General features: G+C 44.5%; 3 protein-coding genes across 4 annotated transcripts; all 3 read left to right on the forward strand.

Moving 5' to 3' along the window:
- The first annotated feature begins 5,703 nt into the window (after positions 1–5,703).
- Positions 5,704–83,509, forward strand: SRF (serum response factor). 2 transcript variants are annotated; one of them, XM_063125547.1, is made up of 8 exons: positions 5,704–6,326; positions 26,739–27,005; positions 55,978–56,239; positions 56,812–56,994; positions 69,619–69,738; positions 79,031–79,222; positions 81,407–81,483; positions 83,414–83,509. In XM_063125547.1, exons 1-8 carry the CDS (start codon positions 5,805–5,807, stop codon positions 83,507–83,509), a joined length of 1,719 nt encoding a protein of 572 aa, XP_062981617.1. In that variant the 5' UTR covers positions 5,704–5,804. The 2 variants fall into 2 exon arrangements, with proteins under 2 accessions (XP_062981617.1, XP_062981618.1); XM_063125548.1 differs by lacking the exon at positions 56,812–56,994 and having other exon boundaries at positions 5,706–6,326.
- Positions 83,510–93,927: 10,418 nt separating this feature from the next.
- LOC134397368 (cullin-9-like) lies at positions 93,928–155,172 on the forward strand. The gene is made up of 41 exons (XM_063123962.1): positions 93,928–94,008; positions 103,028–103,639; positions 108,617–108,771; positions 109,124–109,657; positions 116,927–117,065; positions 119,392–119,582; positions 119,884–120,259; positions 120,470–120,662; positions 121,795–122,002; positions 122,527–122,720; positions 123,085–123,293; positions 123,834–124,071; positions 124,798–124,903; positions 126,556–126,783; positions 128,537–128,627; positions 128,745–128,916; positions 129,447–129,552; positions 130,690–130,785; positions 131,597–131,772; positions 132,113–132,246; positions 132,347–132,532; positions 132,776–132,891; positions 134,933–135,115; positions 135,383–135,540; positions 135,747–135,993; positions 136,121–136,298; positions 136,771–136,916; positions 137,694–137,802; positions 138,022–138,218; positions 138,307–138,581; positions 138,667–139,030; positions 139,607–139,747; positions 144,344–144,508; positions 144,613–144,776; positions 147,525–147,618; positions 148,336–148,410; positions 149,840–149,950; positions 151,367–151,484; positions 152,569–152,702; positions 152,871–152,962; positions 153,754–155,172. Exons 2-41 carry the CDS (start codon positions 103,042–103,044, stop codon positions 153,962–153,964), a joined length of 7,608 nt encoding a protein of 2,535 aa, XP_062980032.1. The 5' UTR covers positions 93,928–94,008; positions 103,028–103,041; the 3' UTR covers positions 153,965–155,172.
- Positions 155,173–159,365: 4,193 nt separating this feature from the next.
- TTBK1 (tau tubulin kinase 1) lies at positions 159,366–276,690 on the forward strand. The gene is made up of 15 exons (XM_063123977.1): positions 159,366–159,402; positions 181,134–181,295; positions 205,342–205,489; positions 207,654–207,727; positions 214,698–214,838; positions 215,924–216,028; positions 227,316–227,381; positions 229,768–229,860; positions 230,014–230,139; positions 232,031–232,185; positions 233,801–234,020; positions 238,713–238,888; positions 243,134–243,692; positions 273,885–275,494; positions 276,065–276,690. Exons 2-15 carry the CDS (start codon positions 181,188–181,190, stop codon positions 276,471–276,473), a joined length of 3,990 nt encoding a protein of 1,329 aa, XP_062980047.1. The 5' UTR covers positions 159,366–159,402; positions 181,134–181,187; the 3' UTR covers positions 276,474–276,690.
- Positions 276,691–288,358: the final 11,668 nt, after the last annotated feature.

Here is a 288,358-nt window from a genome sequence, read left to right on the forward strand (position 1 = left end):
GCCTTCCCTGACGTCTGCCAGACTACACCTCCCATCACTCCTGTACAGAATGGCAAGGTGCTTGATGCCTGGGAATGATGGAAGTGGTGGTCCAACACATCTGGCAGGCACCAGGACAGAAAAAGGCTGGTTTAATGGACTTCAGCTCCCAGCACTCCTGACCATCGGCCATGCAACTGACGGCTGATGGGAGTTGCAGTTCAAAATACCTGGAGGTTATCTAATGTAAATTCGTGCACCTGAGTAAATTGCTTGCCTGAGCAGTGATTTGTACGAGCAGGCGAGCTGGAACATCATTGGAAGCAGCTCTTCCTGTGCCAATTCCACGTGCAAGCAGCTTGTGTTGGGAGCTGCTTGGAAACATGGCTGTGGTGGTGCTGGTTCCCTTGGGGAGCTCTTTGTGTGAAACTGCTCCTTTGGTCTCCTTCTGGTACACAGTGGGGTGCATCCCACGAAACATATATTCCAGAGGAAGAGCAGTATTCGCCTATTGAAGGAAAAACAATAGAGGGTCCTGTAGCACCTTAAAAATGAACAGCTGTATTATGAAACTATATTTTGTGGACACCGTCCACTAGCAGAAGTTACTTCTGCATAAAGCTTTTGTGGACACCATCCACTAGCGCAGCCTTCCTCAACCTGGGGCGCTCCAGATGTGTTGGACTGCATCTCCCAGAATGCCCCAGCCAGCAGAGCTGGCTGGGGCATTCTGGGAGTTGTAGTCCAACACATCTGGAGCGCCCCAGGTTGAGGAAGGCTGCACTAGCGGAACTTACTCTGCATAAAGCTTTTGTGGACAATGTCTACTAATGGAACTTACTTCTTTGTGAATGCACATAAAATTGAGCTGTAAATGGAATGACTTCCAAGTCTGTTCGTTCAAAGGGGCGTACTTTTTAGATAAGAATGTACATTCTGCTGGATCATACCAAGGGCTCTATTGACTCTGGCATCTTCTGTCCTACAGTGGCCAACGTTCTCCATGAACTGCACAACCCATGCATGAAGGCAATAGCCCTCGCAGCCTCTGGGAGTTACAGGTACATTGCCTTTGAACATGGAGGTTCCCTTTACCCCTCATGCCTAATAATGACTGGAAGACATACCCCGCCATTAATTTTGCTAATCTTCTTTTAAAGCCATTTATGGCAGCGGCCACTGCTACACCTTGGGCAATGAATTTCGTAAGTTAACTAGGCTTCCTTTTGTCTGTCCCCGGAACTCCTCCCAATCTGGTGTGACATCATTCCAATGTGATGGCATGGAGATGTGTGTGTGTGTGTGTGTGTGTGTGTGTGTGTGTGTGTGTGTGTGTGTACACCTCTCTGCTAACGTTCTGCTACTACAGCCTTTGTCCTGCTGGCTGGGGAAAGATAGGAGGAGTTGCAGCCAACACCTTTGGATGGCAGTAAGCTGGGAAAGGCTGTGCTCTTGGTTAAATAAAAGGAGTCTTAAAAAGCAAAGATCACAGTTTAGGCCACTGGACATACTTCCAGTGCCTCTTATAAAAACAAAAGGGTTGGAGAAGTTGAGGGTTTGTTGTTGGGTTAACCACTGGGTCATTTAGTCCATAGACAACCCAGCAGGCCAGGATCCCAGGTCATACTCAGCAACCTATGAAGGAGCCTGTCCTTGGTTGCTGAGTAAAAGCGGAAGCACTCTCTCCCTCTCGTGCACGACCACCTATGGGTTGTTTAACCTATGGGCTGTTGGCTGTGAGAACTGGCCCATTCTGGGAGCTGAGACATGTTAGCAGTGTTCAGGTACATAAAATGATGCCACAGGGAAGAAGGTCAAGAACTATTTTCCTTGGCTGCAGAAATTAGGACCCGAAATAATGGGTATAAGTTACAGCTACTTATATTACAATTAAATATAAGGAAGAACTTCCTGACGGTAAGAGCTGTACAACAGTGGAACAGACTCTCTACAGAGGATGTGGGTTTTCCACCTCTGGAGGTTTTTAATTGGTTTTCCTGCACATTGCAGAAGGTTGGACTAGATGATCCTTGTGGTGCCTTCCAACTTTACAGTTCTATGATTCCTTGTGTATAGATTACATTTACTTTCAGCGTTTTTATACTGCCCAGCTGTAATATTAAAGAAGGATTTGTGTCTGTCTGTCAGGGCTATAGCTTCAAGATGGTGAAACCTAGACACCTGAAATGTGGCATGCATACTAATGGTACCCTAGGGGAGTGTATCTCAGGGTTATTTTGTTTTTAAAAATCATTAAATGTAATTAATGTTAATGTGTCCATGTATTTGAAGCTTACAATACCATGTTCAGTCACTAAGTGGCAGATTTTCCTAACCAGTGCATAGCTTTGTGGTTGATATAATGTAGAGCTTTGAGAGAGTAGGCTGAGGACAAGGACTATACAGCTAACTGCTTCCTTCTGCTGTGGGCACATCCCTCAGGGGAATGAGGCAGACAGATCCTTCCCTCCGGGGTCTATAGGGGTGCTCTGTTCCAGGGTATCCATGGCATCACTCAGATAGGTTGGGCAAAACGTGTAAGTTTGCTTGAAGAATTCGATGTATCAAAATAAAGGCTATTTCAACCTATATGAAGCAGGTCCCTTTGCTAGTGAGCTATAAGTTCCCTGGGCCTTGTACCATTTTTCCCTCTTCAAAACTCCCCACATACAAATATGCCATGAATATAAAATAAAAACCAAGTTAAAACAGTATCCGAATACATCTAAGACAAAACAATAGTGTCCAGGGTCTAAAAAGTACTAAAACGTGTTTTTAAAACTGAAAAGGCCTGAAGAAATTACTATGGCCTAATCTACACCAAGCAGCATATTACACTATGAAAGCGGTATATAGAAGACAGGAGCCACACCAAGCAGGATATAGCAGTATGAACGTGGTATATGGTATGTGTCAATGGGCCCCAGCAGTTGTCAGTGCACTTCAGTACTGCTATAAACCAGTAGTGTGGCTCCTGCCTCTTATACATGGCTTTAATAGTGCCATATCCTGCTTGGTGTAGACGAGGCCTAGGTCTTTACCAGGTGAGGATGGCAAACAGCCCTCTCTGGATGCTTGTAGTGACCCACCTTGCCTCATTTGGCAGAGGCAGCTGAAGAAAGGCCTCTGAAGATGTTTAGAGTCTGGGCAGGTTCCTTAGCGGTCCCCATGCTGGTATTAAATATTAATATCAGCACGTTGGATTTGGAGTAGGGGAATTATGTCATTAAATAGGAAATAAATTATGTCCATGATTATCTTTTTTTTTGTCCTCCTAAGTTATTTCTCCTAAAAGAAATTAAGTCCTGATGTGAATGGTGAATCACAGATACTGTATTTGCCTGATTGAATGGATTGATATGTCATCTACAATAATGATATTGCTACAGTTATGACCTGTGTTCCTGGCTGGGGAGTGCTGGGATATTTTGTAGGATATTTCTCCCCCCCCCCATCTAAACATGCATAAGATTGCAGCATTAAAAGTTTTTCATGAGGTTTGATGGAGAGACAAAGGGCACATCTGCATTACAGTTTCATTAGTTTAATAGGACTTTTAACTGTCATGGCTGGGAATTGTAGTTTGAAAGCCTAGCTTCCTATAGTACTTGGAGATAGAACTGGCTGTAGTATTGTAGTATTCTTCAAGTCATGGAAGATCTTCGTCTTTAAGACCAGCAAAGAAAGCAAAGCAAGCAGTTCTGCCTGTACTTGTGACTCACTGCAGTGCCTAAGTTTTGCAATGTACTTTACTTACTCGTTTTATATTTTAAACATGTGTATGATATTTGTGTTAAATTGCTGAATATGAATAGGATGCCATTGGTAACCATGGCGGCTGCTTTCAGTGTTTTCAACCTTTATTAGGGTGACCATATGAAAAGGAGGACAGGGCTCCTGTACCTTTAACAGTTGTATTGAAAAGGGAATTTCAGCAGGTGTCATTTATATATGTGGAGAACCTGGGGAAATTTCCTCTTCATCACAATGCTTAAAGCTGCAGGTGTCCTGCCCTCTTTTAAATCTGGTCACTCTAGTATAGCTCCTGCAGCTTTAACTGTGGTGATGAAGAAAGAATTTCACCAGGTTCTCCATATATACAAATGACACCTGCAGAAATTCCCTTTTCTATGCAACTGTTAAAGATACAGGAGCCCTGTCCTCCTTTTCATATGGTCCCCCTACCTTTATGGTGTTTGGCAAGGTGGAGATTGTTATCTTGAACAAGTATTTTTTCTAGTTCTCAGTGCAGGAAAGCTTGAAAAGGTACTTCCAAGATTCTGGCGAGGCTTGGCTGCCCTACACATTACTGGCTGTGTAAGTCTTATCCTAAGTGTTGTATGTGCAAAGGCTAGAGTAGTTCCTTAGTAACTTTGTGGTGGGAGGGATGGGTGAGTTGAATTGCTCTCCCCTTTAAAAGCTTTTACATGAGTTTTGAATCTATGCAAGCTAAGTATGTTCCTTCAGAAAGTGTCCCAGGGCATTAAGTTCGGGGTATTCATAAGTAGGTCTGAACGTGAGGGAGCTCCCAAATCACCCGATCTCTTTGATCCTCTAAGATAGCCTTTCCTCCACTTGGTGCCGACCAGGTTTGTTGGACTACAACTCCCTGCATCCCCCACGAGCATGCTGGCTAGGAAGGATGGGAGTTGCAGTTCAACACATCTGGAGGGGCCCAGGTTGGGGAAGGCTGCTCTAATGGGAGATCCGACCTTAGGAGAGGTGAGGCGGGGGCGCGATCCTGTCCTACCCAGGGATTAGGCCGGCTTGACTTGCCAGTGAAGAGGGGAGGAGATCAGGCGGGGCTCTGAGTCCTCTGCGTGCGGGTTCAGTTTTCATCCAACTCCCGCCCTCGTTTCTTAGCTCTCCCGTTCTTTGCGGAGAAGTGGGGGCAGTGTGCAATGTTAGCCCTACTCAGAACAGACCCCATGGGAATGAATTGGGCTTAAGTTACTCATGAACAACCTACATCCGATTAATTTCAATGTGTTTACTCTGAGTAGGGCCAATATTGGGATACTCCCGTGGCTTCTCTCATGTCCTTAGCTGAAATTTTTAAATTTATGGAGGTGCAGCATCCTTGCCCTTCAGAGCCATCTGGGCGCACGCAAGTCCTGGGATCCTTCCTTGCTTTTCAGTGCAAGATGCACGCTTACTTGGGAGTAAAATATATATATCCCTGCCTTCAGTGGAGAGAAAACATGCCTAGGCATCGATCCGAAAGAGTCTCGCTGCTGGGCTCGGGGGATCTCTCTACTGCACTTTTCTCTTACTCAACCCGTACTCCTGGCTTCCTTCTCTCTCCTCCTGGGTCTCTATTCACAGGCTACTCCTTCGGCGGCGGGCTCTTCCCCTTTAAGAACTGCGCCTCCGGGTGACGTCGCAACGAACGCAGCTCTTTTGGAATGTATGCAAATCAGCCCTTGTCCCTCCGGCCAACGGGAAGCCGAGCCCGTCCCTCCCCAGCCAACGGCGTGCGAGCGCTGCTAGGGGGTGGCCAATAGATGCAAAGCGCCGGCTCTCACCATATAAGGAGCGTCCTCGCCATAAAAGGCAACATTGTATCGCTTTATATGGGGGGAAGGTAACGAGGAGGGCGGGGGGGGGGGGGTGCCCCGGGCCGGCGCGGGTCCTGATTCTAGCGTGAGCAAGCGGGAAGGCGGGCAGGCAGGCAGGCAGGCGAGCGAGCAGCAGCAGCTGGGCAGCAAGCGACAAGGGGGGCGGGCGGGCTGGCCGGAGGGAGCAGCCGGCGTTGGGCCCATGGCAGCGCCGGCCTGACCCCGACGCTTTAGTCCCTCTCGTACTTGGAAGGCGGCGGCACTACCATGTTACCGAGCCAGGCCGGGGCCGGGAACGGCGCTGCCGCCCTGCCCCGGAGCTCGGTCATGGGCATGGCACGGACGTCCTCCGGCCGCCCAGGGGCCGGGCTCTCCCGGGGGGCGAACGGCGGCGGCGGCGGCGGCTCTGCAGCAGTCCGCGGCCCCGGCAATGGGACGGGCCCGCCTAGCGGCCAGGCGGGGACGGTCGGGGGCCGCTTCGACCGGGACGTGCCGGCGGCCAGCGGCAGCGAAGACTCGGACTCGGCCGAAGACGAGGAGCTGGTGGGCGACCGGCGCGGCCTGAAGCGGACTTTGGGTGACATGGAACTGGGGGTGGTGGGGGGCCCGGAGGTGGCGGCGGCGGCGGCCGTGGCGGCGGCCGGCTACGGCGGGGTGAGCGGGGCCGTGAGCGGCGCCAAGCCCGGCAAGAAGACCCGCGGCCGCGTCAAGATCAAGATGGAATTCATCGACAACAAACTGCGGCGCTACACCACGTTCAGCAAGAGGAAGACGGGCATCATGAAGAAGGTACCGCCGGCTGGGGAGGAGGGCGGAGAAATGGAGAGGGGGGGAGGAGGAGGGAGGCCGCCGCCGCCGCCGCCGCGAGGGGGACGGCAGGCGACCCCGGCGGGTCCAAGTCGGCCAGAACACTTGCAAAGGAAAGGGCCGCGAGGACGGTGCCGGGGCTCAAGGCGCCCCCTGCGCCCCCAATCCGTATGCCTGCGGGAACGTGGTAAGAAAGGGAGGAAGCTCTTAACATGTTCAGAGGCACCGTTCTCACTACACGTGTTCTTCAAGCGCCCCGACGCTCCTAGCCCAAGTCGCCGCCTGTCGCTCCTCGCCCGGCGCGGTCTCTCGGCTACCAGAGCTAAGCGGTCGGGACGTTGATACCGGAAGGGCAGACGGACTACTCAGCCCACGCTCCCGCACCGGAAAGGCACGCCCCGCTCTGGCCCGCATTTAGCACGAGGCAGGCACCTTGGGTAGCCGACCCCCATCTCGCTCTTTTAAAGCATTGCAAAAAGGAAATGCGAGTTGACCTCGGATGTTTTCTAAAAGGGGGTTATGTCTAGGTGAAAGGTTGGAGCCTATTCTGGCATGAGGCGCATCCGCTGCCGCATCCCAGGGTGGGGTGGGGTGGGGTGGGGGTAGGGGGCGTGCAGGTGTGAGTGAGAGATAGGATTACCCCGCACCCCCCACCCTCTCCTGCAGTAAGCACAGAAAGTTGTCCTATTGAGTTCCGTGGGGATGGTTTCTTCTGAAAGCAAACACCCATAGCTGAGTGCATAGCCATGTGTGCAACTGACTAGCTAGCAATTCTTAAGAATGAGTTCCTAAAACATCAATGCTAGGTTTTCTGTTGAGGGCACCATATTGACAAGAGGCACAATCTTATACTTGTTTACTCAAAAGTAAGTGCAACTGTGTTCGAGGGTGCTTACTCCCAGGGAAGAGGGCATAGAATTGCAGCCTTGCATGACTATGTGGGGAGCTGACGCTGCAGTCCTAAACATACAAGGGTGTAAGCTCTCTTGAACCCACTGAGATTTACTTCTGAGTAGACATGCATAGGATTAATGCAACTTAATTCAAAACATGTTTTTTTCATCGTCTTGCTTGGAAATGCCTGGAAACTAACATTCACTTGCCATTGTAAAATCTCTTCTTCTGTGGGGTCAGTGGATTCCTTAAAATTACCTCTTAAAGCGTTTAAGCATTCAAACAATTAATAGGGTTGCTTGTGTCTCTTTGTAGTCAGCACAAGAATAATGGAAAAAACCCAACTCTAATTCTAAAGGTACTCTTGGAAATTTCCTACATCAGCACTTCACACCTGTTGATGTGAACAGTCACTGTCATGATCTTCTGGCAGAGAGTTGAGTCTGATCCATTGCTTTGTCTGTGTGCAAGATATGTCCTCATGCCAATATTAGCTAACGGATAAGTAACTGGGCGTGTGCACCCCACAAGAATAGTGTCTTGCTCCCAAAATAAGCACTGGACCTGATGGGATCCAGTATGCCTTCTGGTAGAGGGTGCTGTCCTAGAGGTGTGGGTGTCCGATTTGGAGTACTCCAATAATTAGCTTGGAGTGCACACACCCAGTTCCTTATTTATCTATACATATTTTGGCAGTTACTGGTATAGGGGCAGTACCCTTGACAACCCATTGCACCAAAATGCAAAGTTGGGCCAGCTGAGATGCTGTAGCGTATTGTAGAGTCCTGGAGGTAAGTGCGTGTGATTTAGGGTGCACGGGATACAGAAATATTAGATCACTACCTTGCATGTACCTGTGTTAGTCACCTGCAGCCTAAATTAAAAAAGTGCCAAATCCTTGTAGGCTCCATACCTAGTTGGTAGGATGAAGGGAAAGAGAATGTGCATCTTCCTGGGCCAGAATGAGGGACAGAAAACTTCTGGATCTAATATCACCAGTTTCAGTGTTTGCTAACGTAGTTAGGTTTGCAGTTCACCCTATTGTCATGGGCCTGGAGTATATATTTAAGAACTTTAGGCATGCATAAGGGAGCAATCCTACGGTCTCTGGGTGAGCATCTCAGGGACCATAGGATTGGTCGGAGTTCTCCTTCCAAGGTCGAAGTCAATGCTCTAACCTCAGAAGCAGTTGCAGCCGGTTCAGAAAGAACAGATCTGCCTCCCCTTGAAGTTAGAAAAGCAAACTCATAGGAGGAGGAAAGGGGAGTCCTGGTGGGAAGGAACCGGAGAGGCCAGGATATGAGTTAATCCTGAGCCTCTCCAAGCCTTCTTCCCTCCCCCTCTGAAGTGTCCTTGCTAGACGGGTTGAAAAGCCTGTCTAGCGAAATCTGCAGGGCGAGAGGACAGGGAGGCGAAGATTGCCTCTGCTCCGCCTTGTATTAGATCAGCCTTCCTCAACCTGGGGCGCTCCAGATGTGTTGGACTGCATGTGTTGGCTGGGGCATTCTGGGAGTTGTAGTCCAACACATCTGGAGCGCCCCAGGTTGAGGAAGGCTGTATTAGATGATTGGACACCTCTGAGTTTAAGGCTTCTGATCCCCGAGGGCACAATTGATAGGATTGTGTCCTAAGTGTTTTTAACCTGCTCCTACGCCTCAGTTCCCAATTATTGGGGAACTCTACTCCCCGGCCAATAAATAAAGTTAAAACACACCCAACCCCACCTGTACTACACTCAAGCAATCCTACTGCTGTTTCTAAACTGCTCAAGTGACTTCTTAAAGTTTGTTGTTCTTTTTCTACTAAGGCTACTAGTATTGCTAGGTTCTGTGCAGAGAGAAAGACTCTTTCCACAGATTATTAATCTAAGAATGTATTTTCCTGAAACAGTATGCCCAGGATCAGACTTTGGTGTTCCTTCAGAGGACGGGAGTTCTGGGGAGTAGGCACTTTGGACCTCTTCTGGATGGGCCCTTGCCTTTTGTGTTGGTTACACAGAACAGAAGGGTACTGTCAGGTAGTCTACATGGTAGGTCATAACAGTCTTGACGAATCAGACTCCAGCCTTCATCAACCTGGTACTGTTCGGATGTGTTGCACTATGCCAGGCTGGGAAAGGCAGACAAACTGGAGCGTGTTCAGAGGAGGGCAACGAGGATGATCAGGGGTCTGGAAACAAAGCCCTGTGAGGAGAGACTGAAAGAACTGGGCATGTTTAGCCTGGAGAAGAGAAGATTGAGGGGAGACATGAGAGCACTCTTCAGATACTTGTAAGGTTGTCCCACAGAGGAGGGACAGGATCTCTTCTTGAAACTCCCAGAGTGCAGGACACAGAATAAGGGGCTCAAGCCAGATTCCAGCTGGACATCAGGAAAAGCTTCCTGACTGTTAGAGCAGTACGGCAATTGAACCAATGACCTAGGGAGGTTGTGGGCTCTCCCACACTAGTGGCGTTCAAGAGGCAGCTGGACAGCCATCTGTCAGGGATGCTTTAAGGTGGATTCCTGCATTGAGCAGGGGATTGGACTCGATAGCCTTGTAGGCCCCTTCCAACTCTACCATTCTATGATTCTATGGAACAGAGGATGGATAAAGCACCCATGTGCTGCTGCTGCTGCCTAGCATAGCATGTGAGCTGTTCAGTGACATGTTTACTAACCTAAATAGGTTTTACATGGTTTAACATCTACTGTTTACCCTCAAGGCACTATTCTTCTAAGCTAGGGTTTGTTAACAGATTTTTCAGCACCTTCCTAAAACTACGTTTCCCAAAAAGAGTTGGGTGAGTTTTAAAGCTAGTCTTATGTTTGGAGTGTAGGTGTGCCCTAACTTACTTGCAAATACCTCCTTAATGTGATAGTGGCTGCTTGGGAAACAGTGACAAATTGTAAAAGGGGAGTGGTGTATCTGCCTAAAATCTGTGAATAAGTGCTACAGCCCATATCCCTGTAGGTCTCCCACTCACTTGCATAAATATAGCTTGAGAATGTAAAAGTCCTGATGGATCAGACCAAGCCTCCATCTAGTCCTGCATCCTGTTTCTAACAGTGGTCAGCCTGCTATCCTTTAGCACCACCCTCTCTTGGGGATTTACTGATCAGTAGCCCTGCAATTTATCTGCAACTTTATACCAGCTATCTTACACGAAATAAATAAATGAATAAATATATGGCTGGTATCCAGTGAAGTCTTCCTACTGATGGAATCGCTCCTGTCACCGAAACAGGAAAGGGGTGACTCCCCCGCACGCCCTCAAAATCTGCTCCGGCAGGTTAGGGGACCCTTCTTGAGGAGATTTGGAGGGGCTGCAGTGGGCAGGAGAGAGGGTCTGGTTGCGTGAGCAGATGTCCACTCATGGGACATGGGATTTTGCCCTTCATATTTCCCCCCCCCCTCTTTTTTCTCCTCCTGAAGTTTAGTCCTCCTTATGAAAGTTCCTTCTTAGTATAATGCTTTTTCAGGGACTGGTGTATATAGTCTCTAGGGTGCATTTAATATCTTTATTTAAATGTTTTGTTGCACAAATATGCTTTGAAGCCTTAAAAGTAGCAAGTGCTGAGAGGACCGTTCCCCACTCCCTTTCCTCATCTTTACACACGTTACAGACCAGGTCATAGAGGGTTCTTGGAAGATCAGACTCCATAGGCTCGCTCTGCTTATGCTTGTTTTTCTTAAACCAGCCTTCTGTAACCAGGTGGACTCAGTTTAGACTACAATTCCCAGCATTCCTGACCATTGGCCACGCTGGCTAGGGCTTATGGGAGCTGAGGTCCAAAACAGCTGCAGGGCACCTGGTTGGGGAAGTCTGACAAAGCATGTCTCTTCACAGTTTATTCTCAGCTAGAAATACTAAACACAATGGCTTGGATTTAGATGTGCTAAACACAATGGTTTGGATTCAGACTTGCTTAAACTAGACCTAGTGAAATCAGTGGGACAAGTTAATAATGGCTAACTTGCATTCCATTGATTTCAATGGGTCTACTCTAAGTATGACTCTGATCTAACTGAATATTATACTGATTTTAAATAATAGAACCTCACAAAACGGAAGAACATTGCTAAGATAAAACCAGCAGGTATAACAGTATAAAAGATCATTGTTGTTTTTAAATAGCTGGAAGTGTGGAAATAAAAGTCTTCACCTGGTGCCTGAATGACAGAGAGTAGGTGCCATGTGGGCAAAACTTGTTCTGTTACAGGAGGGAAGATGTTGGTTGAAGATTAGGAGCAAATCCTTGACCGGAAGAGCAGTTTGACGATGGAATCAGTACATCAGTTGCTGGAAGGGTGCTATTGCAGTCATGTCTTGCTTTTCGGTTTCCTGTGGGCACGTGGTTGGCCAATGTGTGAACAGAAAGCCGGACTGCATGGACCCTTGTCCTGATCCAATGGGGCTCTTCTTACATTCTTCACCAATTACCTGGCAGGATGGTGGGCTCTTCCTTGCAGAGTTGGGACAACCATCTGTTGGAGATTTCCTGCATTGAAGAGGGGATTGGAGTGGATGGCCTACGAGTCTCCTTGCAACTCTGTGATTGTATTTTTATTTATTTATTTATTGCATTTATATACCGCGCCATAGCCGAAGCTCTCTGGGCGGGTTACAAAAGTTAAAAACAGTAAACAATTGAAACAAATATACAAAGTTTAAAAACATAAAAAGCATAAAAACACTATTATTTTTTTGAGAAGAGAATGTTCCATAAATGAGGCACAAGCAGAGACATGTCTTTATCCCTGGTTTCCTCTTGCATAATTTCTAGGGACGGAGGCACCCAGAGGAGGGCTTCAGATGAACCCCTAAGCTGATGGGCAGGAGCAGGTGGTCATTCAGATACTCTGCTGCATGCCGGCGTAGATCTTTAACACTAGTGTAATATCTAAGTTCATTATGTTGATCTGGTTCAGCCATGACATATCTTGTCTTATTAAGCCAAGGTATGCTTGAGACATGTGCTGAGTGCACCATCCCTTCTCTTCTTGGTGAATTGTGACTGAAGACTTGCTGGGTTAAAATAACGAGATAGAGTTATGAGGATTGGAACAAACTGGGATCTTAAACCACGGTTTGAAGTTGGCTTAAGATTCTGGTTTGTTCTGATGCTGGTAACCATAGTTTCCCAGTTTAATGGGAAATGATATGGTTGATTAACTTGGGAAATCTTCAACTGAGGCATGCCGAGGAGGGAATGGGCGGTGCACACAGACAGGAGGCGCATGCGTATCTCAGTTTATTAAATTGAGGTGTGCGACATCCAACTCAGATGAGTGATTCCGTGTTCATAAACTGGCCACTTTGTTTTGAAGTTTCTGAACACACTTTAGTAGTTTAATCTGGACATTCCCAGTATATGGGTAACTGGCGAGGTGCTCTCTTTCCAAGAACATTTCCAAGAAATGTTGCATCTATTGTATAAATTGAAGTTGATGAAAGGAACGTGGTGTTACGGATGCCACAAGGGCCTCTGTAGACAAGGCTGGATCTAACAGTCTGCAGACCTGTTCCTTAAGGAGCACAGGCCAAATACCACACCCTTTGTTAACTAATCTGCCACCAACCTCCCAAATTTCTGTGTTGCCTGGATTGAGCTTCAGTTTGTTAGTTCTCATCCAGCACATTCCTGGCTCCAGGTACCTGACATACAGGCTCCCATGGCTGCCAGTTAACACGTTCTGGACAGGGGCCATACAAAATGAAAACCGGCTGTTTACCTTCCAGTAGCCGGCTTTCACCCTCTGCTTTTCCCTGCAGAGTAAACTGCAGAATTTAGGCCGCGATACCTTGGGGCAAATGTGATGTATGATCCTGGGTCCCTCCATACACTGTCGCCATTTGAGAAGTTGCTGAACAGCCGGTCTTGTCTTGCCTTCCCCCCAAGCTGCTGGTGTGAAATGAAGACCACAGCAGCTGTTTGTCATTGGGACCAAGTTGAACAAGGCTCTGTTTTTCTCTTCAGCTGTCGGGCTTGTTCTGGTTGTGGCACTGGGTGTATCACTGGAACTCTTTAGTTCTTTGCAGCAGCTTGCAGGCAGCCTGGCGCAGCAAGAATGAAAGAAGCGTTAGGCTCTCAGATGGGAAGCTACAATCCAGCTCTGTGTAGGACCTTCTGCTTAGCGTCTTGGGCAATGGTGCAAGAGACGGCCGAGCAGCTGCAAGCGAAGTTTGCAAGAGAGCACAGCTGCAGGCTCCGGTGGCAGGTGGGGGCAGGCTTCCCATTTTCAGGCCGCATGGGGAATGGGCTGCCGTGCATCAGTATGTCTTGGAGCTGTAGCGTTAGCCTGCATGGCTTGCAGTCCGGTGAGTCGGATGCAGCCAGACAGCCCTAGCGACCCATTAAGGCTCCTGTATTTGCTGCATGCCTGGGAACAGTGGAAGCAGGGGCCTTCTCAAGCGCATGTCAGGCTCCAATGCATGGCTGTTGGGCTGTATCTCTGGCTTGTGCTGGTTTCTTTGGAAGGGCCTGCTTTTGAACAACGCCAGAAGCTTCAGAGGGATGCCTGCAGGAGCTTCCACCAGTGAAAGAGATGAGAATTGCTAGCATCCTTGGCAGTGCAAGAGATGTGTTCTTCTCAGTATCTATTTACTCAGATCCATAGAATCATAGAATATCAGAGTTGGATGGGGCCTACAAGGCCATCGAGTCCAGCCCCCTGCTCAATGCAGGAATCCACCCTAAAGCATCGCTGACAGATGGTTGTCCAGCTGCCTCTTGAATGCCTCTAGTGTGGGAAGCCCACAACCTCCATAGGTAACTGATTCCATTGTTGTACTGCTCTAATAGTCAGGAAGTTTTTCCTGATGTCCAGCTGGAATCTGGCTTCCTTTAACTTGAGCCCGTTATTCTGTGTCCCACACTCTGGGAGGATCGAGAAGAGATCCTGGCCCTCCTCTGTGTGACAACCTTTTAAGTATTTGGAGAGTGCTATCATGTCTCCCCTCAATCTTCTCTTCTCCAGGCTAAACATGCCCAGTTCTTTCAATCTCTCTTCATAGGGCTTTGTTTCCAGACCCCTGATCATCCTGGTTGCCCTCATCTGAACACGCTCTAGCTTGTCTGCGTCCTCCTTGAATTGTGGAGCCCAGAACTGGACGCAGTACTCCAGTTTGGGACCCTGTGCCATCTTGCTCTTAGGATGCAGCATCTCCCGAAATGTTGTTTACAAGTGATGCTCTAAAGGGATAGGTCCAGGCACTGTCATAATTATAGATGTTTCTGACACAATAAGAAACTTTTGAGCCCCTGGGTTAAATGTCCAGATTAGCCCAAACTCTTTTTAGATGCTGAAAGGGAGTAGGGAGCTAGATCTGCGCATTGCAGGATGAACTCTTGAGATAACTGTCTTCCGATTAATAGACACAGAGCTGCATTGATTTGGGGCGTAGGCGTATGCATGCACAGGTGCGTACTTTGCTCTTAAAAACATCAAGTGGCTATATGGCCCTGGGCAGCCACCCAAGAAGAATGTGGAGCGACGGCTCAGAGCCACCCAGCCTTCCTCCTGTGTCCTGTGGTGATGCCCATAGGTTGCTGCAGGCATTCTCTGCAGAGTGGATCCTATGCAGAGTGGGAGGAGCAGCAGAGGTGAGCTCCACCTTCCCATGCTGCACTTTTGCTAGACAGGCTTTTTTGCCTGTCTGGCTGGGGCTCTGTGGAGCGGGAGGGCAGAGGCTGTGGGGAGTGGGCAGGGATACATGGTATCCCAGCTTCCCCAGTCTCCTCCCCTCTCCACCCACTGGTACGCCCCTTTTACCCCTTCTCCAAAGGCGGCTTCACAACCTTGGAGAAGTAGCTGACGCTATTATATACACCCAGGCAACATTTACGATCTTCAGAGGAGGCCCTACTCGTCAGCCCAACAGGAAGGGAATGTCACATGAAGAACCTCAATGGCGGGCCTTAACTGTAGCTGCACCTACCCTCTGGAAAACCCTCCCTCATGCGGTTCGGGAGGCGGAAAATGTAATAACTTTTAAATGCCTCCTAAAAACATATCTTTTTAAACCAGCCTTCTCTGGACTGTAATTTATTTTGGTTTTATGTGATTTTAATGTTTTAATCTGGATTTTATGGTTTTAGTTGTAAACTGCCCAGAGAGCTTAGGCTGTTGGGCAGTATAAAACTATAAATACGTAATAAATAAATAAATATTCTCTCCGTGTCATCTGCAAGAGGGAAGGGAGGGAACAGGGAGCACAAAGCACAGATTCCTGGGTCCATGGTTAGAGTTCTGTCTTTGACCTCGGATCCAGGAATCTGAATTACCCTATGCCCCCACCCCACTGACTCTGCCTAGGGGCCCTAGAATTTCTCCCTCCAGCTAACCGCTGTTTTCCTTGGGTTAAAGGCGATTAGTGCCTCCAACCTGTTTCTTTTGCTCCTAAGCTGAATAGCAATGAATTTTGGCAGCTTGAACTACTGAGGCACATCTTGCTTAATGCCATGTGCTTGCCCCCTTTTTGAGGGGGCAAGCACATCCAGAATAATTTCTGGATATTTGCTTCTATGGGAACATAAGCCAAGATGCAGGTTTGAAAGCTGGCCTTCTGGCTGCCATCTCGCTTCCTCCTTGTCTCTGACCCATTTATTTGTTGACAGGGTAGAAGGAGCAGGATCTTGGTAAAGTCCTCAAGAGAGAGCTTGTAGTTCTTGAAGTGAACTGAATGCTTTGGTTAGGGTCAAGTGGTTCTGAGTACACAACGGTAAGTTACCACTTAGTCAATGGCCATCTGTGATGATCTTTGGCTGGCATTGTTGGGGAGAAGCGGCCATTTGCCTCATTCTTTTCAGGCAAATACAAAACCGTGTTCTCCCGTGTTTCATGCTCACTCAGAAGTCAGTGCCCAGTTTGTTTTGGTCTCTACCAGGCAAATTCTTTTTGCATTTCAGCCTTGGAGCTCTGCAACAAGAATGGTCCAAAGAAACGTGAGCGCATGCGGCTTTGAACTTGGTGGGTTGGCAAATGTGTAAGCCAGCCTTGCAAATAAGCCCACAGGAATGGCTAACCTGCAAAACCATTTGCTAGCTTGGCTGGGGGTTGGCAGAAGAGGGTTGGAGAGCTTCGTCCCTCCTCTGTCCACCCACTTACTTGTCGCCTGGATGCAATTCTATGCACTTCCCTGTGTGCAAGTCCTTGTGGCCTATGGCTTCTAGGTGAGTCACCTGGTAGCCATAGACGTCACCTAGAGAAAGAAGGACATATAATGGAGAAAAGGTCTACGAACAGCTGGTAGCCATGATAGCTAAAGAGGATCTGTTTGGTATACCCCTCTGAATATCGGGTGCTACGGGAGGGCTGTTTCCTTCGCTGCCCTGCTTGTGTGAGCTCGTTGATTGGACGCTGTTGAAAACGCACTGGCAGACTAACTGGACCTTTGGTCTGTTCCGGCAGGGCTCCTCTTCTTAGATCCAAGCTGTGCAGCGGCAGGAGGATTTCATAGCAGCGAGATTTGCCCATTAACAGCTCGATCTATTGCTTTCTTGCTCTCTGACCTTACTACTGGTGTTTAGGGGTAAAGGGCATCTGCCCGTAGGCAGCTCCGCTCGGGGGGCCAGCAAGCGCTCTAAGAGAGGTCAGGCTGTGGTGTGGTCCTGGCTGATGACTTCGGCGAATGGTCTGAAAACTCTGCCTGCTCTGCTTCCCCTTGCTGAACGACGGCCTGTGTTGAACTGTCAATTGCAGGCCGTTTCCCCATGTGCCTCCTGTCATGGCCTTTGGCTTGGAGACAAAAGGTCCTTCAGTAAGTGACTCGGGTGGAGAGCAAAGCCGTCGTGGTTCTCAGAGTCGTTTATTGCTGGGTCTGGCCTGATGCCTGTTGTCACTGAATGGGATGATGGTCGGCAATTTTAGTATTGTGTGTCTCTGGCTCAAATATTGATCCTAAGAAAGAGAGTATGTTTTAACTGCTTGTTTTGAACAGTCGGGTTTTCTACAGTGCGAGTTCTGATCCCACTGTAGAAATGCAATGTACCCTATTTCTTCGATTCTAAGACGCACTTCCCATATAAACATCTCTAAAAATGGGGTGCGTCTTAGAATCGCAGGTGTGTCTTAGGTTTTTTTTTTCTGTTGGTGATACTGTGCGTCTTACAATCGAAGAAATACGGTATATAGAAGGGGCAGGCAAATGGCTCCATGTATGGAGCAGGCAGAAAACCAGGGCTTAATCTGACACCTGCAACCTACTTCACATTATCATCATCATCATCATCATAATGAATAATAATTTATAGAGCACTTTATTGCAAAGCGCTGTATGTCAAATAAAATAGGTCAACAATTTACAAAAAATATAATAATCCTACTAGAAGACCTTAACTGAATCAAAGGATATAACAGTATTCAACAATATACTAGATACAAGTTTACAGCAGAGAAGATGAGAAAAAAAATCTAACTTGATTGGAATCTTATCTCTTCCTCTGAAGCAGTGCCTAGCAGGAAATCAGACAAGTGGCATAATCATGAGTGTTTCTGAGTATGTGCAAAGTAACTTTCTCTCACCACGATGTAATCAGAACGAGCAACACCTTCCCCGCACTTTTAGGGCTCAAATCTCTCTCCTTGGGACACAAAAATTGCAGAACACCCCTCCCTTGAATATATCATGGTTCGGTGAGCCAACAGTGAGGTGCTGTTCTTCCACCACCCCCACCACCCCCACACTGTCCTGGTTTTCTAGGTTTATTTTTATTTTATTATAACATTTATATTCTGCCTTTCTTCTACCAAGGAACCCAAGGTGGCGTACATAATCCTCCTCTCCATTTATCCTCACAACAACAGCCCTGTGAGGTGGGTTGGGCTGAGAGGCTGTGACTGACCCAAAGTCAACCAATGGGCTTCCATGGTTGAGGGGGGGGGGGGCTAGAACCCGGATCTCCCGACTCCTAGTCCAACACTTTAGCCATTACACCACACTGGCTCTCTCCAATTACACAAGTGGATTTGTGAAATAGGACTTCCCCTTGCTCTCTTCCCCCTCCCCCTGCATGCCCCCCCTCAAATCTGCTCTGGAGAGGAGGGGCCGGGGGCAGTTGCAATTCAGTCTGCCAGCGGCATCTGTTCTGCTGGTTGTAGAACTCCATTGGATACAGCCCAGTGGGAGGTCTTGGCCAAAAATGTTTTTTTAGGGTGTGCATGTTGGCACCACCTTGCCCATGCATGACGGGGTCACTCTTTGTCTCGTAGCCTTCTTGAAGGAGAGCCCTCCCAAGTACGCAGAATGTTGAGACTGAGAGAGGGGTGGGGGGAAGGATATTTATAAACCTGGCCAAACAGCTGATTAACCCCCTCTTGTCTTGTGCTCTTGCTTGTAGAGTGTTGGATCTGTGGACGTAGGCTAGTGCCTGCAGAACTGAACACTGTAAGTTTGAAAGGCACTGGGGTAAGGATGTAGCCTGGGAAATATGTAAATGATACCCCATGAAAATAATGGCAATGAAAAGGAAATGTTTACTTGTACACTGTCAAATTATGCGGGCCCATTAACTGTTTTTTTTTTAGTTTACCCTTGCTAAGGCTCTGTGAATGAGCTGGCAGGACGAAAAAGTTTGGGGCGAGCAAAGTAGTTATTTAAAGGTTCTGTTGGGAAGTCCAGGCTGCCTGGTTTGAATATCGCAGCAACCTGTGTTAAACAAATTGTGTGGTGTTTGGAAGTGAACATGGTGTCTCCTGACCGCTCACCAACTCCCTCTGTGCTAAACCCGTGGTTCCAAGCCTGGGTTGTCCCTCCCCCAACAAGCCACAATTCTGGGTTCGCATGTCACGTGAAACAACTCAGCACTGGCGTGTCCCTCGGTTAGTTAGCACAGGGAGAGTGGTGAGGAGCTAGCATGCTTACTCGCTTCTGTTTCTTAACAACCCATAATTTTTCAAACAGCGCTTGATTGTGATGTCCAAGCCAGGACAGTGTCTCTCCTACAGAGAGCTCTACAGAACAGGATCCACTTGAACTTAACTTAATGCAGCAAACTTAATGGAGGGGAAAAATGAATTGTTTTGCCCATTTGAATATTCCTTGAGGAATATTCAAGGAAAACATGATTTTAAAAATGGAGAAGGAATATGTACAATCAAACCAGGTTTAATTCACTTAAATCACCACATGGAAAGCCATGTGTTAAAAATAGGTAGGCACCGTTCATTGGGAAATGTGCAAGCCCCAGTGAATTGAAGTTTTGCTAGAGTATTGCATAAGACTCTTCATTTTCATTTAGCTTGCACAGGAGAGGTTCTTAGTAAACTTTGCCTATTTCAGTCAAACCATGCCATTTGTTCAACTGCTTCCTAAGAGAAGAAAGAATGCTATGATAACTAGAGTATGTTTGTTCACAAGTGGGGAATCTAGCACAATTCTATTCTTCCAAGAGGCTGAAAATTAACTAAATGTCTTTATTGGAGCTATGATCTAGTTTAGATTTCCGCCATTTTTTTAAACTTTTATGTCTTCAACATTTTAGAAAATGGCAAATGCCAATTCGTTTATTACAATGTTGGTCTATCATTCTCATCATCATCATCATCATCATCATCATCATCTTATAAAGCACCTAGGGTGAAATCCAATTAGTGTTCCTCCACCAGCAGAAGGCTTCCATAAGTGGCCCGAGGAAGGGGTGATTACCCAGAGGAGACCCTCTAGAGCAGATTTTGGGGAAGGGTCCAAGGCATGGCAGAGGAAGTTTTGTTGCATGAGAGAAAGTCTGCTCACACAATATTGACCCTGTTCAGAAGATACGCTAAGCCACAGTGGTTAAGTACTTGAGCTAAACATTATGGCTTAGCGTTTGTGTGAACCATTCCTGACCATGGTGGCTACATAACCATGGTTTAAACATGCTCACTAACCATTTGCTGCAAAAAGGTTAGCAGCCTAACTATGGCCTAGTGTGTGTCCCATCCTTAAATTTACTAAGGGTGCAATGAATTTCCCATCCCCTGATACTTGATTATTCTTACTTGGGGATTCCAGGGATTAAATACAGGACCTTCTGCATGTAAAGTTTATGGCTTTTTCACAAACAAAGTTGCCTCTTTGCTATGGAACCCCCAATCTACCTATCTGTCCATAACCTTGAGATAAAACATGGTAGCTAGAATTTCAGTAAAGCACACCCTCACAGCAGTTTGAACAAATCCATCTGAAGTTCTGGATGTAGACACTGTCCTCAGTCTTTTCGTACAGTCCACTAATTAACTCCTTAATGAGACTATTCAGTGGAAGAAAAAACTATCACAGGCGTTTGATTAAAACTTGAATGTGAAAATTAATGGAAATGAGTGAGGTATGTGTGTGTTCATACATACATTCAGTCACATAAATAACTTGCAAAGTCAGGTTATACCTTCATGGTCTTTACACAACCATTGTTATGCACTCTACTTCCAAGCAGTGAGAAGGTTCGGAATTCCAGTGCTTACCCAGATTCAGTTTAAGGTGGTCACTAGCGATATGGTGTTTCTGTGATATAAGATTTATTTACACTCGCACTCATCAACAGCCCAACAGCTTGCTATTTCTCATCATTTTTTTAGGGCAGCCTATAGTGCCAGCTCTGGCGTGGGCTGGTCCATGAAGTCACGAAGAGTTGGAAACGACTGAACGAATAAACAACAACAAATAGTGCCATAGAATTTCTGCCCTTATACGAATCTATGGTGCGACCACTCTGTACAGTTCTGGTCACCACACCTAAAAAAGGATATTATAGAGCTGGAAAAAGTGCAGAAAAGGGCAACTAAAATGATTAAGGGGCTGGAGCATCTCCCCAAGGAGGGAAGGTTACATCACCTGGGATTGTTTAGCTGTGAAAAAGGAGGCTCAGGGGAGACATGATAGAAGTGTACAAAATTATGCATGGTGTGGAGAATGTGGATAGGGAGACATTTTTCTCCCTCTCTCAAAATACTAGAACCCAATGGGGTCATCCCATGAAGCTGATTGGTGGGAGATCCAGGACAAATAAAAGGAAGGACTTCTTCACATCGCGCATAGTTGAATTATGGAACTCACTACCACAAGATGTAGGGATGACCGCCAATCTGGATGGCTTTAAAAGAGGGTTGGATAAATTCCTGGAGGCGAAGGCTATCAATGGCTACTAGCCCTGATGGTTGTGTGCTATCTCCAGTATTTGAGGCAATAAGTCTGTGTGCACCTGTTGCTGGGGAACATGGGTGGGAGGGTGCTGTTGCATCATGTCCTGCTTTGTTGGTCCCTGGCCGATGGCTGGTTGGCCACTGTGAACAGAGTGCTGGACTAGATGGACCCTTGGTCTGATCCAGCATGGCACTGCTTATGTTCATGCATTGAGCCAAGTCAGCTCTCTGCCTCCCTTTCAGATCCTGTTCCAGCACAGACTGGCTGAAAGAAAACGGCAAGGTATCCCTTTTCTCTTGGCCTAGCCGGGCAAAATGACATCCCATTCAAGCACAATCACCTACAGTTTACCAGCCATCAACTGCATTCGTCTTAAGAGATCTTGCCATAGGGGCACTTACATTGATAGCTTACAGAAATCTTAAGAATTGGAAAGGATCTGGAATCTCTTTGCAATAAGGGATTCCTGAAAGGTCATTCAGACCAACCCCAAATTTGCAAAACTATCTTCCTACTGCTGCCTTTGATGATTTTCTCAAATGTGGGTGAATTATGCCAAGTTAGGGGATTTCCCCTGTGCTCCACCAGAGGAGGTTCCTGCTCTCCAAAGGTAACTGAGACGCTTGCGTTAGTTGCTGCTGGGTTCTTAAGCTATTGACGTCTCTGTCGGTACTGTGACTGTGCTTGAGGGAGAGAAGAAAACCCCCAGTGCAGTTTCTTGTCTACAGATGTCGGTAGGCAACTCCTGTTGGTTGGAACTGATTTAACTTGTACCCATATCTGCATGGGAGGTTAATGCTATTGGAAGCTTCTGCCCTGGAATTTAAGCCTCTTTAATGTTGAAATGTGTGAAGAAAAATATTGCATCTGTATTACATTTTGGTGGTATCTTAAATTTTATTCCAAAAAGTGCAGTTGAAAAATGCTGCCACTTCTTTGGTGTAGCAATTTCAATATGCAAAATTCTATGTCTGGGAGCGGGTGGCAGTGATAGTGAGGACCATGTCCTAGAAGGAAAGGTGGAAGGAGTCTGTATGGTTAGCCTTCAGAAGAGAGACAGGCAATAGGATTGCCATTTTCAAATGTTTAAAGGGTTGTTGCATAGATGACGGAGCAAATTTATTTTCTTTTGCTCCAGAGGTTGGGACCCGAATCAACAGATACACATAAAAAGAAAGGAAATTTTGACTAAATATTAGGAAGAACTTACAGTACCAGCTGTCCAATAGTGGAACAGATGCTCCTTCATTAGAGGATTTGAAGGATGGCCACCTATTATGAATACCGTGGCACGGCAGTGGATTTCTTGCAGCGGGCTGGACTAGATAAGCTTCGAGTTCCCTTCCAAATATAAGAATTTGTGACTTCAAAAAAGGCTTAAACAAATCTATAGAGGACCTGTCTTCTAGCAGCGATTAACTATGATTGCTAAATGAAATCCCAATTTTTAAAAAATGAATTTTCAAAAAATACAAGTCGTTCAGTAACAACTCAGTAGCAAAGAAAAGCTGGATATCTCATCAGGAAATTTGACGAGGGTACGTTCATTGATAGACGAACATGGCACATACTGAGTACAATTCATACAATAAGCAGTGGGTTCATTGAAAGCAGCCTTCCTCAACATGATGCCCTCCAGACGATTTGGATTTCAACTCCCATCAGCCCCAGCTATCACAGCCAGTGATCAAGAATGCTGGGAGTTGTAGTCCAAAGCATCTGGAGACTGCCAGGTTGGAAAAGGCTGACCTGAAAGTCTCTCTCGACAACTGACCGTGAATACCTGGCCATTTTCTTACAGTACCGAAATTAATAAAGGTGACAAAGCTATAGCATATTTCTCCTAACCTATTTGTGTCTTGTTGACTTCTAGCATCCCTAAGCCATTTGGTTAGCTTTTCTTCCAAAATAATACTCCATACATAAGTGGCAGCTAGGGAAGGCTAATGTTTTCGTGCCATGCAGGGTGAGCTTCCCAGAAATGTTGGGTTGGGATGTTGGACTAGAAGAACTGTTGGTTTGATCCAGCAGGGGCAGTTCTGGGGGAAATCCGGCACTTAATCTGCCCTGCACACTCAAGTCCTCTGGGAAGAATCTACTTCAGCTAGCAAAAACTAGATTAACAACTGTTACCCAGAGGACCTTCTCTTCTGCTGCTCCCAGACTGTGGAATGGCCTGCCGGAGGAGACTCGTCAACTTGACAGTCTACTAGCATTCAAGAAAGCTATAAAGATTGATCTCTTCCAGCAGGCCTATCCAGTGGAATTTTAGGATGTCTTTAAAATGTTTTTAGGATGTTTTTAACAATGTATATTATGTTTTAATTTAGTTTTATGTATTTTATCGCTTGCTGTTGTTCCCCGCCTCGATCAAAGTGGAGAGGCGGGTAAGAAATAAATTTATTATTATTATTATTAAGTGATAAAGTGTGCAGCTCCAAGAGAGTGCTGAATCCTGGATGCTATGGAGCAGCCTTCCCCAACCTGATGCCCTCCATATGTGTTGGGACAACAGCTTTCATAATTTCCAGCAAGCACAGGAAATGATTATTTGTTAACTGCTATTTATTTATTTCATTTATATCCATCCTTTTTTCCTCCTTAAAGAACCCATAATCCTCCGCTCCATTTTATTCTCACGACAAGAACCCTGTGAGGTAGCCTAGGCTCAGAGTCTGTGACTGGCCCAAAGTCACCCAGTGGGCTTCCATGGTTGAGGGGGGACTAGAACCCGGATCTCTCAACTCCCAGTCCAACACTCTAGCCACTACGCCACACTGGCTCATCTCACATCTCCAGTGCTTGCTATGTGGCCACTTAAGTGGAAAGCGCCCACCCACCCCCCACACACTCCTCCTCCCCCACGTTAGGGGTATGCAAGAATACTGGATTTGTGTTTTGCAGGGCTAGATGGTGAGGCAGGAGGCCGGCCAGCTCTCGAAGGAGTTGGTTGTGTTAGCGGAGCCAAAGCGATGCGGTTGGAGGGTGCAATGAGCCCTGTAGATAAAGAGGGAGCAACACATTTGCCAGATGGCTGATAAAGTGTGTGGCATGTTGCAGATGCGGAAAGATGGATTTATTTATACTTCCCTTAGCCAAATTGAAAGCTTTCAGACTTGGAGGCTACGCTTCCAGCTCATGAAGGCCGGGCGCTGCTTATCTTCAGGCTGTCGCCCTTCTCTTCTCCTGTGTCCTCGGTTATCCTCTCCTCAGTAACCTAATTATCAGATTGCCCAATCGTCACTCTGTCTTCGATGTTACATGCTCTCTATTTTTACGCTTTCCCTCTCTCCCCCCTCACCCCATGTTGCAGAGTGAATACGATGCTGTCTCCTTCATGTCTCTTCCCGTTTCCCAGAATTCTTCATTGCATTAAGAAATGATTGTGATTGAAGTAGGAGAAAGGAGCATAACCTGTAAGACTATCGACCTGTAAGACTTCCTCAACCCAGTGCCCTCTGGGATGCTCGAAATTCTTGTAGGACTCCTTCCTTTCTTGTGCTTCCAGCACTCCTAGCCAGCATGGGCAGTTTATTTATTTACTTATTTATTTATTTAAAGCATTTCTTGGCCACCTTTCAGGGCAGAAGCCCTCACAAAGGTGGCTTACAACAATAAAACACATAAAAATAGTTAAAATACTAAAAGCAATAAAAACATAAGCACAATAAAATAGCAATTAAAAACAAGGAAATCAGCTAAAACATCAATGGCAATAGCAGCAATAACAGTACTCATATCATGAGAAGGCCACGGTAAAATAAAATGTTTTCAAGGCCTTAAAAACCTGCAAGGATTGTGCATGGCGGACCTCTAATGGGAGTTTGTTCCAAAAGTGTGGGGCCACTGCAGAGAACGTCCTCTCCCGTGTGATCACGGGCCTAATTTCTCTCACAGGTGGGCAAATGAGGAGGCCCTCTCTTTCTGATCTTAAAGTGTGGGCAGGCTGATATGGGTGAAGGCGGTCCTTCAAGTAACTTGGTCCCAAATTGTTTAGAGCCTTCAATGTCAAAAACAGCACTTTGAATTGGGCTCAGAAACACACTGGCAGCCATCCTGGCCCAACTCCCGTCAACCCTAGCCAGCATGGCCACCCAGAATGGTCGTGGTCATGCCGGCCAAAGGTGATTGAGGTTTTAGTCCCAACACACCTGGGGGACACCAGGTTGGGGAAGGCTGAGCTTTGTGATGCCTGATCTGGAGAAGTAGACTGCGTGCATGGCCCAATGCTCTTCCTAGATTTTATTGGTGCTAGATGTATGTTTTAACTTGGTACAGAAATGGATAAGATATGCTGGAAGCTCTGGTAAAAGCGCCTGCTTTTGTATTCACTCGGACTATAACTTATTCTGGTTTTATATGGTATTTTTTAAAAAGTTTTAAATCTTGACTTTTTGTCTATGGTTTTAAATGCAAACTGCCCAGAGAGCCTCGGCTATTGGACAGTATAAAAATGGAATAAATAAATAAATAAATAAATAAAAATAAATAAAATTCAAAATCCAAAAATCCAGATTCAGTCCCTGGGATCTCTGGTTAAAGGCTTTCAGGAAGCAGGACAGGAAAAGATCTTGGCCTGAAACCTTAAAGAATTTCTGCCAGTGAGGGGATAATGTTGGGCTACTTTAGGTTCTTCTGGTAGCAGTTGATCAGCAGAGAGTTTCTGGCTACCGGTTGTTTAACGATATGATGTAAGATCAGGGTCGGAAGCCCTACTCACCGGCCCACCTTTACGTAAGAGGAGCTGTGCTGGATCAGACCAAGCGTCCATCCAGTCCAACATTTTGCTCTGACAGTGGCCAACCAACTGTTGACCAGGAACCCACAAGCAGGACACAAGTGCAATAGCACCCTCCCGCCTGTGTTCCTCAGCAACTGTTGGGGAGCATGTTAAAAGTGGTGGGCACTAGGGACAGGGCTTTCTCTGTAGTTGCCCCTGACGTATGGAATCCCCTCCCAGGGGATGTGTGGTTGGCTTCCTCAGCTGCAGTTTTTAAGGATGAAAAAGGCCTGTTTCAAGTGGCTTTTAATCTATGTTTTATTAGTTACGCTGCTGTTTTATTCATGATCTCGTGCTGTGGCTCGCACCCATTGGAAAACCACTTCAGACAGCTTGCGGTTTCGGGAAATCAGTGAGAAGGCAGTAATGTGGCCAGGGCCACGTGAATGGTAGCATTGGATCCTGGTTTGGTTTTTTTTAATGGTGCTTTTTTAGGAGGCAGGCTTAGAATGAAACCAAAGAGATAAAGGTGCATAAACCAAAGAGATAAAGGTGTTGCACTAAAACATTGTTGAATGGCCTGAGCTTCGTCCAGCTGTGCTCCCTCTCCTTGGTAGCAGGATCTGGCAAAGAGCTGTCCCTAATTGCTGCCTCTCTTTCTCTCTCTGCCCTGCAGGCCTACGAACTTTCCACCCTAACGGGCACTCAAGTGTTGTTGCTTGTGGCCAGCGAGACGGGCCACGTCTACACGTTTGCCACGCGGAAGCTGCAGCCCATGATCACCAGTGAGACGGGGAAAGCGCTGATTCAGACATGCTTGAACTCTCCTGACTCCCCTCCTCGGTCAGACCCAACCACTGATCAGCGTATGAGCGCTACGGGCTTTGAGGAGACGGATCTCACGTATCAGGTGTCTGAGTCGGACAGCAGCGGGGAAACAAAGGTAAAATCTCCTTCCACTCCCTGTTTTCTCCCTGTGCTGGGCTTGTTGGAATGGTTCCTGAAGGTCTCTGGGGAAGGTGCCAGCTTGGTGCTGACATCTTTGTCTTCTAACAGGTTGTGCGTTGTATACTGTAGAAGAGTTCTACATATGCTTTAAATTGCAAAGCTTGGAAGCCCTGAGCCCCTGGGTGGCACAATTCGAATGGGGAGCGGCATTGGCTCTTTTGCTGCTGTGCACAGCCAGGGGACTGCAGCAGTGTTGCGGGAGTCTTCCTAGATTAGGGATAGGTGACCTGGATAGGTGGCCTGGACCCCTCCAGATGCTTGGACTACAACTCCCATAAGACCTCACCTTGTTGGCTGGGGCGGATGTCAGTTGTAGTCCAAAACTCCTGGAGGGCACTAGGTTGCCTATTTCTGTCCTGGATCCTCCTACATAGTCCTGAGCTAATAAAGTTAATTCCCGAAGCACTGATGATGATTGTTGTCATTATTATTGATATTCCAATATATAATCTAACACACAACAAAGTCACTAATCTATCAGACCTGTTCCAATAGCTAAAAAATGGAATCCAATTTTTTAAAAACGTTTGAACCGAGTTCACCTGTTCATGCCAGAGTGGTTTATATCTGTTAATGTTATTCATAACCACAGTAGTCCATCCCTTCTTTTTTCATTGATCAATTGATGGCATCTGAATTGCTCGCCAAGATTTTGCTCGTAAAATATGTATTGTAATAGCCCTTTGAGAACTGGTCTTTTATGCCCTAACACTATCCATCCTGGGAGCTTAGTTTGATGACAGAGGTGGGCAATTTGTGGCCCTCCAGAAATCTTGTACTACAACTCCCATCAGCTCTAGCCGGCATAGCCATTGGTGATGGATAGTGGGAGTTATAGGCTAAAACATCTAGTGTGCCTCAAGTTGCCCACCCCTGCATTATAAACAAAAGGCATGGGCATTTGGGGGTGAATGTAGCATGTGATCTCAGTGGTGGTGGTGGGGGCATTAGGGTTGGGCGTCTGCTTTCTGTGGACCTTATAATTAGCTCCTGGAACTCAGCTGCCACAAGATGGCATCCCGCTTAGATGGGTTAAAAAGAAAGCAAAAGATGAAGGTTAGATCTAACCGAGACTATTGGCCATGGTTGCTAAATGGAACCTCAACGTTCAGGGGCACAATATCTTAATATCAGATGCTAGGGACAAATATAACAGGAAGAGTCCATTGCCTTTTACACCTTGCTGAATGAAGCAGATTGTTTGGCAAGGCAATTCTGTTGGAGTTGACTTTGGGTGCCAGCATTGAGCATCGGCTGTCTCTCTACGTCAAAGCCTTTGGTGTGGATATACGGGTATTTTATCCGGTTTGGATAAACGAAGGTTTTGGCAAGGGGAAAGGCTGTGCCTGCTTGGGTTGTCAGGATTCATATAGCATGACTCCCACTGGGTAGTTGTCTTTCCCTCTTCCCCCGCCCCCCCCCACCCCCTTTCCCTAGGACTTGAGTAGTTGCGCCTTGTCAACTGTGCTGGACATCTGCCGAAGTGGAAGCCAGCCTGTGTGGTGTGTTGCCGCCAGCAGTGCGGAGGGCTCCCGTGCTGGTTTGAGGGTGGGTTGCGGGGCAGGATGACAGGTGCTGTTTGCCTTCCTCTCGTGCCCTCGCTGAGCAGGTCTGCTTTTCCGTTATCTCTCCTTGGGCGTCTCTGCGCTTGGGCTCATTGATAAAAATTTGATTCTGCCTCCGTGGCCATATAAGGCCTGGTTTCCCTCCCCGGATTCCCTGGCTGGGCCCCTCACATTCCTTATAAGCTGCAGCTGTCTCTTGCTTTGGTGCTGTTTTGGAAGGGGGCAGGGAGGACATGGGGAATTGAAACACTTGGCTGAACAGACTATTCCTTCTCTCTCTCTCTCTCTCTCTCTGCCTCCGACCAGCTCCTCTGCTGGCTTAACTCATTACTTTCTTCCCAGCAGCCACAGCATCAGTAAGGGAAGGGGGTTGCTGACCACACTGACAATACACAACTTCTTCCCCACCCCAAGACACTAGAAGGTCTTGGATTGCTACCTGTGTGGCTTTCCTTTAATAATAACGTTAGGGTGTCAAACCTCTTGAATGCATTTGTTATATCAGTAGTCCTTCCAGCAGCCCTAGAACCACTGAGTCCTATGGATACCTTAGCTACTACTCCTGGTGGCTAAGTGCAACCTCCGGTATCAGAGATAGTAAGCCTGTGTACACCAGTTGCTGGGGAACATGGGTGGAAGGGTGCTGTTGCTCCATGTCCTACTTTGTGGGTCCCTGGTCGATAGCTGGTTGGCCACTGTGTGAACAGAGTGCTGGACTAGATGGACCCTTGGTCTGATCCAGCATCAGGGCACTTCTTATGTTCTTATGAGTTGGTAGGGAACTCAAAAGGTCATCTAGTCTAGCCCCCTGCCAATGCCAGCGGGATTGTTGTAATCCTCATATTGCAGGTGGGGTGCTTCAAAGCTGAGGAGACTGTTTTGCCTAAAGCTGCCTGGTGAGTTGAAAGCTCTTTGCCGCAATACTCTGTTTAGCTCTGTCCGTCATTGGAACGTAGAAAGCTGCCTTATACCGAGTTGGGCCCTTGGTCCATCTCGTCCAACACTGACTGGAAGCAGCTCTCCGGTGTGCCCAGCAGTGTTCTTTCCTAGCCCTACTTGGAGATGCCAGGGATCGAATCCGAGACCTTCTGCTTGCTCTACCACTGAGGTATGGTCCCTCCCCTAGAGTTCTTTATCCCATAATTTACACTCCGCTTTTAAAATTCTGAGTTGTCTGCTCGCAGAATTGGGATAGCTGTTGTTCTTAATCCCCTTGCATTTGAGGAGAAGGTCTTTTAATGCTGGTGTGACCTTCAGGCTAGCATCATATTGTGTGTATGTCTTAACATTTCCCTTGTTTGGTATTGGGCTAGGCCAGCCTTCCTCAACCTGGGGCGCTCCAGATGTGTTGGACTGCATCTCCCAGAATGCCCCAGCCAGCAGAGCTGGCTGGGGCTTTCTGGGAGTTGTAGTCCAACACATCTGGAGCGCCCCAGGTTGAGGAAGGCTGGGCTAGGCAAAACCTAGCCCGAACCACACATCATTGTAGCCGTGTGCATTACTTTATAGGCCAAATGCCCAAGGCCACAGTTGAAGCCAATCCTGATCACCCCCATTCTTTCCTCTCACCCCATCTTCCACTCCCTTTACCTTATCTTTTCCTAAGTTTCCTTCCCCTGTCGACTGACATCAGAAGAGGGCATTCCAGCTCCTCCGTTGTAGTTACGTAAGACTTTGCCTTGTCGCCTTATTTGTCCCTCTTTCCCACTATTGACTGCTCCGACTACTAGTCAATGGCTACTAGTCATGATAGCTATATATTACCACTGATATCAGGGGCAGCATTACCTCTGCATACCAGTTGCTGGAAAACAAGCTAGAAGGTGTTGCTGCACTCATGTCCTGCTTTTGGGCTTTCCCACCCAGGCATCTAGTTGGCCACTGTAAAAAAAACAATGCTGGACTTGATCAGGCCCTTGGTCTGATCCAGCATGCCTCTTCTTTTGACCAACAGCAACACTTTTTCTTCACCTGTTACCCCGTTTTTTTAGCTGTAGATGCCGGTGATTGAACTTGGTACATTCTACATCCAAAACATGTGCTCTCCCACTGAGCTAAGGTCCCTCCCAGACATAAGATCCTCTCTTTTGCATTGCATTTTTATATCGCACCTTTTCCCCTCCATGGAACCCAAGGCGGCATACATAATCCTCCTCCTCCTCTCCATTTTTACCCTCACAACAACAACCCTGTGAGGTAGGCTGGGCTGAGAGTCTGTGACTGGCCCAAAGTCACCCAAAGGGGTTTCCATGGCCGAGTGGAGACTAGAACCCAGATCTCCCGACTCCTAGTCCAACACTCTAGCCACTACACCACACTGGCTTTTGCTCATTGGTTCCTTCTTTGGCAGCTTGTAAGAAATGAAACTCTTGTAATAACTTGTCCAGGTCACACATTATTATAGACCTCTGTATGGAGAGTCCAATGGGCAGCTATATTAAGGAAACTATTCTTCCTCTTCTTGTTCCAAAAACCAGCATCACTTATACTGCGTCCCCCCCACCCCCTCACCAAGTGCTGCAGTGGAGGGATACCGTAGTCTTTTAGGAGTACATATACATCACCTTCAGCTGTAGACATAACCCTCATATCCCGTAGTCTGGTTTTTAAGAGCACACCAAGAGAGTAAATATGAATCTGATTAATCTGTGCATGAGTGTGTTTGAAAAGGGGATCTTGCCAATTATCATTTAAAAAAACACACACACCACAGTTCTACCACAATGTGAATATCTCTAATTCTTAGATTTGTGCATTGGGGCTTTCAGATTAGCACAGGGCAGGAAAGGAGGCAGTTTGTTGCAGGGGTGCTCAGGATCTCTTCTTGCCTCACATTTTAAGAAACCTTGCTCAAAACGTTAGAAGTGTCCCTGCCCATAATCCCTATTGCGCTCTGCCTGTATTCTGCATCCAGACCTGCATTTTAGATGATTGATTGAAAAAGACTAGAAGTTTATGGCTTTCTGTGCTGAGCAGCATGACTCTTGATCTTTTGGAGAAAAGGTTATGATCGGATTGGTGGAGGCTTTTATTCCTCTCCCCCCACCCCCACCCCAAATCCCTTACTATGGAGCCGATTCCTGAACTTGTGCTACCTTTTCAGAGCTTGGTTGTATGACTAATGGCAAAACCTAAGGCACCTTTCCCTAACAAGGACACCTCCGGATGTGTTGGACTGCAAGTCCCATCATTCCCAGCAGTGTCAGATCCAGGTTTTTGAGGGCCCCTGGACGAGACACCCTCACTTCCCTCGGTGCGTTTACTAGCTGCTATTGCTCCTTGTTCTTCTTCTCACCTTTGCTGCCACTCACTTGCTTGGCAGGCAGCGAATCAGTGAACCATGTAGGCAGTGGCATCTTCTGCTCCTCCTCCTCCTCCTCCTTCCCACCACCGATGCCTGGGCTCTAGCGAGAGGCTGTCAAACAAGCTGATTGCAATGGTGAAAAGCAGGAGATGCTCCAGTGGGGCCCTGCTGTGGTGTGGGCCCTCTGCAGGTGCCCAGCCATGCCTACCCATGACGCCGGCCCTGATTGCCAGCCAGCATGGTCATGGTCCTTCTTCAAAATCACTCCATCTTCTCCACAAGGTCTGAAGTGCCATGCTGGGTGGGAATGATGGGGGGTGGCATGTTGATGGCTGATCTAAGGCTTTGGACTGAATGGCTTTGAGGTTGGAACAGCGGAGACGGGCCCAGAAAAACTATCTTGCTTCACCATGCAACAGCGATACCTTTAACTGGAGGAGGTAGGAATTGAACCTGCTGTCTCATGTAAGCATCGCACACTTGCTCTGTCCCTGTGCTTCAGCCTTTGTACAGATGGGGTGGGTTTGAAGAAGGACCCAATAGATGTTGGGCCTGCCGAGGAATGAGTGAACTGAGATAAGCAGCTAGGGAAGATCGGGGCCTAGATTACTCAGGAAGGGCAATCCCTGCCGTCTGCTGTGTTTCTGTGTCTGCTTGGATGTAGCTGGGGGGCGGATCGCTCCCTTTTGGACTTAGAGATGTGATACAAGACCTGAAATTTTCTTCTCTATGCAACTGTTAAAGATACAGGAGCCCTGTCCTCCTTTTCATATGGTCACCATAGGTTAGCATTGTGTGAGCTGAGGGTCATGTACCGTTCTGTGTTGGTGGTGGGGCTCTGTCTTTCCTGGGCTCATCTCACCATGTCCATTCAATGAGTTCACTTGGGCTCTACCTGCTTCCCCAAACTCACCTATGGGATGACAGCACACAACGTGCCATGGAAACACTTTTAGCCAGTAGCGTTCTGGCAAACAAAATCACATAGCAACGGAAGACAGCAGCTTGGCAACAGGCAGCACGGAAGTGTGGAAGGTAGAGAGAGAAAGTAGAAAGTCTAGGTATGGGGGAGGCTTCTGAGCTGGGAACCCTAGTTGCATACAAGCTTTGGTGAAGTTGAGGCTGGTGGGGCATGAGCACCTGTGTAGTGTGGCTGGTATCCCTCGCTCTAGATCCAGAGAGATAAAAAGCGCAAAGGGGCAGAAATCTAGACCAGCCTTCTCCGACTCGGCTCCTTCCAGATGTGTTGGGCAACTGATGGGCATGCTGGCTAGGGGATGATGGGAGTTGTAATCAAACACATTTGGAGTGCTCCTGGTTGGGGAAGGTGGGTCTAGATGCTAGTTTGTCGTAAACAGGTGCTATTTCTGAACCTATTTCTGAACCTTTGCATAGCGAAAGGGACCTATGTAAAAAAGGGGGAAATGATGTTTGAAGCTATATCTGGAAGAGCCCAAATATGATTTCTCTCTCTCTCGCTCTTCATATACATATATATATATATGTGTGTGTGTGTAGTAGTAACTGGTGTGGTGGGGGAAAGGGCTTACAAGAAACTCAGTTGCTGAAGGTAGGATCTCTACCTTCAGGATGCTGAAGTTAGAATTCTGATCTCTTAAGGTCTTTACCAGGAGTTGTCTGCGCATGCTTTTATTTATTTATTTAAAACATTTGTATCCTGCCCTATATCATTAAGATGGCAGGGTGGTGTACAGATAAAAGCATACAGTATAAAACAATAAATATACACAGCTAAAACCAAATTAAACCATGAACCAATTTAGAATAACATATAATTTAAAGGCAGTAAAAGCAATTAAAACAATGTGCCATCTTAGTGAATTTAACCATTAAAGGCTTTGTTAAAAAGCCATGTTTTCACTTTTAACAACTGTCCCTGCAATGATGAGGTCTGGAACCATGCTGCGTTTATAAAGTAAAAGCTCTAAATTGATACTGTGCTTACAAGCCTTTCCCAAAACCTCCAGATATATTGAACTGCAATTATGCTGTTCCCAGCTAGCATGGCCATTAGCCATGCTGGCTAGGAATGTTGGGAGTTGCAGTCCAGCACATCTGGAGGACACCAGGTTAGGGCAGGGTGGTACATCCTTCTGTAGTAAAGGGGGTTAAGGGTTTGTTGCACAGCAGAATGAAGGCCCGCCAGACTTCCAGTAATTTCGGCCAGCATGGACTGTTTACCTTGGAATTTTCTAGCTAAGATGGGGCCAGGAGTAGAAGTACTGAAGCTGTCTTCTGGTTGATGTGTTCAGAGGCCATGGGCCAGTCTGCTGAGATGTACACTTAAAACACAAACAACCCCCCAACCCTAGAACCAGCAGCCCCTGCTCCTAATTCTGTAGCAGCAAATGTTCAAATGAAGTTTTCTTTGCAAGCCCCATTTCACTTCCGTGAAATGCTAACAGCTTAAGCTTTCCTGCTGAGAGAAAAACAAATGTAGCTTAATATTTTTTCCAGTCCACAGACCATCCTGCTGTGGTTTGAGTTCTGTTCACATTTAACTCCCCCAATGTCGGGGCTGCTTCAGATCATAATGGTATACTTAACCTAGAAGGCACTTCTCTGTAGGAAAATGCATTAAAGCTGTGATTAAGGTTTATTTTTTTGTCATGTTTGCATGTGCAAACAAAATTTATGTACAAGCATCATGCATGTTTCCCTACTTTTGTGACTTTTATGAACTTTCCTATGTTACACTGATTTTTACATAGGGAAATCAAAATGTCAGAGGCAGCCCTAAGATAAGGAGATGAGAGGGTGGAATTGACTAATTCAACTATCTATTTTTAAAAACAAGCAAACACTGGAATGTGGAATAGCCAACTGGCTGACCACTGCCAAATTCAATTCAGTTTTTGGATCTACCAAATTTTAATCATAGAGTTGGAAGAAACATCCTCTAGTCCATGAGTGGGCAGAAGGTAGAACACCAAATGATTGGGAGCTCATTTCCCAGAAGCCCCTGCCAGAAGAGCCAATGGTCAGAAAAACTAGGAATTGAAGTCCGAAACACCCAGAGACCTTCTTACTATCCACCCTATATCTACTCCAACTCCCCCGCTGATGTAGGGAATCCACTGATAGAGAATCCCTGGTAGCTGGCAACCCAGTCTCTATTTAAAGATCTCAAACAAAGAACAGTCTACCATCTTCTGAGGCAGTCTGTTCCACTGTTAGGTAGCTCATACTGTAAGTTCTTCCTAATAGTAAGCCGAAATCCACATTCTTGTTATTTGTACTTGTTGGTTTGGGTCCTACTCTGCTTAGAGCACCAGAAAACAAATTAGCTCCATCGTCTATAGTGACAGTGGTTCAACTATTTGAAGGTGGCTGTTTTTTTCCACTTTTTCATCATCTCTCACCAGGCTAAATATTCAGCCTTTCCTCATCAGACTTGGTCTCCAGGTCCCTCACCATCTTTGCTGCCCTGCTCTGGACATTTTCCAATTTGTTAATATCGTTTTTTTAAACTGGACACAGTACTCCCTCCAGGTGAGGTCTGACTAAATGCAGAATAGAGTGGGTGTTCTCATGCTCTGAACCCTATCTTGCTGTTGATGCAGCCTAGAATTGTGCAGAATCAAAAGTTTAGTAATAAAAATGTTTGCTCATGGTTTCACTTTTCAAGAAAAGGAGAAAACTGTTCTCAGAAGTTTGGAGAAAAAGATATTCCATGCTGTAATGCTACATGTCTTTGGCTCTTGTTTATACTGCTCCGGGTGTGACCAGACACTTAGGATTCATAGTTGCAAAGGTCCTATTACTTGAAAGCAGTGACTTTAAAGTCTGGCCAAAGATGCAGCAAAATAAAATGATCTGCAGACCATGGTCTAGAAATTGCAGCAAAATAAAAGGATCTGCAGACCATTGTCTAGAAAATGCAAGTTGGTCAGCCCTGCACTAGAGTGTTGAACTCCCTTCTTTCCTTCCTTCCTTCCTTCTTTTTAACAACTAAGAGGGGCTAGCCACGATGCAAAGGATTGGAGGCTTGGCTAGCTGGATCCCATCTGTTTTGGACTGGTGCCCATCCTGCTCTGTTGCCAACAGCTACCTAAATTAAAAGGATGCTCTTAAGGAAATGTATTTGCTGCTGCACTGGATGTTCCTGATAGTAGCAACAGAAGGGTTAGTGCAGCACAAGGTTAGTATTTCCCATGAATGTGTTGTCTTTTCTCCTTGACACAGAGGTGGACAATTTGTGGGTCCTTCATATATTGAACTGCAACTCCTGTTATCCTTCACCATTGGCTGTGCTGACAAGGGTTGATGGGAATTGCAGTCCAGCAACATCAGGAGGGACGCAAGTTGCTCTCCCTTGCCTTAACAAGATTTTGCCCCATATTTGAGAATATAGGGTAGCTATAGTTTATAGCAGAGGTGGGGAATGTGTGGCCATCCAGATATTGTTAGACTTCAGCTCCCATCACCCCTGACCATTGGCCATGCTGGCTGGTGCTCATGAGGAATTGGAGCTGTTCAGATGACATGCTAAGCCATGGAGGTAAGGATTTTGAGCTAAACTTTATGGCTTAGCGTATCGTGTGAACCATTCCTAACCATGATGGCTACAAAGCCACGGTTTAAAGACACTCACTAACATTTGCTGCAAAAGGGTTAGTGGCCTAATCATGGCTTAGCGTGTTGTCTGAACAGGCCCATTGTAGTTCAGCAATACTTGGAGGGACACCCAAAAGCTTAGAGCTGGAAGACATCCCCTCCATCTACAAAATGGGGAGGGTAACTTTAGTTTATTTTTAGAGGATGCTTGCAAGGAATAACAGAGAATGTATGCAAAGTACTTTAAATACAGATTTATTCTTAATGCTATATAAATGCATGTTACTACTGCTTCTACTTACGTAGCACCAGATCTTTTGGGGTAATCTTGAACATTTTGATTTTCTTGTGTCCCCCAAAGAAAAAAATGGCAGTAGAGAATTGCTTTCCCTCACCCCTGCCGCCTTGTACATGCTGCAGGGTAATCTTGTTCAGCGCTTCATCTGCTAATAAGAGTTTTAGAGCAGGGGCAGAACAGTTAATTTCAGTGATATGTGGGGTGGAGGGGGGCTGTTCCTGCTGCTTACTGTTGCTTGCAGGAGCTTCAGTTGTTTTGGCAAGCAAATATATGTGTGTAAATGTTGTGATTCTACAGGAGTGCAGAGTGTGGTAGTCTGCATCGAGTTCAAATTACTGAGAATGTAACTTTGTAAAATAATGTTAAAAAAGACAACAACCCAAGTTTCTAGTCCTCATTATTGTGGAGATAATACTTTTGCATGGCTTATTATGATGTAAAATTTAGATTGCTTTAGACACAAAGCCCAGATAACGTCTGATGATTTTCCGTAGCTACGGTAAATCTTTGTTCTTAGGCTGTGTTATTTTCCAGTAAGAACAAAGAACAGCCAGCTGTATCCTTAACCTCTTCAGGTCTCTTTCAGAAGGAAGGTTCATTACCATAATGCACCTTGAGTTCTCTTCCTTGCTTTCATCTTCTGTTTTTAAATTTTAAAAATCCTTTGATTTTCTCCTCCCATCTATTATTTTGGTTGGACAAATTATTTAACATTGTATTGTTAAAGCTAATTTTGTTTTAGAAGCTATAAGCTATCTTTTTGGTGGGTGGGTGGTGGGGTTAGCATGTCTATTTATTAAACATAAGCTTAAGGATGTCCACACACACACACACACACCAGTTGTGCAGCTAAATTAAATATGGTGGATCAAGTGTAAGCCCAAGATTGGAGAGAACCAGGTTCAACTGCCCACTTAGCTATAAAGGGTTTACATGGGGGCCTTGGACTGTTCTCTTTTCTCTCAGCCTAATCTACCTCCCAGGGTTGTTGTGACAATAAAACAAGAAATCCCTACATTTGTTACCCTGTGCTGCTTGGAGGAAGTGCAAGATAGAAAGATGTAATAAAGGACTAAATAAAATAAAATAGAGCCAGATGGTTGAAGGAGCTAAGAAATGCATCCAAAGAACTGCAGGCTGTGAAAAAGTGGGAGCTTAAACTAGGTGCCCTAGGAAATTACAGAACCTCACAACCTCTCAGTACAGGACTTCTAAAGTCTAATTTCCTGTGGTCAATAACTCTGACAGCCCTTCCCAACTGTGTTCTCTCCCCCCCCGCCCCAATGATTTTTGACTACAGTTTCCCTAGTCCACAACCATTGGCCATACTACCTGGGAAATATGGGAGTTGTAGTCAAGCAGTGCCTGGGAGCTCTTGGTTGGGAAAGGCTGCAGCCTATCTAGTAGCAGTTACATAAGGTCATCCTCTGGTTTGAAGTTGGGGCCGTGCCACAAAATTGAGTTCTGGCGCTTCCAACTGAAAGATCTCCAAATGCGAATTTCTCCCCAATCTAATCTGGCAGCTGGTGCAAAAGCCATGGGTGCTTCATGGATACTTACAGATGGCCTGCTGGTAACAGTGTTCCTCCTCCTCCGTCCTTTGCTTGTTTTTGGAAGTAAGTACTGTGTCGCACCAGTAGTTCATCTATCTGTACTCCTTACTCAGGCTAAGAAAGGCTGAGGGATGTAAAGGAGTCATTCACATTGTCTCTAGCAACCAGAGCTCCTTGGGGACCGGAGAGAGGACTGGACGGGTGCTGTGGCATCTGTGTCCTGCTTGTGGGTTCCTGGTCAACAGCTGATTGGCCACTGTGTGAACAGAGTCCTGGACTAGATGGATCCTTGGTCTGATTCAGCAGGGCTCTTATGTTCTTATGGCTTGAACCTTTCTCTCTAAGATTGATGTTATTGCCTTGTTTTTCCTGGCAGGGAGCTTTTTGCTTGGAGAAGTATTGGGAAGGGCTATGGCTCAATGTGATAGAACTCATATTTCGCATGCAGAAGGTTCCAAGTTCAATTCCTGACACCTCCAGATAGGGCTGGAAAAACTCCTGTGTGGAATCTTGGAGAGCCAATGCCAGTCAGCATTGACAATACTGGGCTAGATTTACCAATGGTCTGACTCAATATAAAGCAGCTTCCTATGTTCCATGTAACCTTTATGACTCATACCTGTTGCAATGTGGAGCACTGCTCAGTGTACCATTCAGCCACGCCCTGTTCTGGCGTACTGTATTTCAATCTCTTGACCTGGTTTTCTGTTCCACAGCACCCCCTGCCCTCAGTCAGCCTCAACCCCTGATTGTGCTATTTCGGGGTCATCTCTTCCCCCTTTGGTTCTCCCAAGCCTGCTGATAATCTCCTCATGTGTGGTTGATGCTGGCTTTGGCAACATACTAATGTACACCAAGCAGGATATTGCACTATGAAAGCGGTATATGTCAGTGACCCCCAACAGTTGTCATCGCACTTCAATACTGCTATAAAGCAGTTGTGTGGCTCCTGCCTTTTATATACTGCTTTTATACTGCTTTCATAGTGCAATATCCTGCTTGGTGTAGATTAGTCCATAAAGTTCAGTGCTCAGAGAATGCTGTTAGTATATACCAGGCTTCCCCAAACTGGTATAACTCCAGATAGGTTGGTCTACAACTCCTGTCATTCCCTGGGGATGATGGGAGTAGTCATCCAACACAACTGGAAAGGTCCCAGGTTGGGGAAGGCTGGTATATAAGAGGAAACCTCCCACATTTTAGAGTCAGTATGCCCTTCAGGAGCGAACTCTGAGGTGTGTGAGGAGTCATTAGCATGCCTGGTAAATTCTGTGAACATGGTCTGTCCCCCAGCACAATTCAGGCTAGTTCCCTGATGGGCCTAGTTCCCACTGTGCCATAAAACTCTTAATTCACCCAGTGACTTGTGGCATTCTGCCGTTGTGCTTCACAGACAGCGTTACGTTAGGCCCTTTCTAGGCAGACGCCTTCAACAGATTTGGGACTGGCAGTGACAAGTGTAGTTAATAGGTGCAGTGAACAAGAAGCCAGATCATTAAGCTGTGAGTCCCCAGGATGGAATATTACTTATCGGGCTTGTTTTAGCCTCAGCCTCTGGGACTATGCATCTTGGAGACGCTGCCTTTGTTTGGAGCGATATTGCTGAGGCTGTGTGCTTACTCGTTCTTGGGGAAGGCTAGGCCAAAGCCTTTTTGAGAGTACCATTAGGTTTTTGCGTATGTTTGAGGTGATGTCTTCGATGGATGAATCTTTGTCTGTCCTGTTGACCCCCCTCATAGCTTGAGAGGCTGCCATGGTTGTCTGGGTCTCTTCATGTGCCACTCATTCCCTGACAAATGGAACAGCTGTGGAGCCTCTTTCTTTAGGCGAGGGGCTGGAATGGCCTGTGGCAGCTGTGAGAGGAGCCAATTCCCTTAAGGCTATGGGCACAGTTCTTGCCCTGGCCTATCTTATCCCTATTCTTTTACTTATCTCTTCCTCTCGTCTCCTTTTCTTAACCTCAAGTCAAACCAAAGCACTTTATTGTATGTGACCAACTGCCGTTACAAAACAATGTAGCTCAGAACGTCATGTAATAATGAAACACCAGTCAAGTGCAATTGACTGCGATAATGTTCAAGATAAGTAACATAAGGATCACAATCTGACAGTAACCAGCAAGTCTTCTCCTAGATACTGTTGCCCACAAAAATGCCAAAATCTGCTCCCAAAACCTATCTCAAGGGTTTTGATATAAAGGATAGCACAATAAATAATGGAAGACATCCTGTTTACCTCTCCCAGGTGGAAGATAAAGAGCAGCAGGTTTCTTAAAACCTGCCTATATCTTCCATCCAAGAATGCTATAGGCATTCCTTTTCTCAGCCTCTGTAACCTGACATCATGTTTTGACACAGGGAATTGTCAGATAGCTTCGCTAAGCAGAACTTTGCACTCCCTGATAGATGTGGCTGCTTCAGCTGCCTGCCGTGAGGGTAGGAAGGGAATGGGAAATGTTCACAAGGAGAAGATGTGAAAACTACTCCCGGTTTGTAGACACGTTCAGCTCTTGTGTGCCTAACAGCTACAATACAAAGGGGTCAGAGCTCCCATGTGCAACTTCTCTTTGCCTCATTCCACCCCCCCTCCCTTGGGTAGTTTTTTTTTTTTTAATCTGCCCCCTTTTCTGGAATAACCCTGGCTTTTCAGCTGCTTGCTTCACAGTAGGGACAGTACAGTGGAACTTGGAAGCTTGTTTCTGAGACTGAGCTGCTTCTTTCTGGGGCTGACCCCACCAGAATGGCACCCTCTAAAGCAGCATTACATGGGAGCTGATCTAAATGTGACAGATGCCAAGTGGAGCCTGCCAAAAAGCGCTTGGTGCTTCATGCGGCAGGTGTAACATTTAAAAGGCACTTAACTCCCATGCAACATCTTCACATTGCTGCAGCTTTCTGGATTCACAGGCTGGCCAATTTTTTCCCCCAGGCTGGCCAATGAATGGTGGCGGGGGAGGGGTGGCTCTGAGATGATGGACTCCAACTCCCATCAGCCCCAGCTGATGGTCAGTGATGATGGAAGTTGTTGTCCAACAGCATCTGGAGGGCCACAACTTCATCACCCCCTTTTTTTTATATAGGTTAAGCCTCCTTGTACAGGTTGCTTTGTTTTTAATTGGCCCTCAGTTAAATTGATGGGCTTGGTCAGCCTTACTTCCAGTTCTCTTTTCCCCAGAACCATTAAACTGACCATGTGGTTCCATGCTTTGCTGGCAGTCCCTGTGTTTGCTTATCCACATGAAATGCTGTTCTTCTTTGTGGTCTCTGTGCATCACACATTATGGGCTCTGCACCTGCGTGGAGCTTCAATTTGGGAATCTTCCAAAGCTGAGGAGCGTTTTGGCAGGAACTCTCCCCTACTGCCCTGGTTGGGGAAGACTGCTGTACTGTCTAATGTGACATGCGACGTGGTTCCTGCCAATCTCACAGAGTTTCCATCCTACTCCAGATGTTCCTAGATTTGTATGTTAGTAGCAGGGATGATCTCAGCCAAGAAATAGAGAATCTCTCATCCCCTGCTCCTCCTCCAACAAGAAATGTCAAACTATGGGGCTGCAATCATGTGTGCTAGTGTTTACCTTTTTGCTACTATCCATTGTCATGGAGAGCTTACTCCTCTTGCAGTTTGATGAAAAGGGCAAAGGCTTAATGTAGACAACTTCCAAAGTGAGAGATTCTGTGCGCTAAGGAAGTGGGTGTGTTGAAGGGAGGAATGTATTAATGAAGATCTCTGAGCAAATTGTGACCTCCTGGTTTAAGGAGATTGGCATAGTATTCCTGGGAAACTGTTAAACGGAGTGACACCAGGGGAGAATTTTGAGGAATTAGTGGGAAGGACTTGGGGCTTCTCCACACATCGTAAAATAGTTTCCTACTGACTTGATGTCCTACAAGAAGGTAAACGACTGCATTTATGGGAAGGGCCATAGCTCAGCAGTAGAAGACATGATTTGCCTACAGAAGTTTCCAGGTTCAGTTTCTACCACCTTATTGAAAAGAATCAGGTTATGGGAAATATCACTCTGCCTGAGAGTCTATAGGGTTGCTGCCAAAGAGACAGAGTCTATAATACTGGTCTACATAGACAAATAATCTAACCTGTTCTAAGGCATCTTCCTCTGTCTTATGTGATGACCTGCAGCTTTCTGTATGGAAGTGACCATACACATACTGCAGTGCTTGTATTTAGTATTTTAAAATGTGCACTTTATAACACAGTGATGTTAGGCAACTGTGCATAAGGTGGATTATAAAATCTTTTGTATTGTTCATTGTACGATGCCCAGATGGAAGCTTCGGGTATTGGGTGTTATAAAATGTAATCAGTCAATTAATTAATAAAATAAGCAGACTTAAAGCTCAATTAAAAACTTTTATTTTTTTCTATAGCTTCTAGAACTTGACTTTGTTCTTACTTTCACACTGTTAGTTTTATTGTCCCCTGTGCCTATTTGGTGCATTCTCTTACCTTTCTTATTGTTTTATTATGATTTTATTAGAATGTAAGCCTGTGTGGCAGGGTGTTGCTGTTTTATTCTTTTACTATGAACAGTACCATGTACATTGATGGTGCTATATAAATAAATAAATAATAATAATAATAATGTCAAAATTTCTGAAGAGTATGAATACATCTTGTGAATTTGGCCTTTTACCCAGGACAAGGAAGCAGGCATGTGTCCTTCTAACTCGGGGTTAAAAAGCTGTGGGATTTGGATGTGTGTGTTTGTGTGTGAGGATTTGGAGAAAAATCTAGTGCACTGTCTGGGGCGGTGGAAAGAATCCACTACTTTCTCACACCTGTTTCAATCAGCCTTTGCTTTTATGCCTGACGTTTCCCAAATGTAGAGTGCTCCAATCATTTTCCTGCTCTGCCCTTCCTACAGTGGAGATTTTTTAAAAAGAGAGCACGTTGCAGATCTGTGTACTGATAATTTGCTCCATTGTCTCTTATGTTCTGGGGGTGGGGGAAGTTCTATGAAATCTTAACGGACCAAGAACCACACGCCTTAGGGTAATGTTGAACCGATTCTTTTTCACATGATCCTCTGCTCTTATTAATAGGATTAGTTTATCTTCACACTAAGTCACATGTCTTGTCTCAACTTTGCCTCCCTTCTGTGTGTTGAGGTTTTTTTGTGGGGAAGTTAATCTATAGTGTCTTCTTAATGAAACACAAGTGACAGGAAACTAACTTACCAGGTGTGAACCTCATTGTGATAACAATCCAATGTTCCTGGGTGGTCCAACTTGAACAGTTCTTCCTCCCTTAAATGCTCTTCCTCTGCTTCTCCCCCTCAGCCCTTCCCTTGCTGTTTTATTCTGCTTTTTCACCTCTATCTTCCCTGCGCCCACTCTGGTCAATTTGAAGGCATGCATTGGCTGCTGTCAGATTTTTTTTATCTGAACCCCATCAATTCCATATGATGTTTTGTTTGATGCCTTTGTGCAAATTAACAAGGTGGTGTTTTTTTTAAGGTGAAGTAGAAACATACATGTGAATAGTATGGTACAGCCACATGTTGTGGGAACTGAAACCATATGAATGCAAACATCTATTCGCTGCAGGATAATCGTAAATGAAGGCTAGTCTAAATAGACACTGGGTGTTTTCAGATGGAGGGGTACCAAAGGCTACCAATCAGAGGGCAGCGTGCAGCTCTTCTGCCTTAATGGATTTTCTACAGGGAGAAAAAACAACTGAAGTAATAGAAAAACACAGGAGGGTTACAAATGGACTACATCGTCTTCTGGTTGCCCCTGTGAAATTCTGTGAATGAGGCGTGTCGATTGCATGAAAAAAAAACTCGTCTGGAAGCATCCAGTGCTACAAAGCTTTTGAAATACAACAAGCAGAAAGCGGGCAGATTTAAGAGAGATGAATGCCAGGGGAATAAGCTGTGTTAATCGGTAACATCAAACATGGCAGAGCAGCCTTCCCCAACATGGTGCCCTCCAGATGTGTTGGACTGCAACTCCCATCATTCCCAGCCAGCAGGGCCATGATGGGGAAGGCTGCAACAGAGGGTTATTTCCAATGTTAGTTTAACAAGTGCTATTTATTTCAATGGGTCTTCTCTAAGTAGGACTAACATTGGATACAGCCCATAATGCCTTGCGGCACCTTGAAGACTTAACAGATTCTGACAAAGTGATTTCTGACCCACGGTTTGCAGGTTCAAATGGGCAGCATTAAAGCTGGGTTGCTTTAATGATGCCCATTTGGGGGTCCGCAAGGCTTGGCTTAGGAGCCTCTCTTGGATAGTGTGGCCACAACTTTGGCTACGTGTGCTCTCATTACCTCCCATTTCAGACTACTGTAATGCATTGTGTGTTTTTGTGTGTGTGTTTTTAACGAGTTGGATGTTTTTTGTGGTTTTAATTTTTGTGAACCACCCAGAGAGCTTCGGCTATTGGGCGGTATAAAAATGTAATAAATAAATAAATAAATAAATAAATAAATAAATAAATTGTACTGGGCAGGATGCATCTGGAGGCTACCAGGTTTGGGAAGGCTGGTGTAGGATACACCTGCCAGACTTTCGACTGGGGCATCTCATTCGAGGCATCTCTCATCAGTTTTAAGAGCTGTGTATTCCTGTCCAGGCACAGTTCAAAAGTGCTGATGCTGACCTTTAAAGCCGCAGATGATTTGGGATCCAAGTACTTGATGGAGCACCTGCTTTCATACCATCCTGCCTACAATGTTAAAGTCATGTCCCAGTGTCCTCCTTGAAGTGCCCCTTCCATCTGAGGGGAGCTTGATACCAGCTAGAGCAGGGTGGGGAAGCTGTGGTCCCCCAGGTGTTTTGGCCTACATCTCCCATGTAGGGATGATGGGAGTTGTAGACCAAAATATTTGGAAGACCACAAGTTGTCCACCTAGAGAGAAGGCTTGTTCTTCTGTGGCATCCCAACTGTGGATTGCCTTCTCCAAGAAGCCTCTTTCCCCCATTGCTATCCAGTAGACATTCCATCAGGCTGTAGAAGAGGGGAACATGGGAAGTAGGGCCATTTCATTGGCTCATCTGAGAAACTGGCATTTTTGGGCCCCACATCTCTTGGAAGTGTTTCCATTTCACTTGGTTGTGATGGCTGGCTGCATTACAGCTAATCATGATAAGAAGGGTATAATATTAAGAAGTGGTACTTGAGTTTTCTTGTTCTCATTTTGCCTCCATTCCGCTTGATCCTTTTGTGTATTGTCTTTATAGATTGTAAGCCTGAGGAAGGGGACTGTCTTGTGTTTACTGATATGTAAATCACTCTGAGAGGCTTTCCAGACTGAAGAGCTGAACATAGATGCTTTAAGAAAATTCTTTGTCTTGTCTTCATCTTCCCTCTGCCTAGTGCCAACCACGTTAGCCTTTAGAGGCCAAGCTAGAACATCCCTGATTGCTCAGGCGTTTTTCAGTGTTGTTACTTACCCTTTTTATCTGCTACTTGTCAGCCATGTTTTTGTGTATTGTAATTTTTAATCTGGGTGTTGCATTTTCAGTTATTGTAAACTGCCCTGTTTTGATGAAGGCCATAAATAAGCAAACCAATAAATTGGGATCGCCACTGCCTTGGCCCCTTCCCTTGGCACATGCGGAGGGGTTGGGAGAGAGGCAAGGTCTCCTCTCGCTTGCCCTGGGGTGTGGCGAAGGTAGGTGGTAGCAGGACTTCTCCCCAGTGGAGGCTGGTGGCTCTGATGTCAGTGGAGCAGTGAATCCACTCCGGGCTTCAGTCAGAACTCTTAATGGAGTTATCAAAGTTGCTAAATCCAGCACCTTGGGTAGCACCTTGAGAGTTCTGACTGAAACCTGGAGCGGATTTACTACCCAACTGACATTGGTGCCACCAGCCTCCACTGCTTCTTCCACCACCACCTCAAGAGACGTCTGCTTCTTAACTTTTCTGACCTACAGTGCAAATGGGAGCCGTGTGTGTGTGTGTGTGTGTGTGTGTGCGTTTAGGGGGAAGTGTCTATATGGGGGTGTCTTGTGTGTTTCTGTTGAGTATCCTGCTCGCTGGAGGGCCAGGGCACTCAATTCTGGTGAGTGATTTTCTGAAGGTGTGCAATGCTTCCTTTGTCACGTGGGCCACTTGTGGGGGCTGATGTGGTTACCCATATCCCCTTCTCTGCCTGAGGGGAGTCCTGAGGCCTGAGCACACAGGTCCCACCAGGTTTGAATCCCTTGAGGATCATGCATGTACTGAGTCATCGCGTTGGTCCACCTGGCCCAGTATTGTCAACACTGGCTGTCAGTGGCTCTTCAGGGATTCAGGCCAGATCCGTTCCTAGTCCTGTGTTGAGAATTCAGAGATTGGACCTGGGGACCTTTTGCATGGGCTCTATTAGTTCTTCATCCGTATGCTGGTGTCCTTGACCAATGTGTGCATGTTTTCTCCCCAGTCCCTTTTGCATGCAGAAGCCTTTGGTGAAAACCTGGCATTGGCTCCAGTTCCTTGACCTTGCACATTCTGAGGAAATAAATGTATCCAATACCCATTCTTGTAGTATGTCCAGTGGTCCTTCAGTCACTGTATGATTGAGTCCTCTTGGATAAGGTTCTTTTATCTCCTTTCTACTGGGTGCATGGGAATTGGGATGAGGGAGTCACCTGCAGTGATGGACTATAGCAGCATCAGATATGGTGGGTAGCCAAGGAGGGAGAGCTCTGGTCGTCATGGGACCACAGCTTAACACAAGAATTAAAATGGAGCCCCGTGGTGGCATGCAAAGAAGTACACAGAAATGACTTGCTTGGCCTTCTCTAACCTGATCTCTGCTAGATGTGTTGGATTACAACCTCCACCATCCACTGCCAGTATGTCTAATTTTGCTTGGAGATGACAGGACTTGTAGTCTAACACATCTGGGGGGGGGGTTCTTTTTTAAAAAATGCTACTTTACATATACATATTTATTAGTGGTTTGTGTTCTTAAAAAGGAAAAAAACACATCTATTTTTGTAAGCTTCTCTTCCTGAGTGTCTGGGGATTATGTCTAGTCACCCTAGGTGCGTGGCTGTTCTGAGGTTTTGCACTGCACACCAACTGGTGAACAAACTACTTGCCTGCTCCTTATGTAGGATTGGGCAGATGACACGGAACCCATCAGCTTCATAGCCAGTTGATTACTAGGGAGGGTGGGGGTTAGAGTGCCTTTCCCAAAGTCTGGCTTTTCCCAGCCTGGTACCCGCCAAATGTCTTGGACTACAACTCTGTGCCCATGCCAGCCAGAGCTGGTCGGAGTTGAGAACCTATGCAGAGCCCTGCTGGATCAGGCCAAGAGTCCATCTAGTCCACCATTCTGTTCACACAGTGGCCAACCAGCTGCCCACAGGAAAACCACAAGCAGGACATGAGTGCAACACAGCAACCTCCCACCCATGTTCCCCAGTAACAAGTGCACATAGGTTTACTGCCTCTGATACTGGAGGTAGTGCATAGCCATAAGGACTACTAACCATTGATAGCCTGATAAATACTTAAAAGGTTGTCACACAGAGGAGGGCCAGGATCTCTTCTCGATCCTCCCAGAGTGCAGGACACGGAATAATGGGCTCAAGTTAAAGGAAGCCAGGTTCCAGCTGGACATCAGGAAAAACTTCCTGACTGTTAGAGCAGTATGACAATGGAATCAGTTACCTAGGGAGGTTGTGGGCTCTCCCACACTAGAGGCCTTCAAGAGGCAGCTGGACAACCATCTGTCAGGGATGCTTTAGGGTGGATTCCTGCATTGAGCAGGGGGTTGGACTCGATGGCCTTGTAGGCCCCTTCCAACTCTGCTATTCTATGATTCTCCAAGAATTTGTCCAACCTGCTTTTAAAGCCACCCAGATTGGTGGTCATCATTACATCTTGTGGTGGTGAATCCCACAGTTTAACAATGTGCTGTATCTGACACATATTATGGGTTAAGGAAGCCTGGTCTAGGATCAGGGAAACCTGAGTCCAAATCCATACTGAAGCCTGAACCTCACTTAGTGACCTTGGTCCAGTGACTCTCCTGAGACTGACCTACCTTGCAGGGTTGTTGTGAAGTTAAAATGGGATGGGAGAGCCCTGTGTACATCCCTGAGGTCCTTGGGGGGTGGGGGGAAGGGTGGGAGTAAAAATATAATCAGTAAAATTATAGTGCTCCACAACTATGCCATGAGCCCATTCCTTCTCTGAGTTCTGCAGTTTTAACCTAGTTCAAATGCTAACCTATTCCACTCCCATAAACATGATGACATGGTGTGTGTGTGTGCACATAAAATTGTACCCTTCTCTTGCCCTTTGCCCTAAGGCAAGCAGTTGCTGTCCCTATTCTGGTGGGTGGTATATTGGTGGTGGGTAACAGGTCTGCCTTCACGAGTGAGAAGGAGGAGGCTGCAGCTGAGATAATGGAAAGTTAATTTGCCTGACTATGCACCATTATCACATGCTCCTCCTAATTCCATCTACACAGATCTTGGTGCCAGGGCTGGAGAGGAATCGGGGGCAGGCGTCTGCTGGCCAGCCCTCCCCTCCCCTCCTCTTCTCCCCCACCCCACGCAATGCAGCAGGGAAGGGTGCTCTGGATTGGCTGCCTCTCTCCAAAATGGGCTGCCTTTCCTTTTTTAGATGTTAGTCGAGCTGTGAATTCCTTGTTTTTGGCAGCCTGTCAGGTCAGGAGCCTGGAGAAGCACATGGGAGCGCCGGACTCGCCAGTCTGCAACGGGGTGGGCCAGGGCACTGGCAACATGAGGATGCTTAACCCTTTCCGGGCGTGGAAGGTGGAGGGATGCAGACCAGCAGGGTGGAGCGAGGGACCAAGGAGCTGAACATCTCGTTCCCAAGAGGCACTTCGCCCTCCAGTAAAATAGCCTATACAAGTCGTGGCTTCTCTGCGTGTTAGGAATCCGTTTTCCAACATTCGGTCACGTTCTAGTGTGACCAAGAAGCCGAACCAGGATGGGACTATGCAGAGGAAGCAGGCTTGATTCTCAGCACCCGGGAAGCCCCAAGGAAGCTGATTTAGCGCCCCCCCCCCCCCAACTGAGCTGGTGTCCAGAACTCCCTTTATCTTCTCACATGCAAGCGGTTGGTTGCTATTTACTCATGAGGAGTAGTATGATGCTTTCTCAGGGGATGCTGATGCACTGATGGCAAAACCTGCCCTGGACCCAGGATGCCAGGTGACCAAGCCCTCACCGGCCAGGATCCCACAGAGGGGATGGTTGTTGAAACGTGGCTTTGGATGCAGAGGACACACAGACGCAATGCATCCCTCCCTGAGACCTTGCATTGTTATTTATTTGCTACATTTATATCCTGCCTTTCCTTCAAGGAGCCCCAGGTAGTGTATGTGACCCACGTCCTCTCCATTTCATCCTCACAACAGCTTTATGAAGTAGGTTAGGCTGAAAGTTGGTGACTGGCCCACAGTCTCCCAGTGAGCTTCATGGCTAAGTGGGGACTAGAACCCAGGCATCCCGAGTCCCGGTCCAACACCTTAACCACTACACCATGCTGGTTTTTATTATAGAAGCCCTATTTATTTATTTATTTTATTTATTTATTGTATTTTTATACCGCCCAACAGCTGAAGCTCTCTGGGCGGTTCACAAAAAATTGTGTTCGATGATAGAGATTGTGCCTTTGCAATTGGTTTATGTCCATTCGAGGAGTTTCAGTGTCCGCAAAGGCATTATTTACTTCGCTGCGTATAGTGAAAGCATTTGAACTGTTTTCCTAAAATGAACAGTTAGATGAATCAGATTTTGCAACATTTAGGCCAAGTTTCGTTGCTTTTTAAGTTTCCACGCATGCAAGCCCACACTCTTAAACAAAAATGCTCTAACTCTAACTCTAACTTTGGCATAGCTGCTCCACTCTCTCATTGGTGGTTGTTGAATCGTGGGTTACGTGCAAACCCTGTGTTACGGTTTAACTATGGGGTGTTAACAGTGAACCTAGGAAGAACCCATGTTGTTGTTGGGTTGTGAACTCTGGGTTATTCATGGTTTAACATAGTTAAACCATAGTGCAGGGTTCGCATGATAACCCATACTCAACTTGTTCTCTGAGTTGTTATTACTTGGGAACCAGCTCAATCTCTTGCATTCTCTTTCTAGAATTTGTGTATTAAGCTGTGAGAATGCAATGGTGTGGCCATCTCTATTTTTCATAGTTATTTATTTCATTCCATTAACATCCCACCCTTTCTGCAAGGAGCTAAATGTGGTGCTCATGGTGTCTCCCACCCCACCCCTGGCCCTGATATTAATGATTACACCAGTTCTGTAAGGTAGGTCAGAATGAGAGTGAGTGAATGAGCCATGGGCATCCAGTTCGTTTTATGTCTGACGGGGGCTCCCTTTATTCAAGTCCAGCACTCTCCACTTTACTACACCGGCTCATTTATTCATTTATTTATTTATTTAAAATCCAAAAATTATATCCTGCCTTATCTTGTAAAAATAAGCCAAGGTGACCAACAACAGATCAAATGGCTATCCATCGAAACAAAATTAAAAAGGCAACAGGGGGGGAATCTAGAATCTTAACAGCAACAGTTAAAATATACTTAGCAATTACCTAAAGCAGAGAACAAAAGACAAACCAGGAATAATACATTTAAAAACACCACGTTTGGTTTAGCCCATCCTTCCCCACCTGGTGCCCTCCAGGTGTTTTGGACTTAAACTCCCATCAGCCTTAGACTTCATGGACAACGCACAGGAATCCTGGGAGTTCTAGTCCAAAACATCTGGAGGGCACCAGGTTGGGGAATGCTGCTCCAGCCCAACAGCTCTTTGGAAGGACCAGGATTTGGCCTGGTGCCTGAAACCATACTGTATCTGAGCCTGGCAGACCTCTCAGAGGAGAGCATTCCATAGGGTTGGTGCCACAACTGAAAAGGCCCTGCTCCTGGTGGTTATTTAGTAACTTATATGGCACAATCTGTGTGCATGGTACTTCATAGGGTACAAGAAGAGAGGAAAGTGGAGGCAGGGGCATCGTGTCAGTTTCACATGCTATAGCAGGGATGTCAAATCTCTTTCATCTCAAGGGCTGAATTCAGTTTTAGAGAAGCTGTCAGGGACTGTGTTCCAGTGGTGGGTGGGGACAAAATACGAGCAATAGTAGCGTATTTTAGCTTAAAGCTCTTACTGTCAGAATGGGGAAATAACCCATGGAAAAGCTGTGAAACCACCAAAAGATTGGCTGTTGGAGAAGGGGAACGTGGCGCTCTGGGGTTCAACTCTCCTATGCTATAGACTGAGTTGTAACAAAGGAACTAGGGTGTTATACCAAAGGCTTCATGGAAAAGATGGGTGTTCAGGAGGGCTCTGAAGGATGTGAGGGTGACTTCACGCAGCTGTTCTGGGAGGCAGTTCCAAGCATGCAGGGCAGGAAAGGAGACCAGCAAAGGCTTTTGAGGGAGCAAGAGACCCTTGGATGGTGGAACTGGAGGAGTAAAGCTCACAGGGAAGGATGCATATGGAGATAAGAGCACAGAGATAAGAGGGGCAAAGCCATGAATGGCCCTGAAGGTGAGTTTGTGCTGCATCCAGGAGCAGACAGGAAGGCAGTGTTGAGGTTTAAGGAGGGGCATTACATGATCTGAGCAATAAGAGAGGGGAATGATTTTGGGAGCAGAGTGTTGAGTAGGCATCAGGATATCAAGATGAAACAGTGGAAGACCTCGGGGGAAGATCACAGTAGTCTAGGAAAGAGAGGACCAAGATGACCAGTCTTTGCGATGATGCAAACTGGGAAGCCCCATGATTATGAGTATGAGGAACAAAAGAGAGAGGGGAAGTGGTCAGAGATAAAGCCAAGGCTGCATGCTTTGTTCAACAGGGTGGGTGGGAACATTATTAATGGATAAGGAAAATGCACAGCAGTGCTTTGGGGGATCTGGTTTTTGCTTTGGGTGTCTGCGTTGCTTTGAGCATCTGAGGCCCAGAACAAAATTTGGCGCTGCTGAATTTGGCGATTTATCTTGGAGGACGGTGTCCTTTTTTCTGCCTTGTAGTTGATTGTACATATATACACCGATTTATCACTTGCCAAACCGATCTCTTATTTGCCAGTAGATTCCTGTCCTGTGTAGGAGGGCAAAACAAAAATCCCACATCCTTCCTGTCTGCAGCCCGAAGATGGCTTCACGAGAATTAGAATGGCGGTGCGTGTTTAGCTCTTAGGGACCGTTTCTCCTCCACTCTTGGTGTTGAATGATTTGTATGGCTTGGAGCAAGCAGGGAAGACTCACAAGGATGTTGATTATGGCCTTTCTTATCCCCCCCCCCACACTACGTTTCTGGCACTGGGTGTACTCTGAAAGTGCTCTGCTTTGGGCAGCAGCCATTTCTAGTAGCGAGTGCTTTGTAAGCAAAGGAAGTCCAGTTTCTTTTTCTCGCAAAGCTTTTATTTGGTAATTGAAGACATTTTGATGCACAGTTGTTCCCTTTGCTCCTTGAACTTGCATACACTGTCTCTCTATGACTTGGTTCAGACAACACGCTAAACCATGCTGCTTGTGTTTAAGCAGCATGGTTTAGCGTGTTGTCTGAACCAGGCCAGAATAGTTGTTCTCACTGCCTTTAAATAATGATGATGGTGGTGATCATAGAATCATAGATAAGTAGAGATGGAAGGGGCCTACAAGGATATCGAGTCCCAACCCCTGCTCAATGCAGGAAATGGTGGTGATGATGTGTGTTTGGGAGACCCTTGGGCTTATTTAATAGAGAGAGAGATCAAAGGTCAAGCTTGCCTGAGGATGGTGCCCATTTTGGCCTAGGCCATGTACTTTCCAAACAGGCGTAGCTGCGCAGAGGACATCCTGGGCCAAGGCAAACGCTTCATAGAAGACGTGTGTTTGGGGGATGGATTTGGGTGCCAGTCTTTAGGACAGAGGAGTTGAATCTCTTTCATGTCGAAGACCAAATTCCATTTTGGAGCTGCGTTCCAGTGATGGGCAGGCCCAAAATACCAGCATATTTTATTTATTTATTTATTTATTTATTGCCTTTCTATACTGCCCAATAGCCGAAGCTCTCTGGATGGTTTAAGCTCTTCTAGCCAGTTACTAAGCCTTAGGAGAAGGCATCTCAGTCTTTTGGAATGGGAGAAAATGGCACAAGACCTGGGAACCCGCCATACAATCACAGTTGTGGGAAAGGGGCCGCCTTGGAAACCCAGAGGGGTCTGGAGTGGAATTGAAGGAGGGCTGGATTAGGCTTCCCGCCTGGGATTCTACTCTAGGGCCTAATGGAATCCCCTGATAAGATTCCCGAACACTTGGTGCTACCAGGTAAGCTTGTGTGGGAAAGGGAAGGAAGCAGCCGTAGGGAGGGAGTGACAGTGCATTGGCCTCCACTTCTGATGGGCGCTTGTGCACATGTGTGTTCTGAACATGGGGAGTCTGCTTGCAAACCCTCCAAATCTGAGGGTCAGTAGTACTTGAAATCATAGTAAGATCGGGGCTTTGCTGTGGGCAGCAGTACCAATAACCTTGGCAAAGGGCTGATCACAAAACACACTAACTCCCGAGCGAGAAGGATCTTAGCATTGTTGTAGATTGCAAGCTGAATATGAGCCAACGGTGTGATGTGGCTGCAAAAAAGCAGATGCTATTTTGGGCTGCATTAATAGAAGTATAGTTTCCAAATAGCATGAAGTACTGGTTCCCCTCTATTTGGCACTGGTTAGGCCTCATCTTGAGTATTGTGTCCAGTTCTGGGTACGACACTTCAAGAAGGACGCAGACAAGCTGGAGGGGTTCAGAGGAGGGCAACAAGGGTGATCAGGGGCCTGGAAACAAAGCCCTATGAGGAGAGACTGAAAGAATTGGGCATGTTTAGCCTTGAGAAGAGAAGGCTGAGGGGAGACATGATAGCACTCTTCAAATACTTGAAAGGTTGCCACACAGAGGAGGGCCAGGATCTCTTCTCGATCATCCCAGAGTGCAGGACACGGAATAACGGGCTCAAGTTACAGGAAGCCAGATTCTGGCTGGACATCAGGAAGAACTTACTGATTGTTAGAGCAGTATGACAACAGGACCAATGACCTAGGGAGGTTGTGGGCTCTCCCACACTAGAGGCATTCAAGAGGCAGCTGGACAGCCGTTTGTCAGGTATGTTTTAATGTGTATTCCTGCATTGAGCAGGGGGTTGGACTCCATGGCCTTATAGGCTTCTTCCTACTCTACTATTCTGTGCCTCTATGAACTCACATTCAGTGGCAATGTGGGTTGTTTGTTGAACTGCGGGTTAGCATGTTGTCTGAACCTAGGACATTTTCTGCAGGGTGGCTTGTTAACCATGCAGTGTGGCTTATTAAACACCCCGAACAACTCAAGAACAAACCATGGGTTGTCAAGGTGACTTTTTTGAAGAAAAACAACCTACATTGCCTGGTTAACAAGCCACCCTGCAGACAATGTCCTGGGTTCAGACAACACACTAACCCACAGTTCAACAAACAACCCACGGTTCTACAACAACCCACACTTAACCACTGAGTGTGGGTTAGCCTGTTGTGCAAACCCAGTCAACCGGAATCTGTTTGGGGAATGCAGTTAGTGGCTGGGCAATATTGCTGCTAGGATTTGACTGAAGTTTAAACCACCACTGGCCCTAATTGACTTGCCAGGCAGTGAACCTGTACTATTGTGCTAATAGGGTCATGGTTTGGAGGAAGGAGCAGCATGCTGTTCAAGCCAGGATGCAAACAGCACAGACCAGAACCCTCCTGGTTCTGGAAATCACTTGATCCCAGGGAGCCAATCCCGTGCCTTTGCTTGCTGTTTTGCTCCAAAATGTGCTGAACTCCCTCAGTGTGGTTAACTTTTCACCGAAGGGAGCACACTAGCCCTCTGCTCTTCCAGACTGTTCCATTCCTGCCTACCTGTTCCAGCTGCTTTGGGCATTTGCCATCACTCCAGCAGTTGGGGGCTTGGCCTGACCAGCACTTGGCCTGGTTCCTTGAAATGACTTGCCTTCATCTCTGTTGCGTAGGCCTTACATCGCCTTCCTTGACATATTGTTTCGCAGGCTCGTTGGACTACTAGGTGGCCCACAGTGGTGTGAACCCTCAGGAACAATGGACCATCCCTACCCCATGGACATGGGACTGGCGTCAACCCTGCCATTGTTTTGGTGCCAGCTGAAACCTCATTTTGTTTACCCAGGCCTTTGAATTGGCCAATTTTTGCCTGTTCTGTTGCCTTTGCTGCCTTCTTTGCTTTGATGACGAAGATGTGCTCTTGGTGTTTTGTTTTTATTGCATTACCTATAATTCTGTCCGTATACCACAATGGTGTTCAAGGATGAAGGGCAGGTTATAGCACTGTTTTAATAAAATAAATCGATAGATTCTCCTGGAACTCTTGGTTTAGGATGTGGGGGAGAACCTGCGGCCCTCCAGATGTTGTTGAACTCCAACTCCCATCACCACTAGCCATTGGTGGCTGGGGCTGATGGGAGTTGGAGTACAACACTAACTGGAGAGCTGCGCCCTGCCCCTCCCTGTGTTCTCCCCTGAATTTTGCAGTATGGAGAGAAGGAGGAACTTCTGCTTTGGCCCTGTGGAGTGGGCCTGATTCTGGGCTTGGCGCTGTTCACACTTGCCCTTCTTTTGCAGGACTCGCTGAAGCCTGCGTTCACGGTCACCAACCTGCCGGGGACGACGTCGACCATCCAGACGGCGCCCACCACCTCCACCTCCATGCAGGTCAGCAGCGGCCCCTCGTTCCCCATCACCAACTACCTAGCGCCCGTCTCTGCCAGCGTCAGCCCCAACACGGTCACCAGTGCCAACGGGACAGTGCTGAAAACCACTGGAACCAGTGCGGTGGCCTCCGGAGGGCTAATGCAGCTGCCCCCCGGCTTCACGCTCATGTCAGGTCAGTTTCCCCCTGTTGCCAACTGAGGCATTTCTGGCTCCTCCCTGTGGATCCCTCTGTTGTACTGTGGCCGGCCTCGCACCCTCCTCCTCTTCCCTTGCTTGTGAGCGGCTGGGGTCGGAATGCTAGAGCTGCTTTCTCTCCAATGTGATTGGTTCAGAAGGGAGCGTGGCTGGAGGGCAGGATCTAGCTTGTCTTGAATGCGATTGGTTCAGAAGGGAGCACGGCTTGTGGGGTAATTGCGTAGTGAGTTCCAGAGATGCAGGACGTTCCTGGGAAGCTGTCATGTTGCTGTCCCTGCTGTGGCCCACCCCATGGCTTCTGTCCGGAAGAGGGGAACTTCCCAGACCTCTGCCGTGGCCGTTCCCTTCTTGGCACCCCTGGCTGTGCGAATTGTAGGGTTTGGAGCTGGGGAAGAGCCCCTGTCCTCCTCTTCCTCCCAGAAACTTCCGGCGGTCAAAGACGGGGAGGAAACGTGGTGGAAGTGAGGGGGAGGGTGGTGGTGGCTGAAAGGAGGTTTTTAAAAAGAGCTGGCCCTGATGAAAGCCTTTTTCTCTCCCTCCTTCCGGCAGGTGCTCCACTCCCTCCCGGGACCCCTACCATTCCTCTCACTCAGTTACAGCCGCACTCGCTGGCCCTCTCCGGGCAGCAGGGCCAGGCGGTGGGTGCAGGGGCACCTGGACAGCTGCAGCAGGGCCAGCAGGCAGTCTTCCGATTCCCAGGCACGGCCGGAGGGCAGATTGTGTCCATGACAGGTCAGCAGCACTCACGGCTCCGCTCGCTTGCGGGAGGGTGGGGGGGGGGGGACATGTGTTCTCAGAGCAGCTGGTTACCCTGCCTTGCGTCGCCCACAAGCAAGAGTGGAGAATGGCTGGCCTTCCAGGTGTTGTTGGACTGCAATTCCCATCACTCTAGCTGGCATAGCCACTGGAGAGGGATGATGGGAGCTGTGGTCCAATAACATCTGGAGGACCACACCTTTCCCACCTGTGTCCTAACTCTGAGGATAGAGAGCAGAGCTAAGTTTGCTGTTGGGTCCAGGTGGAGGCATGGTGCTCCTCTAAAAACAGCCTTCCCCAACCTGCAGAAGTTTTGGGCTTCAACTCCTATCAGCCCCAACCAGTTTGGTCAATGGCCAGGAACTCCAAGAGTTGTACTCCGAAACATCTGGAGGGCCCCAGGTTGGCGAAAGCTGCTCTTAGGCATGGGGCTAATTTTATTTTAGGAAGGATGGAGACAGGTGTGAGCAACAGCTGGATTTTATATTCTCAAAAACGGGAGATTTGTTGCATGTTTCTCCAGCCCAAATCACTGTCTTAGGTGCAACGTGAGACCTGTGAAGCGTGTACTACAGCCTTATCCACCGGAAGCCTTCCAGATGTTTTGGATTACAACTCCCATACTTCCTGACCATTGGCCATGCTGGTTGGGGCTGATGGGAGTTGTAGTCTAAAACTTCTGGATGGCACCAGCTTGCCTACCCCTCTCTCGAAGTCTGCTCTCTCTCTTCCCACATTCTGTCTTATGTCTGTGTGCAAATGCTGTAGCTTTCCTCACTGCTTTTGTTTTTGGTTTATTGCTGCCATATTTGAGTTCCCAACTCAAAAGCTTGCTCACTATTTTGTGATATTTTTTGTTGGTCCTAAAATCAAGGTATTGCCTGACTTGTGTGTGTGTGTGTGTGTGTCCGTGTCCCCGGCGCTGTTCTGATGGACTGAGACAATTACTTCTGCTATTTTAGGAAGCTGTTCTTTTTCCATAGTTTCAAAATAACTTGTGATGACGATAAAAGCGCTCCAACCTGGACAGCTTCTGAAGCCGATTTGTGTCTTTGGCACTCAGGCCCGTTACCAACGGCATTTTCTTTTGCTTACCAAAAAGGAAAACTCAGAACGTAGAATTGGGGCTGTGTGCACGAAACCCCCATGGAATGTGGGGTACTCTGCTTCCGCTGGTGATATCAGGATAGCAGGACGATTAGAAGATGCACATGTTGAAGGCTGTCAGTCCACCCCTTCCCAACGCAGCTGCGACAGGGCGGTTGCTTTGGAGTCTTCCACCCTCCGAAGCCACATCGTGATGTTAGGAACATTGGAAGCGGCCTTCTACTGAGTCAGGGCATTGGTCCATCTAGGCCAGTATTGTCGACACTGACCAGCAGCAGCTCTCCAGTGGTTTGAAGCAGGCGTTTTTCCTTCCCTACCTAGCGATGCCATGGGTCGCATGCCAAACTTGGGGGCTCGCCCAGTGAGCGATGTAGCCCTATTGTCACAGCCGCCATTTTCAAGGGGGCAGATCTTGGCTGTTGTTCTTTAAAGATGCTGCTGTTGTAGTGGTCCAGAGTCTTGTGCATCATTTTGCTTTGGGAACTGGCTGCGGTGGGTGAAACTAAACGAGGTGGCTACTTATCCCAGGAGAACAGGAGGTGGGGGGCACTGTGACAGCTGTGCTAGCCGAAAGTAGCAGCTGTCTAGAAGCTTACAAACATAGAAAGCTGCCTTACACAGAGTCAGACCCTTGGTCCACCTAGCCCAGTTTGGCAACAGGGACTAGCAGCACTTCTCCAGGGTCACGGGCAGGATTCTTCCCTAGCCCTACCTGGAGATGCCGGGAATCGAACCTGGGACCTTCTGCATGAAAAGCATGCGCTCTGCCACCAGTGGTGCAGTGGAGCCGGGGCCCGCAGGCTTCTGGGTTCCCTCTGAGCTTAGCTGCAGTCCTCATACTAGCTGGAGGTGGAGATGGAAAAGAATTTTACCAGCAACACTATGGTCTTAAAGCAGGATATTCCACTATGAAAGCGGTATATAAAAGGCAGGAGCCACACTACTGCTTTATGGCAATATTGAAGTGCACTGACAACTGTTGGGGCCCATTGACACATAGCATATACCGCTTTCATACTGCTATATCCTGCTTGGTGTGGCTCCTGCCTTTTATATACCGCTTTCATACCGTTTTCATAGTGCAATCTCCTGCTTGGTGTAGATTAGGCCCATATTGTTCCTTCTTTGTAATTCTAAGTGTTTTGGGGTGGCTTGGTCTTGAATGGGCAAGTCAGACCCAATTGCTTTACAAAAGGCCTGTTTCTGGTTGAGACGAAAGCTGCTGGAATGGGTTTGTTGAGGTGGATCAACGCAGCTGCCTGCATTTTTGGATGCTCCTGGTGGTGGGGAACGGTTATGGGGGCTGCCATGACGAGTGCCTGCCCTTCAAAGCTGACCACTGTACCACTATCTACCACGGAGCAGCAGCCGCTGCAGCTTGTAGCTTGTGAAGTCAGGGAAAAAGGGGAGAGGCAGAAGGTACCTTGGCAGCGACAGCCCTAGAACTGGGCTGGGCCCCTTTGAGGCTTGTCCAGCTGGATGCACGATAAACAGTACTTGGACTCTCCCTACAACAAGCATGAGCAGCAGAAGTCTTCAACGTTTGCAAACTGGCCAGCTCTTGTTTTGTAAAGTCTAAAGTCATCTGCTGGAATTCTGCTGCAGAACTTCAGCTTTCCTCCAAAACCAAGCTTGGCACAGTGGCGGGGAAAGCCTTAAAATACCAACAAGGGCCTTTCAAACTGCAAACTTTAAAATAGAGTCATAGGCCATGTCTACATCAGCCCGGTGTAGAGGGAGGGGAGGGGGGAGGATCTCACGAGATCCTGATCGCAGGATCCTCCCCTTAGTCTAAATGCAGCAGTGACATCCCGGGAGGAAGGAGGGTGTTGTGCCCGCCATTTTTAATTTTAATTTCAAAGGAGCTGAGCGCACGTGCGCTCCAACAAGATGTGAGTTTTTTTAAAAGAAGCCCTGACCCCGATTCCTCCCTGCCCTACTCACGGGGAGGAGGGAAGAAGCTGGGATGGGCAACCACACCTCCCACTGTCTCAGGATGATCCTGAGACCGTGGGAAGAATTGGATTTTCCCAGGGAGTACTTATCCTTGGGAAAACCCGTTCCTGTCCCTCCTTCCTCCCGGGAGTCCCTGTGCATCATTTGGACGCACAGGGACTCAGCCATGACCAGCCCGGATTTTCAGGTTGGTGTAGAAATAGCCATAGAATAGTAGAGTTGGAAGGGGCCCATCAAGCCATTGAGCCTAACGCTCTGCTCAGTGCAGGAATCTACCTCAAGGCATACCTGACAAATGGTTGTTCAGCTGCCTCTTGTTTAAATAAGAGGAGGAAGGCGGCATGCCTTGCGATTCAGTGTGGTTTTAAGCACTTACTAAAACTGCTGGAACTTTAGTATGAAAATTTGCAAGCTTCCTGGTGAAGTTTAGTGAAAAGGCCCCAGGAACCCATGACAATCCTGGCTGCAATATCAAGACTGGTTGGACAGAAGACCCAGTTCTCGCACTTGAGTTGTTCCGTGTGTAAATAGTACGCTTCTCCCATTATCCATCAAATATGAAAGGTGCATGCTTGATTTTTGTGAGCCACATTTGCATTTCCAAATCTGTGGAAGTGTTGGCCCGAGATTTATTCCTATCTGCATGTCTTCTTGAAGAGGACTCTACCCTGAAGCATCGTGCATGTGCTGCCTCTGATTTATGGGAGTGTGAGTCTATTTACTTCTTGGATATGTGTGCCATAATATGAACATTTTAGTGAGGCTGGCAAGATGGAAGCTTTCCCATTGGGAAGTCTTGGGGTGGGTGGGCAGGCGAATGGCTATTTATGATCAGTTTCTGAGCCTCCTTGCCATTAGATTGCCTGGTGACCTTTTAGTCCGTGTGAACTCTCCTGTAGCATGTGGCATAGCTCGCTTCTGCTCTGAAAGGCATTCATGAAGGGCTGATACTGGTATCCTGTCCTTTACGTTGGACCCTTCCTCTGTTTGGTGGTTTGGACTAGTCATTTATTTATTAATTCATTTTGATACCCATCTTCCTTTCCTTCTTGGCCCTATCTGGAGAAGACGGACCTTGGCTCAGTTATCCACGCACTAGTGACATCTAGGCTGGACTACTGCAATGCGCTGTATGTGGGGCTGCTTTTGAAGATGGTTCAGAAACTTCAGCTGGCGCAGAATGCGGCCGGCCGAGTGTCACTGGGGGCAAGGCGATTTGATCATGTGATGCCTATACTGTGCCAGCTGCACTGGTTACCAGTGTGTTTCTGAGCTTGATTCGAAGTGGTGTTTTTGACCTTTAAAGCCTTAGATCAGTAGTTCCCAAACTTTTTCAGGTAACCGCCCTCTTGGTTCCACAGACTCATGTCCAGTGCCCCGTACCCTACCTTATAAAAATCATTATTCAGAATAGCGGTTTTCAACGACCCACTAAAGAAGATAATAACAATAAAATTCAAAACAGTAACAATTAATGGAATATTTATTCAAAATCCAATTACAGTTTTTAGTTTATTCAATTAAACATTGATGAACTTGATCCAGGGATATCATCTTTTCAAAGTCTGTTAGTCATTTAGCAAGAATATTAGATATCACATTTGGTAACTAGGGTCACTATTCTGTAAATTCTTAATGTGATGGAGGGGCTTGATGAAGTGATACCAGTTTCCCAATGTCTGGTTTAAAGTCACTTAACATGAGTCTTAAATCACCACGTTTAGTAATCTGGAGTCGATTTGTTTGCTTGGGGAGAAGTAGGCAGACCACACTAAAACCACATCCCACCAAATATGATGTTGGAAATGCAACTAGGAGCTTCTGAACCACTCTCCATAGTGCAGGAGAGCGATCAGAAATTTCCTTCTGTAACCAAAACTCCTGGTACGGAAAAGACCACCTCGAGCGCCCCACTGCCACCCCCTTGCCTCTTAGTGGCCCCTATGCAATCCCATCTCCCCCAAGGGGACAGTACCGCCCACTTTGGGAACCACTGCCTTAGATGGTTTGGGATGAAGTTACATGAAGGACCACCTTCACCCATATCAGCCTGCCCGCACTTTAGGATCAGAAAGAGGGCCCCCTCTCATTTGCTCAAGCCATGAAAGTAGTGAGGCAGGTGGCCACACATGAGAGGGCCTTCTCCGCGGTGGCCCCACAACTTTGGAACAAGTTGCCATCGGAGGTGCGCCATGCTCCCTCATTGCAGACTTTTAAGAAGGTCTTGAAAACATATTATTTTACCTCAGTCTTCTCTTGGTGTGACTGCTGCTGTTGCCTTTGTTGTTGCTGCTGGTTTTATTGTTGGCTTTTATTGTTGTTTTTATTGCCATTTTACTGTGTTCATTTTTTATCGCTTTTAACATTTTAACTGTTTTTGTATATTTTATTGCTGTAATCTCCCTTGGGAGGGCTTCTGCCTTGAAAGGTGGCCCAACAAATATTTTAAATAAATAAAATAATAAATAAATCATCTAACAATATGTGACGAGGTCCTGAATTCTTATAGTGTATTTTCACCCTGCTGTGCCACAGTTTTACATCTGGCTCTGGTTGTTTTGTGTGTGTGTGTTTTAACTGTTTTGTTCTGTTGGATTGTGTAAGTTTTTTGTTAGTTGTCGTCAGAACCTGCTTAAAGGGCAAGTGTAAAAATACATATAAAGCAAAATAATAAAAAGACAGCAGGTGTTTATCATCCAATCTGGGGTTGGGGGGGAGTGATCAAACTATTAATAAGATGAGTCTTATGGGACATCAGAAGATAGAGAGAATAACCACATAACCACCCCGATGGTGCTTTCAATAAAGAAATATTCCAAATAGAATTCTGGAGAGTGGCTACGTCAGGAAAACCCCTGGGAAAGCTGGATTTCTTTTTAAAGAAAAGTTAAAAGTTAATAACCCTGTTCAGATGACTCACTAAGCCACAGTGGTTAAGTATTTGAGCTAAACATTATGACTTAGCATGTGGTGTGAACCATTCCTAACCATGGTGGCTGCATAACTATGGTTTAAACACACTCACTAACCATTTTGCTGCAGAAAGGTTAGCGGCCTAACCACAGCTTAGTGTGTTGTCTGAACAGACCCAATCTTTTTTCCCCACTAAAGTTGACAGCTGAAAAATTTAACTAGTTAAGGAACTTAGCCATTTCTCTGCCTTTTTAACTAGTTAATTACTTAATGCCCATTACTGAAAAAATAACTTAGCAGGAAAATCCCAAGGTCCCAAGTATTAAAGTAGTCACAGCGTAAGGAATAAATCACATCAGCACTACCAGTAACCAGCATATATTTCAGCATGTATTTGATTATTATTTATCCTGAGGGCATGCACAAACAAGAGCATTTTTGCTGGGTGGTTAAAAAGAAAAGAACAGAGAAAGAGGTCCTACTGGATTTTTCCTCAGGAGGGTGTTCCAAAGGATAGAGGCCAAAACAAAAAAGGCCCTGTCTGGTCAAGAGGGCAGGGCTCCTGCAGCTGTTGCAATGGAATTCCATCAGGTGCTGCATGCATGCAAATAACACCTGCTGAAATTCTCTTTTCTAAGCAACTGTTAAAGTTATAGGAGCCCTGTCCTCCTTTCCATATGGTCACCCTATGTTCGCCGCTCCAGAATCTGTTTCAGATATGGAGCGGTATACAAATTTTCAAAAAAGGAAAATAAGTAAATGCCTGTCATAAAGCTTAGGTACTGACAGTAAGAGTTTTAAGCTCCTTTGGTCCCGTTCAGACAACACGCTAAACCATACTGCTTAACCATAAAATGGTTAATGGAATGCATTCCATTCCATTAACCATTTTGTGGTTAAGCAGCATGGTTTAGCATGTTGTCTGAACGGCGCCAATGTGTTGGTATTTCCCCCGCCCCTTTTTTTGGTTTTGGCCCCTCCCACCCTTGGAATGCAAACCCCCCACTTCAGCTTCCCCAAAATATATTTTGGCCCTCGGAGGAGGGGGGAAGTGGTTCAACAACCCTGCTTTACGCTGTTTTTGAAGTGCTTGGAACCGGCGGCCTTTTCAACCACACAGGGAGCCAGCAATCTCTAGCCTCCACTGATGCCCTGAGCCAAACATTGCCACATCCCCCTGATTCTACCCAAATCTTTGAGTGATTAAAGCCGTGTCCTGATGTTTGCTGAATGGCTAGAATTTCCAGACGATCCGCTCCCTGTGCAGCCAGAGCCGCTGTGCGGTAAATGGTCACCTTGTTTCTGCCCTGAGCTGAGGTTGCTCCCAACCTGCAAACTTAAGAGACCAAGAAAGAAAGCGTGCTCCGTTGCATTAGCACACCCCAGAGACCTCTAATGGAGTTGCTTTAATAGATAGAATTGAGAACAGGAGAACACCACTGAGCTGGTAATATCTTCAAAGTGGCATAATGAATCGGATTAGGCAAAGCTAGAGAAGACCACAAGGGAAGAACCTGGCAACTGGGCTGAATAACAGTGTATGGAATTCTGTGCCCACCGGCGCGTTTTATGCAGCCCTTTCTCAGGACGCCGGCCTTCTCTTTGGTGGGGTGAACTCTGGTTTGTGTTGCAACCGCTTAAAAGCTGCCTCCTGCTGAGCCGCCCTCTAGGATTCTGGTTGCTTAAAAATTTCTTGAGAATTTAAAACAGCTGCTCCATACTCGATTATCCCTTCACGTGGTTTCTACCATCCTTTTATTCAAACAACGGAGTTGGGTTAGGGGTGGTGGTGGTATATTCTGTGACTTTGGGCAGTATCCAATGCGGCCTCTGTTCCTCCGCTGGTTCTGTTGCGCTCGCAAGAGGGACCGCTTGTGCCGCGGGGCTTTTGTGCATCTAAAAATAACCCTGGAAACAAAACAGAAATGTTCGTTTCCAGATCGGGACAGATCAGCGGAGCTCTGTTCTGCAAGCTTCGCTGTAATGAGTGTTCTGGAAATGAGTGTTTCTGCTCATTTCTGGTTACTTTTAGAAGCGTGAAAGCCCCGTTGCACAAGCGGTCCCTCTCGAAAGTGAACGGGCACGATAGGATACAAACCCTTTGATTCCAATGGGTGGTGCGTAAGGCAATATTAATGCCTATTGTGACCGAATTATTCCATTGAGAAAGCCAGGGTGGGAAATAATGGAGAGAAAGCTATCGAATCGCAACTAGGCATGATGGCTATATGTTAACTCCAGTATTGAAGGCACGATGACTCTGTATGCCAGATGCTGGGGAACATGGGTGGAAGGGTGCTGTTGCACTCAAGTCCTACTTGTGGGTTTCCCGTGGGCATCTGCTCGTCCACTGTGTGAACAAAGTGTTGAATTAGAGAGGCTTTTTGTCGGATCCAGCAGGGCTCTTCTTACGTTCCTAAACCATCCATTTTAATATGTTTTATATATTTCTCATTTATTTATATTTTTGTATAGAAAAAATATATATACGAGTGGAGATGAAGCCAACTAGCAATAAAATACAATGATAATCAAAACATAAAAGCAAATCCATTAAAAACGCTTCAGTGACATTAAGGGCAGTGTCCAACTTTGTCCCGGTGCTAGTGCTAATGTCATGACAGTAGCGTAAATTAATGATAGCGCAAGGTAACTAGTTCAACAGGAAAAAACACCGATTTACTGCTGCCGAGAGCATTTTTTCCTTCAAAACAAGGCACACTGACTGGGTTTGGATGATTGTATAAGGGGCTTCTCTTCCCACTCCTGTGCATGCTGCATGCTGCATTCATGACCACCATGTGCACAATTCCCCATGCTACAGTGCAGGTTGGCGTTGTGGGTCTATAACCCACAACGTGAAATAGAGGTTGAAATAGTGTATGAAGCTACTCCTGCCGTGCTACGTGCCGGGTTCGGTCGACACGCCAACCCACACTGGAGCACAGGGAATTATGCAAATGGTGGTCATGTGCATGGCATGCGCAGGGGCGAGGGGAGAAGTCACAGTGGCTTCTTCCCCCTACACGATCGTCTGAACGCCCCCAATGAGAGTTCTACACGTCGCTGCGATGTATGTATGGGTCTTCATGCAACACTACCGGCCTAATAGTTTAGATATCTGTGAGTCTGGTGCTGTCTGGTTATAACCAGTGCTGTCTGGTTATATTGTTTGTATGTAAACAATTTTTTATACTATACATAATGTATTTTTAAGGTTTTTAATTTGCGTAAACCTCCCAGAAAGCTTCGGTATGGAAATGAAATAAATGAAATGAGCCACAAAGTGAGTTTTCCATGCCAGCACCTTAACCTTCAGGTGGAGCAGAGAAGCGGGAGATGTTGACATGATCCTCTACATAACGAGGCCTTTACATAAATCTAGGTAGCCATTTTTACTCACGTAAGAAACCATTTTTCCGGGTGGAGAAGGGAGTGGGAACCACGCCACTCCCATAACATATTCAAACCGCCTGTAGTCCTAGGCGACTCATGATTCTCAAGACCCAGCGCAGAGTTGGGAATAAATAAGTGGAGGGGGGTGGGGAATCATTAGGTTGAAACCAAACCTTGTTTCCCTGTGAAAAGCGTGAAATTTGGATAACCCCCATTTTTAGGTGCCCCTTAAATGCTCTCGGTTTGCGTGGTCCTGTGAATGCACCTTTTGTGACCATCTGGGATTTGTGCAACGTGGCAGATACCCCCTCTGGAAACCTCCTTGGGCTTTTCTGTTTGTAAAAAGTGGAGGCGAGAACACGATATACGTATAATACAAAGACTTGAACGCCCTGCACTGTTCTGCAGAATGTCTCTTGAGGCTGTTACCCAGTTGGATAGTGCTGGCAACACTAGGCTGGAACTGGCTGGAAGACTTGGCTTAAAATAGGTTGAAAACCATTTAAAGGGTGGGGGGAATAATGGAGTAGGCAAGGCTGCATGGCAGAGGGCTTAGATCTGCGTGTCTTGTCCCACGTGCCTGGTTGGAAAGGGCAAAAGTCCATACCTTTCATGCTGAAAGACAATACTTAACTGAATGCTTTACTCGCAGTGAACTAGCCGCTGCCTTCCTCTTGGCCTCTCACTGTGCTGTTTGTGTGCACATGTCTTTTGGTTGCCCTACAGACAGGGAGGATCGTCTTGGTGTGGGTAGCCTGTATAAATATTTCTTGAGATGTAAACATCCTGTGCATTGAATGGGGTGGGAGTTCTCTGATCGGAAAAGAAGACGAAATGAACACGGTCCTTCTGCTCAGCTGATGGTTGTAGGGCAGCCTTCTTCAACTCTGGGGCCCTCTCTGGATGTGTTGGGCTGTAAGCCCCATCTATCCCAGCCAGCAAAGGACATGCTATCTGGGAATGATGGGAGTCTGAGTCCCAACATATCTAGGGATTGTTGTTTTAGGAGTATAAAGGTGCAATCCCATGCATGTTTAGACAGAAAAAAATGTCCTACAACTCCTACATTGAATGGGGTGGGAGTTGTAGGACCTGTCTAAACATGCCTAGGATTTTGCTCTAAAGACACTTTCTGTCTCTCCTTCTCTTCCCCAGTCCCTGTTGCAGTTCCTTAGGTCTTCTAAATGCTCGCCAGACCTTTACGATTGCGGCCGCCCAATCTGCGCCGTGCAAGTCTGGTTTCGATGCTGGGTGAAGATGATGTGTGTGTTTTCTTCACATTTATAAATGCAAAGGGAGAATTTTGGAAACCTTGGATGAGTCTCGCCTGCTGAAAAACGTTTTGTGCATAGCCTGAACGGAAGCTTGAGGAAGCTGCTTGAGCTGCTGTCAGCTGTTGCGCGGCACAACATGGCCCAGACGCCACACAGGGCTGGCCTGAGACATTCTGCCTTCCTCCCAAGTTGAGAAGCGTAGGCCAGTATCCAATGCGACACTACCGCGAATGTAAAGGACATTGCATCCGTGTGAGCAACCTCTAGCACAACGCCAGCAGCACTGGCGGGCATGGCAGGCTTTGCCGCGCTAGCAACACTTTTGGCATTGCGCTGGAAGTTGTTTACACTAGCGCCATGTTGTTTTTAGCGGCAGTGTCGCGTTGGATACTGCCCATATTACCCAAGGCTGGTCAAAGTGTTTTGACACCTGAGGCAGGAAATCCCACAAATACTTCTCTCCTCCTTGCCAGCAAAAATATATATAAGAAATAACACTTCGTTGCTTTTTCATGACACCCAAAATCACCTGCCTGAGACGACCGCCGCACTCTGCCTAATAGTAGGGCCAGCCCTGGCACCACTGGACCAGAAAATCTCTTCTTGCTCCTCTATCTTTCCCCTTAAGCCCTGTGCTCTGTGGTCTTTAGCATCCCCTCTCGAGATGATCAGCTGATTGGTGGGAAATTCAGCACAGATAAAAGGAAGGACTTCTTCATGCAGCACATAGTCAGACTATGGAACTCACTCCCACAAGATATAGTGATGGGCACCAATTTGGATGGCTTCAAAAGGGGGTTGGATAAATTCCTGGAGGAGAAGGCTATCAATGGCTACTAGTCCTGATGGTTATGTGCTACCTCTAGTATCCGAGGCAGTAAGCCTATATGCATCAGTTGCTGGGGAACATGGGTGGGAGGATGCTGTTGCACCGTGTCCTGCTTGTGGGTCACTTGTCGACAGCTGGTTGACCACTGTGGAAATAGAGTGCTGGACTAGATGGACCCTTGGTCTGATCCAGCAGGGCTCTTCTTATGTTCTTAGTAACTCTTTTCAGATGTCAAGAACTTTGAACCCTCAGATGTTCTGTGGACTGTGGACGGTTGCAATGCTTATTACATGGGGCTGCCCTTGAAGATGGTTCCGTAGCATTGTTACGACTTATATCACCCCAGATATAATGGATCTATACTGGTTGCCCATTTCTTTCTGAACCCAATTCATAGGGCTGATGTGTTAATATATAAAGCCCTAAGCAACTTGGATTCCAGAATTTTTTTCATGTAATACTAACTTTCACATTATTTTAGCACATGTATGTGGTTATGGTGGTCATTTCTCAAAAGAAGCTACCTTCTCTTGCTCACTTTAAAGTATTTTTTAGGACCAGTTTTGGTTATATGCCTTTTCCTGTATTTTTTTTTTAATTGGCCTTCTTGCTTGGTGACACATTACCTGGAATTGTGAAAGCTGTCACCTCTTATGTACTGGTTGCAGAGAAAATTCATTTCAGTGCGTTTTATTACATTTAGAATTTTTTAAAAAAACTTCCTGATGTCTTCCTTAGCTATCTCAGGCTGAATTCTTCTTGTAATTGCTTGCAGTTCCTGGTATCACTGTGGCCAACAGCTAACTCAATTGAGTAACTTTTTAAAAGCAGCTTTGAAGAAAATTGCTGTTCAGTGTTGGGGTTGTGATATGCTGTCTTGACCACTGTCTGGAAAGGGGTCTAAGGGTGTAATCCTATTCATGTTTAGACAGAGAAAAGTCCTACAACTCCCAGCATGCCTCTGCCAGTATGGCTGGCTAGGGCATGCTGGGAATCATAGGACTCCCGCCCCGCCCCGCCCCCCCGCCTAAAGATGCATAGGATTATGCCCTAAAGAATTTTGTCGAGGAACTGAAATGAACGAAGTCAAAACAGTTGTTAAAAAGAACCCTTCTCGTTTCCCAGGTGGCACGGTGGCTCAACAGGTGCCTGTGCAAGCCATCCAGGTGCATCAGGCTCCCCAGCAGACGTCTCCCACAAGTGACAGCAGCACTGACCTCACCCAGACCTCTTCCAGCGGGACAGGTAAGCAGCCACCAAGCAACTACAGCAGGGGTGTAGGGACAAATTGCAAAACGGGAAAGGATTTGGGGCCCCACATTCCATGTGTGGGTGGGGCCAGAGGCACAGTGGGCGAGGCCAAATGTGATTATTACCCCTTTAAAACCTTCTCAGAAATAAGCAGGACTAGTCTTCTACGTGCCTACTCAGAGGTAAGCAGGGTCGAATCACTTTCAAATAGCATCCCAAAATTAGGGTGACCATATGGAAAGGAGGACAGGGCTCCCGTATCTTTAACAGTTGTATTGAAAGGGGAATTTCAGCAGGTGTCCTTTGCATGCATGCAGCACCTGGTGAAGTTCCCTCTCCATGATAACAGTTAAACTATACTAGAGTGACCAGATACAAAAGAGGGGAGGGCTCCTGCAGTTTTGTTGTGATGAAGAAAGAATTTCACCAGGTTCTGGATGCATGCAAGTGACACCCACTGAAAGCCCTGTCCTCCTTTCCTTATGGTCACCCTATCCGAAATGCACATACCTCTGTTGTGCGCAGCAGCTTTCCTGCCTAAAAAGCACACAGCTCAAAGTTTTTGCAACAGCTGGATATTTATTTATTTATTTATTTAATTACATTTATATACCGCCCCACAGCCTAAGCTCTCTGGGCGGTTTCCAGATATTTAAAGGTCTGGAAACAAAGCCCTATGAGGAGAGAATGAAAGAACTGGGCATGTTTAGCCTGGAGAAGAGGAGATTGAAGGGAGACATGATAGCACTCTTCAAGTACTTGAAAAGTTGTCACACAGAGGAGGGCCAGGATCTCTTCTCGATCCTCCCGGAGTGCAGGACACGGAATAACGGGCTCAAGATACAGGAAGCCAGATTCCGGCTGGACATCAGGAAAAACTTCATGACTGTTAGAACAGTACGACAATGGAACCAATGACGTAGGGAGGTTGTGGGCTCTCCCACACTAGAGGTATTCAAGAGGCAGCTCGACAGCCATCTGTCAAGGATGCTTTAAGGTATCATGCCGGCTGTTTGCCGTAATAAACTTGATTGATTGCTTTAAGGTGGATTCCTACATTAAGCAGGGGGTCCCTCCAGCCAAACAGTAGGAGAAACTTCCTGATGGTCAGAGCTATTCGACTTTTTAACCGACTGCTCCGGAGGCGATGGGCTCTCCTTCACAAAGCCAAGGCTTGGCGGCCACCTGTCCAGGATGCCGTAACTGTATCCTGCATTGCAGTTCCTGTATTCAGCAGGGGGTTGGGGTAGATAACATATCAAGGGCCTGCCTCTTCCAACTCTATCCAACTCAATAATTCTATATATCCTCCCTCTTACTGCGGGACATCGCTAGAATGATGTGCTTTGCCTTCTGCTCATCTTTCGTTTGTTTGAGGAAACGGCTTGCAATAATTGGAGGTTATTCTAAATTGTTCTTGTCCCGGGTGCTGCTCTATTTGCATAAGTATATTGTTGGCCTACAAGGTCACAGTCTCCTTTGAGTTCAGCAGCAGTCAGTGCTGATAAACCCTGTGGAAGTTTGATGATCTATTGCCATCTAGTGGGAGTTGTGGATACTTATTCCCTTGTAAAAATCCCTATACCCTAGTCAAAGAACACAGAAGAGGTGGTGAATGGTGGCTGTTTCCAAATCAAGTAATTCTTAACTTTGGACTGTTTCATACATGGCACGGTGGCAAACCCAACTGAATTCTCAACACTGAGCTGCAGGCAGCCCTGATTTCCTGATGAGTCCCCTTGTGTACAACACACACACTTGAAAGCGTTCATAGGTCACACGTGCACATTTTGGGTTGGATCCTGGATCTGCCTTCCACGAGAGAAAGAGCTCGGCTCACAGAAGGTCACTCCAGCCAAGTTTTGGGGATGCCCCTTCCCCAACAAACCAAGCCCACCCCATTCAGCAGGGTCTCCTGACTCTCTGTGTAGCATTTTAGAATCACAGGATCATAGAATCGTAGAACTGGAAGGGGCCTATAAAGCCGTGGAGTCCAACCCCTTGCTTAATGCAGGAATCCACCATAAAGCATACCTGATTGAATGCCTCGAGTGTGGGAGAGCCCACGACCTCCCTAGGTCATTGGTTCCATTGTCGTACTGCTCTAACAGTCAGGACGTTTTTCCTGATGTCCAGCCGGAATCTGGCTTCCTGTAACTTGAGCCCATTATTCCATGTCCTGCACTCTGGGACGATGGAGAAGAGATCCTGACCCTCCTCTGTGTGACAACCTTTTAAGTATTTGAAGAGTCCAATCAGGTCTCCCCTCAAGCTTCTCTTCGCCAGGCTAAACATGCCCAGTTCTTTCAGTCTCTTCTCATAGGCCTTTGTTTCCAGACCCCTGATCATCCTCATTGCCCTCCTCTGAACCCCCTCCAGCTTATCTGCATCCTTCTTGAAGTGTGGTGCACAGAACTGGATGCAGTACTCAAGATGAGGCCTACCCAGTGCTGAATAGAGGGGAACCAGTACCTCACGTGATTTGGAAGTTATACTTTTTCAGGGGTCTGGAGGGGCTGCCATGGAAAGGAACAGGCAGGGAAGTCCACTTCTGCCAGCAGGGTTGATCCAGCATAAAACTGGATCTGACTCTTTGTTTTTATGCGTACCTTTATACACACACCTAAAAACCACAATGTGCAGGAGTGCCATTTTTGTTGGGTTATTGTGCCAGAACTTTTCTCTCTCTGGAACTCTGTTTGTGCTCAGAAACAAACACACATCACGCAGGTCTTACACAGCAGAGCTGGTTTATTTCCTTCAGGCTTCTGTGCAGTTCAATTCAGATCAGTTCAGATCAGCACACTGAGGCATACACAGAGAGCAGTGATCATAGAGCAGTGATCAGTAAGCAGTGATCATATCCATTTTACAAAGTGAGAAACTATATACACATCTTACACAATTCTTATCTACATTACATACAGCTGTGATGAGGCTAACTTAGAATCTTGGCAAGGTTCCCAGAACAGCCTCTATCTCAAGGTAATTGCCCAGATAGACTTTCTTTGTTTAACCCTGAGATAGCCATACACACACAATTTTAATGACTAAGCAAGTATTTCTTTTCATATACTTAACAGTCCTCCTCTTGCGCATGTTGTTTAAATTGTGTTACAATCTGAGACCCAGCTTTAAAACATCTCTTTGTGTTTTACCATTGAACGTTCCACCTGTCCTTTCTCATTTTGTTTTACTTTGAATACCCATTGACCTTCAGGTAAAGGTACTAGCTCCCACGTTTCATTTTTTCCCCATTGCTCTGATTTCCTCTGACATTGCTTCATGCCAGCCCTGAGCTTCTGTAGGTTCCATTTCCTGAATTTCCTCAAATGAAGTAGGTTCATAGGCTATTAGTAATGCTCTATGAGAAACCTGTTTGCTTTGGTATTCATCTGAATAACGAATTGGAGCTTTGCGTTCCCTTTCTGATCGTCTTGGCATAGTTACAGGCATAGTTTCCTCCTCCACAGTTTCTTCCCCCTCTCTCTCTTGCTGAGATTGTTCAGGAATTTCTTCTGTTTCTACAGCTTTCTGTTCTACAGGCAAACTTACATACTGTTTTGTTTCCTGCATTTGTTCATGAAAAACTACATCTCTGCTCACAATTACACTTTTGTGATATGGAGACCACAAACGATAGCCTTTTGTTTGTGTATCATATCCCAACAGTTTACATTCCAAACCTCTCTGAGCTAGTTTTCCTGGTCTGTTTTCTTTCTGAATATGAGCAAAACATTTACTTCCAAAAACTCTTATATGTGACACTCTAGGTTTTCTTTTGTAAAACATTTCATATGGTGTTTTTTCATGTACAGAGTGGTAAAGCCTGTTTAACAAATAATTTGAGGTGGACAAAGCTTCTGCCCAGAACAGATTAGACAATCCTGACTCTCTCAATAGAGCTCTTAACATGTTCTGCAAGATTCTGTTTTTCCTTTCTGCAACTCCATTTTGAAATGGTGAATATGGAGCAGTAAGGTCATGTTGTATACCCTCATCACTGAGGAATTTTTTAAATTGGTTGCTAAGAAATTCACCTCCCCGGTCCGTTCTTAGATTAGCTATAGGTTCTTTAAATCTATTTTTACTCCACTTAACAAACGCTTTAAACTTTCCAAAAGTTTCACTCTTCTGTTTTAACACATATACAAATCCAAATCTACTGTAATCATCAACAATAGACAAGAAAAATCTGTTTCCTCCTTGACTTGTCTCAAAAGGACCTGCAAGATCTGCATGAATTAATTCAAAAATTCTTTTTGTTGTTCTCTCACTATGTTTTGGAATGTTTGACTTATGACACTTGGTTTCACTGCATACATTACATTCTACATAGTTAGAACATGGTTTGATTTTCACCCCTTCACACAATTCTGGAATCTTAGAAATTATTTTATAGTTAGCGTGACCAAACCTTTTATGAGTTAAATGGATGCACTCTTGGTGTGGTTTGCAATTGGCTATTGTTTTTGTTGTGACTTTGCTGGCTACAACTTCATTTTTTGTACAAGTATTAATCACATACAAAGATTCTTTCATTATTCCCTGCACACACACCTTGTTTCCCTGTTTTATAGTACAATTTTCTTCAGTAAAACAAACCTCATACCCCATTTCTGTTAACTGAAACACACTTAGAAGGTTTGTTTCCAATTCTGGTACATATAAAACACTTTGTAGTTCAACTCCCAGACAATCAAAATATACATTACCCACACCACAAATCTGGATTTTTGTTCCATTTGCAAGGGTAACACACTTTTGCTTTGAAGTAGAAGTTTCCAAGGTAACAAATGAAAGTTTGTCTTTTGCCATACTTATTGAAGCCCCAGAGTCCAAAAACCAAGGATTCATTGTCTCTTTGACTCTTGCTAGAAGACACTTCTTTGTTGATTCAGCTTCATTCATGTTGTTTTCTTCTCTCCACTTTGCTGTCAACAGCTTTTTCTTCTTGTTGCAATCCCGCCTTAAGTGTTCTGTGGAACCACAGTTAAAGCATTTCCTTGCCTTTAATGCAGCCACCACATCAGAAGTTTTATGGCTTTGTTGAAATTCAGCCACAGGAAGTTTAAGGCTCTGTTGTTTTGAAGCTTGTCTTCTTTCATAGGTTTCCAGTAGTTTTCCAGCTACATACTCGAGGGTTAAATTTTTCTCCTCTTGACTTTCCATCATGGTGACAACCGCGTCGTACGATGAATCAAGACTTGACAAAATCACATAGACTTGGTGTATAGTTGTAAACTCCATCCCTCGTGCCCTGAGTTGATTGAAGATTTCTCTCATGCTTTTCAAATGGTTTGACATAGACTCCCCTGGTTTCAGCTTCATTCCATACAGCTTCCGGGTTAGAATTACTTTACTGCCCGCTGTTTCTCTTTGATATACAGCTTGTAGCGCATTCCAGCACTCTTTTGATGTATTCAAAAACTGAATGAAGGAAATTTGAGAGTCTTCTACAGCTAATGCAATAACTGCCATTGCTTTTGCATCGTCCTTAAACCATTTAGCATTCTGTGGATCTGCTCTATCTGGTGGATCCTCTGTGACTACATACCACAGTTCAGCCTGAATCAGATACATTTGCATTTTGTAAGACCATAATGCATAGTTAGAGTCATTCAGCTTTTCCAACAATTGATGCAAACCAGACATATTAGCTCCTGCCATTTCCTCTGCTTTAGGAATTGGTATCTCACCGTCCTCCTGCTCAGAGTCCTCCTCAGAGTCAGCCGACTGAGATTTTTCCTCACTTTGCAGCACTGGCTTTAGCTTGATGTCTTCCTTCATCAACAGTTTTCTGTTTTAGCAGACTCCTGGTTCTGGTTCTGATACTGCACCATTCCCATCAAGTTCTGGTTCTTCTGCCTGGGTTAGGCTGGCGTAGGCTGGTCTAGGCTAGACTGGGCCCATAACCTTTGTTGGGTTATTGTGCCAGAACTTTTCTCTCTCTGGAACTCTGTTTGTGCTCAGAAACAAACACACATCACGCAGGTCTTACACAGCAGAGCTGGTTTATTTCCTTCAGGCTTCTGTGCAGTTCAATTCAGATCAGTTCTGATCAGCACACTGAGGCATACACAGAGAGCAGTGATCATAGAGCAGTGATCAGTAAGCAGTGATCATATCCATTTTACAAAGTGAGAAACTATATACACATCTTACACAATTCTTATCTACATTACATACAGCTGTGATGAGGCTAACTTAGAATCTTGGCAAGGTTCCCAGAACAGCCTCTATCTCAAGGTAATTGCCCAGATAGACTTTCTTTGTTTAACCCTGAGATAGCCATACACACACAATTTTAATGACTAAGCAAGTATTTCTTTTCATATACTTAACAATTTTTTCATTTGACAAAATTTGAGGTGCAGCTAGATTCTGTAGGAGCCAGCTTGAAGAGAAAGAGATCTGAGCCCACAGGACAGGATCCAAGTTTTGCTGATACATTTTGATTCTCCTGCATGCAAACATGCACTCATGTGTGTGCACACGCCCCTTGCATTAAATGGTGCAGCCAGCAAATGTGGTATGGAGATCAATGACTACTAGTCCTGGTGGCTATGTGTTACCTTCTGTGTCAGAGGCAGCACGCCTATGTACACCAGATGCTGGGGAATATGGGTTGGAAGGGTGCTGTTGCACCCGTGTCCTGCTTGTGGGTCCCTGGCCGACAGCTGGTTGGCCACTGTGTGAACAGAGCGCTGGACTAGATGGACCCTTGGTCTGATCCAGCAGGGCTCTTCTTGTGTTCTTTTTTTAATTATTTTTTAATTGCAAGTTAAAAATATACAGTTATTTCTAGAAAGCATGATTACAGTTGTTATTATTATTATTATTTATTTATTTATTTATTTATTTATTTATATAGCACCATCAATGTACATGGTGCTGTACAGAGTAAAACAGTAAATAGCAAGACCCTGCCGCATAGGCTTACATTCTAATAAAACCATAATAAAACAATAAGGAGGGGAAGAGAATGCACCAAACAGGCACTGGGTAGGGTAAAACTAACAGTATAAAGTCAGAACAAAATCAAGATTTAAAAGCTTTAGGAAAAAGAAAAGTTTTTAGCTGAGCTTTAAAAGCTGCGATTGAACTTGTAGTTCTCAAATGTTCTGGAAGAGCATTCCAGAAGAGCAGCAGAAGAAAATGGACGAAGCCGAGCAAGGGAAGTAGAGACCCTTGGGCAGGCGAGAAACATGGCATCAGAGGAGCGAAGAGCACGAGCGGGGCAATAGTGTGAGATGAGAGAGGAGAGATAGGAAGGAGCTAGACAGTGAAAAGCTTTGTAGGTCAACAGGAGAAGTTTATATTGGATTCTGGAGTGAATTGGAAGCCAATGAAGAGATTTCAGAAGTGGAGTAACATGGTCAGAGCGGCAAGCCAAGAAGATGATCTTAGCAGCAGAGTGGTGAACAGAAACCAACGGACTGATGTGAGAAGAAGGAAGGCCAGTGAGAAGGTTGCAGTAGTCCAACCGAGAAATAACCAATGCATGAACAAGCGTCTTGGCAGAAGAGACAGACAAAAATGATCGAATCCTGGCAATATTATACAGGAAAAAACGACAGGATTTAGCTACTGCCTCAATATGAGGAATAAAGGAGAGCGAGGAGTCAAATATAAAGCCAAGACTACGAGCTTCCTTGACCGGAGTAAGCGTAACATCATTGACAGTAAGAGAGAATGAGAGATGAGGAGAAGGTTTAGAAGGAAAAACAAGCAATTCAGTCTTTGCCATATTAAGTTTCAAATGCTAAAATGCTAAAAGGTTTTAACAGTAAAGCATTATCTTATCTATTTTATATATCTGTCTTACCCAATCTAGTTTCAGCCTCATTGGATAGTAGCAGTGGTAAAGGAGAGATTAGTTATGTAGAGGTTTAATTCAGTCAGTGGAATCTTTAACATCGTTTACAAAAGGGGACCATATTGTTTCAAAAGGATCGTGTCTCAGTTGTCCCGACAAGACCCTACGGTGGTATGTTAACTTTTCAGAACAGGCTATGCCCCATACTTTCCTTTTCCAGCCATTTAACGTGGGTCCCTTCGAATCTTCAGGCACATGCTGAGAAGCACCAGGGAAGTGGTGCTTCCCAACCCTCGTGTTTGAAGTCCTGTCTGTGGCGAACCACGCAGCGTTAGTCGCCCAGCAACATTTCATGAAAGCCAGCTGTTAGCAGTGATCGTCACTGTACCTTTTGCATTTCCAGTTCCCCCTGACCACATGGTTTACATTCCCACCTCACCCACCATGTGTGTACAAAGCCACAATTTAAAGTTCATAGAATTATAGAATAGTAGAGCTGGAAGGGGCCTATAAGGCCATCTAGTCCAACTCCTGCTCAATGCAGGAATCCACCCAAAAGCATCCCTGACAGATGGTTGTCCAGCTGACTCTTGAAGGCCTCTAGTGTGGGAGAGCCCACAGGTAACTTGTTCCATTGTCGTACTGCTCTAACAGTCAGGAAGCTTCCTGTATCTAATGATGTGCAAAGCTCGTGCCAGAATCAATGGGTTAGCGTTCAATGTGATGTGAGACTCTCCATTGTTTTTGCTGCGACAGACTAACACGGCCACCCCTCTGGAAACTGTTATGTGGCAAATGTGCATGATGAACTTGCAGTGGACCAGGGACCGGATTTTTTATGTACTTTTCCCAAGCCCCCATGCACTTGATAGCTGGGTGAATAGCTCCTCCTGCAATTATAATTATAATTATTTTATTATATTTCATTTCTATCCCACCCCATAGCCGAGGCGGTTTACAACAACGCATAAGATAATAAAATACAACATAAAATACAGCATCAAATATAGCATAAAACTTACATGAAAACCATTTAGACAGTTAAAAACCATTCCAATAAAATACCAGACCTATTTAGATGGCTGGCATAAATGCCCTGTCATATGCCACCAAATGCCATTAAATGCCTGGTAGTAGAGGGCAGTCTTAACCTGGTGCTGAAAAGAAAACAGTGTTGGGGAACTCATTCCAGAGTCGGGAGGCCACCACTGAGAAGGCCCTCTCTCTGGTCGTGACCCTCTGAGCCTCCCTTGGAGGAGGCATTTGGAGTGGGGGGCAGATGTTGATCGCAGTGTCCAGGTATGTTCAGGTCGGGAGAGGCGTTCCATCCGTATTGCTGTCCTGAGCCATGTAAGGTTATATAACAAGCAAGGCGACTGATGGAGACGGATGTGCCAGGGAAGACTGTGGCATTGCTGGTGACCTCGGTTTGAATTGTGCCTTTCTCTCCCCTTTCTGTCCTGCCAGTGACCCTGCCGGCTACTATCATGACTTCATCCGTGCCAACCACAGTGGGCGGCCACATGATGTACCCCAGTTCGCACGCAGTGATGTATGCTCCAACGTCAGGCCTCACGGATGGTGGGCTCGCGGTTCTCAACGCCTTCTCCCAGGCACCATCAGCAATGCAGGTTTCACACGGGCAGGTCCAGGATCAGGGTAAGACTGGGGTTGGACAAGTTTGTATATAATATGCAATCAGAGGGCAGATTTGCACAGTGTCATGTCTAGCCCTGCTTCCCCTGGGTTGGAAGAAGGTGTTTCAGCTGATCAATCAGAATCAGACTCTGCCGTGGAGGAGTCGGCGCCAGAAACAAGCCAGCCTGTACCAGTGAGGGAGAAAGCTCTCACGCGCTCTTCACCAGCTGGGAGTGAACCCTCTCCAGAGCTTATCTCCTCAAGGGCAAACAGTACACAGTCAGTGGGAGGCCAATATTCTTCCCAGGGGGAAAGCACAGAGAGGTTAGCTGATCTTAGAGTATGCCGCAGACTAAAACTGGAGGAGCTCAAGGAAGGCGAGAGAAAGTCAGCCTGGCTGGCTTCACATCAGAAGCTGCCTCAGAACTAGTCTCTCTGAAGTTAACGCGTCTGGGGAAAAGGCTTTCCATTCTTCTTGAAAGGACAATTGTCTCGCTTAGTTTGCATAGTTTTGCCTAGGGGAAAGTTCCTAGAGATTAGACTCTCTTCAGGTGGGAAGAGATGTTTATTGCTTAAATAAAGCTTTTTGGATTACTTAGCAGGCCTCGTTATTGTTTCCCAAGAAGGCGGAAGGTTTTGAGAAACATGACACCCACAGTCACGGAGGGAAAATAAACGATGGCAGCTAACAGCAGGAGGAAAAGAGCGCTCTATATGGGGATTGCTGGAGTAGGGGGTGGAAAGCCTTTGGACCACCCACTCCACCAGTGACCCTCATAGAGAAAGCGTCCCCCTCCCTCCCTCCCTCCCCCTGAGATCCTCACAGGGTTTGCTCTTTCCTCGGTGGAAAGAGTTTCCTGAATTGCTGGTAGCAACAGGACAATCGGCAGGAAATTGGGGAGGGGGAGAAGGTGCAGGGATGCAGTGCCTTGGGATCAGGGCTCTGGCTAGGGGCGCAGCGAAGGCATTTGCGCGGGAGGAGTTCCAGGTTGTGCACCTCTGGTTTAAATGGTCCAGGGGATGACGACGTATATAGTTTCATATATTTATACTTCTAAACTTCACCTTAAGCATATGCATGAACTCATGTTTCTGTGAGACACAACCCACATTTCACTAGGAGATCTATAGATTGTACGCCAGCTGCGCCCCTTCCTAGAGTCGGAAGACCTAAAGACAGTAGTGCACATGCTGGTAACTTTGAGGCTCGACTTCTGCAATGCGCTCTACATAGGGCTACCTTTGTGCCTCGTCCGGAAACTTCAACTAGTGCAAAATATGGCAGCCACAGTGGTGAACCATATCTGTGATTTTAGAATGTAAGCCATATGGCAGGGTGTTTTGTATCCTGTTTTATTTTGTTCAGTACAGCACCATGAAATTTGATGGCACTAAATAAATAAATAAATAAATAAATAAATAAATAATAGCCAAATTGGTCACCGATACACCTAGGGGTGACCATATTACACCAACTTTAAAATCACTTCACTGTCTGCCAATTGGTTTCTGGGCAAAGTATAAAGTGTTGGTTATTACCTTTAAAGCCCTACATGGTTTGGGTCCAGGTTACCTGTGGGATCGCCTTCTCCCGTACAATCCGCCCAGCACTCTCAGGTCCTCTGGGAAGGGTTTACTCCAGTCAGCCACAACTAGCCTGACAACTGTTACCCAAAGACCTTTTCTTCTGCCACCCCCAGACTGTGGAATGGCCTGCCGGAGGAGATTCATCAGCTGAAAGCTGTCTCTGAGTTTAAGACAGCCGTAAAGACTAGTCTCTTCCAGCAGGCCTACCCAGATGAATGTTAAACTTAAGAATTTTAAGATGATGTGATTGTTATATTAATATTGTATTGGTTTTATATGCTCTTTTAACCAGTTTTATGTATTATATTGTATTTAATGTTCCCTGCCTCGATCCAGAGGGAGAGGTGGGTAATAAATAAATAAATATATTATTATTATTATTATTATTACTATTATTATTACTATTATTATTACTATTATTATTACTATAAAGTGTGTTTTGTCCCATAGAGCATTGCTCATGTTTGGTGGGGTGGCTTGCTTTACCTGCAGAGATGTTTTAAGGATGCTGGTTCTGCTTTTTGGTTCACCACTGTGACTGCACCTGAATCATTCAAGAGCTAACTTTGGATAATGGTTAATGACACCTCTGTGATTTTATTTTTTTTTGCACGGCAGGTGGAGTCCCTCAGGTGTTCCTGACAGCACCATCGGGAACAGTTCAAATCCCAGTCTCGGCTGTTCAGCTTCATCAGGTAGGTACTGGACAGGGCTCCTCTTTTTCCGGGGTCCAGCTTGACGCAAAGAGACAAAAACAACAGTCCTAAGGAGTCTTACCAGGGAGTAAGAACTTAACAGGATATATACTTCCGAGTAAACATGCTTGGGATCATGCTGCAAGGCTGGTTAAAAGTTTCTTTGCAACCCCTTGAACTTTTGGGCAAGATGCACAGCTGCCTGTTTGTTAGGCATCCTTGCATGTGTGTGTGTGTGTGTGTGTGTGTGTGGAGATATAGAGGCTGTTTCTACACTTGCCTTTTCCCCTGGGATCGTCCCAGGATCATCCCTGTGCATCCAAGTGACACACGACATCCGGGAACAGGCAGGGACGATCCCTCCATTTTCCTGGGATAACCCTTAGGTGTAGAAAGGGCCAGAGAGAGAGAGAGAGGTAGTGGCACATCAGCAAAGCAACAGGGAAGCTTGGATCTGCTATGGATGCGGTCAGTCTTAAGGTGAAAGAAGCTGGGACAGGCGGCCACACACCTCCTGCAGTCTCGGGATGATTCCGAGACAGCGGGAGGAATCGGGTTTCCCCAGGGAATACTTATCCCTGGGAAAACCCGCGCTCATCCTGCCCTGCCCCCAGGAGTCCATTTGGACACACAGGGACTCGGCCGTGACCAGCCCGCATTTTCGGGCTGGTGAAGAAACGGCCTCTCTCTCTCTCTCTCCTCTCTCTTCTCTCACCTTCTCCTTCTCTCCCCCACTCTCCCTCACACACACACTCAAAGCTACATTGGGCCAATCCCATAGGGTTGTGTTCCTTATTGCTCCCTTCCAGCTTCTAGCATTCTGCATTTTCCAGGTCACCTTCAGCCTGAAAATGCACCGCCTTTGCAAATGTAGGGTTGAGTATCTTTAAAACGGTTCCAAATCATTTGGATCGTATTGCATCCCTCAGAAGCCCAAGATTTATTTATTTTTTAAAAAAGTAAGATTTGTCATTACTCAAAGAACAAGCCTTTATACGTTTCCATGGTTTGGAAGAGAGGCTTCAAGACATGAAAGCAGTAGGTTGAAAGTCTTGGTCACCACTGAGAGAAGAACATCCAGTGGGTGGGGTGTAAAAGGCACGGCGGGCCGTCCCGAGACCTTTTGCTGCTTGAGGCAAAGGACAAGACGCCGCTTCACCGTTCAGTGTACAGACGCTGGATTTGCAGCTGAATCCTACTTCCACGTTGGCCTGTGGAATAGCATCTTTCACCGCCTCTGAGTACAGCAGGCTGGGTTAGAGGTGCAGGGCAGGCTCTGTGACCCACAAGGCCCTGCCTGCTCCCCATCCCTCAGCATCTGTTACCTGAAGCAGCCACTTCACTCTGCCTAATTCTCCGGAATGCAGCATGAACAGAAGTCTGTCAAGCCCCGTCATGACAGCCTTTCAAGGAGGTCCTCGAGCCTCATTCGTTTTTCCTTCTCCCGAGTTATATCTTTTTACCAGACTGCAGATGGTTACGACTGCAATTGGTTTTAGTATTTTGCGGGGTGAGGGTGGGACGTCTGCTTTGCTATTGTCCCTCACTTTTATTCGTTCTGGCGTTGGCTGCTGTATGTGTTTTTACCGTTTGAGACGGCTTGAAAGGGTTTGATACCCTTAAAGGCGGGCTTTGAAATACTTCCTATAAAATGAAAGGCGCAACTGCGCCTTCGCAACGCAAGGAAGTGTGGTGAGTCGGTGGTGGCTTTGACTTCAGTGGGGTGGTGAATCCGCTCCGGGTTTCAGCCAGAACTCTAAAGGAGCTATTCACACTCGGAAAGCTATTCACCTTTAGAGTTCTGACGGATTCCGATTGAAACCCAGAGCAAATTCACTGCCCCACTGACGTCGGAGCCACCGGACAGGACTGGTTTCCAACTCTGGCCTCGCTTTGCTAAGAGGCCTGTCTCGTCCTTTTGTCTCCACAGATGGCCGTGATCGGGCAGCAGTCCAGCAGCAGCACCAACCTGACAGAGCTGCAGGTGGTCAACTTGGATACGTCACATAGTTCCAAGAGTGACTGAGCAACTCTGGGGGGTGGGGTGGGCTGGGGGAGGGACCTGGTGGAGGGGAGAGGAGGAGGGGAGAGTCTACCTGGCGCCCACACCTGCAACATCCGCCTCCAGCTTTTGGGCTGTGCATGGCCCCAGGACCTGCGGCCCTCCTGAAGCTCCGCCAGGATCTTGGCGGTCCCTATTTTTGTATGGACTCCGTCACTTATTTATTGTTGCCTTTTTCACGTTTTTCTTCTCTCACATTTTACACTGACACACACACACACGCACACGTACACAAGCTGATATTAAAGTGGCTGCGAGGCCAGCGGCAGGGAGCTGAGCCTGGGCTGTTAGCGGGAGTCTTTGTTGCATTTGAACGCTGCATTTACTGTGCTTCTGTGTGTGTGTGAGTGTGTTTTCGTTGCGGGTTTCTTTGTTTTCCTCTTCACTCCAGCCAAAGAAACGGTCTCTCACAGGTGGGAGAGTTTGCTCTGCCATGTATATAACCCTCCTTCTGTTTTTATTGCCACCCGCTCCCCCAAATACACACTTGGAATGTCCACGGACTTCCCCTGTTTAATGCCTCCAGGCGGAGCAGAGAAGTTGGAATGCAGAAGCACTTGAAGCCATCACGGAAAGGAAGCCCCTCTGGTCAACCATCAGCATCTCTCCTGTCATCTCTCTCTCCCCCCTTACACCCCAGATTCAGGTCCTCCAGCTGGCTGCAGCATTGTGCCTTCAAGCCATCAGTGATGCATTATGGGTCAGCCACAGCAGTGGTCTTGCCTCATGGCTTGTGACGAGGGGCTGTTCTGGCCGGGATCCGGCCTGCTGAGGTTCTGAAGCAGCTGGGCACTGGATGAAGAGAGGGCAATCTTGAGCTTCATCCTTTGAATTTTCCTGTCTCAGAATGTACATTTGGTTGACAGGAACTAACAGGCAGGTGAGAGAACAGCTCCTTGTTGGTCTGGTCCGTCCGTGCGCCCATTTCACTGCCCAAAGGCTGTTTGCTAGCCCTGCTTTGCCATTCTCAGAAACACATTCAGCGACCCTGAAGCCCAGGAGCTGCAACGGCTCCTACCCTTGGGCGACGCTTGGGAAACGTCCCCTGGGAGCCGTGTTCACTTTGCCGGCGCTTTCCTCCTGCGGAGGAGCAGATGTGCCACAGGCCTTTTTCACGAGCGAGGGTGTCCGGCTGCCTTCCTCCAACCCCATGGGTTGTGCTGGCTGGGAGTTGTCGTTCAACACATCTGGAAGGCCCAGGTTGGGGGAGGGTGCCGTAAAGGAATGAAATTGGAATCAAACAGAAGCCTGTTTCTAAAAAGGTTTTGTTGCACGACTTCCCAAGACAGTTTCACCCATGAACTGAGACGCTGCCAGCTTGGGGGTATAATAATCTCCGCTGGTCCATGGCTCTTTTTCTCCTGCTGCCTCCCAGTAGCCCCTGAAGCAAGGTGGTGTGTGTTGCCTTGTTTGGCCTCCATTTGCCAGGAGGATGCCAACCCTGGAGCCGGTGGATGAGTTCCTAAAATGAGACTGGGTGGATGAGATTGGACAGACTTCTCCCCAGAGCAGTTTCTGGAAGGTTCGTCCCACACGCTGAAGGGGGCTGTACTGGAGCGGTGACAGTGACGGCCATGTCTGTGTGCTTTACAAAACTCCTTGCCGTGTTGATTCCAACACGAGGCTTTTGGAGTGAAGAAATGCAACAATAGGCGGGGAAAAAAAGGGAAAGAAAAGGGAAATGCTGCAGGGCTACTAGAGAAGCAGAGGGATGTGTTATTGGTGGGCACGGGGGTGGGGGCACAATTTGGTGAAGGTGCTGTGCCGTTTGGTGAAGCCACGGTGCTGTCAGATAGTTTGCTTGCACAGAATCATGCATGTGGTTAAAATAACCAGCCCGGAAGTGATCAGGGGGAAGGAGCGCTTCATCCCCACCATGGGAAACGAGGACTAACTTGCCGTGAGCAACTCAGTGGGTTTTTTTTTACACGCGCACACACATAAACACACCCACCACACTCCCCAACAAAGGCCAGGTTTGGAACAAGGAAGGCTGCAGATTTCTTGAGAAAGGAAGCAGCTACTGTAACTTTTTTCTTTTCTTTTTGATTACAAGACAAAAGAAGCCTTGAAAAAAAAAGACTTTATTTTTCTAAGTGTTAAACTCAGTATTTATGTAATTCTTAAAGGAATTAAAGTCTGACTCCTGTACAGTTTTCATGGGGTTTGTACTGGGGGTGGGGGTGGGGAGGAATGGGCCATGGGGTGGGGAGGGGAAAAGGAGAGGAAAGGGGCCTTTTCAACTTGTATTGTAACCTTTTGAAATTATTTCCATGAACATTAGCGTTTAAACTGGTCTGTCCCAAGCACTTGAGGCGGGCTTGGAAAGGTTGAGCCAATGGGGATGAGAAGGCGGGTGGGTGAACAAAAAACAATATGTTCTTTTCCAGGGATATTGGGGAGGGGGGATCTACCCCCATCCCTTGCCATTTCCCCCAAGTCTTCACATGTCTAGTCCATACTTCCTTTTATCTTGGCCATACTGTAAAAATTAAGCCTAGCTCGCGCAGAGCGGTAAAGCAGCAGTTTCTGCAGCTGAAACTCTCCTCATGGCCTGAGTTAGCTGGGGGAAAGGTAATAACAGCTGGGGAAGGCAACGGCAAACCACCCCGCTATAAGGCCTGCCAAGAAAACGTCAGTGAAAGCTGGCGTCCCTCCAAGAGTCAGTAATGACTCCGTGCTTGCACGAGAGGTTCCTTTCCTTCCTTTTCGCTTAGGCCTACTTTACACCTGGTAGTAAAACATCCTACAGCAGCAGGTAGTGGATTCCATTTCTTAATGCTCCCATAACAAAATACACTCAATTCAATCACCAAACTAGCACACAGGAACCAAGGTGGTTCAGGGTCTCCTACCACCACCCATGTGCTAATTTTTTGGAGCGGTTGTTTAAATCTCACTCTGCAGTTAAAACATGGCATGTTCCCAGCTGCAGTCTGAAGGTATGCAGTTCATTCTGTCACTCTATTTTGATGCTTATGTAGATTAGACCTCAACAAATGTGTTAATAGTACCTCTCCAAGCATCCAATAACAGCAGGAGATTCTTTGTTTCTGTACTGGAAGATGGGTCAAGACAAATGCCAAGGCATTTTCTTGTAATCCTTTCCTGACTTCTTTTTCCGTCTTCAGTTGTGGGTAACACAAGAAACCATCCTGTAAATTCTATTGAGTCTTGGCCGAAGTAACGTTGACTCTTGAATTCTACATGTGTGGGTTATCTTGCAGCTTGAACCTAACAAGAGTGGCCCAACCTATTTTGCTACCTGGGACAGAACAGTAAATGTTGCTGCCCCCCACCCCCAAAGTAAAGGTACATAATATTCAAGGCCAACCAAGTTATTTTGGCACCTAAGGCAAAAAATTCCACAAGTGCCTCTTCCCCCTCCCCGGCATGAAGGGTACAATAATAATGCTAAGTAACGATTTTCTGTCCTTTCATGGCACCCATATCCAGCTCCCGGAGGTGGCCACATCACTCTACCTAATGGTAGGGCCAGCTCTGGCAGAGATTCCTTTTATTAAGGTTTAGGATGAGTGCTCCTTCCATGCTTAAAATATTTCCTATTTAAAATCCAATGCTTGACATAAATCCATTTTTAAAAAATTAACAAAGCTATTTGGATTTTTTGGCCCAATCTTTCTGATGAGTGCTTGGATTCAAGACAATCTCTTATTTATAAATGGGTAAATGCAGAGCATTTTTATCTGTATGTAACACTGTGGTGACGTGCCGAGTGATGAGAACGTCCCCATACTTCAGTTGATTAGAAACGTGGGGAGGAAAAGCATTGGTCATATGTCCTCCATAGCAGCCTCATAACATTACCAGCCCCCTTAGCCTAACCTACTAAAGACCCCTTAGCCTAACCTACTAAAGAGTTAGTAAAGGTGGGGTGAAATACATAATTATTTGTATCCATTCGTGCCAACAGAACACTATCCATCAGTGGAGTAGATTCCACCTCCCCCTTCCAATCTGCTTCGGAGGGTTGGGGGACCCATGAGCAAATTTGGGGGAGGGAAATATTTGCTATTTTGTTGTATGTCTTCCTCTTTATGTAGAATTCTTTTTCGTTTCAAGAGAGAATTCTGAAATATTGTGGAACTTTGGGAGATAGAGGCACATCTGCAAAACCGTAATTTTCCAGTCACAAAGCTTAACATAAGAGTTGCCTGCCAAAATAGGGACAAGAAACCAAGATCAACCAATATGTGCGCTCTCTCTCTCTCGCTCTCTCTCTTTTTTGTATTTCCCTCTGTACACTGAGTTCTAGTGCTGTTGATCTTGGCTCCATTCACTTGATAGTCCTTCACCCCTAGGAAATTCTCTCCCCTGTAAAAGCAGCTGCAGGTTAAACGCTAATGTTGCATGTTATTTAAAGTGTTGACTTGTTAGGACACTTATCAGGGATGAAACGGCATTTATTGTGTGGTGACCATTTTAGTTCACTTTGCAGATTGTTTTTGGGTTTTGTGTGTGTGTGCGCGTGTGTATGTATGCGTGCGCGTGAGTGGCCCGTATGTGTGTGTGTGTGTGTGTGTGGTTTGTTAATTTCCAGGGTTGTGTTTCTGGAAGGATGTGACAGTAATCGCAGTACTATGTACAGAGCTTTCTTTTGTATTAAAAAAAAATACTCTTTCAATAAATGTATCATTTTGTGCACAGACTCTGTGTTCTATATGTTGCCTCTAGAATCCAGAAATGGAAACAACTAAAATTGGGATTGCTTGCGGATGTCTCTGATGCTCACAAAAAACCAGAGAAGCAAGAGTTCTAGAAAGGAGGAGGAAGAGATCTTTTGAGATGAGGGTGTTTAGGCTTGGTCTAAACTTGTGGCACTATGAGATGGTAGATGTGGATTGTACCACTTCAATCTGCAGGTGAGAGATGCTATTTTAGAATGGTGCTCCATATATAGTAAAAGACAGAAAAGCCCTCCCTGCTACTAAAAATAAATCAATACCTCTAAAATATTAGAGGGTCAGATTCTAGTATTCCATTTTCAGGGCGCTTTTAACAAAGGGGTAACATTCCCAAGTGGAATTTTCTCTACCTGTAATCTGAAGTAGTACAATTCATTCTACCACCTCCAGAGCCTATAAATGTGATCTCATTCTGAATCATTATTAGACTAAAGCCCACTTGAGAAACTAGCTTCCACATCACCAGTGTGGTATAGTTGGCTCAGGTGACCTGGGTTCTACCCCCCACTTGGCCATGAAGTTCACTCGGTGAGTTTGGGCTAGTCAGTGCCTCTTAGCCTAACCTACCTCACAGGGTTGTTGTGAGGATAAAATGGAGAGGAGGAGGATTATGTATGCCGCCTTGGGTTCTTTACAAGGGGTGGGGATGGGAAGGCAGCATATAAAATAATAATAGGATTTGCCAAATCCCCCAAAAGGGGACATGGATTTGGATATGATAATATACATGTATATATGCAATTTTATACATAATTATTAGAATTTAAATAAAAATGCAATACAATTTACTAAAGTAGTAAAGAGTTTGGGCCACCTGTGTGCATGCTAATCTGCTGACCAGTTGCTGCTGATGAGCAAATTTTCAAGGCCCTTGTTTTTATCTCCAAAAAGCCTTCAGTTTGTGTTGACTTGCTCCTGGTTAGCCTTACCTGCTCTTCTACCTATTTCAAGTAGCAGGGTGCTCTGGGACTGTTCAAGAATTTAGCCTCCACAACCAGCTTGTTTGCGTACCACAGAAGTTTTTTATTTGGGGAGGGGGGGGGAGAAATACTTTTTTAAAAAAATACTTGGCATATATAAAATACATTAAAATTTACAATGTAACACAACATTTTCTGCATTTGTAATTCAAAATATGATTGTAAACACTATAAAATGGCTGCGAGAGCTGGACCATAAGGAAAGCTGAGCGAAGGAAGATAGATGCTTTTGAACTGGGGTGTTGGAGGAAAATTCTGAGAGTGCCTTGGACTGCAAGAAGATCAAACCAGTCCATACTCCAGGAAATAAAGCCAGACTGCTCACTTGAGGGAATGGTATTAAAGGCAAAACTGAAGTACTTTGGCCACATAATGAGAAGACAGGATACCCTGGAGAAGAGGCTGATGCTAGGGAAAGTGGAAGGCAAAAGGAAGAGGGCCCGACCAAGGGCAAGATGGATGGATGATATTCTGGAGGTGACAGACTTGACCTTGGGGGAGCTGGGGGTGGCGACAGCCGACAGAAAGCTCTGGCGTGGGCTGGTCCATGAAGTCACAAAGAGTCGGAAGCGACTGAACGAATAAACAACAAAATTTATTTTTTAAAGGGTTAGTTCAGGTTTCACCAAATGTGGTTGGGACAAAAAAAAACACAGTCTTGTGTCATCTTAAAGACTTACAGATTTATAGCACTCCAAACTTCAGAAACTGGCAAGGGAGGGTGGAAAACGTGGAATGTGGTGGTGTGCCCCTCAGACCTGCCATTCTTAATTCGGCATCCTCACTCTTTCTTGCAGGTTGGTCTGGGAGGCTTACGTTCCACCCCACCCACCCATATTATGGGTGTTCCAGTAAAAAAGGACCAATGTGAAAATATTTAGTCATTTATTTATTTATTTAAAATATTTATATCCCGCCCTATATCACTAAGATCTCAGGGTGGCGTACAGATAAAAACATACAGTATAAAACAATAAATATACACAGTTAAAAACAAATTAACTGTTTTATAACAAAAGATGGTGAGGTGAATGTCAAGCCAAGAGAAAGGGGGCCCAGGCTGGAGGAGGTGCTGCTGCACCTCAACTACTTCCTCTGCTGTCCTGCAACAGCACAGTGGGGGGCTGGTGGCTCTGATATCAGTGGGGCGGAACTCTAAAAGAGCCTGTGGCGTTACACCCCACAAGTCAGTTCCCAAATGAATGTCTGGAGTTTGTAAGTCTGTGGTTTGTAGAATGTTGGCCTGAGTGGGTGGAGTTAGAATGTCTTGGGAGGGGGAGGAGTGATATATAAGGGAATGACTGAGGGGATTGAGGGAGACTTTTTAGATACTCTTAGAGTCTTTAGCGCTCTCTGTGTGTTAGCTCTTGGTGTTTAGAGTACTTGGGTCTGGAGAATTTGAGGTTCAGTGTAGAGAGTGGTGTCTTTGGAGTGTGGTGTGCTGATAGTTGGTGTATATTAATCAATACTGATAATAAAGAAAGTTCAAGAGAATGTGTGAGAGAAAGGAAAGCGCGTATGTGAATGGGTGAAAGGATTGGATGAAAGGATTCAAAAAGGTTTTTAAATGTTTTATTTTGAAACAAAGCTTGTGAACTTTTAAAATAAAATTTTTATTTTGTTTTAACTACCACAAAGATCCCACGTGTCTGTTTGGCATATATTATCTGAAGTTTATACATTTAGCACCCACTCTAACAATAATTCACCTCAGCACATATAACTCACAGTGTATTATTTTATATATGGAAATCCTTCTCCATTTAACCCCTTTCTCTACATAGTTTGGGGGAAGGTAGTTTTTATCCCTCGCCTCAGGCGTATCAAGCGGTGGTGCTTAGCTTGAGCAGGGGTAGCTGTGGCCAGGCCTGGTGTTCAGAGCCTGTGTCGTGGCAGTGCCCACTGCCCCATTGACTTCAAAACCATCAGCCTCCATTAGCATCACGTGCCAAGAGAGGTGTCTGTTGCTTGCTCACTTCTGCTTACCTTGTCTGAAGGCTAATTTCTGAAGGTGATGTTTTCATCAACATCTTTATTATGAAATTACAATAAAAGAGAAAAAAACAAATTATATAGATTCATAGATTTGTATAGATCCATACCAATTAATACATATAAAATGCATATCTATTATTATTATTATTATTATTATTATTATTATTATTATTATTATATTACATTTAAATACTGCCCCATAGCTGAAGCTCTCTGGGCATTTTACAAAGATTAAAATACAACTATCTAGCAATTATACATAAGCTTCAACAAAAGCTAGACCAGATATCCAAATAAGTATCCATTCAAAGATGGCATCTATACACCACCCATTCAAATATTTAAAATGCTGTGAGGTCTTCAATCATAGGAGGTGAGCATTTATCCTTCCAGTATTGTAATATCAGTCTTTCGGCTGTCAAAAAGGCACAGATAATCCATTTATGGTTAACATTTTTTTAATTTACAGGACGCAAGTAGGTAATTTAAAAGAGTAGATACATCAGCAAATATGAAATATGGTTCCAGTACAAAGTGTATCCGTATAATAACCTCATCCTAAAAAAAAAAAAAAAAAGTTGGACATTACCAAAACATATGTTTAAAAGAGCATTAGCATTTCTGAAGGAGGTTGATGCCACAGGATTCAGCACAGGCAGTGAGTGGTGAGAATACAAAGTCTTCACTGTTTAGAAATTCAAATGCTACAAATTAAGGCAGAACTACATGTTATTTTGGGGAAAAGCTCCAGTTCTCAAATGCATGTTTCCTGGCATGATACAAAGGCATTTTCTCAGAAAATTGGCAGGTACAGTAGTGCTTGGCGCTTCCCAGAATTTTTTTCTCCTTGGCTACTGGACTCCATCCCCCCACCCCCACCCCAAAGATCAGGAGCGAGGAACCTCAGGCTTGGGCAGGGGGCAAGTCTGAGATTCCAGATGGTCATGCTCACTCCCCCACATCCCGTACAAATTGTTTGGTGGTTTCCTAATCTAAAGTCCCCCCCCCCATTTTGAAAGGTTGAAATGCCTCTCCTAAAGCTTAGTTACAGCCAGTAAGAGTTTTAAGATACAATAGGCTAGTATTTTGAGTATTTCCCCTCATTCCTTTTGCCTCCTTTGCCTTCAGCCATGACCATGAGCTTCTCCAAAATTGATTTTGGCCCTTGGGTTCCCCACCCCAGGCCTAGATGGCCTAAAGCCTATAGAGTGGCTAGATGCAAAAAGATGACAAGGCTTTTGCACCTTTAATAGTTGTGTAGAAAGTTGCTATTAAAGGTGCAGGAGCCCTGGCCTCTTTTGCATCTGGCCACCCTAAAAGCCTAGCTTGCTCAGTGCTTATCCTTTTCGAGACCTAGCACATACAAAAAAGTAAGGTTAGTATCCCAGACTAGATCTTTTTTAGATCTGTCAGAGCACAGATGACCACTCGAAGAACTACAGTTACAGGTAAGCAACCTGACTTTATCTCCTTTCACCGGATGTCACTAGGGCCTCCTGCAGGACTCTTAAGTGTGCTGTGGGGAGTCACTGTCCATGGTGACCACAGATAGAGTCATATCCACATCCTGTGGCTGGTGTTCACGTTTCTTGTAGGACACATTGCGGTCAGTGAGAGTTAGGAACAGGGGAAGCCGCTTCAGATCAGTGATCCTAGCTAGTATTGTTGACACTGACTGGCAGTGGCCCTTCAGGGTATTGTGCATGCCGGGAATCAAACCTGGGACCTTTGGATTCTCTACCACTAAACCAGGGGCCCCTCCCAAATCTTTTGGAGCCATTAGATCTGTGAATACAAGGAGTAGGTCTGAGATTTCCTGCTTTCACTCCATGTGTTCCATGTAGTATTAAGATGCAATACTGCCACTGCCTGGACCTCTGTCCTACTTGTCGATTTTACTTTATGCAACCAAATATTGTGTTAGGCACATTTGCTGCAGCAGGATGGTTGGGGCATGCTGGGAGTTGCAGGACTTTCCCCCCTCTGAACATGCATTGGGTTGCACCCTAAGTCCAGGGTCTGAAATTACCTGGCTGCCCGCCCTGCTCCCAGGTAAGTGTGGGAAGAATTCACCTGTACCATGGCCAGTGCATTGTGCTTATAACTATGGGAGGGGAAGGAACTGCCAAGCCAGCAGGGCCTGCATTGCATGGCTAAGAGCTCATCTACCCCAAGCAGGATATTTATTTATTTATTTATTGCATTTTTATACCGCCCAATAGCCGAAGCTCTCTGGGCGGTTCACAAAATTCCACTATGAAAGCAGTATATAAAAGGCAGGAGCCACAGTACTGCTTTATAGTGGTATTGAAGTGCACTGCAGGATCTACACTATTGCCTTATAGTGGTAATGAACTGTTGGAGCCATGACACATCTACACCAAGCAGGATATAGCACTATGAAAGTGGTATGAAAGCAATAAAAGGTATATGTCATGGGTCTCAACAGTCGTCAGTGAACTTCAATACCACTATAAAGCAGTAGCGTGGCTCCTGCCTCTTATATACCGCTTTCAAAGTGGAATACCTGCCTGGTGTAGATGAGCCCTATGGCGGTTGTGGTGACGGATCACTAAGCCGACACGTTCGCTCTTTCTCCCTTTGCTGCGGCCAAAATGTCCCTCGGAGGGATCCGTAGACGAGCCCCCGACGGAAAGGGTTGGGGCCATGCGCGCGAGCTCTCGCGCATGTGCGCCAGTCACCCGGAACTTGTGGAGCGGCTGAAGTGGCCGGGAACAGAAGGAGGCGGAGGAGGCGGTGCGGCGTCGCCCTCGGTGGTTGGGTAGGTAACGGGCTCGCCGTGGGTGAACCGGCGCTCGTCCTTCTCTCCCCACCTCCGGCCCTCCTCCCGCAGCTTTCGTCTGCGGAGGGGAAAGGAGGCGTCCCGGCTTAGCGGCCTTCAGTGTTGGACGACCCCCACGTTGTGCGGCCGGGGGTTAGGTTGGATCGGGCGTCGGCCGCCCTTGACTCCCTTCCCTCTTCCCGTGGCCTCGTGTCCCCCGGCTGGAGAGGAAGAACCGCTCAGCGAGGCGTGGCGTCCGGCTCTCGGTGCCTCGTCCTCCCGCGCTCGCCCCGCCTGCGCTTCTCCGTCTCCTGCCCGCCCCTCAGCAGCGCCCGCTCGCTCGCCCCTCATTTGAAGCAGGGGACGGAGCCGAGGGCTCGCTTAAATGCCTCATGCAGAGAACTTCACAGCCTTCTCCTGCAGACTCGGGGATTTCCCTTGAATGGGGGCTTGGAAAGGGCTCCCGACGAAAGCGAAAGAGCAAAGTCATGACAGAACCGTCCCGTCCCCCCCACACCTTTTAAAAGAAAAAGAATCTCCATGGATTGTATTTATGGAAATCAGTTCCTTGCCTAATAATCACTTATAAAGTGTTCCCCCCACACACGCATAACCTGTTCCAAAATGAAACCTGAGTATAATATAAGCAGGTTGAATGGGAAAGGTGGGATAAAAACGTTTTAGGTTGCAATCATATGCTCAATTTAGGAAGAGGTAATCTCCGTGGAGTTTAGTGGATTTACTTTTGAGTAGACATGTATAGTATCGCACTATTAATAAATCGTGTTGTTGTTGTATCCAAATTCTCTCTCAAATTCTGTGGAATTAAAGCCTGCTTTTCTACATAAAAGCAAAAGGCATTGGGGAAGGTATTTGACTTCTGAGGGCAAGCTTCATAAAATATGACACAAGACTTAATGTGCTGTATATCTTATTGTGGTAAATGATTAATATTGCTGACTTGATTGGGCCAACAGTATGGATGTCTGTTTTTCATCACGTAGAGAAATATGCTCTCCCTCCCGTTATGTGCCTTTGCTTCTGGAAAGTTCACGGCACTTAGTACACAATCCAGCACACTTAATTGTGTTTTCAAATGCATTATTCTGCTTAGTATCTTTGTATGTGTATGGCATGACAAATATTAATGCATTAATATCACAGTTACGCCCTGGGGCAGTTTCTAACATTGCTGCTCCATTTGACATAGAGCTAGCATAAGCTGGTGCAAGGGGGCTTTAAGAAGTGCAAAAGACATATGAATGGAGGACCAGAGGTTTTCAATTAATCTTATTCATTGTAAATTTTCTTTCCTTTTATTTATTACATTTCTATACTGCCAATAGCCAAAGCTCTCTGGGAGGTTTACAAAGTTTAAAAATCTTAAAAATACAATATTGCACATAATATAAAAACCGTTTACATACAAACAGACAACACATGCATACACACACACTGGGGCTGAGATGCTTCGTCACTGGGACTCCTCGTGCTTCCCAAAATGAACAAATTCAAGGTTTTTAAATTTTATATTTCCATTTTAAAATATTGATATTGACTTTATCTGTCGCTATTTGCTTCGGTTTCTGTCTTATCCCATCCTTGGGGCTTGTGGAGACTAACAATTCTAAAGCAAAGGCTTAAAAAAGCTGCGGAATAAAAAAAAATAGTAACGTCTTTTATTTTGCTTATGGTTCTTACTGTTGTTTAATCCTTAACAGCAAACATCCTTGTTTTTCTTTCCAGTTTATATTCAGAGAAAGCAATCCTATGTCCCCTAGACAGCATCTGGGGGACATAGGATTCTTCAGTTTTCTGGCTCTGAGCTCAGAGACAATTTTCCAACCCAGAGCCAGAAAACCATGCTCCCTGCCACCACCTCCTCGCTGTTAGCAGGGAAAAGGAGATGTTCCTGGGCGAGGGGAGGAGACTCCGGATGTGGGAATGCGGAGTATCCCTAGTCCGCTTCCTTCCCTCTACTCAAAGCCTCTGCTAGATGTCGAAATCACCCATCTAGCTAAATGCAGAGTAGGAGGCACAAGAAAACGTGGTACTGAGAGATGCCCATGAAGTCCCTTTTATTGTAGGAAATTAATAGTGTTTTTGTAAAACCTGTTGTTCTCTTGGCATGACTTTGTGGCATTCTAAGCATGAGTTGAAATCAGTTGAACCTAGGTTTAGTAAGAAGTTGACTTTGAATGAACCTCCTGATAAAGTGGCATGGGTTGAACTGCAGAGTGATGGAAGCACAGATTTGAAATGAAGCTATTCTGGACGACAAGAAATCTGCCAAGCTTCCGGTGCAAAAGCATTATTAATTGGCGTTAGCTGAGCAGATGTTAAGAAAGTAGAAGGTCTTAAAGAAGGAGAGAGAGACATTCTGACCATTAGAGAGGAGGAAAGGTGGTCTGCATAGTGCGCAGCACAGCAGAAAACCCAGATATGAATATGAAGAGCCAACAACAGATGTGCTTGTGATCTGGTGCTAGTTTATGGCTGTTGTAGAATGGATAGAGGTCAGACTTGAGTGAGGTAGAGGATCACTTTTCCCAGTGTTTTACACAGCAGAATGAAACAGAATGGGGTTGGGTAGTCGTGCTGACAAATCAGAATTGAGTTGGTGAAACATACTGGCAATGACTAAGGTTTAGATATATTAAGAGAAATTATCCCAGCAAGGGAAAGGTTAGTATACTTGAACAGAAGTGTGAGGAAGACCCATTGGAATGCACTGCAGAGAATTGGGTGGACCACAGTGCTGAGGGTTATTTTGAATAGAAGACAGACATGCATGGAGAGTGTAGTGTGTAAGTGTTGAGAGAATGTTACTGTCGGTAAGCTGATCTTTTAAACAGCAACACATGATTCTGTCAAAAATTGAATTCAGATCAAATAAACAGATTTTTTTTTAATGTAGGCCAGTATTGTACTGGGTATATACATATATAATTTTTTATAGGCTAGTATCAAACTGGGTATAGACATGGGGCTAGGCCACGACACTTCTGTTCTCTCTTTGTGGTAAAGAAGCCATTGCAAATAATTCCAGTGTGAAGTAAATGCTCTTTCCTGCTGATTGGGTGATCGGGGAGAGAGGTAGCTGCAGTGAAAAGGGAGAACAGTGTGGGAGAAGCCGGGATTAACTAGGCCTTTAGGAATGGAAGTAGAGACGGTGCTAGTTAACAACATTAATGGGATTTTTTTAATGAATAATTCATTCATAGTTTTAGAGTATAGTAGGGGTGACCATACGGGAAGGAGGACATGGCTCCTGTATCTTTAACAGTTGTATAGAAAAGGGAATTTCAGCAGGTGTCATTTGTATGCATACAGCACCTGGTGACATTTCCTCTTCATCACAATAATTAAAGCTGCAGGAGCCCTGCCCTCTTTTGTATCTGGTCAAGGACAGCGTCAGGTGAGCGTCTTCCTCCACCAAGCTATCCATTTCTGGATGTCAGGACGGTGCGCAGGACAGTGTCACGTGAGCATCTTACTCCATGCTGTCCCGATATCCACAAATGGCTAGCATGGCGTGGTGGAGGAAGACACTCACCTGACGCTGTCAGAAGCAGGAGAAATGCTTCTGCTGTCCTGCCCCACTATCCATTTGGATATGGGGTCAAGGAGACCCTCCCGACTCTGTATCCAAATGGATAGTGGGTGGGTGGATGAATCTCTTCTGTGGCTTTCTCCTGTGGCTGTCAGGAGCAGGGATGGGACATGCACATGGGGCCCTGAGGAACCTGGGGGTGCCGTGATTGTCCCATGCAGCACTGGTTTCCATGAGAATCACCCTTCCTGACAGGTCCCCCCACAGTCCGTATCTGGCATGAAGAGGGATTTTAACTCCACGGTTGACTATTATCATGTTGTCTTGGGAGTACCCCCTAAATAGTCATCCATGGAGTTGACTATTGTGACATCTGAACGCGGCCGTATTTATGACTCCAGACTGTCTGATTTGTAGCATATTGTTCCCTCCTATTTTATAAGTAAAAACTTTTACAACTCTTACCCTTTATAAAAGAAAAACCACCACAGGCAGATATTTCAGATGGTACATACAAAGAGTTATGTTATGGAGTAGACAACGCATACTTTCCCCATGTTTTTATATCTTGGCTTGGAATACATGAGTCAGTTTTCAAATAACGCAAATGTGTGAGCTTGCAGGAAATAATCAACCAACAGATTGCAAATTCCCTCGATTAGTAAGTATACTCTTTGAACAAGGAATGTACACATCCCATGTTGACTGAACTATTTTTAAATAGAAGCACTGCTCAAAAAATTGAGAGAAGCATCTTTCTAAACAATACAAATGAAGCTGTTGTGTGGTTTCCCAGGAAATGTTCCAGTTTTTCAACCAGTAGTTTTACTACCTCTAGCTAGGACAATAGTGTTCTGTAGAAATAGCTGGGATAGCCTCTATGGAATATAGCCTCCCCAGAGACACAAGCCTGACACCTTCCTTACGTTTTTTCAGTGCCAGGTGAAAACCATTTTATTCACTCAGGCCTTTTAAACAAACTGGTACTTTAAATAAACCTTGAACTCTCGCCAGTTTAAAAAATCTGAATAGCTAATTGTTTTGTTTGGTCTTAGCAAAAAGCTTTCCTTCTAGCAATGCTTTTATTGTTTTGTGTTTATTGTATTTATTTTTATTTATTTATTTATTACATTTATATACCACCATGTAGCTGAAGCTCTCTGGGTGGTTTACAAAAGTTAAAAACAGTAAACATTAAAAAAGTATACAAAATTTAAAACCATCAAAAACATAAAGACAACAGTATAAAAACAACAGTACCCATTTAAAAACAAAAGTTCTGGGGTCCGTTAAAAAACAAACTTAGTGTTGTTAAATGCTGTTAAATGCCTGGGAGATATTCTAAAAATATAATATTGTATGTTATATTTTTAACATTATATCTCTCTTGTGTTTTGCCCTGTAAACTACCCAGAGAATATTTGTTGATGGGTGGCTTTATAAACTAAATAAATATCTCTAGGTATGACAATAGCTTTTGCAAGAACAGCTAGGACAATCTCTCTCCGACAGATAGTAAGATCTTCTCTAGTGGAATGTTTCTTGGAAAGACACCAAATTCAAGCAAACTAAAGCACCTCAAGTTTTCTAAGCACTGTTCAAAGATTAGAAAACAACATAGTCTCTGCCTGCAGGCTCAGAATCTAGTAGATGTGATACAAAAAGGGGGAAAATGAAGAGACCTTCTGTGCTTGACAGAACTCTCCAGAATCATATAAAATTTTCAGTAACCAAGGATAGAAACATATGAATATGTCGAAATAGATTGAAACTACCCCAGAAATTTGGTCAGTGCTATGCCAGACAGAGATCTAATTTGCACATAATGACAACCTATATTATGGTTTTATACTGTTGTTTTATACTTTGAATGTTTTTAATTTTTGTGAACCGCCCAGAGAGCTCCGGCTATTGGGCAGTATGGAAATGTAATAAATAAATAAATAAAATATGGGTTATTGTTGAATTATGGATTGGTGTTATGTGCAAAACCTGTGCTGTGGTTTAACTATGGTTAATTAACCACAAACAACCCAGGAAGAGAACCCACGGTTTGTTACAACCCAGGAAGAGAACCCATATTCCAGCTTGTTACATGGAAACGTGATCACTGGGTTGAGCAACAAACCATGGGTTATTGTTATATGTGTGAATCAGGTCAATGATAATACTACTTGCTTGTATATAAACTTGACACTTTGATATAACCGTATATAAGCATTCCACACAGATCAGTAGTGGATTGTAGAATGACATAACTATGAATATTGTATGATTTTCTAGTTTTGAAGATAATCTATTAAGTCCAAAAAATAAAAGGGCTAACTTCCAGTTCCAGCATCATTCAAAAATTAAATATGGTGCAGAAGGACAGGGTGCGCTGGACTTCTTGCCAAACCAGTGTTCTATTAGATATGTGTGTTAGTACATACAAGTAGAAATGTGACAGCTCAGAACCCCCCCTTGGAAAAATTCAGGAATCCCCCCCCAAGGATCATTTTCGGGGGGAGGGGTTCCTGAAAAATTGAACAGTTTTGGATTATGAAATATTTTCCTTTAGACTTGAAGAAAAGGTGTTTATATATTGTTACCCAGCCTTTATTTCCCCCAAATAATTTCTAAAAACTATGTAATAAGGAATCTTTATAGAAAGACTAGGGATGTAAAATGTCAGGAAATAATGAAGCCGTGGGGGAAAAGTGGAGTTATTTCCTCCATTCCTTATTAAAATTATTGATGGAATGTATCTTTTACTGATAGACACTTAGGGATGCTCCAAGTTATGCTGTGTGTTCTTAAATGTGAGTAGAGTCACTATATTGTAATATGGAAGAAAATGTGTGTTATGGACAGTTTGCAATGCGCTCTACATAGGGCTACCTTCGTGCCTAGTCCAGAAACTACAATTAGTTCAAAATGTGGCAGCCAGGTTGGTCACCGGTACACCTTGGGGGGAACACATTACACCAGTATTAAAATCTCTTCACTGACTGCCAATTAGTTTCCAGGCAAACTATAAAGTGCTGGTTATCACCTTGGTTATCCTACATGGTTTGGATCCAGGTTACCTGCAAGATTGCCTTCTCCTGTACAATCTGCCCCGCACACTCAGGTCCTCTGGGAAGAATTTCCTTCAGCCAGCCAAAATTAGGCAGACAGGACCCAGAGGACCTTCTCTTCTGCTGCTCCCAGACTGTGGAATGGCCTGCCGGAGGAGACTCGTCAACTTAACAGTCTTCTAGCATTTAAGAAAGCTATAAAGACTGATCTATTCCAGCAGCCCTATCCAGTGGAATTTTAGGATGTTTTAATAATGTATACTATGTTTTAAATTTAGTTTTATGTATTTTATACTTCTTGTTCTCCGCCTCGATCCAAATGGACAGGTGGGTAAGAAATATTATTATAATAATTATTATTGGGTTTTGTTGTACATGGACTTGTGTTTCTGGGCTTCTGGTTTGATTCTGTAGTAGTTAATATAGTTCTAATCTAAAACTCACGTGTGAAAACCCCCCATGAAGGTTTCCTGCCGCGGTCACCAGATGCAACAGAACAGCATGTGGGTTATTCCACCTCTGTTTCTTTTCTAAAAAATTAATTTTGAGGCTTAGGTCTATAGAACTCACTTCCAGTTTTTAATAAAGTTCTCAATTAGACCTCATTGCTGGAGAATGCTGCCTCAGCTATAAAACCTTTCAACTGCTGCCACTAGAATAAACCCTCTTTACCTAAAACAAACACAGTAGCCTGGTTCCTACGGCATAGGCATGGCATGGGATTGACATCGCCACTAAAGCCAAACTTCCAAAATGAAAAAAAGAAAAAATGTTAGCTAATGGAAATTATTTTCAAAAGTGAGTAAAATGTCACATTTCCAATAATAGGTTGAATTTAATTTAAAGGTTCTTAAATTAAATATGCATGCTTACTATTCCTAATAGGCGAAAACATCTTTTCCAGGTAAATGAAAGCTCAATAACTTTTCCTTAAAATCAGTTTTCCGAAAGCTCCATCCCACAAACAAGGCGATGCTGTTCACCAGTCTTCCTCTAGTTCTTCCTGCTTCTTCTGGCTTCTAGGATGATTCAGATATTTCAGAGACTACTTGCTGAAATACCCTCCGGTCAGACATAAAATAGGAACCTAAGGCCTTAGCTAGACCTAAGGTTTATCCTGGGATCGTCCCTGTTCATGTAAGTGACACACAGGGGATCCCGGGAGCAGGCAGGGACAACCCCGGGACGATCCTGGGATAAACCTTAGGTCTAGCTAAGGCCTAAGATACATTATGGGTAATTTTGTTTGCTTATAAAATTACGTTTGGTTTATTAAATTAAAAGTATAGTGTATTTAATCAATAGTTACAAATTTACTGAGTTCACATGTGAAACTTTTTAAAAAATATAATGATAATTTCATGAGCAAACCAAATTATACATAATATAACTTTAGGAATGCAAAGACTGTTTTATGTTCCTAAAGCACCCTTCCCCAATGTGGTGGCCTCCAGATGTTTTGGACTACAATGCCCAGCGTTCCTGACCTTTGGCTATGCTGCCTGAAGCTGATGGGAGCTGAAGTCCAAAATATCTGCACGGTACCAGGTTGGGGAAGGCTGTCCTATTGCAATAAAGTGACTTTATTTCTGTAAAAAGCACTAAAGGTATAAGCACTGCTTATTTTTCCATTTCCCCCAAAATTTCCATTTTTTTCTGAAATCCCCTAGTAAATGTCCCCCTGCCCCCTGTGGCTCCAAAATTTCTGGAAATTTTGCATCTCTAGTACTAAATCTACATGGATTATTTAAAATAAGTATACAATAGACATGAATATCTGTAGACAAAAATGGAGTTGGCTGTTGTCATAATACTTTTTCATCAAACATGAAATTTGTAATAATAAAACAAATTCATGATTTGCGTGCATTAGTTCACAAATATTGCGATGAGGTATCAGTCCCTGCCAGACAGATTTCTCAAGGTTATTGGCTTCTGTCTTATTTATTTATTTATTCATTTACAATATGTATATACCGATCCCCATTCAAAATTTTGGAGATAAAATACAAGATAAAACAAAATAAAAACAGAATAAAACACGTTAAAATAGACTTTAAAAGAAACAAAATGTAAAGCGCACCATGGCTGGTGATTAAAGAAAGGCTTCCTGGAATAATGGCATTTTCAGGAGGCGCCAAAAGGAATACGAAGTTGGTGCCTGCCTGACCTCTAGAGGCAGGGAATTCCATAGAAGGGCCCCCACCATGCTTATATGTATTTAATCAGGAAAAGTTCCCACAAGTGTGTTAGTAGCAGATGCAGATGATAAGCATTTTGCACGAAAGCAACTTTTTTTGCTTAAAACAAAGCCCTTCCTCTGGATGTATCAGTTTCATAGGACTCTTGGCCTGGCTTTTCTGGGTATCTTTTGGGAGCCTAACCCTTTCCCCTTGTTTGTCCATAGATATATTTCCCATCATGGTGGGTGAGAGGCGGAATGGAAATCTGCTGGTGCATCTTGGACCTAAACTACAGGCCTACCCTGAGGAGCTAATCCGTCAACGTCGTGGCCATGATGGACACACTGAATACCTGATTCGCTGGAGCATCATTAGCCTGGATGACAGCACAGGCAGCAACACCAATGCTGCTTCTGCTGAGAGCAAAACTGAGAATATCCTGATGTGGATGTCAGCAGAGGAGGTTTATGCTAACTGCCCAACACTGCTGGGCAAGAGGAAGCCTGAGGGGCAGCGAGTAAAGGAGGAGAAAGCACCTAGCAGCACATATCCATCTGATGTCACAGTGGATGAAGCTTCGCTTCGTGAGATGAAGGCAGATGTCAGGACCCTGGTGCAGCGGGCTGCTCGGCAAATGGCCAGGACAACAGGCCCAGAGTCCTCCATCTTGAACACCATCCATGTGCTCAGTGCCTATGCTAGCATTGGCTCTTTGACAGGTGTCTTCAAGGAGACAGGTGCTCTGGATCTTCTGATGAAGATGCTATGTAATGAGGAGAAGCAAATCCGTCGCAGTGCTGGCAAGATGCTGAGGGCTCTGGCTTCCCATGATGCAGGTGAGGTTGGCTGGCCAGGAATCCCAGGGGGCTACTCCTTGAGTAGCTGCTAGAGCAATTTGAGGAACTGGAAGAGGGTAACGATTCATAGGGATTGAGTTCCTGGGGAGATTTCCTTGGGTCATTAAATCATTCAACCTGCTTGAGGCTCTTCTTTTTTGCCTTCCACTGTAGTAAAGTATTTCTGAGTACCGTTATTCAGATACTGAAGTAAAACTGCATTTTTAAATGTGAGGTTATCTGGTTGAGAATCTCCAAATAATACTTTGTTTTGAATTTGGGAATTTCACCTTAAAGCTATCCCAAGTCTAAATGAATGATTCCAGGTCCCTCGTTAGAGCTAAATTAAGCAGGAGCCCTTAGACCAACCTTCCACAGCCTGGCACCCTCCAGATGTCTCGGACTGCAATTCCCATAACCCCAACAAATAGTACTATGGTGGCTGGAGTTGATGGGAGTTATAGTCCAAAACTTTTGGAGGGTGCACCAAGGCCTAAAGCTGAACTACAGCTGTTAGTCAAATAGATTTTTCTTGAGCTTTTTCCCAGTGATATTCTGCAGCGATGTCCATCTGCAACATTCTCACGCTAAGAATTGTTTATCTCTTTCATTTTGGTCTCTTTAGAGGAAAGGAAAGGGAATCAAGTTTTGCCTTGTACAGTTGTCTTAATGTTTAATGTTTAATTATTTGTAAGGTAGTGTGTAACTTTTAATCTTGATGTTTTTAAGTACTGTGGATACAACCTATGCTTTCCTGCTACAACGTGCCTTGATGGTGGTGGTTACAGAAGTAACGACATGTCATTGGGGTGGGAGTGGGGAGTGCCTTCTGTCCATGGAGTCAAAACATTGGGTTAGACCTAGATTTAGTGATACTTATAGTAGATCTGTTGAAATCAATGACTAGTCATGAAATCATGACTAATGTAAGTCCTACTGATTTCAGTGGGTCCCCTCTAAGCATCACTAAGGGTGCGTTCAGACAACACTTTAGTCCACAGAGTGGAAACAGTCCACTCCAAGGATGGCTATTTGCGGGGCGCTCCGTGCAGTGGACTATTTCCACCCCATTGAGGAGTTGTTCTCCCACCCACCCACCCTCGGCCCTCCCCACTGAATGGCGGTGCTGGTTACCACTCACCTTACCAGGCTGCCACCATTCCCTTGGGGGAAGTGGAGAATAAATTTAGTATAAATTTAAAAGTTGGAGACAAACTAGGCAACATTCATTTTCAAACGTTGGCAAAGTAAATTCTAGTTAAAGCTGACCCTGTATAAAATAAGTTTGTTTTGGTTAGGTACATTTAGTTTGGATTTATTTTGTGTCCTTTTAGTGACGCGGAATAATAATCCTGGTAATTACAGTCATTTGGGACCTTTGTGTGGATTTCACTTTGTCTTACCCATTGCTTCTGCAGAAGAGGATGCTGAAAATTAGGTATCAGTTTTGGGAGTTGTTCTCATGTCTATTGTAGAGAGTCAGCAGCTGTTCACATTACAAACTTTGCCTGACCTTATTCTTCAACTCTTCCAACTGTAAACCTAACACCTGCATTAAATATTTGCATTCTTGACTGGTTATAGAAGATGCTACTATAAGCCTCACTAAATCTAGGTCTAACACAATGTTTTGACTCCATGGATAGAAGGCATTATCCACCCCCACCCCAATGACTTGTTGGTACTTCTGTAACCACCATCAAAGTACATTGTAGCACAGTACTTGAAACATCAAGATTAAAAATTACAGACTTCTTCAGGACTGTTACCAGGTGTCACATATGTATGCAAACACACATATTTACAAATACACAGGCATTGATCCACAAGGAAATGTAAGGACCTTAGCAGTCCTTACAGATTGTATGCCACCCTTCCCCATCCTGGTGCCCTCTAACTATGCTGGACTGCAAAACCCACCATCCTGTACTGGTGGAATGTGCAGTCCAACATATCTGGAGGGTATCAGGTTGGGAAACACGGTTGTACACTATTCTAGATATAGTCAACAGTTGTCTCAAGTCAAAGCTTGAGCATGAAGAATGCACACTTTAATTTACTGAAGATTGCTATAGAAGGAAAGTTTACTTAGATCACCAGTCCCAAGTGAAACAATTGCCGAATTTGGGCTTGGGGGTTCAGGGCTAGAAGGAATAATGCTCTGGCTTCTTTTTCTATCATAAGGAAATAAAAGTTGAGCAAATCTAGATCACCTTTAACATTGCTAACCGTTACTAAATTTAGACAGAGCTTTAACAGGAGAATTTTTCATCTGTAGATGTCAAAGGTCTCTTTTGCTACTTGCAAATATTCCTTTTAATAGGAAGACCTGGAAACACAGAGAGACTAAGTTGTCATCAGACAGAAGGACTCTGTTCTGAGACTCATTTCTTTTTCATATATACTGAGATCAAATGAGAGTTGTAAAAAGTAAAATGAAGCAGACCTCAGACACTCTGGTTGCACTGATGAAATATCAGCTACTCAATCTGTGTTTCTATGGTGGAAAATATGTTAGCACTGCTTTTCATGTATTACAGAACACATTTTTTTCTGCACAGAGATGAATTGTACAGTAAAACTCATGATTCATTGAGCTGTAGAATGTCATAGCTGCCTAATATAAACTTTTTTTAAGCACAAAGCTTAGGAAATGGGCAAGGCTATTTATAGTAGGAACTTTAAACAACTGCAGTTGAACGAATGCTGAGGCCAACATAAATGAATTCTGTAAATTATTTGGAGAGGCATATTCTAGTTACAGAAGTGCTGCTGCTAATCAGCTATTGTTTTGTATTTCTCATTTTATCCGAGAAGTTAGTTGCAACAAATATTTGTGTATAACAGAGACTTATCAGATCTTAAAGACTAACAAATTGAGTATGACATAAGCTTTCATAAGTAAAAGCTTACTTCAAGTGGAACTCTGTCTTGAGTGGTGATTGTCTTTTTATTGTTACGTTAGCAGCAGGAGAGAATTGGACTTGTATTTAGAAAGCTAGATGAAAATCATACTTTAGTTAACCCTGTAATAAATATAGTGTTCTGAACTAACCAAACGTCATCATGCAACCTGAATGTCCACTCCTACTACTGACGAATGTCTGTCCTCTTTTCCTACCAAAACCCAGGCCTACAATTTATCCTCTTCCTTAAACTCTACAGAGGCCTCTTTGGTGTCCACTTCTGCTCCTAGGTACTCAACCTCTCACAACCCAATTATGTATTTAACCATCACTCCTTAATCACCTGTTGCCTGTTAAATGTTGCCTTACCTCTCCGTTAATTACGCCAGTCCAGTGAAGGGTAGAATATAGTTGCACCTTGGTGTCACCCAAGGTTCTTCATAGCAACCTGTAAGTTGTTTTTAAATACCTGACAGTTGCCAGCCTTCCTTTTTAGAAAATTAACATTTTGATTTTCATCCCTGTGATGGCAATTTTTAGTCCTGAATGGGGGAATTCTTAGTTCTGAACGAGTGCCTTCCCCATGTTTCTTCTGACCCTGACCCTGCTTTGCACACACGGTAGATACTTATTGTGTTCACCTGCTATATAAGACGAGCTATATACAATGCAAGAAAGTTACTGAGTAATTATGCCAGCTATATCTGAGAGTGACTTAAGGGCCTTCTGTTGCTTTGCAGGGTTATCACACTCTCATGGCATACTTTCAGTGCTTGTGAAGCTGTGTTTTATTTTGTCTCCACTTTATACTGTACAAAATGAATTTGCAGTAATATTTTCAGTATAAAAACAGGCACTGCATTAGATAGATTGCTGCTCTTCAAAATATTTTTTACTTTTCATTTCTTGACCTTAAAAGACTTTTTCTGATTCTTAGGAAGTGCCTATTATGCATGGATGAGCTCTCTTTCATAACAAAATGTCCTTCTGCTCTTGCAGTTAGCACATCCTGGACTCTTGGACTGTCACCATTCTCCATTTTGTTACAGTCTCCGAAATGCAGCAATTGCTGAATTTGGGGGTTCAGGGCTAGAAGGAGTAATGCTCTGGCTTCTTTTTAAAAGTTGAGCAAATCTAGATCACCTTTAACATTGCTAACCATTACTTGAATAATAGCTTTTAAATGTCTCAATCCAAGTTTAACTGTCATGTTTTGGGGAGATAAATAGCTTTATTTGGTTCTTAGGGTTTTGAGCCTTTGAAAGAATAGAGCTAGGGTGGGTCACTCACTAGGAACTGGAGCAGAGAGACTTAACTCTCCTGGGAAGTGAGCATTAGAATATCCTCTCTCCAGCATATATTCCCAAGCCCTTTTCCTGCTGACTTTAACAATATCCAGTTCTAAATCAGCTTCAAACCCTGGATTCAAATCCTGGTTAATATGGAAGTATTAACATTAATCATAGTGACTGCCTGTGGGAGAAGGGCTGGGGCAATTTGTGTGGGAGAGGAGGCAATATAAATCCCACAACCTGCTCCTGCTCTCTTTACCGTGGTTAAGAGATTGGGGCTGTTAAGTCTGCACCAGCTCAAGCAGTCTGCAGGCTTCGTCGTAGAATACGAAATACCTCAACTTTAATTTATAGTGGGGAAAAGGAAGTTTATTCTTTCATGGTATAAAAATCTGTTTGAAAGCATCAGAGTAGTGTGTTTGAGATTTTTCAGTAACCAGAAGGCAGGCATCTTAAAACATGCCTTGTTCCTACGTTTTGTGATTTTAAGAGGGTCTAGAAATGCCAGGTGTTTATTCTGGTAAGATAGGACTTGTCTATGATGAGTAATGTGTTCATCTACCACATTCATACAACCCATTTTACCTGTGTGTATTACTTGCCTGTGGCTCTCTAATTCCTGACATGTTTTTAATACATGTGTTGGAGCTAACTAAGGTGTCAGCATCCAGAACAGATATATAATGCTGGAGAAGCTTCTCATTTTTGGGGTGTGTGAAAAACTCCTTTTACTGGCAGAATTTGGGGGGCAGCACTAAGTGTGTCTGTTTTGGTTTCAGGAAGCCGAGCTTATGTTCTCTTGTCGCTGAGTCAGCAGGATGGCATTGAGCAGCATATGGATTTTGACAGTCGTTATACTCTCTTGGAGCTGTTTGCAGAGACGACATCCTCTGAAGAGCACTGCATGTCCTTCGAGGGGATCCATCTTCCTCAGGTACCAGCTGATCTGGTTGTCTCTGATATGGGTATGAAGGTCTCTCTTGTGAAGAGAGATGGTTCAAAATGCAAGGATGTGAAGGCATGTCTGAGACGCAGATGAGAATAAGGGGTGGAGGGGCCTAAAGATCCAAGATTATGGAGAACAACACTGCCTGAGATGACTTGTCTTGAGTGGAGATGGGTGATGATAGGTTTGGAAAATGTCTGAAAGAGAGCATTCATAGCAGGCAGCAAACTCATTAAAAATCAGGATATAACACAAAATTATGTAAGGTGTAGCTAAACAGCTAATAAGAGGACAACTTAAATTTCTTAGCTGTTGGTCTAATATGCTTTGTCTGTTTCAGATTCCAGGGAAGCTGCTGTTTTCTCTGGTGAAGCGCTATCTATGCGTTACCTCTCTCATGGACAAGCTTAACAGCACCACAGAACTGGGAGGGGAGCGCCAAGACACTGCAGCCCCCAGTGCAAATTTTGGGGAAAAGAGCCGGGTGCAGCGGGAGTTTGACTTCAGCATGGCCATGGCCAACCTCATTTCAGAGCTGGTGCGGGTCATGGGCTGGGACCGCAGCCAAGAGAGGGAGCTTCTTTCTTTCAGGGAAACACAGCCTCGGGTCATTCGGTCTATCTTCCAGCCCAAGGGCTCCACTTGTACTGCTGTTCAGGTGCCTCTGGTTGCTCCAAAGCCTCCACCAAGGAAAAAGCAAGGGCAAGCTTTCTTGACTTTGTCCGATTTCTCTAGTCGTAGCAGCTATATAGAGTACGTGCAGGAGAATCTGAAGCCAGGGATGACTGTGCGGATGCTGGAAGACTACGAGGAGATCAATGCTGGAGATGAGGGTGAATTTCGTCAAAGCAATAGTGGGATGCCTCCTGTACAGGTATGTGATTTGAGGGAAGAAGGACAGGTGAAGCAGAGCCATTGGAAAGACATAGGAGGTGGAGGGATGGTTCCTCCTGTGTTGTTCTGTTTGGCGACATGGTTAACTGATATGCTAAACTTCAACAGTGTGAAAGGCAATAGGGAGAACAGAGGAAAGTCAGAGGTTAAGGGTATCAGTCAACCAAGTTTCCTACGAAGTAGTGGAATCTTCATCACTGGAAATGTTTAAGATAGCACTTCATTTACAAGATTTCCTCCCACCAGGCAGTAGACCCAATAATGATGTGACTCCTGAGTTTTATTTCCAACCCTACAGTTTGTTGGTTATATTTGGCCTGCAGCCATCATGCCTGAAGGGAAAATGTATGCCGTTTTTTAAAAAAAATCTTTCAAATTTACTCCCCTCCCCAATTCTATAATTAAAGTATTTTAAATAGCGCTCATACAGCTCCGTGATATACTCCAGAGGTGAGAGCGATGAAGCAAAAATAGGAGATGTTTTGGGCGCAGATGGAGAAAAACTCCTACTAGATCCAGTCAAACACTGTGGTTTCCCTGTGGTCACATATATTTAGGGGCAGTGAGGGAGCAAAGAAGCAATATCTCGCTGCCTCTGTTGAATCCTATACATGCCGCCCAGTGGACCTTTTCAGGGTTGTCCAGGCTTATTTACATGCTGTCCTTAAGGATGCTGTGGATCCATCTGAGGCCAACTGTATTACACTTGCTAGACAGTTCCAAGATCAAATCACTTGCATCCACTGGAACAGAGACTCCAGTGTTACAGCACGTGAATCAGATGAGGTATTCAGATGAGGTTTCTAGAGTGCATCCTTGTCCGGTGTTCTTGATTGACAAGATACTTGGACAGGTTCATGCAATCACTTCCATATTGGATCCTTGCTCCTGGTAGGGAGGGAAGATCCGGCTGGGGCATGGTGGTGATCAATGCCTCCTTGTGAGAGACCACTCCTGAAGAAACCCTTCCTGGACGTGGAAAATCTTAATCACTTTAGACCAGTGGCAAATGCTGCTAGTGGTGGTTCTTCTGACCAAATGAGAGTGCTCAACTTCTTCTAGATGGGGTTGCATTCCTTGTGAAGGAGCAAGGTTCATAGCTTGGGGGTTCTTCAAGCTATCTTTGTCACTTGAGGCTCAGGTGACTTTAGTAGCTTGGAATGCCCTCTACCAGTTTGGCTGGTGGTCCAGCTATTCCCTTATCTGGACAGGAATTACCTGGCTTGAATTGTTTATGCTCTAGTAACCTCCAGTTAGATTACTGCAATGTGCTCTATGTGGTGCTGTCTTTGAAAATGATTCAGAAGCTGCAGCTTCTGCAAAATGCAGCGGCCAGGTTGATAACAGGGACAAGAAAGTCTGAACATATAACACCAATTCTGCCCTGCTTGCACTGGCTAACTATATGTTTCTGAGCCCTAATCAGGGTGTTAGTTTTGACCTATAAAGCCTTACTCAGTTCAGGACTACAATACCTGACAGAGTGCCTCTCCTGACAGGAGCCCACCTGTATACTATGTTCATCGTCTAAAGCCCTCCTCCAGGTGCCTTCTCTGAGGGAGGCTCAGGAGGTAGCAACAAAAGAGAGGGCCTTCTTGATGGTCCCCCCTGATTTTGGAACAATCTCCCCAGTGAGGCCCATCTGGCACCAACAGTGTTATCTTTTTGGCACCAGGTTAAGACCTTCTGCTCTCAGGCATTTGGCAGTATATGATAAGGTTTTTAATTCTGGTCCTGGATTTCTTATTGTTGATGTTTAAAATTGTTTAGATGTGTGTGTGTGTGTGTGTGTTCTGTCTGCTTATATGTTTGTATGTAAACATATTTTTTTATATTATGCACAATATTGTATTTTTAAGGTTTTTAATCTTTGTTAAACTCCCCAGAGAGCTTTGACTATTGGGTAGTATAGAAAAGTAAGAAAGGAAAGGAGTTACAGGGAATGAAGAGAGAATGCTGGCTTGTGAGAGTGTGTGCTTAAGTTTAAGGGTCACTTTTTCAATCTAAATTTTTAAAGAAGGTTTTGGACTTCTTGCCAGCAATGTAAATTATATGTTCAATATTTCTTTGTTTCTTTTCCATGTTGCAGTTTGTTGTATCCTCCACTAGGTATTGTTTTAAGGCTTTGCCAAACTTTTACCCACAAAAAGAAGCCCTACAGTACAAGGGGTGTGTGTGTGTGTGTGTGTGTGTGTGTGTGTGTGAGAGAGAGAGAGAGAGAGAGAGAGAGAGAGAAAGAGAGACTTTAATACTTTCCTTTACATCCACCCACAGCTTAATACTTTCCTTTACATTCACCCACAGCTTAATTTTTTTGGCATGTTGTTCACCGCCGGTTTGCAGCAGCTTCTTTCTTCAATCTCGACGAAGGAGAAAGGTTTTGTTTTTTAAAATCAATCAATCAATCAATCAGGCACTCAGGGATCACATAAGCAATATGCATGGTACCATGTATTTAGCAGCCAAATTGGAGCAAGGGCAATGCTTTCTGCTCTCACTCTGAGTGGGCAAATGTTTTTGTAGTCCCTTCCCACCAACAATAGTTGATTTTATTTTATATCTTCATGTGTGAAAAATGTGCCCTCCCACTTTCAGCTCAGCCCTCATCTTTTCTTTCAGAGGTGCTTGACCCACACAGTCACTTCTACTACACAATGCTACATTGATGATTTCATGGGGTGTATTGCTCTGCTTGACGGCCGGTGTTTCTTTGAAAGCTTGTTCTATATCACCTTTTTACCAGTTTGTACATCACATGATTTTTTATTGTTTGTGCTTGTTGTTGTTGTTGTTGTTATTATTATTATATTTATATCCCACCTTTTTCCCAGTACTGGGACTCAAGGCGGTTTACAAGATTAAAATATGTACAATTAAAACATATAAATATAAATTAGAAAAGTTAAAATAGAATTACACCTACAGTAAAATTAAAAACATGTTAAACTTTTAAAAAACTGTAACAGGTTAAAAGGGGGGAGCCAATACATTAACACAGGTCCAGTATAGTTCCAAAAGCCTGCTGAAACAAAAAAAGGTCTTACTTGCCTCCGAAACTGTAGCACAGAGGGAGCCAGCCTAGCCTCCTTGGGAAGGGAGTTGGCAGAATTACTTTTTCTTGCAGTTATATCTTTGCAGTAAGAATTAACTAGCATTCTATTATTTATTCAATTCATGTCCTCAGATGAACACTATCAATTATTTCCTCAGTCAGGATAAATATGTTGTGGTTTAGATTCCTGCTTACAGCTGGAAAACATTTTTTAAACATGGTGTGTGGTTGAAGGTGTTCTCCATCCAGCCCATGCAGGGTTGGAATAATAATCCACATTCTTCAAACCATAGTTGGTGTGCTTGACTCTGTCAGATTTAGGGTAGCTCCATTGCACAGGGGTGTGTCAAAAGTTCAGCATCCTTGTGTGAGCATCACATTTCTAGGAAATTAGGCACTAGGGATATTTCCAGTCCTGTGACCAGATATTTTTTACAAAAAGAAAAAGATCAATCTTCCTAAATAGTTACTTATTACAGTCATGCTTATGAGCCTGAACTACCATGAAATTGTCTGATGAAGAGATCTGAACATCATGTTCTTTAACTCTGTCTAGTGAGGCTTTGATCATTAACTATATCCTGCAGGAACAAGATGGGTACAAAGGGGAGCTGTTGGTCAGCCTGATAACTAGTGAGTCAAATGTACCAGCCAGCTGCCTTAACCCTTCTTAAATTTTAATATTAAAGGAGTTGGAAAAGGATCATGGAATAGCTTTTTCACCTATGGCACAATATAGGCAAAAGGGTGGAGTTTCTTGTTTGAAGACAAGGCAAGTGAATGGATAGAAAGAGTGTTTCATAACTCTTTTCAAGAAAGTAAAAATGTGTTTACGTAATAGAGGGATGATGGACGTGGGCTGGAGGAATGAGCCAGGAAAATATGTTCAGTAGCACTTGCGGTGCAACATGAGCTTTGTCAAGGCCAGTAAAGTTTGTTACAATAATCTTAGTTTAAACGAGTATTTAAAATTTTATATGAAAATTAAAATGTAATTAGATACATCTTAAATATTGAGGTTCTCGAGGGAGAGCTGAAATTGATCCCCTCCCATCATTAAATTAAGAGAGTCTTAAGATGGCAGTGGGAATCAGGAACAGTGGGAAGAGATAGAGTTGAGTTTTGCCCATGCTGAGGGCTCCATAAAGAATGGCATTTGGAGATTCTTATCTTATCCCAGTAGATAGAGAGACTTTAGGAGAAATTTCAGAATAACAGTGGGAATTTCCTAAATCCCATATCTAAATCCCAATCTGCCATGTATAAAAGACACAATTAAGAGAATCTTAATTCTATGATTCTATGCTTTAGGGTGGATTCCTGCATTGAGCTGGGGGTTGGACTCGATGGCCTTATAGGCCCCTTCCAACTCTACTATTCTATGATTCTATGAAAATTGAAACAATGCTATCCTATTTCACAAGGTGACCAGAATATGGATTATAATGCCGTTTACATGTAAAATAGGTTTGCATTCTAGGTGCAGAGTAGTGTATTGGTAAAGTAAGGGTCTAAATTGTTTGCATAATATTTGTTAAATTATGTTCATAGAATCACAGAATAGTAGAGTTGGAAGGGGCCTATAAGGCCATCGAGTCCATCCCCCTGCTCAGTGCAGGAATCCACCTTAAAGCATACCTGACACAATGGCTGTCCAGATGCACCTTGAATGTCTGCAGTGTGGGAGAGCCCACAACCTCCCTAGGTAATTGATTGTCATTTTTCTATGCAAATATGTTAATATATACAGCATTAAAAAAGTCAGTCTTGGTAAGTTTTCCTGATTGGGCATGTCAGGAAACTGGGCATGTTTAGCCTGGAGAAGAGAATTGAGGGGAGACATGATAGCACTCTTCAAATACTTAAAAGGTTGTCACACAGAGGAGGGCCAGGATCTCTTCTCGATCCTCCCAGAGTGCAGGACACGAAATAACGGGCTCAAGTTAAAGGAAGCCAGAATCTAGCTGGACATCAGAAAAAACTTCCTGACTGTTAGAGCAGTACGACAATGGAATCAGTTACCTAGGGAGTTTGTGGGCTCTCCCACACTAGAGGCCTTTAAGAGATGGACAACCATCTGTCAGGGATGCTTTAGGGTGGATTCCTGCATTGAGCAGGGGGTTGGACTCGATAGCCTTCTAGGCCCCTTCCAACTCTGCTATTCTATGATTCTATGATGATATAGAAAGCAAGTCACTACTTCTAGCAGAAAATCATGAGCTAAGCATCCAGGCAATTTAGACTATGGCAACTGAGAAAAGTGGTTATTATGAAATGCAGATTTCTAATTTTTTTTTAAAAGGAGCTGAACAAGACCAAATTACATTTTTTCATAAAATATGAAAATCAATAAACAATTGAGGATATCTGGTACTCAAATCATGTAGCATTATTGATCAACAAGAGGCTAAACAATAAAAGGAAACAGTTGTATCAGTACAAAAAATGATCCATATTATTTATTTTAAAGTGCCAAGTGTTTAAAAGAAACATCAAAGATTTAGGACTTGGGTTAGAGACAGGAACAAAACATGCTGTGGTTGGATCTGTGGCCAACTTGAACTCTGGTCTTCAACTCATCCGTCTCTTCTAGTGATTTTAATTGAATTTCCTTACTCTACATTGCTGACAAGTCTTACGTAGTTTTCTATTTTTGGATTTTCTTCTTCATATCTCTGATTCATCTGTGATAGTTGTCTTTTCTCCAAGCTAATGTATTAATGCAGCACTGTAAATAATTCTTCAGGGGCTGGTTGTCCTCTTCATCATCCCATTTTTCGGAGCTCTTTCCCCGCCCCCCTTTTGTGGCCTTAAAACTCAAAAGCAGAGGGTATTGGGGGGAGCAATGGGTATTAGTGTTGCAGCACGTTTATAAAGTACAGTGCTAAGACTTGATGGTGTGGGTTCCTTTGTCTCCCTTCCAGCTTTAGCAATGTAGGCTTTGAAGTTGGAAAAACAGAACTGCATGCATACCTTCTGTGAGATATGGAGAAGAGAGACATGACTTTCTTTGTCTTCCTTCTAGCCTTGAGAATTATCAGAAGCTGGAAGTGAGAAAGAGAGCCCTGTGCATGGCCTTCACTGCTCAGTCCTGTGTTAGAATAAAATAAGCACAGTTACGGCAGTTGCATGTGAAGCTCTGTTCTGCAAAATAGGAGACTCGCCTAGTAGTCACTTGGAAACAATTTTGACTTGGATTTTTAAAAGCAATGCTGTAACATTTATTGTGCAATACCTACATTGTTCTGAAGTCATTCCACTTCCACATTGTGTGACATATGTAGCTGAGTTTAGCTATTGATGGCACAATTTACAGTTTTTGGTGCACTATACAGCAATTACTCCCATCAACACACATCTTCTGCAATATACATATCCTACTTCTACGCTGACACCTGAACCGTAAGATTAGCCCACAGTTTAGTTGTCTGTGGAATATATATATTTTCACATTAATGATCAGGGTCATTCTGTAAAACTGTGGAATCTGATTTTTCCAGCTTAGAATTAGTCTGTCCTTTCAGAGACTGGGTTTGCATGTTCAAGGAGGAAAAATAAGTCATGGTAGCTTATTTTCTCTCCCTGCGTGTTGCCACTTTAGGCATCATGACAACCTGATGAGGGTAATTATATCACGACCAGCATGATATAAGAGGCAGCTGGACAACCATCTGTCAGGGATGCTTTAGGGTGGATTCCTGCATTGAGCAGGGGGTTGGACTCGATGGCCTTGTAGGCCCCTTCCAACTCTGCTATTCTATGATTCTATGATTCTATGATTCTATGTGCAGGGAATGTGCAGGGAATCTGCTCAGAGTCTTGAAAATAATGGGGCTATTCACATAACACACTAACCCACACTCAGTGATTGAGTGGATTGTTTTGAACTGTGGGTTGTTTGTTAAACTGTGGGTTATCTTGTTGTCTGAATGCAGTTTATTTAACCCATCAAAGGTTAATGTGTTGTCCGAACCCAGTCATAGGCACACAAGCTGATGACTCCTATAACATGCTCTAGGATTTTTTTGGTCATAAACTTAACTAAAGTTATAGCTACCCTCTGTTCCCTACAACTTTCTGAACAGCGTATGTGCCTCTGCCAAGTTTTGTGTTCTTCATTTCAGAATTCCCATTATAGGACATGGAAGATTTGGGCCAGCAGTTGGTTCTGACCATACAATTCTGTTTGTCTCACAGGTTTTGTGGCAGTCTACTGGGCGCACCTACTGGGTGCACTGGCATATGGTAGAAATTATTGGCTCTGGGGAGCAGCTTGAAGAGGAGGCTGCCCAAGAAAAGGTATCCAGTCTAACAGAGAACCTGAAACTACCCTCAGGTGAGGTTAGGGGCACTGTGAGCAATTGTAGACACACACATAATTACAGTATGCATTCTTGCACATTTATGAATGTCATCTTTATTGCTTGTTTTGCTTTCTTTCCACAAGTGGAATGATAACTTTTTAGGCATATTCGTAGAGAGAAACAATTATGCTCAATTGCTATTAGTCTCTGTTAGTGCTATTAGTATGAATTAGTCTCTGGGCTAAATTTGTAGCTTGCTATTAGGATTAAGTCCTATGAGATGAAGGAAGGTAATGTCACACCTTTCTTCTGCAACATTTTCCATTTCTATCTGTAGCAATGGCTGAAGGTTGAATAATGAAGGCTTTTTGTGTGTGTGCCTCATGCTTTCACTGCATTTTTCCTGTTTTCTCCCTTCCCGTAGAGGGTTGGATTAATGGGTGCAGGGGTGTGAGAGGGAAGGGTAAAATGGCTTTGGGTGAACATCGCGATGTTCACATTGGGTGTGTCTGTGTGCCCAGGATAATCTGTGGTTTGATTCAAGGAATCATAATGTTTGTTAAAATGTCCTTAGGCAGGGGTGGACAGCCTAGTGCCCTCCAGATGCTTTGGACTACAACTCCTTTCAGCCTGGCCAGTGGTCAGGGCTTATGGGAACTGTAGTCCAACATAGCCGGAGGGCACAGTGTTGCCTGCCTTAGGCCAAGGCATTTTGAGGGATTTATCTTTCTCCTCCCAACATTTCCCACCATCGTCTTTTTTTTCTTTTCTTTTCTTTTTGTTTTTTTTAATCTGGCCCCCAAAATGATTTTTCACACGATAATTCAGAACGCTCCTTGCTGCAAGGTGACATCGGTAGGGGTGATCTTAGAGTCAGGTTTATTCACCTGTGCCATAACACATAATTCATGAGGCAAGAATTCCCAGATGGTATTATAACTTGCAACCAAGCGCATTATCGGTGTAATACTTAAATGACAATTTGGCTTATGTAGCTGCATAAAAGTAATTTGTGATAATGATTGCCATATTAGTGGTAGAAACCTCCAGTCTATTGATATCTAGTTTTCTGCACCTGGCGGTAGCCTGATCTATGCAAATATCAGGTTACTTGATGAAACTATTCCTCCAATGCAGATTAAGTCTGCAGATGGGCGAATCATATGATTGAATGCTCCTGGAGATGAAGAACTCCTTGCCTATAGGAAACTTGCATATCCAAAAGCTAGGTTCAAGCCTTTTCTCTGACATTTTAGGTTTTCCTATGTATGTGGGGTTGGATCCTGAATCTGCCGCCCATGTGCAGAAGGTCTCCTCCTGTCAGTGAGAGGTTTCTGATACAGTGGAAGGATCCTGCTGGTGGAACAGCGGAGGCAGTGATCTTTGTTCATTCTCCCTGCAGTCCTTATTATTATTATATTTATTTATTTATTTATTTATTTATTTATGTATATAGCACCATCAATGTACATGGTGCTGTACAGAGTAAAACAGTAAATAGCAAGACCCTGCCGCATAGGCTTTATGCCCCACCTCCTCCAGTGGGTTGGGGGATCCTCCAGAATTGAGGGAGGTGGCGCCGGAAATTGCCGAAGATCTCCTTCCGCCATCCCCACCCCTTTCCACCAGCAGGAGCATTCTGACTGCTCTCTCCATAGGGGAGAAGCATTCAGACATGCGATTCCCTCCCAGGTGCCGTCTGCCGTGGTACAGCATAGAAACAGTTTGATCATGAACAACAAAGAGTCTTGTAGCACCTTAAAAACTAACCATTTCATTGAGGCATAAGCTTTGAGGGATTACAGCTCCCTTCATCAGAGGCATGAAATGATACCCTGAGTCCCAACACATGCGCACCCTTGCGCGCGCATAGACATGGTTGGGGTAGGGTAGGGGAAATGTGAACAGTGAGGTCAGCGGGAATTCTAATGGAGAAACTACAGACAGTGATAGACCTTGTTTACAGCAGGCCATTCACAACACAGTTGTTGGGAGCGAACACGGAAATCCTTGCATTGGCGAACTGATTAACACATACAGTGTGGTGTTTTTTTAAGTCCCTATTCAAGCCACAGGAGATTAAGTTGAACCTCTGGATTAATTATAGCTGTTCCATATTTTATTATGTGATCTGCTTTTTACATAGCCTGAGTATCTACTGATTTCTCCCCTTCCTCTGCTTTCTCAGCTGACGTACTCACATCTGCTATTGCCCCTTTTGTCTCCCTTATGCTCCTCCCCTGGAGTAATGTTGGATGGAGCCATAGACAAATGGCTGCCAGACCACTTGGTTAACTTATGAACTGGGGCCCAGGAGGGGCTAGAAAAGCTTACTTGGCCATATTTTTCTGCCTGCAGTGACTCAGACCTTCTACTGCAAACCCCTCGGGGGGCTGTACTCCTTGCCATACCTGATGGATCGGAGGAATGAGAACTCCGGGACCCTGAGCCGGGCTGAATGGTGGGAGCTGCTTTTCTTCATCAAGAAGCTAGAACAGCACGAACAGCAGGAAGTGGTTCACTTCATCGAGCAGAACCACAAAGAGCAGGTAAGTGGCATGCGTCTGGCGTGAGAGGAAACGGGGAGAAAAGGAACACGTCGCTGTGCTGGAAGGAGGAAACCCGGAGTGGCACCTTCAGGGGCTGCCACCTGCCAAACCACGGTGTCCCACGTGTGAACTGGCAGCCAGGCACAGCGCTCTTCCCCTCCCTTTCCCTAGGGCGTGGCTGGGCCCCCGGGAGGAATGGGCTCGGGAGGGCGGCCCTACTTCCGGCGCCCCGCCATGGCTGCCGCTGGGCTTGAGAAGCACCATCTTGACCGACTCTTTCAACCGTCTTTTGTATTTCAAGCCGTCGGAGCTCGACGAAGAGGGCCTCATCCAGCTGCCCGTGCCGGTGGAGCTGGCTCAGAAAGTGCTGCCGCTCCTGAGCAACCACTGCCAGGGCTGCACCCGGAGCGACCTGCACGGCTCCCACGTCTATCTCAAGTATTCCTCCAGCAAAGGAGGGGCGGAGCAGAACGGCCAGAATGCGGACCCGATCCCCACGAACGGCGGCAGCCTTGCTGAAGCCGTGGCCTCCAAAACGCCCAAGAAGGAGTCGCTCTCTGCTGAAGTGCCTTCCCCAGCTCCATCCACGGCAGAGAAAACCGACACGCAGCTGATCAATGAACTCCTCAAAGTGGAAGGACTTTCCTTCCCGGACACTCTGGATGAGAAGGCCAAAGGTAAGTGCCAGATATCATCCCACCCACTCACATACTCATTTTGAGTCAAGTAAGCATGGGGAAATCTTGTTTTTTATTCCAGAGGGAGGTGTGTGTGTGTATGTGTGCGCTGTAAGAGAGAAGAAAGGGTGTGATGGTGTTGCTAGACTGTTTGAAATGTGGTAGCGATTAAAAGGCCGTTGTACTGATCTGTCTTCTGATCCTGATCAGCCTTCTGCAGTGTGAAGGTGACAGGGAAGAGGAGCTCCTTGGAGAAGCTAGCAGATGTTGTAGACATAATCCAAAAATCTAGTTCTGAGGTTGCGCTACAGATGGCTGGGCTCAGATTCATCACCAAAATCTTGGAGGACGAACCTGGTCAAGAGAGACAAATCATCAAAGTGGATGGTGGACCTTCAATCAGGTCAGTTCTCTTCCTGCCCCATGCAATTTCTGCAGGAGGTTCACTTGCAGTTCCGTAGCTGAAGAACACAGGAGCCTGCCTTGTAGTGAGTCAGGCCACTGGCCTATCTAGGCTTGTACTGGCAGCAGCACTCCAGGGTTTCAGGAAGGAGTTTTTTCCAGCCCCACCTGGAGATGCCAGGGATGGAACCTGAGACCTTTGTCGTGCAAAGCATGGGGTCTAGCACTGAGCTGCAGCCCTCTTCACTGAGCACTTCAGTTAGAAAAGCAGAATATTGGTTGATAGACCTTTGGTGATGCTGTCACATAAATAATAATAATAATAATAATAATAATAATATAATAATAATTCTGATCCTGGTTCCATAGGGCTGATTCACATGTAACACCAAACCATGGTGTTACATGAACGTTCTTTGGGCTTGTACACCCCTTGTCCAATTTGTGTTTGCACAAATTGTAGTCCATCCAGTTTGGCTGTAACTACAAACTGTAGTGTGCTGCAAACCAAGAAATCAGGAAGGGAAACACGCCTGTGCGAAAGGAGGGGTGGAAGCTCACGAGCTGATGCTTACTCATGTTCCTCCAAACCATGGTTTGGCATTTTGTGTGAACTGGTCTGTAGTTTTTAGATGTGTGTTAATACATGTGCACATGTTTTCTTTTAAAAGGGGAAAAAAATAAGGCCATGTTTCAGTTTTCCATGTTCTAAATTTAACTAAAGCATAAGATGAATTGGTCTCGTGTTCTAATATGAAGTTATATATATGTGCGTGTGTTTTATATGTCCATTCTACTGAATTTGGAGTAGCTCTCTCCCTGCCATTTATTGAGCTCAGCTCCAGCTTCTCAGATGCAATTCTGTCAGTGATTGCCAGCTGGCCTCTGTGTTCGCCTCAGGAGATACTTTCTAGGACAGCCTTCTTCAACCTGGGGTGCTCCAGATGTGTTGGACTGCACCTCCCAGAATGCCCCAGCCAAGCTGGCTGGGGCATTCTGAGAGTTGTAGTCCAACACATCTGGAGCGCCCCAGGTTGAGGAAGGCTGTTCTAGGAGCACAGCCTGGGGCTTTTTCTGCCCAGTCATAAGTAACCACACACCTGTAGGCTAACAGCCTCCTTTGTTGTCCTCAGAGAGAAAGTGGTGAAGATGCTGGTGGAGCTGCTGAGCAACCAGGTGAAGGAGAAGCTGCTGGTGGTGATGGCCCTGCGGCTGCTTTACGTGTTCATGGCGAAATACGACTGGCGAGTTCTCTTTGCCACAGAAGGCGGGGTGCGTGCCGTCTTGGGCTGCATGCAGGAGTATCCCACATCAGCATTGGTGCAACAAGCCGGCCTGGCAGTAAGTGGGACACACCAATGGGCAAGGGTTGCCTGCTGGAGAACAGGATTGGGAAGGTGGATGCTGAAAGGAAGAATTGGCACGGGGGAATTTTGCTTTTTGTTTTTAAAAGAAAATGCAAAGGTGAGTTCTGTAGGTTTAGAGTAGTGATTGTTGGATAGGTTACAAGGCTCCTTCACAAAATGTGAATTCTTGCGCAGATGCTTCTATGCGGAGACTGTATGTGCAGGAAATTCAGCTTGTGTGAATAGACTCAATCGCAGGATAGTCAGGAAGCATTGGAAGTGTGGCCAGCAGTATGTGGCTAGTGGGGCAGGGGAGGGTATCGGTCAGCAAAAAGAGAATGGGGAGCAGGATGTGCTGGGAGTTGTTTGGGGCATGTTGTGCTTGTGAAGATTGGCAAGAGTTGAAAGAACTGGATTATGATGAAAAGGGCGTTGGTGATACGACCGTTGTTGGGAACGAGAGAACTGTTTTGCTTATTTTTCGTCACTGTGATTCGGTCCCTACTTCTGCATTTCTAGGCACTGAAAGTGCTGGTAGGTGCTGGGAACTGTGAGCTGCTTGGTACCAGTGGGAAGTCCTACCCTCTGAACCACTCGGATGCCCAGATGATGCGGGAGATCTTTGCCAGCATTGGTTCTGCTTCCAGCAAGGATTCTGATAACTTGCTGTGTGCCATCCGTACTGCGATTGAGAAGATGTTGGGCACACCTGGGTAAGGCGAAAAGGGAATCTTGGCGCAATAGAAGGGCATTAATAAATGAACTGGATTAAAATTAATTGAGGTTAAGAAGAGCCCGATCTATTGGGTTGGGTGGCAGAGAGCCCCCTTGTATCTTTAGAGCTTCTGGGGTGAGGATTTTTTGTAGGGGGAATTCAATGGGTTTGTCCTCTTTTCAGTTCCTCTTCTCCACCTTGAACTCTGAGCCAGTCTGGCAGGCTCCTTATTTGCTGCTGCTTGAATTGTTGCATGTGAATAGTTCTTCTGTTCATTTTTCCTCCTTACATCCTCCTGCACAGCCCTAGATGGTCATGCCGATGGGGCCCAGTCAGTCACCCTTCACTCCTCCTTTTCTCAGGGCCTCGTCAGCAGTGCAAAATGGGCTCTTGGTCTTGAACATGCTGATCAACAATCACAAGGGCCTGGCGGAGCAGCTGGGGAACTGCGACCTCCACTCAGTCCTGCAGAGCTGCTGTCGAGCAGGCCAGAGCTCCAATGAAATGTTGGCTCGGATAGTACTCAACCGTCTGGCTGAGCATAAGTTGCCACTGGGCCAGGAGAATGCAGGTATGGATTCCTTAGCCCCTCTTGGCATCACAGTATCGGGGTGTGCACGTGCACTTCATTTCTGTCAATCTCTGCTTTGTGATACTGGGAAGCATGTGCGTGGGATGCCTTTGGCTCCTTTGCTGGCAAATTCAGCATGGTTTGAATTCGAACTCATAACCTTGGAGAAGATTGGCCAGGCGTGCTTTGTTCCTGCATATTGTTGCTTAAGGACTGCCAGTAACTAAGCCTTAGGAGAGACATTTTAACCTTTTAGGGTGGTGAGGGAAACCCTTTACAAAACCCTGGATATTTGGTGGTTGGGGGGAAAGGGGGTGGGGCCGGGAGGAGGGGCAGAGGCATCTGGGGAACCCTGGAGGGTTCCCCCAGTTTGGAGCTCAGGCCTGAGGTTCGGGGTTTTAGGAGCTTGAAAGGTGAGCCATGAACATGTCCCTGTCGTTCTTCCAGTGGGGCATGATCAGCAACTCAGGTGTTCTCTTAGCTCATTTAAGGGGATGTGCTTCTGACTGAGAAGGACCCTGTCTCTTTCTCTCCCTGCAGAGTCTGAGGCATCCTTTGAGCTGAAGGACATGGACGTACCCACGCTGCTCAGAAACCTCCGCGAGACCAGCTTCTCCAAGGAGGTGGTGCTCGCGCTGGAGCGCTGCCTGTGCGATGAAGCTGTCTGCCCGGAGGGAAATGGCACGGAGCTCTTGCCAGACCGCGAGCACTTCTTGTTGCTGTTGAAAACCCTGGAACAGCTGGGAGCTGAGAAGACTGTGCAGATGGGCATGCTGAGGTGGAGTGAAAAAGGCAGAAGCCTGGGTTGCGGCCACGGCAGGATGGGGAACGCGCTTGGATTTTACTGCCGTTGGGTGGGACAGGCAAGGAGGCTTTAGAACAGGGTCTTGGTAGATGGGATGCGGGGAAAGCAAATGTGTTGGGTGGTTTGTCACAGTGTGGCACGTCACTCTTCTGGAGGTTTGAGGGATACCTGCGTGAGAGCTCAAGGAGTGAGGGATTTACCAGCTAATAATGTCACTGGGTAGCCTTCCCGCAGCACCACAAGCCTGGCTGAAGGTTTAGAAATGGGAGGTTGTGAGACTTGGGTAGACTTGAGCTCTGGTAGGCACAGTGCAAATCAAAGTACGGTTGTTGATTTTCATTCCCTGCTAGAGGGGGACCTGTGGATATTTTTAAGGCTTTGAAAAGGGGCTGGCCATACATTTTTGACCCCAAGCTTGAGAGGTTCTCTAAGGGAAACAATCAAGGGAGGCTACCAATAGGGTGGTATTTTGTTTTTGGGAGGAGTTGGGTTTGTACCGAACATGACTTATGAAGTAGTCTCAGTCCTGAAAAGTCCCAAGCATCTTAAAATTAAGAAAAAGAAGTCTTTTTTTAAAAAAGAGGGACGTGATTAGAAATGGAATGGATTCTTGAGCTCTGGAGGTGACCCTGTTGCGCTTGGATTGGAGTCCAAACAGAGCTGACTATTGTTCTCCTAGCCTTCTTCTCTTTGTTTCAGGATTTTGAATAAGTTTTTGGACAGTTCCCAAGAGGATATGCTGCCCTGGCATGAGTGCATTGAGCCCTGCCTGTCCTCCATGAGTGCCCACAGCAATGAACGGGAGGTGAGGGATTAATTAGAACATGGCTTGAAAGACTGAAAGCAAGTCAGTCATTGTGGTGGAAGTCATTTGGAGACCATCTAAGATGAGAAAAACTAGTGAGCATGTCTATCAAGTTGCAGATTCCTAGCCAACTGTAGTTGATGAAAATCACTTTTGGTCCCTGCTAGCACCTCAAATTTCAAACTTAGAAATGAGCTGGGGAACTCCACAGTTGCAACGCTACAGCCAGTAGAACTGAGTCACCACTGATGGGCGTCTTTAGACATGTACCCAAATGTTCATGTGAATAAATCAGTCCGTCCGGTGACACAAGACTTGTCAATAATCGTTGCTTTAGCCTAGTCTTGTAAATAGTCACTTTCCTTGTCACTTCAGGCAACTAGACAGGGGAACTTTAAGAAAATTGGGCTTCCTTTGCCTTTAGTCATCAAATCAGCTACTTAAGTAGATGTGGCCTGTGTGCGCTGTTTTTTTTTTAAGAGAATAAAAGAATATTTTGTGGAGGTCTGTGTAAGGCTACCTTAGACTTGTATCCTTTAGCATAGCCTGCCAGATTCAAAGAATAAAGAAATTGACCAGGTTTACACGATCATGGCAGCTGAAACGAGCCATGGTGTATACCTGCTGGATTTCCCTAATACCCACACCGGCATGTCTTGTGGTGTTGTCTGAACTGAGGCGACATGGCTTGTCTGGGGTGGGCAGTAACTCTCAAATAATGCATGAGCTGTTGGGTTATTTGAGGGTTGATCCCCACCCCAGACATGCTGTTGCACCTGGGTTCGGACGACATGGCAAGCTGTGCTGATGTGGGTAATTAGGAAAATCTGGCCAGCGGTGGCTGCAACAAGCCTTGATGGCTTGTTTCAGCTGCTGTGATCATGTGAACTGGGCCACTGAGTTCAATGATAGCAGATTGGGCAGTGCACTGTGTGGCTTCAACATGCAAATGCTTCCTTTCAGATATTGGAATGCTGACCAAAAGACTACACATGCCTGTTGAACAAAAATATAAGGCAACCTCCACAAGGATTCTGGGGAGGTTATAATCCAGACTCCTCTTCACCTTCTCACACCTCACTTCCAGGAGAAACAGTTAATGCTACAGAGTAGTCTTAATACATTTCTTTGTGGTCTAGCTGTTGTGAAGCTAACGCTTTGGTGATCAAGAGTAACAAAGGTTGCCCACTGATTGAATAAGGCCAGCTTTTTTATATTATGTGCAATATGGTATTTTTAAGGTTTTTAATCTTTGGCTATAGGGTAGTATAAAATGTAAGAAAGGAAAGGAAACTGATGTGCAAGCTTCCTTACTAATTTCAACGCACACATGATCAGCCAAAGTTTACACTACCTGCGCTGTATCTAGCTTGAAAGATACAGATGGAAACAGGACCAGGAGGTCAAAAGCGCCTAGATACATTTAAAGATGTAGGTTGGCTTCTGCGTCAACAACATTTTCAACATCGTTGGTGACAGGGCACTAACCAAGTAGGGGATACGTCTGGCGATGGAGAATAGAAAGAATAGGGATGCAAAGGAAGGCTGTGATTGGCCAAAAGCTATCCAGAGTGTTGGTAAAGGAACTAGATGGAGAAGCCATCGCCCTCTGCACTCCCAACAAAGCATTGCTGCCATCGTTTTGCCTACAGGTCGTACAGGAGTTCATCCGTTTCCTGCACCGTCTAGCCACCACCAACAAAGACTGCGCTGTCGTGATGTGTCGGGTGGGCACAAAGGAGGCTCTGACCAAAGCTATGGACAAGCACAACTCCAATCTATTGCTGGTGACAGAGCTACGCGACCTTGTGACTGACTGTGAGAAATATGCCAGCCTCTATAAGAAGATGACGACCAGCATTCTGGCTGGTTGCATCCAGGTGACTCTGATATCCTTTGCATGGATTGGGATGGCTGGCCAAAGAACAGGGAGGGCGCTGAGTATCAATAGCCTGGTCAGAGCAGGCCAAACTGCCGAGTGAGCAGCGTTGCAGAAGTTGTGCCCTTTTGAGGTTCTGGAATTCAAATCAAATAATTTTATTACGGTCATAGACCAGCAGATTAAAAATAACTAGAAATACAGTAATTATAAAAGCAAAACAGATTAAGAACAGGGAGACAAGAGTCACTGACCAGCAGATTAAAATAACTATGATTTCAATTATTATAAAAGCAATCCAGTTAAAAACAGGGGAACAAGAGTCACGTATCTGAAACACAAGATGTCATAAACGTAGTAATACCTCTGCAAAGGTATTGATTTATCATAATTTTTCTGCAGGTGATAGCAGATGCACAGAATCGTGCTATATTGTGTGTAATCTGGAGGTTCCAGTATAAATGTTTTAAATAAAATGCTACAGACCTCACTGGTTTTTTAAGGGGATTCCGATTTCTCTGTTGATTGGTTTGGCCTGCACACAGATGCCTGGCGGATTGTGCTCCCTTGACAGTTTGGATTAGTGGAGTTGGTAGGGTCCAGTGATGGGGGTTTTCTGGAAATTTTTGAATTGGAAAACTTTCTGGAAGACTTTCTTATGCATATTAGGCTAAACCCACAGCACTGGGCCTCACAAGCGCCAGTTATCCAAACTGTCAAGAGAGCACAATCTGCCAGGTATCTTTGTGCAGCCTTACTGAAAAAAATCCAATGCAAATGACTCTATGCAAATAGACCTCATTTACATAGGAACAATTGTTAAATTTGCATAATGTTATTTGCATCAGAAATGTTTCAGTTTGCATTGGAAAATCACCAGTTTAGCATTTTTACTAAACACAAGTAAAATAAACAACAAAGCTAAAAAAAATTACCCCACTTTATTTTTTTTTGTCCCAATACATTACAAGTATTTGACCTGAAATATTTGAGGGGGGTGGGAATTAAAGTAAACTTCATGGAATTTAAATGTTAATATAAATGTTAAAAATATGTAGATATTTTTACTGGAATACTTGGAAAAAAATTAAAAACTAGCATGTGGTTCCCTCACATAGTTTAAATGTAAAAAAAGAAAAGATACTGAAAACTGTTGACACACTAATTCAGCCTTCCTCAAAGGCTGCACTAATTAATTTTAGCAACCCGAAGAACTGTGCATGATATGCTGACAACCACTCATCCATTTCAACTCCCTTCCAGTGAGGTCGTTGGGGCAACTTCAGTTCCATTTCACTCTGAGATATATATGTATTTCAATGACATTTATGCATTCTCTTATGATAATCACCTGAAAAGCATTAATTACGACTTTGAAACGGCCAAGTAGCACAGTATTGTATGTGCAGTTGGCATCCATTCATTGTTACTAATGAACTTATGAAATGTTTATTTATTTTTATTTATTTAAGCATTTTTATGCCGCCATTCAGCCAAAAAAGGCTCTCACGGTGGCTTACAAAAGTATTTCTTGATAGTCCCTGCCCACAGGCTTACAATCTAAAAGACATGACACAAAAGGAAAGGGGATTGGGAGGGAGGAGGAGGAAAATGGACAATTTTCCATGGGGAAAAAAAGCACTGGGAATTTTCCTGCCGGAATTTTTTCCACCTCACATCTGCTGGGTTCAAGAGCAAATGCCTCACTCTAATTCTGCCTTGAGTTCTATTAATGTCTTTGTTTGTTCCTACAGATGGTTTTGGGCCAGATAGAGGAACACAGGCGCAGCCACCAGCCTATCAACATCCCCTTTTTTGACGTGTTTTTGCGCAACCTTTGCCAGGGTGAGTCCCTCCTGCCTTTGGGGAGGGAACTTGACAGGTGGGGATCCCATCTGCATGAACCTGCTTGCGTGAGGCCTGATCTTCTCCGACTCCAAATTGATTTCTTCTGTGGCCTAGGTTCCAACGTGGAGGTGAAGGAGGACAAGTGTTGGGAGAGAGTGGAGGTCTCCTCCAACCCCCACCGAGCCAGCAAACTGACGGACAGGAATCCAAAGACCTACTGGGAGTCTAATGGCAGCACTGGCTCCCACTACATCAATGTCTACATGCACCGTGGAGTGGTAGTCAGGTGAGTCCCCGTAGGGAACCCTAGTTGGAAATCTCCCCGGACCGGTGGAGATGTCCAAAGCAACAGAAAAAGGTGGGGACTTGAGTGATGATGCAAGTTGCATTCATAATAAATTTATTATTATGAATTTTAGGATGCCTTTTAATAATTTGCTGCTTTTAATGATGTATTAGTTTTGAATGTTTTAATTATATGTATTTTGTGGTATTTGCACTTGTGTTGTACCCCGCCTTGATCCGGAGGGAGAGGCGGGTAACAAATATATTATTATTATTATTATTATTATTATTATTATTATTATTATTATTGGACGAAGAGCAAGCTCATCTGTTAGTTGGCCACTTGGTTTAATTGTGCTCTGAATAATTCTTTGAGGGTGGGGACAGGCGTGGAAATTGTGGCTATTTATTGTACTGGGGTAAAATGCTTCTGCCTGTTGAACGAGATGGTCTCTCCTTGCTTTGTGGAGGTTGCGGGGATTCTCGGGGCTTAGCTTGGATACCAAAGGCACTGTTTCGCTCCTGCTACAGGCAGATGACTTTGCTAGTGGCAAGTGAGGATTCCAGCTACATGCCAGCACGGATTGTGGTCATGGGAGGAGAGAACACGTCCAGTATCACTACTGAGCTCAATACTGTGAGTGCTGCAGTCTTTATCTAAAGTTGACCTACTTTTTTTCTGGCAGTGAACTTCAGGCTTGAAGGTTTTACACTTGAAGGTTCCCTACCGTGTTGCTGAGATGCAGACACAATCATAGGTCTTTTTTGTAGGGGCATGCATTTGTGTTGAACCTCCCAACCCTGGATTGATCTCCTAATGATCTCTTTATAAATGCCTCCTTGGAAGAGGGCCATGTTAGCAAGAACTTTATTGAAAGGTGGTAAGACTTTTTATTGAAAACAGCTTCATTGGTTCCCACCACCCTGGATAATTATTGGCCACTCTCTAATCTTCCTTTTTCGGGTAAACTCTTGGAACAATTGGTGGCATCAGAACTCCAGGTTTTCTTGAATGAAATAGGTTATCTGGATCCTTCACATGGAGCTAGACAGGAAGAGTGTGTCCATGTTGGATCTGCTGGCCTCTCAGCAGCATTTGATGTCATCTGCCATGGTGTCCTTCTGAGACCCTTGTCCAGTATGGGTCTTGGAGGCACTGTGTTGCAGTGGATTGCTTCAGCCGGCCTTGCGGGGGCGGGTGGTGGTGGACTGCTGCTCAGCCCCTTGGCCTTTGTCCCATGGAGTTCCTCAGGGCTCTGTTTTGCCCCCTATGCTTTTTTAACATCTACATGAAGCTGGCTATGGCTGCATTCAGAAGTAACAGGGGAAATTGTACTCTCTAAAAGGCTCACAGCTCCTGGGGAAAGGGAGATTCTTAACTTCTTGATAGTACAGAAAAACTGGATGTTGTCTCCCCATATCCAAAAGACTCAAAATCAACTGAAAAATCGGTGCCCTGTGGCTTTTGGGCTTTGTGTTAGACCAGCTTTCCCTTCCGATTACCTGAATTCTTCGGTTCCACTTCTATTATATGGACCCACTTCTCCCCTTGCCCCTGCTCCCCTCCCCTGCTCACTTACCACTCCTAAAATGTGAGCTGCATTGCCTTACTTTCCCTGCAGTCGAAGTGAGAAGAGCTCTGGTTTTTTGTTTGTTTATACACCTACATAGAGTACTTCCACAAAGAAGTGCTTGCTTCATTCGTGGTTTCCTTCCGCAAGAGATGCGTTAGCACTTCTGCGTCCTGGTGAGACTTTGGCTCTTTTCCCCACAGGTGAACGTCCTTCCGTCAGCAAGCAGAGTGGTTCTTCTGGAGAACATGATCCGCTTCTGGCCCGTCATACAGATCAAGATCAAGCGTTGTCAGCAGGTAGGGGGTATACGCTGAACCCTGCAGGCAAACAAACAGCAAGGAGCTTTGCCAAGCCTGCCTGTAGGCCGCTCTGCGTAATCAGTTTCTGCACATTTGTTTTATTCGAAGTGCACCACCCACCCATCCATCCAGCCGTCCTCAAATTACTAGTGATGTTTTCAGGAGTATCGCATTTTTCAGTCAGTTGCTTTGAAGCATTATATTTTCTACCTGGGAAAATGTAATATACTTTCCCACAGATAACGGATTCATTGCCACGGTAATGATAGCGTGGAGTGTCGTTGCGTGAGTGCCAGAAGAGACATACAGGGAACAGTTTGTGGTATGGAGAGTGACGAATGAACAACTCAGTCCTTTCCACTTCAGACACATCTCATCAGCTGCTCAAGCATATTGTACTGTTATTTAGAGCGGGGCGGGGGGACCTATTCTACTTTTCTTTGTGTGTGTGTGTGTGTGTGTGTGTGTGTGAATGAATGCTGGAGGTTAGGTACTCCCCCAATGTGCAACTCATACATAGAAGAGCATGATGGTTTTTGAAAAGATCTTCAGTGGTTTTCCTACAAAAGGGTTTAATACACACAGACGCACACACACACACACACACACACTGCACTTCTGTTTTAAGTGGCTGGAATATTATTGACTTCTGTTGCTCTAACATGAATGACAGAAGTATCACACAATGGTGAAAATGTGGCTGATTATGTGGAAAGGCCCTTAGAAAGAATACAAATATTAGGCAGGGGGGCGTTGCTTGTCTATAGGTAGAGCACTGCCTTACTGGGGAGGCCCTTGTCGTTCCCAGGGTGGCATCGACACGCGTGTGCGGGGCATCGAGGTGCTGGGCCCCAAGCCCACCTTCTGGCCCATCTTCAAGGAGCAGCTGTGCCGGCGCACGTACCTCTTCTACACCACCAAGGCGCACACCTGGTGCCAGGAGATCTCCGAGGACCGGATGCAGCTGCTGCAGCTCTTCAGCAGGTCAGGCCTCGGCCCTCCCCTATCCTCGGGGCTGCGCTCGGGCAGGGCTCGGAAGAGGTGTCCCTGGGGGCAGGCAGGGCGTTTGTTCCCGAGAACGGCAGGGGGGGCTCTCCGTAGTGGCGGGAGATGGCCAAATTCCCGGCTCCTTCTCTGAAGAGATGCCGCCTCCGCCCCCCACCCTGTTCATCCGTAGACCCCCCTCCTGCGTTGTCCGTGCCCCTGCCCTGCCTCATCCTGCGCTCTCCGCATGCGTCACTCCCCCCTTCTGTCTGTACCCTGTGGGGCTGCCCGGGCTTTGCGCGGGTCCGTAGCTCACGCCCCCCCGCCTCCGCTGTCGCAGGTTGAACAGCGCCTTGCGCCACGAGCAAGTGTTTGCCGACCGCTTCCTGCCCGACGACGAGGCCGCCCAGGCCTTGGGCAAGACCTGCTGGGAGGCGCTGATCACCCCCTTGGTGCAGAGCATCACCGCTCCAGGTACAGGGCCGCTTTCCCGCCGGGGGGGTGTCTTCTGTCGCCTTGGCGCTTGCCCGCCCCTCCCGCTCCCTGAGCCCTGCTTCTCTTCCTGGCCTTCCAGATCCCAGCGGCATCAGCCCCCTGTCATGGCTGCTGACCCAGTATTTGGAGAACCTGGAGGCCGCCCGGCGCACCAAGAGCCGGGCCGCCATCTTCAACTCCCGTGTCCGGCGCCTGAGCCACCTGCTGGTACACGTGGACTCGAGCAGCCCAGAGCCCGAAGAGCTGAAGCCCCCCGTTAAGTCGAGTGAGTGCCTGCCTGCCATGGGGCAGACGGGGCAGGCCCTCCTTCCTGAGTCCTTGTTGGGGCCCCTGTGGCCCTCTGGGAGCAGCGAGAGTCTCTGTCCGCCCTGAGGCGGGAAGGGCTGAGGGTGGGTGGCCTTCGCTTCCGGCTGGGATGGAGGGGGGAGAGGAGCCCGGGTGTCTGGTGGAGACTGGTGCCGGGGGACTCTGGCGCCGCTGTGAAGCCTGTGTGTCCCTCACTTTGCAGACGGGAAGAACGGCAAGAACAAGGAGTCGAGCGCCGGTGCAGCCAAGGCCGCCGTGAAGAAGCCCAGCAGCACGACGGGCATCACGCAGTGCTGGAAAGGCGTGGTCCAGCAGCAGGTAGGGGCAGCCAAGGGATGGGGCCCAGCGGCCGGGGGGGTGGCTGCGTGCTGCTGCGCCCCGCAGGGAGAAGGGCTGCAGCCTCGGAGTAGGAGCAGGAGCAGGAGCACAGACTTTCCGCAGGGAGAAGGGCTGCAGCCTCGGAGTAGGAGCAGGAGCAGGAGTAGGAGCGCAGACTCTCCGCAGGGAGAAGGGCTGCAGCCTCGGAGTAGGAGCAGGAGGAGGAGTAGGAGCGCAGACTCTCCGCAGGGAGAGGGGCTGCAGCCTCGGAGTAGGAGCAGGAGCAGGAGTAGGAGCGCAGACTCTCCGCAGGGAGAGGGGCTGCAGCCTCGGAGTAGGAGCAGGAGCAGGAGTAGGAGCGCAGACTCTCCGCAGGGAGAGGGGCTGCAGCCTCGGAGTAGGAGCAGGAGCAGAAGTAGGAGCGCAGACTCTCTGCAGGGAGAGGGGCTGCAGCCTCGGAGTAGGAGCAGGAGCAGGAGTAGGAGCGCAGACTCTCCGCAGGGAGAAGGGCTGCAGCCTTGGAGTAGGAGCAGGAGTAGGAGTAGGAGCGCAGACTCTCCGCAGGGAGAGGGGCTGCAGCCTCGGAGTAGGAGCAGGAGCAGGAGTAGGAGCGCAGACTCTCCGCAGAGAGAGGGGCTGCAGCCTCGGAGTAGGAGCAGGAGCAGGAGTAGGAGCGCAGACTCTCCGCAGGGAGAGGGGCTGCAGCCTCGGAGTAGGAGCAGGAGTAGGAGTAGGAGCGCAGACTCTCCGCAGGGAGAGGGGCTGCAGCCTCGGAGTAGGAGCAGGAGTAGGAGTAGGAGCGCAGACTCTCCGCAGGGAGAAGGGCTGCAGCCTTGGAGTAGGAGCAGGAGCGCAGACTCTCCGCAGGGAGAAGGGCTGCAGCCTCGGAGTAGGAGCAGGAGCAGGAGCGCAGACTGTCTGTCGAGCGGAGGGCGGCTTCCTCTTGGCGGCTTCCGTAACTGCTGCACCCTTCGTGCTTTGGGGCCTGGGGGTGTGGGCGGGTGTTGCTGCCGCCACCACCGCCTCTTCTCCTTCCTGCCCAGCTGCTAAGGAGTCCTTGGGGAGACAGGGCAAGGAGCTGCCTTCAAGCGATGCCTGGTGTGGAGGAGGTGGACAGGGAGACCTTTCCCCCCTCTCCCGTCATACTAGAACCCCACGGGGTCCTCATCCCATGGAGCTGGTTGGTGGGAGACTCCGGACAGATGAAAGGAAGGACTTCTTCACACAGCGCGTAGCTGGACTCTGGAACTCACTGCCACAAGATGGGGCGATGGCCAGCAACGTAGATGGCTTTAAAAGGGGTTGGACAAATCCCTGGAGGGTCAATGGCTACTGGCCCCGAGGGCTGTGTGCCGCCTCCAGTATCCGAGGCCGTATGCCTGTGTACACCAATTGCTGGGGAACATGGGTGGGAGGGTGCTACTGCGCCCGTGTCCTGCTTGTTCCTCCCTGGCCGATGGCTGGTCGGCCCCTGTGTGAGCAGAGTGCTGGGCTAGACGGACCCTGGGTCTGGTCCAGCCTCAGGGCTCTTCTTGTGTCCTTCTGTTTTGATGGAGTCAGGCCTTTTGGTCCGTCCAGCCCAGTACTGGCAGCAGCTCCCCAAGGGCTCCAGGCAGGGGGTATTTCCAGCCCTCAGCGTGCAGATGCCGTGGATTGAGCCAGGGGCTTCCTCCAGGTCCAGCAGGCGCTCTGCCACAGAGCTCCCTGCAGGAGCCCTGAGGCTGCAAAGAAGGGCCGGCTGTGAGCTCCGGCTCTCCGAGGGAACGGGGTCGATCCCGGCTCCAAGCGGCGGAGTCCTTTTATTCCGGGATGAGGAGCCCAGCAGACACAGGCAGGCTCCCCTGGCTGCTGGCAAGGCAAAGCAGAGAAAGCACGACGCTAAAGCCGTTGCAGCGGCGCCACGCAGGCCGCCTGCAGCCGCGAGCTCCGTCTCGTAGCCAAAGGCCGTCCGTCCGTCCGGGCATCCCCTTGAGGCCCCGCAGAGCCGGAGGCGGGCTGGGATCGGCTAAGGCGGCGCGTGTGCTTCTGCCGCCCCACCCAGGTGACGCGCTTCCTGGAGTCCTCCTGGCAGGCCCCGGACTTCGTGGAGCGCTACTGCGGCACCTACCTGCGCCTGCGCACGGCCATGGAGGAGCTCTTTGGGCAGCAGCTCTCCTTCGTGCTGGCCCTGTGCCACGGCTTCTCCGGGGGGCTGCTGCAGCTCTCCTTCCTGACCGCCATGCACGTGAGTAAGGGGGCCGGGCCGGGCCGGGCTGGTGGGGAGGGCGCCGGCATCGCCCCAGACCCTCGCAGCGGCAGGGAGGGGCCTGTCCCTGGCCCCTGGACTGAGCCCCTGGCCTTGCCAGTTGCGGCCCAAAGGGGTCACGGGTGGCTTCTTGTCGGGATCCCGGGCCTCCCCGTCCTGGGCTCTGCATGTGGGCTGTGCCCCAGAGAACCTGGGCCTGCTCCTCCCTCCCGGTTCATTGGGCTCCTCCTGCGCTGCGGCCTCCAGGTGAGCGAGCAGTTTGCCCGTTACATCGACCGGTGGATCCAAGAAAGCTGGGCGGATTCGGGCAACGTGGAGACCTTGCGGCGCCTGCAGCAGAGCCTGGAGCCCGTCCTCTTCCTGGCAGGCCTCGAGTTGGCCAACACCTTTGAGCACTTCTACCGGTGAGGCCTTCGCGGCGGGGGCAGAGGAGGGCGGCCGGCCGGCCAGCCGGCCTCCTCGGGAATGCAGTCTCAGCCCCTGGGCTCCTCTCGAGGGGGGCGGAAGCGGGCCGGGGGCCGGGGCCGGGGGCCTGGGCAGGCTGGGGATCTCCCCGTGGGCCGCTGGGCTGGCTCACGCCTGGCCCTTCCTCTCCTCCCGGCCTCCGCAGGTACTACCTGGGAGACCGTCTCCTGTCCCAGGGCAAGACGTGGCTGGAGAGTGCCGTGGTGGAGCACATCGGGCTCTGCTTCCCCAACCGCTTCCCCCAGCAGATGCTGAAGAACCTGAGCGAGCTGCAGCAGCAGCAGCAGCAGTTCCACCTCTTCCAGCTGCAGCAACTGGACAAGCACCTGCTGGAGCTCGATCAGCCTGGGAAGCAGCAGGAGGAAGAGGAGGAGGAGGAGGAGGAGAGAGAGGTGAGGGGGGAAAGGGCAGCGCCAGCTCCTCCCAAGAGGCCCTCTCTGGCCCAGGCCGTGTCGCTCTCCCGCGTCTGCTGGGCCCCCCGGAGCCCCCGACCTGACGCGGGGTCTGTGTTGCTCCCAGGGGATGGAGGAGCAGCCGTTCCCTCCGGAGGAGGAGGCGGAGGCCGAGGTGGACGTGCTGGCCTTGTCCCCCCGCTGCTGGACCGTCTCTCCGCTCTGCTACCTGGAGGAGCCGGACAAGTTCTTCCCCCCCTCCCTCAGCCAGCACCTGGGCAAGTTTGCGGACTTCTACACCCAGAGTGAGTGTCGTCGGGTTGCCCTTCAGCTCGGGCAGGGCAGGGCAGGGCGGGAGGGTCCCTTCCTCCCTCCCTCTCGGGCTTCACCGGTGGTGGGCGAGTCGATCCCGCGTCCCCCAGAGCCTCTGAAGTCAGGGCGTGCCTACAAAGAGAGTCTTTGGGCCGGAGGGACTGAGAGGCCGCATGAAGGGTTCATTGCCCTGGGAAGAACTGTAGGCGTTCAGGAACACTCCAGGCAGTTGAAAAGCAAACCTCCCGTCTTGTTAGGGCAGATCCAGCCCCAGTATTAGCCTAGCCCCCTTTGACCTCATGTGTGTGTGTGTGTGTGAGAGAGAGGGGTGTGTGTGTGTGTTGCTGTCTTGTGCCATAGCTGCTGCTGTTTGATGAGGAAAGGGTCTCTCGCTTCCTGGAGCTGAGGGCTCAGAGAGCTGCTCCGGCCGTCCTCCTCCGTGACCGTCCTCTCCGCCTCCCGCAGGTCAGAGCCGCTTTGGACAAGAGCACACGAAGCCGCGGCGTTTGCAGTGGACGTGGTTGGGCCACGCCGAGCTGGAGTACCGGGGCTGCATCCTGCACGTGTCCACCCTGCAGATGTACATCCTCCTGTGCTTCAACAGCGCTGAGGTCCTGGCTGCCTTGATTCTCATTTGCTGTGGCAGCCTGGGGCTTCCCGGGGCTCGTGGGATGGGAATACCTTCCCTCGGGACAGTCCCTCCCTGCATTTTGCCCAATACAGCTGAAGTCCTGGAACACAGGGGAGATGCTCCAGCCCCTTGGTCAGTTCAGTGGCCCAGTGTGGTGACCAGACCCGTATCCTCCTGCCTTTCTACAAATCTGTGGTGTGGCCACACCATCTGTCAGGGATGCTGTAGGGTGGATTCCTGCATTGAGCAGGGGGTTGGACTCGATGGCCTTTTAGGCCCCTTCCAACTCTGCTATTCTATGATTCTATATGATTCTAAGACTGAATACACCAGATGGGAAGGATCCGTTGTGCCCTGGGGCCCAGAGCTCTGGGTGTGCTCCGGCGGAGGCAGTTTCTGTACTCTGCAGATACGTCTCAGTTTGCCCTTTGTTGTAACGTTATGAAGTTTTGCCCATGGCTAGAGGGGAGGTGGTGGGAAGTCCAGGTTGGCGTTGGGTCCGTAGTTTCTGTTCGCCAGCTTGTATCGAACCAGGTAGCTTTGCCTGAACCTCCTTGGATTTGGACTGCGGGCGGCCTCTGGTCCTGTTCTTTGGAATTTTTCTCAGACGCAGGCATGTGCTGCCCAAAGATTGACAGACTAAGGAAGCTTGAAGCCACAACTCCGCCCTTAGTGACTGTGAATATAGCCCCATGCCCCTCTCTGTCCCTTTTCTCTCTGTGTTCTCAACTTCCTTCCCCTCCTCTGTTGGCTCTAGGAGGTGTCTGTGGAGATGCTGTTGCAAGCCACAGGGCTCTCCCCCGTCCTCCTGAGTCATGCGTTGAAACCTCTCACCAAGGAGAACGGGATCCTGGCCCAGAGTCAGGGTAAGCCTGGAGGGACTTCCCGTGAGGGGAGCCTGTGCCGGAGGGCGGGACTTCTGCCACTGAGCGCTTGGTGTGCCAGGCTTGCGCGCTTTGGATGATGGCGCTAAAGAGAACTTCTCCAGCCAGGCTTCCCAGAGGGCAGCTTAGGCTGCGGATTCAGGAAGGCCGGGATGCTTTTGCTTTTGCCGGACTGACACCACACACGTGCTTTGCTTCTAGGCGCCTTGCGGCTGAATGAGGCGACGCTGTCCCGGATGTCCGGCCAGCGCCTGTGGCTGCTGCCCAAACAGACGTACTTGAACGTGGAGGAGAATGAGGGCAGCGCTCTGGAGAGGAAGAGGAACATCATCTGCTGCCTCCTGATCCAGATCCTGAAAGAGGAGAAGGAGATCCACATCGACAACCTGGTGTTCAGGGTGAGGCGTGCGGGGATCTGGCCTCGGAGCTCCGCCCAGCCGGTCGTCGAAACAGGGATGATTAATGCGCTCTCTCTGCCTCTCCCAGGTGATGGACGCTTGCCAGAAATGGGAGTCTGGCTCAGCTCTGAAGTTCTTGAGCTTTTGTTGTAGCAGCACTGATGTCCTCTCCTGCATCTTGCATCTGCTGAGCCAGGGCTACATCCGGCGCCAGGAGGACAGCCCCCAGCTCCTGGAGTACATCTCTGCAGAGCCCACCACCCCTCACCGGGGGCAAGCGCAGCTCATCTTTCAGAGCACGGATTGCGAGAAGAAAAAGCCCCCTTCGGGGACAGATGTGGGCAACAAATCCTTGCCTTTCAGGTATCTTTATTTTAACCTACTGTGCATTAAGAGCAGGAGCAGGGCCCTGCCTGCATGCTGTTGACAAGGCCTTTCTTGTTGCCAGGTTGGACGCCTTTGGCCTCGGCACAGAGCAGGTGCTGATGGAAATGGTGCTGCTGCCCATGGGGCGCACGATGAACCAGGAAGAGGTTGGGGTGCTGATGACTCAGACGGTGCAGCGTGTCTCGGATACTCTAAGCGTGGCTGCAGATATCGCCCAGCACCTGCTGATTCACTGTAAATGGAATGTGGACGTCCTGATCCAGCGCTACACGGAGGATCCAGAGCTGCTGCTGTTTTCATCAGGGCTGCAAGTCCGAAACCCCCAGCCGCCCTCGAGCCCCGTCACCCACTGCCCGGTGTGTGTGAATCAGCTGAGCCAAGCAGACAATCCACCCGTTCTCTGCTGCATGCATTACTGCTGCAAGGTGAGGATTGGCTCGCTGTACTATCCTCATGGCAGATACTTGGGCAAGGAGAAAGGAAGGGCTCTCCCACACTAGAGGCCTTCAAGAGCCTGCTGGACAGCCATCAGTCAGGGATGCTTTAAGGGTGGTTGGACTCGATGGCCTTACAGTCCCCTTCTAACTCTACTATTCTGTGATTTTATGATTCACCCCCCTCCCCCACCACTCCGTTTCCGCTCTTGCATATTCTTTCAGTAGTTCGTATGGGGAGTAAGTTAAAGGAGGCGGAGGTGTCATTCACACCTGCGTTTCCTTGAACAACACACAGCCTTGTATTCATTTATTCCTGTGGCCACTGAGTTTGCTTTGAGGTTCAAATTACTGCACTGCTGTTCAGATCTGTGACAGAGTATTGTCACCTTTCAGAATGGGTGTCCATCCTTGCCCCCAAATTTCTTGTTGGTATTGGCAAATGATTTTTTTTTTTTTTTTGCCTTGTGCGCAGCCAGGAGTATTGCCCACCTGTGGTGCAGTTCACATTGTGCAGATTTTTACATCTGAGCGTCCCATATTTTCTTGTTTTTTTTTTCCAACTAGTCCTGCTGGAATGAATACTTGACGACTCGGATTGAACAGAACCTGGTTTTGAACTGCACCTGCCCCATCTCCGACTGCCCTGCACAGCCCACCACCGACTTTATCCGCTCCATCATTTCCTCCAAGGAGGTCATTGCCAAGGTAGGCAGTAGTGTTCTAGTGGGCATGATGGGAATTGCAGGCAAACGCATCTGGAGGGCACCAGGTTGCGGAAGGCCGTCCTAACCATTGAAAGACTGATTAGGCACCCTAAGACAGATCTTCAAGGTGACTCTGAGGAATCCTCTTTGTCTTTATGAGAGAACACCTGTTTTGTCCTATAGCTTGGGATCTGCAATAGTAGGTCATGCCGTTAAATCGATTCCCCCCCCCCCATGTGTGCTAAATCTCCCGTTAACCGTAACACTTCCCTGCTGCCAATGCCCCGCTGGCAGAACATCTAATCACCATGATAACTTGCTCGACGCATTTGGAGCAATTTGCTCTGCAGTTACTTAATCCCCACTTATTAGATGCTGTGTTCAGTACTCCTAGGGATGATTTGGTGGGTGCTTGGCTCTGCTTTGGTAGGCTCTGCTTTGATATCCTTGGCTTAAGTCCCTTGAAACGGCTAGGGCTGCATATATCTTGCAGCCCAAAAATGAAGTGAAAGTTCTGCATTGTTAGTTAAGTTTTGAGTGCCAAGAATAGTCAAGGTCTCCTTTTTTTATGCATTTTGAAAATTGGCATGTTTGCTTATTTTGCATAATTCTGGTTGTGCTAATCAGGAGGGGTGGAGATGGAAGTCCTATTCCCAATCACTGGAAATTCTGCTGAGCATTCACACACCATGTTGTTCTGATACGCTACCTGGATTTGCATAGCACCACACATTCCCTTTTGAAAAAAATATATGTGTCCCTTTTGAAAAAAATATATGTTAAAGCTGAGATTCTCGGGATACTGAATTACATGCCCAGTATCAATTTCTACACTTACATGATGTGATCATGGAATTTCAGAATATATACAGTCCTATCAATATATGTCAAGGAGATCACATTTCTAGTTTCTTGAACGGATTAGATTAGCTATTCTCATACAGTGTTCTGATTAACACTCAGGTTGATGGGATAGCTAACATTTTCAGTATTTATAGCTCAACACACGTCTCAAAATGAAACTTTGCCTCTCTGATTGGAATTATGGAAGACAGATTGTCTTCCAAGGGAGATACCATGTAGTTCACTTAAGTACCTTTAGTCTTACTAATCTCAGCTCTCCTCTGGAATGTAAAATTCTTTTTGTTGAAACTTCAAGAAATTGTAGGGGAAGTACCACCTCCATGCTCTTGAACCAAGTGCCAAACCCTGGATAATTATGACATTATCAGAATTTAGAAGGAGCTTTACAAAGTAAAACTCATTTCTTACAGTAGTTACTCTGGATCCTGCCATCTATATAGCTCAGGCAAGTAAAGAATGGGAAGGAGAGAAGAATGTACCCATTCTACAGATTGGGAATAGTCATAGAGAAGAACAATTGCTTGCTCGTGTTTCTTGGCGAGAGCTTGTTACATTGGTTGTCCATTTTGAGAAGCTTTAAGGAACTAAGTACTGCTGTTTTGGAATCATTTTATAAGCTCAATATATGCTAGTAGCAGAGCCAGAAACTGGGCCCAAATCTCCTGAATTGCACTCTGCTCCATCTTTTCCAGGAAACTCTTGTTTTTTTTTAATGTATGCTATTAAAACTGTAATTAAAATAGAGATGTGATGTCATAAAATCCCTGTGAGTTTATACAAAAGAATGAGAGACTGTAAAAAAGGAGCTATGCAAAACTAGCTGCGATACATATAGAATAAATGCATTTCATTATTACTCAATTTAGATTGACCGATCCAGCATCTTCTAAAGGTCCCCGTGTTACATTAAAATGATATTTTCTTAATGAACTCTTGAGCATCAGTTGTTAATTTTCCTGATTTGGCTGAATGCCTCATTTTATCAAGCTGCTTTCCTATCAAGAGAACCATGTCTAATTTGTATTTGATATCACATAAGATTTTTCTGTTAAAAGCATATTCCCAACTAATAGTTATTTTTAGTTTCCTGACATGATTGTTTTAGTTACCAAGCAATACAACTACAGAGTTAGTGAGATAATACAACTGTTTATTCTAGCTATGGGCAGTATCCGAGATGACACTAGTACTAATGAAAATTACATTCCCTGGAACATCCGCTAGAGCAGCCTTCCTCAACCTGGGGCGCTCCAGATGTGTTGGACTACAACTCCCAGAATGCCCCAGCCAGGGGCATTCTGGGAGATGCAGTCCAACACATCTGGAGCGCCCCAGGTTGAGGAAGACCCTAGAGGCTATTTATGTTAGCACAACATAATTTACTTTTATGTGCTAGTGTTGTCTTGTATAATATTGCCAGGATTCGATCATTTTTGTCTGTCTCTTCCGCCAAGACGCTTGTTCATGCACTGGTTATTTCACGGTTGGACTACTGCAACCTTCTTCTCTCTGGCCTTCCTTCTTCTCACATCAGTCCGTTGGTTTCTGTTCACCACTCTGCCGCAAAGATCATCTTCTTGGCTCGCCGCTCTGACCATGTTACTCCGCTTCTGAAATCTCTTCATTGGCTTCCAATTCACTTCAGAATCCAATATAAACTTCTCCTGTTAACCTTCAAAGCTTTTCACGGTCTAGCTCCTTCCTATCTCTCATCTCTCATCTCACACTATTGCCCCGCTCGTGCTCTTCGCTCCTCTGATGCCATGTTTCTCGCCTGCCCAAGGGCCTCTACTTCCCTTGCTCGGCTCCGTCCATTTTCTTCTGCTGCCCCTTACGCCTGGAATGCTCTTCCAGAACATTTGAGAACTACAAGTTCAATCGCAGCTTTTAAAGCTCAACTAAAAACTTTTCTTTTTCCTAAAGCTTTTAAAACTTGATGTTGTGCAGACTTTATACTGTTAGTTTTACCCTACCCTGTGCCTGCTTACCCTACCCTGTGCCTGTTTGCCTTCTCTTCTCCTCCTTATTGTTTTACTATGATTTTATTAGATTGTAAGCCTATGCGGCAGAGTCTTGCTATTTACTGTTTTACTCTGTACAGCACCATGTACATTGATGGTGCTATATAAATAAATAAATAATAATAATAATAATAATAATAATAATAATAATAATAATAATTAAACATATAGGGCACTATTCATCTGACAAATAAACAGACATTCCCACCATATTATGTATTATTGTTACCAATTTCAGATTTTTTACTCTGCATACCTTTATTTTCACTGGTGTAAGGTACCACTGATATCATTTTTTTAAGTACTTCTTGGAAAAAATTGGTGAAAAAGCTAGAGCTGATGTAAAGTATTTTCCATCTGATAATTGAGTCCCTGGTAGTAGATTCCTGCCTTGTTTTAAACCAGTTTTCCCACATGATATTCAGATTCCAACACTAACTCATATATTCTAGATAATAAGCCTTATAATTGGTAATATATAGCATTTCAAATTTGGTATCCTATTTTCTCCTAAGTTAAGTGTTAGTTAGAAATACTGAAAATATTCTGGGGATTTCATATTACTATATATAAACTGACTTGACACTATTCCCCTTTTCTCTTGATCTTTCCATATCTTTAATGGGCTCTTGAAAATGATTTTTTTGTTTGTTCCATCTGCCCTTAATAGATAATCCTGAAGCGTCTGGATTTAAACATTTCTTAAAGTAGAGGGCTTTTCGGTAGTGGTGCTCCCCTTCTGGAATGTCCTCCCCAGGGAAGTATGCCTGGTGTCCGCTTTGTTATCTTCTAAATGCCAGGAAAAATATTTAAATACAAATGAAACAACAGTTAAAAAAAAGAAAAAAAGATAAGCTTTAACATTCAAAACTACAAAGAACAAAGAATATATTAAAAAAAAATATTGGCCAGTATAAAAAACATTTCCATTTTTTTATTCACCCAGACTATTAAAACATAAATGCCTGAAATCTCTTGACTTGCTAATCTTGTGTGTAAGGAAAGGAAAGGAACCTCTCGTGCAAGCACTGAGTCATTACTGACTCTTGGAGGGATGCCAGCTTTCGCAGACGTTTTCTTGACAGGCCTTATAGCGGGGTGGTTTACCGTTGCCTTCCCCGACCGTTATTACCTTTCCCCCAGCTAGCTGGGTACTCATTTTACCGACCTCGGGAGGATGGAAGGCTGAGTCGACCTGAGCCGGCTGCCTGAAACCAGCTTCCGCTGGGATCGAACTCAGGCTGTGGGGAGAGTTTCAGCTGCAGAAACTGCTGCTTTACCACTCTGCGCCAATCTTGCGTGTGGACTTGCATATATAAGTGCTTCACCTGATGACATGTTGACCTCCTATGTATAACCTTACTTTTGAAATTATTATTTCCTTTAATTGCACCCTTGTCCAGCTTCCTTTCCTCTTCCTACTCTCTCATTAGTGTATTTATGTTAGTAAGCAACGTGAGAGTTGTTATAAAATTTTAAAACTTAATACAAAGTAGAAATATTTTCTAAATAAAAAGATGGCAAATCTCCATTATTCATGGCCATTTCAGGAACAACTGTTATTGGAGTTCCCTTTGTATGTTTTTGCTCAGCAGTTTATAATTAATCTCATAAAGTTGCTCCAAATCAGTGGAGAGGTTGATTACCAGATGGTTAACTGCAGTCTAGTAAGAGACCCCTCAAGACTTCCACTGGTTTATTTCTCTCTGCAGTATGAGAAAGCGCTCCTGAGGGGTTACGTTGAGTGCTGTTCGAACCTGACCTGGTGCACCAACCCTCAGGGCTGTGACCAGATCCTCTGCAAAGAAGGCCTTGGCTGTGGAGAAGCCTGTTCAAAGTGCTCCTGGATCTCCTGCTTCAACTGCAACTTCCCAGAAGTAAGGCTAAGATAAGGCTAAAAGAAGTAAGGCCAATATCCTTGCAGGTCTGTGGCTCTGGGTTTTTTGCTCCCCATGTAGCTCAGCCTCTCTATTCCTTTCAGGCTCACTACCCAGCCAGCTGCAGCCACATGTCCCAGTGGATGGATGATGGTGGGTTTTATGAAGGGATGACTGTAGAAGCTCAGAGCAAGCACCTGGCCAAACTCATCTCCAAGCGCTGCCCAAGCTGCCAAGCTCAAATAGAGAAGAACGAGGGCTGTCTGCAGTACGTATCTTTCTGTGAACTTGTTGGCTCAGAGGGTGGAAGAGCAAAGAGTGACACAAGCAGGTTTGGGTAGATTAGGCCTAATCTATTTAGGCCTAATTAGAATGTAAGCCTATGCGGCAGGGTCTTGCTATTTACTGTTTTACTCTGTACAGCACCATGTACATTGATGGTGCTATATAAATAAATAAATAAATAAATAAATAAATAAAAATAATAATAATAATAATCTACACCAGACAAGATATTGCACTATGAAAGCAATATATAAAAGGCAAGAGCCACACCAAGCAAGATATAGCGCTATCAAAGTGGTACATGGTATGTGTCAATGGGCCCCAACAGTTGTCAGTGCACTTCAGTACCACTCTGAAGCAGTAGTGTGGCTCCTGCCTTTTTATATACCACTTTTATAGTGCAAGCCTTAAATTCAACATGGCGTGAGTGGATGGGACTTCCCTTTGCTCTCCTCCTCCCCCTGCACGCCCCCACATCTGCTCCGGAGAGTGCTCCAACTCTGCAGAGCAGATTCTCTGTGGGGAGAGGAAATCCACCTTGCTTGTGGATGGCCAGCACTGGATTCAATCGAGTGCTCATACTTTTAGCAGGAAGATCCATTTTTACCACTTGACTTTTGGAAAACTCTGCTTATAATGCCTGTTGTGTTTGCTTTTCTCTGGCGGTTTAGTGAAACTGAGCTTTTGACACCTTGAAATATCAAAAGGCTGAGCAAATTGGTCTGGTGCATTTAGTTGCTACTTTTGCTGGTGTGGATATTGTGAGGAATACCTGCCATTCCAGTTGGTACTCTCAGTTATTGTAAATACGCACAGTCTTCCCAAGGGATTGTGTTTACTCCCATGCTGGAATTTTGAGGTCACAGATCCGTTGCATTTTCTCTGCTACCTCTCTAAAACGTGCTTGGAATAGCACATTTTGGGGTTTTTGAAGCTATGTTCTTGCAGTATCATGTGACCTTCTCCCAGAGGAGACTCCAGCTGCTCCTCTATTTTTCTCTGGAATAATTTTATGTTGTTTCATTGGATGAGATGATGAATCAATCCCACCCCATTTCCCTTCTCACAATCAGCAAAGCACAGACAGTTGTGCACTGCTCTGCATGTTTTCGTTACGTTGCATTGTTAATTGCATGTAACTCCACCCCTTCTGTATGCTGCTTTGAATGCTTCAAGTGAAAACACAGTATATAAATGTTGCGTTGATCAGTTCCAAAGTTGCATGTCTAATCTCTTGCCTTGGTTTGAGTTTTATCAAGTTTAAGTATTTTTTTCATCCTGGAGTAAAGGAGACTCTCTAGGACAAAATCTAAAGCCCTATTTGGGTGTTATTTCCTCCATGCAATTAAGATCATGTAGAGAAACAAGGGTTCATACACAGTGACCCTGCCATTGCATCATCTGATCAGGCAAAGGCAGGAGCCTCCAGGTACCTAAGAATATAATAAGAGCCATGCTGGATTAGACCAAGGGTCCATCTAGTCCAGCAGTCTGTTCACACAGCGGCCAACCAGCTGTCAACCAGGGACCCACAAAGCAGGACATGGTACAACAGCACCTTCCCACCCATGTTCCCCAGCAACTGCTGCACACAGGCTTACTGCCTTGGATATTGGAGGTAGCACATAACCATGAGGGCTAGTAATCATTGATAACCTTCTCCTCCAGGAATTTATCCCACCCCCTTTTAAAGCCATCCAAATTGGTGGCCATCACTACATCTTGTGGTAGTGAATCCCATAATTTAACTATGTGCTGTGTGAAGAAGTCCTTCCTTTTATTTGTCCTGCATCTCCCACCAATCAGCTTCATGGGAGGACCCCATTGGGTTCTAGTATTATGGGAGTGGAAGAAAAATGTATCCCACATTGAAACTAATTGCATATTTGCCACCTCCCTATATGTAATAGTCTTACCCCTACCCAGCAACTATTGTTTTCTCTGCCATATTTCTTCTCTACCCCTTTGATTTCTTGAACGCTGTTCAGAATTACTTTGCACATACTTTTTTTAGCTGAAATATTTGAAGTTTTGCAGTCAAATATGATGAAAACAAACTCTTATACTGCAATATATTAGGCAGTTTTATCTGTGTTGCTGTCAGCATAGCTTGTAAAATGCCCAAAATATAGCAGTGGTTCTCCCCTTTGTGTGTAGTGAATTTTTGGTATGGAATTGCAGGTCTAAGCACTGGACCAATGCAAATCAGAGTTGGATGAATACATAATTGAAGCTGAACTGGGCTAGTCCCAGTAAATTGTTGGCCTGTGAAGATTAAATCTACTATGTCATCAATAAAAAGTGTTGGTGCAACATAAATTCAAAATAACAAGGAAGTGTTTGGTGGATCAAGAATTTGGTTGCTCAGATTAACCCAATATGTATAGTGGGGTTGCTGACCAATCGGAATATGGACATAATTTACCCATTCATTCAGTTTGCGCGATAGCTGATGAGGTTGAGGATTCTGTCACAATTAATGGGGCTGTATACTCCTGAAATCCTAAAAACTGTCTGGCCCCCACTGAATTACTAGAATTACTTGTAATTCTATGGGCTATGAGTTATTCTTAGTAGCTTCTGTCCAAAAAGCTAGTGATTTTACTCATAGTCTTTTCAGTGTGTCCATGAGACTCAGCAGCCCTGAAGCGTTTCCTTGTGGGTTTGGGGAATTAAGTTGCTGGCCACAACTTAAACTTGAACTAATTGCCATTGTTTCTGTTCTGTGCAGTATGACTTGTGCCAAATGTAACCATGGATTTTGCTGGCGTTGCCTGAAGCCTTGGAAACCAACCCACAAGGATTATTACAACTGCTCTGCTATGGTGAGTGTATGATTACAGAGTACAGAGCATCCATGAGGCCCTTCTTTCATCAGTAGGAGAAGTGTGTTATGTATATATGAAGGGAAGGGCCTTTTTTGTGGCGGCACCACAACTTTGGAACAACCCTCCTTAAGGGTGTTTGATTGGTGCAGACTTGGCGTCTTTTCAGTGCCTGCCAAGACACGTTTATTTGCTCAGGCATTTTAAATGATTGCATTGCTTCTGCCAGTAGTAGTGTAATTTTGTTTGGTGCCTTTCTGTTTTTATTGTTATGGTTTCAAAATTCCATTTTGGAAAGGCTCTCGGAGGCCAAAGGTGGGCAGGGCCAAAGGAAAAGGGTCTGGGCAACAAAAACACCAGCCTAATTTAGCTGAAAGCAGCATTTCAACCTTTGAAAATGGAGGGGGGGAAACACGCAAAAGCTGGCAAATCACCAAATGATCGGTGAATGAGGTAAAGGGGGTGGAGCCATCTGAGGAATCCCAGAGAGGCCCACGAGGGCCAGATTTTGCCCAGGGGGCTGACGTTCAACACCCCTACACTAGAAACAAAATTATTATTTTTAAAATAGTAATGTACTTGTAATTCTGAACTTTTATGCCTATATACCATCCTGGAATTCATTTTGAATGAAGGTTGGTCTAGAATTTGGAAAAAAACGAACAAATGGTTCATATTGTTGCTCTTGGTTGTTCTACTCCCATTTTTCTCCCTCAGGTGAGCAAAGCGGCTCGACAGGAGAAGCGTTTCCAAGACTATAATGAAAGGTGCACTTTCCATCATCAAGCGAGGGTGAGAACCACTCCTCTGTACTTAAACCGGCATCTCACCACCTGTTTCCCTACACCTGGGTCTTTAGACTATGTAGCCTTAAAAAGCTCTAGTCAACGAGTGCAGTTCAAGACCTAGTAATATGTTATCGCCTTCTCCAGTGAGGAGAGGCAGTCAGGAAAGATGTATTGCTTTTCCCTCAAAGTCAGAAGGCTGAGATTAAATCCACCAGGAGGTGGGAAGTGGCCCTTTCCTCCAGGTAGTTTCTGCCTTTCAGCAGGAGAGCGGGTCTCTTGCAGCTTTTTCTTTGTAGGAAGAATGCAAAATTAAAGCTTCCCATTCTATCTTTTATTTAAGACCATTCAAAAAGTTTTCACCTATGAACATAGGCCTTATACTGAGTCAGACCGTTGGTCTATCTAGTCCAGTATTATCGACACTGACTGGCAGCAGTACTCCAGAGTTTTTCCAGTCCCACCTGGAGATACTAGGGATCAAACTTGGGACCTTCTGAATGCAAAGCAGGCGCTCTACCACTGAGCCAGAACCCCTCCCCTTGACTTCTCAGAATTTAGATGGGTGAAAAGGCGCTCTCACAAGAGCTGTGAAAGGACCTTTGTAAATAAGTGCTCTGGGCTGAAGATTCTCCCCCTCAACATACCCCACTTCACTTTGGGGAGGGCACTCCTCAGAGAACTCTGAGAAATCTTAGGAGTGCACCCAGTAAAGAGGCTTGTCTCTCTCGCTGCTGTTTCAGGGCTACACAAAGCATCATATTTGAGTTTTCCATATGTGAAGCCAAATCTGGAACCCAACGGAGCTCTGTAGAATTGTGTTCTACATCATGCAACTAGTTGTGTCATGCTCAGTGGCAGTGGACAGATGCTGGCTGAGTTTTGACTGCAGTTAAGGAGGAGACAGTTGATTAAGTACTTAAAAATAAATACGCTATTACAGGCAGCTTTACCAAGCAGCTGGTTTCCATATCTATTTTGCAGTTGCTTTCCTTCAAACTAGCATTTATGAATATCCAAAGAGAACAGGGGCCTGCTCTTCATCAAGTTTTACTGGTCACGGTGAGCAAGAATAATTCATAGGTAGCTGGTCCTAGTACTAGTTGTAGAATCTGGCTATGAAGACCACTTTGGCTTTTGTTTGCAAACAAGGAAGCCCTTTGAGACACGTGGAATTTGTGTCTGCATGCCTGAAACTGTCAACTAGTTTGCCAAACAGAACAACTAGGCTAAAAGATTGTTCGCTGTAGAAATAGAACAAGATCCTGTCCTGAAGTGATGATGGCTAGGGTAACCTTAATCATTTGGTGGTAAGTTATTACTTTAGGAGGACATGTCTCTGTGTGTGCATTGCACAGATAACAAGAAAACTTCTCGAGTAGCACAATGAATGAAGTGTAGATGGCAGGAGAGCTGAAATTTCTCTTTCCTTGCAGGAATTTGCCATGAACTTGCGAAATAGGGTTTCCACCGTCAGTGATGTGCCAGAGATTCGAACTTTGACGTTTGTTGTTGATGCCTGCAAAATGCTGGAACAGGCACGAAAAGTAAGTGCATCACTCTGAGAGAGTCGCTGTAGGAGGCATGTGCACGGCTCTCCTCTCTGTCTTTGTCCTTTTCTGTTGCGGTTCCTTCATCCTCTTTCTGGCAGCAGCCATTACTGTTCAGATCCATTCAAAAACAAGTTTTAAGGCGATCGTTCAGATAAATGGAAGAACTGTAATTTGTAGGGAGAGGGGAGAGGATGGATGCAAAAGAGTTTGAGATCATTTGTAATTCACGGTGGGAAAACAAACTAGCTCTGCCATTTGGGAGACTGATTTATTGGTTCATGACCTTTGTAGGTAGCAGCAATACAGAATAATGGAGGTTTGCCTAATAGGGGTTGTACAATATTTTTAGGCCCTCTCTATCTACCCAAGTTCTGAGTAATACTTTTTAGATTTGTTTCTTTCCACTGTATTAGAAGCATATTCTATGTGAGTGGGTGTTGAGTTTTCCCAAGTCAAGTGGGGTGTATGTTGGGATTTGGGGGCATGACTTAGTTTTCAACATCTTTCAATATTCTCTCCCATGTGGGTTCATAAGCTTCTGAACCTTTTGCTTTTGCATATTTATTTATTCGTTCATTCGATTTTTTTTATTCATTCATTCCATTTATATCCCACCATTCCCCCAAGCAAGTGGCACTCAAAATGGCTAACAATCATAAAAACATTAAAAACAAACAAAAATGTATTTAAAAACAGTGTCTGAGGACTTAGTAGTTCATCTGAGTGAACAGCCTTCCTCAACCTGGGGCGCTCCAGATGTGCTGGACTGCACCTCCCAGAATGCCCCAGCCAGCAGAGCTGGCTGGGGCATTCTGGGAGTTGTAGTCCAACACATCTGGAGCACCCCAGGTTGAGGAAGGCTGTGTTAGAAGGAAAGGCAATCAACACATCTTTGCCTTTTAGCTATGCATAGTGAACAAAGGAGAGGAGTTAACAAGAACACAAGTTCGCTCTACAGGCAGCAGTGAAAACATTCAGGTTATTTCAGTCAACACGTCCACAGAGATTTTGTTCTTGAAACCATACAATCTTTAACACGGTAACACCATCCCTTTGCTGATCCTCACAGCACAGAAGATGCATTTCAGATGGTCCCGTAGAGGCTGTTAGAATCTACACTGACAAAAAAATATCCTTGTTGCAGATAAACTTTTAGTTCTTCCGATTTCGATTAATGAACTTATCAGTCTTGCTCGTTTTCTCTTCTGAATTGTCTCTAGGTTGTCTTTGCCCTTCTAGTCGTGCTCCATTCTAGTTTTGATTTTGGCAGAAGTAGCTCAGAGCAGGATAGGTAATGAATAGGGCTTGGTAATGGAAGCTTTCTGTTGGCAGGAGGCACTAGTGGGATTCCACCCTGTCTCTCTGCCTAGGTAAAATGTATGTGATGGCATGGCATGCGCTCTCTTTCAGGTGCTGGCTTACTCCTGTGTGTACAGCTACTATAACCAAGACACTGAAAAGATGGATATCATGGAGCAACAGTCAGAGAACCTGGAGCTGCACACCAATGCTCTGCAGATCCTTTTGGGTGAGTGAAAGGGAATGAGCCAATACTACCATGCAAATGGCGGCCACTGCATTGAAAGACAGGTTCTATGGATGCTGCCAATATGGACAATAGAGGCGTTGATTATTGGGAAAGGCAAGGGAGTATTTCCTCATTGCCATCATTCTGGATTATTCCCTTACAAACACCTGGTCTGGCTTACATACGCCCTAGTCCGATAAGCACTAAATAATCTATTTATGAAAAGTAGTTAGCAGAAGTGCTTGGGGTTGGAATAAAACTTGCTATATTAGTAATGAAATTTAGCCATCCTTCAAGCCTGCATTCTGTGAGGGTGGAGGCAGCTATTAGGGAGCAAGTCATAAGAGTCTAGTAGAGTTTCAAGGCTTGTCCTTGTGAGTAATGTACGCCACAGTGCACAATCTCTGAGAGGAGGAGGAACAACTGCTGAAGCCTTCATTCCATATTGTGACATGGAGGGCTCCAAATGTGTCCGGTTTGTCTCTTCCTCTCTCCCTCCTTCCATATCCAGAGCTGCCAACTGCAGCCTGTAAGCCAGTAGGAGAGAGGACTACTGGAGTTTGATGAGTTTTCCCTTGTTAATTATGGCTCAAGTACATGGTGTTCAAGTAAATTTGTCAGATCCTTGTCAGACGTGAAAACTTATACCTGTAAGTGTTTTTTAAAAAAGGGAGACTGGATGTAGCCACTGTGACTGCTGCCTGAATCCTCCCCTTTCTTCCTCCAGACCCCTTTCTCACGTTCTTCTTCTATCTGTTGTAGCCCGCAGGACTCTTGTTTTACCATCACAGGCTAGAGAAAGAGGGTGGATAAAGGCTGTAGCACTATGAAAAATAGCGGGCTATTTCATGCATACTTGAGGTTTTCGGTATCTAAGCTAGAAAAACTGGGACAAGAAGTAATCTCCACATTTTTGTGTCACTCTTCTGGATTATCTGAAATCCACTGCATGCCAGGCACTGTGAACCCTCCCTCCCTGGCTGCAACTTTGTAAAATAGATTAGCCGGTTCAGCATTGCTCTTTTGGTTGCTCCTACTTAGCCTGCAACCTGACAGATGATGTTGTTGTGACCTTTTATTCCAGAAGAGACATTGCTGCAGTGCCAAGATCTTGCCTCCTCCATTCGGCTGCTGAAAGCAGAACATTTTAATACGGGTCTAGAGTTGGTTCGCAGGATCCAAGAACGGCTCCTAGCAATTCTGCAGCATGCCACTCAGGTAAGCACTGTATTTTTTAGCAGTTTTGTTCATTGTTGTGGCAAAAGGAAAAAAAATACTAATGAAAAGCAGGTCTGGATTATTAATGGTGCCATTTGCTTAGGAGGGAGATGTCTGGTGCCGTCATCCAGACTACATTCTTTTCTGACCTTTCTTATTCCATGGCAGGACTTCCGAGTGGGGTTCCAGACCCGACAAGGCTCTGAACAGAGGGAGATGAAGTTATCTAATGTGCCTAATGCTACTCCTGCTTACAAAGAGTGAGTTTTCTTCCAGAGAAGACCTGGACAATAGGGCCAGGTCGTGGCGGGTTTTATTTTCAGGCAATGCACTATATGGCTAAAGGCAGCATCTAGTTTAAGTGGGGTGCTCTTCCTCTCTGTCTGCCAGGAGGTGCCCTCTTTATCCTGCGCAGTTTAATATTCTGTTTTCTACAGAATTAGGTAGGTAGGTTGGAATGGTAGGTGACCTGCTGAATAGCCTTTGGAACAGGTAAGGTGCTTTTGTGAGCTGAAGAAGAGGTTCTCTGCCTATTCACTGCTATGTATAAATGTGTCATTTATTCAGTTCTAGCAGGTCATGATAGCAGCCCAAATGTTTGAAGACCTAACCGTGTTCTCCCAAAGCCATGAAACTCCCAACAATACTTTACAATAAAAATGTGGTCGGTGATTTCTGTTAGGCCCTGCTCAATCTAATAGTGTTTTTTTATGTTTCTTGGCTTTTAAGCTATAAAGAAAAAGCCTAAGTCAGAGTTTGACAACTTCTGGCCCTCCGGATGTTGTTGGACTGCAATTCCCATTAGGCTAGCCTGCATAGCCAGTGGTGAGAAATTATGGGAGTTGCCACAAGTTGTCCATCCCTGGCTTAATTGGTGGCTCATTTCAAAAATATTGGTAGCAGCATGTTCATTTTTGATCAGGCTGGGGGATAAAGATCCAAAGGCTGTTGGGATTTAGCGCTCAGATACTAGGCGGTACCGGCTTAGCTAAGCTATGAGCAGCAGAAAAATGTACGAAGTACACTGAAGATTAGGTTTGTTTCTGCACAGGCTCGTTTTTGACGAGGGCTCTGATTCACCTGACACGGATGATGGTGGTAAAGAGGAGGAGGATGACGAAGATGAAGAATATGTCCCCGAGTGGCAGGACGAGTATGACGATGAAGATCTTGACGATGACAATATTTCTTATGACGATGAATCAGAGAATCTGGAGAGGGATTCTTTCTTTTTTGAAGATGAGGACGACATTTATGATTAGAGTGGGGCTTCTGGCACTCCAAATTCACCTCAGAGAATTCTGGAGCAAAACATGGCCTGTCACTCAGACAGCCTTGTCCCTGCTGCACTCTGTACTCTGTGTCTGTCTTGGTCAAAAGCAGCAGGATTTCAGTCAGGTGGGAGGGAGCTGACAACAAATGGCACTTCCTGCCTTGTGACTGTTGGTAAATTATACAGGGCTGCTGTGCCTGGTTACACATGAACTTCATCAGCCGTTGGCAAAAAGGGGGTCAACTGAGACCTGCAAGCTTTCTTCATACTCCTCCTTGGGGAATAAAACCAGGTGCCAGTCTAGAAACAGGTCCAGTCATTGCCTCATCCCCAATACTGGCTTCAGCCGTGAGAGGTTAAGGAAGTGCCGCACGTCATCAGTGTCTGTGAAAGACTGCACACCATTCTTGCCTGTATTCCCTGTACTTTATTGCCCATTTGCTACTATTATGCAGGAATCCTGCCTTGGCCAAACCTACTTCATTTTATAATCTAGCCCGACAATGACTTAAAATCCCAGGAAACACTAACGACGCAACCTTACGAGTGCTGGTTTTAGCCCAATGGCTTTTATTTCCCAGTAGTGATGTTCCATGTGGCACACCTGCAACATCTCTTAAGGGCCTCTTTTCTGCCACTGCATTCTCACATGTTCTAGCACAGAGGTCTAGAAATCAAGGGTGAAGCTTTTCACTCCATTGCTGTGTGAAGTGCTCTCCTGGATTGAGTGCACAGGGAGAAAGCTTCTGTCTAACTGGAGAGAGGACAGTTTAGGCGATTTAGGTCATTGTGTGTGTTTGGAGATGAAAGCCAGTGAAACTGTTGAAACAAAATGCCCCAAATTGAGCTAAAGTGCCCTACTTTCGATCTGACAGGTGGCTCTGTGGGTTGCCAGTGTTCTGAATGGACATGGTTTTCTGTGCACCTCTTTCATTGAGAGGCAAGTTTTCTGTATCTTTTTTTGTTTTGTTTTGTTCCTTTGTCATTGGAATCGTCTTCTCTTCCTGCAGATCGGAATTCTGCAGGATATAGAGGTTCAGAGGGTTCGTATATATAATATAAATATATATATATATATATGCAGAAGCTGAAATTGTTCAGATTATTATGCTTTATCTTTTCTTGACAAATGAAAAAGAATCCTGAAAGAACAAGATTATACAACTTCTGTTTATGAAATAAACAGTTTTTCTTCTATCACTGCCTTTAGCGTGGTTCTCTTCTCTTCTGCTTTCATATGTTCCCAAACCTTGTTTTGAAAGCCAGTGGTGTTGGTGTTGTGGTTAGGGTGTTGGACTGGAACGTGGGAAATCAGGGTTCTAGTTCTCACTCAGCCCTGAAGCTCGCTGGGTGACTTTGGGCTGTCACTGACTCTCAGTCTAACCTACCTTGCAGGGTTGCTGTGAGGATGAAACGGAGTAGGACTACATAAAACCATTTTGGGTTCCTTGAAAGAGGAAAAAAGGCAGGATATAAATGTAAAAATAAATAAAAATAAATAGGGCCAACGTAGATGTTATGATGAATGGAGAAGCAGAACCATGCCTCCTTGGTAGTTTGTAGTAAAAGAAGACATCAGCAGTGACAACATTATGCTCGGTTTCCTGCCCCAGCAAGGGGCAGGGGATCTCATGACTTCAATGCCACACCATTCATCTTTTTTATACTAGACATTACCAAGGAGTTGCGAGGCTGCTAGACTTAGTGACAACCACACATAACATCTCGTTTGGTCCCAAGTCCCTTTAAAAACACACACACACACTCTCACACCAAAATTCCATATTCTACAAAACAAACAATTGTTATGTAAGTTAATCTTGTGAATGCACATTTTTTTTCATTTATTCTAATTGAACATTTTGAAGTTTGTAATGAAGTTTGGGATTTTAATTCAGGATTTTTTTCATGTAGTATTTCTGTCCCCTGTTTTCTGTGCCCCTTAGCTCTAGAACTCAGTACGCTTTGCCACCAAACTCGCCCATGTCCTTGTCTTTCTATTTCTGTGCACCAGTGTACCACTATTCAGCTCCTAAAAATGTGAAGCATGAATGGTAGATGAAATAGGCTTTTGAAATATGTTAGAGAAGGATAGTGTGTTCAGTAGAGGGGAAATGAATAAATACTGGGCTGTAGAGGGATGAAGATGGCTACAAAGTGCTGGAAAGTGGCAGAATGGTGGATCCCATCCTGAAAAATAGTGACTTGGTTTAAAAGATTGATTTAAAGGCAATTAGTGGTAGAAATGGCTAATCTGAAAACACTTGCGCAAGATAGAAACAGTGAAAAGATGCCAGAGAGCATTCTACAGATTGGAACAGAAAAGCAACGGTATCTCTACTTCTTTTCCTGCTAGTCCACACTGCAGGTAGAGCAATTTCCTTTTTTTAATTTAGTTATCTGCTTTGGTTGCTTCCCACACGTTAAGCTCTTGGTTTGGAATTCATGAATCATTCCAAACCAAGAGCTTTAAAATGTTGAACCAGCCTGGAAATGAAGTGCTGCTGCACCTGTTCTGAGAGGCAGCCTGGGCACTTTGACCTCCAGATGTTTTGGACTTTAGTTCCCAGAAGCCCCTGCCAGCATGGCCAGTGGTCAGGTATGCTTGGAATTGTGGTCCAAAACATTCAGAGATCTATTCTCAACACAAGCCTGCTCTAAAGAATTGGCATCCTAACACTTTATGTCTTTGACTTGGATGTTGACGTCATTCCTGGCTTCCCCCCCCCCCCCCCTTAAAACATTTATTAGCCTTTCCTAACCTGGTGTTCTCCAGATTTTTGGACTTTAACTCCTGTCAGCCTCAGCATGGTCAATGGTCAGGAAAGATGGAAGTTGCAGCTCAAAATATGTGGAGGGTACCAGGTTAGGGAGATGTATATCCTGCTTTTTAATGGCCAATTGGCATTCCCAGGGCAATTGCAGAATTCCGGAACTACTAAAACGTCTGTACAGTAGGTAGATTTCCTTCTGGACTTACCAGCTGAAATATTAAACTCCCTTCGTTACAGTTATCTGAGGCCCTCCAGATGCCTCCTCCAACAGTTTGGAGGATGGCAACAAGGGGAAGGGCCTTTTTAGTGGTAGCCCCCCAGTTATGGGACACTCTCCCCAGAGAGGTTCACTTGCCACCAATATTGTCATCTTGTCAGCACCAGGTTCAGACTTTCCTCTACACTCAGGTATTTGATAGCATATGATAAGGTTTTAACCGTTCCTGGGATTTTTTTATTATTTATTATTATTATTATTTATTTATATAGCACCATCAATGTACATGGTGCTGTACAGAGTAAAACAATAAAATAGCAAGACCCTGCCGCATAGGCTTACATTCTAATAATGTGGATTATTCATTGTGGATTGTTTTAAATTGTGTTTGTATATAGTTTTTACATTATGTTTTATATTTTTAAAAATATTTTAATCTTTTGTAAACAGCTTATGGCAAATAGAATACAGATTTGAAAAGTGTCCACTCAACCAGAAGATGATCAGAAACTGTGAGAGAGGAGAGCAAACAGAGCAGCCATAAAAACTCAACTTGCTGCTGAGTGCAGTAAACTCTCCTTGATTTGCAACAGCCAAGAGAAAAGAGTTGCATCCTATCATTCTCACTACTTTTTATGTATTTTATACTTATTGTTTATGTATTTTATATTTATTGTTACTCCCCGCCTCGATCCAAATGGAGAGGCGGGTAAGAAATAAATTATTATATTTCTTAAAAGTACTAAGGCTCAAGCCTCCTTTGACGCGATGCCATATGCCTTGCTTCATAATTCTAAGTGTAGGAACACATTAGTGCTCATTGGTAAGGAATGATACTCTGTATGCACTTAGATGCATTTTGATTTCTTTGTATATTTTAGGATAATATATTTATTTCTTACCTGCCTCTCCCTTTGGATCGAGGCGGCTCTGTTTAAGAGGAAAGGGGATACCTCTGACACTGTAAACAGATACCAGGCTGAGTGCTTTTTTACAAAAACGAAAGCACAATTTATCATCTTTTGGGGGTATGGATTTGTTTAAATATATCTATGAAGAATTCATTATGTTATTTTGTTAGTCTTTTTTTTAAGTGACCAGTGTACTGAAATCTGAAATACTCTTTAAATGCAAACCAAGACTTATTTTTCTTGATGCTGTGGTAGCAGGAAGATATGATCCATGTTTATTAATCTAGAATAACTCCTCTCTTACGTATTCATTATTACATGAACCTCCTTTTTGTTTAAGATCTGTCATGATGTGAAATTTCATGGGGCCTAAGAAAAGACATTGTCCACGGTGGCATTCAGTTTTGAAATTTGGTTCCCACGTTGTCCCATTATTTGCATTTGGACACAATGTAAAAAGTATTTATGAGCTTTTTAAATAGCTTTAATTTATTCCGTTAAACCCAGTTTTAACTGCTGCCATTTCATGATGTTGCATCTTAACTTTTTGCACTTCACCTTGACGGTTTCCACTTTTCCTTGGTTGTTTTAAGTATAAACACACACACACAAAACAGTTACCTACACACATACCATCCACTACTGCAGACCAAAACCCTCACTTCAGCCACACACAGGAGCTAGGGACCACATTATAATCCCTGTCATTAAAAGCAAGAGGGTAGGAGGGACAGTTTATTCCTCTCTCATGATCTTGTGCATGTGATTTTTCTCTTACATCTTAATTATGGCGACTTACAAAACTTATTCGATGGAGAAAGTGAGGCAGGCAAAGGACTGGTGCATTCCATGGGACGCCTCCAGCACCAAATGGCAAGAGGCAGGTTTGTGTGAAATATTCTTGCAAGGTGCCCACTGGTGTCAGACTACTATCACGTGTGCGTATAATCAGGATCTTGCAGTATCTATACTTTAAAACGTACGCGGGGGGGGGGGGTGGCGGCGGTGGAGGGGCTTGCTGGCAGCGTGTGACTAAGGAAGGAAGGGTGTGGGAATGGCACACCGTGTGGGAAGAGGCGCTTAATGCAGCCGCACGTGTGCCGCCGTCGTCGTCAGGGGGCAGGACTGTTGCGGCGTGGCGAAGCCGGTGGCGTGTGGGCCACCTGAGGTCCCGGTGCAAGCCGGCAGGGCGGGGCGGGGCGGCGCTGCGGAGGCTGGAGCTGATGTCAGGCTGCTTGCTGCTGCTGCGCGCGGTGCATTGTGGGCAAATCCCGCTACCAGCGCCGCCGCCGCCTCCTCCTCCTCCTACCACCTTCTCCCTCCTGCCGCCGCGGACCCATCCCGAGGCCGGGTCCGGGAGGGGGGGAGGATGCTCGCCGGGCGGCCCCCACAGGAGCAGGCACAGCCGCAGGCCGAGCGCCAGACAGTCCCGGGAAGGGCAGGGAGCTACGCGCCGGTGCTGCACTGAGGGAGAGCAGCTAGGAGGGGATGCGCCGCCCTCACCAACGGCTGCGGCAGGGACCAGGTGAGCGCGCGAGGGAGGGGCTGGCTGGCTGGCCGGCCGGCCCGCGGGTGGGGGAAATATCGAGGCGGGAGGGCGCCGCCACCGCCGCCCCTCAACCAAATACTTGGGGGGAGCGGGAGGGGGCCCTGCGGGAAGGGCCCTGCCTGGGCCCCCTCAGCTCGAGCGTTGGCCTGCCGGTGCATTGTGGGAATTGTAGTTCTTTCTCCCCTCCTTGAGGGTTTGAAGGTGGTGGGAGAAAGAGGCCCGGCGCAGCAGGGATTTCAGCTCCCAGGATGCCCTGGGGCGCGATTGACGGGACGTTTGACCAGTCGCGAGTGGAAGCAGCCTCTGGGTGTTGAAAAGCGAGTGGTCCGAGCTGGAGGCGAGTTCAAGCCAGCTGCAGTGCAGGCAGAGGGATGAGGAGGAGGGAGACGGGGGCGGGGCTTCACAAGGGCGGGCCTCGCGTTTTACCTGAGGGACCCAGGGTGGGGGAGGAGCTCTGGTGACCCGACTTCTAATAGCCTCAGGGGGCTCCTTCGTTGGGGTGGTGGGTGCCCTCCTTTTAGGGGTGGCCCTGGGTGTGGAGGGAGAACGCCAAATAGGTTTCGTATGGGTTACCAGGTAGCCTGAGCTGGGTTCTGCTTGGAGCAGAGTACAGTACTACTCCACTGAAGGAGGTGAGGTAAAGAGGTGTTCATTCCGGGCCGTGGGCAGTTTTCTTTCGACTTTGTGCAAGAGGTTTGTCTTTTTTAAAAAAAAACCAGAAAAAAGGAGATACAACTCTATCCCTTTTAGAGCAGCCCTGGGGCACTTTTGAGGCGTGCCCATAACCAGCGGGGCTCTGCTTCTGTTTTCCCCTCTTGAATGCTCAAAGGGGAGCAGTGGTGATGGAGGAGCTGTGCTGTATGCACACATCCAAATTGATCTGCCTTGCGTGAGACTTCCACTTTCCCCTCAGATTTTACTGCTGCAAGGTTGAAGCATGCATGCCCAGTTTTTTGGCATTTAAAATAAACTGTTCTTTGAGATTGTTCATGTGAACAACCACACACACACACACACACACACGGTATGTACTGAGTTTGCACTATTTCTTTCTAATAGCTCTAAATCAGTGTTGAAAGCCTGAGGAAAGGTTGGGGACTGATATTTGGAAATGGGGATGGGAGTATTCATTGGCAATGGACAGAGAGATAAGGTGAGGCTAGAGTGGTTTCAACTTTGTTAAAGAAGTTGGCCTTGAGGAGGAGCAGTGAGGACATCCCGATGAGTTGAGAATTTCAAGCATAAGCAGCAGGAGCGTGTGAGAAGATGCACAGACTTGGATGGGAAAAGGTGATAAAACTGGGCAATGAGCTTGAGCAGAATGATGAAGTTCCACTGAAGCAGCTGAGGTAAAGAAGTGTATATTCTGGGCCATGGGCAGTTTTCCTTTGACTTGTGCATGAGGTGTGTCCTTCTGGTAAAAAAAGGAGAAGATGGTATAACCCTTACGCCTTTTAGAGCAGCTCTGGGGGACTTTTGAGGAGTGACAACGATCCGGGTGCCTCTGCTTCTAGTTTTTGTCCATTAACTTTAGTGCCCCAAAGGGAGCAATGGTGCTGTGCTCTATGCACATCTCCAGACTGATCTCCCTTGTGTGAAATCTCCACTTTCCCCTCAGATGCTACCGTCCAAGGCTGAAGCGTGTATGTCCTGGTTTGTTGGCATTTAAAATAAACAAACCATTCTTTGGGTTTGTTCATGTGAACAACTGGGCAATGAGCCTAAGCAGAATGGAGAAGTTCCGTTTGGACCGAGACTCCTTACTCTGGTGAAAGCATAAATGTTGTGTGACAGTCATGCAGATTCTGGTGACCAAGCTGTTGGCTGTGATGGGAGGGCAGTGCTTTGAAGAATAAATGGGAGGAGGTGTGTACACTGTAACAGTGGATAATGAAAAATGACCCTGGGGAAATCATTTTTCCAAGTTATGATCTATTAGTTTCTACTCACATCCAGGGTCAAATTTGCAATAATTATGAAGATTGCAAACACTACTCCTGCTTTTTCTTGGGAGGAAAAGATCTTTAAGAATGGAGAGTTTACATCAGTGCATCCTTTTAGAATTATCTCCTGCTCTTCTAAATCTGAAGGGTTTTTTTAAAAAAAATTAAGCAGTTGCTGTCTCCTCTCTTCCTTTAAATCAAAACCTCAGTTCCTCCCTATGATGCCATATTAATGGCTGTCTTTTAAGGGTTATTATTCTTATAGCTCTATTTTGAGTGCTCCCTAATTTGTCACATCCTCCTTGAAATATGACACCCCACTATAAATATAGTATTCCAAATTAGATTATATTGGTACACAATCTAGTCACTTCCTGAGTTTTGGATTTCATACTTCTGCTTTTCTTCTTGATGTAAGATTGGCTTCAGTGTTGGTCTTTGTTGCTAGATTCAAATAATGTCATATCTGAGTGATCTGGTGTCTGTAAGGGCACCACTGGGTTATGGTGTGAATATTGGGACACTTTTTCTCCTATCACTAGTTTGTGGGCCCAACCAGCATGTCTGAATGGTAGTTCACTTGGAAGTGCTGATTTATTTATTGCGTTTATATACCGCCCCATAGCTGAAGTTCTCTGGGCGGTGTACAAAAGTTAAAAACAGTGAGCATTAAAAACGAATATACAAAAATTTAAAAGCATAAAAACAGCAATGTCATTTAAAACAACTATTCTGGGGTCAGTTAAAAAATCCTCAGCATATGCTGTTAACTGCCAATGCATAATTAACACTTCTTTTTTGGGTCATCTTGTAATAGTCACTAAGAGATGGCTTCAAAAAGATTTGATAAATCAATGCAATAGAGGTATACCACAGAGCCAGGTGACATAGTGAAGTAAATACACCCCTTTTTACCCTGGAACCTTCACATGGCTCTGAATTTGGAATAAAAATGGGATTAGTTTACTGCTGAATCTAGTCCTAATTTAAAATGTGCTGCTACCACTTCACCCTATCTTTATTACATGTCCCAGCTAAGCAGAGATACTGTATATTTGGCATGTTTAGGAGCATAGATAGATTCCTTTCCTTGTGAAGTAATTTCTGAGGTTCTTGTGTTCCTTCTTGGTGCTTGTAGTGGCTTTGCCTCCTGCCTCTTTATATAAAAACTTTATCTGGCAGTTTGTAATGGTTGGTTTTCTTTAGTCCATACTTTCTGATTATATTAAAGATTAAATTAAGCAGGCTGGCAGGGTAGAGCAATGTAAGTTTTTGGAGGTGCTCTCTCATAGGACTATTGTTATCTACCAGGAAAAAGATAGCTTATTTAAAGAGCATTTGGTTTAAGGATGAGTGGTGAAGTCTTGTAGAGTTGCAAGTAAGTTTTGGAGCTAAACAATAAAAGAAAAGGAATGCTTGAAAATGTGATTTCTAGAAGAAATACACACACTGGCTGTTTACAGAAGATTCATGTAAGAGCTGGCAGGCATGTGAGTCATACCAGTGATCCATTTGGCTTGGTACTGGTAGCAACTCTCTAGGGTTGCAGACCAAGCATCTTGTCCAGCACTGCTACCTGAGATCATAGTTTAACTGAAGATTTCAGAGATTGAATCTAAGGTCTTCTACATGCAAATCCTGTGATAAGCCATTGAGCTGTGGCCTCTTCCTGATTACAAAGGGGGGAACATGAATTTACTTGAAATACATAGGGCTGCTTTGCATGATCATTCCACCTTAAACAAGCCATGGTGGTTTTTTAAAGTTACATATGGAATAATCGCTGCCCAGGTGCAGCTTATTATCTCCACTTACCCGAGTCTCCAGCAAGTCTTTTTCATAGAAAAGTACACCCCCCTTTTCACTCCCTAACTATGTCTAGTTAGACAGCTGGGCAATGCTTTGATCCCTGGGGCTAAAAAGAAAAAAAGTCCTACAACTCCCAGCATTCCACAACCACCTGGGAAATGCTGGGAGTTGTAGGACTTCTTTCTGTCTAAATATGCATGGGCTATAAAGGAGGGAATTGAGGGGATTTGACTTCAGCATGATCGAGGTGTGTGTGAGTAGATTCCTTTCCCCAGTACTTAACTTACAGTGCAGTCCTGTACATGTCTACACAGAAGTAAGCTCACAGCAGTAATCTGTTTTCAGTCGGGCTTGCTTCAGATTAGACATGTATAGGATTGCATTGTTCGTGAGCTCATTGTGTAACAATCAGAGTAAGATGTCCAACTTCCAATTCTATAGAACCTTCTTCCAGGTTTCACAGAGTAATTACCCCAATGATAGATAGGTCTGGTGGGATGTATTGAGTCATAAAAGGATCTTTTTATAGACTTGATTGACAACTGATTTGCAGTTTAATATGTTGTCAGTTTGTGAAGTAGTGGACTGTGTTAGCTAGAAGTTGTGAAGAACTGGATTTTTGCTATTTTATGTGCTAATATATTTTGTGGCCACTTTATTCAGCATGTCAACAGTTCTTAATGTATTTCTGATGCTGGTGGCTGCTCTGAATCATTTGTCCAAAGCTTTTAAATTTCTGTTTTTCTTATTTTAAATATTATTCACTTGGGAATCCAGAATAGAGGTAGTCTGTTAGCAAGGGTGTGTATACTCTCTTACTGTATACTAATTGGGAGATTCCAAAATACATATTAGTATAATTCTCTTGAACTACTAGATAGAGCTAACCAATACTAGAACCCGGGGTCATCCCATGAAGCTGATTGGTGGGAGATTCGGGACAAATAAAAGGAAGTACTTCTTCACACAGTGCGTAGTTAAACTGCGGAATTCACTACTGCAAGATATGATAATGGCCACTAATTTGGATGGCTTTAAAAGGGAGTTGGATAAATTCCTGAAGGCTATCAATGGCTACTAGCCCTGATGGCTATGTGCTACCTCCAGTATCTGAGGCAAAACTATGTGCACCAGTTGCTGGGGAACATGGGTGGGAGGGTGCTGTTGCACCATGTCCTGCTTTCTTGGTCCCTGGCCGACAGCTGGCTGGCCACTGTGTGAACAGAGTGCTAGGCTTGATGAGCCTTGGCCTGATCCAACATGGCACTTCTTATGTTCTTAATTTGGCTTCAGTTATTTTTAAAAAAACATGCAGCATCTAAAATTAACTTCAGCTTAGTTAATATAAAGCCTGCTTAGCTATTCTCTGTGATTCACTGGTGAAAGGGGCCAGTGCCCTTCTGAGTAACAGTGGGATTTTATATTTCCAAAATGGGGATCCAACATTTTTTCCTTTTTTAGCGGCAGCTCCAGGTCCAACCTTCTAAACATCACATGGCTGGCAGAGCCTAATTTTCCCCAGTTCATTTTGAGACATTGGACATGGAGACTTTACCATTAAGTCAGGTTCCTCCCCTTCCTCCTTATTATGGATTTTTTTTCTTGCTGTCATCATTTTGTTTTTTAAATGAGAAATGTTCATCAATCCTCCAAGGGTTAGAGACTGAGATACATAGGGAAGCTTTCTTCATTTTTTGGAATGAAACCTTTTTTCTATCTTTCATTGCATGAATAAAGAAAAGATTCTTATTTCTTGAGGGAGTGTGAAGAAGAAGATTGATCACTCCAAAAAGCACAGGTCTTTGCTATCCCTAAAACGCCACATGCTTGGACATTTTCCATTGTTTTTTACACTTACAAATTTTGCACCCAGGCAATCTAGCTGAAAGAAAGCTGAATTCTGCAGCCTAGGAACAAAGTGGACATGATGTCATTTGAAAATTGGCGAAGTAGTGCTGGAGGAGGGGAAAGGGGTTACATTCTACCTTCTAGTGCCATTGCCCCAATCTGAATTTTTCACAAAGCTGAAAAATTAGGTCCACAGAGGAGAAGATGCAGGTACCACATAGTTTCTTGCAAGTTCCCTCCCATGAAGCTAATAGCATTTTGTTTAAACTGCAGGTCAGGAGAGTCCAAGAAATCACAAGCTTGGTTAATGAGCAATGTCAGGGAAGCTATTAGAGAAAAGGGTTCTTTCAGAAACTGGAAGTCTTGCCCAAATAAGAAGAATTAGGAAGGAGCAACAGCTTGCATAAAGGAAAATCACACGGATAATACGGGATGCAAAAAAATATTTTGAGGAACAAATTAATAACATCAAAGCTAACAACAAAGAATTATTTAAATATGTCAGGAGCAGGAAAGCGGATGCGGGGTGGGTGGGCAGTTGGACCATTGGATGACAAAGGAGTTAAAGGAATACTAAAGGAGGATAAGGAGATTGCAGAGAAGCTGAATCAATTCTATTTATCCGTCTTCACTACAGAATACATAGTGTAGATACCCATGCCTAAACTGATATTTTCAGGAATGGAGTCTGAAGAACTGAGACAAACAGTGGGGACAAGTTGAAGTTCCAGATTTTATTGACAAACCAAAATGTAAAAAATCACTGGGTCCAGATGGTATCCATCCTAGAGTTCTTAACTCAAATGTGAAATTGCTGATTTTCTAATGGAAAATGTAATATGTCCCTAAGATGAACCTCTGTACCAAAGTACTAGAGAGTGGCCAATGTAATGCTAGGGATCAGGAGGAGGCGGTATCTGGGAAATGACAGGTTGGTTAGCTTAACATGTGTTCCAGATAAATTGGTTGAAACCATTCTTAAAGATAAAATTATCAAGAATGTAGAAGGACAAGTCCTGCTGAAGAAGAATCAGCATGGCTTCTGCAATGATATGTCCTGCCTCTCTAAACTTTTATACTTCTTTGAGAGTATCAACAAGCATGTGGATAGGGGCTTGAGAGTGTAGATACAAAAAGGTTTTTGACAAAGTCCCTCATAAATGACCCCTGAGCAAACTTAGCAGTCATAGAATAAGAGGAGAAGTCTTCTTTTGGTTTGGTAACAGGTTAAAGAACAGAAAACAGTAGGAATAAATGGTCAGTTCTTGCAGTGGAGGGATGAAAACAGGTCCTACAAGGAACTAGGAATGTGCGATGCTGAGAATTAAATTCTGTTTAAGCATGATGGGATTCCGCAGCATTTCCATTCCAGTAAGTGGCAGCAGACTATAATGGAATCCCGCCCCGTCCTCGATTCTGGAAATATTTTGCATATTTTGGGGGGAGGGTTCCACCATTTGCACAAATTGTAATTTGTGCAAATTTGGGGGTGGTAAGGTTCTTGAAATTTGCACAAATGATGTCATAATTTATTTATTTTAAAAAATGGTGATCTTGAGCAAGTGCGCATGATCACAAGTCCATCTGTCTGCTATGTAGTCCCACAGTGACATATTTTCCTCTTATCAATATCCTTGTCAAATTCTTCTCTCTCCACACGTTACTCCACACATTACTTTGTTTTAGACAGAAATCAGTCCTACAACTCCCCTCCCCATCCCATCAAAAATGCTGGGAATTGTATGACTGATTTCTGTCTAAACATGCATAGGATTGTACCCTAAATGAAAGAGGATCCAAGAGGGTGCAGATGACACCAGTTAGGAACTCCAGAGCTTGAACCAGGAACCTCAGAGTCTCCAGCAGGGACCTACTTTAGTAAGCTACCTCTAAACTCTGGTACTACTAGAACTGCATGAACTACTGTTAACAACTGGATAGTGTATTTAAATAAGTCCTTCAAGTGTTGCCTTTCCTAGCTTAGATATCAAATCTGTTTTACTAGGATTGATTTTTAAAGAGCTTTTTTATTATTCCGGTGAAACTACTTGGTCAGAAACCACAAACTTGCTTATGGATAGAATACTAATTACTGCATGTCATGCAGTAATATTTGTTTTCTTGTTGTTTTTAATACAGAGATGAGGTAACATCTACCTCCCATGTTTTTATCTAGTCTATTGAATCTTTCAAGAAAACAGACAATTTTAAATTTTATCAAGTTTGAGTGGAAAGCAAGGTATTTTTAAAAGCTCAGTAAGGTGAAATAAACATGTATGTTTTAATAGTTTTAAAACCCAATTACTCTTTCAAAATTATGATTTATTCTTATAATGAAAGATGGGGATGTCTGAAGCCATGGAATCAAGATATAATAGAGGCAGAGCCAGGACAAGTATCAGGAACAGATACAAGAGAGACTACCAGTCTAACAGATGAGGGACAGAGCTGAAACTAGTATGGAACAGCAAGGAAGGGATAGAGATCAGAGAAAGAAAGCTATGAACAAGAAGTAGGAAGTGGAGATAGAGACTAAAAGTAAGGTGGTAACTGAAGCAAGAAAAAGAAAATGAGGCAGAAGGGACTTAATCAGCAGCAAAACGGACTCTGGTCTATATTCAGCTGTAAGTGAAGTATGCCTAAGAAACTTGAGAAGGAATTTGGAACAAAAATATAAGATTTGTCCAGTGGACAATATGTAGCTGTTTACTGGTTCTGGAGGTCCATTAAAGCTGTCTCTAAGGGCTCAATGAAAAAGAAGAGATAGTCTCTAGTGTTGGAAAATAGAAAAAGGTTTTTATTTTTTGTTACATATATCTTCAATCTTTAAAAATTGTATTGTTGTAAAAGGACTAATTGTATAAAAAGCTTGACATTTTGGATCTCCCGATCCTTCTTCAGGAGCTACAAATAAATGAAAAACTTATTTATCAACACATACAATACTTTCATTGAATTTTATCATAAATTGTATATACATTAACAACATTAAAATATGCAAAAAGCAAATGAAAAAGGAGGAGAGGGAAGGGAGGATAGGAGGACAAGAGAAAAAGAGAGAAAAAAGAAAACAAAGGAACAACATTGCTTTTACTTCCGTTTGTGGCAACCTCCCTCTTCCCTTGAATTACACTTGCCAACCCAAACTTTTTTCAATTATTTAGTTGTAGCCTACAATGTTGGCCTTGCAGTCAAGCTTATTAGAATCACTGGCAAGCGCTTATCACTTATCAGCTCTATTTTGTTTTGTTTTAATGGTAGGAAAACCCCTTTTTCACCTCTAGAATTTACTTACTTATATTCCTTTTCTGCTATGCTTTTAAATCTCTTTCTCTTTTTTTCTTTGTTATATACATTACTCATAATAATAATAATAGTGTGTGACTCCTTTGTTACTGTAGCTTCATAGGCTACAGGTCTGTTTCTGGACAGAATTGAAATACCACTTCACTGAAGTCAGCCTTTGGGTTGTAAGTAGGTCTGGTGAGTTGGGTGCTGTTTTTAATTAAAAAAAAATCCTGTAATTATGTTTTATTGTATTTTAATGTATTGTTTATTGTTTTAATCAATTTGAATTATACATGTAAGCTGCCTAGAGTGCCATTTTTGGTAGAAAGGTGGGTACAAATCATAGATTGTAAGCCTGTGGGCAGGGAGTATCTTAAGAATTATTTTTGTAAGCTATCTTGTGAGCCTTTTTTGGCTAAAAAACAGGATAGAAATGCTATAATAACATAAATATTGTTTTGGTGTCCAAAACAAAAAGGTGGATTCCTGCATTGAACAGGGGGTAGGACTTGATGGCTTTATAGGCCCCTTCCAACTCTACTATTCTATATGATTCTAGGAGTTTTAGAATAATTAGGGAAGGAAAACGTTAGAGGGAGATAGAATATGTTTTAACTTGCACTTGTTGAATCAAGAGTCATTTTATGCAAAATACAGCAACCTTATTTCCTTTGAGGTGTTTGGGGTCTCTCTGTATTTAACCCTTTTTCTCACTAAAAAAACATTTTACTGCTAATTCTAAGGCCACTTTGATTGTTTTTACAGAAAAACAGGATATAAATATTAAACCTAATTATTATACTCAGCTGTATGTAATTGCCACAAATAAATATAATTAATGAGACAATTCTATGCAAAACTCTATTTCATACCTATAATTTATCTGAATCATTTCTTTAATTTAGCCATGAAGGGACAAATTGACATACACCTTAAATGGGTGTATAGTTGTGTCATTTAATGCCTTGTCTGATCCCTAAAGAAATTTTAAAGATTTTATTCTGTCTGTCTGTTGTGAGTCTTAAAAATGTATCTATCGAAATGCTAAATGAAATGAGGTTATTTACCTATGATGTATAATTATTTTCTTATTTTGAAAAAAAAAAGTGCTGTGCTAAATGAATTGCACCTGATTAGTACACTTATGTAAAAAGCGTTCAGGAAAAAAAATCTAGTCACACTGCATTGCAATAGATTTGTGGGTGAAGTTCTGTAACTTTTTCAAAGTTATATAAGAAACCAAAATCACAGGCTATAATCTTGCACACGGTGATGTGTGCATAAAGACCATTGTTTATCACCGGAGCTCCTCATCAACATATAATTGTGTGCAGGATTGCAATAGCCACTGTAAAACTTGCATCTCAAATACTGGTGAGACAGTAAAATATAGGTCAGTTATAAAGCAACTAGGAACTCTTGGAAGCAATGTGCGTTGAAGGATGAGGAGTGCTGAATTAGAGCCAGTGTTCCCAAAGCAGGGGACATCCCTTTTGTAAGGAGAAGCAGGTCCATCTTTGTCAGAAGCACTGTAGCATCCTGTATGGTGCTTCCCGTCTTTGCTTTTGTTTGTCTTGACTGACCCAGTAGGTGGACTCCCCGCTCCACCTGTCTCTCTGTGTTCCTCCTAATCTAAGGATGCACAATTCAAATCCCCCACCAATGGCCGTTCTAATATTTTTATTAACTCAAGAATAATAACTTCAAAGAAAGCGTTTTTGTCTGATTTTTTAACTGTTACCGTAACTCTTTTATTCTCTCCATACACCTTTGCATGTTCTTTTCTTCCTTGCTCTCTTTTTCTCTGCACCACTGCAAGTCACTCTGAATCCCTCTCTCTGAACTCTCCCTGTTCTCCTTTCTGTACTCCATAGCATTCTCCTTCTCTCTTTTGCACACATGTGTTACCCCATTGTTTTCTGTTTCCCCCCTACCATTGATTTCTCTTCACACCCACACCCACCCACCCACCCACCCCCTGATTTCTCTTCACACACCCCCTTCCAGTCTTTTTTAATTTGGTTTCTGTTCTTCCATCTTTTCTTGCTGATAACTTATCTCTACTCCTTGTTGAGCTCAGTCAGCGGCAAGGGTATGGGGTGGGCATGGCAGTATGACAGCCTAGGAAAATTGGGCCCCATTCCATTACTTCCAAATCTTGTGAGAGTACGTGTAGCATTGAGGCAATTGGAGACATTTTACCATCCCCACTCAACTGTTCACAGGCCAAAGAAGAGGAGAACAAAGGCTGGAGAGAAGCAGTGATTTTAGCAAAAAATTGTTAAATGAATTGGCCCCTTCCCCAGCATTGTTTCTCTGCATCATTTTGCTGATTCCTTAGCATGATTTATTTATTTATTTATTTATTACATTTTTATACCGCCCAATTGCCGAAGCTCTCTATTTATTGGGAATAAAGCATCTTTGGTGTTTTGCAAGAAATTCTTATTTAGAAAAGGAAGAAAAGAAACCCAAATGTGTATAAATAAATAAATCTTGCCTTGCTCCCAAACTATATCTGAAACAAAAATAGCCAATTTTGAGTTGAGAAATGGTCCTCCTCAATTCACTGCAGCTCTAATGAGAACAGGTTACAAACAATAGATGTTTGGAATTCCCCCAGAGGGACTCTAATAATAGGGAGAAGGTTGCAATTGCCCTTTAATTTCTGTTGAGTTTGCAAGGGTCCCGTCCTTAAAATTGGCCTAAAAATAATTTTACTTAAAAATAAATAAACTTTAGTTCCCTGGCCCCTTTTTGTAGAAAGTTTAAAATATACTACAGATTCATTGCTTTTCTCTCTGGTTTTGCTGTTCTTTATACACTCACCTCTTACATGGTGGTCAGATGACGTTACCAAACTATAGTGTATCAGTATGATTACATCAGAGTAAAAGCATGGAACAGCAGCACAATCTGCAGATCATTCTTCCTTTTTTTTATTTTAGTCTCCTATTTCTGCCTAATCAATTACTTCCTCTTTCTTTGCTGCTGAGGCAAGTGCCAACACTTTAGGTGCTTTCCATCTTCTCCCCTTATTTTGGAAAGGAGTGGCCAGGGACCCTATGGGTTTTGGAGTGTGCCCTCTTTGGAGTTGGTGGGGCAGAAATAAGTCCCTTATTCATACCAAGAACTCACTCTCTCTGGCTTCCTGACAGCCACCTATATTGTCTATGGACACTGGCAGTCCGTAGAGATACAGCCAGAGTATCTCTATGAACCATCAGTGTCAATCTCTTTGAAATGTTGTGGTTGCTCAAATGTAGAGTGCTCAAAACCCACAGGCCTCCACCTCTGACCACTAGTATGTCCTGCTTCTACCCACTCCCTAGCAAGTATTTTAAAAATTGCACATTGATAACCCTAAGACCAGGTTGAAAATAGTCTCTCATAATGGGCATATTGACTTGTATTTTACCATGGTCACTAAATTATTTATTTATTTATTTATTTATTACATTTCTATACTGCCCAATAGCCGAAGCTCTCTGGGTGGTTTACAAAATTAAGACAATTCAAAACAAAACAACAGTATAAAACCATAATATAAAATACAATATAAGAGCACAACTAAGATAAAAACAGCAGCAATGCAAAAATACAAATTTAAAATACAAATGTAAAACAGTAAGGTTAAAATTAATTTATAGACTGTTAAAATACTGGGAGAATAAAAAGGTCTTCACCTGGCGTATAAAGGAATATAATGTCGGTGTCAAGTGAACCTCCTTAGGGAGCTCATTCCACAGCCGGGGTGCCACAGCAGAGAAGGCCCTCCTCCTCCTGGTAGCCACCTGCCTCACTTCCTTTGGCAGGGGCTGGCGGAGAAGGACCCCTGAGGATGACCTTAGGGTCCAGGCAGGCACATATGGGAGGAGGAGTTCCTTCAAATAACCTGGCCCCAAGCCGTTTAGGGCTTTGAATGTTAGTACCAGCACTTTGAATCGGGCCTGGACCTGGACTGGCAGCCAATGAAACTGGAAGAGGACTGGCGTGATTTTAAAAATTGCACATTGATAACCCTAAGACCAGGTTGAAAATAGTCTCTCAAAATGGGCATATTGACTTGTATTTTACCATGGTCACTAAATAAATCATTCATCACTCTTGTTCTTGATGGATGGAGTACTCAGATGGGTGCTTTGTTATGGCCATATTCTGGGTGTCGTTCTGGATTATTTTCTTCAGCTGGCATTTCTGTGGTGTGATTGCTTGGATCTCCTAGTACAGCGCCCTAATTGTAAGGAGTTGTGGTCATTTGCCATACAGAGCAACTAGATGGAGAGCATGATCAGCAACTGAATAGATCATTGTATTTCGTTTTTAGATTTACTTTGTGGTATCTTTGGCTGCTTAAAGGGATCCTAATGGGCAGCCAAGTTTTCATAAGACAAGTGATGGGTAATCCAACCACTTCGTATATCAGAGGGTCAAAATCATTACTCCATCAAGGAGATTACTGAAACTGCAGTGTAATACGGGTATCTTTTTATAAAACCATAAATGTTTGGGTCTGTCTACCTTCTTTATTTAAATCAGTGCAGTACGCAAGGACTTTAATTAGGTGATATTTACTGTTGCTCATTGGGATTTTGTTTCTCTTGATTATATGGGCAACTCCGCTTCCAGATTATTATGAGATCTCCCAAAATATGAGCAGTCCTTTAAAAATATGAACAGGTGACAAACCTATGTCCTAAATATGGGAAAGATAGCTAAAGAATTCTTGGGAGAGCTGTAGCTGAAGTGATTCTAGGCTGCGTCCTATGAATGCCTTGTAAATGGGTGCTTCCAGGTGTATCGCTTCTAGCTCTACTGATCTAAAGACATTGGCTGGGTCTGCAGCCAATTGCATGCCAGGAGTTTTTTGCAGCTTATCATGTTGCCTGAACCCATGCAGCAGGGGCTGTTCAAGGGTTGAATAACCCTCGCTTAAGCCTAGAACAAGCCATGGATTATGCGAGGGTTGTTTAATCCTTGCACAAACCCCGCTGCCCACGTGTGGACAATACGACAAACCGCAGCTTGAATATTTGTAATGCCTTCCCACATGAAGTGTTACTAAAAAAAAAGCCACGGTGAGCTGTTTGGCCATGTGAAACAGCCTACTTTGTGGCTATTGCATCTCTCCCTCCTTAATAGATTTTCTGACGTAATAAAAAAGGCTGCAGATATATAGTGAGAAAACATCGAAACTGACTTCTGACCACCATATAAAATCATGTAAATGAGTTAGAGAGATAGCACAATAAAAAGCCTTGGATTGTATATAATGTTAGCCCTACTTAGAGTAGGTCCGTTGAAGTGAATTTAATTTAGACTAAAATTGGATACAGTTCTTCATCTGAAAGTGCCAAATGAGTGCAGTTGGGGGGGAGCAAGCAATGTCCCCAGAACCTCTTTGCTTTGTTTATTATGAGTCTCAAAGCAGTCTATGTAGCTATAGACTACATGGGCAACATATTTAGACTGGGAAGATGGCAAAGAGCAATATTTCCCAATGCATCTTCGTACCCATATAACATCTACTGATGTTAATTTCCAATTTTCTTGGGGCTAAGAGTATTCCCCAGATCTGTTACCCTTGCATTTCGTTTTCCAAGATCCTGAATCCTGTGAAGTGTCAGTAAAAAATTTCTAAGGGGGATCCTTTCTTGGGGTCCAATCTGATGAGAAGCACACATCCCGGAGGAGACCAGGCCAAGTAGCAGAGGTAGAGACTGCATGTTACCTACCCAGGATCTTACCTCAAGAGTAATAACTACTTAAACATAAGATTGAAATAAGGGTTCAGTCTTAGCTTATTGCTGTCCCCCTGCTTTTGTAGCATAAAAGCAATCAATTAAACATTTCTGCTGTCACAGAATTTAAAGCTCATGTTTAAAACACTTTATCAATATGAAACATTTTGCTACATGTTTTACTATTGTACCATGCTCATTACATTCACCTTTGAGATTCTTTAAAATACTGCACAAGTTGCTAATTTCTTTTGTTCAGAAAAAATAGTAATAGTGAGGATAGAGAGAGTGAGGGAGCTGGGTCAATGCCAAATTGGGAATGTCTGGACTGTAATGCATACCTGTAATGCATACTGAAAGCCCATGTGGTGTACTAGTAGGGTGCTGGTCTTGGACTGGGGAGACCTGGCCATGTGATACACACTCGGCTTGCCACATACAGGGGTTTGAGGGGGAGAAAGATGCTAACATCATGTACAGATAAAGGGCAGCATAGAATCATAGAATAGCAGAGTTGGAAGGGGCCTACAAGGCCATCGAGTCCAACCCCCTGCTCAATGCAGGAATCCACCCTAAAGCATACTAATGTAGTAATTAACCTTATTGTCACTGGCTGTTTTGGTTGGGTTCTGACCCACTCATGCTGATTCCCTCCTCTGCAGAAACAGTAGTCAGGTCTCTTCCACCCCCCCCCCCCCGGGGACAGCTCACAAACATTTGGCTTCTGCTTCCAGTCTCGTTCTTCTATTGTCTTTTCCCTTTGTACTCTGTCCAAATAGAAAGAACCTCTATGTAGTTTAGAGACATATGCAAAAGTGAGAGCCTTGGTTTAAATTCTCCTTGCAGCTTTCTGCTCTGTGTCCCCTTCTCATTTTGAAACGGAGTGAATACTCTCAAAATCTATTCATCATGTTAGGGGTTCTCATTCTGCTTTACAGATAGTTGGATCGGGTTATGTTTTATCTTAAGCTCTTTAAATATTTCTCCTTAACTCATATAAGTTTAAATACATAAGCTTATATTTTGGGTGGGCAAATACTGGCATGATAATGAATCGCTGGGGGTGGTTGTGGTTTCCCACTACTTGAATAAACATTGCTTGTTCTAATTCATAGGCTTCCTGAGGTGAGGATGTATCCTGAAATAAACTGGGATATTGCAGTTCTTCAACATTGAGCATAAAACACTTGAGTGTTTCCCAGGACTTTTAGTAAGATGGTGAGAGTCAGACTTCCATAGCTTTGTTCTGCTGAATGGAGATGATGGAGCATTCTGAAGAGATTTTGGATGTTACTTTTTACATTTTGGCTGCAGCAAACTTGAACACGGAGAGAGAATTACCATAGGAAAGGGCTCTTGGACACCACGGATCTCATATTTAAAGCTTTTTATTCTATCATAACTAAGATCGTGCAAAATTGCTAAAGCTATAATGGAGAAAGCAGAATGTTCCACATAAAAGAGCCTTCTTAATTGCTCCAAGTGTATAATTAGGTGGTCTATACAGTGTTTCTCAACTGGATCTGCATTATACTGTGACTTGAGAAAGTGCCCTGCTAATTATTTAATGCAGGGTTGTAACCTGTATTTGTTTAGCTGTCTTCCATGTGGGGAGACATCAGCTGACTGCTGTACTGAAAATAATTCCCTCCTAGAGGCTTTTTTATCCGAGCTTCTTCGCTGCTGCCTGTTCTAGCCAACTGCCTGTTTTTAAGGTAATTATTTCATGCTTTTCAAACTTGGTTCACAAAGAGGCAACTTCTGTTGATAGATAGCAATGGTGTTAGCTTTCTTGCAAGGCTAACTAAAAAGCGAAGTAACTACTACTATGTGCAGTTGTCTTAGTCTGGCTGGATGTAATTTATAAATTGATGCCAGGTAGAGAAATACTTTGACGATCACTTCAGTTTAGATACTCAAACCAGCCAAAGAAGCTGCACTCAAGTGAGAAAGTTAAAATTATGCTGAAGCTTTCCTCCACTACATCTTAGGACAAGGGTATAAAACCCAAATGAGGTGGAGGGCTAAATTCTCCACCTAGCAGATGCCAGGCGGCCACACCCATAATGTTTCACCCAAACAGTTAATTCTTCCTCAATTTGATGAACATCAATTCCCCAAAATCCAGCTTCCACTGCCAACCACCCACTTGAAAGTATTTAATTTATTGAAATATATACCTGGCAAGGGCATTTAGAAATGGCAGGGGAGAGAGAGGCTTTTAAAAAAGACCCATTGTCCAAGTGCTCTTCCCAATGTTTGCCTGCTTGTCTTCCTGAATGCAAGAAGGACTGTTCAGTTTGCAAGCTTAGCACTTGAAATGGCAGATGGGTGCTGGGGTGCTTGAAATGGTAAGATGGGTGAGTAAGCACTGAAGCATACCGTTTGACATGGCTGGCTGGGATTTTTAGAAGAATGCACAAAAAGTAGTATAGGGAAGGTTAGGAACAAGGTGACAAAAACTGCAAAGAAAAGGATGCAAGGAATGAATCTAGGAGCTCTGTTGTAGACACAGAATTATCTTCACACAACACTACACTGACCTCAATTCTCTCTGTTAGGAATTTCAAATATAAAAGAAATTGCGGAAAAACTGGTCATGTGCTATGTAATAGCAGCCATTAAGAAGTCAGCATCGTTAACCTATTAAGGGCATTGGTTTGCAGGTCCTGAAAATAACACTGTTTGGAGTCCTGTAAGGATACTGGAGGCCTTGATTGAGAGTCCAAAGAGCCCAATGAACCCTCAGGACCTGATACTGACACTCTCATGTCCTAGAAGATTCAAGTGTGGTGTTGGTACATGCTGAATGTTCTTTCCCAAGTTTGAACAATCCAAAGAAATTCCCCCTCATTGTTAGGGCCAGTTTGCATAGATACTTTAATGGCTTCTTTTTCAGCCTGTGTTCATGTTCCTGAATAGCTTGAAGGTGCTTATGGCAATCTGCTTCTATAACTTCGTTGCCATGAGCATCGTGTGCACTGCACTTGTGGCAGCTGATTCTCCTAACTGGTTGGCTATGTAGCTATGAAGTCAGTGCGTAAAATAAAATAAAACACACACCAAACCCAACAAATCACATCTTTGTGTTCAGTGTCTTACTAACTGTTTTATACTACTTGCTTTTTTATAATGGGAAGGAAACTTGAATGCAACTTTGTTTACTTCGCATATATTGAAGTTTGAAGCAAATTCTCCCAAACAAACCATAAAGATCTTTTTCAATTACTTATTTTAAAAACTATATCTCTTGCTCCATCTTCCAATTGAACGCAAAACAAGAAAACAATCATTTTTTTTAAATCAGCAAAGTATAAACATTAAATTGCACCAAACAACAGCAAAGCAAAAGTGTGATAACCCCAGTGAAATAAAAAAGGGGTGAAATTACTAATTCAGAAGCAGGAGAGCAGCAAGCCAAAAAAAGGAAGAAGCTAATTCCAAAGGCCTATTTGAAAAGCCAGGATTTTGCCTGGCATTTGAAGGCACTCAGTGTTTGCACCAAGTGGACCTCTCTGGAGAGGACATTCCATAGAGTTAGTGCCACAGCTGAGAAATTTATGCTCCTAGTGCCCCCTGTCATACACCAGTCAGTGGCTTCACTTTGAGCAAGACTTCAGATGTTGAGCAGAATACACAAGGATAAGGTACCTAGGTCCCAAGCCATATAGGGCTTTAAGAAAACAACAACTAGCTTTCACCTGAAACAAATAGGCAAACAGTGTAGATTAAATTAAAACAGTAATGGAGTAATATGCTTTGAACATCCACCCCCTGCCAACAGTTCAATGGCAATGTTTTGAACAGGGTTGGGCCAAAATCCCCTCTATTTTTCACCACCATTCGCAGTCTGCAAAATTGGAGGGGGGACTTCTTGGAGGAACTTACTGGAATTTCTCCACTCCACTTGGCAGCTGCCATCCCTATCCTCAAATGCCCCCATTCCAAGGGGCACTCTTGGAGGGGGGGGAGATGGTGGCCACCAGCTAATTGAAGCTTGGGAACTCCAGCCATCCATGAAATACAGAAGAGGGGATTATTATTATTATTTATTTATATAGCACCATCAGTGTACATGGTGCTGTTCAGAGTAAAACAGTAAATAGCAAGACCCTGCCGCATAGGCTTACATTCTAATAAAATCATAATAAAACAATAAGGAGGGGAAGAGAATGCACCAAACAGGCACAGGGTAGGGTAAAACTAGCGTTATAAAGTCAGAACAAAATCAAGTTTTAAAAGCTTTAGGAAAAAGAAAAGTTTTTAGCTGAGCTTTAAAAGCTACGATTGAACTTGTAGTTCTCAAATGTTCTGGAAGAGCGTTCCAGGCGTAAGGGGCAGCAGAAGAAAATGGACAAAGCTGAGCAAGGGAAGCAGGTGGATGCCCACTGATCCCTCCCCCATGGAGACTGGCAATTCAAATGTTTGGCCCAAACTTAATTTGCACCGGTTTTTAGTGGCAGCCCCATGCTGAATGTGTTATAGTTCAATCTGGAGATTACTGAAGCACGAATACCTGTGGCCAAGTCTGACTTTAATGAACTCATTTAATATCAGCTTATTGAAGATAGGGTCTGTTTTTTGCAAGTGACTGTGCCTTATGATTATGTGTAATGCGGAATAAAAGAGGCACTTTTACTGAATATAATTTTGCTTTAAAAATGGTAAATTCTTTGGATCTTGCAGATCACTGCTACAAAAATTGCCATGCAGTTCAAGAGAGTTTTGTGTGGGAAGCTGCACAGCTGCAGGCCTGGTTGGGTTGGGTTCTTCACTATTAATAGCCAGCATCTTTTTCAGGTTTAATGCCTATCCTCTCAATCCCATTCAGAAGATCATCAAAGAACCTATACTAGACAAGTAAAAATTCTGCAGGCTTAAAAGAGGCTTAAACAGAGCATACGTCTGCAGTGTTCCACTTACAGAAAAAATAAGAATCCATTTTTATCTAGTTTTTAACTCTGCACAAGCTTCATTGGCAATTCAGAAAGTGTTTTTGCAATGAGGGACCGTCACTCCTTCAGTTAATTAGCTTGGGTAGGGTTCTGTAGGCAGATTCTGTGCTGTTCTGTTAAAGTAAAGCCCATTCCAAATGTTTTATTTATTTATTTGATCTGCATTTTGCCTTTCTACCAAAAATGGTGCACATAAAGGCTTACAGAAACAGTTAAAATTGGTTAAAACAATACGTTAAAATGTAATAAAACATAATAAATGACATACCAAGTGTTCTAGATGAAATTCAGCCTGCTTGTTGAATTACAGCCCACCTCAATTCAGGAATTGTTTATGGGACCAGGAACTGTGTACATCTCTACCACTTCTATTAATAGCTCCCTATTCATTTCAAAGGAGGGGCTAAATCTAAATATGTAAGGAATTGCATGGATAGATTAAAGATCTCTGTTTAATTGAATAGCGAATTCCATATGCAGAATGGGTCTGCACATATGTTTGAGTGCACATGTATTTCTGGTTTTAATGTATCCATTTTATTGTTTAAATCAAAATTAGCTGTGTTATTGTAAGCTGACTTGAGTACTGTTTTCTTGGTAGAAAGGCGGAGTACACTTTAATCAATCAATCAATCATTTAAATACAAGAAAGTACTTGAAAGCAAGCAAATATTCTTCCAAATGTTTTCCCCATTATCATTTCAGTGTTGCTAAAGCATTTCCTGGCTCTGGGTTAAGACTTTGCAAGTTATGATCAATGCTAAGGATGCTCATAATATTCTTGAATGTGGGTGATTATATTGTACAGTCTTAAACTGTTCCCTGTTTTATTCCATGGAATGCATTGGAGTGAATCCCTCTCTTGTGGACTTTCAGTTTTTCAGATTTGTTACGTGATTAAACTCACATCAGTTTTGAAAGTAGAAAATGCAGCATTTGTGTCTGGTTCTGTATCCCAAGCCAGCTGTGAGGCAAGATACACTTAATATGAAAGGAAGGCAAAATTATTACAGAAATGTATTGTTCAAACAATCCCTTCTTTCCAGTTAATAAAAGGTGGCAACAGAATCATAAAGTAACCTAGTTGAGGAAACAAACAAATAATTTTCTGTAATGAAAAATGATAAACACTGATTCATTCAGACACTCTGAACTAAATAGGCATTCAAAAGTTAAACAAGAGAAATGTTTTTTGGACTTTATAGGTTCTTTGGCAGGAAAATTCCTGTGACCTACCCTGAACCTTTGGTGAAGGGTGAGAATAAAAATCTAATGAGAGGCCATTACCCTAGACACGAGGGAAATGTTCCAGGAACCAGAGAATCTTAAGCAGGCATCTTTGGAAGTCAGTCCCACTGAAATCAATGTGACTTACTTCTGAGTAAGCATGGTGATGGTCAGGCTTAACACATATTTCTGTACTTTATGCACTTAAGTACAGTGTACAGGTCACTTAAGAGGACTAACATACTGATAGCTGAAATCCTTTCAAATATATTCAGTTTTCTGCTTGGCTGACTCACGGAAGTAGCTGTTTTAATCTTGGCCCTCAACAAAGTACTCTGGATGCTTGCTGTGTGTAGTACCTGGCAAACCTTGATGAGCCGTGTGTTGAAGGTGCCTATTTGAAAGTCATCCGATTAATTTGGCAAGATAATTTACATTCTTGGTATATAGTACTGGCTCTTGGGTTGTTTCTGTCATTGGTCTTACCACTCTGGTACTCAGGCAGTATCCAAGCAGTTGGCTTCGGCCTGTCTTTGAGTTGCTGGCTTTCAGAACCCCTTCCCTTCCCAGCACTGAAAACCCTCGCATGGTGTAAGCCAGTAACTTATCACTACTTTTTGAGTTTGTGCTGCTGACTCACAGCATGGTGGCTTCTGCTAATTTTATGCATGAGGACAAAGCTCAGGATTTGGTGAAGAGGGCGATTGCTCGGGCCAGCAGGGCTTATTGCAAGCTGCGCTCAACCCTGAGGTGCTAGGTCCTAGCGCTCCCCTCCATCGCTGGGTTTAAACTGGGAGTGTTTCACCAGCATGATCAGCCTGTGATGACCTGCATTAATTCTTTTGTGTTTCCCCCCCCTCCCTTTTTTGTGTTTGTGTTTTTTCTCTTCTTCCTAGATAAATGGCTCATTTAAATTGGGAGCTGCTACTAAAATATTCTCTGGCTGGCAAATGCAGTGCCTAGCAGCTGCTATCAAGGACGAACCAAACATGAGTGGGGGAGGGGAGCAGGTCGACATTCTGCCGGCCAACTACGTGGTAAAGGACCGTTGGAAAGTGGTGAGTACCTACCTCTGTCTCCAACCTTCCCCTGTTCCCCTTTTAAGCTTGCTGGATGCCATCATCTCCAACTGCCCCATTTGACTTGGGCACTTCAGTTATCTGAGACCTGCTCTGATGCCTTTAGGAGCATGTGAATGTCTAGTTTCAGTTGTGTTTTTAATAAGGCATTAAGAACAATGCAAGCAATAATGTCTCTCTGCCAGAAGCCATGTTACAAAGATGCCAGGAAGAGGGCCCCCGAAGGCTAATATCGCCTCTAAAGACCCTCCTCCAGCCAGTGTCACCACAAAGCCCCACCAGTGCTGGGGCTTGAGGAGTGTCTCCTCATTCCAGCCCTCTTCACCTGCAGTGGCCCTTCCCTGGTCAGGCAAGCTGAACACAGAGTAGGGCATCAGTGTCTACAGTGTTTTAAAAAATAAATGAATAAAAATAATGCCCTTTATGATTGAGTACTCAATAAATCTTCGCCTTTAATAAATAAATAAATTTCCTTGGATGCACATCCTAATGAAATGTGCTGTGCAAGCCTATGTCCCTGTAAGCCCTCATTGCTCATTCATCTCTGTTACAGTTGTGCTCACTCATGCAATGTTTAGCTGGTTAGAAATTTGCAATACCACTTGCCATCTGAGCTGATAGTCCCCGGTCTCCCAGTGATCACAGATAGATATAAGGGGACATGTTTGCAATTGGTTTAGCTTGAAAAAATAATCAAGCTGGCTGCTCCCTTTGAAACAGGAAAAAGAACACCTCACTATGCATTCATAATATGTTTCACCAAATTTAAATGTGCTGGGAATGCTGACAGTGTGATTGATGATGTGCATAGTCACATCACAGTGGCCCAAATGTAATATTACTGCCATGGCCTAACTTGGTGCACTGTTTCCTGTCCCACTTCTGTATAGCAGAAATCCTAATGGCAACTAATGCAGCAGCCCTCTGCTATCTCTGGTAGCCATGCCTGTTTTGCAATTAGAGAAAGAGACAGAGAGAGTTGCAGGCAACTATCTGGTATTTTTTCTGGGTTTGTCTGCAGCAAGATAATTGGTACCTGTTTTTGCTTTCTTTCTACACTGTCTGTGTTGCTTCAGAATATTTGAAGTGTGACTGAGGAGGTCAATTGCTAATGTGGCTTTCATGCTTGCTGTGTTCTGAAGTGCCTGGCACGCATCCAACCAGACCAGCTTCAGTTGTATCCAGTGGCAAACTGAATGAAACATATTATTTTCGCAGGGAAAGGCTGAATATGCTAAACATAATCTCCTTGCTATTTCAAATAGTACACTCAAAGGACATTAGCTTTTCAAAATACATTAATGAAGGTACAGTAACTTATCAATGCTGTGTTATCTTTGCACTTCCTAATTTCCCTTTCTGTCCTCCTTACCCTTCCCTTCTCATGTTGTCACAGGAGTCTTGTCTTTTAAAAAAATAAAATAAAATAAATCCCTAAGTGCTGTACTTCCTCACAAGAATTTGTGATTGTACAATTTGTGGTTGTACTGAAAGATGAAAGAAGTCTTGCGCAGATTTTAATTGCAAGAATATTTATTGCAAAATAAAGCTAGTTTACGAGACAAATGGGTCCCTAGATTTCATCATTTGTACTATATTGCCTGTGCATCAGATTTACATATTTTTATTTCATCAGTTAGACATGAGATCTGTCCAAAGTGTAATCACCAGTTTATACTAAGAAATAACTCTTCAAATATAGTGTTTTAATAAGCCATCAGTTTGTTGGCCAGGGATTCCCCACCCATGTGAATGAAATTGCCTGGGTATTCTGCAGTGTAAATTTAGGACACAATCCTAAGAATCTTTAAGGGATTCATAGTTGCAGGATTTTTTCTGTCTAATCTTGTGTAGGATTGTGCCCTTAAGCTCTATTGTTATTTCCTTCCTAATTTACCAAGGAAGTGAGTTTCTGCACTGTGCAAGAAATGATAGGTATTTTCCTGTTTCCATTGAGCTTTGGATTTTAATTGGAGGAAGTGAAGTTGCTGTTTGTTGGTCAGCCCTCAAAATAGAGTAAGCAGAAGGGCAGGCTTTCAGGATTGGCCGATTTTCCCATTAGTTTCTGATTTCCATCTCTGCTGCCAAAACCTGCTTTTACTAGTTGTGCCTGTATACTGTGGGTGAATGGATGTGGTCTTCATCTTCAGTCTGGTCAATGGATCTGATGGTTAATGTAAGAATATCCTTCAGAAATAAAACAATGTTCTCTAGAGTAATGTTTGTCTAGCCTTACCCATGTATGGCATGATCAATATGTGAAGGAAGAGAGAGAGAGATATTGTCTATCTTTGTTTTGCATTGTGTGCTTAATGCTGCTCAATGTTATGGTGTTTATTTAATAAGTAAAATGCATTTTGGATTTTTGACTTATGAAATAATTTAAAATAGGAATCTTATTGTAACACTCTGAGCTTTTTTTGGTCTGCTGCTTCACTGTTTGTAATTTGTGGAGCGGCTAAGAGATAGGGTGCATGAATATTCTGAACCTAGTTATATCCCTAAAGCTAGAAGTAGCATTTTTGGTTTGCTGCTGAGTGTTTACAACATCTCTGGATCCAAACCGTTATGTATTGGCCATTCACAGAGTCTACACAGTAAGTAATCTGTCCTACTTTCAGTTTATGTGCATGTGAATTCTGGCTCTCTGGGTGATCAGAAAGATGCAGGAGAGCTTCAGTGTACTCTCATGCCTTCCTGCCACTGTGATGATGTTCTTGGAAGACACACCCAAGAAATGTAAATGGAAATCTTCTCTGCTCATAAAACCCCCTTTCCTGACCCTTATTATTTATCTAGTGCCATCAGTGTATGAGGAGGCCAAGGTTCAAATCACCTCTCAGCCACAAAAAAGCACATAGGGTGAACTTGGGAAGTTGCTCTCCCTTAGCACAGTCTATCTCACAGCACTGGGTGGATAAAATGAGGAAGGGGAACCATGTATGCCACCTGAGCTCCTTGGAGGAAAGGTTGGCTGTAAATGTTTTAAGAAGTTTGAGGACTTACTTTTCAACATAGGGAAACGTGGAGAGGAAGATCAGAAAAGGCAATGGAACAGAAAAGACAATGTGCTAGTGCAGGTACAGATATTTAGCCCTCATCCTCTACTGCACTTGTGTTTAAGGGTTTAAGCCAAAGGTTTCATGATGGGCCTGTTCAGACAACATGCTAAGCCGTGGTTAGGTTGCTAATCCCTTTGCAGCAAATGAGCATGTTTAAACCATGGTTATGTAGCCACCATGGTTAGGAATGGTTCACATGACATGCTAAGTCAGGGCTCACACGACACACTAAGCCATAATGTTTCGCTCAGAATGCGTAACCACTGTAGCTTAGTTTGTCATCTGAACAGAATCAATGAATGTTTTGAAGTGGGGAGGAGAGAAAAGAGGGAATCATGTAGCTATTCTGAGAGTGAGATTTGGGACACCTCCATGAGTTCATAACAATTTCTGCATTTCCGATATACTTGCTTCCCTGCCTAGGAATCGACAAATGAGATGAAAACCAGTTCTGCTATCCTGAGGAGAAATCTCCAGGAATGCCCTGGAATCCTAGTAGATGACTTGTCTTGATAAGAATTTTGGTATATTTGTAGGTATCGGGGTAATTGCTTACCCAAAAATATAGCAGAGTGCGAAATAGCAGCAGCGTAGAGTCTGGAAATGGTTTCAGCTTGAATTTAGGAACAAAAGAAGCACTCACGGTCTTTGGTCAGTAAGAAGCTTTACTGACACTAAATAAATTACTTACAGAATAAATGGTCATATATACAGTCCTTTCACCAACAGTACAGCAACAACGTAGCAGTATAACATCAGCAGTCTGATAATGTCAGCAGTAAGTTCCAGCAGTAAGTTCCAGCAGTAAGTTCCATACAACATGGACTTCTTAAATACACTTTTCTCCTTGGCCCAATTAACCAATAGTCTCTTCATCTTGTACATCTCGTACCGCACGTAGGCCAGGGAAGAATCTGCTTCATACTGGACTTCTCCTGGCAGAGACAATCTGGCCAAGGACATCTTTTTAACTCTTTAGAGTCCTTTTCCTTCTGTGGGTAAAAACCTAACCACAACACCCTTTCATTTTTAACTACAGAAAAAAAATACAATTTACATTTCATTACATTTTACCTGTAAGAAATCAACTTTACATGTTTACAACAATCCCAACATTGTGTACATTTCTCTGTGTGTTACATTTCCCAGAGACTTATTTATATGTAAGCTTTTCTTTTTTTCTTCTTCCAAGCACTGTTGAAAAACTTTGTGCTTTGGGGCGTTGAACTACTTTGCAATCTTCCAACTTGCAAACTTTCAGCAATTTTAAAACTTTCTGCTTCTGGCTTTTTAGGTAATTTCCTTTGGAAACTTTTCTACCTCTACACCAAGGTAACACCTAACTTTCCCCAGAGACTTCAGTTTCAACCCTTCCTGCAGCTTTGGGCTGAGTTTTCTTGAATGTGGTCTTGGGAACTCCCTGCCACCAGTAGACGAACCACTAGCTCCACAATCATGTACTCTTTTGCTTGCCCCTTTGCATACAGACACGTGTGTTTGAAAACACCCCCTTTCAGTTTTCGCTGCCTGAAAACACTTTTCTTGCTCTTGTTCAGACAATTTCAACACACCATTGTAACATTCAGGTTCAGACTTCACATAACACACACTGAATTCATCTGAATACTTTAAAGGTGGAATTCCTTTGTTTTTTTCTTTGTGAACGACGAGGTACACTGGAAATTTCTTCCTCCCTTTCATTTCCCTCCTCCCTTCCACTTTTGGGAGTGGAAACACTTTTCTCAGAGATGTGAGGGCTCTGAGAAGTTAACCCCTGAGTTACTGTTTTCTCCTGGTTGTTCACAGTTTCTAACAGAACTTGGGAACCTTGAATCCTGTTCCAACCTGCCTCCTGAAAAGTAGCAGACCTAGAAACAACCACCTTCCCATGACTTAGGGAAAAACGCCAAGATTTGGATTGCATGCCAGAATAACCCACAAAACGTAATTTCACAGACTTGGTTTCACCTTTAGATCTTTTGGACTTTGGGATATGCACGTATGCCCAAGACCCCCATGTTCTCAAGTGAGACAAATCTGGCTTTGAACCAAAAAGTAAACAGTAAGGCGAACTGCCTGTAACCCTGCTCCAGGTTCTATTACACAAATAGTTTGCGGTTAAAAATGCTTCTCCCCACAAATCTTGCTCAGCGTTTGCATCAGCCATGAGAGAATCTTTCTTCATTTGAAGTACTCCAATTCTTCTCTCAATTGACCCATTTTGAAAAGGAGTTTGGGGATCTATTAACCTGTGTGTGATTCCTGTTTTCCTAAACCACTCACAGAACCTTCCAGAAACAAACTCACCCCCACGGTCCGACTGCACAGAAATAATGGGCTTGTTAAAGAACTTTTCCGCCCAAGTTTTCCAATCCCTAAAAGTTTCAAAAGCTTCTGATTTTCGCTTCAGTAAATAACACCAACTAAAGCGTGTGTAATCATCCAGAATTACAAGCACGTAACTGGATCCCCCTTGTGTAGGCGTGAATGGCCCTACCAAGTCAATAAACACCAGTTCAAAAGGCTTTTGTGACACCCTGTCACTTTTCCTGCAGATGTTCTGCACCCGGGATTTGGTCTGATGACAGATTGAACAATCCAAGAAATTTTTACAGTTTCGCAAGCTTAACCCTGTACACACTTGAGGCATGTGACTTAACACTTTAAAACTTGCATGACCTAAACGCCTGTGCAACTCATGAACACAATTTTTATGGTCTGGCACGTTACCAGTTTGTGCCACCCTTTCTTTACCTGCACCCATGTAAAACAGTCCATTTTTAACATGTCCCAGTGCCACATTTTGTCCATCCTTAATCACTTGGCACTCATCCTTCTGAAACGTAACAACGTATCCTTCAGACGTTAGAGCACTAACAGAAAGGAGACAAAAATCTAAATCTGGAACATACAGAACCTGTTCACACTCCTTTTGCAGACATGGAACGTAGCAACAGCCAATTCCTTCCACCCTCGACGTTCGTCCATCTGCAAGCGTGATTGACTTCACCTTGCTTGGTTCCAACTTCCGAAACGCCTCTGGATTATTAGAAATTGTACTGGACGACGCAGAATCAATCAGCCAAACCTCTTGGGCCTCGTTACACCTCACTGTGGCTGAAACAAATGCATTCGAGCATTCCTTCTTCTCTCCAGCCTGTGTAACTCCCTTCTTCTTTTTTTTACAGAAGCGTTTGATATGACCCGGCTGTTTGCAAAAATAACACTTTCTTATTGCAACTGCGGCTCTCTCCACACTGTTGTCTTGGAAACACTTATCTTTCTGCATTCTTTCTCCGCTGCCAAGGGCTGACTGCTTAACCCTTTCCTGGCAGTTTTCCTCCTTCCTGGAAAGACGCCGTTTCTCTTCTTGGAGCAAACGACCCGTCAAATAATGAAGAGTGAGTTCATCAGTCTTCATACTTTCCAGACTGGTTGTCAGAACGTCCCAGCTTTGAGGCAACGACCCCAAAATCAGGTAGCACTTATGCTCTTCCGTAAAAACGATTCCGACCTCCTGCAACTGGACAAATAGAGATCTCACCTGTTGGAGATGATTTGCCAAACTTCCAGCCTCCTCCAACTTTAACCGATACAGCTCTCTGGTGAGGCTCAGCCGTGTGCTTGCCGACGCACGCACATAAATCTGTCTCAGCGCATTCCAGCTGTCTCTTGCCGTCTCATCTCTGTTGATATGGACAATTTGCGAGTCCTCCATACTCAAGACAATGTTTGCTTTGGCCCTTTCATTCTGCTCTTCCCACACTTGTGCTTCTTGAGCAGTCTGACCAACCGGCCTCGGGACACTCACGACGTTCCAACATCTGTCCCGCTTCAAAAACATTTCCATCTTGAATGACCACGTTAAGTAATTTCTCTCATTCAGCCGTTCCACCGGAATACTGGATGCCATCTGAACCTGGGCCATCCTCACCGGCTGGGCTGGAGCGCGACTCACACTGGATACAGACCCGTCTGAGCTCGATGAACTGCCTGAGCTCGACTCCGTCTTTCCCTCCAGCGTTCCTTTGCTCTCAAGCTTTCCAGCAACCAAAAATTATGCCTTCCAGACTTTCTCTGGGCGCATAACCTATCGGGGTAATTGCTTACCCAAAAATATAGCAGAGTGCGAAATAGCAGCAGCGTAGAGTCTGGAAATGGTTTCAGCTTGAATTTAGGAACAAAAGAAGCACTCACGGTCTTTGGTCAGTAAGAAGCTTTACTGACACTAAATAAATTACTTACAGAATAAATGGTCATATATACAGTCCTTTCACCAACAGTACAGCAACAACGTAGCAGTATAACATCAGCAGTCTGATAATGTCAGCAGTAAGTTCCAGCAGTAAGTTCCAGCAGTAAGTTCCATACAACATGGACTTCTTAAATACACTTTTCTCCTTGGCCCAATTAACCAATAGTCTCTTCATCTTGTACATCTCGTACCGCACGTAGGCCAGGGAAGAATCTGCTTCATACTGGACTTCTCCTGGCAGAGACAATCTGGCCAAGGACATCTTTTTAACTCTTTAGAGTCCTTTTCCTTCTGTGGGTAAAAACCTAACCACAACAGTAGGTAATATATAGTTTAGCCCAAACGCATGCATCTGTGGCCAGATGACCCTTTTAAAGAAGAAAGACACTTCTGGATGGGCCAATATGAATTGGTAGGAATATGTGTGTAGGGTACTTATTCCCTCATTCCAATCACCTTCCAAGTGGTATTTCCCTTCCATAGGGTTTCAAATATGTGCTTGCTCTTACAGTGGAAGGCAATGCGGCAGCAGGGTTGGGATGGAATTTGAGTTGAAGCAATGGCAGATGGGGGAAGGGTTAAGTACCTGCTCTCAAAATGGCTTTTCCACTTTCAAGAGTTGTCAGGCTACAGTTGCATGTATTTGCATATAATACGTAAGTTGGCCCTTTTCTTAGTGGTTCTTTAAGCTGAGTTTATTATGGTATTAGTTAGGATGACCATAATTGGTCTGCCTGTTATCACCAAAATTTCTGGACAAATATTTTGTATTTTGAGTCAAGCCTTGTTATGTCCAATGTATACATCCCTAGGGTAGCCAGGAATAAATAATTAAAATGAAGAAGAAGCAACTCTGCCAGATGGTTGCTGAGCAGGTGATTTTGCTTGAACTGATGAGTGATAGTCCAGAAGGGAAGGATAGCCTCAGGGAAAGGAAGTATGCCACCAAAAATGTTTCAAAAGAAACCTGCTGTACAATTGCAGAATTAAAGGATGGTGTGTTCCCAAACAGAATATGTCAACCACCTTTAGAGAATGAAATTTTAAAAGACGTATGAAATACTACTGGTTTTAACATTTGCAAAACATTTCATTAAAAAGCTGAATGAACAGGGTTGTCTCAAGATTTTTGTAAGCTCTCTAGTGGGTTTAAGTAGAAGAAAAATCCTCATAGGCTTTTCTATCTTGGTCTGGTAAACGGACCCCTCATCCACTAAGCACACCGTTCTAGCGCTATCACTTTCCAGCCATGCCCATGCCCATTCTTTAAAGGAATGGCAATGAGTTACTATATACTAAAAGAACCTCTAAGCACAGAGAGGGTTTCTTTATAGCTTTCCCCTTCAGCCTTTGAAACAGTGCCGGTGCAAGCTCTCTTGCTGTCTGAAGAAAGAAAGGATACACACTACTGCATCATGCTCCTTCTCCCCCCTCCCCCCACTGCTGCAGCGGAGGGGGGTAGCTTTGTTGCTGCTGCCACACTGGTTGTATGGAGAGCTGCACAGCTAGAAGAACTGGCTGCTTGGGGCTTGCAACAGTCCTGCAAACACTTCTTCTGGCCACACGGCTCTTAATGAGGGAAACAGAGGGCAGATGGTTGCTCCAGAGAGCGCTGGCAGCCATTCTCTTGTGTGGCAAATGCCACAGTGGGAGAGAGGCTGGTGGGGCTCTCTAGAGCAACTGGTAGTGGAGGCAGGGCAGTGACAGCGGTGGGGGAGAACAGTGCATTTCACCGCTCCTCCTGTCCCATTGTCTGATGCAGGCGCCTCACCCTGCTTCATGGGTGGGTCAGCACGGTGTGGAATTAAGGAGTAGAGTGTTCACAAAGTCCTAGCATTTCTCTCTCTCAAAATTAAACAGAGCCCCCACCAACCTTGAGAATGCACTCTATGCTACTCTTAAACCTTAAGAGTTTAAGAAATACCTTTGTAAGCCGCCATGAGAGCCTTTTTTGGCTGAATGGCGGCATAAAAATCCTTAAATAAATAAATAAATAAATAAACCTTATGATGGTAGTCCGTACTTCATACTTAGACTGCTGGGGCAGAAGATCTTAAGTGGGCAACTAATATCCTGCACTTCTAACATCCATGGTCCCTTCGCAGTTGCCAGGTTTAGGTTAGTTCTGGAGCCAGCTATGTTAATATATTTAGCTGGGTGAGGGTTTCCTAGATAGTAGCTTCTCATGTTATTATTTGTGTTCTATGTGTTTTCCAAGAAGCTTGCTTGGGAAGGCCTGTCATTTTCCCCACCCAGCACCTTTTTCTTTGGTATGCTTCCATGTTCAGTGTTGAAAGCCAACCATGTGGACCACATCAGCATTTCATAATGTGGTCCTTCAGAGACCATGCTTGGTTGGATCGTCTTTCACATTGTCAGAAGCACTTCAGGAGCATGCTTGATCCTCTCCAAACTGGAGTTCTAAAGACATATCCCAAGCACTTCCATACATGTTCTCATTATGATGGACACTGGGTGGGACACTTCCTTAAACCTTTTCATTCTTGGACCTGGCACTGTACCAGTAGAGAAACAGTCAACATTTTTTAGATCAGCTTAATACATCTATCAAGCTTTCCCCAAGATATTGCAGACTGTCAGTATTTTTGACAAATGGAAATGTTAGTTCTTCTCATTTAACAGGGTGACAGTTCAATTTCCATTCACTTTCTAAGTATTTGATGTTCAGATTGCTGACAGTAGAGACTGGTAATTTTGTTTTAAAAAGATGGATGGAGAATATCATACATTTTCATTTTTAAAAAATAATAGCAGAAATTGTTTTTGCTATGGAGTCTGGAGCAACGTTCTGCAGAAACAATTGGAAAATACATTGTTCTGACTTTTTATGACTCCCAAATGAGAAACAATTTCAGGCTTCAAGTCTGTGGTGGCTATTATTATTTATTTATTTATTTATATAGCACCATCAATGTACATGGTGCTGTACAGAGTAAAACAGTAAATAGCGAGACCCTGCCGCATAGGCTTACATTCTAATAAAACCATAATAAAACAATAAGGAGGGCAAGAGAAAGCAGGGTAGGGTAAACAGGCACTGGGTAGGGTAAAACTAACAGTATTAAGTCAGAACAAAATCAAGTTTTAAAAGCTTTAGGAAAAAGAAAAGTTTTTAGCTGAGCTTTAAAAGCTGCGGTTGAACTTGTAGTTCTCAAATGTTCTGGAAGAGCGTTCCAGGCATAAGGGGCAGCAGAAAAAAATGGACGAAGCCGAGCAAGGGAAGTAGAGACCCTTGGGCAGGCGAGAAACATGGCATCAGAGGAGCGAAGAGCACGAGCAGGGCAATAGTGTGAGATGAGAGATAGGAAGGAGCTAGACAGTGAAAAGCTTTGTAGGTCAACAGGAGAAGTTTATATTGGATTCTGAAGTGAATTGGAAGCCAATGAAGAGATTTCAGACGTGGAGTAACATGGTCAGAGCATGGTCAGAGCTTTTCACCCAACAAATGCCACTCCTTTCTCTCATGTTGCATGTAAGCAAAAGGAGGAGCAATCTTAGGTCACCTTTTACACAGCCACAAACTTGGATTTATCACAAAGTGTATACTGAACTGGGACCACTGGTCGACCCCAGATTTCTGACAAACATACCTACATGATGCGTTCGTTTTCAAATGTCTGTTGCATAGTTTGCAAGTTAGATGCTGATTTTTATTTTTTTTAGGTTTTTACATAGAAACATAATATGTGAATCAGGCCTTGCTCCTAACACCCTGAAAGAAAATGAGAAGCAAGTCTAGTTTGTTTCTGTTTGGTTTGTGGTATCTGCCTCTTGCCAACTGGAGGAGCTGCTGTATGACTGAACTCAAAGCAGCTGCCCCATTCTGTGTGTGCATATTAGGCCAGAGCTACACCAAGCAGGATATAGCACTATGAAAGTGGTATGTGTCATGGGCCCCAACAGCCGTCAGTGCGCTTCAATACCGCTATAAAACAGTAGTGAGGCTCCTGCCTCTTATATACTGCTTTCAAAGTGCTATATCCTGCTTGGTGTTGATCTATCCCTGGCTTGGCAACTGAAAAATAAACATGTAACAAGTAGGAAAGAAGCTTCACAGCCCAGTGGATGCTTTCGTTTGTTTTGAGACCTAGGTCTAATCTACACCAAGCAGGTTATAGCGGTATGAAAGCGGTGTATAAAAGGCAGGAGCCACATCAAGCAGGATATAGCACCATGAAAGCGGTATGAAAGCGGTATATGGTATGTGTCAATGGGCCCCAACAGCTGTCAATGCACTTCAGTACTGCTATACAGCAGTAGTGTGGCTCCTGCCTTTCATATACCGCTTTCATAGTGCAATATCCTGCTTGGTGTAGATTAGGCCGAAGATTTTTAAGTTAATGGTGCAAATCCTGCAGGCTTTGAAGCAGGACTTGTGAAGGATTTAAGGCCTACGTCCATCATTGCAGGCTTTTAAGAAGGCCTTGAAGACATATTATTTACCATGGTCTTCTCTTGATATGACTGCTGTTAATGCTGTTATTGCCTTTGTTGTTGTTGTTGGTTTCATTGGGCTTTTATTTCTGTTTTTAGTAACATTGTACTGTGTTCACGATTTTATCGCTTTTAACAATTTAACTGTTTTCATATATTTTATTGTTGTAAGCTACCTTGGGAAGGCTTCTGCCCTGAAAGGCAGTCAAGAAATATTTTAAATAAATAAATACAAAATATGTATCTTTAGACAGAAAGAAGTATATAACTCCCAGCATGGCTGGCTGGGGAATGCTGGTATAGGTTGTTTTTTTCTGTGTAAACATCTATAACTATGAGCTCTAAAAGAGTTTTTTTAAAGCATGTTTTCCATGGCTGTTCTATAGCAATTATTATTATTATTATTATTATTATTATTATTATTATTATTATTTATTGCATTTTTATTTCGCCCAATAGCCGAAGCTCCCTGCTCAATAACTTTGAGCAGTGCTGTATACCATGCAGTGATCATGCAGTTTCTGCTGTCAGCTTTTTCTGCTGTCTTTCGTTCCATCTTCATTGATTTCTCTCCATGGTGTGCCTATGGCAAGATTCCTTAAATCTCCATCTGCTCAATGTTTTGCAGTGTTTCATCGATCCTTCTACCTCTATAGTTTGCTTGTACCTATTTTTAGAAAGCAATCCATCCTTGATTTAAAACAGACACGTGCGCACAAGGTATCAGAGATTTAACTGTGGTCATTAATATTTATGCTAAACATTGTCGTCATCTTGTTTGAAACTGACAAGCTTCAGCTTCAAGATACTGTCCTGATCTCATCTCAATTCTGTTCTTACTGTAGTTAATTTTAGTGTTCTGCATCTCTGGCTCACAATACACTTCCCTTTAATTGACTATACATTTACCTCCTCCTAAATTCAACTATTTTCTCTCTCTTTCCATGGTGTCCACACATCAGTACTAGGATAACTGCCCCAAGGATGCCTGGGCAAGTTTGCATTTCTGCCACCTCTTCTAGCACATCCTTTCTTAAAATGTCTCTTGAGAGACTATGCACACTGTCAAATGTACTCTGTACCTTTATAAAGTGCAAGTTCTGCATTGAATTCTATTCAAAAGAAGGGTCAGATTCTGCAATTTGACTGACTATGTAACTTTGCTGTACTATGCAACAAAATTGCATTTCTAGCAGCTATAGGGGAAGAGTGAAGGGGCCTTAAACCCTGCTGAAGCCTGATGCATGACTACTGGTTATCCTCAGTGCATTCTGGGTTTTGTGATATCATTAGACCTAGTTCACATATGTTCATGTTTATCCCTGCCATCATAACGGACAGAAATGGGTTTAAAAAAGAAAAGAGAAAATTGAGTTTCTCAGAACTCACATATGTTATCCACCCTGAACCTCTAGAATAAATCACCCTAGAAATCTAAAGCCACTGTTATCTGGGTTTGGGGTTTCTGTTCAAGCCAGTACTTCCAAGACATTTGAGGTTTCTGTAGTGAACTGCACCAGTAACATGCTGAGGAAGGAGTCTCCTTTACTGGGTAATTTTTTCTTTCTGCTGGTCTTTAATTTCTGCTTGCTGCTTCTTAATTGATTTGATGTTGATTTGTGTGTATTGTTTTAATACATGCTTGGTTTTTAAATGTTGTTAGCTGATCCTTTGGTTCAAAATGGTGAGATATAAATATGTGAATAAAAATGGACTAAAATGAAATTTAGAGCAGAGGAACATCAGTGTGCCTTGCTTCAAAGATTAGGGCAGAAACCCTATGTAGCCTTACTGCAACTAACTATCATTGAATTACATGAGATTTATTTTCAAATAAACATATCACCCACCCATTGAGATTTTTTCTAGACAACAGGAAAGAGGCAAGAAGCTCACTGTAAAATATCAAACCATATAGTTTTAATCCATGGTCCTGATAACCAACTTAGTCATCTAGTGCAAAGTGGAGAATGAACACTTGCAGTTTCTTGGTATTGTGCCAATAAGTGGTCTCATTACTTTATCAGCAGACATAGAATGTTCAGTTCAGTATTAAACACCTTTTTGATTTATTACATTTCTCTACCACCCAATAGCTAAAGCTCTCTGAGCAGTTCCCAACAGTTAGCTGGGATTACTTCACCATTGATATAACTGATTTCATACAATAAACTGTATGTGCTGTTTCCTTTGAAACCAGAAACCCTGTCCAAGCGCATTGCCCTCTCCATTTCCTAGACTTGTGATGTCTTGTGTGTCTTTGCCTTGCAGTGAGAGAATGTTAACAGATGCTGTGAATTACTTTGCAGATTTCTCTCTGCATTCTAGAAGATTTTTTAATATCAATACCAGCTAGGATTTGTAAAGCATTCTAGAACGTTCAAAGTGGTTCATATACACTTATTATCTTTACAGCTTTTACAGCAATCCTGTCAGGTTCAGCAGTATTATCCCTGTATTGCAGATATGGTGCTGTACATTTCCTAAAGCTAGCCAATAAGCTCAGGGCAAAAGTGGGAATTGAACCAGACGTTTTTGGCTACCCTCTTACCCAAATTCTCAGTCTTGATGCAGTGTTGTGCTTTGAGGTTATCTTACAGATATTGTGTCTACAAAGTACAACTGAACTCTTTTACAAATCAGTTTCTTTTTCTAAGTAGAATTTCCCCTCTCTCTTTGGAAAGACCAGCTCTCTGCACAACTTTAAAGCAGCACCATTGAATCACTTTTAGCTTGAGGACTCAATTCAGTTTCGGAGACGCTCCTGGCCAAAGGCAAAAGGAATGGGGCCAAAAGACCAGCCAGTATCTGAACTGTAGGAGAGATATTTCAACCTTTTAGAATGGGGGAAAAAACTTCACAAAAGACAGGAAACCACCAAGCAATTAGCAGTCAGGGGAAAGGGGTGAATCAGGAGACAGGGCCATGGCCATTTGGGGACCCCAGATTTGCACTGTGAGCCTGAGATTTAACGCCTCCTCTTCAAACAATGAGCCTGATAAAAGTATGGAAAATCCAATGTTTCCCAAACTTGGGAAATAAACATTTGGCCCAGAGTACATGAGTCTGTCTGATGATGATGTGATTGTGAATTGCAGTAGCGAGCCGTCAAACGTAACATGATAACTCATAGCTACTCTTCATATTGATTTCATTCTATAAGAAGAGACTGACCTGGCATTCATAACAGAGAAGTGACTGGATGATGCAGGAGAACCATTTATTTCTTTAGGGCACAATCCTACCCATGTTTAGACAGAAAAATGTACTATTCCCAGCTTGCTCCAACCAGCCATTTAGGACTTTTCCCTGTCTAAACATGCATAGGATTGTGCCCTTTCTTATAGTAATTTATATTCAGCCTTTAAGATACAAATTCTTCCAAGGTGGCTCACAACAAAGCACAGCACAATGATAAAAACAGTTAAAACAGTACTCTATTGAAGACAATGATGAGGAAAACAGGTAGCGAGGCAATGTTGCTGTGGTCTGTGAGGATGCCAACTTCCTTACTACCAGGAGATGGTATTTATTTATTTGTTAGATGCCTTTCTCCAAAGACCTAAGATCCTAACAGCAAGGATTAAGAGCAAAATCCTATCCATGTTTAGACAGAAAAAAAGCCCTTAAACTCCCAACATCCCCTATCCAGCACATTTTCATGCATATGTCTCTTCTATACATTAGTCTTGCAAAACATTTTTTTTGTGTGTGTGTGTGTGGGGGGGAAATGCTCACACACACTGTGGGATAGATGACGTCAGGGCGTATGAGCACCATGCACCACCAACAACATCCCCAATGTTATTTCCAATTCAGTTTGTGGATAACAGTTGGGATGCCCTATGAAAGGATTCCTCTAAGGGGCAAAGCTTGGAGGTTAAGCCCCGTTCCCTAGAGAAACCCAGGAAGGCTCTGCACGCCAGACTGGGATGCCTCAGGGGCTGGAGTTTTGGCACCTCTGATATACATATTTTTGTATGCTATTTTTTATTTTTTTTCTGGTACACTTCTTTGGTACACTTTCCTCTAATATATATGGATTGTGTGTGCATTTTTCAATCAGAAAACTGCATTGCAAAATGTAGTGAAGTGCAAATACTGAAAGATAGCTGCGCTTTAGTTTGCATGTTGATTTGAGTAGTGCAAATTAGGTTGTCTCAGAGAGAATTTTCATGTGGGGATTCTTCCAGAACCTGTTCTGTCTTCTGCACTTTTAACCATCTACATGTGACTACTGGGAGAACTGTCCTGAGTTTTGGATTGAACCTTGGAAGTCAGTCATGGGTTGAATGAGGGTGATTAAATTGAAACGTAATCCAAGCAAGACAATTTTGCTCATGCTGGGTAGCCTTACAGTTGGAGAAGTGATAGAATTGCTGGTTCTGGATGGGGATGCACTCCCCATGAAGGTACAAATTCATGGTGTGTGAGTGCTCCTGGATTCTCAGGTGGGGTTGTGTGGCCAGGCATGCTTTCTATCAGCATTGGCTGATGTGCCAGCCATGTCCCTTTCTGGAAAAAGCAAGATTTTGTCACTGCTGTGTATGTCTTTATCACCTCTTGACTGGACTTCTATTGTGTACTGTATGTGAGGCTGCCTTTGAAGGCTGCTTAGAAACTTTAGTTGCTTCACAATGCAGAAGCCAGACTGGAGCTAGCTGCCAGAAGCATATCAACCCAATATTTGCAAGACAGTTGTGTTTCCAGGTTAATTTCAGAGTTCTTGTTGTTCTCTTTAAAGCCCTCTGTGGGTCTAAGATAGTGAAGGGAGCATCTGCTCCCATATCTACCTCCCTCCCTGACTAGTGAAGTCCAGTAATGAATCTCTGCTGAAGGTACCTTTGGACTGTCATTGACACTAACAAGAGCATTTTCTGTTGTGATCCCACATTTCTGGAACACAATACTGTTTGAGGTTCTCTTGATTGGAGAGCTTGGGCTGTTAAGACTTTCCTTTTTTTTCTGGCCAGCTTTTAACCTTCAAGTCTGATGGGGGGTCCCTTTGTGTTTGTTTTATTCTCCTTTCTCCTAATATAATGCTGCTAGTTCTATTTTTATTATTTGATCAAACGTTTAGGATTATATAATGTTTTCAGTATTGTTCTCCAGTTTGAGAACTTATGTGGGCTGAGAAGCACATTATAAACTTTTAAATAGATTATCATTATTGGGGATCTGTGGCACTGCGTCTCTTGGTGGCAGCCATAAGTTCCTTGTGATGTGTTGTTTAGGCCTCAGTGGCAATATCAGCATGCTGCAGGTAGCTTAAACATTTGTCATTTGTGTCACATAATTCAGAAGACTTCCAGCTCAGGAAACAGAAATAATGCTTTAATGGGACATTGTCTTGGTTTATAAAACACTACACATATCTCTCTAAGATTGCAAAATAACACCATTGATTATATCTTCAGTTGTCCATGTGATTTATGCCATGTCTTGTAATTAGGCATCCAGCATTGCCTAAGCCAGTTAGATCTGAGCTGATGGCTCTCCCCCTGCCCCACAATCTCCATATTGACACAGCTAGAAGGGCTTCTTTGCTTGCATATCTTCCCAACTATTGAACTGGTAAAGTAAACAGTCAGTATATATCAGTGAGCATGAGCAAATCCCTGGTAGAAATTCTGCTACAGACTTTTGCAGAATTTTCTGCATTCCAAATCTTTCCCCACCTTGCCTGCTTCTTGTGGAAGCATTTTTAAAAGCAACAACAACAAAAAACAAACAGTGGAGAGGTGGTTTAACGATCAATAGTGACCGGCAGCATTCAGCACGCTCTTTATATTTGTATGTTGCCCTTGCTGAATTGTGTTGTCAGCAGTTCAGGATAGGTACACTGATTTTGGTAGTCTTGAAGTTACATTAAAAGATGCTCTGTGCCAGGTACAGGTCCTATGATACAGCCCTAAGTAAAAGGTGAAATGAGGTTAAGCAAGGAGCTGGTCATGAGCCAAAAGGCAATCCCAGAGAAGAGTCTAGGATAGTTATCTGAGAATTATGAATGGAAGCATGCCAGTGCTATATAAGCAGTGAGAGGAAGTAGAGGTGGGGTAAGGGAAAATGTCAGAGGGAAAGGAGTTACTTCTGTGCTGATCCTTCTCTGAGACTCTTGGCTCCCTCTTTGTCGATGGGAAGTTCCCCACCCCCCCGCCTCCAAGTTCCCTGCCTTTTAAATGTGGCTTTCTAGCTTTGCCCATTTCCTGGCTCCCTGCTTCATAGACAAGAAAGCCTTTACTTGTGAGCAAGTCTTTAGTCATGAAGAGTCACTCTGCAGGTCAAGGGAATTGTTTTATGTCCCAACAGTGTGAATCTCCACATCCCACTCCACTCCTAGGCCAGCTGATGGGTGTGGGACCAGCCACTTGCTGTCTCTGTGGCAAGATGGCTGCTTCCCCTTGACTCCCCTCTCTGCTTGGGTCAGAATTGATGAATACACGAATCAAGAAAGCAATGCAGATCAGTGTGAGGTGAGATGAGCAGCAAAGGGATAGTGTGATGGACTGAGAGTCAGAAGATCCAGGTTCTCAGCCATGGAAGCTCACTGGGTGACTCTCAACCCAACCTACCTCACAGGTTTGTTGTGGGGATAAAATGGAGAGGAGGATGAGGATTTTGTATTCTGCCTTGGGTTCTTTGGAGGAAAAAAGGCAAGGTATAAATGTAATAAATGAAAAAATAAATAAAATAGTGGCTTAGACCAGGGAGGCGATAACTAAGATTGGCCCAGTGCAGATGAAGGTCATGCTTCGCCAAAAAAGAATGATCTGGTTATAGAAGAGCTGATAAAGTTGCAATTTTGCCTGATTCCATGTCATTCCTTGATGGTTTAGTTGCCCCATAGTGAATGCAACTGTTTGCCTTTCAGGCTGCTCAGGGTGGATCATGCAGAGAGAAGGTCTCATTGTGATAACTTATAGAGCTTCTGCCAAGCTATAGAAAGAAAAGAAAACAAGTTTCAAAATTGTTGGTCAGTCTCTAGTTTTCAGCTATGTGCACGTGGAGTCTCATAGTAAAGTCCTTTAGATAGGGGCTCCCCTGTCTAGCTCTGCTCAAGGTACCCAGGGGAGCTGATCTGAAGCAGTTGCACTTACTAGAAGGGTGAGGCAGAATCCAGTCCAATGAAGCAGGACAGCAAAGCAAGGTCATACCGAGTGGGGTATGTCAGGACCCTGGACAGTTCTATGCTGGCTCAAGCTTACTCAGCAACATTACAGAGATTTTCTGAGCCTGCTCTTAAACCCAGGCCCTCTGAGGAGCTGTCTGCCTCTCAAAGGGTTACTGCGTGATTCTGAAGTTGCTGGCTCCTTTGGCATGAAGACTGCATGAAGGAATGTCCTCTTAGTCCAAAGAGTCCAGTAAAGCCATGGCCACTGGCATGGAAGGTTTTACATTGTCAGATGAGGGCTCACTTGATGATGCCTCCTCCACTTCAGAATCTCCCTCTGAGCCAAGTTGGGGAGGGGGATCAAGGCCACAGAGCATGGAGGAGGTAAATGAAACTAGTATTTGAGTTGGCAGTGGGCAGCCTGAGGATAAACTTCTAGCCCGTAAGAGTTGCCACTTGGCCCCACAATTGCCAACTCTTGAGGCCAGAAAAAAGGAGAAACGGGTTCTCAGGATGCCAATAATTTATTTTCACACAGCCTGACGTATTTCAGCCTGTATTTTATTCAAAGGCCTTCCTCAGGGGGTTGTTAGAAGATAGTGTCTGCAGAATTTCCTCTAGCAAGATAATTGTTCTCCTGTGATAATCTATGACGACTCCTAGTGGATCAGTTCCACAGTGATAAAGTAGGTGCTTGTTTCCACAAATCCATTTGTTCCAGATGAATTAGTGATATCCTCTCAATCAGTTCATGTAGTAACTTTCATGACTCAAGATTATACTTTAACAAGTGATGATAGTTGGTAGATGAGCACCCCAACCCCCTCAGATAGAGATCAGAATAATACAACAAGCCTAAATGCAGACCATGCCTCTCTCTCTACGCTTTTACAGTGCACAGTATAGTTCCAGATGGGCCCAAACACTTTTGCCACTACCCATAAACCATCTTTCCTCTGTGTCTTTCAGCCATTTATTCTCACTGTCCCTTTTGTCCGTGTTGAAATGAGCTTGAGTGTATTGCAGAAGTAGACACGTATTTTACTTCAAGACAACAATAAGTAGTGTAAGAGGTCTGGGAGACAACGTATATGTCATTTTTACCTTACTGTAAAGAGTTGAGCTCAGCACTATATTCTGAATTGCAGTTGACCTGTGTATGGTAAAAATGGCCCCCGTGTTATCCATCTCTTCAGTGGGATTTGACATGATATAACACCTTCAAATTGCAGCAGTAAAATGCTCTGCTAGTTTCAGGTCTTTGATACCACCTTTATGAGCATTTTGCTTTCCTTTTTATATGAACAGAGTTTTACATGAGACAACGAGATAAAAACAATACTATATGCAAGAGCTATGAAGGGGTAGTATAGGGAAGAGAAATTAAGGGATATATGTGTATATATATATATATATATATAGAGAGAGAGAGAGAGAGAGAGAGAGAGAGAGAGAGAATATGAAATATTGGGCTTGACAGACCAATCTTAAAGTACAATTCCATGTTTATTCAGAAGTAAAACCCATTTTATTCAGTGAGACTTACTCCCATGTAAAGATGTATAGGATTGCAGCCACAGGTAAATTACATGTACTTGGGCATGTGAAAGAGGTAGATAAATAAAGGAAATGGTGCCAGAGGAAAAGATGGCAAAACAAAATGAAAAAAAATCAGAACAGTGGTATGGACCAGCAGGCAGAGATTGGGCACATCTACGGTTTATGAATCCTGGCCTGTTTGGGAGCAACAAACCAGGATCCCAGGTTTAGGCCACACAGTAAAAAAGAAGAAGTCATTTCTGCTTTGTTTAGCTGGTTGTGCTAGCAGGAGGAGCCAAGTGGAAGTGAACAGGCTGTATGCACCAGCATGTAGCTCATTCATGGTAAGCCCTGATTCTCCAGACCCTTGGCTTAGGGTTATATGTGAATGTGTGCATTGCCTTGAAAATTATAACTTTAACATTAGGCCACAATTTTGGATTTAAACAGGATTTAATCCATAGATTAATCAAATTGCATGTCATGGAATGATCTAACCAAATGTGAATATATTCCACTGACTTAAGTGGGAAGAGATCTAAGTATGTCTTTCTCATTGAAATCAATGGTTTAAAAGTGCTTGGCGTTGGCTGGATTTGTTGATAAATGAGTAGGAACTAATTTTAATTGTTGAGGACAAAGTTTAATTGTGTGGTTTGAACATTAAGGGCATGGTTGTTTGCTGAGGCTGTGTGGTTTTCAATATTACTGGAAGAGGTAATTAAAAAGAAAACATTTTCACACCAACCAGCCACATCACTTTTGTGGGTAATAATGGCTTGTTTAACACTTGGTATTACTGTTATCCATTTCAGTTGTCCATGGGAAAAAGTTCCATGGTGAGATGAGCAGTTATTGCTTATTGCTGAAAGTTTTTTCCTTGACTTATTTGCATTTCTGTTTGTGAACTGGAGTGTTTAGAATTTAAAGAACAATTTAAAATCACTCCAGGGAAACACTATAGAATTGGTTGCTGTCTTCATGTGCAATAGAAGTTAGCTTGCTGAATTTCTCTCCTTTTACTGACTCCAAAACAAAAACAGGACAGCGATGCCAAGAACAGGTTTCTTTGCAATATCCTTCCTCTAATACGGTCAAACAAAGCTGGGCTGTCTAGCGACAGAAAAACATTCTGCCTTTAACTCAATGAGGGAGTGATGCAGGGATCTGTGATTTAGTTACTTATTGTTACCCCGTTTACCCCAGAATTCAAAGCGGCATACGTCAGTAGAAAACTAAAATATAGTCTGCAAAATCATTAACACTTCAAAATCTCATGTGTAAAAGTCCAGAAAGGAATGGTTTGCAGCACTTCAAAGGTTGGCAGTGTTGGACTTAAAAGGATATTTTTCATCAGAGGACTCTACAAAGTTGCTGGTCACTGTTAGAAGGCCTACAATGTGTTTTAGTACCAAATATAGAATATTAATCAGGGCCTCCTTACCTTAACCCACTGGGCACAGAGATGGGGCGGGAAGAGTGTGTAGAACATAGGCTTTCTTGGTACACAGAAGGACCCAAATTACATGGGTCTACTTTAGCACCTTGAATGTCTGACCTCCTCAGGGGGGTGGATAAATTCCTGGAGGCGAAAACTATCAATGGCTACTAGCCGTGATGGTTGTGTGCTATCTCCAGTATTCTAGGCAGTAAGCCTGTGTGCACCAGTTGCTGGGGAACATGGGTGGGAGGATGCTGTTTCATCATGTCCTGCTTGTTCATCCTTGGCCGATGGCTGGTTAGCCACTGTGTGAACAGAGTGCTGGACTAGATGGACCCTTGGTCTGATCCAGCATGGCACTTCTTATGTTCTTATGAATTAGCTTTGGAAGCATGACAGCTAACCAGTCAAGTTATCGTAAGGCTGTGGGTTCGGTAAGGATATTAAATCATATAATGTATAAATAGCATGTTGGATATTTGTGGAAGCTCCTAAACTTATTTCCAGGACCATTCTATCATTGCTTTACAGTAAATCAATGCAGCTTCTTTGTAATTATGTTTTATATAATTTATCAAGGCTTTGTAAAATGTTTGTGGACATTTAGAAGATACGTCTATATCTGTCTAGAGGATTGTGTTAAAATCATCCAGTATGAAGTGGAAAAGCTAGGAGGGGAAAGCCCAATGAAGTCTGGTCATAAAAAGGACTCTCAAGCCTATAAGTGATTGCACCTAGGGAGAGCATCGTCGTTGGACTTGCAAATTCTGGGGCAAGTAGGCACACAGCCCCATCCTTGGCTCATTTTTGATATGGCAAAATCAGCCCATTTCCCTTTCCCCCCAGAAGGTTTGCAAGAGCATTCCAACTCACAATTTGGATGTGGGAACATCTAATTGACTTGTATTGTGCTGAAGTTGCAGGGTTCTTTCCTTAGTATTGTCAAGCAAAGCGAGGCAGCCTGTCCTAGGAAACATTTTGCCCACAGCTAAACAACAACCACCTTGCATTTTGCTTAAATGAGTCTATGGCCAGGAATGCCTTTGCCCTGCTGAGCCCAGTGTGTCAGCTGTGCCTGTTTCTGAGGAGGTCAGACATAGCCACAGAGCATATGCCTTAGATACATTCAGGTTGGATTATTGCAATGTGCTCTACGTAGGGCTACTTTTGAAGCATCTTTGAAATTTTACTTGGTTCAGTATGCAGCTACAAGGATATTGGTGAGTGGTTGCCCTTTGAATCATACTAGACTACTTTTACCACATCTGTACTGTTTAACCATCTGCTTCTGGGTACAATTCAAAGTGTTGGTGAATATCTTTTAAAAGAGCCAGGATATTTTTGGGACCTTCCATTTCCATATCATCCTGCCCATTCCCTAAGTTCAGAAGGAGAGGCCTTTCTGAGTCCCGTGTAAGCCGGAAGCATGTCTGAGTGGGCAAAGAAAGAGGGTATTCTCAGTGGCTGCACCCAGATGATAGACTGCCTTGCTCCATGAAATTCAGTTGTCACTGTTTTTCGCTGATAGTTGAAGACTCTTTTATTCTGGCAGGCTTTTATTGTATGTGGCAGGCAATGTTTTATGTTTGGGTTTTAACCTGTTGATCCTGTATCTTTGTTTGTTTGTTTGTTTTATATTTTTCTTTTTATGACATATTTTTCAAGGGTGCAATCCTATACATGTTTAGACAGAAAGAAGTCCTACAATTCCCAGTATTCCCCAGCCAGTCATGGCTGACTGTGGAATGCTGGGAATTACAGGTCATTTTTCTATCTAAATATGCATAGGATTGTGGCCTAGGTATTGTGAGCCACAGTGAATTATGCTTTTGCTCTTCAAGGGCAGGGTATAAATGTTTTAATAAAAAAAGTTTCAGGGTTTTCTATGGAAGGGATTTATTTATTATATCATACGTTTGTCTCACTTTATCTTTGAGAGTGCATCTATTTGTGCTTTGTGTTTATGTTTGTGAAACCATTTGCTTAGTGTAAACATGAGGATAATCTTCCAGATGTTTTAATGTTTTCATATTAAATGTCATTTAATGTTTTCCGTGCATTGCCCCCCCCCCTCTGTATTTATGACCAAGGCAAATCTTATTCTTCGCAGGATGGGATCTCCCTGATCGGTAAGTAATGATATTGTTTTGTGTCCTGTTTAGCTAAAGAAGATTGGTGGTGGTGGCTTTGGGGAGATTTATGAGGCAATGGATCTTTTGACCCGTGAAAATGTGGCTCTGAAGGTGGAGTCAGCTCAGCAGCCAAAGCAAGTCCTCAAGATGGAGGTAGCTGTCCTAAAAAAACTCCAAGGTAGGTGATAAAGTTGTTCTGGAAGGTATAGTTTCTAGAGCCTATCTTTGCTTACCCTGTTTACTTTCGGCATTCCATTTTGCGCTAAAACGTATTGTCAAAGTATCTAAACACAAAATATTACTGTATAACAGTCCATGTTTCTCTCTAAAGGCGTTTCTTCACTTCAGGCTTACATCAGTTTTATACCACTTAAGCTATCATGACTTTCCCCACAAAGTATCCTGTGGGGGTAGTTTGACAGGGATGCTACAAAACAGTGTTCTTTCGAGGTCCTCAAATCTGCAGTACCCAGTGCTCCCTGGAGAGCAGGAATTACTATTTAAGTATGCCGTGCAGATATGCCTAGAAAATCTCTTCTCCATCACACCTCAAAATAATTTTATATACCTCTGGTTTAGTCTGAAGGGTCTGCAGCAGACAAGGAGAGATCTAGGACTTAAATGGTGTGCCATCTCTGCTCCAATTGTCTCTCTCTCTCTCTCTCTCTCTCTGGGATTGGGGTCCCTATGCCTGCAATTTGCATTGCTCAAGTGAATCCATTTGTTTCAATGGATCTTTTTCAGAGGAATGCATAGCCTAGAGCAAGACCCTTGTCGGTGGCGCAGAGGGGCTTTAGCCCTTTGTTCCCTCATTGTGGTCTCAATCCTGATCAGGCTCCCTGAGCCTGCAATCTGCATTGCCAATTTTACATGCTGGCTGGGAAGGCAGATAAACCCCTTCCTTTGCAGCTAGTATGGAGGCTGAGGAGGAGAGGCCGCACACCCGAATGGAAGCAGTTAAGGGCCTCATCTGGCCCATGGGCCACAGGGTTCCTTCTCCCTTCTGTAAGAGGCAGCTTGGCTCCCTTTTTCTTTTCTTTTGGTACAGCTGTTTAGCCCAGTAAGTATTTGTCTTAGTGAAATGATATTCGCAATCTAGGAAGCTGCCTTATGCCATATCATGCCATTGATCCATGTAGCTCAGCATTATATACACTGTCTGGCAGTGCCTCTCCATGGTTTCAGACGGGAATCTTTTCCAGCTCTATCTGGATATGCCAGGGTTTGACCCTGGGACCTTTTGTATGCAAAGCTACAATCTTTCCCCATATTATTTAATTTTATTTATTTAAAACATTGATATCCTGCCCTATATCGTTAAGATCTTAGAGCGGCGTACAGTTAAAAGCATACAGTATAAAACAATAAATATGCTCATATGTTGTCTCAGGAAGAAAACTGCCAAATAAGAACAGAATTTAGAATGGGGGCACTTGATAACGTATGTGCCCTCATGCATGGATGGTATAATTAAGAAGGTGTTCTCAACTGGACAAGAGATTTTTAGAGCCTAAGCTACCTGTGGATGCACTGTAACAAGGGCAGGAACTATACTACTGCTTTATAACGGTGTTGAATGCACTGACAACTGGTGGGACCCATGACACATTCCATATACTGTTTTCAAACTGTTTTCATAGTGTGATATCCTGGTTGGTGTAGATCCGACCAAGGTGGCAAATGACATACATGCACAGAGTTATGTAACAACAAACAAACACCTGGGCTGTGTACCTTTTTATGTAACTGCTACACATTGAATAATTCTCAACTTCTCAGGTTGGTTTTGCATTAGGTGTAGCACTCTAGTGTCTTAATGCAGTGCTCAGGCACTGGCCAGACTTGTTTAGCTTCAGCAAATTGGTGTGCCCTTGGTCCATGCCCTGAGACTTTTTGATTTTTGTACCTCCAGCAGATCTTTTCTGAGTTATTTTTTCTGCTTAGGAATCTTGTGCATTTTAGGATGCACACTAAGTTCACATGAGGTGTGGGCCAGGTTTTTCAGGCCTCACCACAGCCCCATGTTAATAGAGAAGGCACAGTAGAATGCACACAACACTCTCCTCCTGTTGAATATTGCAATGGGAGATCAATAGTGAGCAAGGAAGTTGTCATTTGAATAAGCTTGTCTACTATTCCTGAGCTTTCCACTGAAGGACCCCAGGGATCCTGGGATGACAATTTGAAAACCACTTTCCCTGATGGGGTGATGGCCCGAGCTATCTAGGTTCTGATTGATTACATATCTGCATCGATTTTACAGAGAGCTTTGCCTATTGGGCAGTATAGAAATAAAAATCAAATAAATGAAATATCATAGCATTTGTCTTTCCCCTTTACAGGGAAAGATCATGTTTGCAGATTTATTGGCTGTGGAAGGAATGAGAAGTTTAACTATGTTGTTATGCAGCTTCAGGTGAGTTCTTCTGCGTTCTGTTTTCCCAAGGTTCTATTAATGTAGTTGCCATATCAGCTATGGTGACCAGGAACCATTTCTGGGTGACCATATTTGTGGATAGAACAAAGTGAGAAGCCTTTCCTCTTTTTGAGCACATTTCTTACAATTTGGAGGGAGGAGGGGTCTTCCTTTGTTCTGTGTAGGAGAGACAAATCCTGCCCTCAGAGTCCTATGACACAAAAGGAGGATTGGAGGAGCAGTCAGCCTCTTACTTTGTCCAAGTCTTGGAGACACTTAGAAGTGTCAATAATTTTCCCCACTGCTTCCAAAGCATGGTGCAGGATGTGTGAATTCCCCAGCTCTATCCCAAGTTCAGAGGAGAAGATGAATCTTATATTTATAATTCAAAGTCAGGGGTAAGTTGGCCATTCCTTTTTGACTACCTTCTCATTGGCCAATTCCCATAAAGCATATTGGGAAGCTCTTGACTCACAGATTCTACGAATAGCAATAGTTTTCACTATAATTCAAAAGTGGGAGTTTATTTATGCCCATAATTTTTTTTTTAAGAATTAGGCTATCTTCTTCAACAATGTACTATAATGGGCCTGTTCAGATGATACTTCAGGCTCTGTGGTTAGCAAAACTGTGGTTCTCTGGGGTTAGTTCTAACCATGAGCCATGCTGTCACACACAACACTTTAAGTCACGTTTAGAGCCACTAACTCTACTGCAGACGGTTCAACTGTGTTTAGGAGTGAGCAGGGTTTAGCAGAAATGCGTCTCACAAGTCACCTTAGCTAAAAATCTTAACCAGCAGGATTTCAGGTGTCTTCTGAACAGGCCCAAAGTTTTATTTTTAGTATCAAAAAGTGTCAAGTATAATTAAACAAACATAATTAATTGCAATTGAATAAAATGAAATAGGAACACAAAAAGTCTCTGTACACCTTTATAAACAAAGGTGCAGACTAAAGTTCAATGATTTGTCCCTAATGTACACCTTTTAAACAAATCATGAGGGGATTAAGAGACACCTACAGTTAAAAGTAACCCTGTCAAAGTTTAGTTATTGTTCAGAAATGAATTCTCCAGCTGTTAAATTTATTAAAATAACATTTAAAAGTCTCTGTATACCTTCAGTTAAGTTAAAACTTTAGTTAGATTTGATTTTTCTCTGCAAACTATTTTCACGGGGAACCAGCATCTTGTTCTTTTATTTTACACTGGGATTTGGGGGTAGTCAGAAGCACAAGGACTCGGCTTCTTACACCTGGCAGTAAATAAAAGTATGACACCCTCCCCAAGTTCCTTGGGAGGCACTTAGACATAGTGAGAGGAAATGTGAGGGGTTGGTCCCTACCTCAGTCTTCTGCATGTTCTAGTGTACTTGAGGGATCAGGGGAAATCACAAATAATGTCTGTCTACAAAGCCAGCCAAAATCTTTGGCTCCTGTGTTTTTCCAATTAGAGACAAACTGAAAGAAGATAGCATTCATTTCCCCCCTAAATAATAAAGCACCTGGTGAAGGGGTAAATGTTTTAGGCTACCTTTGAAGAAACGTTTTGGTTAATGACTTGAAAATTAGCATCTCAGTATATTAAAGCTGATAATGTAAGAACGCTGGCTCAGTTTGGAATTTTGACTTCGCACCCTTTTCTTTTCATTGTTAGTACTTTAGCAAGTAATAGTGCAGCAAAGGCTTTCTGGACTATGAGGAAGGTGTTTTGATAAAAGTGGGATGAAGCCTCAGGCCATCTCTTAATATGATGAAAAGCTCTGCTGGGTTCTTGTAATAAGAACTCCTGAACTGAGAAGCCTTTATTTTTAGATCTGAGCAGCGACATCTTCATTCCCTATTCAGTTCTTTTAGCCTTGGCTTCGGCTTCCAGACATTTTAGCATGATCGTAGCTCTCCTTTGAATCCCTTCTTAATTGAAGCATCACCTAGAACTGAATGCAATACTCTGAAAGTGTCGAGGCCAAGGCTGGCTTAAGACACTTCAGTGCCTGAGCCTAGAAATCCAAATGTCATTCTAGCATTGATTTAAAAGAATCATCGAGCCAGTGTGGCACAGTGGCTAGAGTTTTGGACTGGGAGTTGGGAGGTCCGGGTTTTAGTCCCGACTCAGCCATGAAGCTCACTGGGTGACTTTGGGCCAGTCACAGACTCTCAGCCCAACCTACCTCACAGAGTTGTTGTTGTGAGGATAAAATGGAAAGGTTAAGGAAAGAAAAAAGGCAGGATATAAATGTAAATAAATAAATAAATAAATAAAATTACTCTTGCTAAGGGGGAGCCAACACATTATTCTGCTGCCAGTCCACAAGGTGTGGCCCAAAACATTTTGCCGCCTGAAGCGAAAGACAAACTCCCCACCTCCCATTCCATGTAGAAAAGCTATCTAAATGGCAGTTGAAGCTCACTTCAACTCTGGTGACTGGACAGCATCCTCCACTGCACCAAAGGGCAGCAAGCTAGCTTAGGGCCCCCAGGATAGTCTGCACGGCATGCGCAGCTCTGTCCTCCGACACTCTGCTCCGTCACCACTCTGCTAACTGCCTGCCCAAGCAGATGCTCACACACGTCACAAGAGCAGAGCAATGCAAATGCCCGTGTGATGCCTGCAGGCACAGGTGGCCTGTCCGGGCTGCCTCTTTGTCTGCTTGCTTGTTCAGGGGCCTTTCCCAGTGGCATTGTCTGTGGTGGATTAGGAGAAGGCAACTAAGCAAGACATAGAGCCCAGGCAAGCCACATGGAAGCATCTCTGCTGCCATGACACTGGTTCAGGAAGAGAGGAAGAGAGGGGCTGGCTGCCTGAGATGGCTGCCTCACTCTGTCTAAAGGCAGGGTCAGCCATCTGCTGTCTAAATAATAATAATAATAATAATAATAATAATAATAATAATAATAATAATAATAATAATAATAATAATAATATCTTCTTACCTGCCTCTCCATTTTGATCAATGCAGGGAACAACAGTTAATATAAAATACATAAAACTGAATTAAGAACATAATATACATTGTTAAAACATCCTAAAAACATCCTAAAATTCCCCTGGATAGGCCTGCCGGAAGAGATCAGTCTTGATAGCTTTCTTGAATGCTAATAGACTGTCAAGTTGACAAGTCTCTTCTGGCAGGCCATTCCACAGTCTGGGGCCTCAGCTAGACCTACGGGTTTAGCGTGATGGAGGGGTGAGGATCTCGCGATATTGTTATCACGAGATCTCCCCCTCTGTTTACACATGGCGCGTGATGACGTCGGAGGAACAGGATGTCGCACCCGCCGTTTTATTTTTGTTTTTCTTAAAGGAGACGAGCGCAGGACCGCTCGTACACAAATTGTAAGTTTTTTTTTATTTAAAACAATTTTCCCACTCCCCTTACCCCATCCCAATGGGTGCAGAGCTCCTGAGGAGCTCTTTGCGCTGTTCCCAGCTCCTTGCGAGTAACTGCAAGGAGCCGGGACAAACCACGATGTCCGTCCACACGTTCCACGGTCTCAGGATCATCCCGAGACCACAGAAAAAGCAGGCTACAACTGTAGGGCCATATCCCAGGGAAAGGGAGTGATCATCCCTCCCTGCTCCCGGTATCCCCTGTTTGTTATGTGGATGCACAGGGACAATCCCGGGGCGATCCCCAGAATATCGCCCCGTCTAGCTATGGCCTGGGAGCAGCAGAAGAGAGGGTCCTCTGGGTAATACCCGTCAGCCTAACTTTGACTAACTGAAGTAGATACTTCCCAGAGAATCTGAGTGTGTGGCGTGGATTGTACGGGAGAAGGCGATCCCGCAGGTAGCCTGTACCCAAACCATGTAGGGCTTTAAAGGTGCTAACCAACACTATACTTGCCACATCACTGACAAGGCCGACTGAAGGAACCGTGTGGTTGTTCAGTCTTGTGTATTTGCCTCCCTGTTGTTGGCGATGCTGGTACGTGTGCTGGAGTCAGGCTGATTGGTCTGCTGCTCTTTGTTGATGTTGAGAGATAACCGTCATGGCAGCATTGCTAACACAATTATTCAACACTTCAATTAATTTTCAGAGAGAAAGATTTCTGAGCATGTGAGTAAAGTATATTTGCTCTTCCCCTCTCCTGTACCACAGCGCCAGCGCTCCGCAAATTCTCTACCAAAATAACGAATGCTCTGATTTTTTTTGAGGTAGTTCTAACAGACTCTGCTGATAGAAATCTATACAAAAAAATTACAAGTTCGTAAAGAATGAGGGGAATGTTGATTTCCCTGATCCCTTTACAGGAATCATAACCATTACTCAAGTAGAACAGGAAGCGTTCTTAAAGAGATGATGTGGTTTACCCTTTCTGTAAATTTAACTATGCTCTTTTGAAACAGTTAGAGGTTTACATTAATAAGTAGCCAGCCCATTTCCAGGACGGATGGCATATTGACATTCTAATTGTGCAGTGTTGTCTTCTGGGAATTTTGAGAGCATATTCCCATTTATTTCAGTTATGGAAAAAATGGAAGTGCCCTTCCAACTCTTGCTAGAGCTGCACAGTCAAACCAATGGAGTAAGATAGCTCTGAGTGTTGTTGTTGTATTATTAAATTAGTTTATTAAGTTGTATAGACCAAAATGCTTCTTGAGTATGTTGTCCCAATAGCCATGTAAGGAAGGCTAGGCAAAGGGATAGTGACTTGTCCAAGACCAACCAAAGAACACATGGCGGTGTGTGGAGTTTGCTCTTTGTTCCCTGCACTGAAGATGTTCAGGGCATTGCAGCATCATACTATTTATTTATTTGCAATATTTATATACCACTCCCCCTTCAAAATTTCGGAGCGGTGTACAAGATAAAATACGATAAAAACAGAATAAAACACATTAAAATAGATTTTTAAAAGCAAAATGAAAAGTGAACTGTGAACCATGGATGGTCATTAAGGAAAGGCTTCCTGGAACAATGATGTTTTCAGGCAGCGCTGAAAGGAATACAAAGTTGGCGCCTGCCTGACCTCCGGAGGCAGGGAGTTCTAGGTATGAGACTGCCCTGCTTGCTTACTCAAACCCTGATGGTTGAGGGAGGAATGTGGATCTGGCCAAGGCTGTTGAATCCAGATACCCAGTACCCTGAGACTCATGTGCTACCTTGCCAGCATCAAGAGAGCTGTGTCTTCACCCTGAAAAACCATGTTTGGCACGGAGGCTGATTGGTGGGTCCTGGACCAGAAAGCAGGAAAGAGTGAAGCAGCAGGAATGGGCTGGGTAGAGAGATTTTGGCTCATGGAAGACATAGAGTTTAAGATCTCTTTCTCTCCATTGAGAATCAAGTAGCTAACTTACCTTTTTTGTGTTGAATCATGCCATGATGGAGGGTAATCTAGTTAATCTACAGTGCATCCTGCAAGCTGGATTTTCTGCTCTTTTGCCATCATTTTATTTGGTTTGGATTGTGGGTATTTGTTTTTATTAGTGTTTTTATTCCCCCCCCCCGGCAAATTGCCTTGGGACCTTGTTGGGAGTGGGGGTATTAAACGGTGATATATAAATTTAGTTTGATAATAAAGGATGACTATAAAATATAGGGGTACCTGTGATCAGAACTGTCCTTAACAGTTTTTTGGTGGTAAGAAAAAAAGATGGAACAAGCAGTGGGAAAAGTCGGACTTGTTACAAATGGAAGACCTCTCTGTAAAATCCCATGACTGGGGCAAGGTGGTTGCACAATCAAAGCCTCATCTGCAAGTACCCTAAGAGTATATCCCTACACTCAGTCCAATCGGTGTCTTTGGCGATGGGCATCTTTGTTGTATATACATTGATGATCCTTGTGGAAGAATTGCACAAAAGGTGAAGGAGAGGGGCACAACTCCAAGCACGCAGTCAGCATGTACCAGGGAGCCATGGCCATTCACAGATACCTGAGATATGTTCCAAATGCTTAGAGACAGACATCTTCTTTTCACACTTGATGTTCCTCCACAGTGATCACTGGGGTACATGCAGAAAACACGTTTAAGACTCAATCAATGTAAATCGCCTGTCAGCTCTTCTTTTCTACGCTTCTTTTCTTAGCCTTGATCTTGGTGCCCTCAAGGCAAAACATTTTTTTAAGGATTTCCTTGGATCCAAACTAAAGGTGATGAGGGAGATCTGGGGACAGGATCTCCTACATTTAGGGTTTTTTTAAAAAAAAAAACATTTTTTTTATGGTACCTTTGTATTGCTATCCCCTCTGTGGGGGCAAATCGGTTGGAATGTGTGATGTTCATGAGGAAAATGTCATTGGGGCTGTCTTTATGGTGCAGCTTTGGCACTGCCTTCCCTCAAAACCCTGTGGTTTCCCTTACTCGGGTTCACATCAGGTAATCCCAACGCCAAGGAGGGAGCATGGAGTTTCAGGTGGTTATCTGGGTACTGGAACCATCACCCCATCATCTTCCTGCTTTCCAGCAACCAGTTGCCTTCCACCAAGACCCCCGGATTGGCCCTGGAGCGAGGTCAGATGGTGGAAGAGCCATACTGACTTTGCTCACACTGAAAAAGTCAGGGTAAGTCCCCGACTTTTTAAACGTGCAGCTTCATGGGAAAGCACCACAGTGGCTGCAAATCTGTGGCTGCGTCATATAACTGGCACAGTGCAGATTCGCAGCCGCTGCAGTGCTTTGGCTGCATATAGACAGCCCCATGGGGAGTAAGAATGAACCCCTCTCTCCCCAAGTGCCAAAGTCCTAATCCGTTCCCTCCCACACATTCTAGCAAAAACAAACAAACAAACAAAAAAGAAAGAAAACAAAATCCACACAAAACAGCTGGAGTTCTGATCACAGGGTGTCTACCTGTGCCTTCAGAAGATCGCTTTGCCACCTGAGCGCACAAGAATATGGGATACTAAAGGTGGCAGGCCTGAGCAGAAGATAGCATTTTTCCTCCTTGGTGTGGATTCACTTACTCTACTGTGTTGTGTCTGCTGAAAAATTAATGTTGTAAAACCAGCATGCAACTATTTCAGGGCCGGAATCTTGCAGACCTCAGAAGAAGCCAGCCTAGGGGAACCTTTACATTGAGCACAACCCTCCGATTAGGCAAACAGATTCTTGAATCCATAGAAGCCATTCACTCAGTGGGATTCTTGCACCGAGACATCAAGCCTGTAAGTAGTTTCTGATGACTGTTCTTCCTGCGTCTATGTGTTGCTTTTTCCTGTTGTTGCTGTTAAACTTACCTAAGGAGTCAAGTGAGCACAACCATCCCTGTAATTGGAAAAAAGTAGGCAACCATGCAGAGTGTACAGTGCTGTTCCTCAGGGGTGTGTCCTTCCTTTCTTCTCAAGTTTTAAGTTTTGGGCAGGGCAGCCCCCATCAAATGCATGCAATCTTTATAACTTTTGAACATTCAGGTCTCAGTCACATGCTTGGCCGACTTAACAGGCTTTGACTTCTTGCAAGTTGCAGTGGCATCACCATTTAGTGATTTTTACAGTCATTTTTATAGCTATGCCTAGAGAAAAAAACTATGAGAAGGCGGGGTAACATCTACACCACCTTTCTTTAACCTGGTGCCCTCCAGTTGTGTTGGACCACAACTTCCAGGGCAGGTTGGAGAAGGCTGATCTACATGACAGACCTAAACTGGTTTGAGAACCATTTCCTCATTCAAGAGAACTCTGTGCATTGCACTTTGATGAGGTTGGCTAGGATGTTCTAACAGAGAGTTCCGTCACCAAGGTCCAAATCTCAGGATTCTTCATAGGAAGTCACGATAATTAAACGGATAGAAAACTGTTGCACGTTTGTAATATAGATGTGCCTGGGATTGTGACAGATAAGAGAGAGAAAAAACAGGTGTGTTGCTTAGTGCTACACTAGCAGTAGTTCCAATACAGTGCTGGTAATACAATATTCTGTCTCAAAGCAGTTACTTGCATACTGCAAATTGAATCTTATTTTACTTTTAGGAGAAATACCTTGAGGGTAAGAGCATTTGACCATGGCACCAATTACTGGGAAGGGTGGTGGTTTTTCCCTTGTTGCAATTATTGAGCATTTTTAAATATATCTGTAAAAATAGGGTGAATCAGTAGGTTATTTTTACCATACTTGTAAAAGCTCTTGTAGGAAATGAGTGATAATTGTAAGCATGATAATATTGGTAACTGAAACAGATAGTGAATGGTGACTCTCTTGTTACATATGAGAAAGTACTTATGTACTAAACACTTATGTTATTCTTGTCTAGTCCAACTTTGCCATGGGACGCCTACCCTCAACCTACAGGAAATGTTATATGTTAGACTTTGGTCTGGCCCGGCAGTATACCAATACCAACGGCGAAGTCCGGCCCGTAAGTGATGCCTTTTCCATTACTGCTGCCATCTAGGTAATGGGGATTTAAAAAACAAAACAATTTATAAACCAAGAATTTTAAGGTGTCTTGATTGTTATTTTGATATTGTATTCATTTTATATGCTTTTTTAATTAATTTTATGTATTTGATTTATATTGCATTATTGCACTAATCTTAAATATATGATGATGATGATGATGATGATGATATCATTAATGTTTGCAATCCTGTTGCTGATGGTTGGGAATGCACATTTGGTGGGATGGAAATTGAACATATTAGATCCATTCTGTTGCCAAAGAGAGACTATACTGTATTTCTTCAATTCTAAGACGCACGTTCCCCCCATATAAACATCTATAAAAACAGGGTGCGTCTTATAATGGCAGGCTCGTCTTTTTTCTTAGAATCAAAGCTTTTTTTCTGTTGGTGATACTGAAATTAGTGTGCGTCTTACAATCGATGGCGTCTTACAATCGAAGAAATACGGTATATGACATGAAAATGAAGTTTTTCTTGGTATATGTCAGTGCCTGTTGATCAGTATCAAAGAAGAGAGCAGTGCTGTTTTAAATCGTTCACATTGTTCCATCCGTTCACTTGTCTTGGAACTCCAGCTCTTTAAAACACATCTCGTGTGGAGATCAGAGAAGACACAGGGTTGTATTCTGCTTGTGTAGCCTACCTTTCTCTTTGCCTCCTTTCTCCTGCAGCCCTGTGTACCCTCAGAATCACTTCAGAAGGTCAAGAGACTGCCCTGAATGGGAAATCTTCTCTCCCACTGGAGTTCTCTGTGTGGCACAGCCTATGGGAGCACCCTGTAATTCTCTGGAGAGGGGGCTTGTGGGGTACATAGGGCTGCGGGAGCGTGGAGGGGAAGAGAAAAATGTTTGCCCAAGCTGGTTTCCGATCATGCAGCCCCCAGATTTTTTTCTTCTTGAGCAAATTTCCTTTAAGAGTTGTGAGGATTTTTTTTAAAAATGAGAAATCTTCTGTTTTCATCCTGTAGCTATTTCCATTTCCACCCTAATTTTTTATTTCAGCAAAATCACACAGAGCTGTCTTCTCAATTGAAGTGAATGGGGCATCCTACATTTGCAGAAGCTCTATGTACACATAGGAATGTGCTTTGGGTAGTGTTTTTTCTTGATATGCCAGCCCTTCTGCTAAATATAATTTGAAGTTAACAGAATCACATAATTGTTGAATGCAATTTTGCTATTCTTTTATACCATTGTGCTTCTGGGCTCCAGATTGTCTTTTATCTGCATATATGTCAGAACTAGTAACCTTGAGGTCAGATCAGTAGAAGATTTAACTAAAATAACGCAAAATTGTGGAGGCTGGTATCTATTAGCTCTGTAATTGAAATGCTGATTTATTGGTGTAGAGAATGCCAGTTAAGTTCTTTAACAGTGCTATATATGAACAACTTTTTGTAGTTAAAGGAAACAAGTGGGGCCTGCAGCGAAGTGTTGCAGTGTATTCCCAGCCCTCCTAGCACAGGGTGCAGAATAACTTTCGGGTGGGGCCCCAGATAACCACCCACCCAGCTTTCCATGGGTCGTAAGATGTTAAGTGGGCATGGTCATGCCCCTGATGTCAGTGAGTGTGATCACGGCCACCTGGTGCCATTTGCTCCCTGGTCTTCGCAAGCTTTCCCAGTTAGGGAAGCCCTGTGCGCAGTGACGCTAAGCTGGAGTAGCTCTTGTTGCTCCTCTGATAGTTCTACCCTGTCTTTGTGCCACCAACCTTCTTCCCACAATGGGGAAGGAGAAACAGTTGAGTCCCCTTTGCTTCTCTGACAGAGGAGCAAAAAGGACTCAGCCGTTTCACATGCCCACTACCTTTCCCCATTGTGCAAAGGAGGTTGAGCAGGCTAAAGCCGACTTGCCCGCCCTGCACATGGGGAGAATGGCTGCTTTCCTTGGTGCTCAGAGACAGCAGCCAGGGGATGCCCTCTGAAGGGATTCCTCCAGTGGGAGGGGCTTAGAGCCTAAGCCCAGCACCCTGGAGGAACCCCCAAAGGCTGCATGGGCTGGGGGTTTAGCCCTGACCTAGAAGCCTGAAACAGAATCTTCAGAGAGCTATTTTGGAGTCTGCAGAAGACATCTTTCTTTTTTCCTTTCTTCTCTTTGCCCTAACAGAGCTATGCTGGGTTTAGGATTGGGGCTGGCTCCTAGCCCTGAACCTGAGCACTTCATTACTACATCAGGATGAATTCTGATATGGTATGCAGCCCCTACCCCCAGCCCCTTACCGCCAGTGCTTGCCTCCAGGATTCTTTTAAAGCAGCCTTCCCCAACCTTGTGCCCTCTAGATATTTTGGGCTACAACTGTCATCAGACCTAACCAATGGGGCCAATCGTCAGGGCTGATAGGAGATATAGTACAAAACATCTGGAGGATGCCAGGTTGGGAAAGGCTGCTTTAAACTGTGAAGGGCTCAAGCCAACCAGTTCCCTCCCTCCTCCATTGTCCTCCATTGACCTTTCAACATTCCATGGCTCCAGTGCTCTCTAGCATAGACTTATACAAACTACTTGATTTCCAGTTACTCCAGACAGGTTTTTTTTCTGCCCCAGGATGGAAGTGAGAACTGCCCATGAAAAAACAGGTGGAAAACCCAGTACTGCAGTGTAGTTGTGGTAAGGCAGCAAAGTATTTCCCCTACCAGAAAAGAAAAGGTACTAGCAAATACAGGAATTTCCAAACTTGAATTTGAATCCACAAATTCTATCTTCAGACAAATGAGATAAATTACTCTAGAGTTTTCTTATTTCAATGCTCTGAAGAGCCTATTAGTTCACAGGTCCTCACCAATTTTGTTTTTTTAATATTTTTTCTTTCTTTACAAATTTCTCCATCCCTAGGAAGTCCCCCAAGTATGTAGAAACCAGTTTCTTATTTTTGGGTGGTCATGTTTCCCTTCCAAACGAATAGGCCCTTGACCACCCAAGCTTGCTATTAGAGGGAATGATTAGGGCCTAGCAATAGTATTTTATTTAATTATTTATTTAAAACATTTTGCAAGGTGGCTTACAACAATAAAATACATCAAAATAGTTAAAATATTAAAAGCAATACAAACATGATCACAATAAAATAGCAAACACAACAACAAACAATAAAACTAGCAGGAATAGCAATAGCAATACTCATCATTGGAAGGCCATGGTAAAATAAAATGTTTTTAAGGCCTTCTTGAAAGCCTGCAAGGATGGTGCATGGTGGACCTCCAATGGGAGTTTGTTCCAGAGATTTGGGGCCACTGCAAAGAAAACCCTCTCCCGTGTGGGCACCCACCTAATTGCTCTCACAAGTGGGCAAATTAGAAGGCCCTCTCTTTCTGATCTTAAAGTGCGGGCAGGCTGATATGGATGAAGGCAGTCCTTCAAGTAACTAGGTCTCAATCCATTCAGAGCTTTAAAGGTCAAAACCAGCACTTTGAATTGGGCTCATAAACACAGCGGTAACCAGTGCAGCTGGTGCAATATGGGCATTATATGATTAAATCGCCTCGACCCTACCAGTACTCAGGTGGCCACATTCTGCACCAGTTGAAGTTTCTGACCCATATTCAAAGGCAGCCCCACATACATCGCATTGCAGTACTCCAACCTGGATGTGACTAGTGCAGGGATAAGTGAGGCAAGATCCATCCTCTCCAGATAGGACTGCAGCTGGCATACCAGCCTAAGCTGGTCGGATGCACTCCTGGACACTGCAGCCATCAGGGCTTCCTCAGTTAGCTCAGAGTCGAAGAGGACTCCCAAACTGCGTACTTGGCCTTTCAGGAGAAATGCAACCCCGTCTAAGACCAGTTTTAAACCTCCAACCCATAGTACCTCTGTCTTGTCTGGATTAAGTTTCACCCTTGTTCACCCTCATCCATCCCCAAACAATGTCCAGACACTGGTTCAAGAGTTCCACAGCCTCCCTGGGATGTGCAGATGGAAACAAGGGGTAGAGCTTAGTATCATCCATGTAATGATGACACTTCAGCCCACTGTAGCTGTGTCATTTAAATATTGTAAAATTCTGGTCATGAAATTGAGGAGTCAAAAGCAGTTTCTGGAGTATATTGTAAAGTAAGATGCATGACACCTGCTGAAATTCCCTTTTCTATTCAACTGTTAAAAGACACAAGGGCCCTGTCATCCTTTTCATATGGTCACCCTATTTAAAAGTGAACTGCCGAAGCGTGACATCAAAGGCTGGAGGCAGCCCTTGCAATGGCTGGCTGATACATAGACATGGAACACCCACCCACCCTCTGGTCTGTATTCCTGGTTTTCTCAGTTGGTCAAGTCCAAGAAATAAAATTGGACAGCTTTCAAAGGGGATTGGACAAATTCATGGAAGTTAAGGCAATCCATGGCTACTAGATGCTATTGCATTTCCTATCCGGGTTGTGGGCTTCCATGAGCATCTGGTTGGCCGCTGTGCAAACCGAATGCTGGACTAGATAGGCCTCTGGTCTGATCCAGCATATCTTTCCTTATGTTCTTACATCTCTTCAGCAACTGCCTTTTCTTAATCACATTTTTGTTCAGTGGCATGCAGAGCCTTTTTTTTTCGCGGGAACCTTTATTGGCAATGTAAATGGCAGATGTAGTGGCCCAATTAGGATCAGGACCATAGTGATCCTATCCCCTATCCCAGGGGCCCAGTGGGGGTGGGGGGAGATGGGCTGGCAGTTTGTGAAAATCAGCCCTGCATTCTGGAGCAGACTTTGGGAATGCAGGGGGTTGTTCATACAACATGCTAACCCACACTCAGTGGTTGAGTATGGGTTGTTTTTTTGTTTTGTTTTGAACAGTGGGTTGTGGTGGGTTTTTTTGGAAGAATGGGTTATCATACTTAAATAACGAGTTATGAGCAAATAGACCCATTATACTGGTAATATACTGGTTTGCTGTGTTATCATTCTGCCTGATGAAGAGTTTAGGGTAACAGAAAAGTTTGGCTCAGGTACAATGTATATACCTACTTTATCTGTTGTACATACATTGTGTACAACACATAATGTTTTCCATATTAAGTAAACTGTGGGTGTAGAAAGTGTTTCTAATATTTGCCATGCTGCACAAGTTTAGGAATGTGTCCTACCACACTAGGGACTTTCTGGCTAAAAATAAAATAAATCATGCTGTCACCATACAGGAACCAGTTTTTACTGGTGCCAGTAATTAAATTATCATTCCTAAACCCTTTCTTGATATACAAATTCTGATTCTCAGTTTGAAAGGTGACTCTGCCCCCTTGGTGTATCCTTCCCACCATTACCTTGGGTTATATTCAATCCCTTGAAAATACTTATTTTGCTGGTTATCCTTTCTGGGACGGCAAGGGAACAGCAGTGTCTTTGTCATGAGAAGCCTCTCCTGTTTGCATGAATTGGCAATGCGCTGCTGTGCTTTGCATGCTGCTGTTTCTGCTGATTCAGCCAAAGACCACTGATCAGAGCTCTGTCTCCTCGTGATTCAGACCGCACTGCAGCAGTTTGCAATGCTTGACTGAGGATATTGTACTTATGTGTAAGCATGGTTTAGACTCTCTGTGCAGATGGGTAGCCGAGGCAGAATATTAAGACATAGTAATGCATGATCAGCTGTGATTTAACATGAAAGTTGCAGGAAGCAAATGAAATCAACCCCTAATTAAAGAGTATTATATTTTTAGTTTCCTTTACAGCCAGTGACAATTTGGCACATTAATGCAAATAAAATGATAGTTGCTGGCATAGGTATTTCCTAAATGTTTGTGCAAAGGTTACTTCGTTCAGAGTAATGTTTTGGAGTAGGAATGCTTTAATAAATTAGCTCTCTGAGGGATGCATATGAATTGGGGCTTAGCTGAGTGAGTTAGATTAGACATTATTTTCTATGCATACTATAACAATATTGTGGTGTTAACTGAATGATTAATCACATTGTGGTGGTCCCTGCATGGTTTTTATTCTGCAATTGCTGTGCCTTGTTCTTGGGGGTTTTCAGGGGGTCCAGACAGGGGGTCCTCTTCCTTGATTTCCTACTCCTTCTTCCCTCCTATTTCACAGCAGAAAACAAAAGCTGAGGAAAAGGCAAAATAGATGCACAGAGTCTTTTGATTGGTAGTGCTGGGAGCTCTCTGTCTGGAAGCACCCCTTGTCTACAAACGTGATGGTCAACTCCAGTGCAATGTTATCTGATTTCTAGCTGCCCTACCAAATTTTAATCAAGAAGTGGCAGAATATGTGCCCATAAGAGAGGGAGGGAGAATCTTTGAAGATGTAAGAGAGATGCCATACTCCTATTTTGTCTGCAATGAGACTTGATTATGCTTGATCACATCAGGTGTTGGAGACCTGATGTGACAACGTTTAATAAGGAGACTGACCACTTGTGAAGAAGTCAGTTGTTGTGGCAAAATATGCTTCCAGTTCCCTGAAAGCATAGCTTTAACACTTTACAGATGAAAAAGGACATGTATGTAGTTGTTATACTGCTGTTCCCACATCAAAGACTAGTACCTCAATCACCACACAAAGTGAGTTTGTTCATACAACATGCTAACCCACACTCAGTGGTTGAGTATGGGTTGTTTTTTTGTTTTGTTTTGAACAGTGGGTTGTGGTGTTTTTTTTTTGGAAGGATGGGTTATCGTGTTGTCTGAATGTAGCCAGTGTGCTTGTTTACCACCCTGAACAATCCAACAACAAACCTTGGGTTCTCAAGGTAGTGTGTTGTGTGAACAGCCCCAGAATTACATATTTCAGAAAGCTGTCCTTAGCCTGGTATGCAATGTATTAGTTCACTTTGAAACAGCCTTTCCTATAATGGCTTTTGAAGCTGATGTGTTAGTAAATCAACCATGAGAATTTCCTTTAACTACAAAATAATGTTTTAGAGCACAATCCTATGTCTATTTAGACAGAAAAATGTCCTACAACTCCAAGCATTCCCCAGCTAGTATGGCCGGCTAGGGCATGCTGAGAGTTGGAGGACATTTCTCTATCTAATCATGGAGAGGACTGTACCCTTAACCTCTCAATGGATGTGATTGTATTTAGTACAGAATAAGTACATGTCAAGCATAATCAGCAATATTTACTGATCTTGATGGGTGGTTATATTGAGGGAAGCAGTGCACAGACGTTTTGTATTCAACATTTTATCGAGAATCAACTGATCACATGTTCTGAAAGCATAAAGTTGTGTTTCCGGATGAAAACATGCTTAATGTTTCTAAAATAGGGCCAGTTTGAAAGTGGCATCACTTGTGGTCAGTTCAAACATACATTTTCAACTCCATGATCAGACTCTGGGGGGAAAACAATTCTACCAATTTGCAGCAGAAGCTAGCTATGCACACAACTGATTGGCTGATGCCTGCACATCACCATGACACCTCCTTCTCATTTCCCAGAGTCCCCCTTTTTCATCTGAAGGATAAATGGATAAACGTGCCTTGGGGACTTAAAAAAAAGTTAGGGCACCTGCCTGAAGAATAGGGTGAAGGCAAACTGATAGCCAAACGAATTCACTTAAATATACATCTCTCCTTCAAATTGCAAAGCTGGGCAGAAACTAGGCTTAAGCTGCAGATGAAGAGTCCACTGTGGATTCTCTTTGGCCATTACATCTGCCTTTGCCTGTAGGTCCTGGAAGGCAGGTGTGTGCATGGTAAATCTTGCAGAATGGCAACTCCAGTGATACACACTAACACAATGTTAAATAAGTTATTTTCAAAAACCTTCCCAAAGGCAAACAGGACTAGTGACTTGCCTTGGACAGGTAACAGGAAGTGGGGACTGCCCCTGGTAAAAAGGGAGTGGTGGAGGTGTGGAATAAATTGGTTCCTGAGAATAGAGAAGTCTGCAAAGACAAGAAGGGATGGCCTAGACACACTGGCAAGACACATTAGAAGGGGGTTTTGGCCAGAAAGCAATAAATTTGGGATTAGGAAAGTGTCAATAACAGGAGAGCTGCAGTGACAAAGCATATGTGTTGAAAGGGACTACATGGCATTTGCTACAACTGTCTCTGCCTAAAGGCAGGAATATCTGTACTCCTCTCCCACAGGTCAGAATAACCTACAGCGTGACAAAAATTAGGTAACTCAAGCAAGAGAGCCAAGGTGGATGCTGCTGGGGAAGGAATATTAATAATATGTTGAACTGACTTTTAAATTCATTTCTGTTTTATTTCTCTCCATTTTGCATTTTTATTGTCATGGTTTTCTTTGGGTTTCTCTTTGTTTTACAGTTCTTTTGGGCTCCTTTTTTGAGACTGTGTTTGATGCGTTGGCTTCCCATCTGCTGCTTGTAACCATCTCAGCCATGAGTTGTGAGTGAGCCATCACGATGCTTCTTGATTTTTTTTATTATTTTGTGCTTGCTTGTTTTAATTATTATTATTATTATTATTATTATTATTATTATTATTATTATTATTATAGTTCTGAGTTATGTTTTTGCTTTTGTTTTTGCTTTCAAGGTATAATTTTTTGCTTTTCAGGACTGGGATATGCCTTCACTCTTGATGCACAGGTCAATTGTCTTCTGGATTCTGAGTTCAAAACATGTTGGGTGACTTGAGGCTGAGCTGGATTGGGATCTGTTTGGATTTAGGAGCAGCCCTCCTATTGCCTAATTTGAGTCTTGCTTCTTATGCAGGAACAGAATATGCCAGTGCCTCTTTCTGGCCATTAAAATAACTTCCTTCTAAACCAGACAGCATGAAATATGCACCTGAAATTCCAGCTTTTTTAGTGATGGAGTCCTAGCCATAACATCAAGGCGTGATTCAACTGATTAGACACAGTGACTGTGTTGTTTTTTGTTATCAAATGCTTTCCTATCCTCAGCCCCAAAGGAGACAAAAGATTTTTTCTTTCTTTTGCTAAGTCTGATTAGTAGTTACTGTAGAGAATGTCAAGGTCCACCTGACAACCCTGCAAGGTAGGCTCCTGGACCAAATGTCCTGAACTCCCAGCAACCCACCTCCCGAACCTTGTCCACAACCGGGACAAGCCAGAGATTCAGGGAATAACACACAAACTCACATTTAGGGACCAAAGCAATTTTATTGCAGTCATTAAAACTCACATGTAAGCCCTTGGTCACTAAAACAGTCTTTTAAAAAGGAAAAGGGAAGAAAGGGGAAAAGGGGAGATGAGGAAAAGGGAGTGAGGAAAGAAGATGAGGAAAGGCTCTAATCTCTAGCCATTACTCCAAGAAACAATCATATGTCTCCACACCCAGCTGAAACGACGGCTACCCACACAAGTTTTAAAACATAAGAAACTTTTCTAACTCCGAGAAACCCCCTCCTGGTTACCTCGGACCTCATCTTCCCAGTTGACATACGCACGCACCACCAAGGAAGATGGAGGGCTTTCTTCATAGAGCTTTTTATCTCTTTTTGGGACCTTTGGTCCCATGACCCTAACAAGCCAACCCGTGCTCTTTTTTCCACAGCTGAATCCTGTTAACTTGTCCACCGCCCTGATAATCTCCAGGTGCTGGTGGGAGTTAGCCTGGTTAGAAACAGGGATGACCTTGGCTGGCAGCCACCAACTTTCGCCTTCCCTGCCCAAGCCTGACACAGCCACTTTGAAACAATAGGCCACAGATCATACATAGAGGCAGGTTTTACCACCCCATAGCAACAACACGTTTGGAGGCACAAGTTTGCACCCCTGTCCTTCACAGTTACATTTATTTTTCTGGAAAAGCTAGAGAAAGTCTGCTCATGCAACCAGACTTTGCCTTCTCCCCCACCCCTCTGCATTCCCCATCCCCCCCGAATCTCGTTTGGTGGGTCACCCAACCCCGTGGAGTAAATTTGGGTGTTGCAGGGGGAGAGGAGGCATCTGTTCCACCAGCAGTGTCTATTCTGCTGGCAGACCAATACCATTTGATGATACAATAGGAAACAGTGCATCATGAATCTAACCAATACCTTCTCTTTTCCATACCTGGAAACATTTCACATTGCATAGTAGAAAACCCAAATTTGCTGACTGAAAGTACACTCAGCTGGGAATAATGCTCAATCCTGGCTCATAAATGAACGTATGTGTATGACATATGTGTTTGTAAGCATGCGTTTGTTCCTACTTGTTTTTCACACTTTATATTTTCAAGTCTACCCTTAAAATGTCAGAGGGTTTACACCTATATGAATAAGTGCTTATGGGAAACTGTTTGTTTTGGAGATCAAGTGGATCTTCATGTGCATTAAGATAATCATCTGGAGCAGTTTGCAGAAGCATCCTGGGTTATGCAATTGAACAGATAAAATTTTGCTGTGGAGGAAGAGGCTGTCATGAATCATAGAATAGTAGAGGTGGAAGGGGCCTGTAAAGCCAACGAGTCCAACGCCCCTGCTCAATGCAGGAATCCACCTTAAAACATCCCTGACAGATGGCTGTCCAGCTGCCTCTTGAAAGCCTGGAGAGCCTTGAAGGTTTGGAGAGCCCAAACCTCCTTGGTCATTGGTTCCATTGTCATACCGCTCTAACAGTCAGTAATTTTTTCCTGATGTCCAGTCGGAATCTGGCTTCCTGTAACTTGAGCCCATTATTCCATGTCCTGCACTCTGGGATGATCAAGAAGAGATCCTGGCCCTCCTCTGTGTGACAACTTTTCAAGCATTTGAAGAGTTCTATCATGTCTCCCCTCAATCTTCTCTTCTCCAGGCTAAACATGCCCAGTTCTTTCAGTCTCTCCTCAGAGGTCTTTGTTTCCAGACCCCTGATCATCCTGGTTGCCCTCTTCTGAACCCCTCCAGCTTGTCTGTGTCCTTCTTGAACTGTGGTGCCAAGAACTAGACGCAATACTCAAGATGAGGCCTAACCATGATCAGTTTCTAGAGTTAACTGATGAGATACAGAACCCATTTTGGACCATTGACCCATTCTTAAGTTTAATTTGCCTAAAACAAGTAGTATTCTGTTGTGTATTGAAAAGAATAGCTGGGCTTTATCCACTCAAGGGGAGGGCTTATACTTACTTTTTTTTTTAAAAAAAAATTAAACTGCAATTAGATCTCTTATAAGCTTTGTGCCTGTGAGGTGCAAGTGGCTTTTCCGCTCTGAAGTTTAGCTGTTCCTTAGGGGTTTATTCATGGAGCAACATTTAAACCATAACTGAAATGCCTACCTAGGGCATCAGCTCAAGTTAACACATGCAATTAAAATGGTTTATAGCCTTAAGTGATAAAGAAAACATTAGTAGCTCTGCTAACTCTCATCTGTGATGTGCTAAGTTTATTTCTTCTTCTTCTTTCCCGTTAGCCTCGTAATGTTGCTGGTTTCCGGGGAACAGTCCGCTACGCTTCAGTGAATGCACATAAAAACCGAGTGAGTATTTCTCTTTTTCTGGGGGAGGGGTTCAAAGAGAAGCGCTCCTTGCCATGTTCAGGATTCTGCTGGGGAGCCCCCAGGCAAAGCATATGCTGAAGCGAGTCAAAGTGGCGTACAAAGGAATAGCACCTCTTGTCTGTGATATTTTATATTTAAACAAGCTGACCTGAATAAACATAAGCAAGGGATTGCAGGCGCTAGCAGGCTTTTCCTGGCCCCGGAAACAGCAGCTCCCTTGCACTGCTTATCAGACTTGGAGGACAAAATGCAGTGTGTGGTGCTGAAATTTGGAGAAGGTGTTCTTGTGCAACTCTCGCCTTCCCTCTTTCGTCAGGCCAGTCTCCCCCTCATGATGCTCTGGACTGCAGTAATTGTCTAAACCTGGGGTCTCCAGCATGGTACCCTGGGCACCAAAGTGGCCATGGGCTTCTCTCTTGGTACACACTAGGCTCCCCGCTCCCCCCTTAATTTTTATTTTGTTTCTGAAGGTGTTTGTTTGTTTTAACTGGGAGGCTGGGATGCTGCAAAATGAAGCGTTCTCCAGCGCAGTCTTTATTTGGGTTCAAATAGTGGCTGTGGAAGCTCACAAGAAAGGCCTGGAGGGAACAGCCCTCCCCTATAGCTATAAACATGAAGGCATCCTGGCATATAGCTGTTGCAACGATAAAACTGTTCTCCATAACTTTCTATTTAATCCATTTTTGGAAGCCATCTGGGCCAAGTGGCCATCACCACACCTTGTGGCAGTGCAGTCCATAGGCTGACTAGGCATTCTTTTGAAGGAATAGTCATTTTCTGTGGAATAGAGCCTTAATACAGGGATGGGCTTGCGCGATCTCCTTTTTTCTTTTACTTTTTTACTAGAACCCCCAGATCTACCAACCAGAGCCTGGTGCAAATGCGTAGGGGGTTGTTGTTTTCCTGCAGAAAGGCAGTTCTAAATTCTTTCAGAAAATAATAATAATAATAATAATAATAATAATAATAATAATAATAATAATAATTTAAAAAATGGTCATCATGAACACACACCACTTCAGTTAACCATAAGCTCCATACATGATTCCTTGTAAGATGGACCTCTTAGAGAAGGGGGTGGGGTGGAGGTGGGGAGCTGATACCTTGCTGAAATGCTATGAAGCAATACCTATTTATGACACATGCTGCACAGAGCGATATAGAACGTTAGTTGAGTGACGGCCAGCCAACAAGGTCTATTTATTCTATATATTTTAAAACATTTGTATCCCCCCTATCTTCACAGAGTTCCGGTCAGCTTACAACAAAGTAAATAATTTAACAATTTAAACATCCTTCCAAATTCCAACATAACATAAAACAAAAACAGCAGCAGGAAATGTGATTTGTTGAGAACTATATTTTGCACTGGTCCGTTCCTCCATTAGGAGTGTCATTTTCTCAGTTAAACTCTCACATCATCTGATCTACACCATACACATACCCTTTTAGTCTCCTTGGCTGTTTGCTCTCTGTACTTCTGCTTCTGTGACGCTTTAACCCTGAGAGGCCTAAGCCTCTTCCAAGCCACTGGTAAATTGCTTATCCATATAGGCATTCCACAAACATCCCATGTGCTTACTTTGTACATTAGCATGTGGCTTAGCAGACCAGAAGCCAGCCTTTCAGCTGATCATTAGGATGCTCACACGTGCAAAGTGCCTATAAATGTACTAGAGAACATGTGCAAAGTGCATATATGGATAGCATTTTACCTGTGCCCCAACACACAAATCAAACCTCCATAACAAGCCTGTACCCTAAAGGATGCCCCAACTCTCTGGCACAGTTTACCCTCTACTACTTATCTTCCCTTGCAGTTTGCAGCTCTATAAGAGAATTTGGGTGTGTTTTAGGGAGTTTTCTGGGGGTTTGGGATATAGTGAAGCCAAACAGGGCCAGGCATGGGGCAGATTCTAGGCTATACTGCAGTGATTGAATTGTGTGTGTGGGGGGAATGTGTATGTGGGGGGGTGCAGAGGGGTGACTTCATGAAATCCCACCCCATGCCTTGTCTCCACCTAATTTTAGCCAAATCACCCCCCCACCCACCCCGTAGCCTTAAAAAATAAAACTAAGTCTCTGTAATTCAAGTACAGGTGTGATGTCTTGTACATTATAGAACTGTTCCATGGCTGATATGTAGGAATTCCAAAGCAGACAAAACAACGCAGAGAAGATAGCATGTTTGAAAATGACTGCTCTAAATATTTAGCTTTACGCTGGATAAGAGCCTAGTTTTGATTGTGTACATACAGTGGATTTAGTCATAGTTCAGCAGGCTCCTGATCAGTCATACTCTTGCTGTAGCTAGTACCAGCAAGATCATTCTTCTTTCAAAGTTCTTTTGCTTTTTTCCCCCCAGGAGATGGGTCGTCATGATGACCTGTGGTCCCTTTTTTACATGCTGGTGGAGTTTGCAGTTGGTCAGCTTCCATGGCGCAAGATCAAAGATAAGGTAGGAAATGCAGTTGGTGATAGCATAAGTGGCAGGTCCTAGGTAAGGTCTACAATAAAGCAACAACTCTTTTCTCACCTATTTTGTCTGTCTAAGGTTTAATGTCATGTGTAGTGTTGTGTGATTCTGTAATCTGATATCTTTTCTCTCTAGGAGCAAGTTGGCATGATTAAAGAGAAATACGAACATCGAATGCTGCTAAAACATATGCCTTCTGAGTTCCACCTTTTTCTGGATCACATTGCAAATCTGGATTACTTTACTAAACCAGATTATCAGGTATACCCCTGTTTTTTACATTTGAGGGACTGATAACAGAGAGGTTTGTCCTTTTGGTTCTCCTCATCAGACTATGAAAAACCTTTGAACAGATTTCCCCAAACATATTGGCCATGTTCCTTGTATGATGTTTGGGAGAATGTTGTTTTGAGAGATCTCTGAATTATCCTTTGAGCCTTGTATGTGTTTGGCTACTATGTTTACGGACATAGAAAGCTGCCTTATACGAAGGCCTAATCTACACCTGCCACTTATTCCGGGGTGGTCATGAGGTCGTCCCTGTGTGTCCAAATGATGCACAGCTGATCCAGGGGTGAACCGGGGCAAGCACTCAGTTCTCCTGGGATAGCTGGGACTGCTTTTTTCCTGGACCATCCCTGTTTACTTCTGGGACAACTTACTGGCTTGTGGCCCCTGAGGGATGATCCCAGAAGTGGGAAACTCCATGATCGTCACTCCCCACTCCCAAAAGTGCTGTAGGTGTAGATGAGCCCCAAGTCAGACTATTGGTTGACCCAGCCCGGTACTGTTGACACTGACTGGCAGTGGCTCTCCAAGGTTTCAGGCAAGATTCTTTCCTGGCCCTACCTGGAGATGATGGGGATTGAACCTGGAACACCTGCATGCAAAGCAGGTGCTCTACCAATGAGCTATGGCTGTTTAGGTCAGGAGTGGTGAAGATTTCAGTGTGTGGGGCCAGATAACCCCCACCCAGCTCTCTGTGGGCCAAATGACATCGGTGGGCATGGCCATGCCTCATGAAGTCATTTAGTTCCTATCCGAAGCTTCAATGGAGCTCTTCCAGCGTGCACTCTGGGTAGGGGCCTAGCTTCACTGTGCATGGTTCTTACCTGACTAGGAAAAAAACATGCACACCAAAGCCACCATGACTGGGTGGAGGAGTGTTCTTCTATCCAGGTTGGGATAGCATCCCCTGGCCTGTGGCTTCTCCCGTTGGGAAGGATGCAGGATGGGCAAAGGTAATGGGGTGAGGAATCTGCACTGTTATTTCTGATAATTTGTCACAGATAACAGTGGGAACTCCACTGTGTGCCACTTGCCCCCCTAGTTGGTCAACGAGCAGAGCTAACAGTGGGAATTCCCCTTCCTGTTAGCCTTCAAGGGGTGGGGTTTTGCAGAAGGGACCTTGCCTGAGGTCCCATGGGCCAGATGGGATATATTGGCCAATGGGCCAGAGGCATCCCATGCGTGGGTCAACATATGATCCAAATGGAACCAACATAATGCTCTCTTCCTGAGTCTCCTGTTATCCTAAAACTGTAGCTTACATCCCCTCTTGTTGGCTTTTAAGGAGAAATACTGAGTTCTGTGAGAACACATTAGCCAACCGAGATTAAAATGCCATCCTCACATTCAGCTAATTGGGATAAAATTTCTAAAAATGAGAACATTACCTCAGGGCTGTACAGATTGCTTAGTAGAATAATTCCTGTTCTATGTGTGGGGTGTGTGACCCCCTTCATGCTAAGTAAGGAATTCTCATTCCCATGTCCACGTAGATATTTTTGTCCCATCCATGTATCATGGACAGAAAAAAAAGACCCAGTCACATCAGTCAATGAAGCTGTGACATAGCAAGGGAGGCAAGATGCTTTCTTGAAGGAGCTTTCTCCCCATATATTCAAATGCTGAAAAGTGTTGAGTTCCTGACGCTATATTGGCCCCTGAGATTGACACCTTCTGGGATCCCTTTCAGGATTGATAAAAGGATCAGGTGATGGGAAAGACGTCTGCGTGAAAGCCTGGAGATCTGCTGCTACACAGAGTAGACAGTACCGGGCAAGATTCAAAGGCAGCTTCCTATGTTCTTCTTCTTTCCAATTGTGGATGAACATTTGAACCTTTTTATTCCAATTTCCTTCTCTTCTAGCTGATCATGACTGTGTTTGAAAACAGCATGAAGGAAAGAGGGATTACTGAGAATGAGGCCTTTGACTGGGAGAAAGCTGGCACAGATATTTTATTATCCACAAGCACCTCCACTCCACCTCAGCAGAACACAAGGCAGACAGCAGCCATGTTTGGGTGAGTGACACATTTACAGCCATTACACAGTCAACATTCATGGGATCTCATTCCGCAGGCATTTTTAAAATTTTTATTTTAGGCTCTGTATAATAGAAAACAATGATGTTGTGTTAGTTAGAAGTACAGGTATTCCCATAATATAGTTTGGTTTACATGTGAGTTTGACATGTAAACTACAAACACGTAACTGGCTGACAGTGAGTTGGGTCTGAAGGTGCCCTTCTGTTCCAAGATCTCAAGGGTCTTTGATCCAGCAGAGGCCCCTCTCCCTTGTGCCAGCTCCCATGTTGTTCCTGAGGGTCCCACAACCTTCTGGGAAGATTTTTTTAGGGTTACAGGGCGCCGAAGGGGGAATTAGTGAAAATCTCCTTGGCTTCCACTCGTTTCTTTGAGTGGAAGCCAATCAGAGGATTGTTGATTCCAACCCTTTTGTCTGTGATTCTTAGCATGCTGCTTCACATGACTCGGGGCATGAATCTTTTTAATCTTCTCGTTGTGATTCTCAGAATATATGAATCTCTTGCAAGTGACCGGACTGCAGGGAAACTGGGAGATCTAGGGATTGAGAGATCTACTGCTGTGTAGTTATGATGCAGTGTGGGAGGGGAAAACAACAGGTACTTGGTGAGGAGATACACAGATGTCTGGAATTTGGTGACATTTTGCTTGTTTTGCTACAGCCCATGAGGATTATGACCTCACTCTGGATCAAAGTTCACATGTAAATTAAAGCAAGAAAGAGATCCCTTGAAACTTTTTTGCTGCAGAAATTAAAATTTATCACATTTATATCCTGCCCTTCCAATAGGGACAACTCAGTGAGCTTCATACTTGAGCAGGGAGGTATCCCTTTTCCAAGTCCAGTACTATATTCACTGTATCCGTGTATTTTAGGATACTGGTCTCCATATTTCTGAACTCACTCCTGTATTATTTGCCATAAATGAGCATAATGACTATACCTACTAGCACATAGCAGAATTCTTCATGGGTGAAGGAGGAGAAGTTCTCCAATTTGGTGACTAGTTATTATGGGATCCATGTGAAATGATTTCCAGGTTGCTGATAATGAGAGTTGTCCACTGTTAAACACAAAAGGATCAGGAAGTTTCACCCCTGGGTCATAGACTAGAATTAAACGAAGTCCCAAGAGAAAAAAAAATGTTGAGGGTTATTATTACCCTATATATTTAGAAACAGCTGCTCTATTACATCATGTTCTGTATGTGAGTATATTATCCATGTATTGGCTGCTCTTTCTTTTTAAAAAAAGATTTGCAATTACAACAAAATAAAACAAAAGGGGGGAAACCTGCAAACAATAATACTGGTTGCAAGAACACCAGAAAAACAAGAATAAAAGTACATCTGGTAACAGTAACTACTCACGACACCATTGATTTAAAAAAAGTTTTGACACTTCTGTTCCAAATATACAGTTTAATATAGGAAGACCATACATTTAAATAAGCATCAAGATGAAATTGAGGACTGTAGAATATGCATTAAAATTCAGCTAGAGTGATGACCTTCTGTGGTGGGTGTTTATCCTTTCAGTCTTGTAGTATGTTGACTTTTAATCTGATGTTTTTGCACGTTCTCTCCCCTCTAGTGTGGTTAACGTCACTCCAGTTCCTGGAGATTTACTTCGTGAGAACACGGAGGATGTTTTGCAAGGAGAGCACCTGAGTGACCAGGAGAATGCTCCCCCAATCTTGCCTGGCCGGCCATCAGAGAGCTTAGGTCAGGCTCCAAACATCGCCTTCAATGAAGGAGAGGTTTGGGAAGAGACGGATGTGAACCGCAACAAACTCAGGATCAGCATCAGCAAAGTAAAGTCCTTTGACCTTTTTGAATGTGTACTATCCTTTTTGCCTTCCACCTGGGTTTAAACCCAAGAGATTGTGAAACTTTTCGCATTAATAATCGTGAATATAGTATTACTATTAAAAAGCGAGTGAATTGTGGGTTTGAAGGTGTCTTCCCTTCACCATCCGTTAACTGGGCTTTCTGGAAGAAGCAAAGCACTAATTTTTGACCTTTTAGATTCACATATTATAGTAGGCAATTATTATTTCCTGCTTTATAAGTAACCCATTATTATTATTATTATTATTATTATTATTATTTATTTATTTATATAGCACCTTCAGTGTACATGGTGCTGTACAGAGTAAAACAGTAAATAGGAAGACCCTGCCGCATAGGCTTACAATCTAATAAAGTCATAGTAAAACAATAAGGAGGGGAAGAGAATGCAAACAGGTACAGGGTAGGGTAAGCAGGCACAGGGTAGGGTAAAACTAACAGTAGAAAGTAACAGTAGAAGAACATGATTGTTCTTGGCATTTCTTTGTAGAGAAAATGCTTTCTCTATCTGGTCAAATGCTCAAGGATCAAGAAGCCCATGTAAAGAGCTGGTGTGGTATAGTGGCTAGAGTGTCGGACTGGGAGTCGGGAGATCTGGGTTCTAGTCCCCACTTGGCCATGGAAGCTCTCTGGGTGGCTTTGAGCCAGTTACAGACTCTCAGCCCAGCCTACCTCACAGGGTTATTGTTGTGAGGTTAAAATGGAGAGGAGGAGGATTATGTATGGCGTCTTGGGTTCCTTGGAGGAAAAAAGGTGGGATATAAATGTAAAAGAAAGAAAGAAAGGAAAAAAAGAAAGAAAGAACAGCCTTTGATCTCTATGTACCTGAGCAAGAAAAGACGCACGTGCCACCATATAAGCCTCACACACTTTTTTTTGGCATAGAGATTAATCTTTATGTCAGAAAAGTTAAATTATGATTATGACTATCATTATTACAAAGACTGCAGGCACAAACGAGCAAATATATTTACAATACTAAAAACATGTACATACATCGATATCCATTTTATACCTGTGTTTCCCAAAATTAATGAAAGGACATCATTCTACAATAAATATTTATTAGCCATTAGGCTTACATTCTATTCAGTTTACAATTTTACTTAGCTTAGGTAATTGTACTTGCCAAACTCTGCCGATTCATATAGGTACTTTTTGATTTGGCTGCTGTTGCTGTTTTTGCCTTTAAATTTGAGATTTTAAATGAACAAATAATGTACTTTTTGATACAATTTTGATTACACAGGTCAAGTAAAAATGAATTATAAAGAAGCTTGTGAGTGACGTTAGCATTTTACTTAATACAACTCTAATTAAGAATACTACCTGGATTGCCTGATTATCCTGGTGCTGTTTTTCTTCCTGTAAATGGAAAAAGAGTGGTTCACAGAAAAGAGATCTCCTTCCCAACAAAATGTTGAGCTGTAATTGATATATTTATTTGTATGTGCAGTGTAATGTCAAAGGTGATACTTGTGGCAGATTACAGTGGCAGCCTCTGAACAGCCTGCATTGCAAAGTTGAACTTCCTTTTTTGTAGAAACTACTTCCATGACTGCTTTCCTCTTCTGTTAAGCATTTACATGAGTAGAATATGAAAGAGTAAGCTATCGAAAGTAGCATCTAAATCAGCTCTTAGATATGCTGTGTGCTTTAAACTAGTCACACTAGTTGTGAAGTAGGGGTGTGCATGGACCCCCCAATCCGCTTCTCTTCCAGATCCGCAACTTCTGGATCGGGTCCACTCCGCTCCGATCTGCCTATAGTCCGCAACTTCTGGATCGGGTCCACTCCACTCCGATCTGCCTATAGTCCTCTCCGGTTCGCTGCGAAGCTCCGGATCCGGATCGGAGCTCCGTTTCTCCCCCCATAGGCTTGCATTGAAATCCAAAAAAGCCTACAACTTTTTTTCTGTTAAGGTTAGAAACCTCAAGTTCGACACCATGACACCTCATGCACGTATACACGTGCATGCCAAGACTCAATCCAATCCAAGCCTCCCCTGATTTTTGGGGAATTTTTGAAAACCGGACACCCCATTTTCAGACATGGACTGTTCCTCCGACATTTTGACAAATAAAAACTTTGAAGCGCTCACATCCACATTCATGGCAAGTTTCAAGCAAATTCCATCATCCCCTGATTTGGGGGTGGGGGCTTTAACCTCTAACACACCTAACCCCAATTCACACCCCTTTCTGTATCTCCGTCAATTTTCACATTAGAAACCTCAAGTTCGGCACCATGACACCGCATGCACGTATACACATGCATGCCAAGACTCAAGCCAATCCAAGCCTCCCTGATTTTTTGGGAATTTTTGAAAATCGGACACCCCAGTATCTCAGGGATTTAAAGCTGCAGACAGCTCAATGGGGCCATTTCAAAGGAAATCCCAACATGCCATGAATTGGGGAGTAGAGATAAACCTAAATATGAATCTTCTTCCACACTTGAAAAATGTGTTTGGAACTTCCAAAAGTCTAAGTGAGCACAGGAAGGACTTGTCCCCTGAGACAAAGCAAGACACACACAAACCATCCCTGCGAGGTGTGCAGGGGAGGAGGACAGGCGGGCAGAGAGCCAGGCAGAGATATGCCATAGATCTAGTATGGGGGAATCAGTCCCGGCAGATGCCCCACCACAGCAGCACCCCAGGAAGGGGGGGAAGGCAGGCAGGCAGCAGGCATTTCTGGGGGCATAAGGAAGTGAGGCAAGGATGGTTTGTTTCAAAGCCAGCAGTAAGTCATGCATTGCAAACCATCCCTGCAAGGCAGTCACAGAGGAGGAGGACAGGCAGGCAGAGAGCCAGGCAGAGATACGCCATAGATCTAGTATGGGGGAGTCAGTCCCGGCAGATGCCCCACCACAGCAGCACCCTGGGGGGAAGGCACGCAGGTAGGCAGGCAGCAGGCATTTCTGGGGGCATAAGGAAGTGAGGCAAGGATGGTTTGTTTCAAAGCCAGCAGTAAGTCATGCATTGCAAACCATCCCTGCGAGGCGGTCACAGAGGAGGAGGACAGGCGGGCAGAGAGCCAGGCAGAGATACGCCATAGATCTAGTATGGGGGAGTCAGTCCCGACAGATGCCCCACCACGGACTTGCCCGTTTGATTTTCACAGCAGGAGAGGCGGCCTGCTTACTGGTGCCAGCCTGAGCCTTCCCTTGACCACCACTGCTTTCAGCACGCCCAGCCACAGACGTGCGCCTGCTCCCTCTTCTCATGATGATAATAATATAATACTACTACTAATACTACTACTAATATATATTTGGGGAAATGGGACAAGTGTGTATGCTTTGCCCAAACTGGATTTGAAATGCTCAAACTGTATTGGCTTTTTTTGCACTTCACAAGCAGTGCACACAGCACACTCACACAATAACACACAGTCACACACACAGTCCAAGTAACACACACACACACACACACACACACAGAGAGAGAGAGAGAGAAAGAGAGCGAGAGAGAGAAGAAATAGAGAATATATATTTTTTTGTATTTTTTTGTATTTTTTTTTTATATAGAAGAAAGAAGGAAGATGAAACACAGTCAGGCTTTAAGAGGGGGAAGGGGGAGGGGAACCAACCAACCAAACACTCCAAAAATTAAAAATAAAGTTTATATAAAATCAAAGTAAGGGAAAAACACAGAGCAAACTAAGCAAACAGTCAGAAACAAGCAAACAAACACACACACAACCCAAGCTAAATCCTAATCTAATCTCCTCCAACTCCAAACACAGCAGCAGCACCTATAACTAACTCCTCTCTCCACGAACGCCAACCCACAAAGAGACACAAAGCAGAAAGCTCTCAGGGTGGCTCTGCCTTAGTCCCCCCTCCAACGCTGGGATTGGAGGATGCTTCATGAGGTCATCACTTCTCATCAGGATTGGGAGTTGAATCTGCCTCTCTGCACTTCAAAAAGGTACCTCTCCCGCTTTTTTACCCTATTTTTAAAAAAATTATAGCACGCGAACCGCACCACGCAGAGTGCTGAGAGTAGGCTCAAAATGACCCCCAGCCACAACTCTCTAAGCACACGAAATTTCAGAAAGATAGCTTTAAAAACAACACAGTTATCCCCTAATCTTTTCCGCAATGCAATCCTATGGGCGAAATTATCCAAAATGGCGGGCGGATCGCTCCGCGAAAAGAGAAATGCTTCTCCTATGGCCGCTTCTCTTCGTCATGCTTCTCCAGGACCCCGGTTTGCTTCTACTCCGCCTCTGGGCAAGGCGGATCAGGCCAATTCGCTTCTGATTCTCCGATTGTAAGCGGAGCGGAGCACATCCCTATTGTGCAGAAAGAGGGTGCTGTAGGCTGCCATGGTCATGATCTTCCACTGTGCACATGTTCTGAATGTCTGGGCATGATTAAAGTTATGAAAAATCCATGAGCATCCAGATCTGTCCTGGTACTCAGTTCCATTAGATGTCCCATTGGATTGTGACTACTTGTTCTCTTATACAAGTAAGGTCAAGACGGTATAATCCTGATCGCATTGTCTTGGGTGCAGTCTGCCAACTGATGATGTGTGTGAGATTGGTTGCTAACTAACATTGTCAGATGCAATACTGCATCGCGTTCATCATTGTGCTTTGTCGTTGGATTTGTGACAATTCCATTTGGGTTTTCTCTCCCTTCAGACACAGTGTTTGGCAGAAGAAGATCAGAAAAGTGGTGTGTGCCCCAGCTCCCCAGTGCGAGCCGCACCAGACTCCCCTACAACTCAAGGGCGCTCTCTGAGATACCGTCGCGTGAATAGCCCTGAGTCAGAGCGCCTCTCCACTGCAGATGGCAAAGCAGATCAGCATGAGCGAAGGTTTGTTTATTGTCCGCAACTAGCCTTTATAGGTTCTTGTTTATATACCTAGTTGCACGATCAAGGTAGTGTGGCCTTGGTAGTAGGTATTTTGAAAATATGGTAAAGCTTGGTGGCGAAAAACAATGTTTCCATCTCATCTGGGGGCGGGGGGGGGCAGGCTGACAAGAACCCCCTTGAGCTGTTCTTCCTCTTCATCATTGCAACCTGCTTATTCACCCACCTCTTGCATTGGCCCAGAGAGAGCAAACAAGCAAGCAAGGAGCAGTAAACCTAAGAACATAAGAAGAGCCCTGCTTGATCCGACCATGGTCCATCTAGTCCAGCACTCTGTTCACTCAGTGGCCAACTAGTGGTGAAAAGGAATAATGGTAGCTGCAATTTCCTGCTTGCTCTATGGCTCTCCACTTGGCATGCAAGAGAAGTGAAGAGGAAGTGCAGCAGCAGCAGCTGAGAACAGTGGGGATGATGGAGTAGCTGACTGAGTGGGGGGGGGCACTGAGGGTGTCTTGTCCATCCCCCCCCCAAAAAAAAAAGAATCTGAAGCTGGCACTTTGCAAATAGAAACGTTTCTTGAGCATTTCTCTCTTTGTCAACAAAGGTGGCTTAAGCTGACTCAGCCTCTCATGAGCACTCTCCTGTATTCAGATAGTAATGGAACAGGGCAACACAATTACTTTTGATCTAATAAAAATATCCATAGTAGCCACAGTTAAAGGCGTGCTGCTTTATCAGCTATGAGAGTTTTCTTGAGATCAGGGAAGTCTAGAAATCCAGGGCAGAAGATTTCAGAAATCAGGAAGTCATGTAATATGGCTACAATCACCTAATCACAGAGGAGGGTAATTCCGCAAGATTTTATTTTTATTTAGGCTGGGGTTACTAATTGTTTTTATTGTCATTTATGTTCCCAATTGGCGGCTGTGTTATTGGGGGATACAGGAATTTCATGTTGAATATTTTAGGTATCCTATGCCAGATTTATACTGGTAACAGTATTGATTATAAGCTTTTTATTGCATACTAAAATGCTCCCAAAGCATACAATAAATAATAGAGGGGGGAAATACAATTTCAGGTGAATGTATAGATCACTAATGCTTAGTCTGCTGTATTATTTAGGCCAGTCAGAGGTAACTTCTAACTCTATTAAACTCAATTGCTATTAGAATAAAAACCACATAGCACTTTCTGCTATAAGGCTCTCTAGTTCATATTGTGTATGTGTGTGTGTGTGAAGTCCGTGTATACACTTACATCATTTTTAAAATATCAAGTTGTTATCAGCAGTTGTTAATTATGACTTTAACAAGTGGGACCTGCAAAAAATATATGTTGCAGTGTGGAGTGCTCCTATTCAGGGTTCCAGCCAGCCAGACCATGCCCCCTTCCAGGGTACTCCATTCCATTAGCTCTCTCCCACTCCCCACTGGTTTTCCATCTGCTTCGCTGCCTCAGCAGTGTTCTGTGGACAATGAGCATGCTCACTCCTCACTTGGCTGTTTGTTCCCCACTTTATCCCACCCCCAATGTACATTTCTCTTGTGCATGGACGGTATTGTTTTGGCTGCGTAAAGATTGGCACCTGGAGAATGAATTTGTTATTAGTATATATAGTACCATCTCTTGTAAGCAGTTTGGACTGGATTTCTCCATGCTGTGGCTTCACATCATGCTTAAGATGCTAGTAAAGATTCTTTGAGTATTTTGGAGGAAAGTGTTAAGAAACAGCACCATTCTGCACTTAGTTTAATTATGTTTTGCACTTCTGAAATACTGTTTCGATTGGCTTTGAGTGTGAAGTGTGAGAAAAGTAGAATGGGAAAAGTGGTTCCTCTTGGGTAACCTAGATTATTTCTGGTTGTCTGGAAGTGCTGCTTTTAGACAATTACATCAAACAATGGAGAGTCTGGACAGGGCAATGAAGCAGGGATAGCAAGTAGCATGTTGAAGTACTTAAATTGCCCCATATTTATGTTCAGAATGGACCTGTCCACTTTTTTCTTTTTTTTTAAATCTTGTCAACTCATAAGCCAACACTTGCTCATAGAAAACTGTAATCTGGGTAGACAGGCAGGAAGGCAGGTTTATTTATTGATTTCATTTCTATACTGCCCATTAGCCAAAGGTTTCACGAGACTTAGCAAGGTATTTATTTGGATTTATATACCATGCTTCAATACGTATTTCCAGGTTATAGACATACAAAAGAACTATCTAATTGGATGAAAAGGCCTAGGGCAATTTAAAAGGCCTTTGCCTGCCACTAAGGGAGATTCAATGTTGGTGCCAGGCAAGAATACCTTGAGAGCGAATTCCGAAATCAAGGCACCACCACTGAGAATGACCATTCCCTAGTGGCCCTCCCCCTCATCTCGAACAGCAGGGGTGTCTGCAGGAGGGTCAAGCAGGCATTGTTGCCAGGAGCCTTTAAGAGTTGGCTTGGAGCAACAGAAGGAAAAGGGCGCAGCTACACGATACCATAAAACAAGGCCCTTGCTGAAAACAGTTGTCCTGTGTGCAGCCTTCTCCCCTTCACCAATGTACAAGTCAACTTCCCTTATCCACATCCTGATGTCATTATTTGTGCATTTTTTCTACCAGAGGCAGCTCTAGATTTCTGATAATGTGTAGTTCCAGCCTAACAGAGACAGGCAAGGAGAAGTTCCTGGGACACAGTTGATAGGATTGGGGTGGGAGACAATAGGATGAGGCTAGTGAAGGCAATGACAGGAGGCAGGCATAGCTAGACGCAGGCAGTCTGCACAACCAAAGTTTTGAGAAGTCCAGTTGCGCACTCTCCTTGGTAAGAAGAATGAATCTATATTTACATTGAAACAATGCTTAACTTCTGTAGTAGCTGCCAAAGCTAGAAATCACATGCTTTGCTATGGGGGTGGTGGGCTTATCTCTCTGAAGGAAGCTAGCTTTTATTGTGAGTGCCTGCTAATCAAGCAGAAGCACTCTTTATTATTGCCATGTATGTTTCAGGACTAGGCTAGGGAATTAAAAGTAGGTTCCGGGGCTAATCTCAGGTGAGCTTCTGCTCAACATGAGTCCTTCATTCAGCTACTAGTAATCAGGTGCCCTTCGTTGGAAAGCATCTTGAGACAATAGGTCAGTGGAACTTGGCTAAAGGCTAGCAGCTTAAATCCTCCCAGGTTTGGAGCATGGTTCAGCTTAGGAACGAAGGTTATGAGCAGCAATTCCCTGGAATTATTCTGCTATGAATTGCTGTATCACCAGTTGGCAAGGGAAATGGATTTGATTGCCAGTCTGGTATTCCGGACTCTAATGATACAAAACAGATATTCCACAAGGAGAGGAACGCATGACTAGGGATGCACGAGAATTTCGTTTCGCTTTGCATATTTGAAAATGGCTCATTCACAACCTAGATGAGAAAAAAATGAGAAAACACACCACTACCTAGTATGAAAAGAGAGACGGGGTTTGGTGTTATGTAGGATAAAGAGTCTTTTATGGTATTGTCCAAAAATTAAGATTTTTATTAAAAAGGTTCAAAAATCAATGTTTTGGATGCCACGATCCTTCATCAGAAGCAAATGTTGATACTCTTTTCTGTGGAGCGACTTTTTCGCTCTCTGAAAATGTTCATAAGTTCATTAACTTGTGTTCACATTTGAAAATTGCGCACTTTAAGAAATACACACTTTGAAGTGTGCATTTTTAAAGTGTACTTTTTTTTAAAAAAATGCAGATTTTAAAAAATGTGCATTTCACACTTTATTCGATGGAGGAAAAGCAGACTTTTGAAAAAAATGTACACAGAAATGCTTACTTTTACTGTTTGAAATTTGCACTTTTCCTGTTTGAACGAACTGAAAAAACAGATTGCAAACAAGTACGAGAGCGAGCCAAGCTGAGCTTTGAAGTGAAGTTCAGGGAATTTCAGCAAGCTTTAACATCCTTGATTCTCCCATCCCTATGTATGACCGCTGGGAATATAATGATGAAGCAGGGCTTCAGTTTTTTAATAGGTCTTAGAGCTTTGGCTGTTGGGCAGTATAGAAATGTAAGAAATAAGTAAGTAAATTAGTAGTTCTCACCTCAGGGGAGAGGCATTCAAAAACTTTGTCAGCTCAGATTTTAGAAAATAGCCATCTTTTGCTGCCATTGCCACATAAAATATTGAATACCAATGTTAACACTTGAATGATCCTCCAGTCTTAAATTTTGGGCTGACTTCTAGCTGGTCCCTTAGGCTTTTTGTTTTCTTTTCAGGTCCCGGGTGGATTTGCCTTGTTCTCCTTCCCGGCTTGTCTGCTCTTCCCAGCCAGCGCAAATGCTTTCCATTGACACCGGCCAGGTCGACAGGCAAGCGAGTGGCCGGATGGACGTGTCTGCTTCTGTGGAGCACGAAGCCCTCAGCAACGCTTTCCGATCGGTGCCCCTGGCTGAGGAGGAGGACTTTGACAGCAAAGAGTGGGTTATAATTGATAAAGAAACCGAGCTGAAGGACTTCCACCCTGGTGCTGAACCCAGCACATCTGGAACAACAGATGAAGAACCTGAGGAACTGAGGCCCATTGAAGAGGGCGAGGAGAGAAGGAGATTGGGGGCAGAAGCAGCAGTCAGGCCGAAAATACACGATGGGAGAACCCGGGGTATGCAGCCTGTGGCTGAGGAGGACACTTCCCACAGACACGAAGGGCATTGTCAGACAGTATCTGACAGCAAACACGAACAGCAACCAGGAAGCCCCATGCAGTCCCCCTTATATTCAGCACCAGCTATCCGACAGCGGAGACGAGAATCGGAACCCACTGGTCCTGAGAGACAGGTAAGAGATGCAAAAGAAACACTGCTCATCCATTTTGGTGTAGTTCTCATCACTGTGGTGCGCACCTAGTTTAGTAAAGTCATCTTGTCTAGACAAGTAGCCCGCTGCTCCGCCACATACATACACAATGTCAATCTACTTCTCACTCTTCTGCACTAAATTCCAGAGAAGTGCTGTCAGTATTAGATCTATAGTACCAGCGAAAAGGACGTTAAAGTAACACTTCCATCAAAAGTGGGTCCACATGGACTCTTTTCGGTGCAAAGAAGTCTCTGAGCACAGTTGTTCAGTTTCAGATGTTCATTCCTAGAGGGTGAGTCAGACTGGGAGGAATTGCTTTAAAGCATCTGTCATGAACTGAGCAGGGCAGGGGTGCGTGGGGTGGACTTGATGGCTTAAATGGCCCCTTCCAGCTCTATGGTTTTATGAATTTAATGGGGCCAGGGTACAGCGAACTGAAGATAGAACTGCTTTAGCTAAGTGGTAGAATTGATTGAAAAGCCATGTTTCGCCTCTCTGCCAGTAAGTGGTGCTAGCATATGTGTACATAGGAGTGCGTTTTAATACTACTTGTCGGAGAGAGAGGGGTAGTACTTGCAAAATAAATGGCAAGTGGAGCTGGGTCTCTGGAGCATTTCTTCAGAGGCTTCTGGCTAATAGTTTGTTGTGGACAGGAAGGCTGCTGGCTCTGAGATCTGAATCCAGAGGTACTGTTTCCCTGAAAGCCTGTTACTCTCCAGACTGGGTGGCTTGTTTGGCTCTAGCTGTCCCTTCCTTGTCTGGACCAAGGCCAGCGTCTCCTCCTGTGCAGGATGCCTGTCTGATTCACTGTGGGGCCATGACTTAGGTAACCTGTTTAACCTAGGGGAGATAGATGGAGTAGGTTGGCATAATAACTTTGATTAGGCCACCCAGTTGGTAGAAATACCTGCTAGAGTTTTGCCAAATATTACTGCCATTCAAAGTGAAGCGGTAGAAAGTGAAAGGAACTTCCTACAACAGAGAACATCCCTTTGGGTAGACTAAAGAAAACGAATCATTACTAAAAGTATGTGAATCACTTTAGAGTGCTTGAAGTGCTGTATAAATGCTAGGCGTTATAGGAAAGACGTTCTCTATTAGACACCGGAGAGAAGAGCTTTGTAAACGATTCCCAGTCACCTTCCTAATCTAAGCTAAAGTGCTGTACATCTTCATGAGATTGTCAAATATGCCTGCCTATGTTTCTGTTCTTTTTGTTCCCAATTAATTTTTTTGTTTTGCTGTTTGCCCAATACTTATTTATGAAATACCTGTTTCATGAATCAAGCCACTGCTGCCCTTGATTGGTGTTGTCTGACTTTCATTACTTACTTAGATTCACGGTTGTGTTTAAAGAATCAGATAACCCTGGGGGAAAAAATCAGATTTACTGTGAAGTGTCAAAAACAATTTTCACTACATAGATGGAGGGGGGAGACACATCTGTGGGGATTGGGGAAAGAAGAGAAGGCTGCTTTTATGTTGACAGTGACCCAGAAGAAAAGAGCACTATTCCTGGATCTTCCTTTTGATGGAGGGCAAAGGAAGCTGAAGAGAGGCAAGGCTACAATTGAGAGAAAATTGAGCTAGGCTCATGCAAGATTTTGGCTTGCCTGAGTTTGCATGTATGCACATGCAATTTGGGGCTTAAATCCTGGTCACTGTAAATTTGGTGAAGGACAGTTCTAGCAACCTCAGCTTGTGATTTTGATAGATGTTTCTTGTAGCTTAGTGCTAATAGCATGAAGTGGACCGGTTGCATAGGAACCTTTGGAAGTTCATAATAACTAATACCCCTGCCCTGTAGATGAATTAAGGATCATACTGTGTGAGGAAATGGTATCACCACATATGTCATTAGACATTTACGTATTGTATTCTAAAATGTAGATTTTATATTTTTAATAATTGTAAACCACCCAGGTATCCATTTGATGAAAGGTGGTATAGAAATATTTTTAATAAATAGTTAAGCGAAACACTTGTATGTTGACCAGAATTCCTCTCTCTGTGGCATCAGTGTTTTACTTTAAATATACATATATCCTGAAATACTTACTTCACAACTGCCAAACATTTCCTGTTTTCCCCTTTCATCTCCCCTAGCGTTTTTATTCACCAGCTTAGCAAGCACCTCCATATTACTTTAAAAAGTGGTAGAACTGTATAGGAGAGGAGGCCATAAGAAAGGGATGTTCAGGTATGCCAAGGCACAGAAGACCATTTTGAAGACTCTGTCTGCATATTTTTAATATGCTAGGGATTGTCTTCTGTCCCAGATTGTACTACTTTCCTCCTGTGTGTCAAGGGAGATGAGTATCCCTACTAATGGGACATGAAGTATCTCTTGCCTAGGTGCAGGGCTGTGGTCCAGCTACTAGTTCCAAGTGAGTCCAGGGGCGATGGACAGTGGAACGGCCTCAAGGGGAGGTGGGCTGCAAAGTCATCTGGGGGACTTGACAAATAAATACATATGGAATGATGTAGTGGTTAGTGGTACCCTGTCTTCATGTAGTATCCACGTAATCCCATGATGGCACTCTGATATTACAAGTTTATTTCCCATAAATAAACTTACTGTGCCTCTCACCTGCCATCTGAGTATATTCCAGGAGAGATAAAGGAAAATTCCTAGAACTCAATTAGAGATCTATGTAATTAATGACTAGCTGCCCTTTCTCTGAATGTAGCCTGTGAAATCTAGCGAAGTTTTCAGATATTGGGCTAGTTTGGGTCTCTCAAGCTTTTGCAGCTGATCAGAGAGAGGGACACTTCATTCGTGCTTTCATCAAGAGGAGCCTTGTGAATCCATTGTTTTATGAAGATGAACAGTTGCCAAGGGTCTAGGTGACCTCCAAGTTTCCTCCAGTGCTCTTTATAATTCTGTTGTAGACATCGTTGGTCATACAGTAAATTGCTTGAGTAGTTGTTGAAAGCATGAAGTAAGTTTATACGTGTAGTTAGCACTGCATCTGTATAGACACCTTCATAGTTCATTAACCTTAATGTTAAAATTTCTGAATCATGTTTACAGTATAAGCAAGCAGTAAACACAAGCTTGCTATTAATAATATTGCAAGTCTTTTATTTACTTGTAACCTGATCCTAAGCATGTTTATTCAGAAGTAAGTCCCACTGGTCATGTTCTCAGATAACAATAAGCCAGGACTCCTGGCCTATCCTAGTTTGTTATAAACAAGCAGCAAGCTGGTGCATGCAGCCTGTTCACTCCTACTTCACTGTTCCCTTTGTGCAAGGAGGTAAAACTAACCAGAAATGGATAGTTTACCAGGATGTCAGAACCTGGGGTCCTGGTTTGTTGCTCCTAAACAAACCCAGATTTGTTAGACAACAACAAACCTGGCTTATGATCCTGGCATGTTTGGGAACAACAAATTAGGATTCTGGGTTTGGACATTGCAATATATTATCACTTCCTGGTTTGTTTTACCTGATGGTGCAAACAGGAGGCAAAGCAGAAGCAAACAGGTTGCCTACAGCAGCATGCTGTTTATTCACAGTGAACCAGAATAAACCAGGAACCGTGGGTTATTATTATGTACAAACACAGCCACTGTGTTCAGGGTGCAGCCTTACTTAAATCCTTGATCAATAATGAAATTCAGGTGTGATTTAATGATCAGATCAAATGCAGGAAAAGTGCAGAATCTGATTATGAATCTTTAGTGCATGAACACTAAACAGTATGCTATTTCCCCTCTAGAATTAGTTGCCAGATGAGGCTTATGCTGCAGTGGGCCATCAGTTCCAAATTGTCAAAAAATCAGAAGGCACCCTGCTTATTATAAGATAGTTGTCTATAACGCTTAAGCAAACATGATATCTTAGGATATATACTGCAGTTATATTTTTATCCACTTTTTGCTCAACTTAGAGAGCTTCAGTCTTCTTTGGTAATGAAATGTAAATTACATTCTTACCTCACCATAGCAAGCATACAGAATTCTTTTCTGTGGCTAGCCATCCTGTCTGGCAGTCATAGTATAAAGATTAGTGACACCCAGTGGTCTGAAAGCAGACAATGCAATTGTTTGCTATTGCTAGAAGTACTGCAGCCAAAGAATTGGCTGGCTGGTAAATCCAATGCAACATGTGAAATTCAGCTCTGCCCCCAGCCCTCACTGTCCTATTATTATTATTAATCTATTTATTACATTTATATACTGCCCCATAGCCGGAGTTCTCTGGGCGGTTTACAAAAGTTAAAAACAGCGAATGCCAAACATTAAAAACAAATACACAAAATTTAAAACCATAAAAAGCATAAAATACAAACAGAAACAGACAATATCCATTTAAAACAACTATTCTGGGGTCAGTTAAAAAACTCAGCATATGCTGTTAAATGCCTGGGAGAAGAGAAAAGTTTTGATCTGGCGTGAAACGATAACAATGTCGCCACATCAGCCACGATGCCACAGGGTCAGAAGAAGCTGCAGCTGGATTTCCTTTCTGTGCAGCTCATTTATTTGTTTAAATCCAGCAGCCTAGCCAGTGTATCACCCCCAGACTAGCAGTACTGTCTGGCCCCAGTCCCCAACTTTCCAAATGCCATTTGCCAGTCCACTTTCTTATTACCAGTGGCACACTTCTCTTCTTGGTCCTTATGTCCTATGTACAATTTTGCCCCAGATGTCCTTTTTTCTCCTTGGCTCCATTTTCCTTCTCTATGTATTGTTTCTTCAGAGATCTGCTTTTGCATCCATTGCCTATTTTGTCCACTTCCTTTAGCCAAACGGGGACTCCTGCTACTATCCCCCACTGAACATACAGCTTCTGACTGTAAGCACTGTGGTTTTTCTCAGTAACCCATTCTTGCCTTATTTACTCTGCCCACTTCTTCAAACCTTCTTTTCCTTTTACCTGTCTTTGCCTTGGGTTCTGGTTTCACACTCCGTTGTCTGTTCCACACTTTCTTGTATGCAAAGTGTTCTCAAAATTAGTGATGGATGAAACCCTTCTCACCAATCCAGCTTAGAATTGAGCTTGGGGGTGGATTTAGGCTATTCCCTGAAACTCAAAAGATAGCTTGTTCTTCTGCATTCCATTTAGGGTCTATTTAAGGTTGTGTTGGGCCTCTGATGTTATTGGGAGTGCAATGGGCTCTCATACTTCCCACACCCACCCCTGAAAGTCCAAGATCCCTCACTCTTACTTGCTTTCCTTCACCCACTCATACTTACCTTTGTTTCTACTCTGGCATCAGCAAAGGAATAGACATCTCCCTCCCCCCTTTCCTCTCTCTCATACTTGGCATGCTGCTATGGTGGCATGTCAAGCACAGGTAGTGCTGGGAATCATATTTTTCCAGGCACTACTGTCACAGTTTAGTAGCAATAGAAAAACTACAAGTCCTAGCAGTATTTACTTGGCATGCAGACACAGTAGTGTGCCAAGCATCTGATGCCAAGAAAAGTCAGTTCTGGGGGAAGAAGTGCTTGGAGGCAGATGGTGGGTGGAGGGTTAGGAGACAGGGATGGTGGGGAACTAAGGCTTAAGTTCCATTCCAGATTGGAATAAAATCTGGGCTGGAGGAGAACTTTGGGGATCATAAGACTTGTCTCATCTCAAGACTCGCATTCAGTTTCTGAGCTGCGCTTGGATAAAGTTTGGCAGCATCACTTCTCAAAATAGCCTCACCAGGTAGATTGCTATTTTTTGAGATCTGCAGATGAAAAACAGAGGTTGAAGTGATCGATCGATTGATTGATGATTCCGGTTATTTCCGGACGACAGTTTCCTGAATGGCTGATTTGTCGCTGTAATGCTAAACTGGAAGGGGGTGGGGTGGGGAAAACTACCTCAAGGAAGTTCACCTGCCACCTAACTTGCTTGAGATGAGCCTCGTTATTCTACTTTGGAATAAAAATCTACTTGATTTTTTCATCTGGATGTCTGTTGATCTTCTCTGCCCTTGTCCTTCTAGAATCTGTTTTCAATTCCAGAGTGCTGAGATTTTTCCAAGAACTTGCCAGGATTCAGTAAATGAGGCATACATAGAGATGTCAGAGAAATCTGAAACGGATACAAATGACTTCGGATTTCTATGAATCAAACCTCAGAGGACCTCTAAGTCTTGGGTATTTTGTAGACTTACGGGCATTTTTTTTTACTTTCCAGAATTGTTCACAAATTTAGTTGTACAAAAATACAACAGTTACTGGAAAATTCATTTATACATCATTAACCACCACCCCTACATTTTATACATCTCTGTTCTGTCTTCACCCTCCTCTGTGTCACACTTTTTTTTCTTCCTTCCCTCTGCTCATTGATTGTACGCTGAGCTAAGAGAAATACACAAAAGTTACATGCCAGCAAAAGTTATGTAAATTGCAGTGGATTTTTTAAAAATAATTTTCCGAACAGGGAAAAAGAAATCCAATTCTATCACTGAGCAGATAACGGAATGAAAGACACCTGACAATTCACAAAACAGAGACAGAACGGATTAAACGAAATCCGAACATCCCAAGGCATAGCAGTCATGTCCCACTGTGTCATAAGAGGTCTGCCTTTCTTTCTTCTCTTCCCTGGCTGTATCCTTTACCCTGGCATTGTTTCAGCCTTTTAAGTTGAGAAGTCATTGTCCTTGCAGACTTGTTCTGTGAGGCCAATATGTCTTTGTGCCCGGACTTCTCTCTCTCCTCAAAGTCCCACAAGTTTGACATTTTAAAATAAAAACAGCCATGCAGCAAATGGCTAGTGAGCATGTTTAAACTGTGGTTATATAGCCACCATCATTAGGAATGGTTCACATGACACGCTAAGTCATGTTTTACATGATACGCTAAGCCATAATGTTTAGCTCATAATGCTTAACCACCATGGCTTAGTGTGTCATCTGAACAGGGTCAATGAAAATAAAGAATGATCTTGAACCTGTAGAACTGTGTTTTATTCAAGATTCTTTTCAAAGGGACATAGTCAGATGCTCCTGGCTTCTGTGGGACTATTAATATTACTCAGTATGGCATATGACAGTGATCTATCTCTTGCCTTAAATTAATGAGGCATTGTTTAATCCTCCTGCAAGAGGGTCTTGTACTTAGTTCAGTCTAAGCAAGTGTAACGTGATGCACGTTGGAGCAAAAATTCCTAACTTCCAATATAACCTGATGGGATCTGAGATAGTGGTGACTATCCAAGAAAGATATTGGCGTTGCTGCTGGATGAAAGTGTCAACCAAGTTAAGGTTGCTGTTAAAAAGGTGAACTCCATGTTAGGCATAATTACAAAAAGAATAGAGAATAAAACTGCCAGAAACCACACTTGGAATACTGTCTACAGTTCTGATCACCATACTTAAAGATATTGTGGAACTGGAAAAGGTGCAGAAAAGGGCAACTCAAATGATCAAGGGGCTGGAGGCAAGGTTACAGCAGCTGGGACTGTTTAGCTTGTAAAAAAGGAGACATGATAGAGGTGTGCAAAATTTTGCATAGTATGGAGAATGTGGATAGGAAGACATTTTTCTCCCTCTCAAAATACTAGAATCTAGGATCATCCCATGAAGCTGATTAGTGGGAGATTCAGGAGAGATAAAAGAAATCCTTCTTCACACAGTGCATAGTTAAACTATGGAATTCTCTACTACAAGATGTAGTGATAGCTACCAATTTGAATGCTTTAAAAGGAAGTTAGATAAATTATTGGAGGAGAAGGTTATCAATGGGTATGAGTCCTGATAGCTATGTGCTACCTCCAGTAGCAGAGGCAGTAAGCCTATGTACACCAGTTGCTGGGAACATGGGTGGGAGAGTGTTGTTGCACTCATGTCCTGCTTGTGGGTTCCTGGTCATCAGCTGGTTGGCCACGATGGGAACAGAACGTTGGACTAGATGAACTCTTGGTCTGATCCAGCATGGCTCCTCTTATGTTCTTATTTACTGCTCAAGTCCATTTATACAGTTCTGACTTGATGCATTACTTTTTAAAGGTTGTGTACATAGCTTGGGACTGCAGCGCTCTTGATAAAGCAATCCATTTGGTAGATATCATTCAATAAATCATTTTTACTATTTAGTGACACAATGAGAGGGAAAGAGCTTTGAGACAGATAGAACCGACTGACACTTCAGTGACCTTTTATCATTGTCTCCTTCATAATGGGCCTGTTCACACTAAACCACGATTAGGCCGCTAAACTTTATAAAGCAAGTGGTTAGTGAGTGCGTTTAAACCATGGTTATGTAGCCATTGTGGTTAGGAGGTCACTGTCATGGTTCCCTTGATAAACCATAATGTATCGCTCAAAATGCATAACCATGATGGTTTAGTGTGTTGTCTGAACAGGGCCAATGATTTCGAAGTGTCATATCTATGTCAGTAGGCAAACTGGAGAAGTAGATAGATTGGGGAAGATTCAGAAGAAAATAGTAAATATGATTGATATATTTCTGATGGCAAATGTTGGAAAAACGAGGTAATGGCTTATGGAAATGAAGAGTCAGGGATGGGATGTAACTGTCCAAAAAAGGCTGTTGTAAAGAGGAGCAATGCCCTTCCTTGTTTACTGATTGCTTTGTCTATAAAAATGTAATAAATAATAAAAAGAAGCAATGGATTTAAGTTGCAGAAAGCATGGTCTTTAGGCTAATCACAAAACCTTTCTGGAGAGCTAGCACAAGTTCCCTAGGGAGGAACTTTGATCTCTGGGGAGATTTTCAAGGGGAAATTAGATAACCCTTTCTGCCAGAAAGCCTTTGAATGTAGTGAATCTTGATTCTAGACCAAGATGAGCCTTATGAATTCTGCCAAGCTGTGTGACTCTGGGAGTCGCTAGGAGAAGAAGAGCTCTTGACTGATTGGCTAAGGTAGACTAGAGGCTAAGGGCACAATCCTATGCATATTTAGATATTATTATTATTATTATTATTATTATTATTATTATTATTATTATTATTTTATTACATTTATATACCGCCCCATAGCTGAAGATCTCTGGATGGTTTAAAAAAGTCCTACAACTCCCAGCACTCCCCAGCCAGCTGGGAGTTGTAGGACTTTTTTCCTGTCTAAACATGTGATTGTACCCTAAGTCTTTGAGCACAGGATACTAATCGTTTGTCTCAAGAAAACCCAACTATTCATCAACTAGCCTCCATGAGTTGCAGATTTTTTTCCTCTCCGTTGACTCAGTTGAGGACTAGGGTGCTTATTAATTATTAGTATGATGTTAATATAGCAATTGCACAGTAACAGACTTCAAGCACCATAACATTTCTTTTTTTCCTGAGTGTTAAGTTTGTCCTCAAGGTGATCAATTCATATACCGTATTTCTTCAATTCTAAGACACACTTTTTTTTCCATATAAACATCTCTAAAAATGAGGTGCGTCTTAGAATCGCGGGTGTGTCTTAGGTTTTTTTCTTCTGTTGGTGGTACTGAAATTAGTGTGCATCTTACAATCGAAGAAATACGGTATATCATGGGTGGCAGGCAAAGCTATAGAAGGCCTGCTGTAATTTTGGCAATGCAAGGATACATTAGGTATATGTCTGGGTTTTCTAAAATGGCATGGCTTGGTATGTATATGTGAGTTTGGGGAAAGAAGAGGTCAGAGGAAGGCCCAGGAAGCCAAATAAGTGAAAAAAGCGTTGCGGGCCAGGTCTCCGCAGGGTTAAAATCACCTCCCTCCACATTCTCTGAAAACTTATTTTTGCCATTGTAAGACGACAGTAAAACATGCAGCAGGATTAATGTGTTTGCATGATAGATAGAGACCCCTTCAGCCCCTGCTGTGCCCTTCTAAAGCTCACAGTACGTATGTACGGAAGCCGCGTGAAGCTGCGAATCAAGCTGTTGTGGGTGGCTTCTCTTAGGAGAATGCTAGGAGTAGCATATTGAGTAGGCTGAAAGATAGCATTTCCCTGTCGCAAGATGCCAGTGTTGCTTTTTTAAAAGAAATTTTTAATTTAACAGACAGCTTTTGCTCCAACAAATATAATAAAATGAAATGTATATTTGTGTATCCAAATAGCCAGTTTACCCATCTTGGAAGTGGGTGGGAAAGAGGGAGTGACAGGTGAGGAAGCAGCCAAAAGTGGGTGAGTGGACGTGTGCCAAAGAACCTTGGTCCCGTGCCCGATTTCTAATGTTCCTGGAGAAAGTATGGGGTTTGCTCCCGTTGTGTGCAGGTTTAATGGTAGGGCCTAGCCACACCTCTTTCCCCTACAAGGCCTCCCCAAGTTTCCGTGTAGTGTTAGCCTAGTAAGGGGTGAACTTAGAGGCTCTGTATTAAATCCCTGTAAAGCAAAAGTGTTTCCCACCCGCCAGTGAAGATTTCTGCAGCACAAGCCAGGGGCGAGTCAAGTCTTTGCCTGACACCTTTTCCTCCACTCTTCTTGGTCTTTTGCAGTTGGAGGAGGACAGGCATTCTCAGCACTCCCTCCCGAGGTACAGCCCCCTCAGAAGACTGGCGTCCTCCGTTTTCTCTTCCTCAACCCTGGAGACAGAACAGTACCCTCACCTGGGCGGCACTTTCATACAGCGCAGCCGTTCGGCGGAGAGCAGCCCCGTGCGCATGCCCCACCGCAGGCACATGCCCCTCACAGCAGGAAACCACAGACTCATGCCTTCTGTCCTCCGCATTTCCAGATCCCAGCTCCAGCAGGTGTGGGCCCGCTTCACACACAAAACATAGCCTGTGCCGGGGGAAGCAGCAGCCTTTGTAATGCAATAATAGAGCCCACCGGCCCCGTGTGTCACCATTTAATGCAATACTGAATCCCAGACAACTTTGACCTAAAAGGTATGGTCAGCTTCTAATTCCCCTGCAAGAGAAACATACAGAGACTCAGAACACCTGCCTCTCTTTGTGTATGTGTCTCTCTCTCTTTCTCCCTATCTGCTGGGCCAGAGGCTGCATCATGATTCAAGATGAGAATACAAATAGTATGGACAAACAGCACATGAAAGGTTTCCATCAGCACTCTGAGGTGGTGGCCTGCAGCATGGGGAGGGGGAGCGCAGGGGCTTCCTCGGTGAACGGATGGGATAGATTAGGGCGAGAGGCGAGAGGTAGCGCAGGTACCAGAGAGCGCTGTCTTCCCAATAGGAGGGAATTGGTGCGGTTTTTCCTGTTTGTTGATCTGTGGTGATGTTAGGCCACATATGGAGGCCTTCTCCTCAAGTTTCACTCAGCCCTTGGTTCAGGTGAACACACATGGGATGCTTGAGTCAAGAGCTCAGTAGTTGAGGGGTTTTTTCATAGCTGCATATTTTGCAAATCACCCCAACTGCCAACATCATAGAACTCTTATCGCAGTTTGTGTGTTACATACAAACTGCATTGCTTGCTCCTCTGTGACTTTGTTTTTACTCTGTGACTTTAATTTGGGTCTTTTCACGCTGCACAGACCCGCTTGCACTTATTCTTCCCTAGCTCTGTCAGGCATGATGGTATAGCAATGGTTTTTATCCTGGCCAACCTGTTGATTGCTATGAAAGCTCCCTGGCTTCAGGAACAAGGAGGCCACCTTCCCGTCTGCCTACCTGTTGCCTGGCCTGGCTTTGCGTATTCCCAAGGCTAAGCAGATTTCATGTTATTGTGGTAGGAAGGAACTGACTGATTCTAGTTATTTTTAATTTACTCTCCCCCCTCCATATTTCATTAAGCCTGTTTCTCTTGATAGAGAAGAGGACCCTCATCATCAGTCCAAAAAAAGCAGAATTTTTTTTATTGCTAGAGCACCACTTGCCTTTAGCCAGTTACACTGGATTTCTTTTGAAAGGTTGATCTTCATTATCCATTGTTCAGAGCCAGGAAGAGGTTTGGGTCTCTTTAAATCGTCAAAAATGATTACTTCTAAGGATCAAACACCTCAAAAGTGACTGAGGGCGCAATCTTATGGGTGTTTAGGCGGAAAAAAACAATATCCTCCAACTCATGCTGGCTGGGGAATGCTGAGAGTTGTGGGGCTTTTTTCTGTCTAAACATGCATAGGATTGTGTCTTTCAATTGTCAGTAAGCATACAACTCCCTGGCTACCCCACTGCAAGATGCGGCCCTCATGGGTGTGTAACATTAGCCTCAATAAATTTCCCTCTGCCTTATCAATGCAGGGTTCATCTAATGCTAAACAGAGAAACTGGTTAATCCCCTACCTTCATTGAGTTTGGACTGCCATGAACCAACTGGATGCAGGTTTATTGAGCAAGAGTGGTGCGTGGTGCGTGGTGATGATGATCGGCTTAGAAGAGGTTAATTGCAGAACAAACATGAAGAACTAAAGTAACTTAGCCCAGGGCGGAAAGAACTGGAATACTGAAGGTTCTGCTATAGTAGTTGGTTTTATGCTGTAGAGCTTTCTCTTAGAGCCTTTCTTGGGCTGTAATGGTATATTTATGAGAGATAGGATAATTGAGTCTTGGCCTACAGAGATGCCAATTTAGACTGGTCAACAAACTGGAATTGGATTCCCAAATAATCATCGGCTTAAATATATCACTTTCTTTGTTTACTGATTGGAGCTTTTCTTGAAGTTATGTTTTTCAAGGAAGTGATAGAAATTTCCTCTTACTAAATCAGAAAATGGATCTCGCAAAACACACCCACACCCCGCTCATGTTGCGACTATAGCGACAAAATAATACAGTCATGAGCTGGCAGTTTTACTTTCACTATTAAGGCAAGTTCAGTGAAGTATAGAATAGAAAAGGTCGCACAATTCCCTTCAACCAAAGGCTGTTGTTATGGTAAGCCTCTTCTTTAGGCTTCAGCTAGGGTGGCCATGTGTCCTACTGTACAGAGGACTGTGCTCTGTTTGGAGGACTGTCAGAGGGCATTCCTGCATTTGTAGGTGTCCTCTGTCCTGTCCATGTCTGGTTTAAAGAGTAAGAACCATTAGAAGAGAGAGCTGAGGTCTTGAAGTTGCCCATAAGCAGTTAGCATACTGATAGCAGACTGAACAAACACATGGGGTCACCTGGTCACTGTCTTCTCTGCTATGGTGAGATGTGCTGCATTTCTGTTAAAATTATTGTCATGAATTCTAAATTTGCATATGGAAATTTATGCAAATCTGTATGTGTGTCCCTTACCCGACTTTTGGGCTCCTTGTTTTTGGCAATATGCCATCTATGGATGGCTGTCCCATAGAGGAGCAGCTTTGACGAATGTTGTGACAGATAACAAAAACCATGTGGATTTGAACAGATACCTGTATATGGGGAGCAGACTAAACACTTGCCAATTCCTTCTGGCATACTATAAGTGTACATTTGTGCATTTCTCTGCCCGGGGGGGGGGGGGGATGGGACGGGGACAAGGTAACAGAATTAATCCAAAGATTATATGATTTGGGGATTATATGTGCACTCTTAAAAAGGGAGACCTCCCCAGGAGCCTGGAATACTTTTTTTTTTTTTAATATAATGGCTTTCTAACCAAAGCCTTTTCACTGGCACCTTTGTTAACACTCCAGAAATTCATAGAGCCTGAAATTAAGCTAGAACTGCAGTTCTGTGGTAGAATTTGTCTGTCATCCACCAGCTGCTTCTCAAAAGAGCAGGTTCTGCAAATGTGCTCCAAGCAGTGGGAGATTCATCTGGAGTAAAAGAAAAGCACAAGCGATCCCATAAGATGGCTCTGTCACCTGCCCATTTTCATCGTTGCACAGGAGCCATTCGAGTCCCCTTAGCCTGGGGCTGGGGAGGGGACATCAGATCATGCTGGGGTCCCAATCTGGATGGACATACCCCTTTCCCCCCAACCATCGATCGTTTGGTGGTTTTCCAGCTCTTCTTAGTAACTGGCAGTAACAGCTTTAAGCTAAGACTAGCTTGACTCATGCAGAGAGCATCTGCGCACTAACATTTTATTGCTCAGTATCATAACTTCCTTTATACACACACTGGCGGCTGCTGCAGGAAAGCTGGGCACAAGGCCGACCAGGAGTCCATTGGACTCCACCCTCCCAGCCACTCCCAACCATTACCGCCTCCTCACTCACCTGAGGCCTCCACACAAACCAGAGAGCCACCCAGCCTCCTCTACACTAAACTTCTTTTACAACACTTAATGTACAGAAGCCTAGAGAGGAAGCCGGGTGGCTCGCCGGCGCTCGCAAGGGATTCAAATAAGTCCCATAGGTGGGGGGAGGGGGGGGTAGCAGCTGACCATTGGTCCGAATCGGCCCGAATCGGTTTGGCTGCTTTGGCAATGATATGTTTCAATGCCAGCTGTGTTTATCATGTTGCTTAGCAACGCAATGCAAAGTTCTTCTTATAGCTCGGCACCTCCAGTGTGCCACGCATTGCGGAGACGTTTTATATAGATAGATATGCTGGTATTATTACTAATTTTTGTACTTTTGGCCCTGCTCCTTTTTGTCTTCAACCATGCCCACCATTGGAATCTGGCTTCTGCTCAGATATTGGACTACGTGCTTTCCTGAAAGTAGCCCAAATGTAAGGCAACCAGGACACCATTTTGATCAGAGGGTGAGGTAGGGGATTCTCAGCTAGGTTTTAAATGTCTGCTGTTCATATATTCACAAATCAATTGCAAACCAGCGGTGTATTTCAAAAGCATTTTTTGTGGTTATGGTTTTTGTATTTCCATAATAATAGCAAACATAAGTCGGTCTTCTTCATTTTAATTTTAAGCAAGGGTGTCTGTGCCTTTTGACAAGCACATCCAGGCACAGGTTCCCTTGCCCCTTCCTACACAGCCACCCTTATTATAGCCAAAGATCGGCAAAGCAGTCAATTTGACATGGGGTCTGACAGCTTTGCTGCCTGCCCCTTTGTGCAATAATGTGAAACCTAAATACATCACATTTAACAACAAAAGCTGCTGAAAGGCATTGAATCTCTTTCAGCCATTGGTTTTAGATTTTAGAATTGGGGGGGGGGAACCAATTCCTACCCTAATGAAATAAGAGTTTCAAAACATTAGACCAGATAGACACTCCCATGTTCTCAGATTTGCTATTTTCTAAGAAAAGAACTTGACCCCCAAGTTAAGGCGGTCTTGATAGTATTAAAATATTATTTATTTATTTATATCCCGTCCTTCCTCACATGGTCAAGGGCTGCTTTGAACTGTGAGTTAAGCCCTCCTGCCTACCATGATTTTCCAGTTTGTTTTTCTCCAGATTTTATCTTAATTGCACATAACGGTTCTGTCTGCTTCAAGGCCTTCAAAATATTATCTGTGTATATTTTAACTGAGCTTACTTTTTTAAAGTATTCCTTGCTGCTCTTAGGTAAAAAGGCAGTGGAGCACAACAACAAGAAGGTAGTTTTGGTCCTCAATAGACCTTGAATGTGACTTTGTATTTCTAAGGCTGCAGGGCTATCCTCACTACCTTCAAATTAAGTCCCTTGGTGTGATTTATCTCTAAGTCAGACTTCCCCAACCTGATGGCTCCAGAAGTGTTGGACTATAATTCCCATAATACTCAGTCGGCATGGAGCATGCTGGTTGGGGATTCTGAGAGTTGTAGTTGAACACTTCTGGCAGGCAGTAGGTAGGGGGAGGCTTTTCTAAGTAAGCATAGAGTTGCGCTGCAACTCATTCTAATTCCCAGTCAGAAACTCCATCCTGTAGCAAATGGCAACAAAATGCACACTTTGGAGGCTGATTAATTAACCCTTTCTAGTGATCGTACTTTTGCTTATGCAGCATGCATTGCAACAAAGCCTCAGCTGCAAGGTTAGTTTTTTCCTGCCAAGCGGCATGATGTTCAAAATACCTCACTGACATAAACTTGATTTGCAATGAATGGGGTTTGCACCACCAACATCTCACAGACAGAGTCCCTTGTGAGGATTACAGCCACGGTGAGCATTCAGTTTTAGTTCAACGATTTCCAGATAATGAGAATATAGTTGACAAAGCTGTTTTGGATTGGTTTTTGCTCTGCGCTTCACAAAGACCAAAAAATTTTCAGTCTCATGCAGATCAGTTTGGTATTTTGTTCTCAAAACTGCAGAGAGCAATAAACACAGAATTTGCTCCTCATATGACATTTTCACACAAAGCATAACTCAGATATTATGACAAAGACTCTATGGAAGAGTTCAGCTATATTGACTCAATATGAGAAATTAGTCTTACCACTTGTTTTTCATGTCTCTATAGCCCCTTAATCATAGTCCCCTCTTTCCAGTCTCTTGCCTCACCATCTTCTTCCCTCCACCAGCATACAGATCCTCCTGGTGCTAGGCCCTTCATGAGGTTCTCCCTATCACTCTTTGTTTCCTCATTTTCCTGCAGCGTCTGCCCTTTCCCCTCTCTGCTGATCAGTATGATGCATATTTTGTCTCCGTTCCTCCAACTATCCTGCCACTAGGTGTGTTTCTACTCCGCCCCCTACTGCCTCTCTGCCCTCCTTCCTATCAATAGGACATGACTTCCAACTTCCTGTAGGCCCTCCCTAAATTTATATTTCCAGACAAACATTTGGTTTCCTTCATTGTAATGGCTCTGATTGTTGACATTTTTTCGAAGACGCTTGCCTGTCAAATTGGAATGTTTATGAACATTCCATGATTTCACAGTAACTTAGCAACTTGGGATAGCTTGCAAGACAACAGGCAAACAGCTCCTACAGATGATATATTGGCTTTCTATGGCATCTTTCATTCCAATTATTCTAAAGTGCTTTACAATTACATGTACACACCTGTGTATATTTTGCATAGTATTTATTTAACATAACTGTTCCATAATCAAAATTCCTTGTTCTGCTGTTGAAATGCCTCCACCTCTGATGGAAGAGTAGGACAGTTTGATTCAACAGCCCCTATGCTGCTATACTCCAGTCTGGGATAAGCTGTGGGATGAGAGTGGATTTGATGTTCTGGGGAGGATTTAAGGAAGAAGAGTTCAAGTTGGAGTGACTGCAGGATCTGGGGTGCTATTCTGGCAGGAGGGTGGATGGCAAAGCATCCGGGGTTCATTAATGTCCAAAGAAGGTCAGGATCTCAGTTTCCTGTGTTTATGAAATTGTATCACAGAACCACCACTGTGAATCCATTATCATAATTCTGTGAAATGGCTTTTTATTTTTTGCCATTTTGTGAAATTGTTTGTGCTTCCCAACGATATACCTTTTCGTGTGAGGATCTGAAGCTAGCATTACAGTCCATGTGGCTTCATTCCTCCCTCACTGAATTTCAACAATGCTTCCTCCATGTGCCATTATTACTTTCTCAGCTTTTTAGCACAAGAATCTTTGAATAAGGAAGAGCAGAGATTCTCTTGTTACTTTGTGTAGTTTGTGTGTGAAATTGTTTTAAAGAAACCAGCTTTTAAGAGTGGATTGTGTTCTAGCAGGAGTGTGTTGAAGTCGTACACAAAGCAAATTGTTACCTCCCAACAAATATGTGAATTTCGTAATTTTCTGTTTTTGGTAAACACACACTTTTCTTTTCCTAGGGGGAGACTTGCACACACCACCTATTTTTGCATATTATTTCCCAGGACATCACAGGGTCAGTGGGTGGTCGGTCCCTCACCCTGGATGTTTCCCAGGTTAAGACTCAGCATTTAAGTTTTGTTGCAACAAAATTAGTGCCCCTGTTAATGAAATACTAGCTTTTCTGCAGTCCCTCCACCCCCAGTGCTGGGGTACAGTAGTCAGTGTCCCTTATTCAAAGGCACGTTTCTTTACCAACTCATGAACAAACGTTACCTGTGAATAGACATGCCAGCCTGCCGCTTCAACTGGCTCACTGGTGTTTCTACACATTGGGAAAATTAATTTGCAACTAAGTGCCCTAGCTTGTTGTTACTTCATACAACAGATTAACACATCTACCTATGAATAAATAACAGGCATTCCAACTTGCCACTTGAACTAAAACATCCATGTCTCCCTGTATGTCTTGCCCATTATTGTTCCTCTCCTGATCTTTGTGGCTATGCACTGCAAATGTGAAAGAGCAACAGGGGATCAGAATGAATGGAATTGCACCAGAAGAGCTCTAATGCAGACTTTCCGTTCACTTGAAAATATGGGTGGCCTCCCCTACCCACCCCAACTGGCTGCCTTCTGTTTAACTTTCTCCTCCATCAGGTTGTCATTGGCAAATTATGGAAATAAAGGCCATTTTAAAAACCAAATAATGTTCCCCTTTCTCATATTAGCTCCATTTTGTTCTATTGCTGGATCTTCAGTTTCTCAACTGGATGTATGTATGTTGTGTCTGAGGCTCACAAACACACTTGATGGCCTGGGCTTCATTACAATTCTGTGTTGCTAGTCTTTTATGTTGGGAAGATGGTGTCTTTGTTTGAACTGAGTATTGCAAAGAAATAGTCAAAAAGTCACTTCGGCAATTTTCCAGAGGCAGCGAAGTGGTATCATATATGTGGCACATAGATCAGAGTGATCTAGCCTCTTTACCACTTATTGAAATATGACACTGTGTCATCCTAGTGCTGGAAGTAATGCCCAGATTGTCTCTGTCCATTGGTGCTGGAATCCTCAAGCCTTATCCTTGGAGCAACTGCTGTTCCAGCACAGCTTCTCATTGGATTTGGCTTCAAGTCAAGTGGGCTCAACATTGTACCTGCTGATTAGAGCCAATAGTTTTGAAGATCTCCTAGGCCATCATGGTTTTGTTCTTGCACTGTTTTGTGCCATGTGCATCCTATGATCTGTATCTTACTGTACAAGAGTGCTTGGTTGAAGCTGTGTGGCACTGTGACTTGTGATTTATTGGGTATTGTCTTTCCCCACAACAGTATGAATCTGGTAGGGTGTGTGGGTTTTTTTTTTGGGGGGGGGGTAGAATTACCTAGTAAGGTAAACACTTGATCAGTGTTCTAGCTCCTTTCCTTGTTAAACTCCTTCTACCATTTAATCTCTATCTGGGTCACTATAACATTTAGATCTGCCTTAGCAGTTCCACAAGACAGCACAAAGATGACATTTATAGGAAATGTTTCTAACTCTCCATTTGATGTATTGCAAGTCCTTCTTTGTACTACTCAAACCATTGAAAAAATGATCTTCTAATGAATGTACTTTTTTTAAAACAAGCTGCTAAACCATGTAACCTGGGGTTTGAAAGTTGATCCCCATTTTGCATTCACCTGCATGCAACTTAACATATACAAACTTGCTCTATGATTTATTTTTTTACTATGTGGTGTGTTTTCTGTTGGGTCCTGTCACCTCAGTGCACCTGGCTTAATTATATCTTCTTTATAAGAAATCACAGAGCTTCCTTATCAACACTTCATTGCAAGTGCAGACAGGTGATCTGCCAACATGAAATGCATACACATTGCAAAAGCTGCTCCATGTTACCGCTGGAATAAGAAGGGTGCTCATGGGACACTTACTTGCCCCTTCAGTTTGGTCCTTCTTGAGAAAAGCAAGGTCAAGTTCACATTCAGCATCTTAACTGTGCACCAGGAAGATATGAACATTTTCAGACTGTTTTACTGCTTCTTCCTTGTTAGGGTAAGGACAAGAAGAACGGTCAATGGTGTTTGCTTCCCCTTCCGCCTCCGCTTATTGTCTTTACAATTCACCCCCAGTCTTTGGCAGGTAGAAATATAGCAACGTGTGAACGGTCCCAAGTGAAAAATGAAAAGGGTTCCAAAAGTGAAAAGTATAGGTGCAATAAGCTGAACTCTAGCCGGGCCTGCTTCCAGCGCTTCCGATTCCTGTAGTCCATATTGCGAGGTGCTTAAGCCTTTTGCCGATCTGCATGGTCTATATGACAAACAGGGGTAGGCAAGGATGCCAGCAGGGGCTTGTGCAACTGGCAGAACTGTTTTTCCCCATGGCAAGCGCAGAGAGTGGCTTCAACAGGGAGTGAGAAGGAGGTCTTTTGGCGGCGCAGTTTCTGTTTTCCTATTTGTGCAGCATTACAGTGCTGAATTGGGAGCACAGGAAAATGCTTTCAGTACCTGCCCTCAGCTTACAAAAGCCAATACTGGGATGGATAGCTGCTGATAGCAAAGGACTAGGCATAGATATGCTGCAGCACGGAAGTTTACAATACTGAGGTTGCGGGAGTCTAGTGCGCTGGAAATATGCAGTTGCTCTTGCGACTTTGATTGTTCACAAAGCAGCTATCATGCAAGTTCTTCAGTTTTCAGCATTTCCAAATTCTAGGGCTTGTCAAGTCTCCCAGTTCTGGCTAAACATCTTTTTCTGCAGGCGGAGGATAATGCGGCTTCCAGGATATGCTAAGGTTCTGACCATAAAAATCAATTAGAGAGAGCAAGAGCTGGATTCTTAATTGTTGCTTTGCCAGCTGCATTTCTCAGGGCTCAGGCCTCTTCCAGTTTCTGATGCCTGAAGTCAATTTGATAATTTATTTTCTGTTTCTCAGGCCTTCCAGCTTCCAGATGCCATAATGATAATCCTCAGGGACCAGCATATCCTTCCTTCACCTTATCTCCTAAAGCCACACGCTTGCAGTTTCTGTTCAATTGCTGGGTCAATTGTGATTTCAGCGGTTGGTAGTAATATCCTAAAGGGGCGCAGAATTGGATTTCTTTTGTTTTCTGTTCTGCTTCTGTGAAGGTGTGCATCCAAGGTTTCTCAGACGTAAGTCCTACTAAGTCCAATGGGCTGATGCCCTAGTCAGTGTGCACAGAATTGTGGGCTTCATCACTTTAAAGGGCCAGTGTGCGCACAAAGGAGCCAATCTCTTTAACTGCATTTGAGAGATTTGGAGCAGACTGGGATCATGCACTCCTTCCCTCAAGCAAATCCCCATCATCCCCATCTTACATTAGCTCCACAGTCCAGACTTGTTCTCTCTTGCTCCAGAGAACTGATGGGTGGAAAGGTCAGGGAAGCAGATTTCAGCTAAACATTTGAAGGGATTTACTAATGGTAAGAGCTATTTGACAGTGGAACAAACTGCCCTGGGAGGTGGTGGCTCTCCGTTACTGGAGATATTTAAAGCAGAGGTTGCATGGTCACATGTCAGGGATGCTGCAGTTGTATTTCAGATCCTACATTGAGCATGGGGTTAGACTAGATGACCACCAAGGGAACTTCTAATTATGATTCTAAGGCTGGCCAGATTGGCTCAACCAGACTATATATTTCACTGCTGATCTATCCCTTAAATACAATTGCGGCAGAATGGAATTAACTGGAAAGGGAGTGCATGGTCCAGCAGTTAAGAGAGCAGTTCCATTACATCTGCACCAGCCTCTTGTCTGTGGTGCTGCTGGTGGTGTTGGTGGTAGAAGACCTTGGTTTGTTTTTCAAAACATCCATTTGGATGTTTTGCGTGGAGGTTGTGCAGGGAGCTGATTCTTGTTATTTGAAAAGTCCCTTTTAATGAAAACCTCAGGAACTAGAGTCAACTTGGATTCACTACAGAAGTAGATGCATTTAGCTGGAGTGCTCGCCATGGCCTCAATGCTGAGGAAAGCCCAGAAGGCCGCTTTCTTATTGGGAGAATTGCTAGCTATAACTGTATCAAGAGAGAGGAAAAATTAGCCTGGAAGGACCAAGTTGCCTGAAGGGGTTCAAAAGTTTGCTTTTCCCTGAGCCTTTTTATTCTTTCTGTGTCCTCCCCGTTAGAAAAGGTAACACCCTGAAACTCCCCCCCCTCAACCTTTCGCCTTTTTGTACTGCAATAACATTGTATAATATGCTTGCACTATTCTCCTGGGCGCACCAAGCATGCGAGAAGAAAAAAAAATGAAGCTTTTTTCAGAATAAAAGCACTGTATTATTTGTGTATATAGAGAGACTAATGGTGAGAGAGAATTTGAATTCTGTCTCCTGTATAAAAGCATGCACTGAATTACTTGTATGTAGAACACGCTGTAAATGCTGCAGAGTACTGTAAGATCCTACACTTGAAATCACAATTAACAAGCAACTTCATCTTTTAAAAAAAAGAAAGAAAAGAAGAAACAAAAAACTAAACCGAAGCTGTGCAATGGATTTTGTGCCTTTTTTAAATCCATGTATGTTAATCCAGACAATCGGAAAAAAGCTTGTATACTACCAAAACCTTATTAAAGAATCAAAGGCAGAACTTTGTGATGATTGTTTTCTTTGAGTTTGACCTTCACTGGAACTAAGACACTTTTTGTTTGTTTTCTTTTGCAACCTTCTGATCAGTTGGCAAGGACTCTGCTGTTGGACATCACCTGTATATTATTATTATTATTATTATTATTATTATTATTATTTATATAGCACCATCAATGTACATGGTGCTGTACAGATAACACAGTAAATAGCAAGACCCTGCCGCATAGGCTTACAATCTAATAAGTTGTAGTAAACAATAAAGAGGGAAGGAGAATGCAAACAGGCACAGGGAAGTGTAAACAGGCACCGTGTAGGGTGAAGCTAACAGTATAGAGTCAGAACAAACTCAATATTTGAAGGCTATAGGGAAAAGAAAAGTTTTTAGCTGAGTTTTAAAAGCAGTGATTGAGTTTGTAGTTCTCAAGTGTAGATGGCCAGAGGGCAGTCTTTCCTTACTGAGATGCCTCTTCCTCCTGGCTAGGGTTAACTTCTGACTTCTACAGAAAAAAAGCATCTACCATTCTCCCAGACCAGCCCTTACACCTGTGCAGGACAGTAGAGTTTCTTAGGATCTTCTCTGGACTCTATATTGTTATTTTTTTAAAAAAAAAAAATCCTCACCCTTCTACTCCACTCTCCATATTGGGTTCTGAGATAGAGAGGGCTAGAGAAAGTGGCTTGCCCTTTCCTGAGAGCTGGGGCAAAGCCAAAAATTTGCAGCTAGATTCTTTGTGGATAGTCTTCTACTTCCTTGTAGTAAGTGAGAACAGTTCATAAGAGTCTTATACAGTGGCCGGACCTTAAGAACATAAGTGCCATGCTGGATCAGACCAAGGGTCCATCTAGTCCAGCACTCTGTTCACACAGTGGCCAACCAGCCATTGGCCAGGGACCAACAAACAGGACATGGTGCAATAGCACCCTCCCACCCATGTTTCCAGCAACTGGTGCACACAGGCTTCCTTCTCACTGCAGCTGGACAGGGGAGGTCCAGTATTGACTCGTACTGTGGAGAAGACAGTAGCAACCACAATGCATGTTAGCTGGTCAAGACCAACCAACACTGGCAGCAAGACTCAGATGTGCCTGCTGTCTCATATTGACTTGGCATGTTATGCATACACATGTGTGCACACCAGCTACCATATGCAGAACTACCAGCTTATAAAGTAAAATCCAATTTTCTGGGGTGTGTTGAAAGAAGTGGCCAGATAAACAAAGGTTCTGATCCCATACAATTGCCCAAATTGAAAGAGCTGTTGCCAGGCAATTGTAAGTTCTGGAGCTGTACTCATGGCTGCTCACAGCTCCAGTAATTCCTCCAGCAATTCTCTCTTCTCCAGTTATTCCTCCAGCAATTCTACTACTGAATCAATGTGCTCAGAATCCCATCTGCCTGAGTCCTTGTTGCCAGCTAGAACAGACAACACTGTGCTAGACGGGCAAATAGTCTGACTTGGCATAAGGCAGCTTCCTGTGATGTAGATCATTTGAGGGAGGGTGAAACTAGATGTGGAAAACGTGAGCATGTTTTTGTCAGAAGAAAAACAACAGAAGGTGACTCCAGTGGACTTGACTTGAGTTAATGCTATAGAAAGTAGGCAGGAATTCTAGTACTTGTACAATTCCTGGCATTATGCAAGTAAAAGATGGTGCGCAGTCCAGGTCTTATGCCAGATTTCCGTCCTTTTCCAGTAGCAAATAGCTTCACAGGAGACCTTCCCTTGACCATTTCATGACAGGTGAGTACCCTGAACAGGTGGCTATGACGAGGGAGGTGTCTCAAGGTTTACTTCTTCCTAAGCCACACAGAATCCCAATCAACAGATATGAGTCCCTTCACATGGGGACTCCACCGGAAGAGGGCTATAGCTCATGGTACCTGGGCACAACATGAAGCATACATGAGTATTTACAAACTCAAATGCAAGTGTAGTACTGGCAATTCCAGAGCAAGATCTGAGAAGCACACTTCCTTGTAAACGCACATGTCACTTGGATATCTGAACAGGCCTGGTGGGAGGGACTTACGCACTCATTGTCTGTGTACAAGGGGTGGAACACCATCAAAGCCGAGCATGTAGTCCAATGCTCTGGCGAACTGAGCATCCAACAGGAAGAGTATGAGCTACATCTTCAAGTCTTGACCAGGTTGCAAGTACAGGAAATACCAGACGAAAGCCTCCGCGTCAAGAATACAGTGTTGTGTGGAATGGATACAGTGTGATTTCACTATAAACGCTTCCTACGGTTGATTAGAGGGTGCAAGGCTGAAGTCGTTCTGATAGCTCCATGCTGGCCAAGGAGAAGCCCTGGTTTCTAAAGCATTGGCAACTGTTCAGCCCAGAAGGGCTAGAAACTGCTGGAGTGGGCAGATCTTCTTGCATAGCGCCCAGAATGCCATCCTCACCCAGGTCTGTTCCGGTTAGAAGCAGGAAGGCTGAGCAGTACCTTGTGAGGGCTGGTCTGCTTCCAGGGTTTTATTTCCACTCTTCTCGTCTTGAACAGGAAGTCCACTGCTAGGGTGCATTATGGAACATGGCAGTCTATATCAGTAGGTGTTCCCCAAAAGGGAGTGCAGCCAAAGAAGGCAAAGACTAGGAGGCTTGGGTTAGGGTTTATTTGTTTACTGGGCCTTTGTACTTTAATACACTATTTGTTTGTTTGTTTGTTTATTGCATTTCGATACCGCCCAATAGTCGAAGCTCCCTGGGCAGTTCACTAGAACTCCAGGCCTCAGCACCAACTGGAATTCTGGGATGATGAGGCAAGAAGGTTCAGGGTGCTTCCACACCGAATGTTTACTGTGGAAATGGCACTCGTTTACTCGCATTTTACAGGCCGCTGCATGATGTTGTGAGCAAAACGTGTTTGTGTGTGCTTGTTTTCTTTCGACTGCTTTTTCGAGTTGTGAAAATCTGTCTCTGAAAAATCAGTAGAAAAGCAATTTTGCCACATTGACAACCCAGCGTTTTCTTTTCAACCCATGCCATGAATATCTGGCTTTTCATTCGGTATCCCATAGTACACTCTCTTTCTCTGCATCTCGTTATTAAGCACTCAGAACTGAGAGCGGGCTAATACTTTAGCTGGCTGATAAGGCTGATGGCCTCCCTCTGCAATATGTTGCCCAGAATGAGGGGAAAACTGGTCTGGACACCATTATATATGCCAGTGACACCAGATTGGCTCTCTAGGGCAGTTTCCCCCAACCTGGCTGGTTGGGAATTATGGGAGTTGTAGGTTCAACACATCTGGAGGACACCAGGTTGGGGAAGGCTGCATTAATGTCATCTGACCTCCTAAACCAGGAGCATTATGGTCTGTGGTACGCATATCCCAACTAGAATTAGCTATCATTCTCAAGTGTTGACCAGCAGCCCTGTTGGCACAAGGAGCCAATGTCTGAACTGCAGCTCCTGTTCTCTCGCTCCCTCTGAAAAGGCTCGTCTTTTTCTCATGGTACGCCCTTGCACATTCTCTTCCCGGCAGGCCCACCTGTCACCCACTTTTTCTACCTTCACCCTCCTCTTTTTTTGGCCTCTCTGCCTGCCCCGGCCTTCTTATTACTACTTCCTACCTCTGCCTGAGGAACTCCATGGGAACAGCACACAAGCTTTCACTCTCCCAGCAATTAATACATTGATGGAGTCTCAGCCGCTGGTGCAGCATGGTTGGCTGGTAACGACAGACTGGAAAAATTATCCTCTGCCTCTGAATCCAGGGAGGAGAGGAAGAACAAATGGCATAAGAGACTATATTCCTGAGAGGAGATGCTGCTACTGAGGAGCCTGTTCATGAGATGTTATGTGGTGATGTTCTGCTGGTCGTAGAGATGTAAAATTTTGAAGCCATGGAAAAAAACTGGGTTTTTCCAGTTTTTTTTCAGGGGGAAATGGAAATTTTCAGAAAAATTGAAATAATGCAATATTAGCACTTTTTACAGATTGAAAGTCACTTTGTTACTTTAGCAACCTAAAATGTAATTATGTCGAAGTTGGTTTGGCATAAAATTATTACATTTGGTATATTAAAAGTACAGTGTATTCAAACAATTATCACAAATTTAATTTACTTTTTTGGTAACAAATGGAGCTACAAGCTCCTGTGTTAGGAACACCTGAACTGTAAGGAACTTCTTTGGTTCTGCCAGTGTATGAGCAGGCAAAAAATCAATTTAAAACAACAACAACAGAAGGAACCACCAACATTAGTAACAAAGAAAATTATTTATGTTTCTGCTAGTCCTCCAGTGTCAAGACATAAAGCCCCCATTCCCATAAAAAGAACTGAGAAAAAAGGGGGAACCAAGATTCAATGAATATGCATGAAATTTAATCAGACTCATTTTCTGACCTATAGCTATCACTATTAGTTTCAGACTCTGCTTCAGTGGCAGTGCCCCCTAGAGGCAGAAATGCATCTTACGCTTGCATTTGAGAGTTGTAGTCTCAGTTTGCAACCTAGGACTTCCTTGTCCTTGGTGCACAGACATTGTAACAATCTGATACTGTACAGTTTTTAGAAATCATTTGGAGAAGTAGATATCTGAACACCTTGCCTTAAACATTTTATTCATCATGCTAAAATAAAACATCCCGTAATCCGTTTTTTCTTATTTTTTTTTCATTTTTTTGGAAAAAACCCAAAAGAGGCTTTGGAAAAAAACTGGTTTTCCCCCCCCAAATTTTCCTGGTTTTTTTCCGGGCCTTTACATCTCTAGCTGGTCATGGAATGACCAACAAGGCCGCTTCTGAAGTTTTTAGATCAGTTGGATATAAACAGGGCCAGGCAGCCACTGAATGCACAGGCAGCTTAAGAACATAAGAGCCATGCTGGATCAGACCGAAGGCCTGTCTAATCTAGCATTCTGTTCATATAGTGATCAACCATCTGCCTGTGGGAAACCCACAAATAGAACATGAGCCCAGTAGCACGCTCCCAGTTGTGTTCCCCAGTAACTGGTATAAAGAGGTATACTCCCTCCAATAATGGAGGTAGCATATGGCTATCAAGACTAGTAGGCATTGCTAGCCTTATTCGCCATGAATTTGTCTAATCCCCTTTTAAAGCCATCCAAGTTGGTGGCCATCGCTATACTTTGTGGTAGCATATTCTATGGTTCAACTGCGTGACGCAGTACTTTCTTTGATCTGTCTCTGGGTTCTAGTATTATGAAAGAGGGAGGAAAACATATCCTTATCCACTTTCTTCGCACCGTGCATAACTTTGTACACCACTATGAAGTTTCCCTTTGCTCATTTTTTAAAGGCTAATCAGATGTTATAAGCTTTCCACATAGAGGAGTTGTTCCTTAAGCATTTTTGGTTGCCTTTTTTTTTTTTTTTGCACTTTTTCCAATTCTGCAATATTGTTTTTGAGGTGCAGTGACCAGAACTGTACACAGTATTCCAAGTGTGGTCGCGCCATAAATGTGCATAAGGGCAGTATGATTTGGGCAGTTTTATTTTTAATTCCTTTTCTAATTATGCCCAACATGGAATTATGCCTGTGTCAACAGAATGAGCACAGGGCTAGCAATGGGCTAGCACAGGGGATCCCAGGAGCAGGGAGGGATGATTCCTCCCTTTCCCTGGGATATTGCCCTAGCCTTCCATCCCGGTTTTTCCCATGGTCTCGGGATGATCCTGAGACCACGGGTGGTGTGGCCCGCCATTGCGGTTTTTTCCCAGCTCCTCACGAGTAACTGCGAGGAGCTGGGCATGGGGCACGGAGATCCTCAGGAGCTCTGTGCCCATTGGGGGTGGGGTGGGGGGAGCACAAGTTTTTTAAAAGACACAGTTTGTGCAGGAGCGCTCCTGCGCTTCTCTCCGATTAAAACACACACACGCAAAAGCGGGCTTGACGTCCTCTTCCTCCCAGGACATTGCACATGCATGTAGACGAGGGGGACGATCTTGTGATCATAAAATCGTGAGATCATATCCCTCCACCCCGCTCGTCTAGACATGCCATATGTGTCTCCCAAATGAATGATACCTTCTGTGTCCCTTCTGTTTCTCATTGCTGTGATTGGCTGCTCCATATTGCTAATAGTTCCTTTCTCTGCGTGCTCAGGGCCCCTTCCCACTTTGGTGTAATTTGTCTTGGGTCTTGGAGGACCGTTCAATGATTTTCTTGCTGGAAGTATATCGGTCACCATTCCAAAAAAGTTAATTTCATGACCACATCAAACCAGTTATATATCAGTTGCCCCTTATTCAGTCCTTGATACCCTTTATTTCTTTGTTCAACCAAGACAGCAGGAAGTTTGGTGCCTGGACACCATCTGAAGGTAGCTCAGTTATAGAAAGCCAGGGGGCAATCAAGGTGCTGCATGGTCAGGATGCATCTGGTCAAAAAGCTTTCAAATATTGTGAAATACCGGGGTATGGTCTGAAAGCACACAGTCCAGCAACCTTGCTGAAGCTAAGCAGGTTTAGGTCTGGTCCCTACCTGTATGGGGATCACATGAGAAGCTCATATAAACTACCTTTCCATGGAAGAAAAACAGGATATACATGTTAATAAATAAGAATATATTGCAGCCTGTGCAAGGATAGAAACAGGCAGTCTCAGAATGGCTAATTAAGTATTTTCAAGTCTATATACTAAGTGAGCCCATTCAGAAGACACCTCAAACCATGGCTTTAACCACAGTGAATAAAGCAAAAAGGTGTATTCACCATGGTTAAAGCCGTGGTTTAAGGTGTCTTCTGAACAGGGCCATTCTGTCACACACACACACATGGATTGGTAGGAACACCCCAGGTGTTCTCGGGCAAGAACCATAACCTCTCATTCCCAGAAACCATAAATGATTTGGATCAACATGCAAATGACAATGCCATTCTTTATCCATCTTGGTTTATGGAGCACTGTTAGCTTAGACCGAAGGTCCATCTAGTCCAGCCTTCCCCAATTAGGGGCCCTCCAGATGTTTTGAATTTCAACTACCATCATCCCTAGCCAGCATGACCAATTCTGGGAGTTGTAATCCAAAATATCTGGAGGTCACCAGGTTGGAGAAGGCAGATCTAGCCCCACAGTAGGGACTGAAGGCAATTGCCTTCTCCTGCTGTTTCTCCACCGTAACTGGTATTCATCCCAATGCTCAGTACTGATTCTGAACATAGAAGTCTCATAATTTTTCCAGTTTTACCCTGGATATTTCAGCCTGTAGCACAACTTGTTCTGCATTTTTCTCCATGTTTTACTTCATGCTCTCTCCTGCTCATGCTGTTGTGAACTGCTGCAAGCCATATGATTTCTTACTTTTCCTGTTTTATATTCTCTCCTTTCACAGGTGTTGACCTTTGTATTTCTTATTTTTGTTTGCATTATGGCCCCTGAGACTGGCTGATGCATTAACTGAATAGTAAGCTTCTGCATTGTTACCTCTTAAGAGTGTTCATCAGACATCACACTAGTAGGAGGAGGTGAAGGGGAGGCAGTCACCTCCTGCTTGTCTTCAGCAGCCCTGGCCCTGAGATGAGTGAGAGGCTCTTGCCCCTCGTTCCTTCCTGCTAGTATTATATCTGGATACTCAAGATGAAGCACTGAAAAAGAATGAGGGGGAAATTCCACACACTGTTTGCCAGACATTCCAGAAGACACACCTGGTGCTTTAAACACAGGGCTTTAATACCATGTGGTAATGTACCCTCCAATATGTCTGAGCGCACCCCACCCCATCAGTTTTTTTTGTATAGAATCTACCCTCATAGAGAACTACCCCCCTTCCTTACCTCTAGTTCTTTTTATGTTACCATGATTTGACTAGATCAGGGATGGGCAGCCTGTCATTTCAAAAGCCCTCTGTTAGTGATCAGTTCAGGCCTCCCCTTGCGTGGCAGCCTGCAGGGTGAGGAGGCAAAGGGGCAGGGAGAAGGGGGTGTCAGAGAGAGAGAGAGAGAGAGAGATGGGCCAGCCACTACTGGCACCAACCACACCCATTGCTATTATGTACCGATTACCTCCAAGGTAATCTGCCCTTGGCAAAAACAACAACAAAGGCTCTCCACCCCTGGTCTAAAGTCTTCTCCAGTTCTACTGAATTCTCCTGAAGAGATGGTGATCAGACCAACTTTAGATACCCTGCCATTTTTGATGTAGTTTTAATGTTCTCCTGGATAATGATTTTTCTTTTCTTTTTTGAATGTCTTGTTCCAGGTATTCACACTGAAGCCTTTTGAAATGAATGGTCTCCCCAAGGTGGTGCCTTTAAGTTTGCCTTATCAAGATTTCAAAAGGGATGTGTCAGAAAACAGGGAAAGATCCAGAATCCTCCAGCGCATAAAAAAGGTGGATTTCTCCAATGTTGTCTTAACGGCCCCTTGCAAACCACCTGTAGCCCATCTGGAAATGGCAAATGGCCGATACGAGGAAGAGGAGGAGGAGGAGGAGGGGGAAGTGGAAGAAGAAGAGGAAGATGAGGAGGAGGATGTTGGTGAGTTAGGAGAAGAGCTTGACATGCACAGTGACTCGAGCAGCGACGTGAGCCAGAAAAGTACGGAGCGCAGTCAGGAAGGGGCTCCATCCACCCTTTTGGCTGATGACCAAAAGGAGTCCAAAGGGCGAGCATCAGCTGCCGAAGGAGACTTGGAACTTGAGGAAGGCTCAAAAACATTAGTCCTCTTTTCACCAGGTGACATAAAGAAGTCTCCAGTGAACACAGACTTGGCTCCAGATGTTGATCTTGGGACTCTCGCTGCATTGACTCCTCAAAGTGAGAAACCTCAGCCCATGGGGAGCCAGCTCGACGTCTCTGAGCCCGGGACATTGTCCTCCATCCTGAAGTCAGAACCAAAGCCGCCTGTCTCTGTGGCCACAACCTCCTCCCCTTTTACCAAAGTCGAGCGCACGTTTGTCCACATTGCCGAAAAGACCCATTTAAACATCATGTCTTCCAGTGACCAGTTGATGAGGCATGAGGAATACTCCAGCCCGGGTCAGTTTGACGAGATCATCATGGAGGAAGAGCTGGAGGAAAACCAGATATTGGTAGAAAACGGGAGCGTGAATTCAGCCCTGGAAGGAGGAGAGATGGAAAGTTGTGCGCTCTCGGTGAATCACATCGAAACCACTTCTGAAATGGCGGGGGAGCAGGCCCTGCTTGTCAATGGCGTGAGTGCAGTGGAAGAGGAAGAATTGGACGTTCAAAGCAAACCTGTCTGTGGGTCAGACCTGGAAGAAACTGATAAGCCAGTTTCAGAAGAGCCTGGCCTTGAGCATCGCATTCTTGTGACGGAATCCCTTCAACAAACAGAACTGGTCCCGGACATTCCAAAGGAAACTCCCAGGAAACCCCTGAACATCCGGTATAGAAGCCGGATCCCCATCTTGCTCTCGGAAGAGGACACCGGCTCGGACCTTTCGGCTTCACACTCTGGCAAAGAGAGGCTGTACAAGAGGCTGAAGCAGCAGGATTTGGCCCGCCTGGTGATGGAGAAAAGGCAAAACCGCCTGCTCAGGTTAGCGTCAGGAGCTTCGTCCTCTGCTTCCTCCAGCGACGAGAGGCGGCGAGCTTCGGAAACCTTGTCAGCCACGGGCTCTGAGGAGGACACCCATGACTCGGATGACTTTACCCCAAGGAAGATGGGGAGCCAGGAGAAACGCCCCCTGCTGAAGACAGACGAGAGAGGCTTAAGCACGAAGAGCAGAATCCCCCGTCCCATTGTGCCAGTAAAGCCACCTGGGATAGAACTGAATTATGGGAGCCCCTCGACTCTTCCGCCACCAGCACTGAGCAGCAGTCCAGGCGATGCCACGGTGACAAACAGGTAGGTCCGTGCAAGAGGCCCCAGCCTCCTCTGAAGCTGAGGCCTAGCTATTTCAGGTAGCTAATGGTGTTCCTGCTTCCTCTTTTGACCTATCCAGTCAGCCTGTCCTGTCATTGTCCCTTCCTTTGCAGACTGGCCATGCTAAGGAACCGGTCACGTTAAAGTGCAGGTGGGGAACTGGTGACCCGCAGGGTCTCCCCAGCTGGCCTGCAGCCTCCTCTCTTTGGCACCAATGCTTGTGTAGCAATTGAGCTTTAACCATCGAAAAGCCTAATGGGAACTCCGGGGGATTTGGTGGGGGAGGTCGTAGCTGGTGAAGGAAGATTTGGCCCTTCCCATGTGCTGCAGGTGTTGTTGTTTTTAAAAGAAGCTGAAGTGTATAGTTGTGTGGCTGGGTATGTGGAGTGTCTCCCTGCCCCTCTCCCTGAGCCTGTTCAGTGTTACGTTGCCCAGTGCCATCGCTTGCTGGCCTACAGCCTCGCTCGGAGTCTGGCTGTACGAGCCAGTAGGTGCAGTCTTCAGACTAAAGGATCCTCTTCCTCCTCTTTCCCCCGTGTTCTCTTGTTGCAGGCTTCAGGGGCAACGGCCACCTGGGAATGTATCCGGCGAAACACGAACGAAACCAACGCCAACTCCTGCCGCACCTCCGTCGCGGAGCAGCCCAAGGAAAGCTTCCCATCCTCTGCCTCGGAGTCCGCTCCTCCCCCCGCGAAACCTCAGTGCTTCCCCGAAAAGCCAATCACTGTCCAGGAAGGAAAGCCCCTCGCCATCCCGACAACTCCGGCCAGGGGCTACATTCCCTCCTTGGGTCCAGCCTTCTTCCAGAGCTGCCTCCAGAGCTCAGGCCGGCGGGCTGTTGGGAGACAGCCCCGCGTCGCCCGCCGGGCTCCGGAAAGGACAAAGAGGGAAACCCTCGACTCACACTCCAGCAACCAAAGGAAGACAAGTATCCCAGGAAGGCAAAGCTGCTGCTAGATAATGATCTGCTGCTGTCCACCATTCGACGTACCGACCTCCCATCTCGCCAGGCTGGAGAAACCTCTGCGTTTAGTATACACTCAATGACGCCGCAACGCAGCCTGCTGTGTCGGAAATACAAGCATATAGCAGCTAGCTGTCCTCCAGTGCTTCACTTGCCCACACGCCACACGCCGTCTCAATCCAGCTCCTCCCTGGCTGAGATCTTCCCGGCCAGCTCATGCTTGCTTGCTCTTGCCAACCACCAAGCAGCGACGCGGGCGGCCCGCCTAGTGCCTGACTCTCTTTTTCCCCACGCCCGCCTTTTTCGTTTCTCAGTTAGCAATACCGCCGTCTCCTCCGTGGAGCCCTGGCCGTTTGGTGGGAGGGGAAAGCATGTTATGGCTTTCCGTAACGCGCATCGGCTGTGTCAGTGTCAGAGAGGTTGGAGGGCCGCGCTGAGCCCGGAAGAGGAGTCTTGGTGTGAACTTACGGATGGTTTGGACAACCCAGTGTCCCTGTCTCCCACCCTCCCCTGGGCCCCCTTTCGTGCGGCTCCGGCCATGCTGGCTGTCCCATTCCCCTCCCGTACGTTTATCCCGAGCACTGATGGAACAAAAGTTATGAACCGACTCCTCAGTGGCTGCCCTGCCTACAGTGTGTGACTCTTGACTGTGAGCCAAGAGGAGAGGAGTTTCATCCTCTGCATTCGCTTCTGACCCATAGAGTCTCTTGTTGCAGGAGATAGGCAGGGCCTGTTAGGGAAGGGATTCCTTTCCCGGCAAGCCTGCAGCTGCTCTGCTGTAGCCTGGCGTGGAGGGAAGTTAGTTCTCTTTGTTCAGCAACGCACCTGTAAATTCACCACCCACAGAGAGATGGTGTTTTGTGCAAAGGCAGCTGTGAAGGCTTGCTAGAGACCAGTCGAGTGACCTCCTTAGAAATGGGAACAGGAGGCACACCGAATAACCTCTCAGCCCCAAAGTGTGATTTGTGGACACTGTAGGGTTCCAGCATGCAGGGTTTCCTCTGGATCCAGACGCAAGGCTCAATTACTGCCTCTCCTGCTGGGATGTGATGTCTCTGCCCGCAGCAGCACTGATCTGGACATGCTAGCAGCCACAGGGAGATCGAGATTTTAAATATAGGCTTCACATCTTCAAATGCCTTGTGATGGTGGTATCCGCTTGCTTTAGAAACCCAGCAGCGAGACCTTTTCTACAGTATTTGTGGTCTGATACATGTCAGATTAGCTGCTTTCCAGATTGGTGCTCGGCTCTTGAGGCTGGCTAAGATGGGCAGGTCCGTTTCTTCCCATGCTTTGGCCTGAGAAATAGGAGACAGGAAAGGGATGATATATATATATATATATATATATATATATATATATATATATATGGGGGCTTCCATCTAAGGGCTCACCTTTTTAGTCCATCGCCTCTTGCAGTTGTACTGAAAAGTCTGGAAATGTAAGGGAGATGAGACAGATGTGGTGACATCTAGGTGAGTCAACACATTCCAACATGGTAGAAAGCATGAAATGGAAGGCCTGAGCCTTCCTGAATGAATTGGGGATTAGCTCTTAGCCTGGTTATCCTTCCCTTCCACAACTAACGGGCAAGGCTGTGTGAAGAGCGAAAGGAGATTGGTCCGCTCAGTCACTCATCTATTTAGGCAAATGTCTGCTGGTTGCTGAGTTACATTTCTGAAGCGGACATCAGCTGCTTGGTTGGCAGGAGGAGGAGGTTCCTGGTGCTGTCAACGCCCCTGGTCACTCCTTGACCCAGTGGGAGTCGAGGGCGCGGTTGTTAGAAGCAAATCTTGTGTAGCTATTTTGTCAGGAGGTGCTCAAGGCCCAAGACTGCCCATGCACATCGCCCGCACCGCTGAAGAGATGGTGGCCATCTTTTACACCCCTGTATTAGAAGATGGGATGTTTTCTTCACAGAGGAAGCCCTGTTAATCCCTCACCAGTCCGCCTAGCAGAGGGAAACCAAGACAACAACAATGTGACTGTCATGGCTTTCAGCCAAGGAACCGTGGGGATTGTAGTCCTGGAAGAGGGCCGATAACGACCTGTCACCGAATTCCAGGAGACGACTGGGAGCCATAACAGATATGCGTCTTTGCTTTGTACTGTAGGTGTGGACTTAAAAACAACAACAACTACAACGGCCATGACGGGTGCAGCTGGAGCTGCAGCCTGTCTCTGGGAGAGATGGAGTTGCAGTGGGGTTTTGAGAGCAAATCCCCTCACATTCTCACAGTATTCCCCCCCATACACACACATACACTCACTACTTTCTTCCACTGTACTTGTACCCTTCTCACCCACCCTTATTTCCAGAGCTACCCATTCTGGAATTCCAGGAAGCATGAGAGATTCCACCCTGACGTTGCAAGCTGCTCCAAGCCCCCAAGCCCATAGCTCACCCTTCCCTGAACTGGTGCCCTCCAGATGTTTTGGACGTGGAACTCCCATCAGCTCCGGCCAGCATGGCCGAAGGACAGGATTTCTGGGCATTGTCATCCAAAACATCTGGCAGTGACCAGGCTGACGAAGGCTGCCATGCTGGTAGAGCGCTACGTTCATCTTTTCAATAGAATTTTCCAGGTTTTTTTTGTTGAAACACCGGCAAAACAACCAAACAGTCCACACCATCTTTTGAGTCACCCTCTCTCCCTCTTCCCATCATCCTGTGTGGACCATTGTCCTGTTGCTGTGCAAGGGACATCCCCTCCTCTTCCTTGCTTGTCTGTTAATTTTCTGTCCCAGTTGTTCGCTGTCAAACGTGCGTCGCCATTTGGGTGTGGCGGGCAGACCCGTGAAGGTTCCTGTGTGAATTGAGATGGCAGCCTGCTGTATCCCTGTTGGAACACATGCCAAGTGTGGCTTGAGCCAAGAGATCATGAGTAGGGGGGATTTGCATAACTAGGGAGGATTTGCTACAGGAACAAGTGTAATGCTCAAGAAGGTCAAATCAAGGTGGCTCCTCCATGGAGCCCCCCTTTCCGAAATGACTTTATGGATTGGCCCGGAGTGTACCAGTGCCTGCAGTGGCTTCCTAACTTCTAAAGCTGTGCTTCAGAAAGAAATGTAGGAGACCACCAAACTAAACCAAGACATCTTATTATGGGTTTTGGTTCAGTTCCAGCCCAAGGCATTTTGCTGCCTGAAGAGGGGCATCAAATAGTACCCCCCCCACACACACCATTTAGACATCAATTCCTGCTTTCATCTTTCCTTCTCAGTTCTGATGCCAGGTTTCCACCCTCCTCCTCCTCTCCTCCGTCACTTCCCCCACCGGGATGTGCCTTTTTGACGTGCTTTCATGCAACATCTGATGCCGCAGGGCTTTCAAGCCACCAAGGCTTCTCAAAGGGCGTGCTGGAGCAGGTGTGGGCATTGCTACTATCTCAAAAGTGGCTCCCTGGTTGGCATGTTTTGAGCTATACAGACATCCGATACAGACTGACCTGATGCGAGAGCAACCGCTTAGGCCAGTGCCAATGCAGGAGTATGAGCTGTCAGTCGCGCAGGGTGCTAGAGAAACACCTCACAGCGGAATAGGTCCGGAGCATGGTGACGGAGCGTATTGTTTGCATGAAGAAGGTTCCTAGTTCAGCTGCCAGCATCTTCAGTTAAAAGAATCGGGGAACAAGTGATAGGGAAGAACATTGTCCGGAATCCTGAAAAGCCACTGCCAATCAACGTAGACAAATGGACAAATTGTCTGACTCGGTATGAGACAGCTTCCTATAGTCCTCTGAGCTTGGAAGGAAATGTGTAGTAGATATTACGAGAGACCTAGGCTTAATTTACATCAAGCAGGATATAGCACTATGAAAGTGATATGCAAGTGGTATACGGTATGTGTCAATAGGCCCCAACAGTTGTCAGTGCACTTCAGTACTCCTATAAAGCAGTAGTGTGGCTCCTGCTTTTTATGTACTACTTTCATAGTGCAATATCTTGCTTGGTGTAGATTAGGCCCTAGGTAGGACTGGGAAAGTGGAGGGACTGAGAAATAGGAGGTGTAGACGCTCGAAAAGCTCCTAGTGAACCATGCAGACTCAAGCAGAGTCTGGCCCCGTTCAGAAGACACCTTAAACCATGGCTTTAACCACAGTGAGTAAGGCTTTCTGGCTTAACCACCGTGGTTAAAGCCATGGTTTAAAGTGTCTTCTGAACAGGGCCTCTGGGTCTTTATCTTGGCAACAGCTAGGCCTGACCTGGGAGCATTTATTTCCATCACATGCCAGCTGGCAAGTAGTGGCATCACCTGTATTGGTAGACCTAGGCTGGAATTTGGGAGGACAATCAGGGTAGACATGGTCGGGCACCTGCCATGGGCCCCTACCCCTTCAGGCGGCCGCTGACAGGAGCCCCCAGGACTTGCTCCTCCTCCTCCACCATTGCAACTTGCTTGTTCGCCTGCTCCTCACTCTGGCCCAGACAACAGCAATGGTGAGAAGGAGCAGGAGACTCCTCCTGCCCATTGGCTCTCCACCTATCAAGCAATCAAGTGGTAGCGATGATGATGATGAGGAGGAACTGCAGCAGGTGGCCATGGGATTGAAAAGGTCGACACATTGTGGGCGGGGTCCTGTTGAGGGTGCCTTGCCCAAGCCGCCCCCCCCAAACCTGGAGCGAGCACCGACAAGGCAACCGTTTCAACCTTCTCCTGAGGGCCAGGAGAACCCAGATTAGATAGAAAGCGCCTGACGCTCTGGACACCCAGCTCTTGTCCTCTGTTCTTCCTCTCTGACAATCCCTTTCCTTTAGGGGATTAATACTCTTGTCTCGCTGATCTCATCAATGTGCTTTCTAGCTCCTGGATCTCCCAAGATAAACCACTGGGTGTGCGCGCGTGTGTGTGTCTATAGTTCAGGGGATTATTTTGCCCAATAAATAAATTTCTGAGCCAGGCATATAATGCTTTTGCTCCCAAAGGCATATCATGACACAGTCCGTTTCCTCCTCTTCTTTTTAAAACTCGCGTACGTAGGCTGTCCTTTCCCCATAACTCGACCAATACAGCCAGTTGTCCATACCACCTTGGGCCAATTCATATCTCTAAACTGATGTGTGTGAATTCGGGCAGAGGAAGGGAAGACAGAAGGAGATGGAATAATCCTTTCCCTTCAGGGAAAAAAAAAATTCCACTCAAAGCACCCACCCCAGGCTGCTTTGTCATTTGTGGGGGGGAGGGAAGACTGTGGGAGGGGGCATAGCTCAGTGTGATAGAGCACCTGCTTAGCATGCAGAAGGTCTCTGGTTTGATCCCCGGCTTCTCCGGTAGGACTAGGAAAGGATCCTGCCCGAACTGCTGCCAGTCAGTGTTGACAATACTGGCTAGATCAGCCTTCCTCAACCTGGGGCGCTCCAGATGTGTTGGACTACAACTCCCAGAATGCCCCAGCCAGCTGGCTGGGGCATTCTGGGAGATGCAGTCCAACACATCTGGAGCGCCCCTGGTTGAGGAAGGCTGGGCTAGATGGACCAATGGTCTGACTCCGTATAAAGCCGCTTCCTATGTTCCTAGATTTGGGAACCCTATATACTTGCCAGCCTCTGGTGAAAGACCAGTTTGGGGAAGGTTTTTTTGTGTTTTTTTTTAAAAGTTGAACAACTATCCTCAAAGGGGACACAATTAAGCAGCCTCTCTCCGCCTGCCCTGCTTTAATGCAGCCGCTGCTGCCTGTTGCTTTGGGTAATAACCAAAGGAAAGGAAAGAATCATAGAACTCCACGTACCATGTTGTTTGCATCCGAGATTGGGGATAGCGTGCAATCGCCCCTCTCATCCCATGCCAAGCTCTGCGTATGTCTGTCCAGTGTTTCCATTCTGAATACCCCAATAAATTGTGTAACCCTTAAAATTGCATCGACATGGAAAGATGGTTGTGTACTTCCATTGATTTTCACGTGTCTGTGTATGTTGATTATTTTATTTTGACCTTCGTGATGAGATGATTGCCGTTATCCCATCTGCAGTCACACTGGAAACTGTCTTGCAAATTGAAAATAAAATCCTGGGCTGAGAAAAGCTGAATTCTCCAACCTGTGTAAATTATGCACATTAAGCATATTTACAAATGTTCTGCCAGCCCTGGGGAAGACCAAGGAGCGACGCTTCTTGTCCTGGGGGCTGTCTATATGCGGCAAAAGCCCCACGGTGGCTGTGAATCTGAGCTGCATCGGTTATTATTTATTTATTTATTTATTTATTTATTTATTATTACATTTCTATACCGCCCAATAGCCGGAGCGCTCTGGGCGGTTCACAAAAATTAAAACCAAAGTATATGACGCAGACGCAGATTCACAGCCATTGTGGGGCTTTCCGACGAAGCTGCGCACTGAAAAAGTTGGGGACTTGCCCTGACTTTTTCAGTGGGAGTGAAGTCAGTGCTGCTCTTCTGTCATCTGACTTTGCTTCAGGGCCAATCCAGGGGGCAGTCCTGGTGGAAGGTGACCGGCGATTGGTTGCCTTCCACCTAGAAGAGAAGGGGGGCAGCTCTGGGACTTAGATGACTGCCAGAAACCCCGCGCTCACTTCTGGGTGTCGGGATTACCCATGTGTAAGACAAACCACGGGTTTGGGAGGAAGGCGCCAGTAACTTGGCATCGTGAAGACAGGGCCCTGGTTCATGACATTTCTTTTCACATGAACTGCTTCATATAAGACCATTACCAATCTTCCTGGACTCTCTTCTGGCTTTGCAGAGCTACCTGATGTTGCTCATTTGCTTGGGCTAGAACACGTCATAGTAGGCAATCTTGTACCCTCCAGGTGATTTGGATTACAGCCCCCATTAGCCCCAGCCAGCATGGTTAATAGCCAGTGATTGTGGGAGTTGTCCTCCAAAATATCTGGAGGGAACCAGGTTGCCTCCCCATGGACTGGAAATATTTTAAAAGCTAAGTTCCTCAGGATGCTGCATTCTGCACCTGACACCAAATTCTGTGGATTTCCTATGATTATGCAGAACACAGAGAGAGCCCTACTTTATACCCTTAGGATTACACCAGCAGACCAGCCTTATTTTGAATCCAAAGATATTTTGATTGCTCTGTAGCATTGGCTGGGTTCACACAACATGCTAACTCATACTCAGTTGTTGAGTGTGGGTTGTGGGTTATCATGGTGTCTGAAAGTGCACATTTTCCTAAGCAATGATGGTTAAGTATCCTGAACTAACCATGATAGCTTAATGTATCGTCTGAATGACATTTTTCCTAACCAGGGTGGCTACATAACCATGGGTTAACCACCCTCATTAGCCATTGTGACAATGTAGCCCCATTCAGACTTCCTTGTGCTCAAATGATAAGGGGGCAATCAGGGATACGCTTGCTGACTCTGTTCTTACCCTCTTTGCCCGGCCAGACAGACCACCCTTTAGGGTGACTATATGGAAAGGAGGACAGGCCTCCTGTATCTTTAACAGTTGCATAGAAAAGCGAATTTCAGCAGGTGTCATTTGCATATATGGATAACCTGGTGAAATTCCCTCTTCATCACAACAGTTAAAGGTGCAGGAGCTATATTAGAGTGACCAGATTTAAAAGAGGGCAGGGCACCTGCAGCTTTAACTATTGTAATGAAGAGGAAATTTCCCCAGGTTCTCCATATATACAAATGACACCTGCTGAAATTCCCTTTTCAGTACAACTGTTAAAGATACAGGAGCCCTGTCCTCCTTTTCATATGGTCACCCTACCACCCTCCACATGTTGGAGAGGAAGGTCTCCTGTACTTGTGTTATTGTATTCATTCATTCATTCATTCATTCATTCATTCATTCCATTCATTCATTCATTCATTCATTCCATTTCTTAGCTGTCTTTGAAGACCATAGTCTTCTAAGGCAGCTTACAGGAAACAAAACTCCAAACATATTAAAGAAATATTAAATAGGAACCATTTTAAATAAAAACCAGTTCAAGAGAAACAATAAAACCCTAATGCCAAATTGGAACTCTGTATGATCAGAGTTTTAAATCACCCAGGGAGTCCCTACACAAATATTGAAAGGCTTTCCATTGCAAAAAATGATGGGTGCTTTCACCTGATTCTAATCACGTAAGGCTTTGAATGCCTGCCTAGGGCTTATATGGCATACAATTCTAACTCTGGAACACTGGTCACGTGTGTGTGTGTGTATATATATATCTGAGAGTAACAAATACACTTCTGCATGAACTGAGAATCTCACGCATCCATAGCACTGACATTATATTGGAAATGGCCCTTAGGACAGGAGTTTGTATTCCTTTATTGGGATTTGTTTTCCAAGGAACTTGCTTGAAAAGCACTTTAGAGTCTCTAAACAGTTCCCTGAAATGTAGCATTCCCATAGCCAAAGGCTATTTAATGAACCAAGGCTCTTCCCTTCCTGTTTTGTGATAATCCTCTTCATATCAACCCCTTCACATCTGACTATGTGTGTGCATTTTTACAGAGAAGGAGTCGCATTGCTGGCATTTCTATACGGGCCCCACTTGCTTGACCAGATTTCCCCATCTGGTGCCCTTCGGATGTGCAACTCCCATAATTCCCAGCCAGCAATAGCCAATGCTTGGGAATAATAGAAGTGACAGTCGAACACAACTGGAGGCTACCAGGTTGGAAAAGACTGAGTGAGGCAATGTGATCCCATCCCGCTCTTCCTGCTTTGCTTTGCTGCTTTTGGCCCAAGGAACACAATGGGAATTGGCACCATTTCGAAACCAGCCTTTTCAGATGCCAGGCATGTTGGGCAGGTGGGAACCCAAGTTGTGCTCTTCCTCTTTTGAGGTTGGACAAAGCTTCATTGGCTTCTCCCTCCCACAAGGGTATCTTCTGCAGAGTTCATATGACTACTTGCTTTGAATGGTCTGCTGCTTGATATCTATGCATGGGCGATGCTAGCAGGAGAAAGCCTGGTAGTGATCTCAGTTTGATTCAGGATAGAGGCTCAATATTATTTAATTTGGTAATATGAGATCAGCAGGTCTATTCTACTGTTACGCTGTTATTTTGGATATTAGTATAGATCTTCATCAAAATCGGTAAGGCTTTAATCTGCCATCCTAATCATAACAGTATTGGGTAGAAATTGTTATACCCATCAACACAGTCAATAAAAATAAACAAGTACTGTATCAATACCATATAGGTATGATCAGAGAATATTGAGATCTGGGATACAAGGGGTTTAAATGATATTTCTTGTATTTGTTTTGGGTGTCTGTACATCCTTAAATGAATGTGCATTAAGGAACAGAGTTTTTCTTGAGCTCAATTGGAAAATGTGGACACAGTTAGTTTCCTTGGAGTAAAAGACAGCTGGAATGGAGTTGGATTTACAGTTTGCCCTTGGTGGTAGCAGAAGCAGCTGTTGATCTCCTTTGAACTTCTATAATTCCATGCAAAAGATGCTTCCTTGGATCTTAATCAAGGAACATGAGTATGTCCACGGTTTAAACGCAGGGCCAAAGAATGTGTTATGTTTCTTACTGGGATGACAGATTATTTAGCTATACTTCATTATTCCTCCATATCTTGAAGACCACTCATTGTTTGGTGTCATCAAGACTTCATAATTTCTCACCACATGTTTCCTTTCCCCATATAATTAATGAAAAGCCATGACATGAGTTCTTTGTCCAGCCTCTGAGCATGTGAGACAGCCTGGAGCAGTGCTCGGAGGAAAGGGCAGTGAAGATGGCCAGGAGGATGGAAAAGAAGTCCTATGAGGAAAGGTTGAAAGAACTGGATATGTTTAGCCTGGAGAAGAGAAGCTTGAGGGTGAACATGACAGTACTGAAGGGTTACTACATGGAAAAGGACAAAGACTTGTTCTGCCGGTGCCCCAGAGAGCAGGACAATATTTAATCAGCTTTAAGCTATCGGAGGGTAGATTTCAGCTGAATCTTAGGAGGAAACATCTTAATGGTAGGAACAGTTTGAGAATGTAACCAATGACTCTGGGTGTTGGGTCTCCCTTGATGGAGGTCTTGATAGCCCTGTGTTGGGGATGTTTTCTCTCTGGATTTACTGCATCTCCCAGGAGGTGGGACTTGGTAGCCTACAAGGCTTTCCCTAACGCCATGTACATTGATGGTGCTATATAAATAAATAAATAATAATAATAATAATAATAATAATAATACATGATTCTAAGGCCTCTCACCCTTTTGGCGGTGGTTTTTGTTTTGTTAAAAAGAAATATAGAATTGGGCCCATGAAAACTACTGTACATAGTTCCTCCCTCCCACTGGAACTTAGTGCATGCCATGATGTCACCTTTCCCTTCTCCTCACCCCACAAGAGCCAATAATCAGGTGGATGGGTGGGAAAATGCGGAATATTGTGGCATTATGACACATGGGATGTTTTACTGGAATTTATGGAGGAGGAGCTGGGAGTGGAACTGTTTCCAGGGGGTCGTGCTTAATGTCTAGTTTGGCCCTAAGAATTAAGCAGAATATGACACACAGAGGAAGCTGTAAATAGGAGGAAAAGGTTTTGAATCCATCAGTATTAAGCAAACCTATTCCTACACTTACACTAAAGTTGCTCTACTTGTAATTCTACTGTGCACCCCAAGACACAAACTCTTCACACTCCCCTTGGTTTTGGGCTTATTGCTGGGGCCCGGAAAAGCTTGCTCATCTAGGTGGCAGTACACGTACAGATTGGGGGCAGGGAGATTTCGATGGCAGGGCCGACAAAATGCTTCCTGGGAGTTCTGTGGGCTTGGTTTTCTCTTGGGACGTTCTCTTCCTTTTGATCACTTGGGAGCATGTGTGCACCTTTGCTACTTCACTCCGTAAGCTAGGCTGAGCTGTAGAGTGACTACGAGACGCTCCACCGTGCATTGTCAATCAAGAAGTGAAAGATGGCATGAATCACCCCTCTCGAAAGATAAAAGAACGGGATGCGATATATGTAACATGTAAAGGGCCGTGTGTGCTGTACAGTGTCAAGTGCTGTGGCTGTTTCTTTGGACTGAATTTAGAGCTGGAATGCAGGTATCTTTGCCTTGGTAATGGATGATAGGGTTTGCTTTTAAAATGGTCAATGTCTTAACAAGGAGCAGCTACGTGATGAGATCTCCCACTCTGCTGAGCAGGCTGTTGTGGTCTAGAATGATGCGGGACTTGCGTTGCCTGGTCCTGTACGCTTAAAACATTGCCAGGATCCAAGGTAGCCCCTCTCAACATATATTTTTTGTTTCTGTTTGCATCCTTTAGGAAAGCAGCTCTTTAGAATGTTTTACACATTGCAACTAGAATGTACAATTGCAAACACAGAAATAACAAGAATTTTAAAAAATCTGGTTTAAAATGCATGGCAAATTTCTCAGCCACAAAAGTCTGGCATGCATCACAGAGAAGCTGACTGTGTACAGGTCCACATGGCATTTTTCGTAACTCCAGATTATGACTTAAAACGATAATAAATACATAACGGATGTCATTTCTTGTTTGTATGAGAAGCAGCAGTCATTATTAGATTTGTTATTCCAAGGGTATTCTTGATCATGCCATTAAAAAGCTCGCCTACCTTTTAGCTGATGCGTCTATTCCCATTTGTTCAATGGGCTCGTAACAAGTGAAAGCAATGGCTGGAGTCATTGCTGAGCATTTGTCATGGTTACAATGCTACCTGTGGGGAGAACAAACTGTTCTGGGATCAGTTCAGACAGTGACTTGGAAGGCTCAGAGTCTGAGTATGACCTGAAGGCCCAAGATGCAAAACTAAGTAGGATGACCTTTATAAAGTAGCCTGGATCAGAGTCCCTGTAAGGTAGTCTGAGCTTCTCAGAGGAAGAGTGGGATATGACATACTTTGTTGGAGGCCCTTTGGAATGACTTCTTCCCACACCGCAAAGTTAAACAATGGGATTTGCTACCACA

This window comes from Elgaria multicarinata, chromosome 4, assembly GCF_023053635.1.
Source record: "Elgaria multicarinata webbii isolate HBS135686 ecotype San Diego chromosome 4, rElgMul1.1.pri, whole genome shotgun sequence".
NCBI classification, from domain to species: Eukaryota; Metazoa; Chordata; class Lepidosauria; order Squamata; family Anguidae; genus Elgaria; species Elgaria multicarinata.

Bases quoted from the DNA above. Each gene is read 5' to 3' on its own strand.
- LOC134397368 (XM_063123962.1), top strand. From the start codon at position 103,042: ATGGTGGGTGAGAGGCGGAATGGAAATCTGCTGGTGCATCTTGGACCT. The intron at 124,904-126,555 runs GTGAGGGATTAA...TTTTGCCTACAG, and splicing joins CCCACAGCAATGAACGGGAG to GTCGTACAGGAGTTCATCCG. The intron at 130,786-131,596 runs GTAGGGGGTATA...TGTCGTTCCCAG, and splicing joins AGATCAAGCGTTGTCAGCAG to GGTGGCATCGACACGCGTGT.
- SRF (XM_063125547.1), top strand. From the start codon at position 5,805: ATGTTACCGAGCCAGGCCGGGGCCGGGAACGGCGCTGCCGCCCTGCCC. The intron at 6,327-26,738 runs GTACCGCCGGCT...TCTGCCCTGCAG, and splicing joins AGACGGGCATCATGAAGAAG to GCCTACGAACTTTCCACCCT. The intron at 79,223-81,406 runs GTAAGACTGGGG...TTTGCACGGCAG, and splicing joins CGGGCAGGTCCAGGATCAGG to GTGGAGTCCCTCAGGTGTTC.
- TTBK1 (XM_063123977.1), top strand. From the start codon at position 181,188: ATGCAGTGCCTAGCAGCTGCTATCAAGGACGAACCAAACATGAGTGGG. The intron at 227,382-229,767 runs GTGAGTATTTCT...TTTTCCCCCCAG, and splicing joins TGAATGCACATAAAAACCGA to GAGATGGGTCGTCATGATGA. The intron at 238,889-243,133 runs GTTTGTTTATTG...TTTTCTTTTCAG, and splicing joins GCAGATCAGCATGAGCGAAG to GTCCCGGGTGGATTTGCCTT.